Genomic DNA, 288,358 nt, shown 5'->3' on the forward strand with positions numbered 1-288,358 from the left:
TTAGTTATTTGGCATTACACAATTACTAAAGTACAATAAACATATTAGTAGCCTAGTTGTTCTCCATATTCTTTAAGTATTGCAATTTTAAGTTGCTGTTGCATGAAGACAAATTACTAAAAATTAATCATGGATTACTGTAAGTTTCTTCCAAAGAATCTAACATTTGGTAAATTGTGTATCTACCCCAATATATATAACATTACTATACTGTAGCTACAAAGCTATTATTGATGATTTAAGCAAGCCATTACTACTTGTTTTAACTACTGTATTTTAATTTCATTCTAGAACTATTTTGATTTTCTTTTGATTATTCTAATAAGTTGGCAACATTTTGAGCGGAATAAACACCAGTTTATTTTAGGGATGAACTGATTAGACTCAAAATATCTTGAGCCGGAAAGCAAGTTAAGTGAAGTCCAAGGGTGTTGCATAACACACTCCAAGCTGTGATTTACAATTTTCAGTCAAGCAAATGTGTAATATTTTATTTGAACTGAGGTGTTTGAAATTTGCCAACATGTAATACCTTTCTCCTAACATTTGACTCTGCTGACAGGGTATTTATTAGGTCTTATTGGAATATTAGATTAGAACACAGCTAAAAATAGCTATCCAGTGTAGCCTAACTTAAATTTTAAGGGTAAAGTATTGAACACTCATTAAAATTGCATCTCTATAGTCTAATGACTAGAATTACTTCAAAAAATGTGTTGACAAATTTAACTACAAGCTACAAGTGATTAAATTTCAAAGTTGATAAAAAGCTATGCAGATTTTTCAGTAATGTTGTAACTTGGCTTTTTAACTGCAATATTAGGGGGCCTAATAAATTATCTTAATCATCTATCTTGAGCATGTAATTGAACTCAGTAACCTGTAGGTAAACACCAGTTGATCTAAAATTGAAAAAAATGATAGATTTACTGTTAGTGGTACTGGGTCTACTTATCTAAACATTATTCATAAAAAGGGCACCACAAGCAATTACCAGTTCAGACTTTTTGAATGATTACTACACCTTCTGAGAGTGAATAGGAACTAGCAAAAGTTGATATAACTACTATCCAGTATCCAACCATATTCACTTTTTAGCCACCACACCAATTTGAGCTAAAACTTTCATAAGTATTTACTCGAGCTGTAATGACAAATATTCAACTTGTGAAGCAGAGTTTACTATTTAGATTTCACATTGCAGCATTTCTTTAAAAGGACCACTATTATTTTTTTTGTTATGTTGAACCATACTCCGTCTGCCATTTACGATACTTCCCTACAAGCGAAGAGTTTGAAGGCTTAGTTCGAGTTAATGCTGCTTCCACATCCGCCGTTGTCATCGGCTTCAGTTGTAACTTCCCGAGCTCATTATCTAGTAAAATAAAATGCATTAATACTTTATAGTAATAATTGATATAAGCTCATAGTTATTGTCATGCAATTACTGTAAAATTAATAATTGTGAAAATTCTACATTGCTCTTTTTGTAGAGTCGTGATCATTATTACTTGGATTCTGAGTGGGTTATCAAGCTAAATCTCACCAAGTTCAGACTCCTTTTTCAAAAAGGAGAATTTTTTACTGTCTTTATTATCTTACCTTAGTTCACTTAACAACACAATTTCTTTAACAATTGGTGTAAATACCTGCTTCTTGTAATCCAAATTGTTGCTGTTATGACGCAACTAGTTTCGACTTATCACAAAGTCATCTTCAGATGCCAGGGGATGTCAAATCACTTCATCAGAAGGTCGTCAATACACACATACGTTCATACACGAACATGGTCACGGTTACGAACAAAAACACAGACACGAACATTGAAACGAAAAAAGTACGATTTAACGAGTAAAAGCTAAAAATGGTAACACCGGTGAGGATTATGCGTCACGGCCGGATGGATTTAGCGTCTAGACTGTCTTCGTGATAAGTCGAAACTAGTTGCGTCATAACAGCAACAATTTGGATTACAAGAAGCAGGTATTTACACCAATTTTTATATTGAACGTAATCCGGAGGCTAACATCAACAATACAATTTCTTTATTTGTTACAAAACCTTATGCAATCAAATATGATAAAAATTAAAACCGCCACTTTTGAACTTATATGTTAGTCACTACCACCTCTTCTTGGTAGCTGATTGCTATTTTAAAAGGTAATCAAAATTATTAGTAATGCGTCAAAACTGAATCTCAAATCTCAAAACCATAAGAACACAAGAAAAGTTTGGGTTTTGAGATTCAATTGGCAAGATTCAAAATCCAAACCAAAACCGCCAAAAATAATATCGACCTTTATACAAATGTTTGAATTGACCTCAAATCCATGGTATTAATTATGTAAGTGTCTAGAGTTTAATTTATTTCAGTTTTATAATTTCATAACATGTCTTAAGACATTTAATAATACCCCTAAATTTTCTTGTAACCTTAAAGAACAAGTTCAAAAGTTTTGCATTCAGGTATTGAGATTCTTGATTTGATTTATGTTTCGATAATGAGATTGAAAATTTCTAGTTTAAACTATTTCTAATTAAAATCTAAGCTTTGTGATACTGTTTTACAGTATATAGTAAGCAAGATTGTTTATAAAACAGATATGTTTAAGTTATACTAACTAACCACAAACTGTAAATTATACACTCACCACTAGTGCTGGATTCTAGGTGGCCGAATGCCTGTCTCATGGCTTGCATGGCTGCCTCTTTACATACCAGTCGAATGTCAGAACCAGAGTAGCTGGCGGTTTTCTATACAAAAAAAAAATAAAATAACAACACAATGTACCCAAAACTGTAAGATAGGGTAGAGTGGTCAAAGTCAAGACATTGGAAAAACTTAATGCCAATATAGAGTGAAAGAAAATTTGATCGTTAATTTGAAAAAAAAGTAACATCAAAATTTTACTTTTTTAGTAAAAGATTTTACTTCAAATAGTAAAAAAAAACTGGCTTATTATTTTATTTTGTTGGGTCATCTGATATTTTGGTTTAGAATCTTGTGAATTGCCTCTACCTTCAACCCCTGAAGTTGTAATTTTCGCCCACTTTAACAATACAGATAAACCTGAAGCCCTAGTGTAGTAGTCTTAAATTTCACTCCGAGGTTATCAGGGTACAGCTCTCAGCCGTCTTTATGGAGATTTACTTTCAGAGATAAGTTCAGTTTAATTATCTTAATCTTGATGGCCAATCTATCGGCCTATGGGCTTAAACTAGGGATACTATTTGAAGTTAGGGTCCTACCTCAGCAAGCAAATCGTAGTCGAGGTCCGCAGTTAGTTTGGGTCGTTCCAGGACCAAGGGTGGTAAGTTGTGTTTTATCATCTCCCGTCGGGCAGCCAAATTTGGCAGATCCACTAAGATACGCTTCTCCAGCCGTCGCAACATTGCAGGGTCCAGATCCCTAGGGACAGAAACACGTACAGATAACAAGGGCAATGTCTAGTCACAGCTTTGACAAATCATTAGATTCACCTTCTGGTTTATTCTTTCCTGTAAATATGGCCACAAAGAAGTTGGTGAAAGAAAAAATCTTTCTGGAGTGGTATTTTAAAAACAAAATGATGTGTACTTAAAACGGCCCTAGCTGATGCTGAATACGGCTTCAACATAATGTCTTGCGAGTCTTTTAGACACTTGAGTTTTCCATGTTGAATATGCCCACTAGGAAAAGATCTGTAGTATTTGGTGTTTGTGTGTTCACTTCATTACCGAAACACATCAAAATTTGGCAGCCAGGAAAAGGCACCTTTAACCGCCATTAACTGCCTGCTACCATAACTTTTGGCTATTCTGATGATGTCCAGTCTTAATATATCCTGATAATTGATGTTCTACTGTGTTGTCAAACAAAAAAGATGATACATCATTTTTCTGACATTTTAATAGTATAAAGTTATCATGCAGCCTCTCAAGGTATGCATTAGTTTGAAATGTTCAGTTGTTACCAGGGTAAGTTAGATGTAGCCAGCAGAAAGACTCGTTCGTCAGACTGAGCGAGTCCGTCCAGTTGTACTAACAGCTCAGTCTTGAGTCGTCGACTTGCCTCATGTTCGACCGCGTGATCTCTACGACCAGCCAAGGCATCCAGCTCGTCTATGAAGATAGTGGACGGGGCGTGATACCTGGCCACCTCAAACATTACCTGAAACCATTGACTTTTGAAAATTGTTATTAATTAGCACAATTGAATGAGCTTACATAGTGTGCTACTCAATTCAATTTCTTCCGTTACTTGCAGATACTATGATGGTTGATTTGATTGGTTCAAAAATCGACCTAACAGTATTAGACCTAAATCAGTAATTGACATCAGCTAACTCAGAGTCTCAATCTAACTGTATTCATTTTCATTCTAAAACTGGCTACATAACCTTGACATGGGAATGGGATATATAGTTATATTCATACCCAAAGCTGGAACATAACTCTTGGTCTCCAGTTGTGTAGTAAAATGTATTAAACTAGACTGCCTATTCCCATGTAAAAGTTCTAGCTAGTTCTGAATAAAAATGTTTGGTTTGATTTTTATTACATCTGTTAACCATTTAGATTTAAAATGTCAACAAATACTGCATATTCATACAAAAGCATGCAACGTAGTCATAATGTTGTTTAATTAAGAACAAGATATTTTCTGCGTCTTTGATGAATAATAGTGTTTTTGAGTTTGGAGGACCATAAAACAAAGTGCAAGTGTGGTTCAAGGTACATATGACGTTGAAAGAGGCTGTCGAATGCAGTAATTACAAATACAGCTTAATACTGTATTTGCCATACAATGCCCATAGACCTTGTACTATAATTATTCGTGTAACTAGTGTGTGAAGTACGGTAGCACTTTGCTGCACATGAGAAAAATGCACAAGCCGCAGGTGAGTGTGGAAAATTATTTCTCAAGTGCAGCAAAGGCAATTTGCACTCATGTTACACACGTTATATTTTTCCTACAGTTTTTATAAAGCATAGAAATAATTAGTCTTTCAAATGCTAAAAAACACGCTTAAGGTTAAATCCAAGCGTTGAACGAAATGAGAAACAGCTGATTGTAGTCGTAGTATCTTTAAGTGTTGCCAACTTATTTTTAAAGTGTACACGTATTTTGTGCCTATTAAAAGTACGCTGTTTTGTATTGTTTGGTTGGAATACTGGAGTGCGGCAAAAGTAAGTAAATGCAGCAATTAGCAACTTTCTGTACTATAATCAGTGTAAGGAAGCCCACTTTGTCAGGTGACTGTAGGAAAATAACATTTCTATTCTGTGTCAGAGTTTATGACTTGTTAACTCACTCTGACAAGTTTCTCTGAGTCTCCTCGCCATTTGCTCACAATGGAACTGGCCGAGATGTTGAAGAAAGTAGTTCTGCACTCCGATGCTACAGCTTTGGCAAGCAGAGTTTTTCCTAAAATAGATAGAAAATATAAGGATTCAATGGAATTCAAGTTTTTAAAATGAAATAAAAATTCAAACTGTACTGTTCTGTTAAGACCTACTAAACTATTACTGTACCATACTGTAAACAGTTAATCAAATATAACACTTGAATATAATAATAATAATGTTAAAGAGAATCACAAAATGTCATCTTTAGTGAAACCACTACTGAAATTATCCAAGTGTGTAAAATCTATATCTATCTATACTATTATATAAAAATCTAATGGTGTCCTTCTGTATGTGTATTACTAATAGGTGCAAAAACTACTGAACTAACTGGGCTTAAATTTTACAAAAATATAGTTACCATACCAAGGACCATTATAGGACTATTCACATTTCGATACTGACCGTAGGCTTTGCCCCTTTGGCTTTAAAAATTCTTAGGTTAACATTTTAAAAGTTAATATTGATTGGTCTCCATGGCTGTGATGAGAACACTAACAATGTTTGTTTACATTTGCTTTGACATTTAAATATAAACAAGAAGAACTGCTAAACTGCATATTTCACAATTTCAGACAGCTGATACAAAGAAATAATATTTTCCATAAATATGAGGTAGGTTTATTTTGATCTAACATTTTATCATGGATTATTTATTCTAAAACTATGTCAATGAATATAGAAAAAAAAAGATTTTATAACCGTTGCTGTATCAACTCCGGCTTGGATTTTTTAAAGCGTCTTAAGTTAATAATCTTAAGTGAAAATAATGTTATTGATATGTTTTCATGGAAACAGTATGAAAATTACAATGTATAGATGTTTTGTATGAATTTGGAGGCTACTTTAAATAAATTCAAACTGCTTCACATGTGTTAGATTAACTATAATTTGCACATCACATTGTTTTTTATATGTATATTTAGGTAAATTAAGTTATTGTGTTTTGCTAAACCTATGCTTAAATTAAACTAAGGAATACCATCAATAACTAAATTGTCTTTGATTTTTGTTTTCTAAAATCTATAATACAAAATACTCTTATTTTATCTTAACATAGCTTTCAGTTCAAATTTTACTTTATTTGATAAATTTATTGTTTGTGTTTTGCCACACCACTGATTAAATTAAACCAAGGAAAATATCATAAAACTAAGCAGTACACAGTGTTCTTTTGTTTCTAAAATCAATGAAATATCTGTTACTATGTTTTCCTAATGGTAAGTGTGAAAATGTAAAGGCAATGGACGATGGAACTGATTAAAAGAACTGGTTTGTATATTAAGTTGTTTGTTGATATTTTTGTATAGTAGAATCAGAGATGCAATGAAACATATTCCATATTTGCTATTACATTTTTTAGTCCTTGATGCTTTGATAGTCATATTAGTTTTGTCTGCTGTCTTTAATGCTAAATTATTTGTTTGAAATTTTTTATAGTACCTATGGATATAGTTTCTTTAATATTTCAAAAGACTGTATTGATAAGGCACAGCAATATTTATAAAGTTTATAACAGCTGACTTAGTTTTGCTAATGATTTATTGTGAGTGAAAAAACTGAAGATGAAAGGATTTGTGAATTAATATAAATAAGAGTTTAATATAAAGATATTTAAATTTAATAATTAGTATTTTTGCAACTTCAAAATTGAAATTGAAAATGTCAATAATAAATCAAAAGATTTGTAATTAAGGGAGTTGAAGGTAAATCTGGAAAATCATGTTCAAGTTTTACTCGAAGATTTGGTCAGTTTTTCTCATGTCAGCCTCCACAAGATTTAAAATTAATCAAAACCAAAATGGTGGTATCCACTACTTACCAGATTTAAAAATCATAACTTGAACGTTTCTATTAAGGCTATAAAAGTTGAATTTTTGTTTCTAAAAGCGTTGGCGGATCTGTAACTATTATATGCAAGAGATAATGATTAAAATGTTTCTATTTTGTGTCCTCTTCCCGTTGCAAAGCACGGGTACAACAGCTAGTCTATCATAAAGTCATCTTTAGTTCATGTTTGGATTAAAAACAGCTCTGTAAGAGCTGTATCCATCTTGAACTTGTGTTATACTGTATATATGAATAAAATGTGGTTACGGTATGTATCAAATGAAAACAGATTAGATCCTGAATGAGTATAATATGTTCTTAAATATGAATGAGCAAGATGTCGGTGTCCTTAAATATTAATTTGTATACAGCATTGTTTAAAAATGCCTATCATTTAGTAACACCTACATTTTTAACAACATGATAACCTAATCTATTCTATATTCTATATATTTAATACTCAGTTGGAAGAAAATTATTGTGGATTGTATAGATATACCATAAATTATTGAAGCTAAGGTATGTTGTCTGACCTAATCTACCTTCGAAATATTCAACTATGCCCTCACATGAAGTACAATTTACAATTTCAAACGTTTGTACTGCCTTTGCATGAGTAGAGAGAAAAATTCCATTGAAATAAGTGATACAACAGGGGGAACAACCAAAAAAGTGAAAACCGAGAACCGATTGAAAACAAAAACAGACCATTAAAATCAGCAACCGACCCATAACTAAAAGAGATCTACAACAGTAGTTTTTTATGCCATTTTATCCTGTCTTCTTAAAGTTCAACTGTATACACAAAATTTATTTCTTTTAATAATCTTAAGTTACATTTTCAACATTATTTCACATTAGAGATCTATGTCGTCGTCTGCACCTTTACATTCTGTTGGCCGAGCCAAACCAATTACTCACGCCATGCTCCACTGCAAACAGTTCCCTTAGCCTAGCTCATTTCCAATTTATTTGAATTTTTAATGGTTATGGTTAACCCTGGTTTCGGTTTAATGGTTTGTAGTTAAAAGTTGTTTTAGTGTATTTTGTAACTATATGTTGTCATGGTCTGGAACTTATAAAATACTACAAAGTTACCAGTTCCTGGAGGTCCGTAAAGCAAGAGTCCCTTCCACGGAGCCAGGATACCAGTGAACAGCTCCGGATACTTGGTCGGATACACCACAGCCTCCTTAAGTAGCCTTTTGGCTGACTCCAGCCCCATGATGTCCTCCCATCTCACATTCAGGTCCTGGACGAAAATCTCCTGAGGAGCCAAATAAATAATTAAGGGTCACAAGGATTTAGAACAATCAATAGATCACTGCAGTATTGAAACAGATAAGAAAATAATATGTTTAAAGTGATTGTAAACAGTTTTAGTTTTAAAAATTAATAGACTATTACATTTGAAATTAATATCTCAACAAGAATAGTATGGTAGCAAACAACTCATCATTATGTGTGTGTTTAACTGTGTGGCTTACAATCGCTAACCAATTATTTTCTAGTCTTTATAAGAATTTATATTTCAAATTCCAAGCTGTGCAATTAGTTTAAAATGTTTAACTTGCCTTAGATATTATGTCTGCAAACTCCTTCATTTCCCCGGTGTATCCCTCCAGGCCTGAGATGGGTTTAACAATTCTTTCAGAAGACAAGTCAGATTCAATAGGTTGGAGGTGAACATTGGGGTTTGGAGCGGTGATCGGGAGAATTGTTATGTCGAAATCTGAAACAAATGGTTTGTTTTTTCCTCTTGTAGAGTTTCCAGGAGCTTTTGACGAGGTTTTGTTTTGTTTTGGGCAAGAGAGTGAGCTTGCAATCAACTTGCAGTCAAATCCATTCTCGCTTGATTTTCTTTGCAATTTTGATTTGCCATCTCCACCTCCTGGCAATATTTTCTTACAAATCTGAAAAATGAAACATTATTATTAAATATGACTATTTTAAAGTTTTAAAGAACTTCAGTGTCTAGTCACTACAAATATGTTGCTGCTTTTTATTCAGGTAATTGAGTTATTCACAACATGATATCTAAAGAGGAAACCAACATCCTGTTATAGATCAACCTTCATTTGCCCTTTGTGTGTGTGTGTGTCAGTCAATATTGTTTGAAAACAATCTCTATTTATTGTTGTAAAAAAAGCCAATAGAATGAGGACAAACACATTCGACTTAATACTTCTCATTGTTTTATCAGCAAGAAGTGTCAAAGCTACTGGTAACAATGATTGTGGCCCACAAACAATTGATTATCTTGATTGCTGTAAAAGATTTGAACACAGCTTTGACATCTTCAAAAGTGAAGTCATTGGAAAGTGTTTCAGCAAATTTCCTTCTTCTGAACAACCGTTTGATGATAAAACACCACCGGTAAACATTTCCGGATCAGACCGAGAATTGGAAATGCTCAACATCCAGACATGTGTGACTGAATGTATTTTCCAAGAAAGTGGATATCTTAAGGATGGTAAAATTGAAATGAAATCACTTAAAAAAACTCTTTCAAACAGGAATGGGGATTTAGCAACTGTTGTCTCAAAAAGTGTGGACAAGTGTGTAGACTCTTTAGAAAATGCTGCCAAAAGCAATTTGACTTGTAAAAGCGGAGCGGAAGAGTTTTCAATTTGTTTGCTGAGAGAGACGTTCCTAAACTGCCCAAACACTTTGTGGATCAACAACCCAGACTGTGAGGAGCTTAAGCTTCAGGTGACTAAGTGTCCTTCTTTGTTTTATTTCTAAAGTATTCATTAAATTTTTTAAAAGATAAAACCACTGTTCAATTTTTACAAATCATGTTTTATTGATGGGTTTTAAATAAAAATATGGTAGACACCAAATAGTATGGCTGTTGACTCTAGTTATTGATTAAGACCATTCTATCCAATTGTAAAAGCATGAAGATAGTTTTTATATGTTGTGGTTGATATAAAGGTAATGCTAGAAAGTATAACTGTTGGGTAAATTTTGGATTTTATTAGATGTTTTTGACTGACAGTTTTTTAAATGTATGAGTTGCTCTCTAGCATAAAAACTAAGTTATTTAAATTTATTGAAACAATCCAAGAAACCGTCAAGCTTTGTAACTATTCTTTTCAAAAGCTACCATAATTTACTATAAAACTATATAATAGTATATTTATACTGCATTACTAGTCCAAAAAATAGGTGTTTACCTGATACCTGGTAAGTATGGTTGTTCCCGCACAATTTGAAGTTGAGTGTGGGTTTACCATCCAAGTATGGTAAACACATTTTTTGCCATACTAAAACTAACCTAACAATAAAAAATAAAACATCAAATTTGTTACTGTACTCATGCATACTCCAATCAACTGAAGGACTTAACAATCACTACTAATAACCTCTAAAGCCTTGGTTTCTCTGAACCACGCTGCGTTATTGCGTGATCCGTGATTTGCGATACGCAGGAATCACGTGTGCGTGATAAAAAATGAGCGTGTTTTCTATGACACCATCCTCGCAGCGCGCGAGTATATCTTCAGCCATGTTGACCATGGACAACATAGATGTCAGATTTGTTGCCGTAGCTTTGCTGCTGGAGGAAGAAGATAATAAAGAAAATTTACCTGTAAATTTAGTAAAAAAGACTCTTTAGCATGGAGGAAGAAGGGTGTTTTAGAATTCTAATTACCAGGCATTAAATTGAACAATGAAAGTAAGTTTAAGGAATTTGTTAGGCTTTCAAAACAGTTGTTTTGAGTATGAGTATGAGTACTACGGTAATAGCTACTACAGTATTCCCTATATGGGAAATTCGCTAAAAATCTATTTCACCATTTTAAAAGTTGTGCTTGACACTACTAATTGTCCAACATTCTTCTTGATTCCATTGTTCTTGTAGTTCTTTTGGGTGAAACAATATTGTACTAAAAGCTTTTCATAAAACTTGGCAGTAAAAACCTTGGATTTCATAGTTGCAGTTTCATTAACAACACAATTATCAGTCACTAACAGATGAACAGATGGGAATAACTACTGCGTGCCACGTAAAAAGTCTGGGATCCCAGACTTCAGTGCGTCGCGCAAAGGAATCACGCATTACTCAATTGGCGGGAATCACAGAGAATTGCGCATGTGAAGTCAGAGAAAACACCCCCGTAGCAATAGCTGCGACAGACATTACGTCATCGCGCATCCTGCAGTGACGCTGCGTGGTTCAAAGAAACCAAGCCTTAAGAGAGGTTATGATATTGATTTTGTTTATAATCCGTCTTTGCCAAATATAACAACTCCATATCAGCAACATTATGCCACTAAGACATGCACTAGACATGCATGGGTCTAAACTGGTGTCCGGTAAAAACTCATTACCGTAGCCTACAGAAGTATGTAATGAAACCCCATTTGATTAAGCAGGCGGCAAACAGCTCTTTTCCGGACTAAATCCTTGAGTAGTAAGTTCATTAAAACATAGTGTAATGTGGCAAAAAAATTAAAAAAAAAATTATTTACATTAAAAAACCTTTGACACAAAAATGGAGATCCCTTAAAATTAATAAGAAGTGTATACAATAGCCTACCTTAGGATATTTCTGGAACCGCAGAAAGAAGTACGATTCAAACTCCTGGAGGATGGTGTAGAGATCGATGTTATCACATACCACAAACTGATTGCTGAGACTGGCCTCTGACTCAAACTGCTGAGCTGTACTGTGATACCTGCAAATTGAAGAGTACTATTTAATGAAATGAATAGATTATACGGTAATAATAAAGTGAAAATGCCTTTATGAAGCAATGTACAGTATACATCTGCTTTACAGAAAAACTCACGTCAATAGTTCACATGGCAATAGTTATCAAAAGTCAGTTAAAATAATAGCCAGTTTTAATGATCTTAAAACTAAGTATATGTTGAACATAATTAAGGTCAACACTATTAACTTGACGTTGATCCAAGGAAAGGTCATTGAAGCTGTTAGGAGTTTGTCGAACAACACTGGCCCAACATACAATGAATTTTTTCAATTAAAACTTAACGATGAATCATGGAAAATGAAGAAGTCGATCTTGCCAATTATTTCCCAGAGAGAAAAGTCTGTCGAAGGAGAGATTGTGACATTGGTACTATACTGAGGCTCTCCAGAAATTAAAGTGTTTTAGTGGACCATCACCATAAAGCAGGTCCGTACTCTGCACATGTAAACTATGTGTCTGTTCATACTCACAAACAAGCACCATACCTCTGCCTAGATACTTTGAGTAAATAGTTTTTTTGCAGAAAAATGTAAATAGCCTGCTGATTGATTTTGTTATTGCTTGAAATGCTCTTAATTTGTATTCCAATTACCTATAGCTGTTCTACAACCTTGTAAAGAGGGGAGGGGGGTGAACGGTTCCACACCAGGAGCTAGGAGGGTCTGGGGGTCCTCCCCCGGAAAATAGTCTATTGTTAATGGCATTTGGTGAATATTTTAAAAACCATTTTTAACGCTTAGAACTGTGTCCAAAAACCTCCGTTACATTTTTATGACAAAATGTATGATTAATTAAATTGATATTTTACAGGGTCCAATGGGAGAAGCCCCTATATAGCCCCCCTGGAACAGCCACTGCCTATGCAACTAGAAAATATTTATTGAGCCACAATGCCTACTTACTTTTAAGCTCTAGGCTAAGTAATTTTGTCTTACCCTTCATCCTTCAAGTACTGGTGCACAACGTACAGAGTGTGTTTTTTGCGGTCTTGCAGTCTTTTTTCCTCCTGATGGATGGAAAACAAATTTAGGATCTTACTTTACTGTATTGCATCTTTGAGGTGTCTAGTATGATTTTTAGCAATATTAAAAAAACTTTGTAATAACTACCCGGATATAGTTACCAATGATCCTCAATAAGGTACTAAAGTTAGCAAATTTATTTTAGAATTTATTTAAATACCCTGCTCAAGTTGTATAGACCTAATTTTTATCATTTGGTATTGGTAGATGATGCTAACTAAAAATAGCTATATATAAAAGTATACAAATTTTTGCTTGTCGATAGATATTTTGTCATGAGCATGTTAAATGTACCCAAATTGATAGTGAGTAATCACTTTAGTTTTATAAAAATCCCTGGTTCTGGCAATTTCATTATTATTTTATCATTTCTGTGATTTGACTACATTTTATTTTAATGTTGTAAAAATAAAACTCAAGTTACTATATACACTCTGATATAACCAAGATGACTTTACTTCATCAAGTTTGCTAAATAAAAAATGTTTATAATCTTTAAAATTCGCTAAGTAGGCTACTCACAAAATCTCTAACTTGATGAGCTAACTTTATTGTGGAATAATTTAAATCTGTTGTCATTTCTAGATATTATTATTTTCTTTTGTTTGCAGAAAGCCTACCAAACAACACTAGGAAAAGAGGGGGAGGGCTTAGTTAGAGGTTGCCATGACAACATGGATGTAAAATGTGTGTGATTGATCTCCTACTGGGAATAATCTGGCCAGCTGAGCCGACATAAGAAGTATATTAGTCAAATCAAGGCATATAATTTATTTGTTTTTGTTATTTTTTATTTGTATACGCTTTGAGTATATGTCATGTGTTGACTACAAACAATAACACCAAGTTATGACAAAACAGCTTAGTAACTTACACGGAATCAAATATTGTATTGACTTTCTATAGTGCAAGATTTTAATATTAATCAATTTAGCAGAATCTTCATCAAGATCTGGTAATATTGGTTTTATACCAATTTAAAATACAAACTTCACCAATATTTTTGAATTTTTATTTTCATGAGGCTTTTTGCCAGCTAAGCATCATCAGACACTTCACAAAAACTATGAGGCAAAAGGCCTCATGAAAATAAAAATTCAAAAATATTGGTGTTCATTTCCATTGTTTTTGTGTTGGCTTTCTTAGATGTTTTTATTATAAATTTGAATTTAGCACTAGCAGAAGTTTAGTACATGCAGCTTTATAAACGACGAAGGATTTTGCTTCAGGGTTTATCGTTTTAGGCCTTCCTATGTTTTATGTTTAATATAAATATTTTATTGATTGGTCTCCATGGACACAACAAAAACAAATGCCACTGCAAACCTACCGACTAAGTGAATTTCCATTTGTCTGAATTGATTATAAATCAAATCTATTTAAATAATATTAGGTTTTTAATGAGTACCTAGGTAGTTTGCTGCCACAAAGAAACTATAAGTGTGTTTTTTAGTAAAATATTAATAACTTTGTATAAAATAAATAAATTAGCCAAGTTTGATCAAAATATATCCATAAACAAGCAAACTACAACATTTTACAATATTCTCCATAAGAATAACATGGTAATTTTAAATTTACATTTTTTGGATTTTCTCTGTTACTAACCGTACAAAAACACCTTTATACACTAAATTATTATTTTTTTAAGGTCTAGAGAGAAATTGGAAAATTTTGTGTTTGAGGGTCAAAAATGAGAAAACCCAATTTTTATCCCATAAAACCCCCGTAAAATCCTGTTTCCTTGGTCCGATCATGCTGGTTCAAGTTTATCCCGCATTACACCTTTAAACCAAATTTAATCAAAATCGGACAAAAATTACTCGAGTTATCGCTTTTACGGACACACACATTTATATATATATATATATAGATAGATGTATAAACATTTGAACGAATGGTGTTTTTGGCCTCTGGGGACATCAACATGAAAAAGTAAATTGGACCCGGGCCTAGGTCTTACCGTGCCACCTACAGTAAATAGCTACGGTGAATACGGCTAACTGGGACGGGTGGCTTGGTCCTGTAATCCAACTACTAGGAGGTTACGAATTGTGGATATTTATAGTCATGCACTGTGGATGCGAAACTCCCCGGTGTGGATTAACGCCCGCACGAGTGAGTACTACGACTATCCACAGTACTATCCTTAAAATTAGACCAATTCGTATATACCAAGGCAAAAACGTGGTTCAGATTCCATTATAAACTGTAGGTCCCTTAGTTGCCATTAGCTGTATGGGCTATTAATTAACAGCTCTGTCTAAGTGTCTAAGGAATAAGTCGGTCTTAGTCACTAACAAGACTACAAGATCGCGCCATACTCATCCTACACTCATCTCCATTCACACTTGGCTTAAAATACCTAATTTGTATGGTCGCCATTTCGTTGAAAAGTATTTAAAAGTATTAAAGTAAAGTAAATTACTTCCCTATAGGGAAATTCGGTAATAATAACATTTTGGTTTATATAAATTCTTTTTCCTAATGGTAAAAAATAACCACACACTAGGACTATTAAACAAACTGGTTTGTGTAATTGTAAATTGTAAATTGTATCATCGTATTGTCTCTGACTAATGAAAGTAATTTTGTTTAAAGCTAGGCCTACCCTGAAACAGCTAAAGAGATATCGGTCCCACCTGTTTCTAAAGGACAGTATGAAACCAATAAAAACCAAACCATGAAAGTTCGGCTACAAACCAGTTCATTTATTGTAAAATGTAGGATATAGTTTTGTAACAATATAAATCTTCCAAGATTCCACCTTCTTGGGTAGGGTTCCTTCTAACTAGGAATAATTAGAATTATCAGGATTATTTAATTTAATGTGATAAAATTCATCAAGCTCCAAGAAATCATCGATGGTGGAAGGAAAATCATTGGTGTGCTATTCCTGTCATATGCTGACGTCACCCAAATTGAAAAAAAAATCACATGATCGTATTGCCATATAAGTATATATTTGTTTTGATTTGATTGTTATTGTTTTTATATTTTTTTCTAAATGTTGAAATGGTGTTTGCAATCTGGATGACGTCAGCATATGACAGGAGTGACATTACTGTCACCAGTACCATTGAATATATAACACTATAAGAGTGTTATATATTCAATGCCAGTACCCAGTGCGTTGCTCATCATGAACGTTAGTGGGACCATCTTTAAATGCCCTTACCCACTTGTGTACCATTCCGTCACTCATAATGTTCTCGCCATACACTTCACTAATCTTTCGATGAATTTCAATGGCTTTCACACCTTTAGCAGTTAAAAATCTAATTACAGCACGCACTTCACAGTAGGCGGCAGTCTCAATTGGCGGCACCATTTTGAATGCTCAAAACCGGATGTAAACATGGCCGATTTTTGCCGAATTTCCTATGCAGGCTTGCCAATAGATGCACACAGTGCCAATGTTCAAAATGCCAATCGCAGCGCTGGAAACAGAGAAATTTAAAAACGCAACTTACTTAAAAACATGCATTGTCCTTTTTTCTCAGCTTGTGTTTATCGTAGGGAAAATTTACGAATACTATTAGAAATATATTTTCCTGTAGGGGTGCAAAATCCCGTTAAAAAATAAAAGAGGCAAAAAATTAAACACAAAAATGAATTTAAAATTAAAAATACCCCCGCCGCAGCAAACCTGCCGACTAAGCGAATTTCCATTTGTCTGAATTGATTTTCAGTTAAATATATTTTAATAACATTAGGTTTAACGAGTACCTAGGTTTGCTGCTACAAGGAAGCTAATAAAGTGTGTTTTTGAGTAAAATATTGATAAGTACAAAATAAATAAATTTGCCAAGTTTGATCAAAATATATCCATAAACAAGCTAACTACAACATTTGACAATATTCTCCATAAGTATAACATGGGAATTTTATATTTACAATTTTTTGAATTTTATCCGTTACTAATAAACCGAACAAAAATACTTTTATATACTAAATTATTTGTTTTTTTAGGCTCTTTATAATGGTCTAAAGAGAAATAGGGAAATTTTGTGTTTTGAGGGTCAAAAGTGAGAAAAACCAATTTTTACCCCATAAAACCCCCTGTAAAGCCCCGTTCCCATGGTCCGATCATGCTGGTTCGCGAACTCTTTCGATCCCAGGTCTAGGTCTTACCTACGGTCTTAGCTACTTCCTTCCCTATTGGGAAATTCGCTAAAAAAAAACAAAAACATGGACCTAATGGGTTGCATGCTGGTAACAAAATAACAACGAAATATAAACAGAAAATCGATACAAATGGAAGAAACTACAATCAGCATCTTCTTGCATGTATCACAATGTAAAACCATAAAACGATTGTACATAAAAATGGTGTTTGCCGTAAAAATAAATAAATAAATAAATCACATGTTCTATTTACAGCGTGGTGGGGAAATAGAAGAGTCTGTACATTACATATTTTTGGTTGAGTTTTCGACCACTGGATGACCTTCTAGGTTACATAAATACATATTTGTTTGGTGTATTAGTGGAATAAATAAACGATTTATATGTATAGTAATTTAGGGAACCTTACTACATTAACTACAGAAACTGTTGTTGAATTTCGTTCACAGCTCTTGTAAATTTCAAATCGACCCGCCTTCCTGACAGGAAGTGGAACTAGTTCTCTTTTGAATAACCAGTATTATTTCCTTTCACACAATAATAAAAAGATAACCATCACAAAGCCCTGTTATAAATAACTTAGATAAATGTTTTAAGTTTTAAATTACATTTTGGAAATCAATAATTTTATTTTAGTAGTTATTTTGAGTTGTACTATTAACAATATAACATTAATATTTTCAAGATGGCTGACAGTGTAGTGAGAGTTGTGCGTGCGTAGGAACGTTGTGAGTGATAGTGACGTACTTCATTGAAGGATTTAGTTAGTGTCAAAACACCAAAATAGTGATAACTTGAATCTCAACTACTGCAGATCTATAACATAACGTAAGTAAACATACATCAAGTCTATTGTAATCATAATGACCAACGTGAAAGCAAGTTCATTCGGTTAATATTTTTAGGCTATTGGCCTGTTGCTCCTAAACATCAAAACTTTGTAAGTCAATGCTGACCTTGGTAAATAAAACAGAATAGACTTAGGGAATCTTAAGGTTTAGCTGTTAAACTTTTTAAATCACCAGTTGTGGTAGTATAGGCCTATAGTATGAAACCACCATTTAAATCTGATTTGTGATTTCTTGAAATGTTTTAGCCGTAGGCTAGGCCTAGCCTATGAAGTCTGGGTTAGTAATGTTAGGTCCTAACTTAGCCTAAGTCTTTTCACAAACACCAGGCCTGCTTTTTCACGTGTTAAATTAGCCTAGGCCTATTTCTTGTCAGTCATTGAGAGGGACCTTGGTGTAAGTGTAAGTAAATATTCACTTAAATTTGCGTGAGCTCTCAAGTTAGAAGTTAATAAATTCTTGACCTTATTTACACTTAAAGCTAAGATCACATTAGACGCACGTTTCAATAGTAATTTGGGTACAGTTTGGCAGTGAACCTGCGATATACGGTATTAAAATAAACTTAACTTACGGTAACTTACTTAAGCGAATCCCTACTTAACTTAAATTAAAATAACAACAAAACATTTTATCAAAGCTTTTTCCTTTTTAACCATAACCCTCCCAGTGTTACTTGACGAAAATTCGACAAGCAGCACACTTTGTGTAGTGTTACTTGTCGATTTTTCGACACGCAGACATCGTTTACGGCGAAGGCTCTATGACTGACTGAATCGGATTGAACTGGATCGAGTTAGGTATCGTTCTTTCCGTAATATTCTAAGCTTTCTCCAGAGGTCTGTCTCTAAGCGCTATTCATTTTAGTTCCGAAAATATTGTCGCAGACAGCTGACGTGCGTCGTGCGTGTGTATTTGTAAACAGCTAGGTTACCCTCGGACCGATGACTGATGTGTTTTATTACGTTTATCATTGTTTTAGTGTTAAAAATCAAAAGTAGTGATATACGTGGTGCATTATAAGAAGATTTAAGTGGTTTTGAAGTGCTGGTTGATGATCCTGAAGAAGTAGGTAGTGATATTGATGTAAATTATCAGCCAGATTCTTAGCTATGGTTAGGCTATGCATTCTTAGCTAAACGCTATGTACTGAAATCAGTTTTTTGCCCATAACTTATTTATTTGCAAATCTACTTCCTTATATTATTATATATTTGTAATCCTCATAAAATTTAGAACAAAGTGGCTATTTTCAAATATTTATAGGCCTATATACAATTTCATTGAGCGCAAACTTATTTTTCTTTTCAATTTTTCCAAAATATTTTTTTTGTTTACCTAAGTAAATTTTTTGGAACAAATATTCCTTATGTTTTATGTATGATATTGAAGCCCATGATTTTCCAAACAAAATGGTATATAGAACATCTGAATTAACATTGTTTTAAGCTTCTCAGATCTGTTTTAATAAAACCTTGCAAATGCGCCAAAAATAGGTGGACATTAAGGCCTAAACTATGGACACTTGGAGGGTTAACATAAGTAAGTACGGTAAGTGTTTTCGTAGATATTTAAGTTAAGTGAATAAAACTGGAAGAAATAATATTGAATTTTCTATTTCTAATTAGGCAGAGGATGCGTGTCCGGTAACCGAACGTGGATAAGGCGTCCGGCAGTTTCTGTAATTTAACCTAACCTAACTAGGCTAACCAAACTAGCTGATGATGATTAAATCTAATGAAGGTTAAATTCTGTCCATAAAATACAATTATAAGTAAACTTAAGTTAAATGCCTCAAATTATAACAAAAGATTTACAGTTAAGAAGAAATGGTAGGCCTATTCTAAGCAAATTCTTTAACAAAAAGTTAGTGTCACCGATGGGGTTCGATCTAGATAAGGCCTACCTCTTGTACAACAGCTGAGTACTCTATCCATTACACCACGAACACTGATGGCTGTACATCGTATCGTTGTGACTGGTGTTCCGGGCCCCCACAACCCAGTGACGTCACTGCCGGACGCCTAATCCATCCGGTTACCGGACGCGTATACTTTTACGTGTTCACGTATAGGTAGGTTTGTCTTTTCTGGTAGGTAGGGCCTAAGTCATATTTAGTTAAATTGTCATTACCGGTAGGGCCTACCTATATTTGTCTTAAAAAGGAAAATAAAAAGTGTTAGCCTACTTAACAAAATTTCTAAAATTAGGTCGGCTACTTATGAATAAAATTCTCCACCCTGTTTTCACCCCCTCCTACCCAAAAACGGCACGCAAATTTGTGTTTAACTTTTTTACACGGGAGGATTGCCCAACGATTTGGCACCCATTACAAACTTTTTTTATTGGTGTCCATAGGTTTCCTCTATTTAAAAAGCCACTTTTTTAAATCGTCAGAAAATATCACATATTTACCCCTCAATATTTCCTAAACCGTTTATATATTAGATAGGAATTGTTTGGTATCATCTTGTTCAAAATTTAATGTAAATTATTTTAAAATTCTTAATATCCCTATGAATAAAAATGCACCGTTTTCAAGATATTTGTAAAATAGTAAAAACAAGTCCCATTCCCCTCCCTTTTCTTTAAGCCCTCCTTCCCAAATCCGACACTCAAATCATTGTAACTTTTTTACACATAGGCTATTAAGGGATCTCTATTGAACAATTTGGCACTCATTAGAAACTTTTTATATGGGTGTCCATGGGTTTTCTCCATTTAAAAAACTACTTTTTTAGAATTAAAAAAAAAAAATCACATTTACCCCCCAATATCTCCTGAACCGTTCATAGTAGACAGATGTTGTACGGTATTATTTTGTTTGAAATTTAATGTAGATTATTTTTGTAATTCATTATATTTTGCACGGTTTTTGAGGTATTTGCGAAAAAGTAAAAAAAGTCCTATTTTCACCCCCTCCCTCCCAACCCCGACACCCAAATCAGTACCTATAACTTTTTTTTACAAATTGAGGGAATTGTATTCAACAATTTAGCGCTGGTTTGAAACTTTTTTTGGATGTCCCAGTTTAGGTCTAATTGCACCGTACTATTACTGTTAGACTAGACATCTCTTCTACTCTCCTCATGCATAGGCCTACGATCTCTTAAATTTTCTCCTCCTGTTTTCAATATTTCTTCTTTTTGAACTCGAGGCATTTTCTTTTCTTCCAAAAAAACTGAATAAATATTTGTTTATAGGTCTAACCTCGTGAATATTACAAACATCAATATTTGCTCTCCTAAAAGCTACTGAATTTCTTTTTATTGACAGGTCTGTTTTTTATTTTAAAATTTGTTCTGTGTAATTCTTATGGGGAAAAGTAAACCTACAAGCAAAACTACAAATTAAGAAGGGTCTTTTGACAATGTTGAAGTTGGTCCACAGCTAAGGGAAGAGTATTGTTCTAAAAAAACGGCTTCACGCAGTGGCGGTCCCAGGATTTCATTTGGGTGACCTCCCGGGGGTCTGGGAGTATGGAAAATCCCAAAAAACATATTTTTATACGTACCGGTATTTGAGCTCTAAAATATGCTCAAGGTAATAGTATGTTAGGCCTAGCTAATTAAATATAAACTATTTTGGGGTGGGGGGTTCGGGGATGGGGATATATCCCTCCCATCCCTCCCCCCTGAGACCGCCACTGGCTTCACGTATTATTTTATTTTTTTTTTTTTTTAGAAAAAGAGGTTGGCAGCCTCTTTTAACCTTGCATTTGCCCGTCCACATAGACTAAGCGCCCGTGCGTGGATCGTTAACAGCATAGCAAGGAGTGAGCCAGTACAGTACAAAGGTGAACTGTACTGATAAAATGTTATCGGCAGTGACCAGGATCCGAACCCACGACATCGCTGCCTTGGGCCCGAAGTCCGCGACGCTACCGACTGAGCCACCGACTCACTAAAGTATTATATATACAGTATTATACGAGTATTATATATACAGTAGGGTATATAGATTTTATATGTGTGGCCCTACTTAATAATAAAATTTATTTTTAAACAGTCGATAAAAACGGAGTTCACCTCTTTTATAATATTTATTATCAAACTCTTGTTATTTGACTTTGGCTTGGAAAAATGAAGAAAAACTTACCTATTTGTTTAACTGTGCTGATTACTTCGGTTGCTGTAGTTTAGAAATGTCTGCTGTAGTCAATGTTAGTGAACAGGAAACATTAAAAAAAAGAAAAAAAAACTCACACCAAACATCTAGGTAGGCTACAGTTTTAGTGATCATTTTTGCTTTAGTAATGAGAACGATTTATTCCTTTAACAAACTTTAGTAGGCTACCGTAATTAGTGAAATCAATGTGCTTTAGTAATGAGAACGATTTATTCCAACAAACTTTAGTAGGTAATTCTAAAAACTAGATTTAGGCTAATAGTTGCGTTGTTTTAATGACATTGCAATTGAGTACAAATTCATATAATCAGCCTATTGTTAGTCGTACTGTATGAGTCTAAGTTATAACCTAAACAAACTTCCAAGTTGATGAAAATTTAAATTCAAAGAAGTGCTGATTCAACTTTGTCGTAGTGGGTGGTGGCATTTTTGAGTACGTAGAATAATGAAAGAGGTTGTACGCACACTCTTATACGAGGTGTACTACAAGAGGCCCTTAGAGTGGATGGTCCTTCAAGTAGCTAATTGTAACCACGGTGTCTGTCCTAACGATCACTCGGCCCCTCGTACAATGCTCGTACATCTTTTTGTTTAATGCTAGACTTTGCAATGCTTTTAAAATCGGAAAGGAATGTATATTAGGTAATACACATGAAGTCTTGTCTGTGACCTCACTGTAGACGTTTTAATTAGGCCTATGTCAATGCTTGGAATTAAAAAAGGCTTGTTAGTTTTAAAGGTAGGCCTACAAAAAACCTAGGTATTATGTTCAAAGTGCTACATTTCAAATAAGTAAATTTCCAATTAAACACTAAGAACTAAATTGTTGCGTTAATTAAGTAGTGCTCAAGTTGTAAAGAATTAACTTAACTTACACAAATTAATTAAATATCATTTTCACTACTGTAGCTAACTTATTAATGTGCACATTCAGTTAGGTATTCTTTTGCACATACAAATAAAAAAACATTGTTGAATATTATCTTTCAGCTCAGCCAAATCCTATCAGATCCCATTCCTATAATCTAAAACAAGCGCATGTACGTTAAAACCTTTTTTATGTCCGAGGATTTTTGATTTTTTTTCTTTAATATGGGGTATTTGGCCATGAGAAATCGATTGGAGTTGGTCACAAGGCTGGCAAAAATCCAGTTTTTGTCCTACAGCCCTTGATTTTTTTTTTAAAGAGGTTGGCGGCCCCTTTTAACCTTGCATTTGCCCGTCCACATAGACTAACTGCCCGTGCGTGGAATCCAGCAAAGCATGGGGCAAGCCAGTACAGTACAAAGGTGAACTGTACTGATAAAGTCGCGCATCGAAGAATAAAAGGAGAGAAATAATTTAAGATCTTATGGCCGTGCAAAATGATGAACAACAGACTGATCATCTTGAGCAGGAGTATCTATGGTTGATATTAAAATGAAATGTTATACTCAAGTCAATTTCATACGGCACAGTACTGCAAATAATCTAAATGCTATGATCTATAAAAACGGGTGGGCACACATTACACAGTTGTTTAATTGTTTTCAGGCGATTAAATGTTTTTGGTTTGTAATAAAACTATGTTTTGTAAATGATAAAATGTGTCTAATCATGGTATTATTTTAACTATTAAACCCAATTAACCACAACAGAGCAAGGCTCGGTCCGGTACTCCGGTACTAATATATGAAAAAACAGAAAAAATGACTTTTAAATTATTAACCAATATACAACTCTGTGGCTACATTTAAAAGTGAAAAAGAAGATACCATCTTGTTCACTAAGTGAATTTGTATCAAATAAAAAAATGTATTTCACAAAAATTAATTAACTTAACATAATTAAATATTCGGCGGATCAAGGTATGAGTTAAGGTGAAGCTTGAATACCTTTCCAATTTCAATACAGTACTTTACATTTAAATTTTAGCCTTGTATCTCTTAACAATCCAACCAAACAATATTAGTTTGAATTTTCTCACTGAACATTGTAAACAATTATCAATTTCCGAGTTTAAACTTTTATATTTTTTTATGGTTTCTGAATTAGGAGAATATTATCAACATAGTAGCCTAGTACTAAATATTGACCTAAAGCGATCCTATAATCTGATTATGTAATGGGTGTGGTCGACTGCACCTGTAGCCTACATGTACAACTGAGTCAGTGGAATAATAAACATAGGCCTAACAGTTGCCAGCACAGTATTGGTGAATTAAACGTATGGAATTTATAAAATAGGCTTCATTATGGAACACTAATCGCCTAATCATAAGGCTGTAGGCATAATATACCTTTGACACTTGGATATTATCTGTCAAATTGCATCAATAAGTGCAGAACGATTACAATTGGAGATTCTTGACAGATCCATTTATACTCAAGGTCTATATTGTGACATCCATAAGACAGTCTAGGCTGTTAAAATTGACTTAAACAACAAATTTAAATTTGGTGGTTTTGTTTTGAGTTGTAATTTGTAACATTCTTTTGCGCTATACTACTGTAAGAAATGCTATTTTTAGTTTATACAGTACTAAATTGGTTACCTAATTCATGTTATAAAATTAATTATTGTCCAACTATTTGTAATTATTAGATTCACACAGTTAAATCTTAAACGTATCCAAATGCAACCAGATAATTAATGAATATGTTGATTTAAGTGAATTCAGCCATGATAAAATTAAGCTACATTGCTACATTTTCAGATTTGCTTGAAAAAATCTTAGCTAAACTAACAAACAATATCAGAAATGGTATTAAATACCTGTCTATTGTTTCTTTATTTTGTGTTGCCCTATAAACAATAATAATATCAGTTCCAGAATTCATAATCTGTGTGTTATATTAGATAATTTTTATCCATGAATGTTCAGGGGGTAAATATTCAACGATTGTGTGTCTTATGAGTTACTGTACAGGAGGGCGTGGGGGGAGGATAAGGAGTGCACTTATTCCCCCAGTTCAAGTGTAATGAGTTTTCATTCATTCAACCTGCTGTGCCAGCATCACTTTGTCGCCAATTATAATTAATTACTCTCTCTCTCTCTCCCTCTCTCATTATTGTGACTAAATTGAGAGGATGCTCTCTCTATTATCATAAGTGTTCAAGTTTTTTTTCCAATTGGTGGTAATTAGTTTGTATTAAAATAGGCTTAGTTTGCAATTCAAAATTTTAGATTGGTTCAGTACTGTGTACAATCTCTAATTGCAATTTCTACAGTACAATATATCATTTTTTATAAGCCAATTTCCCATATAGGGAATAAGCTATTACCATAGTACTCATGGTAAAACCTGGACCTGGGACCGATTTAATTTTTCATTTTGAGGTCCCTAGGGGCCAAGAACACCATCAGTTCAAATTTATATATATGTGTGTCCGTTAGCGTGATAACTCGAGCAAAAACGATCCGATTTTGATGAAATTTGGTACAAACATGTAAACCTATGTTTATTTGAACGAGTTTGTGATCCAGTATAATCGGACCATGGGAACAGGGGCTTATGGGGGGTTTTATGTGGTAAAAATGGGTTTTTCCCATTTTTGACCCTAAAAAAAAAAGATTTTGCAATTTCTTTCCAAATTGTTTTATAGAGCAAACAATTTTGCAATTTCTTTCCAAATTGTTTTGTAGAGCTTAAAAAAAAGAAATAATTTAGTATATTGAAGCGCTGTTGTATGTCTAACGGTCACGGAGAAAATTCAAAAATAGTGTAATTTAAAATTTCCATGTTATTCTTATAGAGAAAATGAAAATTGTTGTAGTTTACTTGTTTATAGATATATGTTGATAAAATTTGGCAAATTTATTTATTTCATCCTATACTATTGATGTATGGTCAAAAAACACCTTTTACTTTCCCCGTAGCAGCAAACCTAAGCACTTGTTAACTTAAATCTTATGTTATTTAAATATAGGGAATAAATATGTCGAAATATTTTAGTAAAAATGTAATCAGACAAGTTGAAATTCGCTTAGTCTGCAGGTTTGCTGCGGCGGGGGTATTTTGTTAGTATAGTAGTTCCCACAAAACGAGAGAAGTTTGGTGGGAAAACATATCATGAGAGCTAAGCTTTTAAACAATAAACCAAATTTTCTGCTTGTTGTAGCCTATCGATCAAAGGAATTGAATTAATTGGACTTCTGGAAACCAATGAATGCACTCAACCGATATCTGTTGTCTCAAAGCTTTGACATCTTTTGTCTTTTGTGTTAATCATGGGTGAAACATCTTCTCAGTTGAATACTACAGCTCATAATGCACCTCTAACTATAATAAAATAAGAAAAGAAATATAAAATCACAGATTTTTCAAACCCTAAACCTGCACATTTTTAAATTTCTTTAAGTGCGCTCTAATAATATCTTTTTTGTTATTTACAGGAGAAATAAATTTTCTTTTTAATCACACAAGAGAGTTGGTTGAATTAAAGTTTTGAATAGTTTTTCAAATCTATTGGTATGTGTTGGATCAATCACTAAGGTAAAATCTTTTTTTTATTTGGTTAATAATTTCCCCTGATAATTAATGGCTTTTTAAAATTGTTCTAGAGATACAGTCAACAGTAAAATAAGGTTGTGTGAGAAAATAAGGCCTATTTAAATTGTGATATAGGCTAACTTAATAAAGGTTTAAATTTGGAATTTATTTAAGAATCTCAATATTACTACACAGTTCTTGGAAAGTAGGCCTATAATATGATACTGTATAGTACCGGTACATGAGTATGTTGACCCTCAGGTGCTATAAATCGTGGGAATATTGCCTGTAGGAGGAAGAAGCTTGTAGGTTAGAGAGGTTTGTCGTGTCAGGTTGGTTGGTGCTCATGGGAAGTCTACCGTGTACTTCCTCACCTGCTCACGGCCCTGTAACGTACCACTGGAACTCTTGTAGCTCAATGGACGACTGCTAGTAATGTACCGGTAAATAGCCTTCAACATGCCAACAAACATTGTATACAAAGTGTATTCATATAACCTACTTTATGGTGTGGAAATAAAGTAGGTGAATAAGGCTAAGGCAGAACATTGACTTAAGAGGATTTCTCATATAGGAAATAAGCTGACCGTAGGTCTCATGGTGAGATCTGATCTGGAACCGATTTATTTTTTAGTTTTGAGGTCCCCATAAAGCACCATAAATATTCTTAATATTGTAATATATTCACACATTAATATATTTATTTATCATAATATATCATATCTATTTATACATATAGGCTTATGTGTAAGCATATAAGCATATGATATCGTACATGTAAACCTACGTTTATTCAAACGAGTTCATGAACCAATCATGATTAGTGACTGTTTTAGGACCTTGTCAAGGAGGGGGCTCCCGGGGAGCTTGAGGGTTGTGTTGTGGAGCACCCCTCAATAAAGCCGGGGGGTCAGGGGGTCCTCCCCCGGGAAAATTTTGAATTTTTAAAGCCGTTTGGTGACTTTCTAAAGCCATTTTTAACACCTAAAACTGAACCCAATTGTCCATAAACTCCCATTTTCACCTTTTGTTTGTCATGAGCAAAAGTAGACATTTAAAAAATTAAACTATAACAATTGCATTTGCGACACACCTTTCTTCCACTGGAAAAAAATATTGAATGTGGTGATTTTCCCATAAAAACCCATAAACTAATAGAAGAAACTAATAGAAAATCTAAGTGTCTCAAAAATGGCCCAATGGTTTATGATAAACATTTACTGTAGTATTGTGTAGCCCTTTAAACTATGAACAAAATGGTACAACTCCCATTGCTGTTGAAATTACAGTTCAAAAGTTATTGTAAGTTATGATATTTTCCTATACAAAACCCCATAAAATAACGGAAAGTCAGGTTTTCCAACAAAATGTCGGTTTTGATTCAAATTAGTATGTCATGGTCCTTATGATTTTAAACATTATATTGCAACTCTCCATTGCCGTAAAAATGCATCTTTTGTGATTTTCCTTATAAAATTTCCTAGATAAACTCCTACCGCTCTCCATGATAAAGGTTGTTGACAAGCTAATGGGAGAAAGTACGTGTCAGATTGCTGATACAGTTTATTTACATTTCAATTTAATGACGCTGACACGCCAGGGTGCGAAGTTTAAGGAGAAGTTTAATGAATTAAAGTTGGTTCTCTAGACAGGATCATTTATTAAAATCTCGATTAAAAATGACTGCTGGGTCGAGTCCTGAATAATCAAAAAGCTACTGACTTCCCTTGTAATAGAACCGGCAACATTTTGATAACAAGGCGATCATCATATTCACTTAGCCATCGAGCTATACTATACTATTAGGTCTAGGTCTTTTTCCTTTTCCCAACCATCAAAGTGAGAGGTTGGAATGAACAATATTTTAGACCTACATTTTGGTCTTCGTTGGATAATTTACTGGTTAATTTAGCCCCTTCATCATTATTTTCTACTTGGGCGCCAAAATGATTGGTGTCATTTCTGGTGACGTAAGACAGCCAGGGAAAGTGGCTTGGAATCCACCTGTCCCAGTGCCTCCATCGTGATGTACCATACGGGCCTTGAATCGTTGTATCAACACTGTCTGGGCTACTGACCCAATTAGATCAGTGATGTAAACATTACATTTTCGTCTTATAATAAAAATTTAATTTGAATTGTCTGATACTGATAATTATTGTTAAGGTGCTTTTCAAAACATTTTGTGCACTTTGGTGCAGTATGCATAGTGGTTTATGGATTAGTGAAGTTTTTGAGTGATATTTAATTATTGACTAGGTGTTCATGAACACATGACAAATTGTGACTCTGCATTCAGGACTACTGTGAATGCACACTATCATATAAAATTTACTGCCGTATGACGCCTTTAGCAGACTCAGGGAGGTCTAAATTAGAGCCAAACGCCTCCCTCATCCTGTGTTTTTTAAGGACTCTTGGTCAGATGTCCCGTGCTTTTAACCATTGAACAGCCGTCAGCCGCGCAGTGAGTAGTGAATGCCGCCTGTTGTACAGCGCCAGCACGGCGTCATGTGTCCTATGGCTAGTTTGAACTACATTCCTGGTCAAACTGGGAAAAATGTTGAATTGCCGATTCCTCTGAAACATCTATACTTGTAAAGTGGTTTGGCGCGCCTACTTGTCCTGACAGCCTCCTTGTCGAACAGTAAATCCTAACTGGAATGTAGTGAAGTGAAGTTCATAGACGATCTTAAGAGTTTTGAATACGAAATCTTTTGCTTCGTCTGTAGGTGAATGGGTTGGACTTCAATATTCTAATAAAGCCCTAATTTTGGCATTTGCGTCTTCTATCCTAGTTCAAAATTATATTAGATCCAAAACGGTCGCAGCTACAATTTACAAAGTATGTAAAATATAAAAAACAAAACCTCATAATAACCTTGAAAAAATCATTCTATGATTTGTGGGGGGGGGGGGTGGGGAGGTTCGGTTATAATATTTTGTGCTCATTTTACCTTTTCACAACTTTCCAGCATACTAAAGTCCAATTTCTAAACTTATTTATGTTCATTTTGTTAACAATTCACGCAAATTTAAATATTTTAATCAGTTTTTTTCTTGGGCGAGCTGTTACATTTTAGTGTTAGCGACCTTGTCAACTCAATAATTCTCTACCAGTAGAGATGGACATTTGCCAGAGTGACGTTGATCCCATCATTCATATTGGAAATGACAGTTTGAGGTCGAAATAGGTCATGCCCTCCTGACTTGAGAGAGGTTAGGACCAACTAAACATTCCTAACCAAATCTAAGCTACATACATTTTCATTCGGTACAATTGATACTTTAGTGTGAGTGGGGTAAGAATTTTCCCGATAGAAAACTGACAATGAAAATACTGTAGTGGTGTTAGCATGGATGACGTAACGCTAACTGGTAGAGGTAAGAACAGATTTTCAGTACAGTAGTTTGTATTGACAAAGCACTGTTTGTACAACGGATTGTTTGAGCTATGCCATTCTCCATTATTGTTTAATTTTGAATTTATAGGTTGGTTAATTGCTGTTCTGTTGGCTGTTGCTTCAGCTATAATGTTCATAATTGAATTGGACTAAGTTGGAATTGTACACACAAAGATACAGAGGTAGTAATTAGACATACGTGTATATATAATTTCAAACAAAAATTTGTAAATTACACAATAGTGTTTTGCGTTTGAACAAACTGTACCCCATAATGACTGTTGAATAGCCTAATGTAGCCAACCACAATGTTGAATAAAATAATTTACAATCGAAGATTTGTTAGCTGTGATCAATGTTTTATTATAACTGCTATTAAGTTATTTTTAATAATTATTTTGTGGTATTTTGTGTCATTGTCATTCTTTGTATTTTTCAAAGCACAAACCCTGATGGTATTGTTACTATCACAAATGTCGACCTTTTGTTGGATATAGTTATTAAATTGATAAGCCCAATTGCAAATGGCATCTGGGTCCAGACTATTGGATCTCGCTTGGATTCGAACCCGAGACCGAGATTTCACGGCGAGCAAACAATTCAGCTTTCCAGACAATTGTGTGAATTGTATTACATATGCTTTATAGCGGTCGGCATATGAAAACGTTTTTTATGTAAAGTATTGGATCTAACTCATTGGAAGCTAAGTAGTAACGCAGAATAATGTGGTAATGCATGTATTGTAAACACATGTTCCGAGGTGCCCGGTTTGTTGCCGCGGTGTATTTTAAGCCCAAAATCGTCTGGTAATGGCTAACCAATCCCAATGGAATTCCAAGGCCGGACTGACGCTTGACTCGCGTAAAGCAAGACGGTAATTTAGGTCTGCACGATCGCCTAGCGCCTCGTGTAACGGGACGCCTCCGAATTGGCGAAAGCCGAACTGATTTGGAAAACTCGAAACTTGGGTGACAAGGGTGTTGGCGGTTCATTGGCTATTAAACACTTCCTAAGCTCAGTGGATAAGACGTATTTGAAAGGTTGTTGAAATTTCGACATTCGTGTTTTAAGGAACCACGTTTATGAGAGCCTAGGTAATTAAAAAAAATATATATTAGGGATTCTATATTTTACTCGGAAATAAATAACATTCTTTATCCTGAGTAGAAAAAAAATAATCTAAGATTGCTAGCACAAAACAATAAAGCATCCAGGTTGTTGTAGTAAATAATCATACTTTTTGTATGTGTATTGCTGGATTTTGTGAAGTGGGTTTCCCACGTAGTTGATAGTTGATACTATTGCGTGGAGTGCGAGTCTCGAAATAACAGACAATTGCCTCAATATACCACATTGTTCACCTAAACTTTTATTTTAGAGATTATTTAAACCTATTTCAAGAGAAAATATAAAAGAATATCAGAAAACATTTGAAATGTGCACTCCTACTCCGGTGGAACATTTATTATGGCCTCTTAAACAACTTTATGTGTGGTATTAATAGTGGACAGTGGAGCTAATGGAATATATCGGCTGTGTTTTCTTTCATGGCAATACACCATTTATTGTGTTGTTTGTATTCTATATGTTGGCTAAACAAAGTGGTATCATTCAGAATCATTGTGCGTAGTATTAGCTCTTATAGTGTTTTATATTTAAACACTTCTTAAAAATACTATAAACATAATTTGTCAAAAATTTCTAAATATTAACGTCTATTATTAGGCCTATTCTACAAAATCAACAATATACTGATTACGTATTTTAATCTCTTATCACATCTATTTATAGAACGTCTGCGAGTCAAACCCAAGGTCAAGATTTGCCATTTTATTGTCTCCGATTTCGTGCATCGATGTTTCGCGTGGACGATATTGTTAAAATGACATGATTTCGGTGACGTGATTTCACGAAAGGAGTAATTAATCATCTAAGAGAGGTAAAAATCGCAAAAACCCTTCTCTATTCTTAATATTATTCGAGGAAAGATAAACCCATAAATGTTCATGAGGGCTCATCAGATAATGGAACAGTATACATTTTCAGTTAAAGATACAACACATAGGTTCGGTGATTTGAGTTAAAAAGTACTACAGCGGTATACAATCCTTTAGGAATATCGATCCTCCATTTGTAGATACATACAGGGCTAGAGATATACAAGGGCTGGCTCCCCGTAGTGTCTTATCTAAAAAAAAAAAATAAATAAAGCAGATTAGTTACGATATAAACTCGGGTATTTAGATCTAGCTATTTAAGCCTCGGGCCTTGAGTCAGTTACGAAGGTACGACTGACGAGTAGGACGCAGCCGACGAGGTATTTAACCTTCAGGTTTAAAATAAAAGCGGTTTAAGTAAACAGGGATAAATCAACCAGCTGGACGGAAATAGGTGTCAGAATCTGTCTTACTTGGTCTGGCTATAGGAGGATCTGTCTTACATGGAGAGGGGGGGGGGGGTTACGAGGTCTGGCAAATGATTGGTCTGTATTAATTTACGGTTTGTTTGTTTCCTGGCTTTTTGGGGTCCGTCAACTCTGGGGACTGAACGTGGGGAGAGATAGGGAAATATATCCCTCGAAGTTTTTATGTCGTGACTGAAGGTATATCCATATTACTTTTGGGTTTTGTTTGCGGATTATTTATAGGGAAACTGTCTTAATTAGAATTTGTTACGTGTTTAGCGAATTTGTCTCATGTTGATGTTTGAATGTGGTATGTCCATGGGTTAATCTGTTCAGGTTTGTACGTGGTCTGTCCTTAGGTGAATCTCGTTTGACTTTAAGACTTGTACTCCTAGTAAGGAGTAGGGCTGTATTTAGGAATGGTTTGTGTGTAAGGATGTACTATCTCTTAGGTACGTATTTGTAAGTACCGGTACGTGGAGTGCATTCAAGGTGGTATCACGTAAGGTATGTCTAAAAAGAAACGGATCTTTCTAAAGGCTGCACGTGGACTGAATTCAACTAATGGTTTACGTGTCTAGATGCAACTTATCGCGTTTAATTCGTCTGCTTATAGAGGGATGTTAAAATTATTTAATTGGAACACTTAATGTTTACCTTTTTAAGTTAGTCGTGACGGAATGATAAGTAGGCTGTTATTTGTAATTTATGCTAGCTCTTAGCATGTTGACAGAGAAAGAATAGCAAATTGTGCAATACAATTTTGACGCTTTCTTTCCTCGAAGTATTTTTTTACCCAGTGGTGCTGCTTTGTTCGAATAACTTTATAACGCCTACGCGTATTGGCGATGTGTACAAATTATACAGCGTTCGTCCAATAGTTTAATTGAATCGTACCTATTAAGGACGTGTTTCAATATACAATGGACATTATTTGACCAAGCTGCCAATGTCGCTGCTCGCTGCCCACCGCTTCCCGTTGGTCGTGTACCCGGCCATCTCCAGTGAAAGTGATCCTCCAGTAGCCGGCCGAGGTGGCCATGCCTCGGCAGACCCACTGTAGCGTACACAGTAGCCGCAGCCAAGGTCGGCCGCACCGTCACCTTGGCCGGCCCGGGTGTTAAACGGTCGGAATTCGTGTTATTTTTATAGCGGGTTGATTCAGGGGTGGAATCTGGCAAGAGAAGGGTGGCCAGACGGTCTGATTAGGAGGGAATTTCATAATCTGTTTACACGTTTGTGGTAGAAATTAGAAAGCTCTAACCTCGAATTGTAGGGTTTTAATTTTTAACGTACGTTTTAGGTCGTTAACGGTTGAGATTTTTTAATGTTAAATTTAACATTTGTGATTTGCATTCCACACGTCAGAGTGCTGCTTTCGTGTAGCGTGACATATTTGTACAGCTGTCAGACAATAAAGCGGAACTCTAAACCTTACCTTAGTTACACAGTTGGAATCTCGACATTAAGTTAATGATTTATATATTTTGTTTCCTCACCCATATTTACTCAACGTAGCACAATGCCACTCTTCCTCTATTAACTTAAGGGTTTGCTGTAAAATATCGATTAGTATAAACTGGTATAAACTTACATTACAAATATATTATCTTAACTTAAAGGGTAATCTTTGTACTCACACGTTACATTTTACATGGTACAAATACTTCTTTTAGTCTGTACTCGGACGAAACCCTATTTTGATTGAAAGATGTAGTTAACTATCGTTAGGTTACCGTAGACTCGTAGAGGTTCATAGACTTTTAAGAGTTTTGGAAATAATTTAAGCTTAAATACATTAATTAGATTTCTTAACTCGCCTAAAAAATACATTGCAGTTAACGAGCTAGAGCAAATAAAAAATGAGTTTTGTGCGTAGGTTTTATTTATTTATTTATTTTTTTTATTTGTCTCGAATACGTTGGTTTGTGGGAATTTTTGTACCTAAGTCTTTTGTCCATATCTTCACGATTGTTTATCCAGTATTCATTTTCCAAATTTTTAGTTGCGGTTGGCCCGTACGATGACCGGGACGGGCGTGTAAGGGCGCGCGCGCTATCCCATTGATTTTCGGGGCCGTGTGTAAGCTGTGGGTCCCCAGTACAGTGTACAGTTAGTAGTAGCTGCGTACGTCACCCTACAGGTAACCCAGCTGTCAGTATACCTTATGTTTACTTTTATGTATTTTGTAAATACATATATTTCATTTTATGCTCTTGTGTACACCAATAAGATAGTTTACTTTAAGAAATTAGCATTGTCAGTGATTTTAAAATGTCAATATTTTGTTCAAAATAAAAAAAAATAGTAGGTAACTATACATTTGCTCGAAATCGAGAATATATTAGTTCATTCAATCTTCCAGTCTTTTACTTGCTATTGTTACAGAACTAAATTTCAGATTTGAAATAAGCACTGTCGATAGTTTTGTAAATGTTTATCGATCTTATTAACTGAGAATATCACTTATCATGAATATAACATGAATCACTTTGACGATGGAAACACTTAGAGGGTATGTAAATGTAAGGGTAGCTACAGTCATCCTCTTGGGACTAAGGTTCTGGAAATGGTAGTGAGAAATGTCCAGAGACACAGCAGCATTAAAGAATTTTCACCTGAAACGTCGCTACTATGTTAAGTTTAATTTTTTAATGATTCGATTTATCATCGATTTCATTCGTTGGGTCCCATTCTATTCGTAATATCAGCTTGCGATCATGACAATGCAGTATTGCACTAAGGAAGTATTGTAATGCCACAGTATTCACACTTAAACACTCAATACAAAAGAGACTTAACACGGCCACTATGGAGCAATATAAAGCACCTTAAATAGTATAAAATAAAATTAGAAAAAGCCTAATAGTTTTTAACATACGGCAAATACACTCATCTGCAGTTGTTATAGGATTAACCCACGCTATGGCGAAACATGATAGTGTGTGTTCAAGGCGGAGATGAGTGTTAAATGAACCAGACGACATCCTTGTTACTGGCTAAGTTGAGCTGATCCCCAAGCAAGAATTATTAATTTAACACCTGATAATCAACATAAGCAATTTTGATCCATCTCTGACTTTCCTCAAGATCGAAATGTGAAACGTGTAAGTTAGTCTAGCTCTTTTTACCACTCAGATATTCAACGAGATCGATTAAACAATTTTTTAGTGAAAAACTTTATTAACTACCCTTAAAAAAGTTATCAAATATTGATCTCTGTAAAAAATGTAGTCTGTGTCCAGTATTGTACAGCAATCACGTTCAGAATCCTAGTTTGGCGATTGTTCCCCTAAAACTAACACAAGAACTCTAAGAAGAAACCATCAGTGTTATTCGAGACACGTACACAAATAGCTAAACATAAATCCCCCAATCCCCAGTTCCCCTTGCCCTTCTCCCCCTTCCCGACTGGCTGGCGCCCTCCGTGAGTCATCTGGGAGTCGAGACAGGAAGGGAAAGTGGGAAACCGGGAAATTCTTGCAATTGGAAAAACATCCATTATAGTAATCAGATTCAATGGAAGCCTCGGAATAGCTTGGTGTTGTGGTAAAAACTAAGTGAAAACAGAAGACTGATTGGTGCAAATGGAGTACAATCGGGTTCTTAAACGTCCTCTGTAAAGTGTTTTATGTTCGTGAATTTGTGATTCCTTTGTGTTGAATAGAGGTTTTGAGTTGTGGGAATTGATTTCGTGAAGAATATTACTTTTTCGACTACACGAGAAACTCAATAATAGTATTAAAGGACACATTACAATGTATTGTAGACATCCGTGTTTATTGCTGAAAGTAAGATTTTTAAAAGCTTTGATTTGATCCAGCCGTACTATAAGTTTTCCAAGTAAGTAACCTTTCTCTTGTAGTGCTCGATGTCTTCAGGTTTCCTCCAATATTAAATACACAGCATAATGTCGATAAGTTAAAATTTTAGACTGTTTGTTCTCGTGTGAAAAAAACCGTGTTCAAAGAAAAGTTTAATAATTCAATCAGAATAATGTTGAAGTGGAACTATTACAGTTTATTAAGCAATCCACCGGCTGAATTATGTCCTATATAAAAGACAATACTGATATTTTCCATAGGAACTGATGTAGTGCTAGAGAAACTGTATGACCGTACTGTGTATACGAACTCGTTACGAAGGAGGTTAAAACTCTGAGATAATTTCAGCTAATATGATGATCAAAATTTTACCAGAGAAAATCGATTTGAGGGACACAAGTGGTCTAATTCGAGCATTCTTGAAGCAGAGAGGCTAGTTTCCCAGATATTTATTTAACATTTTCCGCGTTACTCGGTTTCTTCGCGGATGTGTGTCAACTGCTAGACAGACTGGTCTGTGGAAGTGGTTCACCTACAGACCTGTGTTGTGGTGTAGCAGCTCCGCAAAAAATATCCCACACTTATCACAGAATATCTCTTATTAGCCATAATTATCGGAGAAGTTGTCCCTTCCTTGACTAAATGCTCAGAAATGGGCTACATTCACTATAAGCGTGTGTGACGACATATGTTTGTACTTGCGCAACGAGTTGTCTTTTGAACACGATTTGAATTTTCTTCTTAACTCAAATAACCATCGGAATTCACCTAAAAACGTCAAATATATGATTTATTAGTTGGTAGAATTATACTGTTGAGAAGAAAATATTAATTTAATTGCACATAAAATAGATGAACTGACACTGTTTTTATTGCCAAAACAGATATTGCACATAAGACCAAACTTCTGTAGAAATTACGACAAAACTGAATATCTTAAGACTGATTACTTAAACAAAAATGCCCGTATTTAAGGGGCGAGAAAACAATTGTAAACCTTGTTTTGAAAAGCCGTAGTATGATAGGGTCCCGAAAAAATATTGGAATAGTTAAAACTTTCTTCACTGGATCACTACATTTGGATTGATCTTGCGTATATTTAGTGAAATAATAAAAGTGGCTGTAGTCAATTTTATGCTGTGACCTCCGCGTAGGCTGCAGCTAGTCCTAAGTTATTGATCACTTGTGCGAGCGCGTAGTGAATGTTTGGACGTGATTCAAGAATTTCGCCACAACATAAACAACTAGATGAGTTGTAGTTGTGAAGTTGAGTGGTAAATAGTTGTTGTCCTATTTAAATGCAAATGCGAATGACTTTTGTTGACAAAGAAACTTAACTGAAATCGCGGCAAATTATTTATAACAGTAGCAATTGTAATTTTTAAATAAGTTTTCTGATTGTTAAGTAAGAATGCCAAATTCAATTTATTTTGGAAGTGAAACGACAGTTCATAAATAAAGATAACACGGTTGATAAAAAAAAATCTTTCACAAAAATAGTCGCCAAAGAAATTAGGATTCATGATTCATGAAATCTTTGTTGGTATTTGTGCAGTTTGTTGTATCTTTGGATAATCTTTCCCCACTCTCTTTTTGAATCATTGCTCAATTTGTATACTATCAGTTAAAATGATTATATAAAATACTATACAAAATAATCGAAACAAAATACTATACTGTACCAACTGTATTGTGTTTGTGTGCACACACAAAGTTTGGGGCGGCGTTCTCTGATGATCTCCGTATAGTTACATTTTAATCCTCTGTTTAATCTCTTACATGGATTTAATGAGTTCGTTTACGTCCAACAAGAAGCAGAAAGGGTCCTATCGTCAGCACGTTATTTCCACGAGGAAATTACGTACTGTTCACGAAGTATTATGTGGACAGACACCTCTAGTCTGTGAAAATGTTTGCTACGATATAAACAATAATTAAAGGGGTTCTTGGTCTTCTAAATAAATAATGTACTCGAGAAACGCAATTTCTCTAGGTGTATCTTCTATTGGCGTGTAACAATTACTAAACATTGTTTTGTTGGTTATCAAAAATAACAGTTGTTTAGTACGTTTGTATGGTATCCAGAATCATTTAGGCTAAACCAAGTATTGGAAAATTTACTTATGCTGCTACCTGTAGCTCACCATCGAATTGCGTCAGACTTTACTGTACTAATAGCATTATATAACGATGAAATCATCTACCATTTGTTAAATTTTAGCCAATCGATTATATTGTACTTATATAATCTCTGACTAATGAACCAACACATATGTATTTTTTGTAAATGTTAATTTTGTGACGATCTGTATCTAAAATCGTCATAATGTTAGTTTGGTTATTTAGAACAACGATATTATTTTCATCAGTCATTTCACAATTGAGATTCATTCTGTTAAAATTAAATTCCCATTTCGTCATTCGTCATCCCCATTAATGCTCGTCAAGGTTTCCTCAAATTACTACAGCGGTTGATAAATTATAACTCTCTTTTTATAACTTTCATTTTATATTTTAAAATAGCTTGACTTCTATTTACATTGAGTTACAAAGGAATCAAAGATGAACGAATCCATGGTACTTTGTGTGCAAGAGCGTTTAGTTTAGAATTACACTTCCCACTTGTAAGCTGTCTCTCCGTACCTGTTGGTCCAGTTATTGTTTATTGCTCTGTTTTGGCGTCGGACCAAAGACAGGCTGTGTTAAAGTTCCCCGGCAGTGCTAGTTTTGTATGTTCTAGGGTCCTTCTTAAGACGTGACAAGTTGGCATATAGATATATGCCTAGAACATAACTTTTTTAATAACATGGTTCTCTTTTACGATTTCATACTACGATCATTTTTATAATACTGTATAATATTTCACAGTTAAAATGATTCCAAACCACTAATAAACCACCAAGTAGTCTATATAACTAGACATTAATGGTGTTGGGTCATTTACTCATAGATACACAACGTGAATCAGTTTGCGTACGCCTTGTTTTACGCCGACTATCGTATTATCTGAACTGCCTCATCAGTAATTAATTAGTGCAGGGTGGGGTCACGCCAGGTATAGTATTGCAGGACTTGACGCACGCGCATAACACATTGTTGTACAATCGATGGGTTGACCCGTTGCTGCACTTGTCATTCACCAAACATTGTACACTGCAAAGTGCAAGCCCTACACACGGTTGTAGCCGGCCGGCCAGTGTTGCCACACTTGACGATATGCAAGCACGTTTATGTGTAGAACAGGTAGAATCCGGTGTAACTATAGTCGGATTATTGTTAATTATAAGTTCATAGAGTAGTGATATGCAATTTAAATCAAATATTTAACTCGTTTGATGATATCAGAGGCGCTTTCCTGGAGGCAATGCGTTATATTCGCTTATCCCGTTTTGACCAAAATTCCGACTTGTAAAGTGATGATTTTTCTAAAAACCACATTGAATAATGGTATTATGAAATCCTCATAACTTTTGTAGCGAATTTCCCCTGATCTTTTAAATTGTCGTTCCATAGTGAAAATTTCAAGTTCTAGGAACTAAAGTCAGATGTCAATTACAACTATTATAGCCTATATAAATATCTTTCTTGACAATTACTCTTTTATTTCTTGATTTAAACGCCAACCGTATTTTTTCAGTTTTTGTGTTTAGAGAAAACGGTTAGTGGGACATGATAAAAATACAAATTTTCGTTCACTATTCAAAACGTAGTCAAGCACAAAGATGAACTAACGATTGCTAAAATGATCGCACATACTTGTGTTATATATTTTTATATTACTAATGTAGACAAAATTGAATATTTCTACAACTTGTACCAGTAACGCTAACACAACAATAAAAACTGTTTGTACCACAAGACGTTTTAACGATTGATTATAATTAAACGAGAGATAATTGTTCACATTACGGCTATTAACATCGTGGTACGAACGACGAAAATTATACAATTGTTCATTATTATTTGTGACGATGACACAGCGATTTGATGGCACAACACAACAGTGATTGTACATCTGGCAACACTCGGTGGGTTGACACCCCCAGCGTGGAACCCTGGGGTACCGCAAAAACTGTTGTACAGATTGCGTATCTTATCGCGCAACACGCGCAATGACGCATTTGATGAATCATAGATCGATGTTTACGTTGTGATAGTGAGTGTGCTTTTAAGGTTGCGATATTGAACTTGAGGCTTTACCTTAAATGGTTCTGATAGGGTTCGATGGATGAAATCATCTTTCAACCTCTACTCTACCATTGAAATAGTATCTCGCGTCAGTATAAATAAGTATAAATTATACTCCACAGTCAATATGGATACTAGATACGATAGCCAAGATACTTGATGGGTTTGGCGTGGTTTGTTCTAACTTCTTTCTATTTCGAAGACGATTCAGCATAAGTACATAATGTTATTTTATGCTACACTACACTTGGTCGTAGATAGCGTTTCTGCTTGATTTTAAGATAAACCAGTAAATCTTATGCAGCATATTTTGGTATTTTTGAAAATAAACTTAGAAGTCATTAGGAATATTGTATTTGAAAGAAATGCACTGGTTTGTTGTTAGTTTCAGTCGAGCGTGCAGGCGAGGAAGTTACCGTATTTTGCAGCTTTTAATGACAAAGGAAAGTGTAGGGAAACTATCATCTCGTGGGAGTCAATTATAATTAGTAACGGATGAACAGCGCTGCCAACCTGGTACTTATACCGTGTGAGAGACCCCCCTCCCCTCCACCTAGCCAAGGTGTACTGAATGCAATTTAGTTCCACGTAGTACTTAGTGTTGTAACTGTTTGTTGATTCATATACACAAATCCTTTCAGAATACGATATAGTATTATTGGCTACCTTACCATATTAGTCATACTCGACTCCGCCTATTATGCTCCTCGCTGTATTGGTTTACAATAGGCCTATTGCAAACTAGGGTAGAATTTAAAAAAAATATATTTCATACCGGTTTAATGGCCCTGGTGTTGAAATAAGCCCAAATCTTGACACAAAAATACAAATCTTACCACTCTTGCTCCTTTTCCTACCTTGTTTTTTCATCACATTATCTTGTTTTAGTAGCCTAGTGGTAGTAGTGTGTTCGCATTCAATTCTTAAGGGTGTTAGTTCAATCCTAAGTGGCGTATGGACCCAGCTGGCATTTTGTCTTCGCTATAATTGACGCTATCTTAACAAAAGGTCCTCGAAAGATAGGAAAAAGGCAATAGTTGGGACTGTAATGCAGGTGTTAAATTATTAATCACGCGAAAATCTACTACTGTACATAAACATCATCACAATTTTCACCCTGGATAAACTCAATATCCCTTTTTTTAGCGATTTTTCCTTTAGGGAAGTAACTATTACCGTAAGTTGCATGGTAAGACCTAGGCCCGGGACCGATTTACTTTTTCATTTTGATGTCCCCAGAGGCCAAAAACACCATTCGTTCAAATTTATAAATTCCCATGTTATTCTTATAGAAAATATTGTAAAATGTTGTAGTTTGCTTGTTTATGGATATATTTTGATCAAACTTGGTAAACTTATTTAATTTATACTAAGTTAATAATATTTTACTAAAAACACACTTTTAACCCTCCTTGTAGCAGCAAGCATAGGTACTTATAAAACTTAATGTTGATTAAATACATTTAATTGAAAATCAATTCAGAAAATGGAAATTCACTTAGCCGGCAGGTTTACTGCGGCGGGGGTATTATTTTTCACCACTATAGGCACAGATTAAAGACACACGACTCCCACTTCGACTGAGTGTTATAAAAGAATGACCTAAATCTAAATCTATAACCGTGGTAGACCATAAAATGTCTTGGAAATTGTGAACCATGTCCCAACTTATCCCACTTTATCACTGATTGTTCTGCAATGACCCCTAACCCGCATGTTATGCATCGATATATAACTACTACTGTTATGTTACAGGTGAGGGGCTGAGTCACGTGGTTTATCCCCCAGTGCACCCTGCTGCAGGTAAGATTTTTTGAAACATTTTTTTGTTAATTACTTTAAACGTGCTTACGGAATGAACTTTGTGTTACTAGGCCATTTAATGCTAGACTTTGATATAAGACCAAACCTGTCTTGTTCGGAGTGACAGTTTAACTCTTTTTCTCTTGGAGGATGCTCAGTTTTTGATCGGATGTCTTATTTGGCATTTTATTCAGACTCTTCAAGTATACTCCATACACTTCTCCAACCCAGCTCCAATCTGCGTTTTGGTTCTGCTCAGTCCTACCATTGAATTGTGGATACTAAGTAGACATCCAGCGGGGCAGTTATGGGCCTCTCAAATTGTGTTACAGTCTAAAAATTATCCTTTCTCCCTAGTTTTTTTTTTGTTACTGTGATCAAATTAATGGTGTTACATACTCGATGTATACAATAACTTCTCCTTTTACGTTGGCTCGGTTGAAAGGGGTACGTGTAGCATAAATTTAGTAATTCTCAACTCAGCTCTCTGTCGAGTACTCAAAGGTTCTACGCATTGTAGGGGGCGAAGTCTTCACCAACAGATATCTCTTAACTCTTCTCTGACGGAATGAGGAAGCGTTTACTTATCACAGTTAACATTATGTCCCCAAATTGTCCAATCTGGCTGCTCATCCTGACACATTTGTCTCGTCGCTCGAGGTCGAAGGGTAGTCCATTTCCGCTTCCGGTTTCACGTCATTATCGTTTGTCAGTTAACCTTGTCACCGCTGCGCTTATGCTTGTGGAAACGTTGAGAAAAAAGTCCCTTGTCTGTGGTGAAAATGAATATTAGAAAAGACTGTTTTTATCTATGGTATTGCTATCCCAAATATTGACTTAGATGACGAATTTGCCCCCCTCAGTCCCCTTTTACTGGTAATTGAAGTAAAACGAAGCACTCATACCCAAGCAAGTTAAACATCAACTGTCCGCCGCGGCGGTTCTTTATTTTGCATCTATTCACGCAACGTCCATGACTCGTCTGATGTTGTTTATAAGTTATTTATGCTGTAAACAACGTACGAGTCACACTACACCTTGTCAACATCAACATTCAACAATCTGTGTTGCTGTAAGGTTCGTGGTCTTTGGATACACACACTGATTGTCATTTAAACAATTCTGTGTTTGGTAACGAAGCTGATACAATAAGCAATTATAACATTAACAGTCAGACAGTACATTGTTAACACAATGAACGAATGTTGAGTTTAGACGGTTAAGAATTTTCTTTTTTAATTATAATTTAGCAGTCAATAGAAAAATTCACTGATCCTTGTAAAAGACATTTATCGTTATCGGAAGATTTTATAGTTTGCTTAATTGCTTGTAGACTAATTTTCATTTTATTGTTTTACGCAGCGTGGCCATGCCGGGTGAAAAGATGATGTGAGTGTTTTTACTAACCTTTTACTTGTTTCACCCCTCCTCTTTGCACGAACGAGTTTGCTTTGTGTAGTTGTATTGTTAATTTTGTGTTGTCGTATTATTTCGTTATTTTTTTGTAGTTTTTTTGTTTTTGTGTGGCAATTAAATATATTATTCTTTATAACCTGTGATAATCCAACATGTCTTTATAGTGCTGTACTTGTATATTTACTGCTGGCTGAACTTAATAACCTAGTTATTTTCCCTTTTAAATCTCTTTATTAACATGTTTATTTGATGTAAGCATTTAATGTGACCACTTAAATGATCATTTAACAAAAGTGTTTGCAACAATCTTTTGACAAAATTAGACTGTCATGCTGTATAAGCACTTAGATTTTAATATTTACTTGGACATTTCGAATGGTGATTTTATACTGCAGTTACTCAGTTACTGTGTAGCCATAATGTATGTAATGTCAAGCCTACGTGCGTTGAAGCATATTGCCCTCGATGACCATCTATGACTAGTAGTCTAATAACGCATTATAAATAGTCATTACAGTAATGGTTTATGACGTATTTGAGGCAGTTTTATATTTCGTTGTCAGTTAATTAATGGTGTCTGTCCGTATTTGCGTTTGAAATTTGTCATCAGACCAGTTGATGAGTTGTGACATAAGGTTATACATACCGTAGAAATATACGGACTTAGACTAGAGCCGAATGCAACTATTCAAAGTGCTTAGGAAATTGTAAGTTTTATATTTCTTATTGTATTAAGTTACAAGATCCTTTCTGTAATAACTGTTCTTGTTTTCCTATTATTTGTACACATTGCATGCAATGTTGTGTGTTTACGTGTTTGCCGTTGTAGCTTGTAGTCGTGTGTAGTATTGTATAATATTAATTACAGTATTTCTGCCTTACTAGTTCTATTATTATCTTGGAGGGTGACTTTCACTCTGCTAGGAATGTGCCACGGTCGCGACGTTGTTGATAACATCTCAGAAGAGTCCTGTGGTCCTAGAATATAGACATATTATAGAAATATTTGAATTCCCGCAGTGAATTCATGTTAGACAATTAATGTTTTTATGCCTTTTTTACACAATTTGTTTACAAATTTAATTACACAGCGCTTATTAGTTGGCATTTTTGTTATTCGGACACGATGCAAGTGTTGTACTTAGTATTTTAGGTTTAAACCCCTTAACTTGTTAAAACTGTACAGTATTTTGTATCTGCGGCGCACAATTTTTTAACCACTGAATATCGCGAGGTAATATTTTGTTATCTAATTTTAACCAAACTCGCCTGTTCGAGGAAGTCTTGGTTTGCCCTGTGGTTCATATCCACTAAATCAACAAAGGTCTAAAATACCGCAGATCCATTGTGTGAGATCGGTCCATGTTCTATTTTCTGCCAGCGCCGCGGCCCGCGACGCCCCGTGTACCGGCCAGCGTCGTCCGTGGTGTGGTAGTGTGGTTGGTAGTGCACACTGCACAGTAGTGATGTACCCACACCACAATGGCGGCATTCCGTCACGGTGACTAGACTCGTTTCCGGTTTCCTGTCTCACAACAGTACCGGGATTTGGCCCTTATTCAACAAATTGGGAATACAGCACCACTGTGTCGTTTGTGTTTGAAGATTGAAACAATTCCAACATTTTGATTGCAGTTGAAACGACTTCAACGTTTGTAATTAGGTCGAAAATATTATTATTTAAATTGATGTTTGCTCAATGCTTGTAGTTTTGACATGCTTTAAAATAAAGGTATTCAAAATTACCATTTTTGCCTCTAACCTAGGGCCTAGGCACATAGGACACTCATAAAAGGGCCTGGAACTTGCTAGGGTTAAGTCAGTAGTGATTTTTTTCTTATCTACATTGATGACCATAAGTGAGCTTTTATTTAATTGTGAATTGTCTTTTTTAATGCAAAATAAAATCCTATTGCAAAATAAGTTCTTAAATTTTCCAAACAAATTATGTAGTTTGAAAACTTAAATTAATGTAGGCTGTTTTGGAGGAAATACATATTTGTCAATCACCCAAAGAAATTTGTATTTGCTTATGATTACCATAATACTGCAGGTAGGTACTTAATAAATTTCACTTTTGATCTGGTCTCAGCATTGATAGGTAAGATGAATATAAGTAAACAGAATACTCTACAATGAAACACAAATCCTAAGCTTTTAATTCCTGCACTGTATAGCAATAATCAGGTTTTACCTTTTGTAATACAAGTAATACATACTTAATAGACTAGCAAACTTTTCACAGTACAGTATATTGTGCAGAAAAAGAGCATGATTGAAGCACATTCTCTGTAACTCTCTACGTTTGATTTTTGTGCACCCTATTGTTTGTTTGGATCCATGCTTTTACCAAACTAATATAAGAAACTGTTGGTTAAATATAATATCAACGTCAACATTTAAATGTTGTTTATCAACTAGGTAACTATCCATACAGTTTAAATAATATGTAAAACAATATTCTTTTTACGTCATTGAACCTTTTTATCTCATAGGAAGTACCAATTAATAGAACAAAATAATTGATGTTTGGGTTGAATAATTGAATTGAATAGAAGCATTATTGGAGAAGTCAGACCTAACAAGGATCCATGTTTAGATTGTAATTGGCCGAGTCTTAAATTGATGCAATCACATTAAAGCAACAGAGACCCTTGTACTGTGACATCTGTAGAGAACTCTAGCTTGTGTTGCAACATTAACTGCCGATTATTTACATACTTTAAATCAAATCAAATCATTCTTCATTCGTTATACATAAAATGACATGTATTGAATAGAGTCAAAAATATACTATAAATACATAATGTAAGTTATACAACAAGGTGCTTAAAATACATTTAAGATTTACTGTCAACAAAATAATCTTTAAAAAGTGAAGAATTTCTGACTGTTGAAATACAACATTATTGCAATCACAATAACATGAGCAGTTAATAAAATAAATAAAAAACATTTTCTGGGCTTAAATAAAAAAGGTATTACTAATCATTGTGAAAATTTAAATTGTTCCCCTAAATTGCTATGAAATTCAAATTCAAATTGTAAGCTACTAATGTTTTTTTATGTCTTCTATGGCATCTTTTTCTATGGAGTCTCCTACTTAAAACTCAAGTACTTAAATGGATTCTTTAAAAACTATTATTAAAAACATCTTACTGTTTGAGTGTCATGATAGTTTTAAACATTGGTGAATCATATGCCTTAGGCTACATAATTATATTTTTAGATCAGCTATAAAACACACTGAAATCTTAAAACTATTAGCGCCATCCTGTTGTCTGAGACTGAGATACTGTACATTATCAAGTGTTTAATAGACTCTCTGCATTGATGAATCATGTCATTATAATGAAATGCTTAGTGATATGATAATTGTGTCATTGTTGCTAGTTATTGCAGGCTAGGCTATTTTTTCCTACAGGCTGATATGTTTACTAAACGTTTTAGGAGAAATATAAAAAATCTATGACTGTCACAATAATTTGTCTGCAATAGGCTAAATGTGAGGCATATTAAGGAGTTGATTAACAACCACTTAAGAGTACAAAATTACATATCAAATAATGAGTGGATTTACCTTGTAGCAGTACTAATTTTACGTTGTAAATCTTTTTTAGGCACTATAAATACAATGAATACACACCAGTTTGTGTATTCATTGATAAATAGTTTAAAATATGGTTGTAATTTTGAGGAAATCAAAGTGTGAACAAACTTTCTATTAATTTAGATACATTAATGTACGAGTTCAATCTAGGGAATTAAGGAGATGTTTTGGATGTTTGCACCCAAACAATCACGGCTTTAACTTCATTTCCCAACAATATTAATTTAAAAATTATTTGTTGACCTACCTTTTAAATCCATCTAAAAACATTTCGATTGAGCTCCAGTAATTTTTACTGGTTTGTGAGATATGAAAATTGCCAAACATAGTTGGCTTCTTATGGTACCTGTGGTGAATATATTAAATGCTGTAGGCATTGTTTCATTTTGAAAATCTTTGAAACAATTTGGCAATATAAAACTTGTTTATACAATTATTTTGTATGACCTTTGTAGTAGCAAACGTTTTAACCCAGTGCTATTTTTATTGAGTATTGAACTTGGGTAAATCTTCTTTCATTTTTACCTGTTTGGATAAAAATTTCACGAATAGACTTTGAAATTCACTGCAGGTTTGCAGCAGCAGGAACATATATCATTTATCTTGCCACACTTTGTATGAGACAATGGAAGAGTGTAAGTCAGTTAGGATGGGTCCAGACTGATGGCGTGTCAGGCTATCATTGAGTGTAGTCATTACATCAATTAACCTGGCTTACTAATGTGGGAAAACGGAACTACCACAACTACACAACTACCTCTCCTCTATTCAGGCCAATTTCTAATTTTTTCTCCTCATCATTAGTCTATAATACATGTTGTTATTTTAAACTGTAGAAAGTTGAGTTTTTGTCTATAAATTCGTGTTTGTGTTGTGTTTACTGTGTTTTTGTATAGCCTAGTTGTGATGTGAGAATTATTAGTTTGAAAAATAATTTCTTAAGCTATACGCTATACACACCTCAAGATTTTCTTTGTAGTATTTATTTTTTAATAAAAGAAAACCTAAAAAATGTTGTAAGGTAAAAGTTTAGCAGTGTCAAAAAGAATTGCTAAGGTTATTCACTTTTAGCGAATTTCCCATATAGGGAATAAGCTATTACCGTAGTACTCATGGTAAGACCTGGACGCGGGACCGATTTTTTTTTTCGTTTTGAGGTCCCTAGAGGCCAAAAACACCATCCGTTCAAATTCATATATATATATATATATGTGTCCGTCAGCACGATAACTCGAGCAAAAATGATCCGATTTTGATGAAATTTGGTACAAACGTGTAAACGTACGTTTATTCGAACGAGTTCGCGATCCAGCATGATCGGACCATGGGAACGGGGGTTTACGGGGGGTTTTATGGGGTAAAAATAGGTTTTTCCCATTTTTAACCCAAAAAACATAAAATTTAGCAATTTCTTTCCAAACCATTTTGTAGAGCTTAAAAAAACAAATAACTTAGTATATTGAAGCGTTATTATGCGCCTAATTGTTACGGAGAAAATTCAAAAAAATTGTAAATTTAAAATTCCCATGTTATTCTTATGGAGAATAAGTAAACTGTTGTAGTTTGCTTGTTTGTGAACATATTTTGATCAAATTTGGAAAATGTTTTTACTTCTTACGAAACTATTCAAATTAAAAAAAAAACAGTTTTACCCTCCCTGATGCAGCAAACCTAAGTACTTGTTAAACTAATTCTATTTAAATCAAGAATAAATGTTATATTTTTAAGTAGACATTTCAGTGTAAATCCAATCAGTCAAATGGAAATTCGCTTAGTCTGTAGGTTTGCTGTGGCGGGGGTATTTTCAGTTTTGATTGTTTTGAAACATATTACCTACCTATATACCTACCTTAATAGAGGTGCATGTTTTTATGTGTAGTTTTTTAATGGCAAAAACTTTTTTGGGTTGTGATGGCAAGAAAAAAATCTTTAATTTTTAAGCTTATAGTACAGTGTAGCTGTTTATATTAAATAACGCCTGATACATAGTAGGCCTTAAGTAAGTTGTATCTCTTCACAAGTTTGATTGTACTCTATTAGATGTTACTTTTTTGTAAAATAATTTCCCTTTGTTCAGACAAATGCAGTTTAACAGTTTGAGGTATTCATTTAACAATCAATCTGAGACCTAAAACTATAATTTGAATTTTACAACTGAAGTCAAAATTTCAATAAAGAAACAATTTGGGACTCAATTTGAAACGTAAACAATCTGTCAGGTTGACATATAGCTGCTGTCAAGGACTTTTGGTCATTGTATTTAAATTTCAATGCCACACTACACTACATCGGGCCCCAAACATGTCAGCTTCTATTCTAGTCGTGGAATGTCGGAATGTCAGATGCTCTACTTGTCTCATTCTTTTTTTCCATTTTTCCAAACAATATACAATGCTTAATACCATAGAAAGCTGATTATTGTATATGGACGTTTTTTAAACATGTTTAAGTATTATAATCTTGACTGTGAAGTTATTTATCCACACAGATATAAACTAATTAAATATACGTTATTGGAAAATTAATTACTTAAACTATATAAATGATTTTTAAAATGATAATAGAACTGACAATAGGGTACAGAAATAAATTAGACACATTTTCTAATAAATATTTTTTTTATCACATTTTTACCAGAATCACAACTTCGATTATTAAACATTTATTTGATTTAGTCTAGCAAATGAATGCTCTTCCTTTAGTAAATCTTTAAAAATAAACGATGATAATGAAGTGACATAATTTTGCATCATCATAACTTGATAAGCAAGTGAACCTTTGCAAATAAATGACTCCTGATCCGTTGATTGTCTTCAAACAAAGAAGGGTCCCTTCCTGATTGGTGTTAGGTTATATGTAGTTTGCGATTCATTTACTTGAAACTACCTATGTAAAATGATTTGTAAGAAACCTTTAGGAAACTTTTATCTTATTATACTCTTATTACATCATGAATTTTGCTGAGTACAATACCGGTAGGGTAGCAAGTTTGTATACAATACTACTTAAAAATTGAATCTGTACTGGGGTTTTACTAGACTATATTTTGAGAGAAGTTTTTCTGTCATTTTGATTTGAGGCTCCGACACACAAACTGTTGAATTCTATTTGATGAGTGCTGATCAGGTTTACCATAATTTAGGCTATGTTTGTTATTTTTAACTTGGCAACTCTTCATCCACATACCCACACATTTATTATATCAAACAAAGCAGGGGTTTGAGTCATTTTGAGAAATAAAAAATTGTTTTAAAAAAGGTAAAGGCAGAAGTAGGATTTAAACTAAACATGTTCCTGAAATCCCTGCTCTGTTAATTGAGATAATAACTTGATAACATAAATTCTGTTTGTTTGTAGCATACTTTGCTGATGAATTCTTGCACTGTAGGTTTTGATTCTATAGTCATTGTTTGTCTTTACAGTATAATTAAATTAATTTAATGAATGTTGAAAATATTCTTTGACCACTTGTGTTAAACTACTTGTGAATTCAAACCTCAACTTGAAAGTTAAACATTTGTTTTTTTCAGGTGGAGGTGTCGTCTGCAAAATGCCTCTCCAGTTATGAGTCAGACCTTACAAGGAACTGCGTTCACACAGGTAATTAGCATGGTTGTAACTTGACACGTGAAAAAGCCACAGAAACCTTCATGTCACAGTCCGTAGTTGTAGAATATTACATATCCTCGTCTATGAGTGTTAACTTTTTGCAGATAGCAATAAGGAAAGTTTACTTAAAACTTTAGGTTTGCTTGTGTTAATTGATTGATCTAAGAAGACAAACAATTGTAATGTACAGATGTATAGAAAGACTTAACAGATAAGTTAAGGTATTAAAATTAATTGATTTTTCAATGTCAACTGCATGCTTGCAGTAGCTTGGCCTAGACTCGGTAAACAATTTAACATTTAAATTTAATTCAAGTGAATGTATTATTTAAGTTTTATGTGGTAGAGGCTTTAAATGTTTTTTATAATTTCAAATATTGTGGAGAAGAGTTAACAACCAGGCTCCAATTGACAAATATTTTAGTTGAAATATCAAGGTATACAACTGTTAGTTTTGTGTAATTGTCAGACATGTGCCTTATACCATAGATAAAACATACTCCCTTAGTAGATTTCTCATCCTTATTCAACAGCTGAAGCCAATTTTACTGTTAGTTCTGTCCGATGCACTGTAGAGGTCGTATTTGTTTACAATTTGTTTCTTGTGGTTTCAGTCATTTAAACCTCTTTCAACCAAATAAAACAATCCGATCATAAACAATAACTCGTCCTAGTTATACAACAAAAACAATAAGCACAAATAATAAAATTAACCCTAAAATAATAGAAACAAAATTTTGTGGACTCTAGCGACCAGTGTCACCAGACATGAACTAATCACAGGTCGTATTACACTGTTGAAATAAAAACAGATGAGTCAACTAAGTTGGCCTGGATATGTTAAGACATTATATCTCTCCATTGGTTACTCAGTTTAACCAACTGTTAATGTTTACTGTTAATGTGTGTACTGTTACTGTTAATGTTTGAGAATACATTAAATGGTGCACTGTTGACAAAATGGGCTTCCTTATTATTAGGTCTGTGGTCCAAATTTTCATTAACTAAATGCTGACTAGTTCATTGCAAGTGCAAAATTACGTTTACGAAACTTTCTGCACTATAGTTGGAGGTAAGGAAGCTTTTCTTGTCATAACAGGAGTCCAAAGGGATTTGTATATTTGTATACAGCGATGCTTTGCAGATACAACACCCTATGTAGAAACATCCATTCTTCATTGTCTAGTTACTGATGTCGTGGTGTTGGTAATGTTACAGGGGTTCCAGCCAGTGGGCTACTACGAGTGCCCGGGCTGGACCCTCCCCTCAGATCTGATGGATACAGACAAACTGTCTCCTCCCTCCCCCTCACCTACACCTACCCCTGCGCCTACACCGGCCCAGCGGGACAACAAGCAGGAGGTCAAGCTCAGTGCAATGCCGTGAGTATACTAGGCAGCTCTAGTGTTACAAATAATGCTACTTTTCTGATAACAAATCTATAACCAAATGGTTTAGAATGATTGCCTTTAAATCTTAAGATCGCTGGTTCTATTCTAAGCAAGATGGATTCAGGATCTAGGTGCCATTTGTCAAAGGGCTATAAATTATTGCTGCTGTAAAAATTATATCAGTTGTACAAAAAGAGTTGGCTCGCCTATTTCTGAGAATCTGTGGCTTGCGCTCTTAATCAAAGTTTCTGAAAGTCTGTAACAAGTTCAGGATTTGCTCAGTTTTAGCACATCATACCCAAAACCACCAATCAAAATTGCTGACATTTTACTTAGTTGAATTATGTCATTTTGAGCTGTCCCATCACCAACGTTCACAACTATAGTCTACTTGTAGGTTTGTGTTCTAATTTTGGTGTATGATCACAGATGGTTCCACGGGAAGATCTCAAGGGACAGAGCAGAGCAGCTGTTGAGCCCCAAGCAGGACGGCCTGTTCCTGGTCAGGGAATCCACCAACTTTCCTGGAGACTACACATTATGTGTCTGCTTCCAGGGCAAGGTGAGTGATACTAATAACCTGTTGGTTATTGCAAGGTAGTTCCTCTTAATTTTGTGTCAAGTGTTAACAGCCTATTAAGCAGCCAGAGATGTTGAATAGGCATGTCCTGTTTGCTGGTGTACTTGCTGGTGAGTTTGTATTGAAGGAAGTATCTCTAAAGACAACAAAAGTCAATACTGTATTATCTTGTCAATACAGAGTCTACTTGTGCTCCTTTTATTCTCCTAATCCTTTACGATGGTTGTCGGTAAATTAAGGTCTCTAATGCAAAAGCTGCTCCCATTGCACCGTTGAGAGCTTGTTCAATTCTGACACCAGCACTGAGTTCTTTACTTCAATCACCACTTAACACTCATAGTCTGTGATCAAGTTTATGGTTTATGTGGGAAGTAGGTCAATATCCTATTGAAATCTGTTGGCAATAGACAACTGTGTTTGGCAAAAAGTATATAGACGTGAAAAATATGCATAGGAGGCTAAGGGAGTTTGCAGTTGAGAGTACACATTTGCATGACTATGCTGGCATTAATTTTTTTGTTTTTAGTTTCCATCGAGGAAGTAATTAAAGTTGAGGAAACTTTGCAGATTGGTATATTTAATACTACCAGAGTTTACTGTTGTTATAAATTTACAGATTAGCATGAGTGTAAATGTATGTAAGTGCTATTAGGTGTATTTTTTTATTTACTTACCATTATTATAACACCTCCAATGCTGATCAAGAAGTTGTTTGATTTGTTACATCAAAAAGTCAGTGTTAAAATGTTGACTGGCCGGCAACAGTTTTAGTTAATGAAAGTATATTTTATCACAATTTTTTTATACAATCTGTTTACTTGATTTCAGGTGGAACACTACAGAGTAAAGTACAAAGACAACCAGTTAACCATAGACGATGAGGAGTTTTTTGAAAACTTGTCACAATTAGTGGAGGTGATTGTTAATAAAACTGAAAACTTTAGGATAATTGTTAGCTCTGTAGTAGTCTTATAAATTTAAAAAACCTAGGTTAACTCAGTTTAAAGACTGCACTGAAAATAAAATATAATGTCACAATGTTAATAGTTTGGCTAGACACAATGAATCCAACTGAATTTTTATCTGTACAATGATGAAATTCCACAGTTGAAAATCCGCAGCAATTTCAGCTAACTGTGTTTCTCGTTCAATCAAATCAAATGTATTGACAAATAATTTGATTTGCCATGATTGGAAAGTGTAGCTTCTGGCTAGTGCCTGTATTGTCATTACTGTACCACTGTTATTTGATTTGAGAACTCAATGAATCAAACTCAATGATAGTACATTCAACCATGTGGGGATATTGGAATTCAGAGTAAGTTTCAATGTACCCTATTGAATTTTATTTTAATAAAATTTATTAAATTATGTTTGTAATAAGACTTGACATTTTGATTCCAGCATTACGAGCAAGACGCAGATGGTCTTTGTACGCAGCTCACAAAAAGTTTACCTAAAAAAGGTAAACAAGAGTTTTGTGTAGACACAAAAAAGTTCATAGAAGCTGGATGGGTGATTCAGGAATATGAACTAGAAGTAAGTAGTATATGTTTAATGAACAGATTATTGTAATGTAAGCAGTTAAAAGTGATCAATAACTTTTCTTACTTTTCATTAAGTTTAGTTTAGGTGTTTTTCTGCCTCTATTATGTAGGATTTTAGTAGGCTAATGAGATTACAGTCTCTATCTTAATAACATTAAAACCTTGAATGAGCTGTGAATTTTGTCAACCATGAAAAACTGGATTGAGCTTTGAATTTCTCAACATTTGAAAATGGTTTAATGAATGACGTAACAAACTTTCTTCTTAATTAATTTTAAATCACTTTGTTTTCATTCATTGCGTATCTGGAATTAGAACTCATCTGGTCGAGCTGGAGCCTGTTGACTAAATGTGACAACATTTAAACAGCTGAGTATAACTACACATTGGATTACTCTCAAAAAGATTTTCTTCGATAATATTGAAAACTATTTTGATAATGTTTCAGTAATATAGGTTCGTTATTATAGGTTCGTTATTGAAGTATCATCTTGTACACAACTTAACCAGTTCTTATGCTCCGCAGCTGAAAGAGTCAATAGGGAAGGGAGAGTTTGGCGATGTGATGCTCGGTATCCTCAGAGGGGAGAAAGTCGCTGTCAAGATGCTCAAAGATTCAAGTGAAGCCGCACAGAAGTTCCTTACAGAAGCCTCGCTGATGACGTAAGTTGTACTTTTCCTTAAATTGAGGAAAATAAATATGGTTAGGTCGTATTAGCGTAGAAATAACACTAATGCAAAGATTGAGCTTGCCCTAAGAGAAATATCCCATTTTTACAATATAGGTGCACTTTGGTGAGTCGGTGGCTCAGTCGGTAGCATCACGGACTTCGGGCCCAAGGCAGCGATGTCATGGGTTCGGATCCTGGTACCTGCCACTAAAATTTATCAGTACAGTTCACCTTTCTACTGTACGAGCTCACTCCTTGCTTTGCTGTTAACGATCCACGCACCGGCGCTTAGTCTATGTCTAAAGACTGGCGCTGGAATTAACATTATTGTGCATGATGAAAAAGCCATAAGGAATCTAAGAAGTGGACTTAACCACGAGGAGCTTGTTAACATCTTGAGGACCAGCATAGCGGAGGAGCTCCATCTAGCTGGCCTGAGCTCAACACCCAGTAAACCTGATATCCCTGAGCTGACGACCAGCACACCCTGTGTCATCCAGGCAGATACACCATCAGCTGAGCCTCGCTACACTTGTCAAGCTGCACCACCCTCTGTGACTGACCCTACCTCACCAACCGCAAAACTGCCACCATCACTGCCCACACTGGCATCCACGTCTCTTCAGAGCTCTACACCTTATCTCGCTGACAACTCCCTGCCTCCTACGATGACATCCCGACAGCGGCAACCAATCATCAACAACGGTGTTAGTCAAGTTACAAGTGCTATGGGCAATAATGTGAATGTGAGTGTCAGTGTGACCGGTGATGATCAACCTAGTTTTTTAGGATAAAAAATAATGTAAAATGTGATTCAACAATGATTCAAAATCCCAACATAAAAACACCTTTTTGTAAAACCTCCTATCTCAGTATTTTTCACCAAAACGTCCAACATCTAGAATCACGGATTGATGTTTTAGAAATTCTATTAGAGCAGATAAAAACTGATGTATTAGTTCTTACAGAGCACAAAATGAAAGATTTTGAAATTGATAGATTAAATATAAAAAATTTTCATGTTTGCTCTTTCTATTCTCGCCATTCAACCTCAGGCGGTGGAGTTTTAATTTTAGCCAAACCTGAATTACAAATTAAAGAAATACGTATACCTGCTGTTAATAACTTAATAATGGATAAAGAATTTGAATGTGCGCTTGTTTAAATTAAAACACAAAAATTAACTTTAGTTCTTGCCGGTGTCTATAGGACTCCGCGACAATGTTTCACAAATACTTTCCTGGACAAGTTAAATACTTTACTTGAAATTCTGAACAAAATGTATGCCCATGTTGTTGTTGCTGGGGATATAAATATCGATGTTTTAGAAAGCAATAGTACGAGTAATAGACTAAAAAATATTGTTGAATCACATTCAATGTACTGTTCTGTGAATTTCCCTACGAGAGTGTGTGACACTAAAGAAAGTTCAATTGATCAGATTATAACAAATATTAATAAAAATGAAATTGTCGTCACAGGACTAATTACTGAGATATCTGACCATGATGGTCAGCTTTTTGAAATACATTTTGGCAACTCAAACAAATCAAAAAACAAATCCATCACCACCACTCGTAGAAAATTCACAGAAGACAAAAACGCACAGTTTATGCATTTAATTTCTCATGAAAATTGGCATGATGTCTATAACGCTCCTGTAAATGATAAGTATGATGTGTTCATCAATGTTTTCATGTATTATTTTAACTTGTGTTTTCCTATGGTAAAATGCAGACAGACTTCCAAAAAAACAGGCTGGATGAACCAACACATTGTACAGAGTAAACAGGAAATCGACAGACTAAGTAATTTAAATCGGCTTACCAGGGACAAAAATGTTAAATTGGCCTTGAAAAACAAAAAAACTGAATTAAAATCCCAAATTCTTGGAGCTAAAACTAACTTTTTCAGTAATAAGATACAAAATGCAGACAATGTATGCAAGACAACATGGAATATTATAAATAAAGAGGTAGGCAGCAGTTCAATCCGCCAACAAAACATTACTTTAAAGCATAGAAACAGAGACGTCAGTGATCCCAGGTTGGTAAGTGCACTCCTAAACCAGTACTATGCCAACATGGTTGAAACAGAAGTTATCCCAAACATACCCAACAAAGCTAAAAGTATCCAAACACCCCTTTTGAGCCACTCAAATAAAAGTTTTCTTCCTCAACCACTATCATTAGAAGAAATCAAATCAATAGTTTTGTCTTTTAAAAATAAATTTTCTTGTGGTTATGATGAGATCCCCATGCCTATTATTAAAACAGCAATTGACTATCTAAAATATCCGTTATGTCATCTTGTAAACTCTTCTTTTATTACAGGTATTTTTCCTGACAAATTAAAGATTTCTAAGATTAAACCAGTCTTTAAAAAGGGAGACCCCGCTATACCTTCAAACTATAGACCTATATCTTTACTACCATCCTTTTCTAAGATATATGAAAAAGCTATGTGTATAAAACTAACAGAATTTCTGGAAACCAACAACTTGATAGATAAAGAACAACATGGATTTCAATCCGGCAAGTCTGTGATTAGTGCTAGTGTTCAGTTCATTGAATCAGTAATAGATTCGGTGGATAAGAGAAATAATGTTACTGGGGTCTTCATGGACCTCAGCAAGGCTTTTGATAGTGTGTCACACTCCAAGCTGGTAAATATCCTGTTTTGTTTGGGTATCAAGGGAAGAGCTTTAGATTGGTTTAAATCATACTTAAATAACAGACAACAATATGTAGAAATAACTAATGTCACAAACAACAATAAGGTAAATTTTACTTCATCATTGGAAATTTTAAAATATGGAGTGCCACAAGGATCAATCCTGGGACCACTGTTGTTCATATGTTATACAAAGGGTTTACCAGATGTATTAGATGATGCAAAAGTCTGTTTATATGCTGATGACATTAGCTTACTTGTATCTGGTAATACCCATCAAAAAGTAGAGTCAATAGCAAATAACCAATTTCCACACGTAAATACTTTCTTAAACAATTTAAACCTTTTAGTAAATATAAACAAGACAAAGTGCATATCTTTCTCAACATATCAAAGTAATAAACCAGCTCAACACAGAATTTTGATGGAAGGAAAATGTCTAGAAGAACTGCAAAATTTTAAATTCCTAGGACTTGTACTTGACAAAAATTTGAATTGGAACCTTCATATTGAACATCTTGGCCGTAAAATTTCATCAGGGATTTTTGCTCTGAGAAAAATGTCTAAATTATGTCCTTTGGAAACATTAAAAATAATTTACTTTGCTTTTATTCACTCCCACATCTCCTTTGGCATAATTTTATATGGTGCAACCTCTCATGAAAATTTGGAACAAATATTATTATATCAAAAAGAAGCACTTCGTATCATGTTAAACATTCAAGATTGGAGAACCTCAGTTAAAGAACAATTTTCAAAACTTGGTATTCTTACTGTTTTTGCCCAATATATCTTTGATTTGATCTTGTTTGTAAAGAATAATTTACCAAAATTTGAGACCTTGGGTTCATGCCACAGCTATGGGACAAGGCACAGACACAAAATCAGTTTTTCAAATCACAACTTAAAATTCTTTGAAAATAAACCGTCATATGCTGGGATTAAATTTTATAACCATCTACCAGATAATATTTTACAAATAACAGACAAAAATAAATTTAAAAAACAGCTAAAAACTTTTATGTTATCCAAGCCCATTTATTCCCTAGATGAATTTTTTTTGGTTGGTGTTGTAAATTGTAAGTTATAAGATTTGTATTTTTGTTTAGCCTTTTTATATAAGTTATGGTTAGTTCTAACAATATAATTTAATTGTATAACGCCATTCTGGTGCAACATGTTGTACTGCTGAATAAAGATTATATGACTATGACTATGACTATGACTATGTGGACGGGCAAATGCAAGGTTAAAAGAGGCCGCCAACCTCTTAAAAAAAAATTAAGCAACATAATAAACTAGACTGCACCAAAAAACTTGACTATTTCACTGCCACTGGCAGCATTTTAAACTAAGAGAAGATTGTTTGGGGAGAGAGATGTAGAATAGTCCTGAAAATATCTCTTAGAAGCTGAAACCTTTATCTCAAATGCTCTCAGTGACAACGTAAATTTATCTAGTTTTCATTAATCAGTAGCCCAAACAACTTGCTTCACTCAATAGTTAACAGCATCAACCTCAAATTATTTTTAAATATTAAAGAATAAAAAAAAAAAAAATAGCTTTACAATCCCATTAATACTAAAGAGGGACACAAAATCATAGTAATAAATCATATTGCCCCAGGTTTGCAGCTGTTTGTAACCACCCATGTTTTTACACAGGTCACTGAGACACGAGAACCTGGTACAACTGCTGGGGCTGGTGTTCAAAGACAAGCACATCTCTCTGGTCACAGAGTATATGAGCAAGGGCAGCCTCGTGGACTACCTCAGATCACGGGGCCGCCACCACGTTACCAAGAGAGACCAGATCTGCTTTGCTGTGTGAGTCCTACTGTAGTTATGAATGAGTTTAGAGTCACTTGTAATTGTATCTTCAGATGGGGTTCAGAGAAATTTAATTTGGACTCAACCAAGAAACTGTCTTCCTGTTGATTTTAATTTATATCCCCATTTGGGATGGAAAAGGAGTACAACCCTGACCCACCAAAATCTTGGTGGAGGCCATTTCAGATAACCTATTTACTATATTTTTCTTAAAACAAGGTTTGGTGGGTGTGGTTTGAAGTGAACAACTTGACTGAAACTGGTGTTAATGAATGCTGTTTAGAGATTCAAATAAATAATAAATGAAGCCACAAGCTTTATAACCTTCAGCTTATTGCAAATTAATTTTTCAAGAATATCTTCAGTGAACTAACAAAATTTTTCTAACAATTCCATCCTAATATTTTCCAAGATTAATTGATAAATATGATATTCTTTGTGAGATACCAATCTGAGTTGTAACCATCCACAGAGATACATGTAGTGGGATGGAGTACCTGGAGTTGAGGAAGGTGGTTCACAGAGACCTTGCGGCTCGTAACGTCCTCATCTCAGAGTCCGGGGTGGCCAAGGTGGCAGACTTTGGACTGGCGAGAGAGGAGAACTACAACCTGGACTGTGGCAAGCTGCCCATCAAGTGGACGGCACCAGAGGCCCTCAAACAGGGGGTGAGTGTAGTTATTGTCTCGAGTGAGAGTAGAGTCTCGATTATCGGACCTAAACTAGGCATGACAAGGTTACACTTAAGCAATAAGGTTATAAAACACAGAAAATAATATAAAATAAAATACCATTATACACATTCAGAGTGGCCGCAGACCGAAAATTATAAAGGTGAATACTGAATTTTTGTCCTGGGAAAAATGGGAGACAACGTTGGGATCCTGAAATTTCACTGCAGAAACCTGATTTTAGTCTGCAGTCATGGATTAATCATGAACATCTGAGGTTACGGTTAAGTCAATGATGATGTCTACACTGCCGAGGGAGATGTTCGTGATTCTGACGTGACTGTGACCGCGGGAGTCCATGATGATGTCCACACGGCCACAGGAGATGTTCATGATTTTGCCACGATCAGGAAAGACGATTATAATAACTACTTGGCCGAAAAATATGAATTTGTCACTACCATGGGAGATGTTTATGATTTTGTCACGATCGAGAAAAACAACGATGACGTTTCCATGACCGTGGGAGGCGATGATGATGTTTACACAGCCGCGGGAGATGTTCATGATTTCGCCATGATCGTGGAAGATGAAAATAAAGTTTCCGACACCGCAAGGGGTATTCAGGATTTTGCTACAATAGTAGAAAACTATAAGTCTGAATGACTGCGGGAGATGTTTTTAATTTTTTTGATGCGATCACGCAAAACAACGAGGACGTTTCCGTTACCACGAGAGGTGATGTTGATGTCCACATGGGCGCGGTAGATTATCAGAATTTAGCCTCGATTGCGGAAGACGATGATGATGTCCACACGACTACAGGAGTCGATGATGATACACGACTGCAGGAGATGTTCATGATTTTGCTGCAACCGCCAAAGACAGTGATGATTCAGTACCTGAGGAAGATATTCAGGATTTTGCATTGATCCCAGAAGACGACGATGATATGTCTCCATGATCGCGGCTGATGATCACAATATTATACTTGATATATAATACTTGAGTTTGGCTTCACTGAAAATATCAGGCTGGCACACTTCCAATTGTTATAAAATTTTCTTTTTGGTTTTGTTGTTAGATTTTCATTTAAATTTGATAAGGTTGATAGGTTTGATAAGGTATTTCATTTGAAAAAAAAATTTTTTTTCTTTACTTGAAAATCACTCCATTGCCGTACTTAAAAAATACTTTAAGGAAGGACATAAAGACAGGGGTCGGTGTAGTAGGGCCTATAACTAAATTGGGAAATTTTGTAAAACAAAAAAAAAATGTTATCGTTATTTAGAATTGAGAATAGATTTTTCAGGCATCGGTATCGAGAATCGATAAATTTTGGTATCGACACATCACTAATTCAAACCCCAAATAGGATAGTTTATTTTGTTTAAAAAAGTATTTTATTTCATTTCATTAGGCCTATTTTATTTTTACTAGCTATTCTTGAAAATTGTCTTTTAAACTTAATAAAAATGTTTTGATTTTGTTTCAGAAATTCTCAAATAAGTCAGATATGTGGAGTTTTGGAATCCTACTGTGGGAGATATATTCCTTCGGTCGTGTGCCTTATCCAAGAATAGTAAGTTTTTTTTTTAAATATTAGTAAGAAAAGTAAACTAATAACTCCTTCTAATGTAAATAAAATAGAAATAAAAAAAAAACTGACTATCAGCGGCTTTGTAGATAACCTTAAATAAATGTCAAAGATTATTATTGAACAAGACAAACAGTATAATAATGTGATAGTTGTTTTTAACTGCTTGAATTGCTTGACCCATATTGCTCTGCTTTGTTTGGAAATGCTGGGTAATCCAGTAGGCTTCTTATTAGTCTTCATATTTAAAAACAAAATACAATTTTGTGAAGATAAGATTAACATTTAGGCATTTATTTACGAATTAAAATTTCAAGCAAATGAATCATCCTTACATTTGAGACTGCCCAAGTGAGGTAGATAATTTTTATTTGTTTTCTGTGACACATTGTAATTATGTTTGCTTTTTCTGTGTATGCTAAGTGTGCCATGTGATTGTTGCAGCCCTTGGCTGACGTTGTGAAACATGTTGAGAAGGGTTACAAGATGGAGGCACCTGAAGGATGTCCACCAGAAGTGTATGAGATCATGAGACAGGTGGGTCGAATATATATAATGAGATTCTTTCAGTTTCTGTTATAAGTTGAAACTTTGTTTGCGAGAAATAAATAAAAACAATGATGACGTTTCCATGACCGTGGGAGTCGATGATTTGTTCTGGAAATTGAAATCCACCTGTGTTTCTCTTCTTAAAGCCCCTGAAAGCTTGTAAAGCTGTAGCTTGTAAAGTTAATTTTACAGTAATTATTCTCTAACAGATAGTTTAAGGAACTGAACTGACACTCTCACTGCTCTGACTATCATATTTCTTGCTTAAACTCACATTGTTCTGGAAATTTAAATCTACCTGTGTTTGCCTCCATAAAGCCTGCCGTTAATTTTACAGTAAACATTCTCAATACAGATAATTTAAGGAACTGAACTGACACTCCCACTGACTATCATATTTCTTGCTTAAACTCACATTGTTTGATCAATTTTTGGCATACCCTCTGTGAAATCGGCTGGTAAAACATGTGATTTTATTGTTGATGTATTATTTTCAGGCTTGGGATCTGCTGCCAGACAAGAGACCGACGTTTAGAGAGGTGAAAGCTAAACTGGCTTTGCTGAAGACTACAACCGTCTAACAGAGACTAACTCAACTGACTTCGTCCATGTAAAAAGTGAACAACACTATTTTATATTGTAATGTAATGTTATACTTGTACAAATTGTAATTGGTTTTAATTTTATCTGTTTGACTGTTTTGTTTTATAGATTTATTGTACATTAAAACTATATTTCTGTATAATATTTAAACACTAACTTCTCCTCACGTAAAATAAAACATATACAACAACAATGGTTGCTATTTAATTTACGCCTGAACAGCACCTAATAGAGGAAGTGGATATTAATATTTGGGTGCATAAATCTTGCAAATTGGTCGGGACAGTTTTATTTGTTCGTCATCAATGCTCAACTTGTGATTTTAAAATACATTTCCACCATAAAAAAGGATTTATTACGCAACGTTACATATTTTCAGTGTACTGGTTATATGTATTTGTGTACATGGGAACTACAAATTGGTGAGACAGAATTGGAACTTGGCAAGCTAGTGAAGTCCCATATACCTCTAAAAATAATTTAATTTAAAATTAAAATATAGTTATTAAAAACAAAGAAAAAAGGTCTTCCCATTACAAAAAAGCTTTAAGTACCAAGTAACATGAAAGTGAAAATATTTCTGTATGTTTCTTTTGTAACACAAAGGGGGGCTTAACCCTCCGAGTGTCCCTAGTTTTGGCCTTATTGTCTGCCTATTTTTTGCGCATTTGCAAGGTTTTATTAAAACGGATCTTAGAAGCTTAAAAACAATGTTAATTATACTGTTCTATATACCATTTTGTTTGGAAAATCATGGGCTTCAATATTATACATAAAACATAAGGAACATTTGTTTCAAAAAAAAATTTTATGTAAAAAAAAAATTTTGGAAAATTTGGAAAAAAAAATAAGTTTGCGCTCAATGAAATTGTATAAATTATAGGCCTATAAATATTTGAAAACAGCCACTTTGTTCTAAATTTTATGAGGATTCCAAAAATATAATAATATAAGGAAGTAGATTTGCAAATAAATAAGTTATGGGCAAAAAACAGATTTCGGTACATAGCGTTTAGCTAAGAATGCATAGCCTAACCATAGCTAGGAATCTGGCTAGGGGTGTGCGATGCATCGAAAATGCATCGAAATTTCGATTCGATTCGATTCGATGCATCGAATCGCGATTCGATTCAGTGGTGGTCAAAAAACGATTCGATTCACGAGGGAGTCAGTATCCATATACGAAAAACGCCTGCAGAAAGTCAATGCAATACCCGCAATACAGGAGCGCGTTGCTGTTGCGTTTCCTTTACGAAGGCGTTCTTATTTAATACATTCTTTGCATTAAATATAGCTTTAATTGTTTTATATTTTTTTTAGAGGTTTTGTTTTTTGTCTTGATGTAAGCAGTGTGTGAAATATTTTACTACTGTGAACCTAGCCAAAACAAGGTAGGTTACTCCAAAATCATTTTAAAAATAAGTCTGAAAAATTGTTACTTAATACTTAACTAGTAAGATCAATGTTATAGACTGATACATTTGGTATTTTTGTTAGGTGTCTGTCGGTCCCCGTCCCCGAATTTTTGTTGGGGCAAAAGAAAAAAAAGAATAATTTATTTCCAAAGAAACACTCTTATATTATTATATCTATTACAGAGGAATTAAAATGTTCAAATGAGAATTAAAAATTAAGTTGGCTCACGACCTTTAATAAAGACACAACAGAGCAATTGCCGCACTGCCACTAGCCAGAGCCAGGTCTAGTCGTCTACTGATAAGAGTAACAAGACAAAAGCCGTGACGCAACACTAACAGTGCAAAGAAAACAAAGTCAAAAGAATAGAAAGACTATTTATCCAGACATACTAGTATAATCATTTATTGTTCATTCAATACCTAATTAAAAATATATTTTAGTATTTTACATAATAAATTATAAACAAAAGAAATATCTGATATAGTGAACAGATCTGTATCTTGGTTAAATAGGGTTAAAAAAATATATTTCTAAGATCCAATACAATATTTACAACTCACAAATTACATTGAATTAATTTCTTTGAAAATAATCTCTAACAGTTTTGTGTTTTTGAATAAAGAAATATATTTCTTTGTCTCTACTTCCTTGTTTCATCACTTGCATTTTGTCAGCAATTGAAGCAACTGGGTAGCAACCGGGTGGTGTAAGAGGGGAGGGGGAGGGTCTATGACCTTGAATTCACACATCGTTGCCCGGGCCTGGCTGGTGAGACTGATTCATTGTTTTTGTTGACATACTACTACCCTTCCTTAAGAGAAAAAGGCCCTGCTGTTCCAAAAACATTGAGGGTAGTTTAAAAACATTGACCTGTGTTGCCAAGGGCACTAGAAGATAGCATTTAACTTTCTTGTCTCTTGATTTAATATTATTTTAATCTTCTATATATTATTTAAGAGTTACTTTTCGGGTACCTAATTAGTTGTGATATTGTTTAGCTTCATTTTATGGATTTTTAATTCTTTTCATTCATTAGCTATCAAAATCAGTTGTTTTAGGATTTTAATCTCTTGCAGTACCGGTAGGTCTATACTACTGTATGACATGATATGCATTTTTTAGTCCTTATTAATTATACCATAAACAATGTTTGTATGTTATTTACTGTTTTTGAGTTTTATAGGAAATTAGTTTACACAATATCTTTTCTTCAATGAGTTCTCCACTTGACATGTTGCTTCTAGCCTGTACTATTTTATTTTTAGGCCCTATAAAAATAATGCCTATGTAAAGCTGTAGGCCTACTGATGCCAATAATAATTCTTTATTTATGATGATGTAACAAATAATGTAAGTGTGAGGTTATTAAACTAAGGAGGTTAGGAGGCAGGGAATGAATGATACATGTTGCATGGTGGAAACATATTATTTTTATTTTCTTCTTGCTTGCAGTCCTGAAGCCGGTCCACAGGCCCTAAACTTGTGATATGTAAATTTATTTCTTAATGGTCTTTTTATATTAAGTTCCATTCAAATTTGTTGTAATTTAGCTACCGGTACCTATTTAGTTATTTAAACAGTTATTAAAATGGGAATGAATGTCTTGATAAAAAAAATATTTTCTTCTTTCTTGCAGTTGAGCCAATTCCAAGTAAAAATTATGAAATAGGCAAGTAAAGCAGCTCACTGGTATTTCCAGCAGTTATTCTAATACATATGATTGAAAATAAATATTTTTTCACCTAAAATTCATATGTAAGTATGAATAGGCCTAATACCACATCAACAAAAATTTGTATTACACAAATGTGATAAATTTTAATTATTGTTAATCCACTCAATTGACAATTATGAATAGAAAAATACCGTATTGCTTCGAATCGAGTTGCATCGAATCGAATCGAAAATCTTTTGAATCGAATCGTTGCTTCGAATCAAAAATTTTTTGCTGCTTCGCACACCCCTAAATCTGGCTGATAATTTACATAAATATCACTACCTACTTCTTCAGGATCATCAACCAGCCCTTCAAAATCACTTAAATCTTGTTATAATGCACCACGTATATCACTACTTTTGATTTTTAACACTAAAACAATGATAAACATAATAAAACACATCAGTCATCAGTGCGAGGTTAACCAAGCTGTTTACAAATACGCACGTCAGCTGTCTGCTACAATTAAGATCGGCTCGAGAGAAAAAAGCGCTTAGAGACAGACCTCGGGAGAAAGCTTAGAATCTGCCAAATAAAACGATACCTAACTCGATCCTGTTCAATCCGATTTTGTCAGTCATAGAGCATTTGCCGTAAACAGTGTTTGTGAGTCGAAATTTCGACACATAACATTCTGAGGGTTAATCTTTTGTTAATAGCTGTAGAATCTTCATTAAAGATCCCAGATGGAATATAGTTATTTTTATTTTGTAAAAAAAAATTCAAACTTCTGGTTTAGACACGAGTGAAATTAAAAAATGAGGCATGACTCAATGAAGTTGATTGGAACCCTGTGTTAGTGTGTCTGTTTCCCGCTGCTCCTAGCATAATGATTGCCATTATTGTATGGTTTTTGGCATTGAACTAAAGACAGCTGGTATCCAGCTGTAAAAGGGGTAGGCAGACACTGTTGTTCTTGTTCTTATCAGCCACTCTTACTGTTCCAGTCACTAACATGGTTTGGACCAGACACATCACAAGTTTATGCTTTGTGTGAGTATTCAATTTGTATACCGCTCACCATTACTGTTCTTAGTGCAAACTTAAAATTTCCAGTCATCTCAATTTTAATACTTTTAATACTTTTTCATTGAAATGGCGACCATACAAAGAAGGTAATTTAAGCAAAGTATGAATGGAGATGAGTGGTGCGATATTGTAGTCTTGTTAGTGGAACGTAAATAAAAGAAACGTCTTATAACACTTAAAACATATATTTACGCTTATACTGTTACTCACAAGATGGTAAATATACAAAACAGATGGTAAGTGGTGATCGATTTCGATTGGACACTCCAATCATCATCAGACCCAATAAGCGAATGACAAGAATCTTAATGGCGTCCCTACTTATATCCTATTGGCTACCGGAAGCACCGGCCAATACATTTTTATAAGTACAATTGTAATCAAAATGTATTTGTTCATTGATCTTTGAGAGTTTAGGATGTTCATCTTCTGTCGACATTCTTCGGGAATCACTCTGGTGCATCTCTTCACGAGGTCGGACAGCTTTTTGGTACCTCTGCGTTGGGTCCTTTTTCAGCTCTTTGAAGTTATTTTCTTTGTTGAAATCTTCCGTCTTCTTTACATATTCATACATACATACATATGTAAAGAAGACGGAATATTTCATCAAAGAAAATAACTTCAAAGAGCTGAAAAAGGATCCAACGCAGAGGTACCAAAAAGAGCTGTCCGACGTCGTGAAGAGATGCACCAGAGTGATTCCCGAAGAATGTCGACAGGAGATGAACATCCTAAATTCGAAAGCGCCCGTAATGAAAGGGATCCCAAAAATACACAAGAAGAATGTACCCATCAGAGCCCTAGTTAACTTTAAATGTGCTCCTACCTACAATGTTTCAAAATTGTTAGCAAGTAAGCTCAGCAATGATTTAGAATTAGAATATGTATACAATGTAAAGCATAGTTATGAATTTGTTGAACGTGTAAAGAACATAGATATAAATTCAAAAAGTAGGCTAGTCTCATTTGATATCGCAAATCTGTACACCAACATACCTGTATCTGAAACTGTAGATCTTGTTAAATGTAGGCTTTTACAGAATAGTTTAGACGATGAATATGTCAATCAGATTCTAAAATTGCTTGTGACTGTTTTGAAACAAAATTATTTTAGATTTAACAATAGATTTTACGAACAAACAGATGGTTTAGCTATGGGAAGTCCACTTTCGGCAATTTTGTCAGAAATATTTTTACAGCATCAGGAAAAAGAAATGTTAAAGAAATTTAAGAAAGAATCATGATGTAAAACTGTATGTTAGATATGTAGACGACATTCTTGTTATCTTCAGACAAGCCCAGGAGCAAGAGCACGAAACGATGATGCAGACACTAAACAGCCACCACCCGAACCTCACCTTTACCAACGAGTTTGAAGAAAACAAAAAGACCAACTTCCTGGACCTCACATTAGAGAGAAAAGACAGCAAGATATCTACAGGAAACCTACGCAAACGGACACTAGAATCAACAGCAAGTCTATCCATCCGACAATCCACAAGACCGCAGCCTTTAGATCTATGCTGTACCGTGCCTACAAGATCCCACTTAGCCAAGCCAATAGGAAGAAAGAGCTGGACACCATTAAGAAGATCGCTCAAGTTAATGGATTTCGAACCAAGACGATAGAGGACATCGCAAGGAAGACGAGGAGTAAAATCGATAGGCAGAATACACTACACAGCAGAACAACATTAGAAGAGATAAAAGAGGAAAACACCAGATATATCACATTTAGCTACACGGGGACTACAACACAAAGGACTGCTAACAGATTCAAGAAATACGGAGTTTCAATAGCCCACAGGACTCAGAACACCATGAGTTAAATACTGCATCCGAAAATAGAAGATTTCAACAAATTCGACGCTTCGGGCATCTATAAAATCAATTGTAACGATTGTGATAACTTCTACATTGGACAGACTGTGAACTTCGTTAACCGCTTCAAAAACCACATATCTGCGTGGAGGAACAACAAACCGGAAAGATCAAATGTCGCACAACACCTGTTACAAAATTGCCACTCACTAGGAAAAATTGAGGATAGTCTAGATATTTTAAAGAATTGTAAGAAAGTATATGTAATGAATGCTTGGGAAGAATTGTATATTTATAAGGAAAAATGTAAAAATAGAAATAAGTTGATCAATGAACAAATACATTTTGATTCCAGTTGTACTTATAAAAATGTATTGGCCGGTGCTTCCGGTAGCCAATAGGATATAAGTAGGGACGCCATTAAGATTCTTGTCATTCGCTTATTGGGTCTGATGATGATTGGAGTGTCCAATCAAAATCGATCACCACTTACCATCTGTTTTGTATATTTACCGTCTTGTGAGTAACAGTATAAGCGTAAATATATGTTTTTTGTTCGCGCGGTAAGGGATAGAAAAATAAATTGACGGAGAAAAGATATATGTGTTTTGTTGAAATCATTGGCTTATAATTTTTGAAATGCTTACACAACATAACCTTGATGTTGCCTGGTCCAAACCATGATGATGATAGTGACTGAAGCGGTTGTTCAATAAATCATTGAATCATTGATGAGAACAAGACCAACAGTGGCATATCCCCTCCACAGCCGGAGTACAACATGAGTAAAACTGATTGGTCCATTCTGCCACACCATAGACAGTAGTAGGCCTACTTCCAGCTGGTATTTCATGATCGATTCAAGTCTTCCTTGATCCTTTTTTCCTGTGTTTGGTTCTGGCTCATTAGTAACAGCATAACTTTTTTGACATTTTAATTTAGTTATTCATCATCAGCTAATAGTTAATTATTGTCAGTATATGAAAAAGAGTGCTGGAATAATTATGGGCTATTTTTTATATTATACCATGCCTGTTGCCAAGGTAAAGACAGTAATAACAAACATGTAAACATTAACACTGTATAGACACTCCATTATTAATAATGTAACAGCTGTTTCAGTTTGCCGAGACAGCGGTGTTGCGACTTTTGTTTCCCGTGACCTTGTATTAGATGAGGCCATGAAGAAAGTGTATATGAGTAAAAAAAAATTTAAATGTGTAGCTTAAACATAATAACATTATACAGTATTTCAAACAACACTTTAGAATAAAAATTTCACTAAGTAAATTGTTTCTATTTTTTTTCTTCAAGAAACTGTTTGTCTGAGTAATAAGATTTAGCAACATATAACTACAGAAATTCTATGAAAATAATTATAAACTAGTGGCCTGTAGGGGCCATAGCCCCTAATTTAGACCACAATAAAAAACCATATATAAAAAGACAAATATTCTAAATATGTTTCTAAAATTATCAATTTTATGTTACTTCTTAAAATTAACAGTGTTTCTTGTTTTATATCTTGGTCTTCCTTCCGTTGGAGTCGTATATTAGTTGCTTCTAATGTGTCAATGAAATAGCCTACAATAATTGTAAAATAATGATTAAATCAATAACACAACATATTACAAATGGAAACATGCACACGGTTGGCCTGAGCCCGGAGAACGACGAATCAGAGCTGAAATCATACAGCCAAACATTGCACATTTTTTCTATTTTAAAATTGAAGATTTGTTTTGTAATCTTACAAATTCTGTTATAGTTTCCATTTTGAGAACCAAATGTAAAGGTTAAAATTATTATTAATTATTATGAAGGCAACTCTCCATTTGGCGGTGGTAAGTCAGAAATATATCTATGAATTTGTCCCTGAATTTTAAGACAGTAAGGCCCATTTCCCGGAATCTCTTTTTGTGTAGTGGAAAGCGACGCAATAGCCATTGCACTGTTGTATTGCCTTATGTTTTTTATGAAGTTTGAATCATGGAAAAACAGTTAGTTCGTCATTTACTTGTGGTTGTGGCATGTCCATTGTGGTAACATGCTTTGCAATGTCCATTTGTGGCCTCCTCTGCGAAGTGAAATGCGCCTCAAGGCATGCAAGTGCTTTATGAGGACCTAGTTTGTGAGAAACAACTCAACTCATTTTCCAGCGTTCTTCTAAAGACGGGTTGTTAGACAGCTTCTGGATTTCTTTCACAGCTAGACCCTACATGACGTTCTCTTTTGCATTTCTTAAGTCTGTTGAATTCCTGGACACTCTTCCACGTCTTGCAGGTCTTCCCCTACCCTGTCTAGTTACGTCACTCATTATAAAAACAGAAAACAAAAAACATTAAACACAATTCATTTTGAAACATTATTTACCAACATTGACTTTCGGAATAAATGTAAACATTGCAAATAAATAAGTAACAGCTGATAGAATGCAGACGTTTTTCAGTCCCCATGCATTTCTTATGGTGGATATTTTACATTATATCTCGTTTTCTGGTAACTTTATGGGCATTCTGCTATTTTTCCCGAGTCCCTGGGGTCAAGACCTTTAATTTAAGACCCCTCCTCCCACTTTTCTGCGACTTAACAGACGTCCACAATTTTCTGGTAAAAATTTTGTCTTACAGAATTATATATATAGATAATGTTATCAACAGTTCTCCATGTTTACAAGTCATTATTGTAACTGGAACACCAAACATCTGAATCATTTAAGGTGTTTGTTTATAACAATGACTAGTGACATTGGGAGGCCAAACACTGGTGAGATAGCAACTTTAATTGTTATCTTGTAAGATAAATATAGCAGGGTTAAGACACTCAGCATCTCAGTTGATAACTGACTTGAGCTTCTGCTGCTTGCACATTCCATTTTGTAAGTGTTTACATGTTATTTATATTCACAACTATATAGGCGTTTGGCAAACTATTACTGTATTCAACTTTTTCAATGTTATTTGACCATAATGCACTAATTTGGTGACCAATTATTGCAGTAGTAGAAGTAGGGTAGGCCTATATTCATTTGTTAAATTGTTAACCTATCATGAACATGCAACAGACCTGTGACAGTACATGGTCAACAGATTCATTACCTAAAATACTAGTAGTACGCTACGCTTATTCTGCGCGTAACGGGATGAGTGAACGTGAGCGCAACAATGGGAAAGTCCACCTGATGTACACTTTTTTCTACTTATTGGTGTCACTGGTAAACACAATGTTATGGGCAAATTAACCAAATCTCAGTTAAACAACAATCCTAACTTCTCGTCCATTAATTAACCAAATTCATTGGTAATGGTAATATACGTGGTGGATTTCCAACAGTTATCGATAGGTGGTAAATCCATCGTTCCTGTATAAAAAGGCCTTTGGAAAATTCACCTCTTTAAAATCATACACAACAGTTTAACCAATTATTGTTTGTTTTAGACATGTTTCTTTATTTGTTATTAGGCCTATGATAAACAAAACAAAGCCAAAATTAATACAAAAAAATTTCAAAATTCTATCTTTTGAGGGTCAAAAATGAGAAAATGGGAAATTCGCAAACAGATTTTTGTTAGCCTGACAGGAAAAACCAAACTAACTAATACTGTTAGAAATACATTTCATCTTATTTCAGACCACTTTGGTTGATTTCTTGGTTTATCAACATTCAATAAGTCCAATAAGGTATGACACCTCAGAACTATTTATTACACAATTTATCGGTTTGGCTTTATAACAATTAGGTCTCAAATCAGCCTATTTCTTAGTTTTACTTGTCCCTTTCTGTAGCATAAACAGACTTACGATTGATGAACTAAGAGACCGATAGTTTACATCTGCGCTTACGTATTCCTTCTGTTAATTCTGACAATCATTGAGCAGAGCTGCCATCTAGCAGGATGTATTAGTTTGCTAAATTCAAGGTCATCAGTCTACCTACCAGCCAGATGGTAGAGAGACAACAACTTTTATTTCATCTTGTAAGATAAGTTTGCAACTCTTTGACATTTAAATTCTGTACCTTAGATAATGAGTTACTTAAGCTCAGTTTAGAACTCACATACATCTTACTGCGCTGCACATTCCTTATGTAAGTGTTTGCTTAATATTTTTTTAAACATTTTATAGCAACCCAGCAGACGCACAGGCAGAGTTTTATCGTTTTATCTATGTCTGCTGAGTCCACAGGCTTAGTTAACACTATTCTAACTACAAAATTATAAGTTAATGGTTATTTCTGTTCGCCTTGTTAGTTTTTTTTGTCGTGCAACTCTTAAGTCAGATTTTAATTAATTGTTTCCTCTCAATATACTTGTGTTACTTATTTTTGTAATTTTTTTTAGTTAATTTTTGAAATTTTAAATATTTGTAGGTTGTAACAATTTGATGTGGAATAAACAATTAATTGTTTCTTTCCTCTTTGTGGCGTTGACTGTTAACAAAGGTTCCGTAATTTTTAGCATCAAAAATATTTTTTAACCCCCCTAACAGGGTAGGGGGTGACTTATTTTTTCAAATAGCAACCCCCATTGAGTGACCCCTGATTTTGAAGGATTTGTCAAAAGAAACACAATGATACAAACCCGAGTTGGATATCTCACCTCTAGCCAAAATGGCAGGTATTCCAAAATTTAATTTACTGTATGTGAAAAAGCACAAATTTCACAAATATGGAAACAAATCTGTATTTTTAAAACCGTAATAATTCAAAATGTTTTATTTTAGGTATGTAATACCTTAGAACTGTTTAAGTAGTAATCTATACTATTATATGAATTTTATTTATGAAAAACTTCACTCAACAATACACTGGACATAATACTAACCCTTTAAGCATCTTGAGTCTGCACTGAATGAAAAACAAATTACGCTTTAATAAATAATAATAGTTGAATTTCTTGTTGTAACAGAAAATGCACTTGTTAATTTGTGTTCTTATTTCACTTTTAGCTTCAGGGTTCTCCAATAACTTATTTCACGTTTTCGGGGGTGTTTCAAAGATGTTGTTGTTTTTAAACGTTCATTGTTAATATGTAATTATAATTGATAAAAGTCATGTAATTAATTTTGGCTAATGGCTCACTTCTCTTTGGATTTTAGGAAACCTTTTGTTTTATTGTTTCAGAGAACATGGGCCTGTTACTTGATGTTCCATTTTTCTGCGAGGTGATTTTGGGTCTTCTACTTTTATTTATAACATTTTACCTATCCGTCGTTAAAAACTACACGTACTGGGAAACCAAAGGAGTTCCTTTTATTGAGCCCTCGTTTCCATTTGGCAACACCAAGGATCTATTAATGGGTAGAAAACAACTGGGAGAAATCTACAATGACTTTTACAACAAATTTAAGGGTGAAAGATACTTTGGGGTTTATGAAATCCGTAGACCAATCTTCGTCGTCAGAGATCCACAGCTAATTAAACACATTTTGACTAAAGACTTTAATCATTTCCAAAACCGATTCACTATATCAAAATCTGTTAACCCCAAGGTAGACTATCTCGCCAAACATCTGTTCAACTTGGAAGGTCAAGAGTGGAAACACATGAGGGTTAAACTGTCCCCGACATTCACATCAGGAAAAATAAAAACTATGTTTCTATTGATAGAACAATGTGTGGAACAACTGATCAACCACGTGAATGAACAAACTGATAAAAATTCTGTGATTGATGTCAAAGATGTTCTTGCTAGGTTCACCTTGGACACTATTGCTACTTGTGCTTTTGGTTTGGAGAGCAACTCCTTGGAAGACAGAGACTCTGAGTTTTACCACTATGGTGTGAAAATCTTCCATTTATCTTTTGCCAGACAAATCAGGCGAATTTTATTTGCAGTGTTTCCAACTATTATGAAACTATCTTCTATTCGTCTGGTTTCAAAAGATCTAACAGAATTTTTCACTAGGGTTGTGAGGGATACTCTTGAATACAGGGAGAAAAATAATGTCACCAGAAACGACTTTCTTAACCTTTTGATTCAAGTAGGTCAAAATAAAAATTCTGAAAAAGAAGAGGTCAATGGAAACAGTGAAAACAAGGCTAAGGTAAACACAGGTAAGATATTCAACTCTAAGTTTCTAAGTTGAAATTTAGCAGATGTTTACATGGGCGTCCATCTGACTTCTCTAGGGGAGGGCCAGGGGTTGGGGTCCGGAATTAACTTCAGTAAAAAGGGTGGTCTTAGGAGTACTGTACTTGAAAATTCTTTTATCAAATTTGGATCTAAAATATTTGCTTTTACAAATTTTTTAAACTAAATTTGCTCAGCGGGTCCGGGAACTCCCAAGAGATCCGCACAGGCAAAAAATTATTATTGGGCCAAGCTTGGATTGAGTTGAGACAAAACGAGTGCAAATTTCAGTGACCGTGGAGAGCATTTATGGAGATGCACGATCGAAAATTGACGAGTTTACCGTTATCGTGGGAGACGATCATGTCCGGAGACCGCGAAAGATGTCCAAGATTTTTTTTACCTCAAAAGATGCTCATGATTTTGCTGCTACTACTAATGATGTTCTCATGACCACGGAAGATGTTTATGGTTACGCCGAGATCGTGGATTATGTTCATGATTTTGCTGTGACCGCAGAATATGTTCTCTATCTTACAGTGACCTCGTCAGAAGTTCTTTATTTTGCCACAAACGCGGAAGATGTTTTTGATCATGCCGTCACCGCGGAAGATGTTCTCAAGATTACAGTGACCACGGAAGGTGCTTTTGATTTTGCCGCCACCTCGGAAGGTGTTTATGATTTCACCGTGTCCACGGATGACGATTATAATTTCAACGTGACCGCAGACTAAAACAGGTTCAAAAAACAGGTATTAAACCAGTACGAGTTCAAAATTCCCGCATAGTTCCTGATTCAATAAATGTCCGCAAACTTCTCGGAATTCTCAATCTGTATGGTCACCCTGGTAGGGTATCAAAGGGGGGGGGCTTCAAACACCCTCTTGCCCTTACGGACGGACGCCCATGCCTGTGCAACTTAAAGCATGTTTGGTTTACATTAATTTTAAATTCCAATCATGAAACCATTAATATTATGTCATATAAATTTTCTCTTCAAACTTATCAAGAAATATTTAGTAAATGATACAATTATCCTAGAACATTGGATAGGAACAAAAGTAGTAAAAACATTCACCAATGGTTTTGTCATAAACATTTTTATCTCAGGAATGTAGTATCATAGATAAAACATACTCCCTTAGACACTTGTGTTGCTTAGTCTATTGCAGTATTTTTTCTAGATAAATTTTGAATTTTTCCCACTGTTAGTAAAATAAGATGACTGTTACAGAAAAATTGTAGTTACATTTTGTTATGTTTCTTATTTATTGCTCTTATCAAAAGACAGACTACAGTTTACACTCAGTACTCTCCAGCTATTATATATTCTTTGTAAAATATTCACAGCAACTTTGATCATGATTATTTTCCCACATCATGTTTTCACATTTCCCTTGCCTTTTAAGCTTTTACAGTGGAAGAAATCGCAGCTCAGTCATTTGTCTTTTTTGCCGCTGGGTTTGAAACTGCATCGTCAACAATGTCATTCTGTCTCTACGAGCTTGCTCAGAACCCTGATATTCAAGACCGACTCTATGAGGAAATCAAAGAGACTTTGTCGAAGCACGATGGCAAACCTACCTATCAGACGCTACAAGAAATGCCATATATGGATAAAGTCATTAATGGTAATTATTTTTAACATTATCGATGTATTCTTTATTAAATAAAAGTTCTTTTAAATTAAATTGTACGTACACAGTAGAGCTAAAATAAAGTAGTTTATTTTTTTACCTGTATATAAGGTTAAAGATTATTACACTTCTACACTTTAGAATTATGCAGATTTCAGCAGCCCAAATACCAATAATTAATTGTAAATTACCATGTACCATGTTATTCCCTTAAAATTTACCTGTTTTCTGATTTTATAGCTTAGGCAATGAACTTTGGAACTTTGCGCCACTCATCGAGGTTCTGGTTTGTCTTTAAATTTAATTTTCACTAACGCTACATCAAGTCTTTTAAAGATGATGAGGGATTATATCATTGTCACCAAGCAATGTGTTGGTAAAGTTGGCAAAGTTGATGCCTCATTTAATGACATAACGTACTTTTTCTCAAAAGATAGCATCCCAAAACTTATTAATTGCATATTTATATTAATAAAATACTTCAGGTTCTCAATCAAGAAAAATATTAAAAACCTGTTAAATTATACTTTTCACAAACATACTTACTTTCTCATACTTTCAGAAACACTGAGGCGATACGCCTCCCTTGCCGTTCTCAACCGGGTTTGCACAGAGAAATACAAGGTGCCAGACTCTGAATTGGTGATAGAGGAAGGTACGAATGTGGTGATACCAACCTTCGCAATCCACCATGACCCTCAGTTCTACCCAGACCCATTCAAGTTTGACCCTGAGAGGTTCAGCCCTGAGAGAGTGAGAGAGAGACATCCCTATGTTCACCTACCCTTCGGCGAGGGCCCTCGGGTCTGCATTGGTTAGTACATTTTGACACTTCAAGAGAAATATACAATTTGATGCGAGGAGAGCGTTCCGTTCATATTTAAAAATTGTACCCAGAATTTGAATTAGGGCACACGAGGGTGCCTACTTTAAAGCAAAGATAAGAGAACGGCGAATGTTGAAAGAGTGAGTAATAGCTTTGTTACTGGTTTGATAACAGAAAGCTAGTTCTTTAGCCAGGATCATCTATCCAATTATCAAAGACAACTGGGTCCAGTTTTGAATTATCTCTATAAATTCTAAAGTCTTTATTTGTTGGTAGGCCATAACTTCCTTATTTCTTCACAAATGTTCATAAATGAGGAGTAATTTTAAAACTCTTTTCACCAACTACATAAAAAAAATCAAATCACTCATTTTCCAATAGTTTTTTTTTCAAACGGTCTATTATATCATTTTGCAAGTAATTTATACTTAAATGTTTATTTACGTTATTCAATCCACTGAAACATGTGAATTAAATTAATTTAAAACAAACGAATATTTACTTCTCAAATCCGAGTGTTTTGTTTTTACTTAATCTATGACGACCAAAATACTTAGTCTGTGTTTTCTATGATAAATAACCCTGGAGATGAAATCACATTGTTCACTTTAAAGAAGTCTAAACAAGAACAACTCAAAGTAAGTACCGCATGGATTCTTTAGCTTTTATATATAACGACATGTAGCCCTCATTTTGAAATGCCTACCAACCATTCTATTTATATTTAAGAATTCCATTTCCAAACATCACATCTTATCTTATTTCTTTATTACAGGTATAAATGGTTATGTTGTGTAGAATATATTACCGACAGGAAACGATTTAAACAAGTTTTATTCGGTTCTTTACCAAGTAAAGTAGAACGCTATGTTGTACCCATAAGAGTTTTTGAGCTCATTATGCCCTTTTGGTTTGTCACCTCATAAACCCATGCTATAAAGAACTCTATTATCAAGTTGATGAGAAACCTCAGCAGGGCCCAAGATTGGTTGCAGCATGTAGCTCTTTTGGGCACCTATTCAATTCAATTCAATTCAAATATCTTTATTAGTTTTTATGTACATTGTACAATAAATAGTGTCAAAATAGTCCAACAGGATAAAAAACAGCAAAACATGAGGAATGGTTATAAAAACAACAAATACATTTTACAAATCTAGTAAGAATTTCAACTATCATAGCAACTGAGGGAGGTGAACAAATCGTCAAAAGAATAAATTATTGCTAAATTTATTAAAAACTCTTTCAATATTTTAAAAATTGGTTTGGATCTGTTTCTTTTTTAATATTTTTTGGAATAAATTTAAAAAATCTATTACCTACACTACAGCAAAGTTGGCTGACTCCTATACAAGGTGAATTTCGTAAGGTAAGGTCCAGTTTTGATCTGACAAACTCTGTTGGAAACCAATCCCAAGGAATAAAATAAAAATATTTCAAATGAGCTTTGAATACAGAATGTACCAGACTGGATGATCACTAGTTTGAATCTAAAAATCGTCAAATACAAACATATCATACATAATTTTAAAGCTCTGTAGTCATCATTGTTTGCAGTGAAGTTTGTCTCTTTAGACCTTGTGACACCTAATGTGCATCAATTAACATGCCTTTTATTAAGGGAAAACATGGATTTGGTTGAAAACTCGTAAACTAAAACATATACACATAAAATAGACATTATTAAGTTGCTTGGAATTTCAATACCTTTACAATGATATGCAATTTGACATATCATGCTATTTGGAATGTTTGTTTTTTGGCTATGTACCTAACTATATATTTTGAATTTGTTTTGATAATACTTAAATTTTGCATATATACAGTAGAACCTCTTTAATCCGAACCCCCGTAATCCGAACATCCACTAATCCGAACCCCTCATTGCTGTACTCTATACACAGTACTGCAGTTCTTTATTGTATACTGTATTTAATGTACAGTAGGTACTGTTTATTCACCATTTTTACTACTGTATTAAATAAACACTGTATTTTAATTTATAAAACATTTTTTTCACTTTTCCCAAAATAATTTAGATCAATTTTAGCCATGTTTTAGCTATTGTTAAGTAAAAAGAACAATATGTTCTGTAATACGAACTATTCACTAGTCCGAACTACCCCTGGTCCCAATTAGTTCGGATTAAAGAGGTTCTACTGTATGGTCAAATAAAAAGCTTAATTTATGAGAAATGTGGAACTAAAACCACAGTAAAGATTTCTGTATTTTTTGAAGTATATAGAGAAAATATAGGGGATACTTATTCTACAAAAATGTTTGTATTAAGTTGGACTGCTCGTTGCATAAAACCGCTACTCAAATTAAAGCCACTCTTTAAAATGTTTCCATCACATCACTGATACTAATTTTTTTCAGGCATGAGATTCGGCCTCTTACAAACAAAGATTGGACTTGCTTACATGCTTATGAATTTTGAGTTTGGACTAACAGCTCAAACCCAGATTCCTGTGCCTCTCAGCAAAACGTCATTTGTCACTCAGCCTGAAAAACCTATACTGTTACAGCTGACTAGAAGAAAATCTGCTGTGCTCTGAAGAAATCTCCATGTAAATGTGTTAAGAGACTTGGATTAGTACAGTATTATTGAAATGATTTACACCAGAAGGTCAGCGTATGTTTATTAACTGGCTAGTAGGAGTTTAGTTTATTCGTCTCTCTACGTTTTAGATAAAACGTATGTTAACCAACCTTTGTAATGATCATGTGCAGTAAGCAGTGTTGCAGAAACAAGTTTATAGACCTTACTATACTATCTATGTTTGTTTTGTTATAGGGGGTCTACTCATTATTTTTGTTGCTTAAGAATTGCTGTTATACAATAGTCTCAGGTATTAGCTTATCATCTGCATGTTTTGTATTGCTTTTATACTATTAAATAAAGTTTATAAATTTACCTTATATATTGTGAGAAACAAAGAAAGATATTTATAGTACAAAAAATCTGCTCATAACATAAAAGACTGAATATATGGATATTGTTTCTCATAACAATAATAGAATCAGAATGTGTTTACATAGAACCAATCGGTTCTAGAACCTTTTGGTTTGAATTGCATGATCCTAATTAGTGGTTAAATAAATCTCATATTCACTGAAAAGTGTTTATTTCCTTTCTACATAGACAGAACTTGTTTACACTTTGTACAAGCTCAGCAAATCTTGCATCACATCAAAACTTTACTTTAAAGTTTCAATCGAAAATAAATAGATAATAAATAAATAAAATAAATAATTAGTCCTAAACTGAAGTTTAAAATGTGTGAATCATTAGTAATATCTATACAATTTTGTAAGTTTTACAAATAAGTTAATGTGAAAACATTCATGAATTTTGCTTGTCAAATAAGTTCTGTGTGGATTGTATCGGTTAACTTCTTGGTATGGAGGCCAAGTTGACAACTGAAAAACTTAAAACTAAAACACTTCAAATACATAATACACTCAAATATACATAAATACATAAATATGTCTAAGCTTCACATTATATGTCTAAGCTCAAACCTTATATTTTACATGGGCTACTCATTAACTTCATGACTAGAAACAACATCATTTACAATAGTCCACTCACTTTTCTACACAACCAAGAAAATGTTGCACTGTACGTGTACAAGAATCTTCATTATTTTCACTACTAGACAAATCTTGTAAAAGCAACACTATCTTTGTAGCAAAGACGTGGATTGAACAGAACAAGTTCTAGAAATGATTTATTTAAGTGATTTACACTTAAGGAAAGAGCAAACCCGAACTTTAAAGTGTCTTTATCACTTCTGATAGATCTGTTGCCAAAAGGTGATTACCACTAGTAGAATGGTTTCATGATAGGACTCGACTTTCTCCTTGTCTTTGAGTCGGTGTGGATTGTAGGAGCTCGAGGGCTACAGAAGGACTTTCTGTTTGGCCGCGGTGTCGCATGTGACAACCTATCCATTGGAGCTCTTGAGGAGCTACTGTGAGAGGTAGAGCTACTGTGAGTTTTATTGTTCCAGCTCTCCGGTTGGTCCCCGTCGCTGGAGACTATCCCAGAGGAACGATTACTCCTGGGCCTTCTCTCACTTGACGTCAACTCTTCCATTGACGTTGTTACATTACTTGACGCACTGCTAGACTTGAAGCTCGCTTCACTAGATATAGAACTAGACCGGGCAAAGCCCTTTGTTGTTTCTCCCGCAACATGACATTTCTCCTTAGAATTACTTTTTTCTAGTTTGTACTTGGATTCTCTTGAATTAGTTTTATCTGTATCTAATTGTGATTTTGTTAGCTTTGTTGAACATTTGGTGTCTATTGTCTTGTTGGATGTATCGGTTTTAGAATCTACATGACTTTCTTCAGTGTTTGTTGAAGGAAGAGTTTGTGTTTCAGTAACTTCTGAGTTTTTGGTTTCCTCATTGACTTCATTGATGGACTTTGGCGCAGGCCTCATTGTAGGCTTCTTCCTTGCTGTTCTTTTAACAGATCTTAGAGCAATGTCTATGTTAGGGATGAAGAGTCTAAGTGCGTTTGCACCAGTGGGGAACTTTTTGTTGGGTGTTTTTTCAATCAGTGGTGGTATTTTCTCTTCCAACTGCCCAGCATTCATGGTTACCTCTAGAGAACACTTGGTGACTATTTCTTGGTGTAGGTTGTAAGCAGATATTAGTTGGGCGACAGTGTATCTTGGTTCATCTTCCTCTGAGTACAAGTCATTGGTTATTCTCTCTAAGCTACCAGCATCTTCATCGGAAATTTCAGAACCGGATGTGCTTGTACCCTCAGTGAGAGATAAAGAATCATGATTTGTATCTGGAGAATGAGGATCATCATCAGAATGAATGAACGATAGTTGCTTTGTCAATAGTGGAGGTGGTCTGTGTTTTTCTTTTTTGCTCATGTAAACAGACTGTTCATCCTTTTTATTTTCCTTAGAACCCTCCAAGACATTATCGTCTTTTAGAGAATCGGAAACATTTTCTTTGTTAACTTCATCATCCACCTTGCTTTTTTTTGGTTCGTTATTAATGCTATTTTTACAAATGAATTTTAGAACTGACTGCAACGGCTGGACTTCTGGTGGAACGGGCACATCCATTTCAAAAGGCTCTTCTGATTGTGTGGATGGCTGAGGACTCTCATCTTTCTTTGATTCTTGTGCACTATCTTCATTATTTTCAACGTTTGCACCGTTGTCTTGGTGACGGATGTTTTCTTTGTCATCGGTCATCGTAGAGATCGTAGTAGCTCTTGTCAGAGTCTTCAGTATTCCACGGAGCGGAGAAGATTCAGGTACTTTGATATCGGTTTTGAGAGCCCCAACTGTTTTGCAGAGATTGAGAACTTCATGAGACTTGGAGAGACTCCTCAGCCCATATAGCTTCTCACGAGACTTATGAAGCCCTGGTGTCATCATTGACTGTTGATCTGAGATGAGGCGCTCTCGAGACTTGGACACTAAAGACATTTGACTCTCGCACATCCGACGAGTACGAGACATCAGCGTGGACTTTCTTAAATTCTCCTGAGGAAGGTCTTTGGAGCGGGAGATGACTTTTTCAAACAGTGCTTCTCTGGACTTTGACAAGTACTTGCGAAGGTTCTTCTGGTTGGTGGAAGGTGGACATGATGAACATCCTACTCTACGAGATGGGTCTGGAGGGTTGACGATTGTCTCTGTCCTTGGAGAGTTCTTGCAGGTGCTGGTCTTGCGGTTTGATGCCAGCCAACGATGTCTTAGGCACTCCCTTGCTGTCATTCTGTGTCTGAAACAAATTCAGAAAATTAGTCAAGTTGACAAAAAGCTTAAAGTTCTTAATGATATATTACATGAAAAGGCTATTTTATTTGGGGGGAAACACTGAGAAACAATACCGATTCTGGATTTTCGAATATCATAAAATATAATACGGTAAAAAATAATAATACTAAATTATTTTAGTGAAATACGATTTGAATAGCACAAGAGCTTGATACAATTTGGTTAAGGATATTAGTTGGCGTTGGCATCCATATTTTATATAAAAGCCAACTTCTAAGTATCTAAACTGTATAGGTCATGCAGAAAGTTTTGATTTACTCATTCATACGTTCCAACGGCAGACCCATTTAAATTTAGATTGATGGAAGACATTCATTTAATTGCTGTGTAAATGTCAGTAGTCTACAACAATAAATTGGAGTTTTATGAAATTGCATGCAATATTTTGTACACCAAATTTAAAACATATTCTTTAACTTATTTTTGACATACTTTGGGTCTCTGACAAGAAGTCGCCGGATGAAGTCCTTAGCATCATCAGAGATGTCCTCAAACAGCTCGTCTGGAAAGTCAAGAGCAGCCTGTGAGATGTTCAGGAATGTCTCTTGGTCAGTCTCTCCACCAAACGGGGAAAACCCAGTGAGGAGGACGTATGTTGTCACTCCCAGAGACCTGGAAATAAAATTTAGCTTGGAGAATATTTAAAAAGAAAAAAAATGTGGTACAAAAAGATGTTTTGATTACTGTAGAAGTATTGAAGCTACTTGTAAAATTATTTTTTTTATCCATTAGTTTTTCAATATATGCATTGATTTAAAAGTATGCAAATGTTTTACATCCAGTAGAATGGTTTCATAATATTGTCTTCCATCAAGGACTTTTTTACAAGTCACAAACTCTTTTTGAGATATGCAATTGGGACTATCTGGAAATTGGGAATCTTGGAATTGGGAGCCTATGGGAACATCTGCGCTAGACTTTCTCCATTCATGAAAAAAACTTGAGGTTCGTGTCCCATGGAAAAATAACAAGAAGGGCTTAAATATGGAAATGTACCTTTTATTTTCATCAGATGTCTTTAAGGATGAATCTCTGATGGACGTTTGTACTATAATGATCAACAAGCATTGAGAAATCTGACAAGTTTAAGCTTTACTAAGCTTATAGATATGCTGAAGTATATATTTTTTTTATTTTATCCAGATCATAGATTTAAAAAAAACCTTAACTACCGTATTAGAAATGTAATAGTATACACATGTTGTTTGTTCCAATGTTTTTGTTAATTAATTCAGGTGCATTTTGAAATACTAGACTCTTACAGAGTGAGCCATTAACTTTGGGTCTAAAAGCAAATTAATTTACTAAGAAAAATTTTGATATCTTTTGCTAATAGGTATATTCTTAAAATGTAATAAATTTGTTTGGAGATAATATGTATTGTAGGCCCTACAATTTTTTTTAAGAGGTTGGCGGCCTCTTTTAACCTTGCATTTGCCCGTCCACATAGACTACAGATCTGTGCGTGGAAGTATCCAGGAAAGCAAGGGGTGAGCCGGTACAGTACAAAGGTGAACTGTACTGATAAAAGTTAAGGAACCACTAACCACAGTTTTTTAATAATAGTTTTAATATAATTAGCTACATATGAAATAAAAATCTTACCACATGTCTGCTGCCAACGTGATAGGCTCGTAATGCAGGATTTCAGGAGCTGAAAAGTAATTATTTATCAGTTACAATTATATAATAATGATAATTATAATTATCAGAAGTTTCATATTGAAGTGACTGTCATGCACCACAAGAAATTTTAGTATGACCTACTTATAATGCAGCACGATAAAAAATAGGTTCTAATAGAATAGCATATTGAAAATAATATTTTACTGTAAAGTTTTGATAAAAATTCACCAATCACCTACAGTAAAACCTCTTTAATCTTAACCCCAGTAATCTGAACGTCCCATTGCTGTACTCTATACACAGTATAGTAGTTCTTTATTGTATACTGTATTTATTAATATACACACCGTAATTTTTTTATATTGTAATGTAGCCTATGAGTACTATTTATTCAATATGTTTACTACTGTGTTCTTAAAAATGATTTTTTACTTTTCCCGTAACATTTACTTAGAATGTTGTAAATAGTCTAAATATGCAGCAATTTTGTCCAAAATAATTCCTAATTTTTTAATAACTTTTTTATTCTTCTAGAAAACATTCCTAGTACATCGGTTAAGTTGATATAATTAAATAAAAGACCGTATACTATACTTTTATTATACACTCTAAATAGTATGACAAAAAAATGTACTTTTCATCACTCTGTGTTCAAAAATAGCCCGTTTCCATACAGCTGAAATCCTTGAAAATCGTCAATTTCCATACGCCAAAAACAAATAGTGATCAGCTGACTTTTCCTGACATAAACATTAATTTCGCTGCACAAACAATACTTTGCCTGACATCAACAAAGTTACGTTTTACTTTTTTTAAAGTTTGATGAAGTAGGTTTTTTTTCATCATGATAAAAAGTATCGTTAAATACTGTCACGAAAGTCCCATTCGGGGCTCGATAGTGTTTCCTATGCTCGATGTCTTCCATGTTTCGACTCGCATGTAAAACATGATCTAGCCCCGAAATGGAACACTTTCGTGTCTAGTAGCATAGTAGTGAAATATACTATTTCCTAACTAACGTTTTTTTAATTACTTTTATAATTTTATTCTCTTACCAACATACTCCGGTGTTCCCAGTATCTCTCTAATTTCTGTGCCTTCCACGATGACTCTGGATATCTCAAAATCACAAACCTTCACATCACAGTCGGGAAAATCTCCCATCATCACCAGGTTTTGGGGCTGAAACAGGATAAATATGTTCATATTTAATGCAAATTTTAAATTTTATTTATATAGTAGTTATGTAGCTACAGTATGTGTTTTAGACATTTTCCAATAAGTATTGAAGATTTACTAAATAATACGATTAATGGCTGAGATGCAAGTGGGGGACAATGTAATTATGTTTTAACGGGTTTGGGCGTAAGATAGGCAAAATGGGAACAGCATTCACAATGCATGGCTTGGAATGAAGGCGTTATAAATGGATTTGCTACGGAATGTCGTCATACGCTGGAAAGTTTACTTACCTATTTTCTTATCTTTGATTTACTTGCCGATTACTGGTTATTTTTGGTGATTGTATTTTAGTATTTTTTTACAAGTAGTAAAAACTCAACCCATTTCCGTAAAAAAAATACTTTTTTTGACAATTGTGTTGACAATTAGATAGGTATCAATATAATAAAAAAAATAATAAAATGGAAACTAAATAATACTATTTGTGGGTGATACCCCATCTAAAATAGGATACTATTCCTTTTACAAGTAGTTATTGATTTTATTGTGTGGTAAATATGTCCAATCATTTTTGTTTACGGGTGGACGACTTGAGGGAAAGATTAATACAATTTGACGATATCTTCGGGCAAAGCCACCAACTTTCGCATGTGTTTCAAAGTTAAAACGACTACTACAAATTCATCATAGCACGATCGGAGTTATTAAATCAAAGTCAAATAAACAAAAGCCCAGTTTTCTTTTTCAACATAAATCCACCCAACATTTTGATATCTTAATCGGGTACCTTCTCCAGTGACCCAGCAACACATACAACTATCAAACTATGCATTCAACACTTGTTTCGTAGTGACGTCAGATTGTATAATGAATGAAACGTCAGCGCGTCAACTATATCTTGATTCAGGCTTGCAAACCTTCAATCAGCTGTGCTCGGGAACGTTGCTTCAAAGCCTCGCCTTTATTATGCTGATCCCTCCCCCCACCGATGATCAACTATACCCTATCATTACCTCTATCGTCGTTATCAGCTGTTCAACAATCACTGACGTCATAGTGTTGTAACTACAAGTGGGACTATCCGTTTGTGTTTTGATTGTTGGTTTGGTGGGTTAGAGATACTGGTGTCACAGTAACCTAAAAAACGTGGATGAAAAACAAGATCCATAGTAGACTGAAGCTATAGAAATATGGTGTTTTACATTATTATATTTATCCCCACAAGTTAACAGTGCGTCCTTAAATTCACCCCTGGTATTATAGCCAATCAAATATTGCATTTGTACCAGTATGATGACAAAGAATGCACTTTGATATTATTCTTCGATTGTATATTGCGCTCAGGTAAATAGTTCTGGATTACGTTTGGACTATATTCCAATTGTGTAAAAGGTTTACATTTATGATTGGCTAGACGTTTTACTATGAGTTAAAATCAATAATTATCCTAATACAACATGTTTCGGATACATATTATAATAGTACCTACCTTTAGAGTCTGACAACATTACGTCAAACTAATTTGAACGATACCCGTGTTACCGAAAGCTTGAGATATATAGTTTGTTCCATCGTTTCAAATAGGTACAGTTAATAGACATGTTTTGTATAATTTTAATTGGAGATGAGACTTTATGTAAACCTGCAAAAACAAATGTAATACTTCTAACCATTGTGACAAGATTTCTAGACTAATTTATGTACCGGCCATAAAAATAACACTGTTAACACGTTAAATAAAACATAATTTACAAGTTAAATAATCTTAACGAGCTAACAGCCATGATTAAATTCTGAATCGTTCAAGGATTTCCATGAAAGCGTCAGCAACCTCTTCACCGTCATTACCCTGCCTATGAGTCCCGGGTCCAGGTTACATAAGTCCCGTGGGCGATCTGCTGATTCACCCTCCCACACTCACCTGTTTTGGCGAACATCTCCCTCCAAAGTAAACTTTTTGTCCCGCGATTTTTGACCCGAAATGTTATATCTGTTTCAGTTTGTATCGGAACGTCTTTTACAGAGCAGAAACCACTACAAGGGTTGGTTGTATTGAGATTATGTTTGTAGCTTTATTATTAAGATTTGTTTTTGTTTAGCCATGGCCATTTATTAAAAGTCCAATGATCAAGGACAGCGAGTCCCTTTTCAAACCAACACAAATATACTGCACAGTATGTTAAGGACTACTGATTAACTTAGAGCTGCTTGACGCAATTGAACGAGAAAGAAAGATGAAAATCAAACTTCTATAAACTATTAACTAACAGGCGGTAAGTATTTTAGACATGTATCAGCCAAAACCTTACAGCATCAAGAAGGTTCCACTTTGAATATTTTGAAACGTGTTTCAAACGAGTGGTGTAATAAAATAGAGCCACAAATAAAGACAGTATTAGATTACAAACTACTTTTAGAATTTCTATAAGTTATTTCTAAAACTTAAAGACGTTACATAAAAACATAAGCTAGACCTATTTCAAATGTATGTATAATATATAGAGTGACTCTAAATTATTTTTACACTTTTGAAACCCTATAAATGAAAAAAAAAAAAAACTATACAACCTATCATCACGGGGTGACAACCAATTGAAAAAGGAGATTCTCAAGTTAATAGTCTGACTTGTTTTTAAACATAGTTGCAAAACTAGTATTTACAGAAAATTTTAAATTTTAACTGAGGTTTTAAATTAATTATACAATATAAAATCTACAAAACTCGTGGCGTAAAGAAGTATGTACAACAATAGCAGGTGATTTAACAAAAAAAATGAACAAGATTATGGGTAAAAACTATAAATGCTCTATGCCCCCCTCTGGCTGCACAGCACACACCCATTCGATGATTAAAGTCGTCCCAAACTATAAAACACAGAAAACTTTTGGATTTTTGAAGGTTCCTCGCAGCTTACAATAATGGCGGACAACAATGACTGTGTGGTCAATTATAAAACTAATTGACCACTAGCAGTATTACTTAAAATGTTTGACAATTCAACGTAGAGTATGAAGTTTTAAGATTCAGAGAGGTAAAAGTGTGAAATAAATTAAAAATCGTAGTTAAAATCTAAAAATGTCTGTAGAGGCTAGTTTTGCAACTATGTTTACTAAGTGGTGTCAAACAAAACTTTAGAGTCTCCTCTTTCAATTGGTTCTCAACCCGTGATAATAGGTTGTATGGTTTTTCATTTATAGAGTTTCAAAAATGTAGCAATAATTTAGAATCACGCTGTAATTGAAATATAGCTAACATTAGTAATTTACTACACAGCAATAATTTCGGAACTATTAATGCAAGTAATGCAAGAACTATTAGTTTAACCATTTACTATCACGCTTGCGGTAAAGTGAACGTAAAACATTCAGTTTAAAAAATCTAAAAAGGAACTAACTCCTTGAGAGCAGTGGTTAAAGGCGATACGAGAATGCATGTTGGGACAAGAACGATAGTAAAAGGCTCCAAGGATGTTCCTTGACCTTTGCAGACAACAACGGTCACAACTGATAAATATTTGAAAAGAACAGCTGCCGTTCTTCAAGGAACATACAACAGGACAAGGAAGAGATAGGATGTAGAGGATGTCATGTAAGGTCCTAGTTAGTCCTTGTAGAAGGAACATCCCGGGGAAGTTCCGCAGTCAGTGAAAGATCATCTCAGGGCACGAACTAGCCCTGGAGATGGAAATCTTTGATATTATTTGTTTGGTAAGCGAGCCAAGTTTTATCTCCATGATCGGAAAAAGTGTGAATGGAGGAAATATTCCGTATAAAGTCTGAGACGAAAAAAGTATGCTGCTGATGAAGAAATACAATATTTGTGAGTTATTTGGTGCAAAGTAAAGAATAAATGCATTTTAGGCTAACATTGAAACAATTGAACTTTGTAATAAAACCAAATATTAGATATTCTACTCAAATATCTAAATATTCGACTAGAAATGTTAGGCGTTTTTAGATATACCTTTAAGCAAAGGCTAAAACAGTACAAATCATGACTATTAAAAAAAATTGAAATACCCAAGCTTGTTAATTTACATTACATTGATTATATTTACATTACATGATAGAATTTAACATGTGTAGAAACAATTTTAGTTACTTTTTTGTCGAAACATCAATGTTAAATTCAAGTTAAGCATTCAAATTATTCGGTTAATTTAGGTTTAGCTTTTATTTCACCTTTTCAATACGACCAAAGCTACCAAAACACCGATGCCTGCTGCATAATGCCAATCACTATCAATAACCAAAACCAATCAATTCTCAAAAGTGCCAAAAAGTAGATATTTGAATCAGCTGTTACATTGTTGCAATTGTGTGCATTGCCAACCTGTTGATATTTGCTTACTTTGTACTAAATTTTAACCAAGTTTAGGCATGCAGCTTGCTTCAAACTTCGTACATGTGAAACGCCGCATCTGTCTCCTATATTCTCAAATTAGACAAGATTGACAAATTCCGACCGCGTTATCCTGTTCGGCATCTATCAGCTCTCACGACTCCGCCAAGTCATAAACAAACTGTGAATTAATTAGTTGCTTAGCCGCTCCTCGCTGCATTCGTAGCGAGTTTTTACCGCGTTTCTCACCGGAGGAACGAGAATCGTCGTGTCGTCTGCTGAACATCTGATTCATGTTCGTGTACACGTCCTTGTTAAGCGATGCTAAAATAAAAACTTGTGTTTGGAACTTGGACGAAAAACAAATCGGAAAAGTACAGAACAAAAGGTTAATTGATTTATGTGATGGAAACACGATGTTGTAGGAATGTGAGGGAATGATTGCGATGTGTTTTAATGTGTCTTGCTGAACTGATTTTAACATGTGTTTTTACTCATTTTCGCTGCTAGAATAAGATATAATGCAGTTAAAATCATATAGGCCTAATATCCGTGTTCAATTTCTCATTATTAAAAAACTTAGGGTGGAATTATGCTAGTGACTGTATTAAACGTATCCAAGTGTTCAGAAAACGTGATAAATACCTTACCATGGTTTGGTTTTGACTGAGATTTGCACTTTTGGAGTCATGCTTACATTATATGGTTTTATTGTTTCAGTCGTGCGATACAAGCATTACAAGTGCGTTGTTGGAGGCACACGTTTACAAGGCCATGATATATATTAGCATAGACAAAGAAATACCAATAATGGTCTATTGTCTGTGATATTAGTAATGATTGTTGGACTTTACTGAGTCAGAAATGTGACTCACGAGAGATCTACTATCAAAACTCTGTGCACCAGCGGAGAATTGCCTGCCTAGCCAAGTTAGTTAAGCCGGTAAGTTGGCTAAATCAATAGCATCAGGTTCAAATAGTTTATGAGTATACTACCTTCTAGGTCTTTTTGTTGTACTACGTTAAAGATTTACTAGTGATCGAGCCCTTAACGTTTGTCCTGTATTTATTTAGTACCGTAATTTTTTAATGGTGTTACTGTAGCCTGAAACCAGAGATATCCATTGTCGTAGATCTATAATTTAATATAAATTCCTTTTAGTTCTACAGCCTCATACCAGAAATTGCCTTGTAGTTATTCTGCAATATCATAGTTATTCCTTGCCATATTCCTGTAGCCCATTATCAGAGGTGTGTGGCTTGCCGAAGTACTGACGGGGCAGACTCAACTGGTCCCGTAAGCCAGGTACCCTACTTCTACTGGTCCCAGTCTCAAGTAAGGTGTCTTAATCCGCACTTCCACTGGTCCCGCCGGCAGCCCCTTTGTAATTTGTCTTACAGGATTACAGCTAGTATTTGTATAGCTATTAATGCCCATTTATCAGTAGGAGGAAGGGGCCTGAGGTGTTGCGCTGTCTCTAAAACACATGTTTGGAGAGTGTTTGATAGATTTAGATAGTAACATTATTAAGTACAGCATTAATGTTTATATACTTGTGAGTGTTTAAATAGTCATTAAGCGAATGAGTTTCAGTAATCTGGCAGGTTATAGAATTCATTGGGTTTTAATTCCTAAGGATACTAGCTAATTAATACACAGTGTTGTGAATAATTTTCTATTATTTCATGCTGAAAATATTTATTATAAAATACAAATGCGTTAAGAAAAGAACTGAAAAAATATACAAAGACATGTGTTTAAAACAATCTAAATAAAACTAGAGTTTTGTCTGTACATTGCTCAGAATCATAAATTTTTATGATAGCGAACAGCTGTTCGGATCAAGATTATTTTTCTCTAGATGTCACTGATATGTTTACATTGAATGTTGTTTACAAATACCGCAATCATTTCCGATCACGTTTCAAAAGCAAATCCAAACCAAGTTGGATTAAAACAGTTTTTCCTTACATAACGGATTGAATTAATCGCAAGTTCAATAATTTGTAGGGTAAATTAAAATAGAGATTCTTTGTGTATAAAAGTTTTCTTGAGTTTTGAAAACCAGGAAAAAGACCTTGAATCAGTGTTTTATATGGCTGGGAAACTTAAATTTTTTACATAAGCGTTACCAATAGCTTGCATAAAAGGTTTCAACTCATTGACGGCATCGCTTTTCCAATGTGTCTTCTCAACGCTATGGGTAAATTATGTCGACCTCCAGTCAACGCTCCAAAAACTATTAATTTTTTTTTCAATCTGTTCGTTTTTTAGTGCTGATTCCAAAAATTATATTCATTTTTTGCGGAAACGTCCCGTTTTCCCGGAAAATGGGAAAAACGGGAAAAATATTTTTTTGCCTAAAACCTATGTTGTGGGTACTCAAATTGTGCGGAATTTCCTCCTGAACAAGAATATGTATTTTTTATTACGATCGGACCACTATTAAGTAAAAATATCACCGGAAAAGCGGCCGCTGGCTACTTACTGACACATAGCGCTAGCATTGTGAATGACTCTAAGCCATTGTAGGATGCGGGCTTTATTTTGTGTTAGGATTGGTTAGGTTAGGTTTGGTTAGGTTAGTTTAGTTTAGTTTAGTTTAGGTTAAGTTTGGTTAGGTTAGGTTAGGTTAAGTTTGGATAGGTTAAGTTAGTTTAGGTTAAGTTAGTTAAGGTTAGGTTAAGTTTGGTTAGGTTAGGTTAAGTTTGGATAGGTTAAGTTAGTTTAGGTTAAGTTAGTTTTGGTTAGGTTAGGTTAGGTTAAGTTTGGTTAGGTTAGAATCAATAACATGAGTTTTGTAAGTAAATGAACCTAAAATTGTGGAATGCGGGCTTTATTTAAGGTTAGGTTTGGTAAGTTTATGTTAATTTAGGTTAGGTTAGGAAAAGCGGCCGCTGGCTACTAACTGATGTGTTAAGTTAGTTTAAGTAAGTTTGGTTAGGTTAGGTAAAGTTTGGTTAGGTTAGGTTAGGTTAAGTTTGGTTTGGTTAGGTTAGGTCAAGTTAGTTTAAGTAAGTTTGGTTAGGTTTGGTTAGGTCAAGTTTGGTTAGGTTAGGTTAGGGTGGGTTTGGTTAGGTAAGGTTAGGTTAGGTTAGTTTATCAATAACATGAGTATTGTATGTAAACGAACCTTAAATTGTGGAATGCGGGCTTTAATTTAGGTTAGGATTGGTTAGGTTAGGTTATCAATAACATGAGTATTGTAAGTAAACCAACCTAACATAACCCAACCAAACTTAACCTAACCTAACCTAACTCAACCTAACCTAACCTTACCAAACCTAACCTTAAATAAAGCCGGCATTTTACAATTTTAGGTTCATCTACTTACAAAACTCATGTTATTGATAAACTAACCTAACCTAACCAAACTTAACCTAACCTAACCAAACTTAACCTAACCAAACTTAACCTAACCTAACCAAACTTAACCTAACTTTAACTAACTTAACCTAAACTAACCCAACCTATCCAAACTTACCTAACCTAACCTAACCAATCCTAACCCAAAATAAAGCCCGCATTCTACAATGGCTTAGAGTCATTCGCAATGCTAGCGCTATGCGGCAGTAAGTATGCAGCGGCCGCTTTTCCGGTGATATTTTACTTAATAGTGGTCCGATCGTAATAAAAATTACATATTCTTGTTCAGGAGGAAATTCCGCACAATTTGAGTACCCACAACATAGGTTTTAGGCAAAAAAATATTTTTCCCGTTTTTCCCATTTTCCGGGAAAGCGGGACGTTTCCGCAAAAAATGAATATCATTTTTGGAATCAGCACTAAAAAACGAACAGATTGAAAAAAAATTAATAATTTTGCGAGCGTTGACTGGAGGTCGACATAATTACCACGCTATGTGCTGCTCGCTGGACCATACAGCCAATAGACCAATTGCCTATCTCTGGGGTTCGTAGGCCTAAACAATTATTCATAAGTTGGTAGCGCATATTATAATACTCAGTGTTCCGTACGGACAGGACAAGAACACCTTTGATAGTGAAATGTCCAACCTGAATGTTTAATAGCGAGGTTGAGGTATAGTATTTTAACTAAATATCGTTTGGTTAGTTAGGTAAGGTTAACCTAACCTAACTAACCAAACGATATATCGAATTAAACAATCGAATAATCAATATAACTCATTTGGTTGTTTGTGCCAACATATATGGAAATGTACCCCTTATAGTTCTATTACGCATTTTGAAACCGTCGGATACTGTATTTGTTTATATATAATAGTTTGGCCAGCATATTTGAAAATATGCAAACCAACTGCTGTTCTTTATATAGGGAAGGTTTCAACTGACCACTATGAGATCCCCGTGCGTAGAACGGGCACACAGCTAGTACATAAATAAAGATGAATATTTACGATTAAATAATTACTAAGTACCTACATTTAAAACCATATTTCACAAAAATTTACATAAACATTGATCAAAAACCAGATCAAATACGATGATATATGAAATTAAATTAGGGAAAAGATATATTTGCAATTGATAACAAAACAAAAAACTCATAAAATATACGAAAAAACGAAAAATACGACAAACTGAATGCTTACAAAAATTTTGCAAACAAACTACACCATATTACAAATGACTAAAAACGTATTTACAGACTCTATTCCCATCGACTAAACCTCTCTGGGTAAGGAAACGTTTGATACACATTTTAAAATACTCCCGCCACAGCAAACCTGCAGACTAAGCGAATTTCCATTTGCCTGAATGGTTTTACTCTAAAATGTCTCCTTAAAAATGTCACATTTATTCCCTATTTAAATAACATTAGTTTAACGAGTAATTAGGTTTACTGAAACAGGGAGGGTAACAATGTGTGTTTTTTTTTTTGTCAAATGTTAGGTAATAGTTTAGTATGAGATTAACGCATTTTCCAAATTTGATCAAAATATGTTCATAAACAAGCAAACTATAACAGTTAACTTATTCTCCATAAGAATAACATGGGAATTTAAAAATAACTGATTTTTAGAATTTTCTCCGTAACAATTAGGCGCATAATAACGCTTTAGTATACTAAATTATTTGTTTTTTTAAGCCCTACAAAATAGTTTGAAAAGAAATAAATTTTGAGTTTTTAGGGTCAAAAATGGGAAAATCCAATTTTTACCCCATAAAACCCCCCATAAACCCCTGTTCCCATAGAGTCCGATCATGCTGGTTCGCGAACTCGTTCGAATAAACATAAGTTCACACGTTTGTACCAAATTTAATCAAAATCGGAACATTTTTGCTCGAGTTATCGCGCTAACGGACGGTGTGGTGTTATATATGAATTTGAACGGATGGTGTTTTTGGCCTCTAGGGACCTCAAAACGAAAAAATAAATCGGTCCCGGGTCCAGGTCTCACCTTGAGTACTACGGTAATACAGTAGCTTATTCCCTATAGGGGAAATTCGCCAAAAGTGACCAGGTCGATCTCCCCTGTTGAAAGAGATTCTAGCTTTTTGACGATAAAGTATTTCATTGCTACAGTCTTCTTTATCCTCCACGTTCCTTCTCTCCCCTTAACATTTGATTTTAAACATAAATATCCCTACTAATTTTGCTTATTACAGTACTACCTCTTGTAATCCATTTTGTTTACTTCTCTCGTAGATGTTTAAAGGTATATTTATCGGCTTCCCCTTATGGTAGGTGAGTGCTTCAAAACCCCAAATTCGCAACATTCTTTGATACCGAGAGCGCTGTAAGTATTTGCTGTTGACGTGTAGAGTGAATTGATGCATTGTTTAGAGCTTCGCGATGGGATGATGACCTGGCGAGGGAATTCCAAAATTCGCACCATTCATTGCCGAGGACAGGACTGCAAGTATTTATTGTTTGTTTACATCACGCTTCATGCCTCATTGCCCCGCTGGATTAGCCGCCCCAAAACTACCTGGACCTCTCGGGACCAGTGGAGTCGTTTTATTGCCCCAACCTTTTTCGACCCTCGGATTACGGGACCAGCTAACCATTACCCGTACTGACAACCCATATTACTGCTTCCTCATATTTCTATACCGTTGGTATTCTATGCCATCAGAGTTCTAAATGTCCAAACATCGCAACCGTAGCCGCTGTCTTTGTAAGTTATATCTTACGAACTGCAATACCCAATTATGCCGTACGCCGTCTCAATCCTCTCAGCAATTCCCATTTCATCCGCAGGCAGAGCTGTAATCGACTGGCCCATTATCGCTATATCAGATCCCTAATAGCCACTGGTGGGTAATTGGGCTCGTTAATAGAGGATTAATTATTTTCATTACGCTAATGGTTTTATTTGCGGTTCCCGCTCGATCAGGTTCAGTTCCAGAGTTTCTGCCGTTGTAATCATCTGGAGCCTCCTGATAACTGTGTTCTGGTTACAATCCGGATTTATTGTATACTTGCCCGGAGATCTAGTTTATCTCATTTGTGGATTGCAGATGTCTGTGTATTTGGTTATACAGTAGAACCTTGATAACAAGACTCTCATGGGGATTATGAAATAAGTCTTGTCATCAAGGTTGTCTTCTTATTGAGGTTTGCAATAACATGTGATTAGGGGTAAAATAAATTCTAGGGATTAAAAAATGACACTTGTTATCAAGGGTGACTTGTTATCGAGATTCCACTGTATATAATTTATGTGTGCTATTAGATTCGGAGTTTGTTTGATAAGTGTGTGTAAATCTACAGCAAGCCACGTAAATGGGCGTTAAAAGGGATTTTACAATTTTAAGCTTTTTGGTCAAAGTAATCGAAAATTCATACTTAACATATTTAGATTTACTATAATTTTAGTTTCTTTTTTGTTAGTTCGTTCCCTTATCAGCTGAAATAAATGTATTACAAACGCTATTCCATAATTACAATGAATTACAAATTAATGTTATAATCCCATACTGTTCAAGTTTACATAGCTGTTTTGAATTATCAAGCTTATTTCATGGGTCAAATTTATAACCGACATTAAGCATCTTGTATGGTTTTATCAAGCTTCATTTTAAAGTTCTAAATAGTACCGTACTTAATCAAACACTCCTTTTAAAATCTTTAATTTAAACTCGATATACAAAATTCTTAAGATTTTTAAGTACATGTCATACAGCATTTAAGCAACATTTTCTTACATGCTCAATAAATAAACTTCAGACATACAACTCACGCACTATTTTATAGTGTATTAAAGATTATTGTTCAATATCTCCATTACAAAGTAAATAGAACTAAAATAGTCTCGTCTCAACTCTTTTTACCGAAAGCTTACCGGTTAACAAATTTTCCCTCAATTCAAATACCCTATCCAACACCGATAAGTATGTTGTCATATTATAAATCAATAAATCTGAAATTATCAAAGGCAGTGCTGAGTCGGACGAGGTTCCTTGGCGGGACGTATAAGGTATAAAACAAGCACAAGTTCTCCTTTACCATCTCGGAGGCCGCCATGTTTCCTCTCCTTGGTAACTATTGGCTGAGACCTTACACCAGCTGAGCAACACCTGATTACCTGAACAGCTGATTGATTTTTTACATCTGATTATCAGTAGTGTATCCAGGTAAATTAAAATCATGTTTGCCGTTGGATGTTGCTTGTGTATGGAACACGAATACTTGAAAAGACCCGGTATGGATGATAAACATAAACAAATGACGTTTTTTGCCCGAAAGTAAACAAAAGCATATATTAATTAATGCTATTAGTTAATAATGCTACTAATAGGGGTTTTGTTAACTTTCGGGCCAAAAAAGTCATTTGTTTATGTTTATGATCCATACCGTCTTTCCTAGCATTCGTGGTATGGAACAAACCTCCAAATGTGGTTTATCTTGTTAATTTAGTCATTTGTGACGTTGAGTTATAATATTTGTTAATTAAAGTTTGATTAGCATATAAATCTTTAAAATTCAACTCTAAATTTAAAATACGAGTCTTCAAATTCATAATTTACGTCATTTTCTTATCAGCTTTTAAAAAGTTATTCTTATATGACATTAATGACATATCCTTGTGATATAAACTAATATAATTTAAACTATTTTTGCAGATGTTTCCATCAATGCAGGCATACATTTTTGATTTGACATAAATTAAGCTGTGTTTACAGTCAGCAATTTTAAAATGGCAAATATTATAACTGTTTTAGTGATGGAAAAGTTTAAACTTTCTAAAAAGAAGTACATTTCTGAAATACCCCCTAACCATCTCTTTGATAGAATGGAATACTAAAAGAAATCAGGAAACTATTGACAGTTGTAAATCTTGAAAATTTAACAATGTTGACTAAAAAACTAAGCCAACGCAAAAGTGACGAAAGTTTCGGCGAAAACAGTGCAAATGGAAAACATACACTGTGTATACAATAAAAATTCAATGTTTACTATTTTCTAATGCGAAAAACATTGCTTGAGCAAATCAAAATTATAAACTTTACTCAAAACTTGATCAAGTCAAATCAGATATATGTCGCGTAGTTGTCAGATCGCTGTCTGATCAGCTGATCTCCCGTCACGCCCCGATACCGATCAGCTGTTTACAACCGATTGTTATGAACAGCTTACCACAAAACATACTTATCCTTAGTGTTCGAACACCGGAAAGGTTACATTAAGCCTTATTGTGCGTTTGACAAATATCAAGACAACGCAAACAAATTCTTTTAGGAAAGAATTTTACTTGAGTTCATTTAGGTGTCCGTTCAAAAAGGTGTCCGTACAGTATACAGAATGTGTAAGAATGATAAGATACGGAATTGGATAAGTTTAAGTATTTCCGCACATTAGGTAACATTTTAGTAAAAAATCTGCTTTTTCAAGAGAAAATATTGGAGAATGTTAATGATTTCAAAATGTCAATAAATTGAAAACATCCATTGTAGATGAGGAGAAAAATTGTCAATACGTATCTACGAGATTGGAATTTTCATTTATTTTACTGTCTCATTTAACCTAAGTGTAAAAATTTCAATTAGCCTTGCACTTTTTGGATTAAACCTAACAAAATGACAGATAATATATAAACACGATTAATAACACTTATTAGACATAATTTACCTTACTAATTCATGGTTACATACCAATAGTAAATAGGCCTACAAATAAAAGACGTGAAATAATTTTAATTTTGTCCAGTCACTTCGATCAACTTATAAACGACGCACAACATTAAAAGACCAAAACCCAGTCGAGTGTGAACATAAAGTTATGATCAAGTCATATACACGGCCTCAGTTCATAGATCATAGCCTCATCGACACTAGCGATCTCTGGCGGTGTTGGCTGAGTTATGACCAGTTGTGTTTATTGCTGTGTATCTCGCCATCAGAGGTCGCTAGTATTGTCTGAATCACTTAGCGGCTGATTGTAAATTGTCTAGCCGCAGGCTTATTGGCTTATAATAACCGTTGCGGTGGGTGTAGTAGAAGAGATAGAGACAGTACAGAAGATGGTGTTCGATTTGTTGTACATATTCAATAAATACTCATATGATGTGACAGAAGATTGTGATTTTGATAGTTAAGATATTTAACTGCATAGGATAAAGTGTAATTTCTCGATAAAACTGGTTGAGGGTTGAATCAGAAATATTTTCTGACGACGAAAACATAATCTGGGTTGGTATTATTCTTTTAGGAATATTTTGAAAGGATGAAAGCTAGCTTCTTTAGTCAAATGTATAATAACATTATAATATCACATTTATTGGAGGGAGTTTTTTGATGCGGGGAACGTTCTCATAGCCTGAGGAAACTCTCCGGTATCCCCCGATTAATAGCTTGAAGTAGGCTCTAAACAACAGCATTATAATAGCAATATCACATAGTTAAAATCAACGGAAATTAGTGGGACCCGCGCCCTAGAACAGAAAGTCTTGCACCTTAACCACACAATACCCCAGCCCTTTCCAAGTATGACTCCACTCCAAGTATGACTATATTGTGCGGTTTCTCGCAGAAACGCAGGCAGTATACTCTCTTTTATTTGTTTCCTAAATAGTAGTATATCGTAAATAAGTATTTAATTTATGGTGATTATCGCTATAGCGTGGTCATTTATATAGCTACTCAATTAATTGAGCAACGATCGCGATTATTTTGTAAAATAAAACATTAACTGTGAAAAACAACATACGTTTGACAAAATTCCTTCACGTTTAACTTGTCTACAAAACATTTAATTTATTCGTCTCACGAATCCTTCTGTTATGTTTTAATGCTATTAAATTGATTTGTGGGGCCACAAATTCCAACCTGCGTGTTCGACTTTGTTTACGTGGGAGATTGAAATGCCGAAATGGCAACCAAACATTTCCAATGACCTTTTGAAAATTCGTAATTTTCACGAGTCGCTGTCACCTGTTCAGAACACTGTCGTATATTCGGAGGAATGTCCGCGTTCTCCGCAATCTGCCACAAGGCGGAATCTTTGATTGCTCTTTAATCTTGACCAAAACAGTTTCCTTGTTCCAATTAAGGCATTTTTCTGTTTTTATACTCCACAAAAAGTGCCGATAGCTTCGAACCGTCCTAATGACTTTGTGTTTATTTGATTAGCAAATATTTAATTTGATATTTCCTGAATCACTAAAGATTGAGTAGGATTTAAATCTGTGAAGTTTTATTGGATTGAAATAGCAATAATAATAGTGTTAAGGGATGAAGCAACGCGTTTAATTAAAGATCGTTTAAACGACGTAAATCATGAAGAGAAATAAATATGAACGACATAATGGAAATAAACATCGATATACATTCATACGATAAATAACAACAAATCTATAACCCAAATAAATAATGTTTATAAATACCTGCAATATACTCTATTCGTTACGGTTACAAGTAAAAGATATCGACCTATTGACAATACATTCAGAAAACAGGATTGTGAAGACAGGTTGTGTTAAAATTAATTAAAGATTGGACATCCATATTAGGCTTCAACAGACCGTGGTCAAATTAAAGAGAAGAGTACACGAACTTGTTTAATAGCCGAGAAAAAAGTCTAAATTGCGAAAGCGAAAATGCGAAACTGGATAGTAAGCTTGTTTGACGGAGTGGATCAGAACAGCTAAGATGGGCGAGAGCGCGGTGGTCAGGGTTGTCACTTGTCACTAGATTATCCAGCTCATCGATCTAAGGATACCTACTGAGTGCTCTGTGTCTAGTTGGCAAACTGAGTGTCATAGTGGTCAGGGTTGTCACTTGTCACTAGATTATCCAGCTCATCGATCTAAGGATACCTACTGAGTGTTCTGTGTCTAGTTGGCAAACTGAGTGTCATGGTGGTCAGGGTTGTCACTTGTCACTAGATTATCCAGCTCATCGATCTAAGGATACCTACTGAGTGTTCTGTGTCTAGTTGGCAAACTGAGTGTCATGGTGGTCAGGGTTGTCACTTGTCACTAGATTATCCAGCTCATCGTTCTAAGGATATCTACTGAGTGTTCTGTATCTAGTTGACAAACTGAGTGTCACAATAGTCAGGGTTGTCGCATGTAACTAGATTATCCAGCTCATCGATCTAAGGATATCTACTGAGTGTTCCGTATCTAGTTAGCAAACTGGGTGTCATGGTGGTCAGTATTGTCACTTGTCACTATCCAGCTCATCGATCTAAGGATATCTACTGAGTGTTCTGTATCTAGTTGGCAAACTGAGTGTCACGGTGGTCAGGGTTGTCATTTGTCAATAGATTATCCAGCTCATCGATCTAAGGATATCTACTGAGTGTTCTGTATCTAGTTGGCAAACTGAGTGTCATGGTGGTCAGGGTTGTCACTTGTCACTAGGTTATCCAACACCTACCACCGTTATCTTTTAATTCATTTGTCAGATTGGTAACAAAGTTCTTTTACTTATCCTATGTATTTGTGTATGTGTATGTGTCAACAACTTGTATTCCTGACGACCTTCATATGAAGTAATCATCCTTGTACACACCTGATGATGACCTCTTAGCAGGTCAAAACTAGTTGTGGAGTGCAACAATTATATTGCCAGAATCATGTATTCAAACCATTATTATTAGTTATTCTTCGCAATCTGGAGGTTACTCATACAATAAAGTTATTTTAGTCGGCTATGGGTAGTTTGTAATTCGAGACGGGAGGTCGGAGAAGGCACAAAATAAGCAACGTGAGGCAAAGGGAGAAGTAAGTAGTGTACTAGTAGCTAGCGTGTACGCTATCTGACAGGGCCTCCTGACCAACGACTGCCACTGATATTCTTGTACAGTCGTATAACTTGGGCTCCCGAGCCATACGGTTCTCTAATTATCCAGTAAACTCTCCCAGGCATAAACCAGTTTGTGCAATCTGCCTTCAGGACTCGCATGCAACGATCCACTTTGCTGGTGCAGTACTAATTGATGTACAACTTAACTTATAGACATCTCTTTAGTCACTGGTGTAGATACTCATTATTCTTCTTTGTACCCTGGAGCTAAAACGCACATGTATGCATAGTGACAAATGAATCAAAATTCTTCTTAATAACTCAATTCCTTTTCTCGCGCATAAGATCAGACCCAATAGAGTTGTATTGACGTCTCCGCAATTGTATTGTCAATTCCCACTGACAAGAAGATTTGTCCATCAGCTGACGTGAGGGAACGTTTCCAATCCAGCTATAATTGTCCACTTGTCTTATGTGATCAAAGAGGAGTTGGTCACACCGACCTGTTGAACCGATGTCTCAAACGCGAGAGGACTGAGCTGAAGCTATCGTGTGAACTGAGTCAAGATTCTTGTCATGAAGCGAGCAGATCAATCAGCAGTTCAAAGAACCGTGGATACAATCCTAGAATGTGTGGCTGATCACAACCACTGGGAGGTCTCCTCTAATAAGGAACTCTTTGGTATTCAGGTGTGAGACGACAATGAAGTGACTAGCATCGAGGATCTCCTACCTCTCAAGCCATATTGGTCATAACGTGACCATAAGGCGGACGTTATTAGGTGTTGTTCGGCCGATAGAATCTTCCTTGCGTCGCCAACCAGAATCATAACTGCATTCCACGAGCGGAACGAAATGAAGAAATTCCTCTGGATGCAGTCTGGATAATAATGACGCAGGATATATTGTGATCTATTGTCCGGTAAAACAATGTGCATAGAATGTGTGTAGTAAATGTTTTTGTGAGTTTTAAATCTGTAATAAATATTACCGATAGACAAATCTTATCTTGGATTCTTAGCAGGCGGGGGAGTTTCTTTGCTTGGTACTGTAGTTCGATTCCTGGCAGTTCATAAACTTTGTGTCTAAGGTATTGTCATCTAATTGGTATACTTTACCAACTGATGGTAGCATAACGGGAGTACAATAGTAACTTCGATAGATTCCTAGCCTTAGTTCAGTGAGTGTTTTGCCATTTTCAAAATGAACACAACCAACTCAATTTAAAAAATGTCATTGGAAGTTTACAATCAATAAACATACTTCTATCCCTTGAATGACTCATGTATCAGCGGTGAAAACGGTTTTAATAATCAGAATTGCGATAAAGATGGTCTCAGTAAAAAAGCGAATTTGTGTTTAACATTGTTAAAGAACCTAGTGTCTAGTACAGTAAAAGCTCTTAGATCCGAAAGAGGATTGAACTGTTAAACTATAAGAGGAATTACTGTTTTATAGTAGTTCTTTATTGTATGTATACTGTATTTGTTGATATACGCACCGTAATTGTTTCTATTGTTATGTACAGTACTGAGTACTGTTTATTCACTATGTTTACTACCGTATTAAATAAAGGCTTTATTTAACTTTATAAAGAATTTTTCACATTTCCCGTAACAGTTTTAGCCACATTTTATCTATTGTTATGTAAAAACAGCAATATGTTATGTAATCCTAATTATTTAATAGTCCGAACTACCCCCAGCCCCAATTAGTTCGGATTAAAGAGGTTCACTTAAACTACTACTATTTCTTCTACTAAACTGAAAGTTTATAAGATATGAACATTCAAAATAGAAAGACCTTTGGCAGTTAAACTTTAAAAATAAATCTATTCCATCGAAAAATCAAGGAATAATAAAAAATCAAAAACTTATTGGTTCAAGGAACAACATATAGTTAAGGCGATAGAAAAGGAATCAAATGAAAGCCAACCTACAACCATCAGCATGTGGTGACATAGAGGCTTAAGTATCTTATCTTCTGCATTATTTACCTCTGCGACACGCGCGGCCTCACACGGATCCATCTATCTAGTGAGTTTCATTGTATGTTTCGTGACCAATAAAATGTTTTTATCGCCACGAGAAGCGGGGACACGAAGTCTGAATCTCGGTACAGAAAAACTACCGTCTTAAAAGGTAATCTCCTCATGCCATTCCTAAACGGAGGTTCTCGTGTGGTGTTCAGTACCTTTCAGGGGCGGTACTTTGTTTTGTGGCGATTGTTGGAATTTAGCAGTGAGGAAAGTAACAAAGATAACATCAGCCACTGATTCATTAGTACTTAGTTGGAATATTAAGTTCCCTAATCAGTGTATTTCCAATAAAAGAACGCACTTGAAAAGTGACTGTAAGTTAAAAAATACAAAACAGTGTTTGTACAATAGAAAACTGTTAAAGATGTAATTTATTCATATTATAATGTCCATAATAGTTATGTTAGAAAAGAACATATGATGTTTCCTTGGCAACAGAGTTTAGTTGTTTGATATATTTTGATGAAGTAAGATGTATACACAAATCTAAGTTTTTCATTCTATCAGTTTTACTATTAAATTAACTTAATTTTTGATCCACAAGACGACTTGTTATTTTAGACGATATTTCCAACATGGTAGCAGAACAGAGTGGTTAAATTAATTGAGAAGAAGTTAATAGAATAGTGAATGATGAGTAATGAAAAACAGATTGAAAAATTAAGAGGGACTGAGAATTTCACAACATGGAAAATAGTCATGAAGGTAATCTTAGAATGTGAAGGAGTTTATGGAATTGTTAGTGGAGAATTCGGAAAACCAACAGCAGGTACACCAAATTATGACGAAAAATTGGTAAATTGGACAAAAAATGATGCAAAAGCCAGAAAATATATTGTTTTATCCCTTGAGACGAATCCTCTACTTAGAGTAAGTAATTGCTCTACAGGAAAAGAGATGTGGGAGAAACTTGTTCACATTTATGATGTCAAGTCAACTGAAAATATTGACATATTGAGAAATAAGTTCCATAACATTTCTTGGGAACATACCCATGGGATGAATGGTCATCTGGAAAAGTTTGACGAAATCCAAAACCAATTAACAATATACGGTAAGCCTATCAATGAAGACGATTTGTGTGCTCGACTCCTTCAAACTCTACCAAAGGAATATGATCACATATATGTGACTTGGCACGACTCACCAAGGGAGGTGAAGACATGGGACATTTTACAGAAGAAATGTCTCAACTTTGAATTACGTCTAAAGGACAGAGACGAGATGGATGTAACAGTAGCCATGGTTTCCAAAATAAAAGTAAGTTCTAAACAGCCAAAATATATGGGAGCCAAAAATGCCAAAAAGGACTTGCAAAAATTAGGAGCGATAAAATGTTTTTCATGTGGCAAAAATGGTCATCTATCTAAAAACTGTCGAACAGGTGTAATTTGTTTTAAGTGTCACACAAAAGGACATAAATCAAATGAATGTACCCGTGAGATACAAAATGCTGCAATGATGACTCGATCAAATCTTGAGGTAGGCCTAATTGATAAGTCATTTTTCAGTGAATGTGACAACTGGCTTGTTGACAGTGGTGCTTCTCACCATGTGACAAACCGCAGGGACTGGTTCGCCACTTACAAACCATTTGATACTCCTAAAAAGATGGACAGTGCTCGCCAAGGTGTTCATATTCAGGCCTTGGGGTCAGGAAAAATAGACGTTATGGTTTTTGATGGTAAACAGTGGACTTACAGGTATTTCGATGATGTTTGGTACTGTCCTGATGTTGCTTGTAACTTATTCTCTGTGAGGAAAGCAGGTGAAAAAGGCATTCACCAGACTGTGAAAAACAATGGTAAGTCATGGGTGTTTTCTCAAAACGGAACAACCATTGCTTTGGCTATATCTAATACAACTAATCAATTGTATAATATGGTTGTTAAGGTCATTCCACCAAAAGAATCATGTTTTATTTTGAAGAAAATAAATAATGATTTGCAGTCTTGGCATGAAATACTGGGGCACCAAGATCATAGATATGTTCACAATTTTTTAAAATCACGAGGTATTGATGTAAGATTTGATAAACCGTTTTGTGAGGGATGCGTGTTGGGGAAATATCAACGATCTCCATTTAAGGAACGGCAAGAAAAATCACATGAACCTGGACAGTTAATTTTTGCCGATGTGTGTGGACCAATGGAAGAACCTGACTTACATGGTCATCGCTATTTTTTAGTTTTTAAAGATGATTTTTCCAGTTTTAGAGTGACTTTCCTTCTAAGGAAGAAAGATGAAGTTAAAGATAAATTGCCAGTGTATTGTGAGATTGTGAAGAATCAAGCTAAAACAACAATCAAAGAGCTGAGAACTGATGGTGGAAAGGAATTCAACAATAGAGATGTTAAAGAATTCGCTGAGAAAAATGGAATTCACCACTCTTTGACTTGTCCTTATACACCTCAACAGAATGGGGTTGCAGAAAGGGAAAATCGAATTTTGTGTGAAATGGCCAGGTCATGGATGACGTCAGCTCCTCATTTACCAAAAAGAATATGGGGAGAGGCTGTGCTTGCTGCAACACATACTCTCAATCGCACTGGACCAACAAAAATCAAGAACAAAACCCCAATTGAGATATTTTTAAAGGGTGAAACAGACTTCAAACATCTAAAGACTTTTGGAAGTGAGTGCTATGCTTGGATACCTCAACAAAAGAGGAAGAAATTTGATGCTAAGTCCAAAAAGGGTTATTTGGTTGGGTATAGTGACTGTGGATACCGAGTATATTTCTCAGATAAGAACAAAGCTGAAGTGTGCCGTGATGTAAAATTCAATCCTGAGTTTTGTCAAAAGAACGATGATAAACACTACTTTAACATTGAAGAGAGTAGCAATGATATTGACAGGCAATCAATTCTAAATGATGAGACCAGAAATCAGCTTGTTGACAGTAATCAGTACAATATATTCCATGAAGAAGAGCAAGATATTGTGTATCCAGGAACCAATGATACTGATGAACAAGACATTTTGTGTCCTAATGATGATAACCCTATTCCAGGTGATATATTACAAGAGGAGACTTATAACCTGAGAAAACGTGATGGAATAAAAATACCTATGAGATATAGAGATGATTCTGTCATGTGTGTCAGTGACAGAGATAAAAATGAGCTTTTAGCTTCTGCAATACTTACAAACGAAGTACCGGAAAATTATGATGAAGCAATTAGATCTGAGCATGCCATCGATTGGAAATCTGCTATGGATGAAGAAATAAATTCATTAATAAAAAATCAAACTTATGATTTGGTTGATCTACCAAAAGGAAGAAAAGTCATCGATAATCGCTGGGTATTTACACTGAAAACAAATTCTGAGAACGAAATCATTCGTTACAAGGCGCGTTTGGTCGCAAAAGGATTTACTCAGCGTCCTGGTATTGATTATGGTGACACTTTCAGCCCTGTAGCTCGGTTTGAGACGATGCGAACTATGTTAGGCTATTCAGTTCAATACAATCTTACTATCAAGCAGTTTGATGTTAAAACAGCATTTTTGAATGGCAATCTTGAAGAGACTGTTTATATGAGACAACCATGTGGATATGAAGACGGAACTAATCGTGTATGCCATTTGAAAAGAAGTATTTATGGATTGAAACAAGCATCAAAGTGTTGGTACAAGTGTTTGATTGAATTCTTGTTGAAATGTAATCTGAAAGAGAGTAATTTTGATCCTTGTTTGTTTTATGGAGATAACTTGTTTGTATTTTTTCATGTAGATGATGGGATGATAATTGGCCAGGAGACAGCAGTTGGAGGTTTAGTAACAAAGCTAAAATCAAGATTTGAAATTGTTGTGCATGAAGCTGGCTATTTTTTAGGTTTACAAATCAAAAGAAACGGGGACTACTTACATATTAATCAGACTGGCTACATCAACAAGATCCTCGAGAAGTATGGCATGACAGATGCTAAACCTTTGCTACTACCCATTGAACCTGGATGGACTTCTGGAGATTCTCCACTGGTAACGGATGCCACAAACTACCGTCAAATGGTTGGAAGTCTATTATACTTAGAATCTGCGACTCGTCCTGATATATCTTTTGCAGTTGGGATTGCATCAAGAGCACAAGATAAACCAACTCAAGCTCACATAGGTTTGGTGAAGAGAATATTGAGGTATCTAAAAGGAACAACAACTCATGGAATTGCTTTTGAGAAAAGCAGAAACAATTCTATTGAAGTTTTTAGTGATGCCGACTTTGCTGGAGATAAGGAAACTAGACGATCAACAAGCGGGATACTTGTAAAGCTTTTTGGTGGACCAGTTATTTGGAAGAGTAAGCTTCAACGGTGTGTTTCCCAATCTTCAATGGAAGCAGAATATGTTGCTGCTAGCGAGACCTGTAAATCCCTTGTATGGTTAGATCGTCTTGTGAAAGAGATTGGCGCAATTGAAGAAAAGTCTATTCCTATACTACATGTGGACAATCAAAGTGCGATTAAACTTATGAACAATCCAATGTTCCACGATCGCTCTAAACATATTGAGACAAGATACCATTATGTTCGACAGTTGGTCTCTGGGAAACAGATCACTGTCAGATACATTCCAACAGAAGAACAAACCGCTGATATTTTAACAAAGGGCTTATCATCATTGAAACATGTTAAAATGAAAACTTTCATTGGGATGGTGACCTCTTAACTAAAACTTATTTTTCTAAAATGTATTATGGACATTACGGGGGTGTGTTAAAGATGTAATTTATTCATATTATAATGTCCATAATAGTTATGTTAGAAAAGAACATATGATGTTTCCTTGGCAACAGAGTTTAGTTGTTTGATATATTTTGATGAAGTAAGATGTATACACAAATCTAAGTTTTTCATTCTATCAGTTTTACTATTAAATTAACTTAATTTTTGATCCACAAGACGACTTGTTATTTTAGACGATATTTCCAACAAAAACTAATTACGAGGTAAAGGAAATGTGGTTTCTCACCAGTACGGTATAGTTTATTTCTATATCACATATTGTTTGGTTTTGTAGTTTTGTGTAAAGGAAATTGTAGTATTCTACCAATTGTATTAAGACGAAATGTTATGAATGTCAGTCTATAACCAATCATTAAAGGTTTGTTGATGGTACGAACACTATTTTTCACCACACTACTACCATTCAAAATAATAATTAATGCACACTGATAGTCAACGCAACTTTAAGGTTATGTGAAGAAGTAATTTCAGGAATCAGCAAAAATAATATTAAACAGTTGCTAGGCAACGGTGAAAATAAAACAATTATATTGCAATGCTATAGATGCTATTTGCGTATTTAATATGCAAGCGTGCAGCTGATTTTGCGGCCCTAGGGATGTAAAAACCTGCTCGGTCCCCAAATGACGATGACAGCTGGCATCGCCAGCAAAACGTAACTTTCAGCCTCTAATTAACGTATGTAAAACAGCTAATAACATCATAGTGTGGTGAAAAGATATTTTTACCGATGGTTAAATGATTTAAACAATTTGATTGTTTTATGTTTCTAACACTTCAAGACAACTAAATATGAGAGTGCGTTATAAATTATCAAGACCCCAACCAAGACCCTTATTAGACCCTGGTTATAACCAAGACACTTATTAATAATCAACTGACAAGAGTACGTTGATACAGTACTAACTTCGTTTATTAACTTTATTTTAGTGAAACATGATGCTTCAAAAAATATAAGGCGACTTTAAATCGATTAAGTTTTCCAATTGTTTACTGCTACGGTAACACTGGCTAATATTTTGCGACGCATTATCTACAAGAAATAATAATCCTCCCACTAGATGTTGATTATCAAAACCAAACTCCATAATATTTATACATTGATTAATAAACTTAGATCATTTCACCTGGGTGTGGACAGTAATTTCAATTATCTCAGATCACGAAAACAAGTCGCGGCCCAATCTTACTCCCGATAACAAATTGTATTTCGTTAATCAGACACAGCTGATCGATCTACAAAACCCACGCTTGACAAATTTGGCCAGATTGATATATTGATGAATTTTCTGTCAATCTGTACATAATGTGAAATACTACTGATATATTGGCACCGCCTTTTATACTTTGTGGTAATGGAGGTGTGGTTCATTAAAATCGCTCTACGGACAAACGAAACAAATCACTTTAAATTGTCTTCACTTTGATATATTTACTGTATGAAGCGATTATTCAAAAGAATTTCTGGTTTTGAAAGTGTTTTATGAGGCGTCCTACACACATGTTTAATTCAAAATTCCCACTTGTAAAACAGTGTCATTCCCACTGTTCTTATTTGGATATGTTTCCTGACTGATGGATACTGATAGTTTGGATTTTTTGCTTTTAAAACTATTAACTTTACCACTCATATTTTATCTCCTTCTAAACTTCTAATGCCTTATTATACCAAGAGAATATAGTGGTAGATCAGCCCTGCCACCATCAACATTCCCGGCAAACAGTTATAGAGGTCTTGACACTTTTAACGCCACCTAGGTATTTCTATTTACTGCAAACCTCTTGGAATGCACGCGTAGGCATTGCAAATGGTCATTTTTGTTGAACGATCCTGGCTTGTAACTAAGTAAGAAGGTAATTTTTCTGTCCATCATTGCGGAGCATTATCTAGTCTGTGTTGATTTTTTTATTACATCCAAAGGCTAAAGTATATAACTTAAACTGATATTTTTTTAACATGGGTAAGCATGTGTTTTTTTTATTTTTTTAGCGAATTTCCCATATAGAGAATAAGCTATTACCGTAGTACTCATGGTAAGACCTGGACCCGGGACCGATTTAATTTTTCATTTTTTCATTATCTGTGATTATAATTTGTTATTCCAGAAACCAAACTTAAACATCTTAAAAGTTGAAAAGTAGTTCAAGAGCAATGTAAGGTACCACTTCAAAACCCCCACCAATCAAGCCGCTGATAGAACAGCAGATGATTCGACGTAACGATTGAAACACTCAAAGAACTCACGGTAATTTGATGATTTCACCTAGTGCTATAACTGAAGTTGACTTGACGACTGAGTACAGTTGAGAATCATTGAGTGACTAGGTGCAAATAAAACGCTGAAATGGCTACATGAGCTATTTGCTCCGTGATGCGGGCGATGTTTATTTTACAGTCATGAATGATTCAACAGATCGCCAGCTGTTCATAACAATCGGTTGTAAACAGCTGATCTGTATCGGGGCGTGACGGGAGATAAGCCAATCAGACAGCGATCTGACAACTACGCGACATATATCTGATTTGAAACGATAACGCTCTCTACTTCCTATGTATGTATTACGAGGGTCACTTGGAAGATTTGTCCTTGGATGTGTAAAATCACATTTGAAATACATCCTGGGAGTGTTTATTAGTATAATGTCGTATCTGTGTAAATTGACTTGTATTCGCTTAGTTATGTAAATTTTATACGAGCAAATTTGAATTTAAACGATTTTATCCTGTGAAACAGTGGGAATATAAATTTACTAACGTAGACATAATACGCTAAGGCTGAGTTAACTTTCACAAATGATTCAGCTCCATATTCGTATTTTACAACGCCAATACTTTTACTCTGGATAATATTTGACAAGATCCTTGTGTTTTGCGCATATGCAGAATCTGAAGAAAAATACATATAAACAAGATGTATGGTTGATGGCTAGGAGAGACACTCTATCATTATTATTTTAACATTGTGACACAGCTAAGCACATTTTTGTTCTAAGGAGGATGTGAAAATGTACATGTTGTTTTAATGCTACCCAAGAGCAGCTTATTCTTTCCCAGGACTCCAGGACTATCCATCAAAAGTAAATAGCCTTTGATTAGCTCGATGCTGTATTTAGTTTTTCTACTCTAGCTTAATTAGCCAATGAAAATATTCAGCTCAGCGTAGAGAAGTACTCCATCTATGGTATTGGGATTAATTTATATTTATGTACATGTTCAATTTCTTGAATTTAGCAATGAAACGGGAAATATCTTAGTATTCACTTTATCTATACAAACCTCTAGTTTATCTCAAAAACGTGTAAACTAATGCTACCATACTGTTTATTCCCCATAACGAATTAAACAATAGAAATTCTTCGCAAACAAAGCAGCTTATCTTGTGTTCAGCTACAACTAAGGGCGCGAGGCAATGGCGAAAACTTGTCGCGAATAAATCGGTTAACAAGAGGATAGAGCGCGTTGACAAACGGTGGTGCGCATGCGCCGTAGATCCAGCGATAGTATTGTGTTGATAATGGAGCCTTGGATAGTCCTTGAGGATTCGGATCAAGGCAATAACCTAGTCAGTCCGACTTCGAGTCGGACTTGGATTAATTAAATGAGCCTTTCTCCTAACTCGCGAAGACTGGATTAGTGTAATTCCGTGCAAATTATTTTTCATTTAGGATAGATTAGAAACTAATGTGGATAGCTGTACACGGGAATTGAGTTTTAATAGTTTGAGCATTAGTATGTTCAAAGATTGGTGTTTGCGTTGGTAGTGTAAAAAACTACTAAACGTAGTAGTGGAATCGTGTCAACGTGAAATGTAGTATTTATCTTATCTTCGTATGTTTAAGTAAAAAGTATAGTTTTACTGCACTGACAAATTGTGCCCATTTAGGAGAGTTCCTTTTTAAAACCAGGCTTACATAAATAAAACAACAGATTTGACAGAAAAATGTCACAGAGTGAAATCTAAACTATAAAAAATATATTAAAATATGGTAAATTAGTTACGAGACTTTTAAAACACAACAACAATTAAGGAGAACTAGATTAAATCCTTTGAACACTGCGTTTTAACATCTGGTGTTGTAAATTTTGCCACGACTGCTGGAGTAGGATCATTAAGGATAGGCTACAAGAATAGAATTTCTCAGGCAGTTGCATGGGAAAGCATATTTCTATTGGATCATAATAGGAATACTGAGCATGAGCCAATTAAAAACCCATAAATCATAGTGAGCTGAATGCCAGTCACGTGGGACGCCGACGGGGGGCAACTAAACAAGGTGTTGATGGAATCAGGTCGACCTTCAGCCGTGAGGTACGAGCTTGTGACCAGCGGCTCTTGAAACGGTGACGAAGTGATGGACGATTGCTGTAGCGGCAACTATAGCACAGACGACTCTTGAAATAAAGATCAAATTATGACGCTAGAAAGAGCAGAGAAGAGGGCAACGGCTCTTGGAACGATGGTGAAGTGATGGACGATTCCTGTAGCGGCAACTATAGCACAGACGACTCTTGAAATAAAGATCAAATTGCGACGCTGGAAACAGCAGAGAAGAGTTAAATAATTGACATGTGCACTCTGATCATCTCAAGTCTTTATTAGGCATATAAGTTTGTTACCTGTTTAGCCCTGTTTCACGTTCGTTGCAATTTCAAGGATCATTCTCCACTCTGTGACTGTTTTTAAATTTGTTAAAGTCATCCGGTAAGGGAACTTGGAACGATGATGAAGTGACTAAAACTCTTGGAAAATAAATAAAATCACTAAAAACTCAAAACGGCGACGGAAGTATCGACGATTCTTCACATAGTGGAGAAATGACGAGCGAAAATAAAAAAATGGAAAGTCATGAAGTGACAAATGGACGAAAGACTAAAGACTCTCGAAAGACTGGCGGACTGGCTAAGTGATGTACGAATCTTGGAACGACGATAAAGTGATTGACAGTTCTTGGAACGGATGACTTTAACAAATTTAAAAACAGTCACAGAGTGGAGAATGATCCTTGAAATTGCAACGAACGTGAAACAGGGCTAAACATGTAACAAACTTATATGCCTAATAATGACTTGAGATGATCAGAGTGCACATGTCAATTATTTAACTGATCACTTAAGCTACTATATAGGGTAAAGGATGAGTAAAAACATTACACATAAATCAGATACGTTCAATTTGAAATATACACAAGACTAGGTCATTCTGATCGGGCGGGAATTCTCTGACACTGATAATTTCACTTAAAAAAGCTGTCAATTAAAAATCAAATGAGGATCCGTCTAAAATATGAAAATGTTGTCGGGCGAAGTTGGCAAACAAAACTGTGAGATTTGTTTAATGTCTTATCTAGGTAATATTAGAGTCAAATTATGCCACTTTGATAACGATCTTTTCTAAGAACGCAATTTTAGCCTGCAAAATCGCTATACAGTGCAAAAACTATAGTAGAAGCATTATTTAAAGACTTCGTGGTCCAATACTATATTTTTTATAACAAATCTGTTAATGTATAATCATAAACTTTAATGATCATCATCTATGGAGGAAGAGCTATCCATGTATATTAAAATTAGTAAGATATGCATTTTGAACGTTCCCTAATAATCTATTCTGATTTGTTTGGCTTAGTCATCTTAATTTATTAAACTTATTAAACTACTTACACCGACTAAATAATTTCCTTTAACCAGAAGAGGAAGCATGAAGAGTCTTCCTCACAATGCTCATAACCTAGTGCAGACTACGAGTGTGATTACGTTTTTACGGGATTACGAGGAGATACTGAATTGCCAAGTGCACTTAGCACTATCGTATATGACTTTGGCGGGGCTTTGTGAATAGCCAAGTGTAACAAAATGTAAGGGTTTACAGGGTATACTGTCTCAATAATTACCAGTACATCACTATGGTTTAGTGGTGTGACATTGAAAAGTAAAGTTAGTGCTAAGCTGTATTGTGGTTGTATAGTTTGACGAGAAAGAGTTGCCTACCATGTTCTTTATAAATTACCTCATACTTAATAAAAGTTTGTAATCCCAACAACGTGATTTAACAATGTGATTTAATTGTTCTACATAATTAATACGCCAACACGAAATTTGTCCTTTGCACTCCTCCGCCATTTTTTTTTACCGATTTTGACCATTCACGTCTCACTGGAAAAAGCGAGTCGCATAGAATTGCAAACTGACCTTACATTTTTGAAAAAAAGTCCCTTGGGCTCTAACCCAGTTGCTTTTGAAGTTCTCATATCATCCTTATGAAGAACATTATACAATATACATATGCTCACATTATGATCAGATGGATAATTTAATTGCTGTTAATATTTATTTTACAATTTAAGAAAACGCATGTATAATAATTTAATGATTTGGTTGAAATTAAATATTTACTCTTTAAATTTGGGTTTGCGTTCATATTAAAATAGAAAAAAGGCAGAAAGCCTGGAAAATTGATAGAATCCAGTTCCAAATAATGACATAGTACTATATTTGTTGAGCAATCATTGAAAGAACCGATTTGTAAACTATGGAAACATAGTTAACAAATCATAGAACACCACCAAGTAGAACATGAAGGAGAAACAAGTAGAAGAAATAGAGATTATGTTTTTTTTTTTTTTTTTTTTTAGAATTAACTATCGTTATTAGCCCAAATAATGAAGAACACCTACAATATGAAGATTCCTACAAACAATGAACGAGGATGTTAGCCGAATTGCTTTTAATATGAAACATGGACTATACTATATCCAAGAACCTTTTAGTAAAACTTTCATTGAAGTATTTAACTATTTTTCACAGTCAAGGGTAACAAAAAACCATCAGGCCTTTTAACTTTGCATTTTATCAGGTGAAAATAATTGACTTTATTACAGTAACTAACCAAAAGAAATCGTGACAGACAGGTTATGCTAGAGATCAGGCAGTTCTTAAGTAATGTTAACAAATGTGATCGCGACAATGGGTGATACCTTGCAGGCTTTCTGTTATGGGGAGTGCTGGGGTTATAAAGAGAAAAATAGAAAAGAATGACTACGGTACCTGAAAACTAATTTCAATTATTTAAAAGTTAATGATAATCACATTTCTAAGCCAATAAGGATTCGATTATAGTCCCATTGCACAGTATTATTCATTTCCCTTTAAAAACAACCAGTACCTCAAACATCACTGACTAGAGTTTAATTTTGAGTTGTAATATTGAAACCCGAGACACAAATGAAAATGTTTAACCTCAGGAACTTGAGTATTGATGAAAACTCCATTTTCAGTATCTTTATAGAGGAAATGAATTAGCTGCAAAATTACATCAACTTGTGTTTAAAGATGTACATTATATTCAAGTGAGACAAGATTGGAGTGTAGTTGACTCAAAAGTCTAAATGTCAAAATGTAAGGCAGTAATTCTGTAATTGCCAACTCACATTTTCTCACCTAGCCACACTAAAGTCTCTACTCAAGTGTCACTTGGATCCCAGCCTATAAACTACACACAAGTGTATGTTTATACCAACAGTAATTAGTAACAACCCTATAAACCTACTAGGTGAACTCGAGATTCTATCGGTCGTTTTCACCTTAGAACTTTTATTTTACTGCTCCAACTGTTAGAACTCGTATAATTGACTCTCAAGTACTTCCGCGAACCGAATTCACCTCCAGTTGGAAACAGACATTTAAACTTAACATTTTATTGGCCGTAAATGTTTACTACGTCTTATCTTTACAGCTTCGCGCTACATGCTCGGCGGCTTGTTTAATTAAGCGCGAAGGCATTCGAGCGAAGGTAAGGTAGTCTACGGGAAAGGGGATCGATAAATTAAAATAATAAGGTGATTTTTGTGCCACGTCTGCCACTGCTTATCGTCTCTTGCTTTTATGGGAGTATTTGAAAGTGTTGTACTGTTGCCTTTTAGGGTGTCGTTTGACTAGAAGCTTACCACGTTGAGCACTTAAAGTCAAACTAAGACCAACAAGTGGGAATCTGTTTTTGTAAATGGTTTACGGTAAGCCTTTAAGATATTGAGAAAGCTGAAAAGGATAACATTAAGTTCTGCCATAGACAAAAGAATAAAATATTCCTTTTGTCTATGGTTCTACCGAACTGATTTATGGTCCTTCGAGTCGGATTTTTCTTGAAGTACTTCATTTAAACATCTAGTTTGTTTGTAACTTTAACAGCTGTTCGTGGCTATTGTCGCTTTGGATCGTACATACAAGCGAAACTATGAGGATATTGGTAAGTAAGTAAAAATATTAAATTGATTGAAATCCAGCTTATCGGGTGGTAGGATATTTTAAAAGTACAGTTCTTACATGAAAATCAAGTGTTGCTACCCTTTTAGTACTGATAAAGTGAAAAGTTAAGCTTCCTACCACCAAATGCCTACCTAGCAATAGTGTAGGATTTTCAGGTTATTGTTCCACCTACCTTGATATCTAGATGGGCTATCTTGCGATGATGTAGGTAAGCCAATCCTTCTACTACGTGTTGAATAAACTTGACCACATCCGACTCAAAAGGTACGAGATTGTCGTCTATGATGGTCTGCATGTCTCCACCAGGGGCGCTGAAAGGTCCAGTCTTTATCAATGTTCGGTAACGTAATACATGTATAAAACTAGTTAGATATTTTCAATAAAATAGGTTTAGAGGGTTTTAAAGTTGTAAACTTATTTATTAAAAATACGTCAATGTAAAACGTCAAAATATTTAGGCCTACCATTTGAAGCATTTAATTGAATACTACATTTTATCATGAAATGACGAGTATAAATTTTGAGAATGCAATATCAAAATATTCTATCACCGCAATTAAAAAAACACTTAACTTGTAACCTCAAATAACAATGATAATGCAAATGAAATGTTTATAAAACATCAAACACATTTAAAGATAAGTAATCAGTAAAGAATAGTTCGAAATACATTCAATTGGAGCCGAGATGGAGAAAGAGTGACAATAAAGTGAGCAAGCCATTTAAATCGGATAAATCTTCAGCGGCGAGTAATGGTCTATTCTGCTGACCGTCGCTAAGCAAACCGATACCATCAGCAGCGGCTATTAATGGCTGTTCACATACGTACTACATGTCGCCTTGAGCTGGATATCCAGGTTTTGTTACTCTAATGTGTACAACTTCAGTTGCCAATTGGACGACTACGACACATTTACTTAATTTGTATTTAGAGATTAGTAAGCTGGAGTGCAGAGTGTAAATTAGTTTGATTACTGTGTGTAGTGGGTCATTGCTCTAGTATTTTCATTATGACAAGGAAAGGGTGAACATACACGTTTAAGATACCTAGCATTTTCATATTATATTGTATAAGTATGAAAGGTTATCATAAATAACTGTTTGGAATTAAAAAATATTTTATTTTGATTATTTTGGCAATAAGAGAAAATATTTTTGCACCTAATATAACCATATATATTGCGCTGGTTAAAGAGGATCATAAATGCCAAATAAGACACCTTTGCTTGGTGTTAGATTAATTGAGTAACAAGTTTAACGACTTGGACACTGCATAATCCAATTTCATTAGAAGAAAATTATTCGAAAACATCAAACTATGGTGTGGGTAAAATCTTTGACTAATGATAGATACATTCCATATCCATTCCAAAGCTTTGACCAGATTTGGAACGACGATGTACGAAGTTGAATTGATCCACAGACAGAGTGAAGTCAATTATTTTTTCCATATCTATAATCATATCTATAAGGACATGAAGTATTAATTGCGCCAAAAAATGTTCCTGTGTTGCACCAAGCCCAAGCCAGGTAGGGGTGAGTTGCCGCCAGAAGGAATTTCCTTGTTTACGTGTTATCCTAACCTAACCTAATCTACTTAATTATACAGTCAAAGAGGACAGCCACTTGGCGCAGTTAAGGAACGTGCCGGGTGGATTCCTGTAGTTAGCGCAATTCAGGAGTATTCGGCTACCTGACTCAGGTCTATTGGCACATTTAATGTCCGCCCGATTTATATTTTTAGCATTAGGGGTTCGGTGGCAAAACGTAAATTACAAAAGTAATTACTATCACGAATCGTAAAAAATATTGGAAAAATAGCTTACAACTCCATGACGATGATGACCTCCGTGCTGGACTGAAACACGTCGTGTAGCCGGACTATCCTGGGCGATGGAGAACACAGAGACAGCAGCGCTATCTCATGGTGGATCTCCTGAGTGCAGTCCTCTCCGTAGCGAGCTCTGCTGGAGAATTTGGCGGCAAAAACCTCCCCTGTCTCGCGGGAACGGCAGCGGCGCACGTTGGCAAACAACCCTCTGGAACAGAATAAAATACGGTTAGAACTAGAGAGCTTGTGAGTCTCGAGAGAAAATGGTTTATAGCATGTAAAAATACTCCTGGTTATGTTATGCAGACAAGAAATGCATTGGGTATGAACACAATAAAAAAAAAAAAAAACAGAACAATCAAATCGGAGGCCGTTTTGAAACGTATAACTTTAATACTTCATTGTGAAACTCCTGGTTAGTTTGCAGAGATTATGCTACGTATATCGAAAATAGCGTAAAGCACACATAAACTAGAATGACTGAACACCGGCAAACATAGATTATTTAATGTCTAGAGTAGGGACTCTCAAATAGAGCAGATAAGACTGGAACTAAAATTGAAACTATAGTTTACCCAGCGGTTATCACGGAGACTTTAATAGAGGGATGTACCGGCGGTGCACATACTTCAAAGGTTAAGTATACCAATAATCAAAGATTGTAGGATTTGTAGGATTGTAGATCGTTAAAAAAATTTTAAACTGAGAAAACGAAGATAAGATTTGACTGAAATTTCAAGACAAAAGAGAAGTATGTCAGCGAGCCCTGCTGAATTTTACAATCGAAGTATAAACAACTATTAAATACTACAACAGTTTACAGTTTAAAAATTTGATAGCCCATTAGTCATATCAGTTTTGGAGTTTACAAACTATTTGGTGTGCCATTTTGTAAGTTGATTACACAAGAACGAGGCCGAATTAAGCAAAAGTGATCCATGCAACAACCATTTAGCTAGATGAAATTACGTGACGTTTCAGTGGGCGATGTTCAGTATGTGACTGGAGCTGTTCTACGACTTTGTCCTCTTGTGCCTGAGAAAATTACAACACAAAGATGTTGAGTTCACAAACGTCATGTCGGCGTGTTTCCCTAGAAGTAGGTTATCCTTGTACTATGATTAGCATAGAGGCAGACTCGAAGACAGATATATCACCGGCGCCACCGGTCAATTAGAAGGACCTCCGTTGGATGGATCGTAGCACAGATCCTTGCTGACATGTGATACATCAACATCTACCACGTCACTGCCAGCGAGGCTAGCAGACCACGTGGTCAAGGAATCTGGTTCATCGAGCTTGTTAACTATCTGGTGTGTGTTTAGGATTCCGTAATTAAACTTTAAAGTAACCTAGTGATATGTGTCATATGTTCTTGTAATTCCTTATTCTTGTGTAATAGCTGATGTTGTGTTTGTATTTGGTAAATAGTTGCATTGAAATGGTGTATGGTATATCCTGTCGAATAAATATTTATCATGTTATATCAATTGCTTACGCTATCAGTGTTGTTTATGATAATAAATTAACACTTTTAATCAGTACAGAAAATGTTGGATTCATTTTATGTTAATAACTGTATACAATGTCAATTGCTGTTGGATCAATACTTCTTAAAGTTTTGAATTCTTTGTACGAGTCAACGTCAAATTGGCGAGAATAATTTTGTTTCTTAGTCTGCTATAATTTAATACATCTAAAACTAAAATTGAAATTGTTTGAATACATTTCAGTAAAGTTTTTAAAGATAATCTTAAGCGAACAAATAAATGTCACTTATTTTACGTTTATCAATGAGGTTCTTTAAAAGTAAATAAAGAGTTTTGAAACTAAATCTATATTATTCAAATAAATTATAATCCAATATGAGAACTATAATTATTACAATGTTACGAATTTTTAAGCCAGAATTAAAAATTCAACTATATTTTTCATGGCATTTAAGTTACAATCGATCTGCCTGTTCTCCTTCAAAACGTTTGGACACATATATCCTAGTTCATATGAATTGCATTTAAAAAATCACATTCCCAAAAAAGGGAAGGTTTAATGTTGGATATAGGCTACATTCCAGAACTCACTTGGACTTAGTTGTGGAATGAGGAAATTAATAAAATTAAAATTAATTAATGTATACTTCATGTTTATTTTGTCACCACATGCACACTTTGTAAAATCTACACAAAGTTGAGATTCAAATCCCCATTTTGTTTGAACACTCCCACAGAGAAACACATATCCCCACTCAACCTTGTGGTGACATTCCCCAGTGATGTTATCTCTTATCAAGGCCGTGTCATGTGTCATAGCAAGTCGTGATTGTAGTATCACTATGGCATGTATCTAGGTCGCCAGCTAGCTTCTGATTGGCCGAGCAGCCCACCAATAAACAGCGTCTCTGGCGTCCTTCCACCCAGCCTTGTGGGTAATGAGGTATAATTCTACCAGTAGCCACTACACTGCTAGTGGATTTACGGTTTAAATTATTCTGGCCTCGTGTCCGATGGATTTTTAAATACTGGCACTGAATCTTTCACATCGGTGAATGCAAATAAGTATGGTTTATTTATTGAAAATTTAAGATGCTTTGTAGAATGATTTGTGAATGTGAATTGCCCTAATATATTTTACTATCAATCAACACAATACAACCATTTAAAAGTACTGTAAATACTAAAATTAATATTTTTCAAATTAGAGATTGCATGTAATAATTATTTTACGTCGCATATAACACTATTCGTTTTGATGAGATAAGTATATATAAGATTGGTGGTATAAAGTGAGATTTTTCTGAACAGAATTTTTTGTTTAATTTTTATTCTATAGTTCATTTTATCATATTTTGTTATTATCTACAAAGAGCCTTGCAACGATGTCTATCTACTTGCACATGTATCAAACCACCAATAAACAATACTTTGTACGCTCACCAAATTGATAAAGTAATAAATTTCAAACCAAACCATTGATTGTAGATTTCACATTTAAATGATACATTTCACATCGCAACGTATAATTTATTTCATCCTGGTAGAGAGACCGGATCCAACCCGAAGCTAATTGAAAACAAGAGGCAAGCCTGCAAGATTACAAGCATAAACTGAATATTACTCATCGGTGCTGATGACGCTTATTTGCACGTAATTCGTTTAATGATGATTCTAAAATAAGTGTTATGATGCTTTAGGACGCTGTTTATTCGTGATGGATGACGGAAAAGAAGCGGTCCAAGCGCACACCCCTGAGTGATGCCTGGCGAGTGTGTAAGTGTGTAGGTCGGGTGTGGGTGGTAGTCATGCCGTATTTAAATGAGCTCACTTCGCTTTATTATCAACCCTGCCGCCGCCGCCCTAATCACTAGCTACGCACGCGCCGCCGTGCCGTACTCCCGCGGAAAACACGACCATTAGACCGTCCTTGGCGGGAACGCCGCCACTTAGAGGCAAAAACCGACTTCCGGGTGAATTACCCGCAGCGCTCGTTTAGAGATGCGCTCTTTTTACCTTGATATAGTTATACTCGTGATAGTTTCTGTGGATCCTCGCGTTTTTTGTGGAGTTAAGTGGATTAAAATAACAAGTGTCTTGGATTCCCCCGAAATTTCTCAATACTGTACTTGTATTCATTTCATTTTTATTTTCCACGGCAATGCCATTTACAAAATACTATCAGTTAAGATTATAATAAGATTATATAAATACAAAACATTAAATTATCATTTTTTTGTATTATCAACAAAAAATAATTATTTGAATCTCGACTTATATTATATAGTAATAAACTATGATTCTCAATGACACTGTGTATGTTCAGGAAGATATAGCTATTTTTAAGTAGCTGACCAATAGTTTTATTTTTATGTAATTGCTTCAAACATAAGTCAAGCCAATTCAATAATCAACACCCCTCCAGGTCTGATGCAATTATACAAAGAATCACCTTAGGCAATTTACGAATTGCCATATTGGCCTGTGGCAACGTCGAGTATCAGATGTGTAATTGTCATTGGCGCTGTACGTGGCCAATTTACGTATCGATGGCAAGCGATATAGACAGCAGACATATCATTACTAGCGATATCTGGTCCCATATGTTGAGCCCAAGGTGGTACAATATCAGCTGAGATTCGATCTCAGGACCTTGGTTACATAGTGATGTCCTTTGTACACAGATCGTGAAACGGAGGGAGAATCGAATGTAAAATGCAGATGTAGGTGAGGTTAAATTGATATGCTTCTAGGCAAATCTCCACCGGACCGGAGGATAAAGTGTTAACTGATCTGCAAAAAAAAAAAACTCATTTCGGGAATAAATTACTTTAACCTTAACTGCATAAAGTTATAAAAAGCTTAAATTATATTTTACATGTATGATAAACAATTTTTGTCATTTTTTCACTCATATTTGGGTTAAAATACGCACACAGTGACGTCCCTATCTTAAATAATTGATTGATTGACTACAATTCTATTCACTTTCGCTATAACACTCTTCATTAACTTTATTGTTACGCGACACTTGAAAAATATACAATGCAATAGATTATGCTGTAATTATTATGCTGCAATAAACATGGCATTCTGTAGCCTATTCTGTAGCACATTGTAACCTATTCTGTTTTGTGCAGAGAACAAATTTAATAGATTATGAATTGCAATTCAATTCAATTCAATTCAATAATCTATTTAAATAGCTTTGTCATCGTAACCTGGAATTTGAATGAATAAAACAAACAAGGCTTGGTAATATTACGTTCAAGTGGTCTATACTGTCATTCATACTCGTAATCCTGAGATTAATGCTTGTCAAAATTCCGTCATAAATCAAAATTACATTCATTTTTTCAAGACATAAATCTAACTAGGCCTATAACTGAAGTTATTGTTGTATTATAAGACAATCTTTTGAAGGTAAGTGTAACCCAATCAAATACCACAATTTCAATGACATCATTGTATCTTATAAAAATAGCTTTTTACTAGCTAAGGACCCAGAGATAATTTAACGGCACGGCCGTTAATCTGCAGACAAGGCACCAACAAAAACCCGATTAATTCATAAATCTTAATATTTGACTTTTAGCATACATTAATTTAACGAAGGCTGAGAGATAAATCAAAAGATACGTATCTCCGCTTTTATGGAAACCGTAAAACTAAATTGATAAAAAGTTAATTGGTCTATTAGAAGGGACGTGGGTCAATTAATTACAAAGCGCGGCAATGCTGCAAGGCCGCCAGATTTATCTGTATGCACACCTGAGTTATGCTGGACGGCGGGAGTACGTTATAGAGCCGTCTGGCAGCGGCGGTGAGATGGTGTATACAGTGCGCTGCTGGAGACTTCAACGGTAGGATGAACCGACCGAGGTGGCGCAGACGCTTCAAAGGTTATATTACTCCAGGTTCACTATGTTGTTTAAAAGTTGTACGTGGTACGATCTGTCGATGGCACGAATAAATCAGAGTTAAAATACAATTTTGATTTATTATTTTATATTTGGTCCTTAGAAGACATTAAAACAGACAGTGGACACAAATTTTTATTTTTTTTTAATTTTTTCGACTAATGAAATATACTGACATGGAGCTTTAGTGTTAAGATGACCAAGTGTTACAACCAATTAAGAGCCTTATAGTTTGATAGTTTAAACTCTGGACTATGATGACGATTGATTGATGGCTAGAAGACCTAATTGACATGTGACAGAACTAATTGATCGATAGAATCCGGTTCTTCACGTGAGGAAATTGAGTCTTACAACCGACTTCTATTAACCATACACTACAGATATGAAGATCTTTATCCATACAAATATAAATCTTATGATAAATAAATACAAAGTAATTACCAACTGTAGGATTCATGGGGATTTCTTATTCGCAGCAATAAGAGATTGATAATGTAAAATTAAGTTATAATATAAATGTTTCAGCCATTCATCTTCGAAAAGACCAGAGACTTGAAGGGCCGAATAATCTGATTGCTTTGAATAAATAGGTAAATTGCTCTTATTTGATAACTGAAGTCATGATTTAATTGAAACTTGAAGAACATAGTTAGGCAAGTAGTTGTAAAAAATAAATTAGCGCTCTATCTTGGTAACGCAATAAGCTAATCAAACTAAATGTAAACTCAATATACTCCCTAAGACCATTATTTTGATTCCAATTATCATGTTATCTTGATCTACATTATAGCACATTACAAAGACAATATCACAAGATAACTTCTTCAGATAAAAGGTGGCTGCTAACCGCAGCCTAGTGGGCTCACTGACCATCGTTATTAGCAAGATTGTGTCAGTCGCTGGTATAATGTGGGGCGGGTGAGCTCATTTAAATACGGCATGACCGCTGCCGCCCACGCTGCCGCCCACCCACACACACACGAGCACGTGCTTCTTGTGTGAATATGATACGTGCTCACATCACATGTGTGCTTATCGGACGGTCTCGTGGCTTATATTAAAGGTTTGAGATGGATATAAATGACAATTGTTAGCGATATTCTATGTTGTGAAGCAGTGAGAATTTTAATTATGCTTTCGCCACACCACTCAGTTTTAAAAGGAAAACACAAGGAATTAGTACGGAAAATAGCCGTTTGCCTCCTCTATCAATTAATGGGATTTTATTACGCACTACTGTACTGTAATGCATTTTACCGGATACCAGCTGATTATAATTTGTAATGAGATAACCTCTTTTATAAGATATGACTAGTGATTGTAAAGTCCTGTGGTCGGTTATAATAGTATAACGGATTTGTGCAGTTTATTTTATTGTTAGGTTATTTTAGAGTAGTTAGGCGAACAATTTCGTACGCCACTTGTCCAAACAGTGTACTGTACTAGTATGGTAATCCCGCACTTGACTTTGTCTCGCGCGGCAACGACAATACTTGACCAGTAAACTAATAATTTCTGAACCTAATATACTATTCCATTTGTAGTTAAACAAAATTATTCTTGCTGGCAACATTTGACCCTGGTTTAGGTTTCCTCTGTATTTATTTTTCAAGATTATTAACTGGCGTCATTAATTTATATTACCACCACGACGAGTGTACTTCAGCGATCAAAACTGAAGACATTTTGGAATACTATATCACTGTTCTTAAAGTAGCTTGATAAGATAAAAATGAAACATTCCGAACACTTAGAACAGTAAAATTCGGTTTCTAAACAAATGTGAAAAATAAAAAATGTTTTCTTTAAAAGCTAAACACTATTAACTTGGGGCCTATAGTCCGGTATAACCTCATAAGTTTTTTTTTTTTTTTTTTTTTTTTTTTTTTTTTTTTATCTTTATGAATGCTCCTACTTCATTAGATTCTTTGGGTAAAAAAAAAGAAAAACATTAAGATATTTGTTGGTTTTGGTACAAGTGCCTGTTTTATTTTACATCTTCAAGGGATCAGCCAATCCTTTTATTGGTACTCATAAGTTTAAATATCACTTAAAGTACTAAGTTTAGGTTGCAGGAAACGAAGTATTGGTATACTACCACAGCCTCCTATTAGAGGAGGCTGTGATACTACTCAAGTACTCATCCTGTTATAAAATGTGAAGTCCATTTAGCGCATACCGCTTCAATATTTCTTTTTTTATTTCAGTCGTTACTTTAGCAAATTGTGCTTTTCCCCTTTGGCTACAATGCCAAGGGACTAGTAATACTTTACAAATATGTTCATATTTTTTGTTAAATCTTGGTATAGTTTCTTATAAAAAAACCAAACAGTAAACAACCGAACGACTGTATCTTGGTTATATAAATGATGTTAAAATTGTAGTCCAACAGTTTTAGTGTAATAGAGTCTAACCGCTTTAGTTTTAACAGGTAGCTTTTGGATTCTAAGGCATATACATTAATCACTCTTTTACTAAATTAATAACGTCAAATCATTGCAACAACGCTTAAAGCTGAATTTCTTCTTTAGTAAAAGATCGATAAGACCATACATCCATACATCTTAACAGGGACTAAAAGAAAACAGCAACATGTTTAATCCTGCACGAAGGACCAAGAATGCCATCGTCCTTGTAAAGTCCTTGCACCAATAACGTCTAACCGTGTCTAACTGAACTGCTGACTGCTGACTTTATGGTGGCTATTGTCCACCACAATTAGATCCACAAGCGATTAACTCCATTAAAACTTCCATAACTCTGTGAGATATGTGGAAACTCGCATTCCTCCTGGAATAGATCCGAGGCCCAAGGATTCTGCAAGGTCGCAAAATGGCTCCAAGTGTCGACGAGCAGGAATCCAGAAATGTTTTTATTCTTTATGAGTGATTCACGACCATTGCCCATTAGTGTGAAGCCGCCATTTGTCGAAACATTCGCGTCAATTGGCGTAACAGTGTAGCAATGCCCTTATATGGAGCTACGACGTCAGAAGTGGCAAGGTTGTCTATTGTCTACTGTGCGATTGCTGGGAAACAAACGGGGATAGGTTAAAAATAGAATCGTTTCGTCGTTAATCCTTCCATTTTCCTCCTTTTGTTAGGTTGTTTCTCTCTATTTTGAGTTTATACTTATTGTGCACGTAAAATAATATATTTTCAATCCTTTTCACATAAGTTAATAATTTAACTGCATACGCTCATATTTATTTATACATGTTCTGTAATATTAACAAAACCATTACTTATATCTCATTCCCTATAAATTTTGCATCATAAAATTATACTTTATACTTTACAATCGAATGGAAATTTAATTGGTGTACTAGTAATTTCTGTTGAATAAAGAATAACTCAGAGTTTGTTATTCAAGGTGTTTTGACGTACGGATTCGCTACACCTAGAGCACAGCACATAATTTAAATATATTTACAACATATTAGTATTCTGAGATCACAAATCAACCTCGTTCCCAAGACGGTGACAAACCTAGCTCCTACTTGGTGTGGTAAATCAAATGTATGCGGCTCTTTGCGGCGCTACGCCTATTACTTCCTTGATGACTTAATAGGCCTACAACAAAACCACAAAGTCAAATAGAAAATGCTCGTTTATTATTATTTTAGAAGTAAAATCCCAGGGACCAGCACATGGCAAACTATGGACAGTTAAAATTTTAATGTTGAAACTGAATACTACTTACTTGATCATTTTTGTGCACATTCAATGTTAAGCTGCGAAGAATCTTAAATACGGTAGCTTCAACTTAATAACCATCCCATTGGAATGTTCACAATTGTTTTTGTATATTTGTTAAACTATATTTTAGTAACTAATGTGTTTGGTCGTCAGTGTAGGTAATTGTAAACTATTCAATGAGCTGAAGGATATAAATATATTACTATAAATATATTAGGATATAAGGATATTACTTCTCTAATTAGTAATATTGCAAATGCCATCTCAATTGTACACACATATTTTGTAAAAAGGTGCAATCCGTTGGGAAATAAATAAATAAATAAATAAATAAATAAATAAATAAAGCTTGGTATTTGGTTGTTGTTACGTTTGGTAGAATGAGTTGTTAATTAAAAAAGAAGCTATTATCTCCTGACTGACATAAAATTTGCCCATTAGTATATTTATAGACCTCCAGCATAAGGTGGGTTGTGTAAGTTGTTCTCACATAGCTGAAGGAAAACGATGATTAGCTAGATTTGAACCCGGATCTCCTAAACAGATGGCTCGTGCCTTTTCCATCAGACCACCCGTTTTCTGACCACCACGTGGTTTTAGGATAAGCCCGTGACTTCAAATTCAGTTAATTGATTTCAGGAATGTGCCGAAACAAGGCACTTCTTGTTTTAGATTTTACGTTTTGAACCCAAATAATCTTATTAACTAACAAAACCCAACCGAAATCCCGTGCACTAAAACACATTCAAAAATTTTCTAAATAGGCTACTCATATTATACAACAGGTACTCAAGCAAACGTTGACATAAGTACACAATGCACCATAAATCGTCGGGTACGCTAGGATCAGTAATTCCTAGTTATGCTGTGTGTTAGTTCCCAGCTGTGTGGGCTGGTATATTTATAGCTTGCCAACTCGGCGCCAACCTAGCGTAGTTAAATAGTTCACAATAGCAAATCTGTTCTGATGCTACATTACTCAAAGACTCTGGTAGGCTGGACACTTGGTCCATTAACACGTTCGTCTCAGTTGCATATGTGAATGGCCACACCACACTCTAGTTTCATTTCATTCATGCCTTATTGTAAAATAGTCCCTCGTATAACATCGATATACCGGTTTTACCTTCAGTATCTATAGTCTATGGGTTTACGTAACGTTAGGCTGTTCGGGTGGGTTTAACACTTGATTTTGTGTCGAACATAGGTTTAGTGTGTTGTCACCTTTGAGGTAGGGTATTTTGCATAGTTGTATGAGTTCATTTTATTTGTTTTAGCGCAAAGTAATTTCTCGTACAAGTAGGGAAACCTTTCGGGACCATGGCTGTTGAAAAATATGCTAGCTTGAAATTATTTGTAGCTATATTGCTACAACAGCGATACCCAACAATTTAAATTGTTGAAATAAACCAATAAGTCATAAGTTTGTTGTCGTACTATTAACCTTACACTTGCCTGACTTATTCAGTTGATACGGACGTTATTTGCAACGGAAGCAGAATAGAACAGTGGGCATCTTTAAATCTTCTGTATTTAGCAGTTACTAGTGTACGATTAACTATATAAGCCTTACAAACTGTACACAGCTTAGTTTCAAAAAGCTATATTTGATTTATTTCCATTAAACTAAGAGGACACAATTACTCGCAACATTCATATTTTTTTCTGCCAACTGGGAAAAGTTGCACTTGGAAACTTTGAACTTTCTCAGGTGCCATTTTAAACACATGATAAAGCCTATATTTTTAACGAGGTCCTTTGTGAACAGATTCAGCCTAGTCGGTGCAGTTTTCTTGCATTAGCCAGACTAACCTAAAGAGTTGCCAATTCTTTATGTGATGGATTGTGTACGTTATTAATTGTGAGTACCACTATTTACATAAGTTTCAATTACTTCAATGGTTCTTTAACGAACCACAATTATGTCCTTTTAAATGAAGTAAAAATAAACATATTTCGTGATGAGAAACTGAACTCCACATACCACGTGACCCTTTTAGCGAATTTCCCATATAGGGAATAAGCTATTACCGTAGGTCTCATGGTAAGACCTGGACCCGGGACCGATTTAGTTTTTCGTTTTGAGGTCCCCAGAGGCCAAAAACACCATCCGTTCAAATTCATATATATATATATATATATATATATATATATTTATATATATATATATTTATATATGTGTCCGTTAGCGCGATAACTCGAGCAAAAATGATCCGATTTTGATGAAATTTGGTATAAACGTGTAAACCTACATTTATTCGAACGAGTTCGCGAACCAGCATGATCGGACTATGGGAACAGGGGTTTATGGGGGGTTTTATGGGGTAAAAATAGGTTTTTCTAATTTTTCACGCTGAAAACATAGAATTTTGCAATTTCTTTCTAAACCATTTTGTAGAGCTCAAAAAAACAAATAATTTAGTATATTGAAGCATAGTTGCATGCCGAACGGTTACGGAAAAATTGCAAAATAATGTAAATTTAAAATTACCATGTTATTCTTATGGAGAATAAATACAGTGTCGTAGCATGCTTGTGTATGGACATATATTAATGAAATTTTGAAATTTTGTTTACTTCATACTGAGCTATTAATATTTCAATAAAAACCCCCTATTTTCTTCCCTGTAGCAGCAAACCTAAGTACTCATTAATATTAATGATGTTTAAATAGGAAATAAATCTGACAATTTTAAGGGAACAATTTAGTGGAATTCCAGCTGTGTATATGGAAATTCGCTTAGTCTGCAGATTTGCTGCGGCGGGGGTATTTGTACATTATTATATGAAGGAAGAACCTACTCAAATTGTCTTTTCTGATGAAGTGCCGTGACAAACGATATCATCTGTATGTGCAACCGTAATGAATGCAACCCATTCCATTTTAGTAAATAAAATGTTTGCAAGGATTTATGTATGCAAGCAGTCATATAAATGGTGTGGTGAGTAATCATTAGCACTCACCAATCATCAATAGCCATTGTTTATTTCGTTCATGATTTTGTGTTTGATGATTTGTTAAATCTTAACATTGTAATTAGTAAAGCTTTCGTTTGAAATTTTTTTCTACATGCATTATTTGACGTATAAAATATGTGTTACCAATCGTTGTCATCAATCTCAAGAAACTCTATTTTCATCTCCTCTTTACTATCCAAGACTCACAATACCTTACATGGTCAAGAGCTAGACAACATATCTCACACTCCATTACACATTGTGAGTACACACTAAACACTGATCCGTGAGTCATCCTCACGAAGGTAAATGGAGTTCCCTCGTTTATTCCCACAATCTACGGTGGTTTTTACCGATATTCAACTATTACCTCTAATGGTTATTGGAATAATAACCGGATGGCGATTAACACCTTTTATAGCAGTCTCCTTGTGCTGGTTGACTGGTGATATTTGTCACTTCTGGATCCACGAGTTTCCCAGGTAATTACGATAAAGGCCGGGTAGTTATTGTGATAAGTGATGGACTGAGGCAATTAAAACGGGTTTTACACAAGAAATGACTGCGTCGAGACACATAGACGAATGTCGGATAAAAACTTGTAAAAGGAATGTTTGTGTAGAATGGTCTGAATTGTGTTGGAACTTGTACGTTTGTTTTAGCGGTAGATTTCGTGTTTGTGTTGGGTGTATGGGTAAAAATATTTTTTATTTACTGCTATAACGACTTTAAGTAACAAACATTTGAAATATAAAAATTATTTCAATATTAAAATGACCGATTTGACGTAACCCTATAGCTGATGAGTTTTATAGTGCTTTGAATAACAAAGCTTCTATTATGTACATACGAACGCACATTAAATTTTTTTTTAGGACGTTACATTAGTGATGCTACATATCTATAACTAACTTTATTAGATGCGCATTAAAATGTTTAGGGAATTCCTATATAAATTAGAAATTAAAAATTCATTTCCAACAGTTAATTATTAGCTTTGTTTTTCTACTATAATATAATACTAGTGTGCATGTTGCTCGAATTCGAGCAATTGCAAAGTATTACAGGAGTTATTTCAAAACGAATAACAGACATATTTACAATGAGTTTAAAAGAGTCAACTCAAAGATTACCGTTGTGTAACCACCATGTTTATCTTCGTTATTGATAAACCTAAAGCATTCCGGCCGGTTTTCTCCTTCTCAAAATGCCTCGCTGTACATGCAACACAGGTCATTGATAAAGGGCCAATTGATTTTGGGGTAGTGTTAGGGTGCATTTGTAACCTAATAGTTGAGATTGTCCAGGGTCAGGTGCTGACTGTGATGAGTTAAGCCTTTACGCACCACTGTTCTGTAGCTGCGGTCGTTATCACGATTACGCATCCTGTCTATGTTTCGTTGTCGTCACGTTGGAGGCATTTAAAAGAAAAAACAACAAATAAACAAATTATAGCTACACAAAACAACGATATATGCACACATTTCAGTTACAATCATGCTAACACGATCTGTCATAGCGACACAAAACAAAGATAAATACACAAATTTAACATACAACCACACTAACACGATCTGTCTTGGGGGTTATGTTTACACAAACTCAAATAGTAAATAAACGCAATGTGTTTCATTGAATTGAAAAAATAAATAACAACAATTAAATTATACAGCTGATCAAAATGTAAACAATTATGTTCTTCATAAGGATAACATGGGAACTTTCAAAGCCACTGGGGCAGAGCCCAAAGGACTTTTTCAAAAATGTGAGGCCAGTTTGCAAATCTACGCGACACGCTTTTTCCAATGAGACATCAATGGATAAAATCGGTTAAGAAATGGCGGAGGAGTTCAACCGACAAAGTTTCATGTAGCGTATTAATTATATAGATTTTGAATTTTGAACGAACGTTGTCGCGTATTTACAGCAAATAAAAAATTAAAACACTTAGGGTTAAGTTTATGAAAAAAATTAAAGAGACCAAACGATTTGAAAAGTATAATAAATCTAGATAAATTCAGAATGCAACTTTTAATTCTTATGGTTTAAAACTCCCTAATTGTTGTAAATTTAAGTGACAAGAGAGTATTGCATTGTTTAAATTAATTTACACAAATTATTGTCAACACTATAATGCTCTGCGGGTCTAGTGGTACAGCACTAGGCTTCGGCTCCGAAGATCCAGGGTCCAAATCCCACCAATCATCAATGAAATACTTTTAGCTACGTTATCATTCCGTGGCTTACTACACCATCCCTGGAGTAACGTGCAAAACGGTTCAATGCTAACCGTCTAGCACCCAAATATATGAAGGTGGGACAAAGTAACGTTCGAAGCTGAAAGAACAGCTGCAAGATTGTGTTTCTTTACTGTGCCGCCTTCATATTGTTTCACCCACTTAGTCATATGCATGATACATTGCCTCCCACTACTCTCCCGTTTCGCTAAATTGCAAATTGGTAAGATACCATTTGTAAGCCGGGACATGAAGTACCCACTTGTCATGTCAGTCTATTACGTAACTAACTGTATATTGCGTTCATTGTGTCATACTCCGCAATAGTACCAACATCTGAAACCTAATATAATCTCAAATCATGGATAACACGCATATGATATACACTGTGTAAAATCTTCCTATGGAATAACTGCAAGGAAAATTCTAAATATAAAATAATATACCGAAAAATTAGCATGATGGGGTTAAAAACCATTGCACGCTAGTTCCAAAATGTAATTTATAAACGTATTTTCACCAATTAGAAGGCTAGTTTAACTTCGAGAACTACTTAAATGACATAAAGATAATTTATTCTAGAATTTGTAAGTGACCAAGTAAAAATAAAACGGGAAAGAATTCTGATGTTCAGTGGTTTGCCTTGTTGTACAAAAACTTTCATATCGTCCCAACATTGCTATATATATATGGCCAACACATTTATAAATTTAAATCATTGCAATTAGCAGGAAAAGATTATTCTGATTAGCCTACATACAACAGTTTCCTTGCATTTTCGTTTTCTCGAGTAACTGTACATACTAGATTAATTAAGAAGCGCAACTAAGAGTTGTTTAAACAAGCCTGTTGTGGAAGATGACTGGCCGACTGTCTGTGTGTGTGTGTGTGTGTGTGTGTGTGTGTGTGTGTGTCAGGATGTTTGTGTGTCCAAGTCATGCTGGATAACGGACAGTGATTAGCTCGAGATGTTCAACAAGACCCAATCACTGGAGAGATCTGACGCTCGCCGCAAAACACACACAAACACTGACGCACAAACACACGCACACAAACACTTACATTAAATCACTTTGTAGATAGTCTATATCAAACCGGTGATTATTATTATTATTACTACTAGATACAATTTAATGTTGGTCTTAGGAAGATGCAAAACACACATACACTCGTAAGAGTTACCCTTTAAAAAAATCCCTAAAGTCGTGAACCCCTCTTTCACATAGTTTTTGTATAGAATTATTTACAATGAATATAAATACACCATTCTTACTCAACTTGTCACTCATCACTGATTATTGATACTCTTTAGATGGGCTTTACAGTAATTGTAGTTAGTTTGAATTGTCTTTGGTTTAACGTTTTGCTAATTTAAACCAGATCAAGGTTCCATACAGACTAGCTGAACATAACCTAATTCACCCTGACGATGCATTATCCAACAATGTCTAGCAGGAAAATCGCATGAGGCATTCCTGGCTGTTCACTTTGGAAGGACAAAACTGTTATTTGCTTCTTAACTCTTCATTACAAGCTATTACCAAGTTCTGTTTTTGAGCTCACTATGTTGACGTAAAATGGCCCAAATATGGTTTTGTTTACTCCAACCATTATGACCCTGTTATTCTCTACGTTATGCGTTTCCACTAAACGTTTCGTAACCTGCTATCCAAGGAGGAAGGTCAGCAATTAAGATTCTGTTTCCATTAATTTTGTAATTTAGGACGACAAGCCCCGCGAGCTTGTTGGTTCGCATTTTATGATAAGACTCGTTTACAGACCTGATTTGTGACGTAATACTTGTCCGAGGTCAGCAGAGGACGCCAAGGAACTAAGTTGTGGGTTTGTATAAAATATAACTATTTTGCTTTGGACAATTGACTTTGTTACTATTCTTGGTGTACATCTCGTAAAAAGTTCTAACGAAATTAATTTAGGATATAAGTTATTGTTTCTTGTATATATAGTGCAGCTAACAATATTTGTCATGACAGTAGTAAATATAAATTAATAAAAACTTGTAACTCGAAGTTATACTAAATTCAGATATTAAATTTATACTACATTCAGATATTATATTAATAAAATAAATTTACCTTAATATTTGTAATATTTGTTTAATATTTGTAAAAACAAACTTTGATACCTACAAATACTTAATGGTGGATCGCTTTCAATGTCCAATGGTCATACTTTCTGCCCTATGTGCCTATATGTAAGCCTCAAACACAACAATAATGTTGTTAAGGTAGAGCCAGGAGCCAGCTGTTAGTTAGATAAATATCTTCTAAAAAGTTTCATATCCGTCCACTACTTTAAAACTGACCTTTTTTAAATATTTAAAAAAAGAACTTAAACAAATCTAAACGTTTGTTATTTATATTATTTTACTCTTCAATTACTGACTACTACAGTCCTGAATAAAAAAAAAAAAATACTTAAATTACGTTTCAAATTTATTAGAAGTTCTTGACAGATCCAGCGTTGAAGTCTCCACAGAATATTCAGTTATGCAAATGTTGTTGACAAGAAAATAAATGTTTCAATCATGTAAATACATTCAAAACAGTGGTTGTGACGTAAAATTAGGAGGCTAATGAAAACTATCGCAGGAAATACACAGGGACCATGTGACAAATCCGTGTCTCCGTATAAGGCGAAGGACCTTGAAACATTAGTTGTGCGAGACGCTGATACACATAAAGAGTTGTATTTATAATAAGCCGCCTACATTGGTATACCACCTACAATTCGCTGGAAAAGGTGTTGCTAAAAACCTGAAAACTGGATCGAACTGCGTAGGACATAATTGAATCTCGGACTGAGTCAGAACCACCTTCGTGGGAATTTGGAACTCTGGTAGACGATGGAAATGATTACACTATGACAGAGTAAGAGTAGATTGGAATATAATTGAGGTTTGGACTTAATGAAGTGTTTCAACTGCGCTGGCCATATAAATACACCACTGGGGATGATTATATGTTTGTGTTTAATCTAAGTTTATAATTGACTTTCACTTGTAACAAGCTTAAAATATTGCTATAGGGTTGGAACTTTCTAGGTGACTTTTTGTAAAAGGATAATGGGCTTAGGAACGGAACGAAATAATAAAAAATTGTGGATTTCAACATTCTACAATAATAAGCTGAGATTTAGTTATCAACCTTAGTTGATAGATGAATTCTTATTGTAATTATAGAGAAAAACACCATACTTAGTTCGTATTTGTACTCCGTATTATTTGTGAATGTGTGACTTAGATTTAATATATAGCTTACAAAATCAATATATATGTATCAATATTTGGTATTTATTTTAACAGTTTACAATAGCAAGAACAGTTTATATAACCCAAAACAGATGTTACCGTATAACAAGTGATATATTTGATACAATACGAGTATTAATACATAAAGAATGTACACATGAAACGTTCACCTCTAGATATGAGTGTAAATTTATTAGGGGAATTTATAGAACACGTCATTTAAGCTGTTTTAACAACAATATTTACATGATAGAAAAAGTATAGGAGGTTAGTTTTAATCAGGTATAAATTAACAGAATGGCACAACCTTTTATAAAATTAGAGTAAGTACCTTTCAATAGAAATGTTCCATATTTTAGGTACAATTTTTTAAAGCCTATTTACAACTTCATATATGGCCAAAGTGTAAATATTCTTAACTGTGGAACTATTTTGAACCAAAAATATACTTCAATACATTGAACATATTTCAATACTTCAATAAGCACTAACAGTACTATTCGTTCGTTCTCGTGATGTTCCAGTTCAGTGAGCTGAAACCCTACTGGACTAAGGCTGTTTTAGGACTAAGTCCTCTTCAGCCAGGCAGTACTATTGAAATCTCTGAACGCAAGACACCACTGCTCAACGCTCATAAACAAAGGTCCCATTACAATGCCAGCTTCAGCTCACGAAAGCCCGAGGCCCAAACCACCAATTTGCTAAACGAATTATGACGTTCACTTTCCGAAGCCACATTCAAATTTAGGTAACTAGACACTGACTGATACAGACCGGATTTAGTCCCACGCACTTCGCAAACAATAGAGAATCTTGGGATCGGTTCTAGACTGTCCGGTGTGGTTAGTGGTTCGAGACAGAATAGTTTATTTACGTTATTAGAGACACATTAGTTAATACAGTTACTTTCGATTCTTTACAGAACTCCCATGTAGGGAATGCGCTATTATCGTGGAAAGAAGGATCTCGGTAGATATAGGCCTACACGAATACTAAACAGTTTGCTAAGTAGAGCCAATTCGAGTTTGGGGTTTGATATGACACACAGTGCACTATGCTCGTGGAGCATCACAGCTTTGGACGTTCATATCACAAATACATGTGCATTGGCCGTTAGGTAAGATTTACAGGAGGGTGGTTGAACAATCGAAACAGCAGTGCTAAAATTAACGGAACACATGCATTTGATATTTAGAAAACCAACTACTAGTAGTCTGATAATACCTAAACAACAACAATTGCAGCATTTCCTTCTCTTATCGATCCAAATAAAAACTCGTTCGTGTGGTACTGTCCAGCCATTTCACAGGCTACGTTAAGAAATAAGCTTATAACGATTCTGTTGAGATATTACACCTTATCTATCACAGTACAAGCCATTACCGGTGCAGACACAGATGGACGTATGTGTGGAACTGTAGAAGGTGGATTTACTGGTATAGCAATGTCTCGCCCCACGTAGGTCTTGGTCGCGACACATACAACACTTTAACGGCTATGTGTTCTCCAACGCCCAACTCCTTCCTGTTCCAATATTTGCACCCAAGGGCAGTGACCGATCGCGTTACACATAGGCCTAGTTCAGGAAGATACAATGTACACTCAGTACGGCTTGTATACATTGATTTCAACTTCAGGACATTGCTTGCGGCGTTTAAGTTTTTCACAACAGAAGAGGGATGTGTCACCATTACCAGTCAGCACCAATTGACCTTCTACGTATTCTAAAAACTTTAAGTTAACTTAATCAACGAACTTGTGTAGGGCCAGCTTGAGCTAATATAGGTTAAACCCTACCTCTACTGTATATGTAGTTACTATGTAGTGTACATGTGTGTTGCTATGTAGTTGTAACTAGGCATCCAAAAAACTGGATATGCCAAGTCGAAAATACTACCAACACTCAATTTTGTATTCAATTAATCTTATAATAGTTTTTGTGATAACCGTAGATTCCAGTTGTATAAATTGAATTGGAACAAAATTAACTGATAACATTCAAAGTGTCAGTAAAATAATTTTATTGGATGTATTATTTACATGGCAAGAGGCTGATCTAGAGATAGAGCGGGGATTTTTACCTCTTGATCCCGAATGTAAATCCTCCAAACATCTAGTCATTAACACAGTCATGTGCTAATGCCGTGACTAAACCTAGCACCAACCTGAAGTAATATTGTAGGGACTTTTAGTATAGAGCTTAGCGACCTAGGATGTAAAGGAAATATATAAACCCTTGGTTACAAAAACACGTTTAATGCCAATCAAGATATTTTCCTCAGCATAAAATACTTATTCGAGCTGTTATCATTGGACTACCTCATTCCTTCAATATTTTATATTTCGTAAGCGTATCCAGAATGCAAAACAAATCTCATCAAACTCATTGGATGTAAAAGAAATCTGATTGAACAACAAAGTGAAAACTCCTTATTTTCAGTTCAAATTTAAAATTTAAATTTATATTCCCCGAGGAAAATCAAGCAACATTAACACTTAAACAATCACTTACTCTGTAAGGTTTCATGAAAGTTTAATGCTCCACTTCCTTGAATTGGCGTTAGAAAGTTGTCCGCCCATCGGATCAACATTTGCAAAATTGCCGACGTTATCAGTGAAGCTTAAACAAAAAACCTGTCCAACAAATAGTAACCTAACACTAATACACCGTAACAGTGTGGGTCGAGATACCTCTTTGGACGAGCTTCGTGGTAAATGGCTGAGAGATAAAGTTTATGTTTGTTTCTGTTATATGTTTGGTGTATAGTTTCTACTAGAATCATTTTGACATGAAAAAATGGAGATAACCTCCTACTCCTCCTTCACTGTCCTTTTACAATATGTAGATAGATGACCTCTAGCTTTATGCGAGCCAAGCCCTCATGTGTATACAGATGAGATTCAAAGTTTCAAGTAAGTAGAGCAAAAATAAAGAAACGTATATACGACGTTACCATGATATTGTTGTATACTACATAGTAAATGTTTCAACCCACCTGTTATAAAAAAAAAAAAAAAAAACAACGACGTTTAGTGAAAATAAATTTAAGCTCTGTCACAAAGTGTCAATGACATGATGAGTATTTAATCGAAATCTAGAATGGGTTCTGCGACCGAAGTACAATCACATTCAACGAAGTGTACATACAACAAAGCGGGGATATATTAGTTCAAATGACAAAAAAAAAAAAACTACTAATATATTTAAGAACTTTACTGATTAATGATCTTATCTATTATCCTAAACACAACCAAAGAAAAACCTAAACATTGTTTATTTCGAGAAATACTAATACTAAGATAGTTGTATATACTGTAATAGCTACTTGTGTATTAAGAGCGCATAGGCATGTTTGTGCTCTTAATACACCAGTTTTTTCCTACCACCATAATTAACTTATAAACACACAAATTGACTTTTTAAATGTATATAAAATTTCATTCAGGTTATGTTTGCTTTTTCAAGGTTATGTTATTTGCTTACCAATTGTTAACTAACGTAACGGAGACGCGGCTGTGGCTGGTGTAGAAACGCCAAGAGTTAAATCAGCTGATTAGCGAGCGGGAATGATTCATTCCCACTCTAGAGCGGCAATGAGCTATTTTACGTAATGTTTAAAGGTGCAAATTTCCATGCAGTGAAAAATACTTTTCACGCTGGGTTCTTCCACTCTCAAAAAATCAGGTTAGCTAGAGCTACTTCCCCAATTTGATCTGCGGACTAAAACCACTTTATATCAATGTTAAACTCATCAATGGCCAGCAATCACTCTCAATATTCAAATAACACGTTTCAGTATACATTACATAAACTAACCGATCACATATTCATTACTCATTGAGCGGGAGGCCGAACGAAGCCTGAAGCACAATTTGGTGTTTACAAATTAGCCTTGTTCTCAGTAACCGAATTAATTCTCTGTTTCGGCGTGAGTAATTTATACCCCAGGTTTAATAACACGGTGGCTATCCAGGAGGCAATTCTCAAACTGGTTTAGAAGATCTCTCACCGATAAATTCAGTTATTTAACACTTCTCCGTGTAAAACTTTGTTGTTATGGCTTTCTTTGAAACCTTGTTTGTAGCGCACCTAGTGCGAATGTGGAAATACGAGTGGGTATAAAATGTGTGATATAAGGTAAGCCCGTACGTAACTTCTATACTGGATAGAATATGTGGTTTTGTACACAGTTAATTTAAAAATGAGCGAACACAACAATTTATGGGTTGTGCCCTTGGCTTGATATGGTATACGGGAACATTAAGGACTGAAGTGTAGAAAAAACTTTTTGTGTTTCATATATTAAAATTTTGAGCCATAAACTTATTCTAATAACATTTTGTAATTTAAAGATTTTTTATAAAAAAAACACATATAAACAAAGAACTACATAACTAGAGGTAGTCGATATTTTTTTCAAACTATTTACGAGGATGGCTCCATATAACTTCAAATAGACCTAATGGAAATGCAATAACATTATTTACATGGCTCAACTACATTGATGAAACAAGACACAGGAATCTACATATTGAACAACATTTCGAATTTTATTCAAACAAAACTGCAAAAGTAGTGAAGTCTATGAAAATATTCAGTTACACTGTGAAAAGTGTGAGTACAGTACAAATTAAAAATACCCAACTAAAAATATCTAACCCATGTTTTGGCATTATAGACGGTTAATTTATTTGAAGTCTTTAATAGCTTCACCATCTAAACACTACTATTTTGAAGTAGCAGTACACATAATACTATTTTATTCTAATTTGTTATCATAGAGCATATTATGCGTGTGATTTCTACGAGAAACTTTCCAAAGACACTTTCAGGTGTTATTAATCTTTTTGTAGGAACTTTTTATTTTTTTATCTACATATCATTGATTGATTATGGAAACTTTAGTTACAATTTGAGGTAAATTGGACTATAAAGGTATCTGCATAACATGCAAATTGGGGTGTAAAGATATAAAGCAACACTAAACTTCCTACAGAAGAATCTATAATTCTAAGACCTTAAGTCTCGTTTAAGGCCTTATATTGCCCGAGGCGTTTCCGTTTCATCAACATGAAGACCTCGCGGCTAGGCCAAGGTCTTCTGATCAATTGGCGTCACTTTGGCAATTTACTCATTAGAGCCCGATTCCATAGAAAGCCAATTTGGGACGAATTATTCCCTCGGTCTGGCACTTTGATATGTAGCGCTTCGGGACATGAATTAGAAACGTGAATCGCGATTTTACAGAGCCTTATTTGGTTGTAGACATGAGTGAAATCGTGGTTTTACAGTGGCGTAAGATCAATAAACAGTAGTCTGTACTAGAGCAGAACACGAGAGATATCAAAGATAATCAAATAATAGATTTTTTTAAATTTTGTGTAGCTACATCGTTTTTTGGCGTTTTTGTAATAAAATGGTCAAAATCCTAGGTTGTTTTGTTAGATAGCCTCATCAAGTGATTATAGCCAATTAAGACTTTGAGAGTATTAATAATATTAATGAATTAACCAAGCATTCATACAAGCAATCATACAAGGTCAAGAGTATTTCAAATTTCAATTAGAACATTTACCAGTTCTAGTAAGACATAACTCACAGAGACCATGCCATATTCACTCAACTCACTAAACAACTGAACAAGGCAGTAACCATATTTGAAGTCGAACTACACTTAAACTTACAATTTTCCATTCTTATCCATCAAGCTGACCATTTGCAGCCCATAAAACAGTGCAGTTCATAAATTATTTCCTAGAAACAATTAGGTCACTCGCGATACTATATCTTCACCCTTGTCAACGACAAGAGGCGTTCACAGTACAAACAATAAGTGACTTCCGCGATCTCTAGCGTCGTAAATTCAAAGCAAGGAAGCACGCTTCAACGGGACGGCTGAAGACTGTTTACCTTGCAAGCACGGATCGTAAAGCATAATCCCGGTAGTAACTACCGTAAAAGGCTCAGGGGAATTCAGCTCTATGAATCATCACGGACGGTTATGACATTTCAGAGGTTGGCTGAACTGACCACTGACGTACAAGGAGGGCGATCAGCTGATTGTATTAGCTTATGGCTTGTCACAAGTCTCAGCTACAAGCCTCGACCTAGAGACTATCTTGTAGAGTCCAGAGGTCACTCGTTATTCAACTTTGCTAGTGAAATTATAAGGAGGTCCTTGTGGTAAGTGACGTGTGTAGTCACATCTCTTCACGATGCTACTTGGCTGTATGTCTGGGTTTTTCTTATTGGTTGAATACTGTAGTTAATTTGAAAATGAATTTCATGCATGTGGTATTTTAGCATTTGTCCAACGGTGACTCTTTAATACTTTTATTAATTTTTAAAACTTTTTTATTGAAATGGTGACCTTACAAAGTAGGTATTTTAAGCCAAGTATGAATGGGGATGAGCGTAGGATGAGTGACGCGATCTTGTAGTCTTGTTAGTGACTAAGGCTGACATTCCTTAGACAAAGCTTAACTAATAGCCCATACAGCTAATGGCAACTAAGGGACCTACAGTTTGTAGTGGAATCCGAACCACGTCTTTGCCTTGGTATTAACGAATTTGTCTATTTATCAGGGTAGTACTGCTGATAATCATAGTACTCACTAGTGCGGACGTTAATCCACGCCAGGGAGTATCTCATCCACAGTGCATGCCTATAAATATCCAAAATTTGCGACCTCCTTGTAGCTGGATTACAGGAAGACGCCACCGTCCCAGTCCTATGTAAAAACTGGCTATAAACCATGTCATTCCAGCTGGCTATAGTTACACGTAAACTCCAATCTTTCAGTACACAACAAGAGAGATGGATCAGGTTATCCAATCGTTTTGTTGAACGTAAGAAGAAGAAGCCTATTTCAAATATATATTTTTACCAAATAAACCAGAGTTAGTTACTTTAAGTTAGTTAATAAGTTTTCAACTCATGAACTCCTTTATCATCCACCGTAAAAAAGATGCAACGTCCAGAAATTCCGGCCTGACTTTAGCAAAAACAATTACACAAATTCCAAACCAAATGAGTTGCTCCGGCTCCATAACAATTAACGTTTTCACCGAGATCCAAAGGCTGAAGAACGAAACTTGCAACTAATTTGGGACCAATTACAAAGAGTAAAAAAGAAAATCGACCGATTGTCCAGCAGAAAAACCTGGCCGATTACATCACGATAAAACAAAGACTACAAGAGAATAAAACCTAAACGGCGCAAGAAAGATGAGGAAAGCAAAGTCGTTTTATTTGTTGCCCAGAAAGGCAGCGGCCGCCTCACTCGTTATTTACGGTGTCCAAAAATAGCGAACGACTTTTTCATCTGATTATAATCGGGTTTAATGCGGATAACCGTTAAGATTATTTTTACAAGCTGAAGCGGCTTTTCACTGGCAGCTGTCGTCAAAAGGTTGAAATTTATCGCTCCACTTGAACACCCACGGTAACTTTTTACAAAGACTTATTTCGTCAATAAAAATACGAACATAGTAGAATGTTAGTGAAAATATGTAACTGTAATTCATTGCTGAATTCGGTCATTATGAGCTGAAAATATATTTCTTTTTGTAGAAAAGAATGTTTTTAAGTTAAGATTTTATAGTTTTTTTTACAACAAATAATTAATATGTAAGACACATAATCAATGTTTGTTATGTTGACTATTGTCAATAGTTATTGTAGTAGGTTGTTGGTCCAATAAAAAGTAAATAGGGGTACATACTTGGTTGAGATCTTTGGTCAGCAATTTCAATGAATAATTCAAATAGTTTACCACCCTAATGTTAATCTCATACAAATTGTATAGGCCATTGTGCTCTTCAACAAATCATTATTTTTCAAAAATCTTGATACATAATAATTGTACATTAAACTCTCGAAATCAAAATGGTTTAAATCTGTTGGAAAATTGTTCTGTGGTTCCAGTCAAAAATCTTACACCTTATTTAATAAGAACATCGAAATAACAAACGGTATGCACTTCAACATCAATAGCAATTTCAAGGCACCTCCTACAGCCAAATACAATTCTGTAACCACTAGAATCAATGAGGAAAACACCCGTTATAATTGAATCGAACTGTAACAGTTACGCCCAAACTAAAAGCTTCTAGTTAGGCTAACCAGTTCGGCGTACGCCCCGTGTGGGCAGCGCCATCTCCCACACGTGATTTCGTTTAATGATTTTTATCAAGAGCCTAAAAAGCACGGCTGACCCGGTCCAAGACGCAGTTCGCCCGGCTCCTACGTCACCTCTCCTACTCAAAACTGTGTTCCCCCGCGCCAAAACTTGATCTCAACTTTCGTCAACCATCTGTCGGTTGTCCTAGGTGATTTGAAACTCTATCTTTGTTTTAATCAAAAGTGATGAATGACTTCAATTTACTGTGAATTAAAATTTCGTTTTGAATCTTTTTTGGGATTTACGTCGACAGAGTTCGTAGAGGTGCAATTGGAATTTGGAATAGGACTGCAAATGGTATTACAGATGAATGGTTGACTCAATTGATGGGATCATCTTCAAATGGTCCAAAGTCGTTTGGTCCACAGTTTATATTGCCGTTCGTTTGGTCCAAAATCGTTTGGTCCAACAGTTAAAAACTCGTTCGTTTGGTCCAAAATCGTTTTATCCAATTTCATTTGGTCCAAAATCGTTTGGTCCACAGTTTATATTGCCGTTCGTTTGGTCCAAAATCGTTTGGTCCAACAGTTATAAACTCGTTCGTTTGGTCCAAAATCGTTTGGTCCAACAGTTAAAAACACGTTCGTTTGGTCCAAAATCGTTTGGTCCAAAAGTACAGGCCAAACTAGAAGTAAAATGTTGCATTGTAGAGTAAACTTATGAAACATACTGTACGTTTATATTGCCGTTCATTTGGTCCAAAATCGTTTGGTCCAACACATTAATACGAGTTCGTTTGGTCCAAAGTATAAACTATTGCGTCCCTCACATTGAAGGCGTTCAAATATCCGCCGTCGTATACAATAATAATATTAATACAATTTTTGCTTTAAACATGTTGACTTTCTATGTTTTTAACGTTAAAGACGCCATGTTTTGTTGTATTCAAACCACTAAAGCGTACATAAACAAACTTAAAGCTCAATAGTGTATCACACGGTTGGAAATCTTATAAATGAACAGTTTTTATCACATTTGGCGACCTTTTAATATACAGAGTGTATAGAAATTCAGTGGACCAACGTGTTTAAAAATTTATAATACACCTTAATTTGTATTGTTGTACCGGTACCTATTTACAATGGAGTGTTTACTATTGATCCTCCATCGTTGTTTATAATTCTTAATCAAAAGGTTAAAATAGAACATGAAAATTACATTAATTAGCCTACTCATACTTTCTGGACGTCCACAATTTCCTGGTAAAAATCTTGTCTTACAGAATTATATATAAGGATCTTATTTTCTTATTTTAAAATTGATGTTCTTCTGTATAATGTCATGTTTAGCAATATAACGTTCCATTACGAACAATTATATAATCTTAATATTACAGTAACTCTTTCAATCATTTCTTATTGCATTATGTTATATCTATTGTACTGGTTGGTGTCTGCCTTTTTGACTACTTTTGCCGATATTTTTTTCTTATTATTCAAGACTGACAGATCATCACGAGATTATTGTTATACATGTGTATTTAATCATTGGACAATTTCCCATTATGTAATACGATACAGAATAATAAAAGTGCAGAAGGCTTTTACAGTCTATGAAAATGAATGTTAAATAGGCTACTTTTATTTATCATAGACATATCATTAAGGTACATCAATTATAGGACTACTCTTTGTGATATGCATAATTGTCTGAGACAAACATTCAGGCACGTTGACCATATTTTTTTTTAAATAATAGTGGTTTTCAGTTACTGGATTAAATTTTTAATAATTTTATGAATAAATGCATGATAAGTTATAGAAAGTTATTAATCCTAAATTTCAGTTTCATTGCGAAGTTCTCATTGCGAATCACAGTTTTTTGTTGCTGCTTAGTTCAAATTAGCTGTTTTCATAAATGCAAAAAAATATAGTGCTGCACCCTGTTGGTAAATCTTATAACTTTTTAATGCTTTTCCATATCATAGAACCAACTTTTTTAGTTGAAACAGCTGACTAAATTCTTTAATTCCCTTTAAATATGAATACTCAAAAGGTTAACATGGGGAATTACAGAGCCACTGGGGCGGAACCCGAAAGGATTTTTGAGATAAGAATTTTATGCCTATATGTTAATCGGGAATGTAAGCTATCATCATGCCAAATTTCAGCCCAATCCGTCCAGTAGTTAATGCGTGATTGAACTTCAAACAAACAAACAAACAAACAAATAAACAAACAAACACACAAACTTTCACATTTATAATATTAGTAAGATAGTAAGATAAGATAAGATATAAATATTTAAAAATATAATATAATTTTTTATAAAGGTACAACAATGACAAACTCTGTTCTTTTCAATAATTTATTCACGGTTCTCATGGGGAGTAAACATAACATATTGGGAAGTTTTACAAATAGGATATATCTTCGATGAGAAATTAACATTATATATTTGTATTATTAACTACATAATTGTTACAAATACCACGACAAACATACAACAAACACAGATTGAATTTTAATATATAGATAAATTAAATAAACCATCTGTTTAACATTAAATGCAACCTCAAAGCAAAGTTAATATTTATCCACAAATCTAGGGAATTAAAACGCGTTGTTTTAAGATTGACTGGGGATAAAAAGTAAACATTACACAAACACATTATATATAAATAAATATATGTATATGTACGTGTATATAAATGCAAACATATCAATTATTTAGAAACGTGACACAAAACAACAAATAGGCCTCGGAAGGCAGGCGGTTGGGCTGACGACGTGACGGCGATTATTTGAACGCCTTCTATGTGAGGGACGCAATAGTTCATACTTTTGGACCAAACGAACTCGTATTAGAGTTTTGGATCAAACGACCCGATCGAATGGTCCACAGTGAAACGTACAGTCTATTTCATAAGTTTACTCCACAATGCACAATTGTAATTCTGGTTTTGCCTGTACTTTTGGACCAAACGATTTTGGACCAAACGAACTGTTTTACAACTTGTGGACCAAACGATTTTGGACCAAACGAACTGTTTTACAACTTGTGGACCAAACGATTTTGGACCAAACGAACTGTTTTACAACTTGTGGACCAAACGATTTTGGACCAAATGAAATACTCCACAACTGGATGATAAAACGATTTTGGACCAAACGAACTGTTTTACAAGTGTTGGACCAAACGATTTTGGACCAAACGAACTGTTTTACAACTTGTGGACCAAACGATTTTGGACCAAATGAAATACTCCCAATTGATGCACTTCTTCGAAAGCTAAAACTACCATCATGACCTAGGATTCTACAATATTTACAACGTATACTTAGTTAAGTTTTGTATACTTAGAAATATTACCGACATAGCCTCACATAGTAATCAAACATAATCTTATTTGTGTTTCATTTTGTTTATAATCACACTATGTAACTTAATTTTAACCTTATTGAAAGTAGTCCCAATTGAAGATGTTGAAGAACTTAATCCCACTATGTAAAATTCATCTACTTATATTACTGTATATGCAATATTTACGTAATAAGTTTCTCCCGGAAAAAAAAAACGTTATAAATCAACATTGTTAACTACATCTAAAAGTTAACTCGACCTTTCAGTAAAGCACACTGTTATTATGAATGTCCAAGCAAATGTTACAGCGAAGAGAGGAGAAACGGCTAAAGATTATACGACTGTCGTTTTTGTTTAGGGATATGACAGAGTATAATTAGATGGTATCAGTTTCTCTGGACGTTCGGACATGTGGAGTTGTATCCTGTACATTTCCCACGCCGAGTTTCCCAGTCATACATCATATCCCGGGGGAGGGACGTCTCCCAGAAAGGTGTCCAGGACTTGACCCTCCCACAGGATCGCGATTGGATAAGGATCTCAGCAAGACCGTTATTATTAATGGGCTGTCTTTTCGTTGATTAATCTATCGAGTTTCCAAATTAAACCGACGTAAATGTAAATCCGGCCAATTTTCCACCTAGAAATTAACACGTGCTGTGAGCAGCGTTATTAATTATTTTGGACATGAAGGGTTTTACTTGCTGTTTCTTTGGCAAAGCAGCCTTAGTTTTGGCTAAATTCGACTGTAATGTCCTGCGTATGCAAGGCATGCATTTACATCTCACCCCAAATCTACTGTATTAAAGAGTAATTATGTTTTGTCGATGCCTTGTAAAATATTAAGAGGCCTTGGGGAGTATCACAGTTTCCTGGATTTCTTTAAGACCTTAGCGAAAATATAATTTCAGATCCTTAAACAGTGCTTGAGTCAAATCTCCAAGTGGCAGTTTATACTATAGAAAAATATTGTTGGTACTGGGAGCTTACGATTTCTTTTACCAAAGTCAAACCCTTTAACCAACACAGCTAACAAAGCATCCCTTGTTACATTTCCAAAATTCAATCATGTTCTCTTATTACACTTAGTAAACTTAAATGTTTAAAATTCCTTCTTAACCAGTAGCGTTTGTCACAACCCAATTTAAATGCTGATTCATTATTCTTCTACAAGGAGCTGTGTTTCTAAGACTGTTTCAAAGTGCTGTGTAACTCTCCTTGATTCCCACTCGAGCTGGAACCCCCGGGAAGACTCGCAAGGATAGATATATTGTGTGTGAACGGTAGATGAAGATAAAGAGATATCGTGTGCGGAACTAGACAAAGACGGAGATATTGTGCTGTAGACAAACGATAACTCCTACCAGGTGCGAGGTGGTGAATGGTGTGGACTCCGCCTAGAGCTCGGCTCAGCATTCAACGCGCTGACAGGCGCCGTCGCCTCGGCCTCACTACTGACTAATTGATCCTCTTGACGGAGAACAACTCCTTCTGTGTATTTGTTTGACAGAGAAATTAATGGAACCATGTAGCTCAGTGTTAAATGTCCGAGAGTGGAAGTGAATTGACACTGTGTCTTGACGGAACTGCTGAGGCCCTGAGTTTGATGATATAAATGAAAAATAGAATAGGAAAAAGTATTTGGTGAATTGGTTACACTAGATATTTTACAATAAAACACAATCAAATTACATCCAACTAGCAATTTGATCTGTCTGAGAAATAGGGTAATACTCGTTAAGAAAAGGTTTATCATGTTTCAAAAAATCAGTTTTCTGAGTGTTTTACAAATTATGTTGAGGCTGAGTCTATGATTATAAAGTTAGTTAATTGAAAATGGTTTCATACCTGCATAAAGTTAATCCTAGTTGCTACAGTTTCGGTTCATGGGTAAAACCATCTCCAGGTTCATCCTAAAAAAATTATGACTTTTTGGGACCTGAAGCTGGTTTATCCATGAATCGAAACTACTTGCCACCAAATCAAGTTATGTTATGCAGGTATTTAACCCATTTAAAAAATCTATATCAGAATAAATCAATAATCCGGAGGCTACACAGCTCTTTTTAAAATGCAACAAGTTAGACTATGTCTTTCCAAATATAACAGATAACTCAGGACTGAACGTTCATATGTTTTTTTTTATCATCTGCCCTTTTCACGTGCAAGGTAATTTTCTTCTAGTATAAACACACAGTGAGTGAATCGAATGTGTAATTTGTGGTCAAAACCAAGAAAACGCAGAACTTTTACAAACAAGTTAACATTAATTCCAAACATTTTCTTGTTACAAACTTGATTTCTACATTGAAAACGATCGATTAACATTAATTAAGTTCCCTGGGAGTGGTTTACCGCAGATTGTGTTGTCTAAGGTAGACGACAAACAGCCGACTCGCCCCCGCTCTACCCGCCAGCCCGCCAACTATATAAGGCAGGGCGCGCGCGGAGCTGCAAATTAAATAATACAGCTGGCGCGACTCACTAACGCGTATCTACTCGTATTTCGACGCGTTTTGCGCCCACTGGACTTGGCTTAATGTCGCTCGTTGTCAGGTTTACCGCGTGGACAAGAGTATTTCCATAAACTACGCTGTTGAGTAAGTCCAACTACCTTGTACACTCGAACACTAACAGTTTACACTCCGTAACAAAGTTGGTGGAAATCTAGGCGAAGGATGTGCCTTGAGTCACTGACAGTCAACTCCCTCACCACTGTGTTATCTGTGATCAGCTCAGGTTGGTCGATGTTGGTATTTGGCTTGATGTGATATTTAGTAACCTAATTTGAGAAAACTTAATAAGATAGGTCTCTTTCTAGTGAGAACAAATCTAAATCAAACAAACAAACGTCCTTTATGGTCTGTGAAGATGAAAAATGAATAATTCTAGGGTTTCTTCCAGAGGGGGAGATAACATAGTTAACTACCCGCTATACCCATGCCTTGCAACGAGGTCAAAATGCAAAAGAGACAACGTGGGTTCTTTGAAAATGTTTTAAAAATGGTTCTCGAATTTTACAAAACAAATACAAACAACAACTAATACAACAACAAAACAATACAAATTATAGTGTAATGTTATGGTTTGATACATTACATGGTTCAACTAAACCGGGTCATGAGAACAATAAGGGATATACTGACCACAACCGACCTTTACTGGCCTCCAGAGTATTGCTGTACAGCTCCTAATGGGATCCGTCGTTTAAGGATGTTGAAAGGTTAAGGAAACTTACGTTCAAGTCTCAACCAAACTTGCCTGTTAGCATTTTATTGTACAGAACTTCCGACGGGAATATAGACTTGCTCTTACCGTCCAAGAGCCTAAACTAATCTAATGTTAAATGATCGACTAATTTTTCATCATAACAAGGTGTGTTGCAGTGCTGTAAGTTGGACAAGTTCTTGGTTTGAGCTTGAACACATGGGATTTAAAAAGCTAATTGAATATCTAATATACGGGTGAAATTCTGCTGTAAAAGATGCAGTAAAACCTAAGATTATAGTTAAGTATGTTTACTCAATTTTTACAGAAGAATATGTTAAAGATTCTTTCCAATGCATATACGCTATGAAAGGAATTCGTTTACGGTTTACATACTCGTAATTTTGAACTCAGTAGTTCCAATTAGTCTAGGAGTGAACCATAAGCTAGGAGCTAAACCAAATAATGTAACAAATACTTTAAAAAGCAAAGTCTTCTCAATGATAGAATTGCATTTTTCAACTGAAGGTCTAGTATCCCTACATTCATTGTGAAGGTTTTAACATGTCACCCTAATATCCTTCATCAAACTTCCTTCACAATCATAACTATTCATGAACGTAATAGCGTGGCGCTACAATAATGAACGGTATTGACGTTTTAGGAAATAGATTATTGATGTAGACGGAATGCTACAAGTTGTATAATGTATTAGCAGAGCCGTCGCCCTGGGCTCGCCGGTCTGTGGGCTGCTACCTACCTCTACCGTTGATTCATGACCACGGGCTCTACACAACCACATGACTTGTGTCTGTGGTAGCGGTCAAGTATCTATCAAACCATAGACGAGTGATGCTATAACCGTATGCTAATCAATACATTTTCCCTTTTGTGATAAATATTTCCAAGAAATGTGTTGTTGACCTACACGCCGAGAGTTTTTGATACTTGAACAGCTCACGCAGTATTTATCCGAATTTATTTATTAAATGTAGTATTTATTAAGTGTTTACAAGGAGCGGCTGGTTTTGTTTCAATCTAACGTCAAATACCCGTTAAAAATCTTATTTTATTTATAGCCCTATGACAAATAAATCGCTTCTGGGGCCAGAATCGGCACCGCTTACGTTCGGACCAGCAACCTTCGGATTTGAAGGTGGGCTCTGACCATTATAACCAAGAGAATTATTTCATCTTGTCAGTGGTGATGGGTCGAACTTAAAGTTTTCCGACTAAAGATCGAGAGTTACAGTACAGCCCTTAGAGTTTTAATTCTAGCAATTTTAATTTGGGCCTATCAGCCCGGGGGAGAGAGCTGGTCTAGTGGTTAGAGCGCGGGACTCCGGTTTCAGGAGTCCCGGGTTCAAATCCTACCTAATCACCAATGGATTTTATATAAGTGATAAAGCCGTAATCCCTAGGTCTAGCCTGAAGTAATGTGACAAACAATTCCGGGCTCGTGGGTAGCGTCCTAGGACAAGAAAAGCCTATTAGCCTATCAGTGATGGTAATACTCTAATGTTACCTCCCACGAATTAAGGACGTTCTTTTGTGTAACCTAACTATGTTGTATACTGGTGATTGCCATAATTTACAACAACTGTCCGTATAAATATCCTTGTATCATCTTCTGTGAATCATCAAAGCATTCGTTGAACGTTGTTACAATATGAATCAAGTTGAACTGTCGAAGGCAGTGACGTAACCTGAGCTACCGATCTCATGAAACCTTACACCACTCTGACTCAGCCTATATGTCAACACAGCTGATATGTTGAGTGTCATTAGTTATTGAGCCATATTACACATATACTCGTACCATACCTCAACGCATATGATCGCATAAATGCACCAACTAAAGGAGTAATATAAATATACACGGAATTTAATTTTCTTCCTTTACAATTCTGAAATGGCCGTAACGATGTTATGCATGCAAACCTTTGCTTTGTTCTAAATTAACTTGTTAAGTCGTGAACTAGTTCGTGTAGTTTGTAAAATGTTACTTTACAAGATTTAAAAACAACTACCTGGGGACCGAGCTTTGCTCGGAGAAAATCATTGGTTAACTTTTGCAATATACTTCATTATCGTAAGGCTTCTCGTAGAGGGAGACTACCAATATTTGTCTAAGAGTTTTATGTCATTTAGTTGGTAGGTGAGCCTATGACTCCAAGTGCGTTCCATGTCTTCTGGTTATGACATTACAACACAAGAAATTGTCATTGGTGGTTTGCAGAATTTGGATCTGGGACTGTCACTTTTAGACCAGCAACACATTTTAAATGTCTACACACACATTATGCCAAACATTTTGTTCTGAACAACTAACAAATCAGGGGAACACGTTCAAGGTATTTACGTCTTGATATATATTTACTCCTGGTCGACCAAGAAGGTGGCATCAAGCTAACTTGAATCGCAGAACTGGACGCGGTCAAAAATCATTCTCGTGAGCCTAAAATCCTAATAAAAATTCTTCCTTGCACTTAGAAACGTTCCAAACCCTACAGTAGAGTAGATGGAGTTGTCCTAGGTAGCAGGGAGACGGTTGACGCTGGCAGTTTGTTAAAGTCCTCGACACTCACGACATCGTTAACTCCACACGAGTCTGTCCTAACACAACACTGCACACTGTACAGCATCGTCACGAGAAAACATCAACCAGCCTGACTAGCAGTTAAATCTAGAGCAGATGCACGTTCAAGCAGTGATTGGCGAGGTTTAGAAGGCAAATTCATTTAGAAGGTTAGGGCTTTTACTTAAGAATTCATCTGTAAAAAAATCAATGAGTGAGGGAGCCCAAACTTTATCTTAAAAAGTTTATTGGTCGAAAGGCGTTTTAAGCTGAATAAATAGAAAACATATTTGTATGTTTGTCTTATTACAGATAAGCCAATGAATCAGATTTGCTGTAAGATGCCATGTGTACACAGAATTTCTATAGACCTATTATAATGTCAATAGGGTACTTATGGCTCTACCCTCTGGCTATAGTGGAACTGCTGTCTGGTACTAAAAATACTTACAAGTCAAAAGAAAAAACGACTAGTAGTATGATAAAACTACCAAAGCTCTTATTCGGTATTGGATGGAAAATATAAAAAGATTGTTACTTTTTCATACTGAAAATGATTAGAATTTTACAATTTATTTATATACATAAAACAATACGACTCTAACCATTACGGTAATGCTTTCGCTCATAAAAAGTGGTATTTCTCGTAGTTTTTCAAGTAAATAATGCTCTCCTGTGTATTCAGTTAAACTCCATGGAACTACCCATAAGGGAGTTTTGAAAATGATTTACTTACTAAAATCATAGCCAATACAATTAGTTACAACGTTTTGATCAAGATTTTATCCTACTTTTGTGTAGTTTCCACACCAGCGGTAACAGAAGATTAAGACATTCCACACTGTAATACTTTGACCAGATGTGGATAATAAACTCTTGAAAGTCCGAGTCCACAACCTTCCATCAATCTCGCGACAAGGCTGACGACACCATCTGTTTATCAACGGTCACAGCAAGCTTGAGATAATGATAGTATCGTGTATTTGGGCCCCGGGGCCCTCCAGGAGGTCACGGGCCCTACCAAAGAGGGGAGGGCCCTCCAGGGCATCAATATTTAGGCCACTTGTTATCTTGTGATTACTGTCTGCCCGAGCTGGTAAATCACACCTTCTAATCATTTGATATTTCAAACAGACAAGTCTGGAATATGTATTTGTGAACCTGATATTTTTTTGGAAGATCTTTTGGAACGTTAGGGAGTGTAGATAAATACCCCCGCTGAATTTATTTTTTTGGCCTGCAGAATAGGCGAATTTCCATTTGCCTGATTGGATTTTCAATTAAATCTATTTAAATAACATTAGGTTAAACAAGTACCTACAAGGGAAGGTAATAATGTGGGTTTTTGGTAAAATATGGCTTAGTTAAAATATATAAATTTGCCAAGTTTGATAAAAATACATATAAAAAAAGCACACTACAACAGTTTACTTCTCCATAAGAATAAAATGGAAATTTAATTTTTTTTTAATTTTCTCCGTAGCCAATAACCCTAAAAACACTTCAATATTGTATACTTAATTCTCTTTTTTAACTCTTTAAAATAGTTTATAGGGAATTTGGGATTTGTTTGTTTTGGGGGTAAAAATTAGAAACGCAAATTTTTACCTATGATTCCCCCCGTGAACACATCAAAATTCATCCCGCCTTACATCTTCAAGCCAAATTTCATCAAAGTCGGACAAAACTACTCAAGTTATCGAGTTCACGGGATCACATATAAAAATTTGACCTAGGTAGGGGCCTACTGTAATAGTATTTTGGCCTAAAGGGATATCAAAATGAAAAAAGTATATTGGTGCCCGCTCCAGGTCTTACCGAGCCTCTTTTGGTAATAGCTACTTCCCAATACTAATACTTTTAAGCAACAGTTTATTTTAATTTTTAAATTATTCCATTATGATGTGGTTTACTATTTTTTTTTTATAGCAACCCAGCAGACACACAGTCAGCACTTGTCTATGTCTGCTTATTTTCTAATAAATCAAATAAGTTAATACAGAAGTGTTATTTTTATTTTAGTTTTAGTTCATATTTTGTAATCGTTACGATTACAAGTATGTACTTTGTAATTATGTATAGCCTATTATTTGGAAAATAAACATATTATTTTATTCGTTCATTCAATAGGGAAATTCGACTAATCGAATTCCATATTTTTATTCTTTTATGGGAAATCCTAGATTGTCGATTCAAACACCAAGAGACACGAAGGGTTATGACATACTAAACAATGAAGTGCACAACATTAAATTTAATAGACGATTCTATTTAAAAGAAATAATATTCCTTATATTAATGTGTTTCTGAATTAATAACTTAATAATTAATAAATTGACATACAATTTAGAAACATCAATAAATCAAAAACGAAAACAATACACGAAATATGTAATTGTCTTTAGAAAGTTATAAATGATATTTGAAGCCTCCAGTAAACATACTTGGCCTACCTTGTTTAACCCTACAATCAGTAAATCAACTATACGCATCGATTACAAACAAAAACCAATCAAATTTAAATACATAAGATGAATGTATTTGAATGTAAATATAGAACGATTCTATGATTTATACTAGAAAAGCTTCTACTAAATGACTCAAAATGTGTAAAGAAATATTATTACGTTTTCGAACTCTACGGGTTGTAATTAGTTTTTTAATGGTTTTTCTATTTTCAAACTGTAAGTTGGGTAGTAAAAAAACCTTTGCGAAAAAAAATATTAAAAATTTGAAAGTACCAGACTAGGCCTATGTCAAAAATATTAAAACATAGTCTAGTAACGATTTAACTTATAATTCTTGATGCCTTGTCTTTTGTTTGAATAATTTCGATGTTTTAATAGGTCTGTCAATCTATTCATAATTGCATTACAGCATTGAGAGGAAATTAACGAGTATAAGAGATTTTTTTTATTAAAAATTAAATGAACATTACTTGAACAAATTTCGTAACGAAAATAAAATAGGAACGTTTCACTTAATTATTTCACCAGAAATACAACAAGTATATGAACACAAGGGGTTGCTCAGAGCATGGCTTATTATCGTTCTACTCGCATCAAATATAAAAAAAGCTTTGAGCCAAAATTCATCTCAGATTGGATTTAAAAAATATTTGAAAGTCACAAGATCGATCATGTAAAAGGTACATCAGTTTATTGTTGTATGGGTGGAAACATTAATTTTATTGAGCATTGAGAAAATAATTGTATATTTTATCAAAACAGTGTTGAAACGATCCCATCCATATTATAGAAGAAGAGTTGATCACATCATATAATCATACAAAATCAAAACTTTCATAAAAATAGCCAAACATCAGACATATTTATTTAATAGTTATAAAGAGCTGGTATTTTCATATGGATGATGAACATATTTATTTTTATCTTCTTAGTATCCTGAAATAATGGGGATTTTAAACAAAGACACTGTTTCCAAAAATTTAGCATTAAGTTACGGGCTATAGATTTTACATTGAAACCACGTGAAAGGTAAACTCAAGACTTCAAGAATTCAAATTTATAAAACTGTTGCTCAATATTAAGTGGACTTTTCTTTCTAATTAAAAAAAACCATGCAATACACAATAAATAATTATATCTTTCAACAAATCGATTACCAACGTCACAACTTAGTTGATAAATAAATCATAATATTCAATGTAATATTATGATCAACGATTATCATTTGACTATTGATATAAGTAGACATTCCATTCCTATATGAAAGTTGTTGCCAGTTTTGAAATCAAAGTAAACATAATTCAATTGGGTCACTGACAGAGTACAGGGTTGTAAATTACGAATAAGCAAATTTTCAACCACGGTGAACTAAAAGGTGACTTAATGTCTATTATAGGATCTTTTATGACTCATTCAACTATCAGTATTTAAGTATTTAAGTTTAAAGGAGAAAACAAGATTTCGATAGCAGCGACCTCTGTGAGTGGCTTATTCAACCACAATATTCAACCATGTACCATTGAAGAGAAAATGGCCACAGCTGGTCCATAGACAGTTTCTACTTCAGCATCACCTAATAATTACGATAAAAATTGTTACCGTCAAACCTGAATGTCTTTGTGTAGTTCTTTTGAGGTTTAATAGCACTGTAAACGATTTTCAGAGAAGAAAATGATCCAAATTAATTGGAAAGACATTATGAAACCAGTTTTTAAAAGCTCAACGACAAAGGATCAAATACAACATATTAAGTCCAAGAAATCAATGTATAACAAAATTACTCACGTGGCGAACGGCTCAGGGTCTAGTTCATAATATTTCTCTATGGGCTCGGTCTTGATCAACTTCAACAGCTGTTTCTCGTCTACAATGACCACCCCGTGCTCCACATTGGTCTGCTTCCATTGAACCACCTGTCTCTTGGGAGTCTTGATGTTTGTCATCTTCTTGAGGAATCTCGGGTGAACTCCTCGTCTAGTCGCCATGGTCACTGGCGGAGGATAAACTATCATTTCACAAAAACCGCAAAAAAATCTTCAAATCAACAATGTCCCATCGTTTAGTCGGTTAGATTGTTAGTCAGGCTATTGTCTACTCTGGGAAAACAACTGCGCATGCGTATTGTCTGGTCCGGCGTTGTCGGCACCAATACAACTACTGAGCTTGCGCGGCGCTCCGCTGATTCTTGTTTTGCCAGTCCCTCCCCTCCTCCTAACCTCCTCTTACTCTTACGCCTGTATCTTTTTATGTAAGTCGGTTTGATTATGAACTTTTGAAAAGTGTTTGCATAGTCTTGGATATTTTTAATCCTCAATACACAGACTATTGTGGATATTTTTAACACCTAATACGCAGACTGTTGTTGGTGTTTTAATGAAGTGTCGTATTTACCAAAGATTTTTTTAAATACATCTACAATTTATCAGATAAAAATCTGAGGTCGGTGCCTTTATCGAAGAGCTGTCTTAAAACATTGGAACGTTTTTTTCAAAGCCGTAGATATTCCCACTGCACAATACATACTCTTTTCAAATCGGTAGATGGCGTTTTGGAGCAGTGTTAGTTTTAAACGGTGGTAAAACGCTTTAATTTTTCAGTAATTATAGCAGATAGAATAATATCTCAATTTGTGATTTAATAAAATTTCTTCTTTAATCGTAGTTTTTTCAAAGTACATCTAGGTGTACCAATTTTGTTTGTGATACTGTTGTTTTGTGTAAGTGTTGTCAATACAGATGACTTGTAAACAAAACAATAAATCTATAGGAAAATAACGTTATATGTCATCCATACTATAAGCAGTGCATTTGTATGATGCTAATCATAATTTTTTGAATTGTAAAAGTATTACCAATGAATACTAACATTAATATGTATTACGGGAGTAAAAACAAGTCAAAACGATTGCAAGCATTACCCTGTATCCACAATTTCACCTTGCAGCAGTGTACATAGTTTTAAAAAGTTCACAAATAAATAGTATGTTTAATGTAATGTAAAGGAAGATAAATTAAGACAGAATAAACAACACGAAACCATTTAAGTACAAAAGTAGAATTTTAATACTTTATAATGTTTTGCATTATAAGTATGATTTGACCTTGATTAACTTTAAATTGAAATAATTTATCCCTAAATTGAATAAACTTAAAGCTTTAAAACAAACCCCATTGACCTTAACCCAACCTAAAAACCCCCATTCATCGACATTTAATAATTGTAATGATTGTTAACAAAGCCCAGCATATTTATATGCACTTCAATTTTTGATAGTGTTCAATTATTTTAACGTTGCAAAAATCACTCGTGAACACTTAGCTTTTAGAATAAAAAACAAAATGTATTGTTTAAGTAATTGTGCGTAAAATACTAATATTCCAAACTACCTCTTTTGTATTCATTCCACTCTGCTCTAGCTACTTATGGTAACAAGCTGAAGGTGAAATATATTCAAAACACTCTTGGTAGATAAACCTTGGAACTAACAAGCTGCATATTATAATGATGTTACATAACAGGGTGTTTGTGGCTTTATTGCACTTAAATGCCACCTAACACTGCGCGGACACCATAATTGTCTTGTATAACAATTTTTACAGCTTGTTGTCATACTAATTTATTGCTTGTATGAGTTACTATTTCAAATACTATGCAAAATCGGAAATTAAATCAGTGCATGTTCTCAACTGCGTTACTTTTAACACTAAACTTTGGATTTAAACTATTTTCACCAGAAGCAATAAACACGGATTAATTGTTCAAAGTTAAAGAAGTCCCACAGTTTGTCAAAGCCCCAAAGAGAAACTTCAAATGAAACCAAATGATAAAATATATCAAACAAAGTGGAAAATTAAGTTTTGATTCCAAAGTTGGTGTGTAATTATTAAATGCAAGAGTCCTGGCGAACCTGTTGTGAAGTAGACCTACGATTTTAGTTGCCAATGATCAATGAAATATTAAAATACAACTGTTTTGTGTATGGTTTTGAATCTAGCTGTAGTTAACAATTTAAAATGAGCAGTTGAATGACAACTCAAAGTCATAAAAAAAGTGGTCAGCAACACTGGTACCTTTGAAAACACCATCTAGAAATAAATTAAAGGTTAAGGGCGAAGCCCTAGAAGAAACTACCAATTTTCTATTAACCATTGATCCCTGCGCTGGATCATAAGCTTTAAAATTACAGCTAAATCATACTTAACTAGGATGGGTTACACATCGATATTACAGAGAAAATATTTATTTTGTTAAGTATAAATTGATAAGATAGAAGATATAAAAGATAACGTTACAGGCATCGATCATATGGGCTCTGAAGATACGATTAATGTACAGGCCAACCAGGCAAAACAATAATGTAAAAAATAATACTGTTTTCCAAAATAGTTAAGATACTGTCCCAACATCATATAATATTGTATTTGGATTATTATTATAAAAATACTTTTGCATGATTACATCGGCATACACTGTTTTGTAGCATTGTTGTAAACAATAAAAAAAATAATAACATTTTAGTTTGGAATAAAGTTTCTAAAAACATACTTTTTACATGTGCACCCGGTATTATTTTATTAAATTTTGAATACATTTATTTTTTCAAATTCAATTTGAATCAATAATGTTAAAATTTTATCATGAAAATTTTTTTGTTAACACCTTTTATCGTGTCCAATAACTTATTATTATTATTTTAGAAAGTTTCTTCTATTACAGTGGCAGGAAAAGCACCACTCGGGATTTAAAATTATAGAGGTGAAAAGATTTTTAATAGTTTTGACTTTAAATCGACAATGTAGGGTTATGGACTTGTAAAATTATAAGGTGCCTATGTAAAAATATCTTTGTGTGTAAAGGATAACATATGTTTCCTTAATTGGTAATTATTTGACTTGAGTGCATTAGTAAGAGTTCAATCTAATTATACCTATTACTATTAAAACTCACTTCTCAAATGTTTCCATAATGAACAATGTCACTATAAATCGTAACCACAGTATCAATCATTTACGAAGCAAAACCTTTACTCTGAATTCAGCCCAATTGAAAAATTGGGTCACATAGTTGAACGTTGCAGCAAAAACATGACAATGCAAGTAACAAAAGGATGTGAGCGACTTCATAAATAAGTAATGAGTAATGATTCGGGCTGAAATCACCGAGTGCCTTATATAGGGCCACTGATTCTGGGTGTAATGGTTTCATCTGTAGAGCTGCCGCCGCTGGTAGTAGAGAGGCCATTATGTTGGTCAGCAGTACGGGGGCTTTATCTGTACTTTGTGAGCGGCTGGATGATTTTGATTTTACTGTAAATAATAATGCTAAAACAAATAACAATGAAAATCAAGAATGCTTAAAAATTTTACAGGTTAATATCCAGTCTATTAGGAACAAAATGTTAGAATTAGAACACTTTTGTGCCATAGAGCAAGTGCAGGTAATATGTGTGTCTGAACATTGGTTAGAGGAGCGGGAAGTTGAATTCTTTGTTCCTAAAGATTTTATTGCTGCAGATATCATGTGTAGGAAAAGTATAAAAAATGGTGGGGTAGGAATATTTTTAAGAGAAGGGTTAACATTCACCAAAATAGATGTTAGCTTATTTTGCATTGAGCTTCATTGTGAATTTAGCTGTATTAAAATAATTAATTATGATCTTATAGTTTTAAGTGTTTACAGATCCCCTAGTGGTGATATTAGTTTGTTTCTGGAAAATTTTGAGCTTGCTGTGAAAAAGCTGTTAAAGTCATTTAAATTTGTAGCCATTGCAGGTGATTTTAACATAGAAATGATAAAAATGAAAAAAAAGACATCTATTGAATTTGCCAATCTGTTGCGAAGTCTAAATTTAGTTTGTACAAATAAAAAACCTACAAGAGGAAAATCATGTATAGATAATATAATTGTAAACTTTTAGGGATAGTATGGGATGTTATGTTTTGACAAATGTCGAATCTAACAAAAACTACTCAGGAGTGGCATAAGGGGATATCAATGTAAAGTGTGGGAAGAGTGGACTGGACAGTGAGGAAAACGGTAACAATAACAAATACTCCCAACGCTGCAATTTGTAGACTAAGCGATTTCAAATTGCTCTATCATATTTTGATCAGGATAGGTTACTAGTGAAAGTAGAGTTACACTTGGACTGTTACATTTAGTTATACTTTTGGTTTACTAAGTATTATCACGCTTCGTCACACGTTCAGTGTAAATAAAATGAGTTCAAACAGTACTAACACAAAAAGTGTTTTTATATTATATTTTAAGGAATTAAAAAAACCTTGAAGCTATAAAAGATACTTACATACAGTGGCAATCTATACTGTTATATAAAAATCTAATGGTGTCTGTCTGTATGTGTGTTACCAATAGGTACAAAAACTACTGAACCAACTGGGCTTAAATTTTACAAAAATATAGATACCATACCAAGGACCCTTATAGGATTATTCACATTTCGATACTGACCGTAGGCTTTGCCCCTTTGGCTTTAAAAGTACTAAGGTGAACATTTTAAAAGTAAATATTGATTGGTCTCCATGGCTGCGATTAGAACACTAACAATGTTTGTTTACATTTGCTTTGACATTTAAATGAAAACAAGAAGAATTGCTAAACTGCATATTTCACAATTTCAGACAGCTGATAACAAAGAAATTAAATATAATATTTTCCATAACTATGAGGTAGGTTTATTTTAATCTAACCTTTTATCATGGATTATTTATTCTAAAGCTATGTCAATGATTATAGAAAAAAAGATTCTTTAACCATTGCTGTATCAACTCCGGCTCTGCTTTGGATTTTTTAAAGCGTCTAAGTTATGAAAATAATGTTATTGATATGTTTTCATGGAAACAGTATGAAAATTACAATGTATAGATGTTTTGTATGAATTTGGAGGCTACTGTAAATAAATTCTAACTGCTTAACATGTGTTAGATTAACTTAACATAACTTGCACATAACATTGTTTTTTATATGTATATTTAGGTAAACTAAGTTATTGTGTTTTGCTAAACCTATGCTTTAATTAAACTAGAGAATATCATCAATAACTAAATTGTATGTCGTTGATTTTTGTTTTCTAAAATATGTTTTATATGTGTAACTATATTTAATTATCAATGGTAATACAAAATACTCTTATTTTATCTTAACATAGCTTTCAGTTCACATTTACTTTATATGATACATTTATTATTAGTGTTTTGCCACACCACTGATTAAATTAAACCAAGGAAAATATCATACAACTAAGCACTACACAGTGTTCTTTTGTTTCTAAAATCAATGAAATATCTGTTACTATGTTTACTTAAGGGTAAGTGTGAAAATGTAATGGCAATGGACGATGGAACTGATTAAAAAAACTGGTTTGTATATTAAGTTGTTTGTTGATATTTTTGTAGAGTAGAATCAGAGATGCAATGGAACATATACTGTATTTTTGCTATTACATTTTTTAGTCCTTGATGCTTTTATAATCATATTAGTTTTGTCCGCTGTCCTTAATGCGAAATTATTTGTTTAACATTGTTCCTATAGTACCTATTGTACCTGTTGTTCTATAGTACCTATAGAGTTTCATTAATATTTCAAAAGACTGTATTGATAAGGCACAGCAATAATATTTCTAAAGTTTATAACAGCTGACTTAGTTTTGCTAATGATTTATTGTGAGTGAAGAAACTGAAGATGGATGGATTTGTGATTTAATATAAAGAAGAGTGAAATTAAAAAAAAAAAAATGTTCATTTAAATGTAATAATTAGTACTTTTGCAACTTCAAAATTGAAATTTAAAATGTCAATAATAAATTAAAAGAAATGTAATTAAGGGAGATGAAGGTAAATCATATATGTCAAAGTTTTATTCGAAGATTTGGTCAGTTTTCTCATATCAGCCAACACAAGATTTAAAATTAATCAAAACCAATATGGTGGTATCCTAAATCATAAATTAAACGTTTCAATTCAGGCTATAAAAGTTGAATTTTGTTTCTAAAAGCGTTGGCAGATGTGTAACTATTATATGCAACAGGTGTAAAGATTAACATGTTTCTATTTGGTGTACTCTTCCCGTTGCAAAGCACGGGTACAACAGCTAGTATACAATAAATGTGCATTTTAGTTCTCAGGGACAAGTTAGAGACACAATACTGATCTCATAAAATAATAACTCTGTAACTCAAAGCTTGTAAATTATACTTAACTATGAAAATTAGTTTCTTAAGGTAATCCAAATACAAAAACTAAATGTACTTAGGGTAAGTAATAAATTGAAATTTTTAATTTAACAATCCTAATAGGAACATAGATTTTTCAACTTTTTTGCTCTTACTCTGAGTAATGTTATGAAAAAGTAAATGATTCAAGACAGATAGAACTAACAATACGAATCTAGAGTGAGGATGGATATAGAGGGTGAATTATTCTAAAAAATAGAATTCTTATTAAATGTAACCTTTGAGTCTTGATAGAACTTGACCATCCAAAAGTTTATTTAAGTGAAGAGTTTTTATTTATATTGACAAGGTTAAATGGTAGAGAGGACTTTCAAGTCCTACCTCAAGTTTCGCCTCTTGTATAAAGAGATTTTTAATTTAATTTCATTTCAAAATTCAATGATATAAAGTAGGGCAAAAGACAAAATTTTAGTAAAAAAACTGAATTTTAACTGTGATATGTCAAACAGCCTGCAAGTCTCTCACAGTGGCCGCTCCAATATTTAGAGAACACAGAGAATACAGGAGAATACTCGACACATTACAATTCCTCCCATAATTCATGTTCAATGGCGGACACGTACAATAGTTGTAGGCGACTCAAGACAAATGTACTCAGGACTAAGTGCATCCCAATGTCCTGAGATAGTTCCTCTCGTGTGATATACTGAGACTAGGTGTCGTTTCCGCCTTCGGAACTCCTTGTTTCCTGGATATCCTGACGGCATTTTAAGTCCACGATGTGTTTTAAACTTATGTATATAGGAACTTCCTTTTTAGCAAATACTGCACTCCTTTTATTGAGTATTTTGGTGTTGTAAAACTATTGGTTTAGCTTGTGTTGAAATAGAAATTGTGTATAGGAGAATTTATTTTGTGGTGACTTAGATAATGTTTAGGGCCCTTTTTGCTACGGGCCTAATTTTTAGGTTTGGATTCCACTATAAACTGTAGGTCCCTTAGTTGCCATTGGCTGTATAGGCTATTTATTAACAGCTGTGTCTAAGAAACATGCCGGCTTTAGTGACTAACAAGACTACAAGATCGCGCTACTCATCCTACACTCATATCCATTCATACTTGGCTTAAAATACCTAAATTATTATGATCGCATTTTCATAAGAAAGTATTAAAGTATTAATCAAAGCTAGAGGTAAGTATAATTTTATTTGCATGGATGGAAAATAGTTAGAGAACATATAACTCTTTTATCTTCCACTGTTCGTTATGTGAACTTATTATGTTTAAGAATTCCCTATCAACTAATTTAAAACACCACAAACAGTAACTTTTTTATATGTTGTATTCCTATCATTTCTTAAGTTCCTACAGTGTAAATCTAATTGATCCAAGGTGATAAAAATGTCTCTACTATAAGTATAGGAACCATCACCTATCTTCAATTGACTGTTTCAAATAATTAGAATTAATAAGACAAAAATATTCTTATTTCATAGCGAGTTTTCATAGTAGTTGGATTATACAAACATTTCATGTTTTACACTAAACTCTCTAATAAAAAGAATACAATTTTAAAAAGAAACTATAATTTCTTTGGATCTATACAACAATGTAAGCCAAAATTATATTACCAAAAACATAATCAGTTCAGTTGGAGGGCAATTCCAATGTGATCACCTATTTCAATACCAATGTTTAACGTTCAAGGAAAATGCTCATACTCAAACGTACCATTTTGAATTTCCACGACAGTTTAGCCCCAGGGATGGCATGTTTAATGCATTAGAGATCAACTGTTCGCTCCGCTCCATTATAATACAATGCAACACCGGCACTGAGAGTATGATAAGCGAGCTGATGGCAAGGAACTCACAATAAGTTGAGGTCAACCTCGGAGAGTACTCTAGGAAAGCCTTAACCATTTGCAGCGAGGAAGATACTTAAACAGATAAATCTTTGTTAACATTTGCCAAGACTTTGACCATGTTGTCTCGTTTTGGTCTTACTGTCGTCTCAGAATGTATTGGTCTCTCATTTCTGGCGTGTAAAGTTGTGTATGTGAATATCTAAAGTCTTTCACAAAATAAGGAAACCTCACATAAGTGTCATATAAGTAAAAATTATTAGGAATAGCTAGCTAACAATAGTTTAGGAAAGTTATGATTCTTCAGATAGATCAAGAAGTGGTTGGCATCGGCAGATCTTTGGAAGCATTGATTCAGTGCTCTTTGCAACATGGTGCTACTAAGGAAGAGACAGTATGATCTTTGACTATTGATACGATACAACCTTCCGTCCACATGTTAAAGTTGTCACCAGTTTTTAATCAAAATCGTCATTGTAGATGTGTCCCACCTACAGATTGTGCTGATCTATTTTATGTCAAATACACGAATTGAAAAAGAAAAACTTATGGAACGACTTAGTGTGATACAACGATCACATAAGACGAATGTGATCGTAGGTGTGATAGCAATAGTTATGACCCATCCACTACGTTAGCAATCTTAATACCGGGACCGATTTATTTTTTTCATTTTGATGTACCCAGAAGCCAAACACTCTATTCGTTCAAATATATATATGTATACATTAGCCTCCCTGTAGCAGCAAACCTTGGTACTCGTTTAACCTAATGTTATTTAAATACATTTAATTGCATATCAATACAGGCAAATGGAAATTCCCTTAATCTGCAGGTTTGCTGTTGCGGGGGTATTTTATATCAGCATAGGAAAATTAATAAATTTGGGGGACTCTTGAGAATAGTCAATAGTTAGTTAGTTAGTTGATAATAGTCAATTGAACACCCACTCTTGTTAAAATGCCTAAACCATACTTCATAAATTGTTTTGAAATCCATTGTTTTTCGTTGGTTGCAACAGTAAATTTATGATGAATACTTTGTAGTAGACAAGAAAAATGTTTATAGTGTTTCCCGCAATGGAATAGGGTTACAATAAGAAATATAACTAAATGGAATTAAATATTCAACACTATTGAAAGCAACAATAAAAAAAATTGATATTAATATATTTTCTTAAGTGGTATACTGGCATTTTTACCTAATGAACTAGTAATAATTAAACACAACAAAACCGAAGTTGTCTTCAAACCTAAACATTTAATCAAGTTCTAGCTCAATGCCAATTCTTCCTTTCACTGCGACATTCGTAACAAGCCTCATTCACCGTAACCTATAAAAATACTAGATTACATTAAAAAAGATGAATTATATCATTTCTCTAGAAGGCTTACATGACCTTTTTTCTCTGACCTTGCAGTCACTCTTGATTAAGAAAAAGCGTGAACACGTACAATCCATTCCCGTTATTTTCCCGGGACGGTGCTTTGAAGACAGGTGTAACATTTATCACTCGGACAAGTATATGAGTGACGGCTGCAGAATCACGTTGTTATGGGATACCTCAAGGTTGCATACTTTGCCCTATCCGGGGGTTGGGAACAGTTATATAACATGCGTGGAAATCTTGGAACTAAATGCACTAGTCGGATGTGTGACATTTTCCAGTGATTTGATTGAAGATAGCAGTAGTTTTTATGGTAGTCTGGCATTGACAGCATGGTTAGCGCTTGCATCATGTATGTGAGATCAGTCAGATAATATACTTTATTTGGAATTCATAAAAGAATTTTCAGCTTTTTTTAACATTTATGGTTACAGCAATTAGTGTAATTTCCAAAGTTTAATCTAAAATTAGGCGAAACATAACTTTACGTAGTTATACTCCTTTACTTAAAAAGATTCTAAGACAAAGGATTTACAAGGCTGGGAAATATTTATCAACGCACAGTTATCTAGACTTAAACATTTGAGTTGGATTGACTTATGTTTATAGCTCATATTGCTAAGCTCAAGGATGGAATTAAAGAATATAGTGATCATATTTTATGGATTGCCTCACAAAGCGTTACAAAAGTCGTTAAAATATTTCATTTATAACGCAAGAAAATTAAAATTGGTCTTCTTAAAAGTATATTATATCCTTAATTTATTTTTCCACATAGTGTTTATACAATGTTTTCTGTTTTAAAAAAGGAGAAAGTCACAATTGCAGCCGGCTACTTCAATATTCACCTCGTGCGGTTGTTTCTTTCCCAGTTTTATTGGCCTCCAAATTGCTAACTCGTAATAGGCAATTTACTCGGTATTCACGGCGAGTAGGCAAGAATGTTACTCATCTTGGGGATATTCGAGCCGTCATATTTGGAAATGTACGTGTCGTTATTGACCTACTGTGTGTTCGCGCGTGCGTGCGCGTATGTGTGGCTGTGGTGGGGGAGTGGTGGGGGGGGGGGGGGAGTGTGCGCATGCGTACTCACCGCGCATGATCTATCGATGAGATCGGTCCTCACTCATTCCTCCCTCTCCCTCTCTTCTCAACACTTGCAATGTTCGCGGACCCCGTACAAGGTGGTGGTGACCGTGGGATTCTACCTCAGTCCCCAATCTACTGGCCTTGCCGTATGATATATCATCGTTTACATACCAGAAGGCTGCGTTCCTTCAGCCTGAAATTGCTAAACGCCTCGGGTGTAAAGCGTTTAAAACCTAGGTAGTTAGGTTTGAAAGGTTAGATGTGCTGGAATTAGCGTGTTCTAGTATCGTGATAGAAATGTTGTCAGATTTTGCAACTTTTAAAATGAAAGTGATGGTTAGAGAATTAAAACTGTATGACATTTTAATGGATTGAGATATGAAGACCCCAAATGGAATTGAAATGCATACTCTTCTTAAATAGCTCGAGGCCTTGAACATACATAATATGATCATATGTTGAGTGCACTAGGTTGATTGGACCTTTCCTATTTTTTCCTTTTTATACGGATCTAAATGTTTGTTATTCCCAGCTACCCCCGCATTTACGGTTTAGTTTCAAAACTTGTGACAGACTTCAAAACCAATACAGTTACGTTGTGAATTTACGTCTAGGTATCACCAGTAAAAATATATAGCTCGTTCGTTGTTCTATATATACCTGCTCATCCCTTACTTTTCTTGATATGGTTGGATACGATCCATACATGACGCACAGTTTTGAAGGTTTTGAGAAAAATGCAAGATTAATAAAGGCTGACAACCTCTTAAAAATGAATAAAATTACAACAAACATGCTTTGGGCATAAATGTACCATTACCAACGACGATAAAACAGTCCATTTATTTCAAACTCATACCTGTTCGACTTAGCTAATGTAGCATAGATATATCTTTTTATTTCTTCAAACAGGTATACAGTTTACAAATAGTATATTGTGTAATGATATCTAATTTGTTTCTTTTGACATACGATAAAAGTACAGAAAATTGTCAAATTTTCTAATTGCGGTTTTGTTTTTGACGATTCTTATATTCTGCATCTCTAATTGGTTGATTTCCTTTTAACAAGTAAACGAATACTTTACTATATTGTAGCTTGTTACATTAACAATGTAAATGTATGAATATTATCAATCCATAGACCAAGGAATAAAATAAAATATTATCTTAAATATCTATGAAAAAGTAATGGATAAAAAAATTACTCAAAAATAAAACTAAAGTAGCCACTCGCAAAAATAGAGCCCGATACTGAAACAAACCCTGTGCGTCATGAAATGCGCAAGAAGCGTTCTATATCAGGATCCAATTGTACTCTAGTTACCGCGATGGAGTGGAAGGTTATCTTGTTAATTTATATGCCTCGCATTCGCCAGTCACTCTAAATCCACAATGACTTGTGTTGTTACTGGCCGATATGTAACGAGAAATTATCATAAGAGCAAGGCAAGCTGTTCAGGAAGAAAATCATTTTGAATCTTAGAACTAATCATTCATTGTTCAGTTATGGCAAGACTGTATAAAAAGCATATATTGTGTAACAAAGGTATTGTGGTTCAGTTTGTAGCTTTGAAGGGTAACGTATTTTGCTGGAACATAAATTAATTAAGGAGGGAAAGTTACATAAAGTTTCTAATTTTTTGGGGGTTGCAGTTTTACTTTGGTTTTATTTTTTTTATGCAAATTTTTCAGTAGCAAAATACTCTTAGATTTACAAGAAAGAATAAAACATGGTATAAATATCAAAATGGACTGAGTAAGTAAATGTGTAAGAAGGAAACAAGCTGGTCTAGTTGTGGAGCGAATACCTGATTTACATTTAGGATTCATGCTTCAGTTCCTTAGTCATTTTATATTTCTGTTAAAGCTCAGCAAAGAATTTTTAGCTATCATCAACCCATCCTCCGTCATTTACGTCTTGGTGTCCTGCGAAGTATCATTTAGTTAGTCCAAGATTAATCTCATTCTGGTAATTTATTCAATCCATCTCAACAAAGTTGCCGGCTGTTTTACAATTTAAATATCAATCCTGCTTAGGATTAATATACAAGGAATTCATTAATATAACATGATTTTTGGTTGACCCATAAAGTATATTGCGAGGATACACTTCAGATCTCTGATTTTCACGAGCAAGGGTAGTCAATAGTTCGTTCCTTGTTCTATGCTCATTGCTGGTAACACGATTGTTGACAATACCATCATTACTTATGACCATTGATGTGCCCGCGTATTTCACAGTGTTTCATATGATTGTGGCATGTACCCGTATTTCACAGCATAACTGGTACCATATTGTTTAAAACCCCATGCTCCACAGCATTACACATGAGTAGTGACACACCCCTTGTATTTCATAGTTACCCATAACTTGTGACATGCCTTTAAATGTTATTGTTAACATATACCCATGTTTCAGAGCACCGCAGATACTATTGTTAACATATCCCCATGTTCCACTTCTACAGCACTACAGATACTATTGTTAACATGTCCCCATGTTTCACAGTACAGCAGATATTATTCTTAACATATCCCCATCTTCCACAGCACTGCTGATACTATTGTTGACATATCCCTGTGTTTCACAGTGCCAATGATATGACTGGTGATATATCCCCGTGTTTCACAGCACCACAGATAATGTTTTTAACATATCCCCATCTTCCACAGCACTGCTGATACTATTGTTGACATATCCCTGTGTTTCACAGTGCCAATGATATGACTGGTGATATATCCCCGTGTTTCACAGCACCACAGATAATGTTTTTGACATATCCCCTTTTTCACAGCTCCGCTGATACTGTTGTTGACATATCTCTGTGTTTCACAGCACCGATGAAATGACAGGTGACATATCCCCATGTTTCACAGCACCACAGATATTATTGTTGACATATCCTCATGTTTCACAACACCGCAGATACTATTGTGTACATATCCCCATGTTCCATAGCACCACTGATACTATCTTTGACATAACCCTGTGTTTCACAGCACCGCAGATACTATTGTTGACATAACCCCGTGTTTCACAGCGCCGTTGTTATGACTGGTACTGGTGACATATCCCTCGTCGCGTCGGCGGTGTCTTTGTAAGCCGTGTTCAGGAATTGCCAAGGACTCGTTGACTTGTCCTCGCTGGAAGGAGTTTGTGTGTCTTACAATGGAAGCGTGACTTCTAGTATCTGCCAGACCGGCTGTGTTAGAAAGTAATTACCTCTTAACAATCGCTTATCCCTATCTACCACCTCGAAATGCATGGGATATAACGATGCAGTGGTATACTTAATTTGAAGTTCTTTGATTAGCAGATTACAGTTTACTTGTAAAAATTAATTTAAATTTGTAGGATGTCTCTACGAAAACCATCAAATTATGTTAGCATAGTAGTGTTTAAATAAAGGATATATTCTAAAGAATATATTCTAAAGGATTTATTTAAAGAGAAATACAAGTTATATCAAAAGAGAATCAATTCCTTGGGACACACATAACTGATTGATAACAATGAGAAAATCTAAACAGCAAATTATAATGAGAGTAAAATTATTATAAGACAGAGAATTTTTAACGGTGAGAAAGAATTAAAATGTTGTGCCACAATCAAATAAATTATTATGTGCGAAATTCACTGAAAGGATTTTTTTTTATTTATGAAGACAGTAGTTATTTTGGATTTACAGCTGAGAAAGGAAAAGTCAAACATGTTCTAAGAATTAATGATGGCTGGATCTTCAGAAAACACGTAAACTAGATGATAGGCCTACATTGCCTATTAAAGGAGGGGGATTAAGGCATATTTACCGTATAAATTAATGTATTTTTTAATAGTTTGTTTAGTTTATGAAATAATATTTTTTAAATGCCTTTACAAACCTTACAGTTAAGGAGAGAACCCATGCGCGAATTGCGCATTTTGATAAGGTTCAAAATAATGAAATAACCTTTTACTTTTCAAACATCATGTTTGATAAATTTTTCTGAAATGTGCTTAAAAAAAATACTGCAGAAATATACGTAATAACTAAAATATTATTATATTACATGAATAGTTAAGTGATAAAGTTTGAAAAAATGCCTACATTCCAATCCTAAATTATCACTATGGACAAAGAAGTTTTATGGATGATCAAGAAGTTTTTTTTTTTGAACATGACAATACACGTGTGCGTGTAATAGTAATCCTATCAGATTATTTTACACATATTACAATATTAAGTAAGCGCTTGAATAGCTCAAAGAGTTTTTGAGTTATTGCCACATAATAAATTGGACAACAAACAACCAATTGTAATAAAACCAATAATTTACCAAATCAGACAGCTATAGGGATTTAACATGGCAACAATGATTAATAATCCCAAGTTATGATTCAAACTTGGCAAATCTTCCAGATTAGATCGGATTATTACACTCGTTCTGATAGAATATAATTAGGCAAACATTCTCAACAATAACAGGTAGTCAAGTCGTTAAGAGGATAAATGTTCTGTTAGCATACTTTTAATGCGCGCGCGCGCACACACACACCTTTGTTAATATATATAACCTTTGTTCCTTACATTAGGTTTGACTTGAGTTTCTTCTACTTGGTGGGTTTAAATCACGCATTACATTACCTGTGTACTGACTCAGTGAGTCCTTTTAGAAAACCTCTTGTGGTGAACAAACACCTCTTCTGGTTTCATATTCATAGTAGATTTCAGCCTTCGGATTGCCAAATAGAAATTTAAACAGTGTATATATATATTCTATCAGGCAATTAAAACAATTAATAACTTAGGTTTTCTTATTTTTGACTATAAAAACATAAAATTTTGCATTTGATTTCCAAACGATGCTGTAGACCTTAAAACCCAACTAATTTAGTCTATCTAAGCGTTATTATAAGCTTATTGGTTATGGAGAAAATTGAAAAAAATGACTGTAAATTTCAAATTCCCATGTTATTCTTATGGAGAATAAATAAACTATTCTAGTTTGCTTGTTGAACATGCTATTGACATATTTTGGTACAAATGAATTTATTTTATCCTATACTATTAACATTTTATCAAAAACACCTTTTTCATCCCTGTAGCAGAAAACCTAAGTAATTTTAATAACACTTTTTTAATTTAACTCGTTAAACTAATGTTATTTAGATATACGGAATGAATATCGCAAATGGACATTAGGGCAATCTGCAGGTTTGCTGTGGCGGGGTATTTTTAATTGTAATAGATGGAATACTTATCAAACATAATTTTTTTGGCAAAGATTCAAGCCATAGGACTTGTTTTTAACCGACTTCCCCACTACCAACAAAAGGAGGAGGTTCTCAATTTGTTTGTGGCGATGTTTTTTTTTTCTATGTATGTTCACCAATTTCTCTGTGATTCTTTTACCGATCAGAGTGGTTCCACCACCAAAATAACCAGGTGAGTTTCTATTTGGTACCTTATATATTATGTTTAAGTATAATATTTGTTTCGGTGAAAAATTCTGAAAACCTTAAATATTCAATATTTATTTTGTTTACATTTGTGCAGATTGTTTACATTTGTGCAGAAAAGGCAATAAATAATAATAACATTCCTACAGCTGTTAGTTGAAACCATTTAAATGAAGCTACAGACAATTCTTCATGAAACAGATGCTTCATATTGATCAATAAACTATTTCTTGCCATGGAGCCTGAATTACATTAAGAAAAATGCATTTTGTTTTGGTTACTATAAAAAATGTATTTTAACGTATTGAATATTCTGACTTACAAAAACATATATGTTTCAGTGAATAGCTGTATGATATTGACAAGTAATTAAGGTGTATTGTGAAAACCAAAGCATTCGTAAAACAGGTCTAAATATAAATCAAATGCAATTATCACTTACATGACCTAAGAAGTGTGACAGTGCATAATCGTCAATTGTCTCAAAAGTGTTAAATATTTTAATTACTAAACATGCATTTGCAGATGTGGAATGTTTATTGATATTCTCTACCCAGTTACTATATCATATCAATACACCTGCTTCGGAAAGTCATAGAGGAAGATGATTTGCAATTTCGACTAGGCTATATCTTGATCAAACAAAACCACCTACATGGCTTGCACCACTTTTAGCTGAACCAATCTTTCATATACATATTTCATTTGCAGATGTGGAATGTTTAATTATATTCTCTACCCAGTTACTATAACATATCAATACTATTATGCCTGCTTCGGAAAGTCCTAGAGGAAGATGATTTGCAATTTCGACTAGGCTATATCTTGAGCAAACAAAACCCCCTACATGACTTACACCACTTTTAGCTGAACCAATATTTCATATAATATTTTCCAAAGGTACTATACGAAAGGTAGTATGGTGTTAACGACCAATTTTCCACTTTTGAGAGATTTTTTAGTTCTGGTAGCTGAGGAATAACTTTCATATTGTTCCAAAAGGCTTGAGACGTTACTGTATTTCTTTTTATAATGTAGAAGTACACCGATTGCAGGAAACGATGATGTCTGACATTTCAATGTATCTAGAAAAAAACAATTAGTTTTTCATTAGGCCTAATGTAATGGACAACTCTTTCTTTCTTAAGGAATATCTAAAGATGTTTATTTCTATACCCATTGATTATGTAACCTGAACAGGTGACTCAAGCAGTTTTAAAATAATGATTGTTCCGCGGAACTTTTGATTGTTTCAAACAGTTTTGCTTATCAAAAATTCTCAAGTAATTAATATATAGAAAATTATACAGTCACTAAAAATCATGAAATAATTTATTTTTGTAAAAATATACAACCGACTTCAAACGCTCTAAAAAGAATGAAATAATTTCAATAAAGTAAACTTTTGTATTAGGCAAGCTTACGTATTTCAAGTCGGCGCGGCTCAAACTGCAAATATGATTGAAATTAAATATTGTGTGTGTATTTTGAAAATCAATAAATTGTAGCTGGATAACATAAATATATAAAAAATATACTGAACTGTTTTGTTTATATATTAAACGAAATATTTTCTTGTATTTTATGTTTACTTCAGAATAAATGCATTATGAAAATAACACACACAAATGTTCTATATGAATAGGAAAATAATTTAGTTTGATATTATAATAGGGAAAAGGAGCTAGTTTAGTATTAAAACGTTACTTTTCCAAGTTAGAAACATTTAAATGCGTTATATTCTTTTTAAAGATACTCGTTAATACCACTATAATGCCGATCTCTGATTACGTTAATAAATAACACTTAACGCATAACTATGAAAAAGACATGCAGATTAACACCTTTAGCTATAGATAGTCACCTGCAATATGGACACCCTCTTTCAATTTTGTATCAAAAATCATCATAGAGCCGCGCCGACTTAAAATACGTGAGCTTGCCTAATACAAAAGTTTACTTTGTTGAAATTATTTCATTCTTTTTAGAGCGTTTGAAGTCGGTTGTATATTTTTACAAAAATAAATTATAATCTTCGATAATTTCTCAAGCAAACAAATCTCAGTGCTCTATGAATTGGGACATTTGTTATTAACATTTCAACTTATTTATCAACCTCAACCAGAATGATGACATTTTGTTGCCAGGAGCGATAAAATAATTTCAAATTGTTCCAATAATGTTTAGTGGTCAAATACTTGGTTTGCTGCTCTACATCAGTCCTAATAAAGATATAAGCAGGTGACAAAAATTTAACAATAGAAACAACAGATTCATTATATCAATAAATGTACAAGGTATCTTTTATTAAAATAGTACTACGATTCTTCCGATAATGAAAGCTAAGCTTTATGAATATCTTCAGGGGAGTTTTAACAATCGTTGTATCATTCCGGTTAAGTCTTTGTCTGAGCCCAAGCAAACAAAAGTAAATTGGCTATTTCTATGCTAAAGCGCATCTCCAAAAACCTTTGCCCTTAACCTTGTAGATAAACTGCCTTGTAAATTGTCCCAACGATGTAGGCGCGCATTTCGGAGGGATTCCATAAGGATGTTTCCTACCCGTAAAACAAACAAACAACTTGAATGGAAATACACATTTTTGCGATTACTTTAGCGTTAGTTATTCCAAGGACAAACTTTACCACACTGTGTTAGTATGAGGAACTAGTTGGTGCGATTGAACTATGGCTGGTTAATTAATCAAGCAACTTAATTAAGTTGCTTCTAGGTGTTGAGATTGCTACGGCAAAAAACTCAATCAATTCTGGTTTTATTTAGGTTATTAAAAAAGTCATTTTTTTCAATTAATTTGCCAACCATGTTTAACATTTTTCCATCAATGTAAGACACAATAATTTAAACAAAGATATATTATATGCCAACTCAAGTGTTATCATAAGTGCTACAAAACTTATTCAAAACTAGAAATTATTTCAAAGGCTGTACTTTATAAAGCACAAAGTGCAGGGAAAAAGGAAAGTATTTTGTCACGGAGGTTGGTTGATCGAAACAACAATACAAAAAAATCCAAAACTACAAACGAGTCAACTTTATCAATCAGCTACCACTCCGTGATAAATAAGCCGTAGAATACATTTAAGTGTTAAAAGGATTAATCTATTTACATGATTGACAAACTAAATATACAAAAAAACTGAATTTATGACCTTTTAGGAAGACTCACGTTTACCGAGCCAACTTTTATCAGACAGCTTCCAGTTTTTGCGCAGTCTACAAGCGCACAGTAGGCGGTCCGTATCGGCAGCCACATCAAATAGTAAATTTACGAACTTGATCAAAACAGGGGTTCTTCAGCCAAGAGCGTAAAAGTGCTACTTTATGTTGGGGACAGTAAATTTGGCCATCAAAAGCATTAGCCTTCGTCCCGTTGTGGGAAAGCCAACGGTAAACCGGACAATTGTTTTAGCTAAGAATAATGAAGAAGCGGGTAAAAGTATTTCTGAATCAACTCAAATTAACCGGTACATACTTGCATATATTTTTTCACTTACTACTTTTACTGTCATCTAGTCCCGCAATATCAATGTTTACTACAGTATAAGGTGGTATAAGTAGTGGAGTGAACAGAGAGCATACATATTATGCAAGGTTATTCAGGGTAAGGCTTGACGAGGTATAATGACAATCTTATGTATTAAAACACTTTTTTAAACTTATGACAGCTAGCCTGACCATAGTAATGGACCGAATTACACGCGGTTGGTACCAAATGAAAGATATTTTCATGTAGATGTGCAGAGTCCCTTTTTAAATTCAAATCGGCTCAAAATAAGCACGAAAAATTAATTTGAAATCAACAAAAATAACAATGGCCTTATGGGTTGCATGCTGGTGACAAAATAACAACAAATAATACAAACAGAAAATCAAAACAAATGGAACAATTCCAACTCATATTTTATTTACAGCGTGGGGTGAAAATAGAGAAGTTTGCACGGTATATACTTTAGGTCGAGTATTTGACCACGGGGAGAGCTCTAGTTCATACTATTATATCAACTAAAATAGACTATTAGTTATACAATTAAAATATAAGTTTACAATTTCGTTGGTTGGCTGTATGCGTTATTATGGGTATTTCTGGCTACCAAACATAATTCGTTACTCTAGTTCTGATCTCTTGATTAATGGAATCCTAGAGTATCGGGGAAGATAAAATATCAACGCAAAATAAAAATTTCTCTCAAAAGGAACCGGAGTTAAGGATATGAGCTGTTTTTGCTTCATGCCTATAAATTTTAGTCACCTCTTATGACTCTGTAACACACAACTTTCAAATGTCAAAATTATCAGACAAACCCAGAAAAGGAGAATAATTTCAACATCGAGTAGACATTTGGTCCTTGGTTGTCTAAGAGCAGTTCTGAAGTGTGCTACTGGACTTGGCGAGAGCAAAAGGTCAAAGAAGAAGGCCAGATTAACAATAAGAACAAGTAATGATCAAGGTCACCTCATTAGCAAAGTTCTTCTGAGAGGTCCTGTATCATTACTTTACCTATACGGGACCAACAACAAAGATTATATTGGTCGGGATCATTATATTGTAAAAGGAGTGGGCTTAAGTGAGCAGGTGGTTTTTGAGAGGTCTAGTGCTGGTATGCTTTGTCATTTTGTAGAAAGTGATTTTATATTTTAACTAGCTGTGATGTACCCGTTCTACGCAGGGGATCTTATAGTATTTATTCTATGCTTATAGCATTCAGTTGAAACCTTCTTATATACAGTATAAAGAACAGCAGTTGGTTTGCATATTTTCAGATATGCTGGCCAAACTATTACACATAGCTTCATTTTATGTTGTTTGTTGTTGTTCTGGATCGGTATGACAATCAATAAAAGGTTAAATTACCTGTGTCCGCCGGTAGATCCTAATGTATCCTATTACAGGAGATGCCATCATCAGTCCTAATAGTATAAGGTCTTGAGCTTCCCTATTAGGTGCGTCTTGGAGTTTTTGAAACACATACACGAACTGTACACTTATACACATGACAAATAAAACGTAAATACACGGTAGGCTTACTTTTATTAATACTATGGACATGTAGACAGGCGTCGGTCGTGTGCCGAGTCTCGACTGAAAACGCTCATTTAAAAAAATGTAAGTTTCCCAGCCATATACAACACTGATTCAAGGTCTTTTCCCCGGTTATCAAACCTCAAGAACAATTTTATACACAAAGAATCTCTATTTTCATTTACGATTACCCTACAAATTATTGCACTTGTGATGAATTAAATCCGTTATGTAAGGAAAAACGTGTTTAATCTTACTTGGTTTGGATTTGCTTTCAAAACGTGATCGGAATTGGTTACGGTATTTGTAAACAACATTCAATGTAAACATATCAGTGACAGCTAGAAGAAATAATCTTGATTCGAACAGCTGTTCGTTATTTCATAGATGAATATGTGATAAACATTGGGAGAAAACTTTACAAAACATCGCACGAAATTGGGTTTTTAACGTCCGTCATTTTATTTACAAAGTGGTGACGCCATATTTTAATGGCTAAAGACACTCTCGCCAATCCAGTGAATACATTAAAATGATTTGGAACTTGATAGGTACTCTCGTTTTACAGGAGAAGGCCGCGTAAAATGGCTCTTGGGCCGTGACAGACAGGAAGACAGACATGAAGACAGACAGACAGACAGAAATATAAATGAGACTTGTTTCGGTTTCTTTAATGTATAAAACGTAAAAATAACCTAAAAGTTATGATTCTTAGCAATGTACAGACAAAACTCCAATTTTATTTATATGGATTTAAATAATTAATAAGGTTTAGTTTTGTAAAAAACGTTTGGCAAAAATACAGTTATAGGTTGTTATAACACTATTGGTGGAATTTCAAACTACAAAACTCGAAGCAGAATTAAATGCCGATTGAAGTACAAAATCATTATTTAGTAAATTTTGATGTTGTTGAAATTGTATATGAATGAATGAATGTTTATTTATTTCCACATAATATATACAGAAAACAATGACACACTTTTTAATACAAAATACTTACAAAATAAAACTAAGACGAAGAATAAAAAAGAACATTTCTGTATTAACTAAATTAAATTGATTGTATGAAATACAGCAGACATAGGCAAGTGCTGCCTGTGCGTCTGCTGGGTTGCTATTTAATATTTATAGTAACCAAGTTATATGGAATTATGCCTATAAAAGGATGAATAATGGAATTTAGACTGTTGCTTAAAAGTTATTAGTTTAGAAAGGAGATTTATGAATTGTAAAATTGAATAGATCTACAATGAATACAGTTTTGAACAGGTGGGGACTAGACTATAGATTAATGCTGGATCAGGATAGAGGGGGGAAGGTTCGGGTCAAACGCGCCGGTAATCAGCTGTGATAATAACCGAGGGAGATCAGCTGTGGTGATATGCATGAGAATAGTCACGTAAAAGTTTTTTGAATGACTTTTTTACTGGACAAAGGAAGAGCATTATACCTATATCTTATTGCAAGTCCTAATTATTACAAGAGGTCAATCGGTACGATAAAATATTCAATACGTAAGATGTCAACTTTATTGAATCTCAACTCTTTTACTTATAGAGGTACTGTAGTTCAAGTTAGGCATAGTAACATGTCACCTGTTTTTAGCGAATTTCCCATATAGGGAATAAGCTATTACCGTAGTACTCATGGTAAGACCTGGACGCGGGACCGATTTTTACAAGTTTACACAGCGCAGCAAAATTACATGTTAAGTTCTTGGGTTTAGACATTTTAGGTTAGAACTATTGTATCTTTATGGATTTTAACTAACAATATTCCTCAATCCACCAAATAACGTTATGGACGTTGTGCATCGAACGTTGAAGTGACGTTGGAAATTACGTTGTTATTATCCTTTTAAAACAATGTCTCTCTAAATTGGAACAGAAAAGACATAAAAAACAATAATATAATAGTACAGCTCTGAAGTTTCCGTATATTACGGCCGTTTCGGCATGTTAGTCATCAACTCAGCTCAGAGGATAAATCATGTCTATTGATAAAAAACAACACCTTTTAGTACGTGATTACCTTGCATAATATATTGCTCAAAGACTCAAAGCTAGTTTTGGAAAGGTTTGACTGGTTGATGCTGATATTACACGGAATGATATTGATGTTAGAAATGAGCTCAGCCACTGTTGCTGAGTGGGTGGCTTAACACTTAGGACAAATTGCTTTTATGCAAATCCGAGGTGATTATAGTCCTTGAGGCCAGGAGTGACTGACAGATCGAGGGATTTGAATACGATTTCCGGTCAGTTTTTCTTTCAATTTCACTCGGTTATCAGTGAAAAGTTGAATGCCGTTGCACAAACTAAAACAGATCAAAGTTTCTGTACGAAATTATAAAGGTTATAAGAGGGTTTGCCGTTAGGTAATTCGTGTGGTAAACTATTTTATAGCCAAAACCATCTCTATCTCAGTACGCCAAGGCGTGGATAACTCATGACAGGTTTTTTTTAGTTCAAAGCGTGGCGTTGTTGACACAAATTAGAATTACACTGTTTTCAACTAAATTATAAGAACTAGCAAAAAGTAGAATTGTAGATCCTTGAAACAATTAATTATACTTATAAGTTTATGTTTGTAAACAGAATCTTGGTTTGAGAAGACTTCAGGTCATCTTTATTTTTTTTTACTTGGCAGTAAAAAAATTAAAAAAGAAAAACATACTGATCAGATTTAAAGAAACAAGCGTATCTTTGATGACTACGTACTATTCCACATCAGGTTCGCATTAATTTGGGAATTAAATATTGAAAACTTATCGAAGAGTCGGATAAACTTATTCATTTCCGAAATCCAGCCATGAAAAATATTAATTAACACACAGTTGTCATTCGCGCCCCAAACCAACCGAGACCTCCAATATTATCGCAACAGAACCAACCTAATCTTCAAGAGAGCAAACGGAATCCTTAGGAAGTTCACATGACATCATTTATCCCACTGATTTCACAATTTAACCTCATCATTTATCCACAGGAAGGAGTCACCCCGGCCCAGGGTCCTGTGTTCTGTGTCGTGGCCCAGGATGAGTCATGGTCCTGTGAAGCCATAGCAACAGTCCTACACCGGACATCTTCCCACGCCGGCCTTGGTGACAGGTCGTCTCCAAAACTGAGGTCCTTGTATCCTTCAAGGCTGCTCTTTAATGTTCCTTCCACTACCGCGTAGTAGGAAGTTCAATTTCCGTGGTATATGCTTTTAAGGAATAGAAAAGTACCCTCCGAAACTCAAATGCACAGCGATGTTGTCTTCGGTCTTTAGGTTCTCAAAACGAAATGTTTAGTATTTACCTACTAAAGGTTGTTGTTTATGGACGTTAGATAGCGTGTTTGTTTGTTATTGCTCATTAACCTCATTGTGCCTGTCTATAGAAAATTAACTACCCATATCAGTTGTACTGTTTGTGTAGAGTTGTAAATAATGGTCTATAAAACTGTCTTCAAATGATTGTTGTGGGTGCGATTGAAGCCCTAATTACACTGGGTGGGATGGGTCACTCTGAGGATAGAGAAGATAAACATCAACAAAGCTTCGAGTTAGACTTTTATATTGTGTTAACTGAACTATCATCATAATAAAATAATAAAATCTTGTAAGTGTTAAATCTAACAGATTTGATTTTGGAACCTCTGAAATCGTTACTGCCACCATGTTTTGATTTTAACGATTATTTAGGAAAATATAGCTAATAGCTCTATCAAGCACGTCATGACAATAGATTACCTTCAAGTAGTATTGAAATAAAAAAAAATTGTCCACCAAAATATGAAAGTGGGAAGTGAAGATCCAGCATAACCAACTGCAGTGATGACTCTTAACGATACAATTATGGTTATAAACCGATGAATCAACAAAACAACATATTAATGGGTCAAGAGCGAACTCTAGTAAGGTAAAGCTATCTGCTTCTAGTCCGAGCGTGAATGCGAGAGCGAGAATCCGCCAATTAACATTTCTAACTAATTAGAAATGCCTCAATATTTTACCCTTATAAAACCCATGTGGTTTGTTTTAATTGAGGAGAGATGAAGGCAATTATAGGTAGACATAATTAATGAACTAGGGTTTAAAACGAGCTGATTGTACTGTAAAACCAATAATAAGCTGGATAGACCTGTTTTGGTATTTAATCGCCATTATTTATACGATATTTTATTATCTAATTGCTTATAGTACGGCAGGATTCTTATCAGCTTTATACGGTTTTCTTGTCTGACATTTATTGCGAATAAAACAAGTCTTGAGCGTCAATTTGTGATAGGACTATGTAACGAGTGTCTGTTAAAAGGTCTAGATACCATAGGCAAGGCTCCAAATGGTTATTAAGGAATATCTAAAAATAAACGAGGAAAAATCCTCGGAAGGAGTTGTATACTAAAATAAAGATTTTGTGGTTGATAACCTTACTTTCTTTGGCTATGGACTCGAGAAAAGGTTTTGAGATCAGACAGTTATCGGACCCCCAATGTCACCCAGTTTTAAATTTTCCATCTACGAAGAGTTTTTTTTATATATATTCTCTCTATTAACTAATGTTTTCCACCACAAGTATAACACAAACTCTTGTGTAAAATTCGAACTAAATACGGGGACTTGGTAGAATAATGGACCTGTTAGTGCAAGAGCTAGACAGGAACGAATTATTAGTGTTTAAAATCACGGTTTTAAGAAATACAACTGATTTCCAGTGAGCCCCTAAAATAGCGCTTAGAATTGAATAAATATGATTAACATTTACATTACTATTTGCGTTGTTTTTCTGATTTGAAATTTCGTACTTTGATCAATTTTATCCCACTTGCACATCGAATAAACGAGCTAGCTAAAAGCGTTTACTAATTTTAAGCTGAAAGGACCACTTATCCAACGATTGATTGTCCTGATTTCCCTTACTTCAGTCTGGTTTTAAAGGAAGTGTCATGGGGCCTTCATATTAAAGATGTCATGTTTCAGATTCCTCATGGCCACTCCGTCTCAATTTGGAATTTTGATGAACGCTTTACTCGTCTGAAGGGCAGCTTGTTCAACATTTTAGGAGATATTGTTTGAATTATATACCATATTATCATACACAGAACATATTATGTATCATACATTATATACTATGTATATTATATATTATGCATTCATACATTTATATAGTCATGTGATAATAATCACTAATGAACTCCTTTCTTGCGATATCGTATGATATGACAAGATATCTAAAATCGACATGATAACAGGCCTACTTTACAATTATGAGTTTACTGTGGTTTGACACAAGTGTAATTCTTAGTAAATATGTGCTATATTGTTTTATTTTTCGCAACTAAACATCCAAGATTGAGCAAGAACTGGTTGTTTCTCGATAGTTAATCAAGAAAGATAGACAATAATTAATTGCAATTCCCTAAACCTAAACAAAGGTTATCGTTTTATATTACATGGGGTATACCATTTTAGAATACACATTTTTGTCTGAACTCAAGATGCTGTAAGAGTTAAGCCTACGCTAGTTCCTCAAGGATGTCTTAAAAAAAGGAAACAACAAGGGAGATGATTTAAAGACACATTTGATATGCTTAGGAAATCCAAATACTCAATCGTTGACCTATAAATGACCACCTAAGCCTGCGATTTCAAAGGAATTAAATCAACAATAATAATATGTTTACCTTACGTTTATGCCATTGCAATTATTTTACATCAGTTTACATTCGTCTACAGTTTTTGTATGTGAACGGCCCAACCCTGATATTGCTTCTATTAATCTTAGATCGTTAATCATAGTTAATTATCATAGTCTCATTGTCATCTTAGCCGCATATCATAGTTAATTTATGTAAGATGTAGGCCTAATCAAACCCAAGGTAAATCAAGTGAAATTAACAAATGCCAAAGTCAATAAATATTGTTTAATGCAGTAAATAAAACTATAAATTGTATTTAGTGCCACAGAAAACAGTAGTATGTTTTCTGTGATAGTGCAGAAGTTATTTACTTTGTTATTTTAAATTAATTACAAATCCAGTTATCAAATAAAATCATACCACATGTAGTTTGAAATAGAGATAACATTTTTTACCATAAGAAAACCTGTTATCAAACTTAAGGTATACATTGGATTTTTTACACAACAATAAGTAGAATGCATAGGCTTTTAATGTTTAATTAATACAAAAACCTACCTAGAAACTTATCGTAGAACAATCTAGCTAATGGGGTCTCGGCAATTACATAAAAAGTTCGGCAATGCATAAAGTACAACCAGTCACACTGTAAATTTGATTGTAGACATACAGACCGTAGACATCATTGCTAAGAAACCAAGCTTACTATCCAAATATAAAGGAATTGACAACTGGGACCTACCATAACAGCTATTAAACACCACCCTTGTTATATACATATAACACCAGGCCTTCTGGGCATCTGGGGTAAAACATGACAACCTCTTGCAGCTGCCATGAATGTGGCTGCATCTCCAGTCCACACATTTGTACTGGACACAATTACCACAGTTTGAATATCAGCCGTCAACGGTTTACATCATAAAGACCGCCTCCAGGTCCAGGTTTAGCTCGAAGGCCGACTTAGTCCGAAGGACGGGACGATGGACTCTGTCCGAAACCAGTTCGCGTCTATTTCCATCCTCAGAGATGTTATTTTTGTCCCATTGTGATTTGTGTTCCGTCGACAAACGGCATAATGGAGTCATAAATCACAAGTCTTGTCACTAGTTGTTACGAGGGAAAAACTGGTCCCACATTTTCCTTTGTGACGTTTTTGTGTTTTGATGATGAATCGAAGAAAAAGAATCGACTCGTGGCGGATTTGGCGAGCCAAAGAAGGGAAGTGTAAACTAACTGAAAGGTTTCCGTTGGTTTTGGTAGATATATCATTTTTAGGGTTTAGATACCTGGAAACCATAATTGTCCTAGGTAAATTATATGTGATTCGCAACCGATAAAAATCTGTTATGAATCCCTACCTATGGCGTATACTTTTAAACATATTAAGTGAATGTGCAGTGGTTGATTACCCTCTTGTTCATTTTTGCAAGGCGTTACATCCATCAGTTGAATTTCAATGAATTCAAGAAACATTTTGGTGTAACTGCACCAAATCTTTTATAAAAAATCTCATAACATTTGGAGTTATTGAACATCTACTCGTATCAATGGTTGTGAACATTTTTATATCTGAAACAGCTATACGTTCGTCAACTATCAAACTTTCGTTAAGAAGCAATTTAAAAACTGTAAGGATAGAGTCAATTTGTAAATTCCCACGTACCAGTATTTTAAGGCAAATAAGATTGAATTATAACTGTTGAATGGATTAAACGATAGCTTTGTTCAGGACTATTAAAAACCCAAAATTCAATGACAGTTGGATCCAGTTTTGAACCATCAACACTTTTGTTAGGATGGAGACAATTAACAGGTGAGCACTTGATTTACTATCGGGACGAAAATTCCTGGAAACAAAACATAATGAAATAAGATAAACCATACAAGGCAATGTGGACAGCCAACAGAATGTCAAGGAGTTGGACCAAGCAGGCGTGTAATGTCAGGGACCAACTAATTGTGTTGAGATCGTTACAGTAAGTCTTTGTCGTGAGTGACAAAATGGGAGCTATGCATTTGTACACTAAATTAGCAATGCTTTGAATTTGATTGAATTTACTAATGTCTTTAAAAGACTATCTCGAACGATGAATGGTTTTCAATTATTATTTGTCGTGGCTATTATCCTAGTTGATAGTGATAATTTGATACAATAAAATGAAGATGGACAAGTTATAAGAAAAGTAGTACAATTGACTATTGGATAATAGTCAAAGGTAGTACTCTTATATTCGCTTTGCCCCTAACACTTCTTATTTAGGAATTTACAAAATTTTAAGTAGTTTTGGTAACTATCAAAATTTATTACTTGTATAGCCAGACTGTCTTATTACACGTCTTTTTGCCCTACGCTATTTTCTTCGTAGATGGTTCATTAACTCTTCTGGAAATTAACACCGAACGAAGACGAACAATAGGGACTCTGTTCAATTTTCTTACTTATGATACCCCCACAAGCTACAGTACCACCATAACAACAGTCTGTGTACACAGGCCACGGCCGCGTCTTCAAGGACGACCACGGCCGCGACCACTGGAGATGAAGATGCCCAGGACTCCTGGACTGTCGGCATTTCAACCAATCGCTTGTTTTTCCCTTGTCGCGCCTTCTCTACTGCCCATTGTCCGCTTCCACGAACCCGCGATCGTAAGGTATTCGCCAAGTTTGGTGCAACACTCACAGCGTCTTTTTTCAGATGTCTGAGTAGTGTAACAGCCTCCAGTAAAATTTATCTGTTTCCCGACAAACGGTGGAAGATTGACGTCTTTGAAGCGACTCAGATTTATCAGCGTAAAGCTTTTGTTTTAGTATGCGTGTAATTGTGTTATTTTATAAATAGAAACTCTCACGCATTATTATTACACATTTCCAACTATTTTTAGTCTCATGTTGGAGGAAGTTTGGGTCATCAGGCAGTTAGTTGTTGGTGTACAGTTGTTTCCGAACGTTTGGCTCTGATGAAATGGCATAATCTGTCCTTCCAGTTTTGTGTATAAGTAACAGGGGAATCGTTAGTAGCACTTCGGTAACCATACCCCGGACGTTAAGACTCAGCCGTACTATTTTAATTAACATACCTTTGAAAATGAAACCGTCAACCAAAATGATAAACTTCTAGGTAAAAATATATCAAATTCTTGGCAACAAGAATCCAAAAAGGTACACAATTACTTATGCCTTTCGTGTCTGGCACCAAGAGTCAGAGACTAAAAGTAACAAGAGTTTCTAAATTATTTATTGTATTACAAAAACTGTAAAGCTCTCTTCTAAGAACGTCGAAATATTTTGTAAAAATATTCCATGAAAACAGTGTTTTGATAAACAAGCTAATTTTCAACAGACCAATCCAGGAATAAACTTAGGAAACAAAACGATTAAAATCCAGTTTTCTAATCTCTTAATTAGTTTACTGCAACGATTTCATTGCTTAGACTCTTCAACGTTTTACACCTTATGACGAATTCTTTAAGTACCTATTCGAGTGTAAAATTAAGCTTTCCAAAAATGAAAGTCCAGAGATGTAATTTTTGTCACCAGCTTCTGTACAATGAGTTACTGTTAATTGAAACGTTTTTAATCCAAGTCTTGATTATAGTTTGTACATAAACAGCATTGGTGTTGTACAGCAAACATTCAACATTATCTCTTTCAGACTAGCAGTTTTAGATAATTGCCATTTTTATATTCTTAAGCGTTGGAAAAGATGTTTTATTATTGGAAAAATATGGTATGCTATGTTTGAACCAATAAGAAATTTATGAAATAAATTTAATAAAAAGAGATCACATAAAATATTTAGGCCTAACAGTTTGAAACTTATAAATAGTCTATTACAATTCAAAAATAAATGCAAATATAGAAACATAAAAACTAAATAGACCTGGAACCTTGCAATCCATGCTTTAAGTTTTAGCTTTTAAACGTGTGTTATCTAGTCCGAAAACGACAATTCAATGCACAAAGCATCCTACAGGCAAAGTAACGAAGCATCTAAAAATCGGATCAAGTGTGCTGTGCAGTATGCTGTCGCATAAGCAATACTCCTTCACCCTTTACCAGTTCTCTCCTCTGCCTTGAACGAAGATAAAGCGAGCCAACAGCCAACATAATGAGGATTTACATGTATGGGAAGCCCATTCAACATTCATATTACTCCATCGCTGAGTTGATAAATTATACTGTTGCAAATTGGAATATGCTTTTTCAGGAAGTCCATGTGACATTAAATGCCCTCCATCTCGGAGGTGGTATATCACACTGTAGCAAAGAGGAATCTACGTTTTCAGGAAGCCCATACAACATCCATGTTCCTCCAACGCTGGGTTGGTATCACACAAATTGCGAAGGAGGATTTACGGCTTAGCTCGTTTTGTGGTTGATGAAACTGGATGATACGGTGACTCCAGTTTGGGCAGTCAAGGTCAAGGTGGAAGTCCGAAGATTTGCATGGGAATGGTGGCGCCACTTTTGTTTTTCATGATTATTGCCGACTTATGTTTCATAAAATGATTTTAAGATATAAAAATTGAGGAAGTTTATTGTAATTTATTTTTTTACCATTCAGGGGCAATTTTTTTTGTAAGTTTACGAACCGTCTGCAACTCCAATATTGTCACTGTTTAACGTCAACCTGTTAACTCGATTGTTGATAGCACAATGACTCAATTACATCTGGGTCTAGAATTGACCTCACGCGGGATTGAGTCAGTAACACTCAGACACTCAGCCATGTAAAACATGGTAAATTTTAGTTTGGGCTTTAGGATTGCTCTTAGGCTCTTAGGATTGCTAAACATATTATGTTCTAATAGGGAGTTAGAAAGTTTAAGTAACCGGGTTCCTTACTAAAATCCTTTACTCTAATCTCTTCGGAGACGTCGAAGATCTAATTTTGTAAGACCTCGACAGCAAAAAACACTAAACGTTCTCACTTGAGCTGAAAACTTAGAAAAATAAAAATCCTAATTTACAACGGCTTTATATACCAAAATATAAATGAGCGTACGATGTTGATTAGCAAACATTCGTTTACTAAACTAGTGAAAAAGCGCTCTAGATATTTATTAAAACAAGATTATTGTTAGTTTAATATATAAAGTAAATATCGTCTTAATCAGCTTAATCAAGCTTAATCATGCAGTTGCATTGCGTAACATCAATCTACAGGGTGTTTCCGTAAAACAAAAATCTTGGAGGCTGATCTCATAAAAACAACGCTACATTTTCCATTTTAAGTGTCGGGTGTCACCTGGTTTATAATTAAAAGGTCAAATATAACATATCGAACCATCCATTGGCTCGACACAACTCTCAGATCGCTATGTGAGATATACTATCAGCTGTCCGCGCTGCGATCTCGCTAAATGATTTATACGTCCAAGTCGTTTCAACGGTTTTATTGAAACGTAAGTGGACATGACGGCTGAATAGCTAATAATATACCTGCCTTAGATCTCCTTCGATTTAGAATACAGGAAATAGCTTGGAGTTTACGTGCTGTTTTGTGCTTTTTACAAGTTTTTCCGAAAAGCTATGAGTAATTTTACTGTACGATGTTGGTTTCGAATAAATATGCTCCTTTCAATTTATTATTTAATTATTGAAACCTATAAAATATTTTTGAATCTCGAAATTTATGTATCTTATAAGTATAAAAGAGGATGTTTGTATATATATTTGGCAGTGATAAACTCAGACACCGCTGAACCGATTGCCACAAAATTTGGTACATACGTGTAGAATTTCATGGAATAGGTTTATACACCATCAATTTCGTGATCCGTCCAATCGGCTCCGCCCCAGTGGCTCTGGAGTTTTCCATGTTAACCTTATGAGAAATGGAATTAATGAATCTTAACAGCTGTTTCAATTAAACAAGTTGGTTCTGTTCTATGATGTTCAATTAGCATTAAAGTTACTAGGATTACCAACAGGGTGCAGCACTATTATTTCTTTTACATTTATGACAACAGCTAATTTGCAACCAAAAGGTGAGTGAGCATAGCGAACGAACTTCAACCTGGAGGCGAGTTAGCGTAGTGAACGAGCTAACCTGAATGCAAGTGAGCGCAGCGAACGAGCTCCAACCCAAAGGTGAGTGAGCGTAGCGAACGAGCTCCAACCTAAAGGTGAGTGAGTGTAGCGAACTAACTTCAACCAGGACGTGATTTAGCCGAATAGAAAGACCAAAAATATTGTCTACCCACTAGCATTAATATAAGAGCAATAATAAAGAATCGGTTATCCTTTGTACTATATGTGTTTCATTAGTTGTCGTACGTATTTTAATTTAGTTATAAGCACTTCATATACAATAAGACAATTAAACGTTACGGTACTTAAATTATAAATAGTCAAAGGCAAGACAACGTCTGCCGGGTTCAGCTAGTTTTTTATAAATGAGTAAAATTAGGGAACAACTTTAATGAAAAGTTTAAGTGACAATCTAACCAGGCCAATGGAAAATCGGTAGTCTGCATGTTTGCTGCGGTGGCGATATTTTTAGCTATTGATTGAGATATACAGGGTGTCCCGTAACTCTCTGGACATATGTATATAGCGTTATTCCTTAGGTCAAGACAAACACATTTCACCATAGGAACATGGGTCTGTGGGGTCTAGTTTACCGACTGTCAGTATTTATGTGTTTTTTACAAAAAAACTAATAACTCCTAAACGGTTTGAGATACAGCTTTGATATTTTACAAAAATGTTTATCTTATTAAGACCTTTCATCGTTAGAAATTATACTAAAAAATTCATTAACCGTTTCAAAATGGCGGCCATTTAAATTATTTGATGCCAAATTTCACGAAAACCGTTAACTTTACAAAAAAAGTGCAAGAGACAAAAAAGTTTGTAAATTTTATGTAGTTTTCAATGATACCTTATATGTTAAGATTGGATAAATAATAACAGAGAAATGTCTTCTTTTCCAAATGCCTGACCACTTTTCTCCATTTAAACAATGCTAATACTCCTTTTAGTCCATGGGCCAACTAGCCAAATTGAAGGATATGGTATAATTTGGGGGTACTAATTTTCCTTTTCACCATAGTTAGACGGGTCTATTAGGATGTAAAAAAATCATGATTGCCATCTCAAAGTGGTAGCTAATAGAAATGGCGGCCAATCCAAGATGGCGGATGTCGAGTTTTAGAAAACCAACTATATCTCTGGAACTATCCACCCTATTTCATTGTTTCTTTTTTTAAACTAAAGCTCTATATATGTGCTACAAATGTCGTCATATACACTAGTTCGATAAAATTAACCGTTAGTTAGTAATAAAGGGAATATTAATTGTTTTTCTAATTTTTATGTCAAAACCAATTTTATTAATAGATTATTTAAGAGTTATATGTACATTCAAGCTATAAAACAGACTACATATGTAGTGTAATAAATTCTCTTCAACTTGATATATTACATGTAGGTATCTGAAAGCATAACACCGAAAAATCACTTTAATGTCGTAACGTCTAAACAAAAATTAAAAGTCATCTTCGTCACTTTCAGAAGATTCGTTCAAATTAAAATCTGTGTTTTCTTCCTCTTGTTGGGTATAGTGTTTTCACAATTTGACAGTGTACACGCATTAGTGCACTTTAGATTGTTAACCATACAAGAAAATAATGGAACTTGGCACGACTTTTATTATACATCGATGCTTTAAACATGAGCAACTTAGGAGTTCTACGACTGCTTCAGAGGCTGGTGCTCCAGTCATCCACTTGATTTTTAGCTCACCATCTTCGTCTAGCATCCATCCATGATCCTCAGGTGGTGGGATTTCAGGAAAACTATTTAAACATTGCTTTCAAATAGCTGTTTGATAATTAGCTCGTTTAGAATGTTGATTTAAGCAATCTTGACATGAAGGAAGTTGAGCTGAGTCCACTTGACCTTGCCAACTTTGAAACATGTAAGTTCGTCTACGTTTAATATTTTGGTGTTTCTTGAATACAACTTACAGGTGAACTTGTTGATTAAATTTTGAATTTTGATCATACTTCGTCAGGGCAAACTCATTTCCAAGCTGTGAAAACAGCAACCATCCAAGCTGACATTCAAGCTGTTTTACAGGGTGAATAAAAAGTCAAGACCCCCCCCCTCTAATATTTTTCTAAGTAGATACAGAGACATCCTTTTGGAGGTCTTGCAATCTTAGCAGGAAGTTTCATTTTATGATTTTGAAATTTTGAGTGGAAAAGGGGGGGGTTTTGGGGGCAACTCAAAATTTTTAAATGTAAACACCCTTTAAGTGACACCTCATTTTGAAGTGTTTAAAAAACTTAAAGAATGATGGAAATCAGAGTTTGCTATCTCTCCTCTGTCCAAAATGGTAGCCAGTATTATAATTACGAACCAATATTACCATTGATTTTCCATAACATTTAACGGGCTACCATTTTGGATAGAGATGAAATAGCAAACTCTGGTCTTCACCATTCTTTAAGCTTTTGTAAAAACTGTTAAATGAGGTGTCACTTGAAGGGGGTTTACATTCAAAAAATTTTGGTTGTCCCCAAAATCCCCCCTTTTTAGGGTACATTTATCAATTTCAAAATCATAAAATGAAACTTTCTGCTAAGATTAAACGACCACCAAATATCTCTGTATATTTACAAAGAAAATATTAGAGAGGGGGTCTTGACTTTTATTCACCCGTTATATTGCTTTGTAACAGTTTCAATGCTTTGAGCTTTCCTTGTCCTGAAAACGCACTCACAGTGTCACAGCCAATCCACGCATGTAACCCAGGGAAAGCTGATTTGACACTACAGCCAACTACAGATGCTAGTCTTGTTAGGTTTACCAATCTGATTCGGCCACTAGAACCGCGTCTTATATACAGGTTACTCTTTATGTCGATGTCGGATGATATGTAGAGAGCTATGACTAACACGTCTGTATCATCAAATACACAAATGACATTTGGAAATTCCATAGCAGGGTCCTTTATACGTAGCATCATACATGTATCCGCTTCATCTTGAGAACAGGCAAGTTTGTGTACTTCTTGAAAACCACTGCCAGTTATTTTAATACACTTGTTAGAGGAAGTTACGTGTAATGTATTGATACCAATTTTCATCCTTTTACTTTCTTCTTGCCAGCTTTCAGCAAGAAACTTGGTTTATTTATGTTTTACTGTCACCACTTTGTAAAGACTTCTCTATTTTATGATTCTGTGACCACCTTTAATATTCTTGAAGTGATTCCTGCATCTGAATCTCTACTACGACGTTCAGCAGATTTTATTGACTTGTTTTTATAAGTGTCAAATACAACATCAATTCGAGTCCTATGATAGGCTGCTTTAAAAACTTGATTGAGGATTGTATCAGTCAATTGATAAAATGTTGTATTTTCTCCATGTATTTTTTTAATTAATGCCATCCCATCAATTATCGTAGCTGATGAAGATATATTTACATCTGCATGTAAGCTCTCCAGGTGTTATCCCAGCACAGACTTCATAGTTTTTAGCGAATTTCCTATATAGGGAATAAGCTATTACCATAATACTCATGGTAAGACCTGGACCCGGGAACGATTTAATTTTTGTTTTTAAGATCCCAAGAGGCCAAAAACAAAATCCATTCAAATTCATATACAGGGTGAATAAAAAGTCAAGACCCCCCCCCCCCTCTAATATTTTTCCAAGTAAATATACAGAGATATCCTTTTGGTGGTCGAGCAATCTTAGCAGGAAGTTTCATTTTATCATTTTAAAATTTTTGAGTGTCCCCCACAAGGGGGGATTTGGGGGGCAACTCAAATATTTTAAATGTAAACCCCCTTCAAGTGACACCTCATTTTGAAGTGTTTACAAAAACTTAAAGAATGGTGAAAACCAGAGCTCGCTATCTCTTCTCTATCCAAAATGGCAGCCAATATTAAAAATTTTACCGTTGATTTTCCACAACATTTGACGGGCTACCATTTTGGATAGAGAAGAGGTAGCGACATCTAGTTTTCACCATTCTTTAAGTTTTTGTAAACACTTCAAAATGAGGTGTCACTTGAAGGGGGTTTACATTTAAAATATTTGAGTTGCCCCCCAAATCCCCCCTTTTGGGGGGACACTCAAAAATTTTAAAATGATAAAATGAAACTTCCTGTTAAGATTGCTCGACCACCAAAAGGATATCTCTGTATATTTACTTGGAAAAATATTAGAGGGGGGGGGGTCTTGACTTTTTATTCACCCTGTATATGTATGTTCGTTAGCGCGATAACTCGAACAAAAATGATCTGAATTTGATGAAATTCAATACATTGAATACAAACGTGTAAACCTACGTTTATTCGAACAAATTCGCAAACCAGCATATTGGACCATGGGAACGGGGTTTATGGGTTAAAAGTATGGGTTTCCCATTTTTGACCCTAAAAACAAAATATTTTGCAATTTCTTTTCAACCCGTTTTGTAGATATTAAAAAAAGAAATATTTTAGTATATTGAAGCGTTTTTGTATGCCTAACGGTCACAGAGAAAATTCGAAAATAGTGTAATTTAAATTTCCATGTTATTCTTATGGAGAAAATGAAAACTGTCTTGTAGTTTACTTGTTTATGGATATATATAGATTAAATTTGGCAAATTTATTTATTTCATCCTATACTATTGACGTATGGCCAAAAAACACTTTTTACCTTCCCCGTAGCAGCAAACCTAAGCACTCGTTAAATCTAATGTTTATTTAAATTGGGAATAAATATGTCTTATTTATGGAAATGTTGTTTCTTCCGGGCAGCAAAAACTGGAGGGTATATTATAGAAATGTATACTTAAAACAAGAAAAAAATATTGAAATTGTTAAAAAGCTATTTTGAAAACATAACAGTATTTACCTGAAACATAATATTTTTCTGCGCTCAGTTACCGTATTTTTTTGAACGGTGGATTTTAAAATTTAATTTATATTACTTATCTTTTTGGTAGAATCTATCCTTGCAATATATCAAGTTGAAGAGAATTTATTACACTACATATGTAGTCTGTTTTATAGCTTGAATGTACATATAACTCTTAAATAATCTATTAATAAAATTGGTTTTGACATAAAAATTAGAAAAACAATTAATATTCCCTTTATTACTAACTAACGGTTAATTTTATCGAACTAGTGTATATGACGACATTTGTAGCACATATATAGAGCTTTAGTTTAAAAAAAGAAACAATGAAATAGGGTGGATAGTTCCAGAGATATAGTTGGTTTTCTAAAACTCGACATCCGCCATCTTGGATTGGCCGCCATTTCTATTAGCTACCACTTTGAGATGGCAATCATGATTTTTTTACATCCTAATAGACCCGTCTAACTATGGTGAAAAGGAAAATTAGTACCCCCAAATTATACCGACATGTTGGTTGGCCCATGGACTATTTGACGTTGTTTAGCATTGTTTAAATGGAAAAAGGTGGTCATACATTACGAAAACAACTAGTTTCTCTGGTATTATTCATCCAATCTTAACATATAAGGTATCATTGAAAACTACATAAAATTTACAAACTTTTTTGTCTCTTGCACCTTTTTTGTAAAGTTAACGGTTTTCGTGAAATTTGGCATCAAGTAATTTAAATGGCCTCCATTTTGGACGGTTAATGATTTATTAGTATAATTTCTAACGATAAAAGGTCTTAATAAGATAAACATTTTTGTAAAATTATTTTTACATTTTATTTTATTTTATTTTAATTTTTTATTCTGTGCTCGCTGACTAGACCCCACAGACCCATGTTCCTATGGTGAAATGTGTTTGTCTTGACCTAAGGAATAACGCTATATACATATGTCCAGAGAGTTACGGGACACCCTGTATTCAAGAATTCTTCGAATCTAATTACGGAATAAATAATTAAGTCAATATTAAAATGGGGATATGAAAATAATCTTACCTCCTTTCTTTTTAAAATGCAAAAAAAGGCTATTCGTGTTATATTTTCTCTTTTCAGAAGACGATCATGTAAGGAATCATTTAGGTCAGCTGCAATTTTGACTCTTCCCTCACTATACATCCTTGAGACCCTTTCATTTGTAAAAAAAACATCAGTCATTACTTACCACCAACATTAACTCCAGTACAAATAACTTACGCACATCATACAACTTAAACATTCCCGTCCATTCAACTTCATTTTTCCAACATCATCTTCTGTAAAATGGAATTAAACTTTTTAACCAACTTCCTCAACATCTAAAGCTGGAGACTGATTTGCTCAGGTTTAGGAGAAAACTTAAACAAATTTTGGTTGAAAATGCTTGCTACAGAGTCTGCGATTTTTCCACTGTCATGTAGTCAGTGATTTCTGTCCTGTTAGATTTACTAGAAGGTCAAATTGTTTAGTTAGTAGAGTTTTATTTTTTTTATTTTATCTTTTGTACATTTCATTATCAACTTGACTATTCAAATGCAATGTAATTTTGTAATTCTGGAATAAAGAACTTTTATTCCATACAAAGAACTTTTCTGACTTATGAAAATATATAAACTTATTGCTAAATTAATTTTGCTAATCTATCTATAAACTTATTATAGTAAGAGGTTTCTCTGTTACATCCATTTTCCAGCTGTCCTACTAAACTGATTTTTACGATTGAGGTGTCATATTAAAGCTTATGTGATCTAACGCATCTGTAGCCTAAATGGTAATGAAAAAACTAATTTCCTTAATGACATCACCCCTCACGTTTAATTTATTTATAGAATCCATTTAAAACGAATCAATTATGTCGACCAACTTTAACTTGAACTTTTTTTATTATACCGGTAATGGTTTGAATCAAGGCCACACTAAAAAAACGTTTTTAGTGTGGCCTTGTTTGAATGCGATTTGTAATTTAACATCTGTTTCTTCAGTTGAACGTTTAACCGCAGCTAGACTGTAAAAAATAGACAGTTTATGAAAATATATTAGTAATAGGCTACCTTTTTTATTACGTGTGTCCTGAAGGTAGGTAAATTACTCTTTATAGTACAGTTTCTATAATCAACAAAATTTTTGTAAATGAGTAGGTACACATAATAACTGTTCTAAACGAATATATTCTTGAAATGGTAAGATAAATTGGATCTAAACTGGATCCATTTTGCTTTGGAACAAAGTTTTGGACCCTATTATAACTGCGCAATTAATTTGCGCAAGGGGCCTCTCGTCGTTTTAATGGAGTTGTTAATTAACGGTAACTGAGATATAAAATATACTATTATTGGGACATTAGTGATGATGTAGGTTTAGTTTGAAAATCTCTAAATATACAGATTAAGGTTTATTTTTAAGGTTTTAAAGTGAGTGGCCATACACATGAATTATGATACAGTTTTGGCCCTTTTATGTCAATGAACAGCTAATTATTGCAACTAAAACAGCGATGTATAAGCTAATAAGTACACTACCAAACAGGCTACTTTTGATAACCCTAATAAGCTAAGTCAAGTTCACATCTGCTAATAGACAAACTAAATTTTAAATACTGAACAATAGTTATATTTTTGATGATAAACGATCAAGACATCTCATGACAAACTGAAAGATAAGATTACGCTACGGAAAAAAAAGCTCATCCTCAAGTCCATTACATTTTGACCGAATGGCCAACCAAGGGGGGGAGGGGGCAACTGCCTCTTTTGACTTACCCCCCCCCCCCCCCGAGAATATAAGAACAAAAATTAGTGATATGTTATACAGGTTTAAATTGCAAAAAATTATCAAATTTTCTTTCTAGATTGTCTAAAAATGACGTTTTAGTTCAAATATTCCTAAAATTCCCGGGGGTTGGGTCCCCGGAAGGTTACCCTTATAATCCGACCTGCCCCCCCCCCCCCGTTTCATGTCCTGGATCCACAACTGTTTCAATCGCTTTTAGATAAAAGAGGGGTAACTTTAGGTTTAGGTACACAACGTTTACAAACTGTCAACATTATTATTCCTTGGATGCTAGAATAAGTTGCTTACGATTTTGTATAAAACATATTTTACGAATAAAAACTAAAAGAAACAGAATAATAAGTTGTTAGAGTAGTTTGCAGCGTATGTCAGACCATTCATCAGTTGTATGGTCACTAATAACACTAACTGTAAATAACACTAACATTTGTCTTAAAACACTTCACATAATATAAATTACCTTGGGCGTATTTTGTCAATGTTGCGCTGAAAGTCTCCCTGCTGTTTGAAAAAAGTACATTTGTTGTCATTGCTGTCTGCAGTCTCAACACCAGCTGTCTAAGTCAAACGCTCACAATATTTTGAGGTTAGGTATATTATATTGTTAAATTTGTTATCTTGCTTGTGTTTATCATTGGTTGGTTGAAGTGCTGAGTTTTTAAATACTTATTGCGTTTATTTCAACTCAAAATTTGCCAAATATCCGATGTGTAATGTGATACTGTTTACATTACTTTATTAACATTAATGTCTTACGACGAGGAGAAATTAGATGCCAGTGAAATGACACAATATCCAGATGTTAACGTTGAAAGGCACAGATTTCCGTTTTGCATAGTATGGACTCCAATTCCTTTACTAACGTAAGTGAACTGCAATTCTTGTAAAACGTAACGTAAGTAAACTCCAATGAATTTTTAGCCAAGAAGCCTTCAAACAAAAATCAGATCCTTTATATTACCGGTAACTTGTTAGCCTATAATCTTTGTGTTTGTGAAACAGATCTTACAGCTTATGAAGTCGACATTTTTACAAATTGACCACTAGCCTATAAGACAATATCTTAAATAGTTATTTGTATAACTAGTTATTTGTATAACTAGTTGGCGAAGAGACACTTTGCTGCACACGAGAGAAATGTTTACGCACAAGCCGTAGGCGAGTGTGGAAAGTTTCTCGAGTGCAGCAAAGGCAGTTTGCACTCGTGTTAAGTTACACATCATATTTTTCGGTACTTTGGTATTATCTGAAGGCCACTCTTATACAGCGCGCTGCCGCGGTTATGTTAGGTTGGGTTATCATAAATATGTTTGTAGGACATTCCTCGTTTCATTATGAATCAAACGATACCAGATGAGTCATACTTTCACTCGCCAAATCCCCTCCAAGTATGCCAAGGTGAGGTCGTTGACTGGACCACACGCATCACCTGTCACCGCCTGTATCTGGTGTGGCAACTAGTGACACATTCAACTTAATCCTCGCCGAAATTGCTGCCTTCTGGGAGGCAGAACTTAAAGGCCACTAATAGTAATCGTGTCAAATATGGACATTAAATCAATTAAAGTAGGCTACATTCTTTTCATTTATGATAAAAGTTAAGTGTTGCCAACTTATTTTAAGGGTAGCCTACACGTATTACGTGTATAATAAAAGCACGTTGTTTTGTGTAGTTTGGTTGGAATACTGGTGTGCGCCAAAGTAGGCTAAGGCTTTCTGTACTATAATCTGTGCAAGGAAGCCCAATTTGTCAGGTTTTTATGTAAACATATTTTGATACATAGCCTACATTAAAATCACTTATTTACATTCTCAAATAACCTGATCCCTTGATGTTGGACTGTTGGTCAGACTTTTGCTCATTCTCTTGCCATAAAATACCATGTGGCTACCAAGCCTCCTATCATATCCATTTGATCAATCTAGGGGTACCTAATTTGACAAGTATATACATTTTTATTTGTGTCCTTTTTCATGAATTTAGATCAAGTTAAATTTGGTAGATGGCACCTTGTTTATCATTATCAAGACTGAACAAAACTTACCTATCTAAACGCTGCAGCGCACTGTAAAAGAGTGATGGGCGGCCCTCTTCTTGAAAAGACCTATAAGTTTAACAGAAAATCAATAGGCCTAGTTAAACCTATGAATAAAAATATATTTAATTAGTTATAAGTTACCTTACATTCAATAAAAAATTCATCCCTAAACATATCGTAGGCGGAACTGGACCCATATTATTATAAATCGCCACTGGCAATAGTGTTGAAATAAACCACACAGACAGAATTTGACTGGGCCATTCACATGCTATAGTCCTCGCCACCTAACTTCTTTGTTTGAAGTTCATTGTTGGTGATGGTGAGTTAATGTTGTTCAAAGGTTTATTGCGGAAATTTTCCATCAAAAATGTAAAAAACAATACACAACTACCAAACTGGTATAACTGGTTGTGTACTGTATTGTTTTTTACATTCATGATGGAAAATGTCCGCAATAAACCTTTGAACAACACCCTAACTTGAGGCCGCCCAATCCCGCAAGCTGTATATCTAGTGCGGCCTTGGGCTGCCTCAAGTTAGGGTAGCGAGGACTATAGGCTACTCCAAAGCTCTAGTAAATAAGTCATTGTAGATCTTTGATAATTTTTAATCTTGTTCAACTTGATAACCATTGCGTGCATTTGGCCTAATTAGGTTTGAGGGCACTATGATTTCTTAGGACTATTATTATTCTGCTATGGGCCTACAGTATTGAAAAAACCCTTGAAAATTAAAACAAACATGCTTAATTATTTTTTTTACTAGATGGATGTTTCCGTTCATTGGTCACATGGGTATTTGTACGTCGCACGGGGTTATCAGAGACTTTGCCGGACCATACCATGTCAGTGAAGACAACATGGCATTTGGCAATCCCATCAAGTACTGGCAGCTAGACCCTGATAAAGTAGCAGGCGGGGCGGCCGCATGGGACAGGGCTATAGCTGAGGCAGCAGAGGTGTATAAGGGGCGCATGGTGAGTCATTAAACAAACATTTAATACCCATATAATTGATGATTTGAAAGAATCTTGTACAGTTTATCAAACATTCACTTCCATATACATTACAGGGGCTGCCTGTTGCCTGTTAATTAATGTTACACTTGAGCTTCTGTTGAGGTTAGCAAGCTAGTTCTAATCTGAGGGCCTAGACTTATGAAGTCAAACGGAGCGAAGCCTGCGGGTACAGCTAGTAAACTAATAAGTGAGCCAAGTATTCGACAATAGGTGAGACGGGTTAGGCGCCTAAGGTGGATTCCATTATGAACCTAGCTGTTCCTGACCATTGGGCTTTAAATAAATGATCCTGGCCAAAGAAACAGCTAAGTAAGTAACAAAGCTACACTTATCCTTCACTCATATTTGGGTTAAAATACACACCTATAGGTGGTGTCCCCATCTCTACAATGATACAATTAGTGAGTAAAAAAGGTGTTGTGTGAAATTTACTAAGATTATAAAATGATCTTTGATTTTACATTCATACAAACACTCTCGCCAAAAACATTTTGAATAGTGGTACAAATATCTGATAAGTTATAGTATATTTTGATCAAATATAGCCTATTTACTTCACTTGTGATTTCAGCACAACTTATGCTGTGACAACTGCCACTCCATGGTAGCAATGGCTCTCAACAAAGTGAAGTACAACGGCAGCTCTAACTGGAACATGGTCAGTCTAGCCCTCATGTCATTGCTGCGAAGTCAATATGTCAGGTGGGTGTCATCAGTTATGACGTAGTACAGTTTTAATTGTTATGGTGTTTACATTTTTCTCATCTCTTTGATTTTCAATGATTAGTATAACGCAATAGCCTCGTTTAGTTTAGAACCCAGTCATTGACAAATAGGTAACTCTGGTGTTAACTCATGAAATGTTCACCTGTCTGTGGTAGGGCTCGGTAGATAGGCTTGAGTAGAAGATAAAGGAATAAGTAGATTTGTTGTGAGTTACACCTTCAATGAGACCGAGGTAGGCCCTACTTGGGCTGCATTTCACATATTCCTACTATTTGCGTCAACTGAAAACTTGTTTTAAAACCAATTAGGTTGTTGGGTTCTTAAGATGAGAAACAATTTTTAAAAATGGGCATAGTTAAAATACTGAATAAACCATGGAGTTCAAAGGCTTAGGCCTAGTACACATGGGGGCGACTTGGTCACTTGGTCTCATGTCTGGGATAACCTGGAATCACCTCTAGTCACTAGGGTACTGTTTCACTATATTCATATGCAGTGTCACCAGGGCTGTACACACAGGTATGACCCAACTGGGAGACTGTGTGCGATCAGAAGTAATCGCCTCATTATACTCTGTTCAGGCCACGGTTTGCTAGACGCGTAATAGATACACTGCTTATGCGTAACCAAGCCTCAGCACACTTGTCTTATGAAGATTTATGTATGCAGTTTCCTTTCGACTGCGTATCAAAGACGCACGTACTGTTTGCTGCAGCTTGAGCTGACTGCTCTCGGAGCAGTCAGTCTGAGCTGCGTAGCGACAATGGAGCAAACATAAACTTCCTTGCAGGGAATAAGTAAACTTTTCTTTTTGTGATTTAGGAAAAGCTTATCAAAAAGTTTTCGGAATACGAGATTTGGTGGAAGTATAAATGTACATAATATTTTTTTATAAAACTGTCTCCTTGTTAATTGGAAGTATTCTTTGAACTCAACTTTGCTGTCTAGCTTATACCTACAAACTAATAATGTATACTCACCCTCACTTTCTCTTTTATACAAACTAATCAAAATATGGCTTACTAGTCTTCGTAGTTTAATTCCCTAAAATGTGAAAAACACCATCATCTAAATCTTAATTCCTCATAAAGCAGCCCTTAGAATCTCTTATGTGAACTGTCTTTTTAACTCTGCACAACAATACTAAAACAACGTGTTTCTTACTTAGGCACATATCTTCTTACGCAGCCTTGGAAACCAGTAAAATAAATTCTGCTGTGTTTCACCAAAAGTAATAAAAGCTCGCCAACTGCAATAACATCTTGACGAATGACATCTACATTTTGGTTGCTAACCCTAGTGGCTGTCATCACGGATTGTAGCGACTGCTGTCACAAGCTGCAGGAACAGGCAACCAAAGTCATGACTGCATGTAGAAACACATCCTTAAGTACCCTTAGTGAATAGAACCCAAGAAATTGTTTTTGTTATTCTAGAATTTCTCTTGGTTTTAAGAAATGTTTTAAAACAAAAATATTTCTTTTCAGTGTCGGTGCTTGGATCAAGACTTGGCTGCCTTTTCTCCTTTGGGCATCAAGTTTAGCCGCATACATAGCAATATTGAAAGGAATAATGTAAATCATCTTACCATCCTTATACACATGAGTACCTTTAAAATACATTTTTATAACTATACTTGTTAGGGTGTACTTTAAGTCCTTAAGTATTGAAAATTAAACGTTAAGTTTCAATTCGATCAATTAAACATATTTTTACTATCATTTAAGATTTGTTTAAGCTAACTTCATTAATAGTCCAGTCAAATGGTAGTTGAACGTTACAAAAAATAACTGTTACGAGATTTTTCCTAAACTTTATGTTTTTTGGGGCGCTGAATCCGAATCTGAAGAGATCCAACAAAAATTCCTTGTGCGTTTTGAGCTAGACGCAAAAAATAATAAAAATTTTGGCACTTTTTTCAGTTTCTTGCTTATAACTCGGAAACTATACATTCTACTAAATTTTACCAAATGTGAAAATGAAAGATCATGAAATTTCCTACAAAATACATATGTATCATTCTTTATCAAACGCACAATTAGCCCGCTAGAGTGCGCTCCAAAAAGAGAAAAATATCACATTTTTGTAAAAAACACGTTTATTGCCAGATTTTCACATTTATTATTGAAAGTACGCGTTTATTGAAGGTGGACTATGTAAGTAAATTAAGTTTAAATATTTTACATGTAAGCCCCAATTAGTGTACAATTAAAAAATATCTAATTTATTTCAGAACAAATAGAAGCAAAGACAATAATTGGGACCCGCTCCAAAAAGACAAAAATTTTACATTCTTGTAAACAACCTTTTTGCCATATTTTCACATGTATTATTAAAAGTACAGCGTTTCCACTCATCTTCCCTTCTGTAACTTATTTCACTATCTATTTAACTTAATTCTAGCTTAAAAAAAACTCTCAAATAATTACTTTCACCAAAAACACCTAAAATTTATCATGAACGAAAGGACAAATATTCTGTTAAACATAACTTGCCATAGTTAGACATTTATTTTTACAACTATACAGTAACCTATGGTTGGTTAACCTGTAAGTTGAATAATAAAGCATTATCGTACACAGTTTTAACATAAACAGTTAATTATAACATATTCTCTTTTTATTTTTTACAAACATTGACGTGATATAAATCGTCAATTTCACTTGTGGAGACGCCTTCACAGTCCGTCGTCCCGATAAACTATGGTGTGGCACCTTCATAGACAAAACAATAGCGCAATTCCTCATGAGAAGTACTAAAATTGAGGGTAGATTTAGAATGTATAATATTTCTGATAGCATATCCTTTAGATGATTACAAATGCGCACATCCATAATTCACATTACCAAAGAGATGGAAAGGTTTTGTGGTGTTCACTTCGAAATCTCTGAGCAGCATGTAGACAGTGTAGACAGCAGAGAATACCGAGTTCAGAGGGACGACACAGAATCCATCAAAATCTTGAAATGGGAATTCTCATGTTGAATGATATTTATAATACTTAAATGTTCATTAATATGTGTCTCACATCACGTAACATTCCTTTTACATTATGAAACAATTATCCCAAAATGTGTATACCATATATACTAGCTGTTACCCACGAGCCTCACCCCGTTTTACATCATAAGTATTAATAAAACTATTGATTGGTTACTTTAAGCTAAAATAAACAAAAGAGAATACAGTAATACAGGGAGCGGCAAAATGATCTGACGGTTTTCTTTGCTGCCCTGTCAAGCGAGTGAGTGGCGTAGGGTGGTGGGAATAGGGGTGTTACAAAGCCAACGTGTGAACATTTTTAGTAGCCATGGAGCCGTGGGATAGCTGAGAAACATGTATTTGTAGTAGAAGTGTTTTTAAAAGTGGAAATTCCTGTGTAGCTGTTCAGTACACGTTTCAATGTGGGTCAAAGAAGAAAAGTCCTAACTCGAAACACCATTTTGCTGTGGGTGGGTAACTTTAGAGCTACTAGTTCAGCATTGAAACTAAAATCTGACTATGTGGTGTGAAACTAAAGAGAGTGAGGACGACTGTATGTTGTGGTTGAAAGTGTGATTCGTCGCTCATAATGAAAATGTTGTTACATGTAAGAAAATCAATCACTACTTGTTCTGAAAAAGAGATGCGCTTTGCATCTCTGGGTTTCAGCTGTTGTACAATTGCCATTTTGTACGAATGGAAATGCAGGTCGTGTTGTAATACTCTTCTACCGAGCGGCCAGACAAGTACAGAGCTGCAGCTTATTAACGTTTAGGCCACTGAGGACTAACTTCCACAGGTTCTCTTACTCTCTCAGCGTTCTCTGGGGTCCGGGCTGACCTTGGACTTAGACTGCCTGTTGGTTTTTTTCAATGCTGAATTAGTAGCTCTGAAGTTACCTACTCACTGCAAAATGGTTTTTTGAGTTGGGACTTTTCCCCTTGAACCCACATTGAAACGTGTACTAAAAAGCTACACAGGAATTTCCACTTTTAAAAACACTTCTACTACAAATACATGTTGCTCAGCTATCCCACGGCTCCATGGCTACTAAAAATGTTCACTCGTTGGCTTTGTAACGCCCCTATTCCCACCACCCTACGCCACTCATTCGCTCGACAGGGCGGCAAAGAAAACCGTCAGATCATTTTGCCGCTCCCAAACAAATAATCACATCTAATTTTAATAAGGTAAACAATTGAAGAATAACAAACAAATAAGTAATTTAGGGATCGAAGACAAGGAAGCTCTCGTCATATTATTAAAGTAACTTCCTAATATCCCTTCCCTTGCCCGTCAGGGCTTGGGGATGCTTAAAGTGTGACAATCAGTGTTTAAAACAAAACTCACGCGGCAAGGACGCCTAAAGCGTCCTCCGACAGTTTTTTTTATATTGAAACCGCTCATTTATACAGTGAGCTATTTTCTTATTTGTTATTTTTTCTCGATTCAACTCAATAATTTTGTATTCCAAACTGTTAACATAATTTCTGTCTTTGTACTGTTTTGTTTTAAATATTAAATTCAGCATATAACCAGTGAAAAACTAAATCCGTGTCTTAAATTTCAATTGTCCACCGATAACTTTAAACTCATTAAAATAATTTCATTAATAAACTACCCAGCTATCAGCACACCAACCACAAGGAAAAGCAATATATTACTGAACCGTATTGTACAGAAGAACACCAACCGCATTTGAGGGACTCCAAGCAGCGGTCTTCCACTGCAGTGGAAAAAGTCACTAAAACTAATATTGTCTTTGCTCTTATATGTTCTGAAATAAATTAGATATTTTTTAATTGTACACTAATTGGGGCTTACATGTAAAGTATTTAAACTTAATTTACTTACATAGTCCACCTTCAATAAACGCGTACTTTCAATAATAAAAGTAAAAATCTGGCAATAAACGTATTTTTACAATAATGTGATATTTTTCTCTTTTTGGAGCGCACTCTAGCGGGCTAATTGTGCGTTTGATAAAGAATGATGCATATGTATTTTGTAGGAAATTTCATGATCTTTCATTTTCACATTTGGTAAAATTTAGTAGAATGTATAGTTTCCGAGTTATAAGCAAGAAACTGAAAAAAGTGCCAAAATTTTTATATTTTTTGCGTCTAGCTCAAAACGCACAAGGAATTTTTGTTGGATCTCTTCAGATTCGGATTCAGCGCCCCAAAAAACATAAAGTTAAGGAAAAAACTCGTAACAGTTATTTTTTGTAACGTAAGGTAGATTTCCACGACGAATTGACTGGACTATAAGTATTTTGTGATGCTCATTTTAATGTAATGTTCTTTATGTATATTTGTGTGCTATACTGTGTATATTTTATTCGTTGAAAGTTAAATATTTTTTTATGAAGTAATTTTTTTTTGTACCGAACCCTTGCAGCATTCTTTAACATTAAGTATGAGACTAATGTGAATTCAGTATTATTAAGTTACCTTTTCCTTAGTATTTGTAGCATTATAAATCAAATAGGCAGGTCCTGCTCACAACTTGGGATCAGGACTTGCATCTCTTACATCTCAAAATCTCTCTAACATCACTTTGCAACTCAGGACTTGGGCCCTGTTAGGAAAAATTGATGAGCGGAAATTCTTTTTTCCCCATCAAAGCATTTCTAGTGTTAGAGATTGTAAACAGTTTTTTTTTTTACAAGATCTGATGTGTGATGGATTTCTAAAATTCTGCCCACAGAGTCACCCCATTTATTTAGAACATATCTTATTTCAATTTAATCTCGAAGGGATTTAATCAATGGGGACATGGGAAGAGCTTCCACAAATTTGCTACCTACTACTAGTTATACAGTACCGGTACACAAATCAGAATATTTTTCTCAAGGTAGGTAGCCTCCAGATTACCAAGATATGCAAATCTATAAAAATGGTTGGAATGCCTGTAAAACTAGTTGTCACCACAACCATATAAGGGGCCACGGAAGATTTCTCAAGTGCCGTTTGACGTCACTAACTGCTGCGTCTGAAGAAACAGACAATTTTATAATTGTTCTATTATTAAATTAAACTGTCATAACCTAACCAAACCAACCAAACTTGCTAATATGAAAAACATGGTTGACAAAAAGTTAGTGCTACCAGCGGGATTCGAACTCTGTACGTTTGGATTATCAGACCGCTACGCTATCCACTACACCAGTGAGGCCGATGGCTCCTAATCGTATCGTTGCGGTATTTGTGTTCCCTCATAGTGACGTAAGCAGTTAATGACGTCAGACGGCACCTGAGAAATCTTCCGTGTGCCGTTTTGGTATTTAAACCACTTATTTATAATCAAAATATCAACAGCAATTGGTCTAACCCTAGGCAACAGTGAACTAGTTCAAGTAGCTAATTATCCACTGCCTCCCAGATTTATGAGTCACAGCAATTTAGTTTATTTAGTATTGGATTTGACTATTAATACAACAACTAGACATTCCATCCCCATGTTAAAGTTGTCCAGGTTTTTAATGAAATTTGTCTTAGTTGATGTGAGCCACCTACAGATTGCGCTGATCTAAATTACTGATTTCTGCCGATTACATGATGATTTTTACCAAGTCAAACTGATGGAATGACTTATTATGAGCTATAGCAACTGTTGTGACCCAGCAACTATGTCAGTAACGAAAAATAAGGTACAAAATAGAGTTTTAGACACTAGTGCAATATGTGACTGGCTCACACAACTACATTCTTTTTTAGTAAAAACTTGGCGACAGCTGATCCATATAGATGGGATGTTTGACTATTAATACAACAACGTATTAGTCAGTCACCACTTCCTGCCGATTCAATTCAATCCAGTCTGTTTAAACTGAAGTACTAATAAACATTATCAGGTTACAGAGATGTCACTTCTGCTGAGTTTAGTCCAGCTGTGTCCGGTTAAAAGGTGACAGAATTAGAGGGTGTCTACTGTGTAGTAGCCAACCCACCTGATGAATTGATTTACACCCCCATCAATAATCTATATGAAAATCCTACAGTTTTGTCCGTGCATTGTGTAGGGATATTATTTTGTTGGTCAAATTTGCGAACTGGATGTCATCTTTCGGCCTTCTTGTTTGGGCCCTTGCTTCTTGCTTGAATATTGTTGTTATGGCTTCCTTCTTTCAGGGCTTTCTGTTAGCTTAAGAACAACGTCGGAATTTATATGAAATCTTGAGTCTTTAAGATTCAAAGGAAATTGCAATTTACACTAATTCTTTGAAAGTACTTGTTTTTTTTAGCAAATTTCCCATTTAGGAATTTTCTATTACCCTAGGTCTCAGGGCAAGACCTAGACTCAAGACCGATTAACATTTTTGTTTTGATGTCCCTAGATGCCAAAAACACCATCCGGTTAAATTCATGTTCGTACGACAAGATTTTAATCCCGTTTAGTTTTAAGTCAGCGCCTTTGACTTATAGGATTATTTAGACCATAAAAATGTATTCTTTAAGATGAATCACAATGTTACAAGTTTTTTATGCTGGTTAACAAAACAATAGAAATGTTACCACTTACCCATCGCCACAGAAAGAAATAGAGACTGATACAGGTATATTTGTGTAAAGTATTTATTTACCTGATTTAATTTGGAATCCTATGGAGATGAACTGGATGAGTTGTTACTCTGATTGAACTCTGATAGTTTTCTCAGAAGTTGGATGGGAGTTGAAAGATGATTCTTGTTGCTTGTCTAGAAGAAAAAAACACGTTTAAGTGATGATTGTTTTATCAATTAGTATTAGAGATATCCGCAGTACTATCCTGATAATTAGACGAATTTGTATATACCAAGGCAAAAAAGTGGTTCGGATTCCACTATAAACTGTAGGTCCCTTAGTTGCCATTAGCTGTATGGGCTTATTAATTAACAGCTGTATCTGAGGAATATGTCGGCCTTAGTCACTAACAAGACTACAAGATCGCGCCACTCATTCTACACTCATCTCCATTCATACTTGGCTTAAAATACCTACTTTGAATGGTCACCATTTCATCGAAAAGTATAAAGTAAGTAAGTAAGTATTGTAGGGACTAGTCATTAAGTCATTAGGGATATTTTCCTATTGATATCATTGTTATTGCAAAGCTCAATTTTACTTGTCTTTAGGAACACAATAATTGAGTAATTATTTAAGAAAGAACATTGCTTTTGGTTTCAACCATTTCCTATTGATGGCTGTATTTGAAATAAAACTACTTTGAGATGCAGAAAGCCATTTCATAGATTTTTACTGCTTGAATCTGTAAAGTTTTTAATTTTTAACATCTTTATTTCTGCCTAGAAATGTAACATTCCTTAAACACCAAAGCTACCAAAATAAACATGGAAAGCTACCTGTTGTAGGGTTGTGTCCAAAGTTTCCTTTTCATTCCTCTGACTCAATTCAGAGTAAGAAGGCCATTATTAATCTGCAGCCATGTAGAAATAAATATTTCGTTGCAGCGGAGTGTGAACTGTGTGAGTCGCCTCGTCTGACACCTAGAATATTTCTGGTCCACACACGAGGAGTGAACAAACTACTATTCTGAGGTGTAATGGGTCTTGAAGTATGTTGACCAGGCTCGTAAGCGGGTAACTCCTTCACCCAACTACGTGTAGTTTGTCACGGTGACAGATGTCACAGGGAGAGATACAGGGAGGTTGCAAGGTGGTCTGAACACTACGGGTCAAGACAAGTGAGTCGTAAAATAACATGTGAAGAAAATCAGAGAATATTCATAGAGTAACTAGGTCTGAAGTTTTCAGGGATATGAGATGATTGCATTGTAATTGTTTAGGCTTTGTCAGAAGAAGTAACCACATAGGACAGGGCCGACACGTCACAAGTCTCCAATGAGTCCTATAAAAGACTCTAAGAGGAAACCGGCAAAATGTTCTTTGGACCACCCTGGTGTAGTTTGTGTGTGTGTCGAGTGCTTCGAAGATTTTTGAAAAGTTGCTAAAAGGTAGCTAACATGGCTTGCAATTGGTATGTCTCCTCCCAAACAATCTGGAACAAAAGATAGAAAGAAACATGAGAGTATTGTTTTCAATAAGATATCACTATGCAGGCCTACTTATTTTATTTAAAAAATGTACCTAATAGAATGAGAGGTATGTAAGAGTACGGTATGTAACACCTTGTGTAGCCTATTAAGGAGTCACAAATATTTTAAAGTATTTTCCTTATAAATAAGGAATCTTGTTACATTATTTCTGCCACTTGCATAAGCTAAATACTTGCTGAGGTAAAGTTGTTGAGAAAAGGATACAGTTTCAATGTAAACACACGTTAAATTGATAAATATGTTTTAATAGGTTGATTTGTAATATTTGACGTAGCAGAACTCAAACATGCGTAAAAAAATACAAAAAAAAACATGACTAAAAACATGACTAAAAAACATTATTACGACGCGACAGTAGTAAAAATGTTTTGGGTAACCTGTGTTTTACGCCATTCAAACTTGAATAGCGGACATTTATCGGGATCAAATATTACGTTTTATGGTATTGTTTGAAAGCTTAGATCATGGAGCAGTTTTTAAAAAGTGTTTGCTGCTCGTTAAAACCTTTTTTGAAAAAAGTTTTATGTTTACGTATTTTTTAAAATATTTTGAAAAACACAAATTTTTATTTCTATTCAATTTAATAAGTAGCTATGCAGATTTTGGCAAGTTCAAATACATGTATTTTTATTTAAAATTTTGTGGAGAACGCAATGGTACAGTTAATTGTTGCTGAAAGTTTTAAATTAACCCGAAAAATGCAACATTTTTGCATTTATGTCAATTTTTTTCAAAAAACTTAAAACATGTCATCTCTGGGGGTGTGTATGGGATATATTTTTTTAAACCACGTTTACGAGTTCCATTTATGCTCCTCTTATACCCAATAAAAAGTTTAACGCTTATTCGCGACCACCCTGTATATATTATATCTAAATATATAAAAGGCAAAGCCCTCACTGACACACTCACTCACTCACTCATCACTAATTCTCCCACTTCCCATTTACCTAGGAGGCTGAGATTTGGTACACCGATTCTTTAGGCATTAAATAGGAAAACTAAGTTGTTTTTATTCTGATCAGACTCTCGGGCTCGGCCCCAGTGGCTCTGGAGTTTCCCATTTTAACCTTATGATTTTTCATGTTTAAAAGGAAAATTAATGAATCTTATCAGCTGTTTCAATTAAGCAAGTTGGTTCTGTTCTATGATGTTCAATAGCTTTAAAGTTACAAGGATTGCCAACAGGGTGCAGCACTATTATTATTTTTTTAATTTATGAAAACAGCTAATTTGCAACCAAAAGGTGAGTGAGCGTAGCGAACGAACTTCAACCTGGAGGCGAGTTAGCGTAGCGAACGAGCTAACCTGAAGGCAAGTGAGCGCAGCGAACAAGCTCCAACCTAAAGGTAAGTGAGCGTAGCGAACGCACTTCAACCAGGACGTGATTGAGCCATGCGAACGAGTTCATCTTGAAAATTAAGAATTAAACGGGGCAAAGCCCGCTGGTACAGCTAGTATATATATATATATATACGTCCGTGAACGCGATAACTTTAGTAATTTTTGTCCGATTTTGATGAAATTTGGTTTAAAGGTGTAAAGCGGGATAAACTTGAATGAGTTCGCGAACCAGCACGATCGGACCATGGGAACGGGGCTTTACGGGGGGTTTTATGGGGTAAAAATTGGTTTTTCTCACTTTTGACCCTCAAAATACAAAATTTCCCGATTTCTCTTTAGACCTTTTTAAAGAGCTTAAAAAAAACAAATAATTTAGTATATAAAAGTATTTTTGTTTGATTATTAGTAACGGAGAAAATTAAAAAAATTGTAAATTTAAAATTCCCATGTTATTCTTATGGAGAATATTGTAAAATATTGTAGTTTGCTTGTTTATGGATATATTTTGATCAAACTTGGCAAATTTATTTATTTAGTACTAAGCTATCAATATTTTACTCAAAAACACACTTTATTAGTTTCCTTGTAGCAGCAAACCTAGGTACTCGTTAAACCTAATGTTATTAAAATATATTTAACTGAAAATCAATTCAGACAAATGGAAATTCGCTTAGTCGGCAGGTTTGCTGCGGCGGGGGTATTTAATTTTGTTATTGCTCGTGAAAAAAGTATCTAAGCATAAACAAAACATGAGGACCATCCTAATCCATATCAAAATAACATTCACACTTCAACCAGCTAGTAAATGATTCTTAAAATTGTTATTTTATGTTGGGCACATTAGCTTCTAAACAATGAAGTAATAATAGGTACCTTCTAACAGTTTTTAAAATAATTAAAAACTTACCTTGGTCTTATTGTTGTTTACTTTCATCGGAAACACTGAGCTACTTAAAAACTAGTTAGAAAGTATTAAAACCTTGTAACATTGTGTTAATTTAATTCAACATCATTTTAATTTTGGAAATATAACAAACCAGTAGAAGTTTCAAATTAGTTTTTTATAAGCAAAACATTTCTCAACGGATCTGAGTTTAATCATTGACTATTGGTTACTGAAGGTTAAATCTATTCAAAATAAAATCTGCCAATACTAAAAGTATAGGTTTAAGTATTTTCATTTTATTTCATGTAAACAAACAAAAAATAAAACATGTTTTTTCAAAATAAATCAAAACTATTAAGCTATTGATAAAGATAACTAATAATATTTAGTGTACAAATAGTTTCAAACTCATTATTTTTTTCAATAATAATAATAGACATCTTCAGGACTTACTTATATACAGTATAGTAGTTTTCAAAATTTATTGGAGTGTTTATGAAATACAGTACTATTTTAACTACATTCCTTCATGTAATTTTGGAATGTTTATGTTTGCAAGTTTAGTGAGTTTTAGAGCTTGGAACTGTGAAGTCATGAAAGAACCAATAGTGTTCAATACTAAACCTAAAATGGACCTAAAATAGAAGGTAATTGTTTTCCCTTATGAATCAATTTGACGTTTTAAATTTCAATCTAAATAATTTAGGATTTCTTATCTCAATCAGAAAAAAAAACATCTGAAATCATTGAAATCAAATTTATGGCTAATCAAACTACTATCATAGAAATGAGAAGAGTTTAACAAAGCTATACTAGAAATTCGATTAAGGTACTTTTAATCATGTCCAAAATAATCTACACGTTCTCATAATTAATTCATGCAAAGCTAAAGATTATGATGAAACTTATCTACATGTTTCTAATTTACAGTTTTACTCCTCAGTTTCTTATTATATTACTCACGATACAGAGAGCTTGTGGCTTGTTTGAAGTTAGTTTTAAATATGAATTTTGTTGCTAGGTAACCTATGATTCTTTGTTCAAAATTTACTGGTATCTATTTCTCCTATGTTTTGTTGTAACCAAGGTGAAGTAAAATGTTAAACAAATTATTTTCTTGGTCCCATTGGCACCCCCAGCAGAGGGGGCGTCAAGGGGATTGTGACACCCCTCCAAAATATTATACCAGGGGGATTTTAATAATTAAATGTTATTTTTGACTCGAGTTGCGACGACGAATGCTGCCAAACGTGAACCATGATCTCATCCAGTTCTTGCTCTCCCATGTTCGCTGAACATGGTGGGCAGATAAATTTTAATTTCCGGTACTCGCCTTTGCTCGTCTCCTTTGACTCATCTTAAAAACGGACAAAAATGGAGCACTGGTGAGCATGAATCATGGTGAGGCTAACTATCCCCCCTGAGCGTACACGAGCAGACCGGGAACACTATCGTGCTCTCCTATATTTTTGGTGATAGTGTACTGGTAGCATAACCTAAAACTTGGGATCGTTTGAGTTAGACTATTTTTATGTACTTATGAAAAGTAGGAAAGATTGGCAGATGACTGAAAGGTAGTTAAATATTTATTTAGGCTATCTGAAATAAATGTTAGGAATTTGTAATAACAGTATTTGTAATTCAATGATTACCTAGGCCCTACCATAGGAAATGTTAAAACTTTAAATATTTAAATATTATTCATATTTTCTTAATAATTAGAATACCTAACATCAGGAATAGCACAAACCAATTGGATGTGTTGCTAGCCACGAAACAACAACATAGCATTGTTGTCTCAGCTCCTGGACTAAAAGACTGATTTTGTGTTACAGTGGGTATGGTATTGGGATTGGAGTTTGTTTCTTAGCACCACTTCGGTTGTAATTTTCGGTGTGGTGTTCTCTCTTTACATTTCTTTGTTTCACTACTAATTGTTCATTATTTGCTCTATTTCTTCTTCATTAACTAAAGATTTTAGTTTGACTGTGCATTTGTGAATCAGTCCTATACATCCGTAATGATGACAACCAACCTGTGACTTATCTTTTAACAGTGACTTATCTTAAACTTTTGATACTACTAAATCTTTTAACTGTTTTTTTTTTACAATTGCATTGTAGGATTTAATAATCTGAATTTTTTTACAGTTTAAACCTCTTTGACTAATAGTCATGGTAAAAACTATAATATAGGTACAGAAAAACTACTTTTAATTCAGATTGTTACAAAAATTTCCATCTTTTTAACATAAAACTATACACATGAAAATTTTAAAATGAACAAAATTCAATATCATACGGTTATGAACCACATCATAAACAAATTGTTTGAGAATCCAGTATGGTGGAAAAAGAATGGAAAGAAAATATTTCCCACCCAAAACGTATAATTATTTTATTGTAATTAGATTTAGATAAAAGGTTGTTTATAAAATTCAGATAAAGTTTACGTAACTCAAACGTTGGAAAAAGTATTAGGCATTCGGATCAGTGGGTTTTATTCTTGTAAATGAACAATGGATTCCAAATAGGTACTTAAACACATTACACAAGTGATGAATGACTATTGGCAAGCCAAACCTCAATAACTTGGTTTGCCACTTGTAACATGATACCAGCGTCAATGCTTCATTAAAACGAATATTTGGTATCTAGTAATGAACCAATTATCAGTTGTTCTCATGTGTTAATTGCTGTTGCTCTGTTTCCCCTGTTATTTGACTGTTATATTATGGATGGCTCGGTAGTTTGTCATAACTGGACAGATTGCCTCTGTAACTTGCTAATGGGCACGATAGTGTGATAATTTGTGGTTAATCATGTTCATATAGTAGAAGTACAATTATAACTGTTCATTTATTAGAATATGTATGATAATGTGAATTGTAGATTGACAGTGTGTTGATGCTGTCAAGGAAATTAATTAAATGTCTTTCTATTGTCATTTTAAGACTCGATTATTCATTTTATTTATTCATACAAATGGCAAACACCAACTTACAACAGACATGCTCATGCTTAACATAGAAAATATTAAATTTGTAAGAATAAATATTAGTTTAGCTCAGTGCTTCATCAATACTATTTTTGAGTTATTGTAACCTGCTTAGCCTACCTAGAGGTGTGACTTTTCCTTTCAGCATATTTTCTATAAAGGGGATACACTATTACCTTAGGCCTCATTATAAGACCTAAGCTATAGATATTCAGGACTGGTTTAATTTTTGTTTTGATATATTCAGTGGCCAAAAACACCATCAATACATTTATATATATTTATTTATATATGTGTCTGTTAGCACGGTAATTTGAGTAAACATCATCCGATTTTGATGGAATTTGGCAAAAAAGTGCACCTACGATTCTTTAAACAAGTTTGCAAACCAGCATGATCGAAGTATGGCAACGGGGTTTTATGAGAGTTGGAGTGGGGGTTTTACGGGCAAAAATTGGGGTTTTCCATTTTTGATTCTCAAAACATCCAATTTGCAATTTATTTCTTTACTATTTCGTAAAAAAAATAGTACATTATTGAAGCGTTGTATCAGCCTATTATTCAAGGGAAAATTTAAAAAAAGATGAACATTTAAAATTTACATGTTATTATCATGGAGAATAAACAAACTCCTTTTGCTTGTTTAGGAATATTTTGATTAATTCTGGCCAAATATTTTATCTCGTTCCAGACTATTTACATTTTAATAATAAAAAAACACACACTGTACTACTTTCCCTTTATCAGTCAACCTAAGTGCTCAATAGAATTTAATAAAAATGTTACAGTATTTAAATAGGGAATAAATGTTACAATTTAAGGGACTGTTTGATTAAATTTCTAACCAGGTAAATGGAAATTTAATGGTCTGGAGGTTTGCTGCGGCGGGAAAAGAGAAAAAATGTCTAGAATGAAAACGTCATAAAATACAGAGTGTTCCATTAAAAATAACAAAGTTTTCGGCTTAGTTGGAAAATGGTGAACATCGTTAAAAAATTTGAAACCATACTAAAAAACATCTGAAAAGATAAAAAGGGGAGTGCCCCATAGTAGTCAGGGCAGCGCTTGGGCCAAAATTTGACCTTGAGATGATCTAGGTGTACTCTCAGCTGACCACGTGCAGTAGGTGTTTTGTGGATAAAAAGTGTTGGCCTGACCGGGTTTCGAACCCCGGTCTTTTTGTTGGTAGTTGTATGCGTTAGCTGGTTGAGCTACAGCAATGTTACGGGTATGGAGTTTTATATCGGTAAATGACATCTTACCTTGTATCTTATATATATACAGGGTGTGTTGGAGGTTTGATTTTAATATGGTTCACGGGTTCGAATCTAACCTAATATCATTTCCGGTTATTTATTCCTAACCTAATGGTATTGTATTATAGTGGGAGGTTCATGGGTTCAACTCTTACCAATCACAAAACATGCTATTAGAGGTTCAATGCCGGATGTAATCTAACCACAGCTGTTTATTTCAGCTGATTACTTGGTTTAGAGGTTCATGGGTTCAATCCTAGTAGGTCTGGAAAAATACTTTATATAGTGTATAATGTTTAAGCGGAACTTTACTGTTGAGTATAAAAGAATGTTAAATGTGTAGTAGTATTGGAGGTTATTTTATATAGTGTATAATAAATGTAAAACAAATAGATGTTAAAAACAGCTGAAAGAAGGCTTAAGTTTACCATTGAGTATAAAAAATGGCCTTTGTAAAGGCCACCAAATATTATATGTTAAACTTATATTTAATCTATGCTAAATGAGTTACTTTAGTTTGTTTTTTGTATAGTGTTGTATTGTAGTGGGTGTCCTAGAGGTTCACGGGTTTGATTCTTACTAATCACCGATCATTTCCGGTTATTTAATCCTAACCTAATGGTATTGTATTATAGTGGGAGGTTCACGGGTTCGAATCTAACCAACCACTAATGCTATTATAGTGGGAGAATCCTAATGCACAGCTGTTTATTTCAGCTGATCATGTGACTTAGTTTAGAGGTTTACGGGTTCAATCCTAACCTATCATTTAGAGGTCTATGGGTTCAAACCTAACACACAGCTGTTTATTTTAGCTGATCACGTGATTTGTTTTAGAGGTCTATGGGTTCAATTCTAACCAACCACAACTGTTTATTTCAGCTGATCATCTAGTTTAGAGGTTCATGGGTTCGAATCTAACCTATGATAGAGGTTTATGGGTTCAATCCTATCCTAGTAGGTCTGGGAAAAAAACACATTATATAGTGTATAATGCTTAAACCTTACTGTTGATCATAATGGTAAATGTTGGAGGTTATTTTATAGTGTATAATAAATATGAATCAGCTGAAAGAGGGCTTAAGTGGAATTTTACCGTTGATCATAAAAGAATGTTAAATGTGTAGTAGTATTGGAGGTTATTTTATATAGTGTATAATAAATATAAAAACAGCTGAAAGAAGACTTAAGTTTACCACTGAGTATAAAAATGGTCTTTGTAATGGCTATTAAATATCATATGTCAAACTTACATCTAATCTATGCTAAACGAGTTACTTAGGTTGTTTTTTGTATAGTGTTGTATTGTAGTGGGTGTTTTAGAGGTTTAATCCTTACCAATCACCAATCATTTCCGGTAGGGGTGTTTTTTTTTTTTTGTTGGTATAGTTAACTGTTTGTATATGAGTTCTAAAGGTTTGATCTCTTGTATGTGTAACATAACCTCACTTTTTACCTATTACTACTGGAGTGCTAGTGTTGATGGTATTAGTTTATAAATTCTCTACTAGGTTGCAGCACTAGTGCTACCAACTACTGTTAGCCACTTATGTGACTTTGTATATGTAACATAACCTCACTTTTTACTTAATAATTTATTACTAACAGTATGTTACTCTAAGTTGAGGTATTAGTTTACAAATTATCTACCAGATTACAGCACCAATGATGCCAACTACTGATTATATTGTATATGTAATATAATCTCACTTTTTACTTAATAATTTAGCATTAAGTGTTGACAATATGTTATTTTGAGTTGATGGTATTAGTTTACAAATTATCTACTAGGTAGCAGTACTAGTGCTACCAACTACTGATTATATTGTATATGTAACATAACCTCACTTTTACCCAAACTACTTTGTTAATTCACCACTAGAGCGCCAGTGTTGATGGTATTAGTTTGTCATAGTTTACAAACTCTCTACCAGGTTGCAGCACCTGTGTCTAGCTAACTATTGTTAGCTGGTTATTTGACTGAATCATTGATGTTTAAATATGCTCTAGACAAGTTAAATCAACATAATAATATATTTTTTAAACCAGATAGGAAATCACACTCTGATAAGACCTTAGTTGTCTCTGTATAGTGTTTTGTTGTAGTGAAAACCTCAGCTAGTATCAAGTGACAGTCTACAATTAACAGGTAAGTTTTTAATAGTTATTCTATTGTTATTTAAGGTTATTCTATACCAACCATGATAAAAACTTTTAAAAAGGTGTATATTGCCACAGTATATCTTGAGGTATATGTAAAAATTGTTTCAACATAAATATTATGATAAAATTAAATACTTAAAAGCAGTAATATTTTGTTGTAAGTTTAAAAATTATAGTGACAACTTTAAGTGTTAAAATTATTTAAACTCTGAGGATGCATATGTAATTGAAAACACAGTTATTAAGATATAAGCGTTTATTCTATAAACACATTATGGTGTTAGTGCTTGTATATACGTACATTAGGGGAATTCCCATGCATACCAGTACATTTTATACTATAAATTCTTGAGTTTGTGAAAAACTGTAGATCTTCATCAGTGAGGAGGGACGTGAATCTCGATGGTAGAAAGGTGATTCTTTCCTCCCCAGAAGATGTGGTCACTTCCAAGACAATAACTGTAGTCCCGAACCGTGTGCTGACTCTTTGCCCCTTTGATCCTGGCCGGCTCCTTAAGGTCTTTAACAGGAATCTTCAATGGGGATGAAAGCACCTCACATGACTCTAGTCTGGCAGAAAGATCCATCTAAAATCATACAGTTAAATTAGTAGGGTGAGTATAGACCTGAAAATTTGACAAGGCAAAAAAAAAGGTTAGAATTTCACCATAAACTATAGGTCTTTTAGTTGTGTCTGAGGAATAAGCTCACATAATAAGTCCATAAGATTGTGTTACTCATCTCTAATGGCTTAATAAAGTGTTATCACCATAGCATATTATCATATGTAAGGGTAGGGATGGTTGAATATATTCAAAAGTAATAGTTTTATGGAGTAACAGACAATGTATGAAAAAGAATATTTCTTTGTTTCAACACTCACATCAAAGTATTAAATATTTCAACACTAATATAATATTGGTAAACTGTTTTGGTAAGGACATGTTTAATGCAAAACATCTAATAAAGTTTAATTTGTATATATGAATTAATCTTTATTTTATTTATAAATTATTAACAAATATTTGTTTGAACAAATTTTGAATTTTTTAATAATAAGATGTAAAAATAATGATCTGAAAGCTAGATCGAGAGGTAATATATATCCCAGGCTTTCTTGAAATAATAAACTGAATTTAGCAACAAAAGCTTATATTAGAATCAGGTTTAAACTAATATACTCAATTTATAGATATTAACAGGCTAGTATGAAAACTAATATTTTTCTGCAACCAATATGGAAGTAACTAATATAAACATCTCTAGTGAAGGGGACTAAAATAATAGTAGTAATATTTACCTTGTAGTGATGATGAATGTAGAGAATGTCTATTCAGTGTACAGCAGAAGCAATATCTCAGCAGATTGTACTGTTGAACAGCAAATGTACCTTGTATATATACGGTTGGGAAAGGAAATGCTTGAGGTTAATGCCACATCCTTTTCCCCACTCCAGCTCCTATGCTACACTATCAGTTATAGCCTCACAAGATGTCTGATGCTAGAGAGTGTTTTGTCTGTCGGCGCTATGTATATTGTTGTATATTAATACAGATTTGGGATGATGGAATCTATGTTTGCTGCAGGTATGTATCTTTAAACTTAGTGTTGTTTTATGTAAGGTTTAATTATATATATTGTTTTAATGTTCTGCTTATGTGATTGATAGATGTGATATGCTTGGACCAGCAGAATTTGTGGCAGCACATTTTGGCCCGTATCAAGAGTTTGACGTTGGATGCGAGCATGAGGCTGTGGAAGGTGGATAAATTGGTAAGTTATTAATTTTTAAAATTTTACTTAGGTGACCCACGTTTCCACACCACCCATGAGGTAGGGGTCTCAGCGCGTTGATGTATATTTTACGTGGGCATCATCCCCTGTAGGCCTACCCCACGGTCTAAACTAATCTTTTTTTTTTACTTTTTATTTTTTATGATTTTTTTGGTGGCTCCAAGTTCTGCTATTCCTACAGGCTTGTTGTATATCAAACCGTTCCAAGGAGAAGCACAGGTTCTTCTAAATCTGGGCTTCTCAATTTACTAGGCTTGGGGGTCTGTATCTATCATAGGAAACCAGCGTTTTATGGTTTTTAGGCCAACCCATGCATCTACTCTAGGACTTACTATAGCTTAGCCCGGCCTTTTTGAGCAGGTGACAGTACACTAAACCGTTCCAAGGAGTAGCACAGGTTCTTCTAAATCTGAGCTACTCAATTTACTAGGTTTTGTGCCTATCATAGGAAACCAGTGTTCTATGGCTTATTAGGCCAACCTATACATCCGCTCTAGGACTTACAACGGCTTAGCTCGGCCTTTTTTGAGTAGGTGACAGTATACAGACAATAAACTTTAAGCCTAGAGTAACTCTTTTGCGTAGTACTCAGCAGAACGTAGAGCACAGTTACTGTTATATATATTTTTATGATAAAAGCAAACTATATTACCACTACTATTGTTATCTATATACATATCATCTTCAATTTCAATTACACTATCATGCAATTCTCTGAGGAATTGAGCTTTCTCAAGACCTTTTGTATGTAAGGCTGTAAAGGGTTTACATAAATCTTTAATAAAGTCCAAATCATAAGGTATGTCCCCATCATACCAATTTAGGTGATGGAAACGTTTAGTTAACCATCTTGCTGTACGTTTCATTTTACTATTAAGAAAATTGAAGCTATAAGGGTTTTGAAAAATTAAATGTGTTCTATATGATTTAGCGACAATAGCAAACTCTTTTACAATAAAACAATTATCGTTATCTTTAAACCCTTGAAACTCTACTACAGCTTCCATAGTGAGGTTTCACCATACAAACGGTCAAAATATGGGTCGGGGAGTTTATGTGATAAATCTTCTGCGTCTGATAAAAGTTTCTCGATACAAACTCTGATATCCTCCTCTAGATAGAATAGTTCCAAAAGTGAACGATTTATCATAGGTATATTTTTTATCAGTAGATGCCACTCATTTAGGTTTAGAGTCAAAGAGTGTTCTCCATCAGAGATACATGCATACTGATGTCCAAAGATACTTGTTACTTTAATCGAGGCCTTAGTATCAAGTTTAATAATGTATTGACTTTTACTTAATAAAGCGATAGTTATTTCATTAAACCTGTCACAGAGTTGACAGAAAGAGTCATAGGACCAAAATACAAAACCTTTTCTCCCTTTAAATAAAACCCCGAGACTATTATCTCTGTTTTTAAAGATCCCGGTGATCAGACATTTGGTTAGGTCAAAGTCTAGAAAGTAGACTGACTTTAAAAATATTCCGGTTATTACATTTATAGGTTCTTTTTCTCTAGGGATGAGTATATGCTCTGTAACTACGTCCTCACCTTGTGAACTCATCTTGCCTACTGACTCTAAATCACCCCGTTTTATCCTGAAATTGCACCCTACCTTCTTCTTCTTCTTCTCCATCCTCAGAAGAGGAGGAAGTATCTTCGTATTCTTTACGCCATTTAGCTATAATACGGGAGGCCCCTAAAGGTACTTGAAAAACACATGTTTCCGTATGATATTTATAACAGTCTATGAAATGTGATTTTATCAATAGATTGTCTTTTGTATAGAACTCGAGTTTAACCCATCCGTATGCGCTCCCCATCTTGTTAGTATGGAGATCAGTTAGAGACTGACAAGTGAACCTATTATGCGGAGACTTTTCTCACATCACCGGTTATAGGTGTATATGTTATATGGCAGTCGTGTATGATAAGACAATATCCCCATGTAGAAGCGGGAACATTTTCTCTAAATTCAATTTCCAATCTAACGTCCACAGGTCCTGTTTTAACTGTATCGTCTTGTTTTGAACAATCAATAACGTATAGTGGACATTTCTCCTTAAATTCTTTAAAGTCCAAAATAGGTGAGCTAGTTGTATTGTTGTAATAGGCTCTTTGAAAGTTTGTGTACATATCATACAATAGACATTCATTACCCCGAAGGTTATCGTATGGATAGAAATTTGAATTCAAATACAGTTTAATTTCGTTTAGGTTACAGGAATCAAACTGTGACATGTTTTTAGTTACGTCACCTTTTCGCCCTGTCTGTAGTCCAAAGATGACAAATCTAGGTTTTTCTGTCTGATTAGTTGTGCGAATCTGCCAAGAAAGATTAGTAGTAGCTGGTAAATTGGGAAATTCGTGAATCTCCCATGAACGGAACGGAACATGAATTACCGGGTCCTTTCAATATACCTATATAGTTTTAATTTTTCTGTGTCATTAACTGTAATGTGAGGCATACGCCAGTATATTTTAGTAAGATCCACCTTAACTGTACCGGGTGAAGCTAAACATACAGCGTTAATGTCTGTAGCCGACCGCAACAGCACTAATTCCTGTTTAATGTTTATTAAAACTTTTCTATAGTCTTCGGCAATGCCCAGTAGTAGACGTAAAGGAATAGAATATACAAACTCGGTAACTTTTTCAGTATTACTAGGCCCTAGCCAGCAGCTATTTTTAAGGGGATTTATTTCCTCCTGACGTATTGAAAGGATATTCTTTAAAGTTGTAGTGAGGCCCACATTACGTGTTCTGTCAATTTCTTTTCCACATATCTCATATCTGATTTCCTCAAAGAGGAAAGCCATTGCGTTATTTATTAACTGGACATCTTGCTCTGTACCATCTGCTGTTTTCTTTGCCGATACTTTCCCATGTATTATGATATAACTCTCAAACGGTAGAGTAATTACATCTTGTTGTAAAATTGGAATCCGTATTTCATCGTTATTGTTTAGAGTAGTTGAAGTGTATGGTTGATATGTATGGTATTCAATACCGGTAATGGTGTCATCATACAGGGCTTCATTTTCGATTGCTAGTAGAGCCATTTTGAAATACTTTAAAGCCAAGAGAGCGCAGCAAGTTTATATTCTTACTAGTTAACCCTCCAGGTGTTCTGGTAGTAATGCGTTTTGAAACTACAGGTCCCTGATTATATATGATAAGACCCATTGGTACGTCTTAGATGTAAACGTACTGATATTCTCTCTCCGCGAAAGTTTATCAAGTTTCCGTCTTGATCTTTTAACGAAACTGTTAAGCTGTTTATCCTTTGAGCGATGACGGGCAAGTAAATTACATTCCTTGGGATCTCAATGATTTTATACCCTGGTGGCTCAGCTGGATAGAACTCGTGTATTACATGAGATTCGATGCCATCAATAAACGAGCCACGTGTTATGTTACATTCCACTCTGATTGAATTAACTTTGATAATGTCGACAGGTAGTTCGGAAACGTGTGTTTTATTCGCCTCGTATACTTTATTATTAAAACCCAACGTCTTACCTATTGTGCCGGGTTTACTGAAATCTATACTTTCCTGACAAGTCAGCTCGGTTTTAAGTGTATTATTATTAGCTTTTAATGTAAACTCGTACTCTTTAGATAGCTGGGACTTTATATATTTTTCTATATCTTCAATCTCATATGAACCCTCGGGTATAGTGACAAGACCATTATTACCATAGTGAAACTTGTTATTTATATTATTTTCAATATTTGGTATAGAATTATATGTAGATAGTTCGATTAACCCTAGCTCCCACTCCCTATTACTAACATCAATAGGTGTTGATAACTCGTGTGTAAAAATGCTACTTGTACCCGTGAGGCTAAACATTTTTAGTTAGAAACTTTAAACACAAGTGTCCACATATGACTGAGTCAAAACTCTGTTCTCTCACATAATTATAGTAAACCTCACAGCCCCCAAAATATCTCATTAGCTCAGGTGGGGGTCTGAGATTGCCAAAACTGTCAAAGTAATAAATTATATTGTTTATCTTTTTATAACATACCCAGTGGGTACCGACCCCTGATATACTGTCCAAATTCACTATAGCCGATTCATACACTTTAGGCTTTTTTTGGTAAACTATCCCTCATATATACGCCTCTAAAGTTTGGTACCTTAAGTAATTTTGCATACTTTATCAAGTCGTAGTTTGTTAGAGGTTTTATCGGTATTGACAAGCTTTTTTTTTCTTCGTAGTTCTGCGTTTTACTTTCCTTTTGCCGGCACCTTCTCTTTTATACGGTCTAAGATACAGACCCTTACCCTTCTTTTTAGGGGTACATCTTTTCTTTTTCCGCCCCCCTCCAAAAGCTGTTTTAGTCTTCATTATATTTGTCACAGCCCACGCTGCAGCTTTCTCACCTATACTAGAGTCTGATGCTTTTACACGCTGCCAAGCACTATCAATCAGCTGTCGGTCTGCGTTTAGCCGGTTCGCGTTATCTTTGTATTTTGAATAGGCAATATCGTGTACCTTACACGCCTCGTCTAATTTGTTTATTCCTTTATCTCCCCTCGCTAACCTTTCCTTTAATTTTGTGCCAGGTCCACAATAATTATACCTTTTACTACTAAAAGGATTAATACCCGCTGGTAAATGTAATTCAATAGGTAGCTTATCAATGACTTTATTTATAGCTGATGCGATAAACCCACTTCCTCTTTTGGGAGTCTGTTTCTTTCTGATTGTCTTTTTCATTACTGCAGGTATTTAAGCACCTCGTACAGTCTGGTGAGTAACGTCTCACGTATACAGGTAATTTCCAAAATATCAAACGCACTTTTTACTGAGCCCGTAATAGTGCCGGTAAACTCGTTGTATTCCAACACTGAACTGTCAGTTAAAAAGTATATTCTACCATTTATATACCGGAAAGCCCCATTAACACTATTAGGAACCCCAGCTAAGTAGGAGCCTATAAGACCTAAATGAGAAGCTCTATATGAACACTCATCCAGTGAGTAAATAGACCAATCGTCTACCAATAAATATGTTTTGCCTGTGTTACCGGCTAATACAGCATTTACTTTAATTACAGGTCTTGCAGTTATACTACTAACACTATGTTTAACATTTAACATCATTGATGGATATTGAAATAGATAAACATCATTCCCGCTAAATAAAGCAATTTGACCACTTGGTCTTTGGTAAATGGCCGATACCTCTTTAAAGTCATAGGGTAGAAACCCTAACCAGTCTGTAATCTTTATACTAGTATTGTATTGTTCAGGTGTTCTTTCAGAGGGGTCAAGACTCAGTACCCATACACGATCTAGTAGGAATGCAAATATTTTCTTATTCACAATTAAATATGTAGATATGTTTCTTTTTAACTCACAAATATTAACATTTTCAAAGTTATTAGGTTTTTCTGTAGTAGATGTTGTTGGTTTACTGGTTGTTGTTGTGGATGTTGTTGTTGGTTTATTAGTTGTTATTGTAGTTGTAGATGTTGTTGGTTTACTAGTCGTTGTGGATGTAGTTGTAGGATTACTAGTTGTTGTGAATATAGTTGTGGAAGTAGTTAGTTTACTAGCTGTTGTTTGAATAGGACGTCTACCGTATAAAAACTGAATAGCTAATATATCATCTTTACCCAATTCAAAATCGTTTAGATCTACAATTCCTTGAGGATGTCTCATAAAAGGGTACATAATTGATTCATTATCAAAAGAGTGATCTATCCCTAACGCATGTCCAATCTCGTGTACTAATGTCAGAAAGAACGAAATGTTTCCATAACGTGGTAAGTCCATAGTATAATCCCAATTCTCCTCAGAGTCAAAATGAATATCGGTTGAATTATATCCAGCTTGAGGTGTATAAGCATGAGCTAATACTAGACCAGGTCCATCAAAATCATAATAACAAACATCTTTTCTAGAATATAACATATGTTTTCTTTGTACCGAAAATGAAATAAATATTGTAGGGTTATGAAATGACCTTCTAAAGGTAATGTTTGCATGCTTTTCCCATACACGGAATGCTTTTTCAATAATAATACTATGTAGATGAGATATATTATATCCATACCATGTAATTACTGTTGTATTCCATTTACGGTTAGGTACAACTGAAAATGGTAGTGGATTATCTTTATTCCCACATCGAGGTTGGTCTAATAATTCCAATGTAGCATTATCTAAAGTACCGGTTACTTCCAAGTTAAATGTTTCTTGAAACTGTTTTACAGCATCAGTTATATCAGCGGTTACAGCAGAATCAGCTATATAGCCATACTTCTCAAGATATTTTAATGTTTTATTACAAAACACAGTGTGTACGAGCAATAGAAACACAAGAACCGACATGGTCAAAGATTTAAGCTTTAATAAATAGTTAATTACAAAAGTACACTTTTTATCCACCATAAACAGATTATAGTTAGTTGTGTAGGTAGTACCAACTGTTGTATAGCTAATATATCATCTTTATTCAATTCAAACTCGTTTAAATCTATCTACTTCGTCTCCATCAGAGGATGTTGGTTCTATTTCTTCATTAGGGACTTTAAATAGTTCCCCCCAATTTAAATAATCATTTTCCCCAGCAATAGGTAGATTAGCAGACCTTCCCGTGTGTCTTTTATGGATATAGTTAAATAAAATCACACCAAATTTTTTCAATTCTTTATCATGATGATCTTTGTTTTGTGTTATTAAACCGTGATGGTGTGATATTTTTTCATTGATGGTATTAATATCAGATTGAAGTTTAGCCAAATGTGTAGATACCGGTATAAATATTTCGTTTGTACTTTTCTCCAAGTATCCTTTTGTTACAACATCATCTTTATCCTTAGGCTCAGCTAAATGTGTTATTTGTTTTCCCTGTGCATCATAATGAGAGTCCTTAAGTGTTAGGCAAAGTCGTTTTACAGTCTGGTAGTTTACTCCGTCGCTGTTTTCAACAGGATTACCAACATTTATTAATCTTTTACTTCTAAGATTATAGCTGTGTTTATCACTGGGTATAATTCTTTTATCAACATATTCTTTTGAAGCCGCATCATTACTGTTTTTAGGTTTACCAATATTAGCCAGGATTTTGCTCTGTAGATCATAGTTTCCCTCGGTTGTAAAAATAAATCCATCACCCTTTGGTCCTTTAACAGGACCTTTACCCGATTTACTACTACGTCCAAACTTATCAATGGTCATTATATTAATGATTTAAACCTAGAGTTTCCACCACCTCTTATATACCCGGCTTCCCGTAGCTCTTCTATAATACTAATGATCTCATTAGAATGTACTCTGTTTCCAGTCTCTGTAGACATGATTATATGTCCAAGTCTGTTTACAAGCTCATTTACATCATCCCAATAGATAATGTCTCGGGATTGTATATTTTTCCATAATAAGCCTCTCCCTTGTGCAGACATTAATGGTCGGATAATTTTAAGATATTTATGACCTTTGCTTGATTTAACCTGACCTGTAGGTTGATAATTCTCCCTATGTGCATTTGTAGCATACAATATACTTTTGTAGGTTTTTAAATCGTTTTGCGTGTAAGTACCTTTATCGGGCAAATGCTTAAATAATAGTTCATAGAGACCTTCAGACGCTCCATAGTTAACACCACCGATATGTATATTGCCTATATGGTCAAAGTCCAAGTTCTCACTGCCAACCATTAACTTACTACCGTCTTCGTAACGTGGACCATATGTGTAGTCTATCACCTTTTTATTTCCACCCATATCTTTGATAAACCATGTCATATATTGTTGTGTTAGTGGATTGTCAAAGTATTCCTCAATAAACTGAGTAGTAGAGGCTAAATTAGTTGGTGTGGAGACAAGTTCGGTAAATTCTGATTCTTTAGGCCTTATAGGGGTGGTTGGTGGTTCAACTACCCTCATAGGGGTGGATGAAGCTGGTGGTTCAGATACTATCTCATTTTCCGAATCTGTTGTTTCATAGTCCATAGGCTCTTCCTTAACTTCACTTTTGATTACTGGTGGGGTAGCTTTTCTCAACTCCTGTATAATGGGTCTGTATTGTTTTTCTAGCTGTAAATCTGTATCCTCCGTACCCTCTTTAAACATTTTGTACTTGCGTTTAATAGCCTTTCTAAGCTCAATAAGTCGAGCAGTTAGTTGTTGTTTATCCTTGGAACTCATATTTGCAAATGAAGTATATCAGCATGCATATATAGTTTTATGGGGTTTCAACTTGCCTAAAAAACACTGCACGCCTTTTATTCTTTTTTAAATACCATATAATATCTAACAGAGTTACTTCTGTACTCAAGTCTAGGCCTTGGTAATATTGTCTTACTTTAGCATCAAATCTTGGTATTTGGTATTTACCGGTAAAACTTTTAAATACAAATGTTCGTTTCCAACCATCTCTCCACTGAGGTATTTCAGCTACTGTATATTTGTCACTTTCAATCGTCTTTTCCATATATTTTTTAAGTAACTCAATTGGTCTTTGTTCGCGTACATGGTCTAGTAGAAACGAGTTTAATAGCCAAAATTCACTAGGGTTAGATCCGGTAAATGCTCTCCACTGATCAAATAGCACATGGTTTGTAACACTATATACACCATTATTAAAAGAGATGCCAAACTTCTCACAATATTTAGGTACTGTCGGTAGTGCAACTTTAAGAAACTCGGTAGTATAAGATCCCTGACAGAGGTTGTTTACACCGCCGAAGGGTTTGTTTCTGTAACCTTTAGGCAGCCCATCAGGAACTTTAGCATAGTTTACATTGTAACTTATGTCAATGTGACATTTTAGATCCAAAATACGTTTATATAATTTAAAAGGTGATGTTATAGGGATAGTTCTTTCGGTTAATAGTACACACCGGGTGGCATAGGGTATCTTACAACCATACTCTAACATTTTATTACATATCTGTGTAAAGTTTACACTGCCATGAAGGTTGCGCAATGGTAATGCTTTACCAAATACATCCGGAAACGGTCGAAATCTCGATATTAAATTTTGTGGGTCCCTAACTGTGCAATTAACCATATCTTCGTGATATATTACAAATTCTAAAGGAACAGCTCTCTCTTGGCATCTAAACAAAAAATTTAACCATGTATCTCTATTGTATGTTCGTTCACTTGACGATATCATTAATAACACCACAGGAGGTGTCATAGCAGAGCTTTTAGGTTTCTTATGTCTCCAACATCTCTTGTTAAACATATAGCCATGTGGGGGTTTTCTACTGCAGTAGTTACCACAGAATCTCTTCTTATCCTTATAGTAGTATGCACAAAGGTTTGATTTTACATTATGTAGCTTTGTATCATAACCTCTAAGGTCATTATAATGGTATATCCGAACCATTACAACTCTGTTACAAAACTGTCAAGTCCCACTCTATATCTGCCTTTATTAAGGTCTGATGTTTAATCAATAACCAGGAAGCCAAAGTTATCTTTCCATGAAACTGCACAAATCTCTTTTAACTTATCAAAAGACATATCAGTTGTCACATGATCATTATATACATGTCTCAGGTTCCTTTCATCCTGTTTAAATAGTATGAGAAAATTACAGTTGTCTCTGATTAACTGTTTTGGAATACTACTGTATGTCTGTCCCAAGTAGAATATATCTAAATTTTTATGTCTCCCCATAGCAAAGTAACTTCTAATCATATTATGTTTCTCACAACTTATATCATCAAATATAATTATAGAGTTTTTCTTTGTATCTTTAGGATTTATAACTAATGTATTATCATCAAATTCGTGATACCCTATTTCTTCAGGCAACACTTGTTTAAGTAACTTGTATTTATCTTGATATAAAGACTTTGAGAAAACGTAAATATTTTCAAATCTTAAACCGTTTGAATCAAAAATCATATTAAACAGTATGTTGGTTTTACCACAGGAACTAGGTCCACAGATAATAGACCGGATAGAACATGGTAATAATTGACCATTTTTATAATTCTTATCTGACCCCATGCCACTAAAGATATCAAAGTTTGTGACGGGAAACTGTACATCCTGTTGCACTAACCTCATCGTTACTGATTGCACAGATTTAAGCGGATGTGTGTTTTTATACTTTAGATAACAACTACTAGGTCTTTGGTGGTTTTTTACTTAACTACATCCTTGATATTTATCCAGCTATTGTGTGTTTCATCAAAACCTTTCCACTTGACAAATAATTTAGAACCCTTACGTTGTAAAACCTTCTCAACCAAAAACACATTACTCATTTTAGCCTTACTAATTTCCTCGGCATAAAAGCCACCTTTAAGGATTTCCCCTGTTGAGTCTTGTAATATATATGTAACAGGCCTTGTAGGTTTAATTGCATATACTTTGAAGATTTCATTAGTCCAGTTAGGTAGATATCCCTTTTTAAATGTCCTTCTAGCTTTACTGATTCTAACATTATCTCCTAATTGAAATTTAATTTTACCTTTAGGGTTTTTTAGTTTGTTTAGCCTTTTTAGTATCATCCTAACATGTTTTTGTTTAACATCTTTAGGCTTCATACCAATAGTCCTATGTTTACTATTGTTATACGACTTTACAATATTTGGCAAAATACTTAACCACTCGTAACTTCCACGAGCAGTGAATAACTTATACATTTTATTCTTAAGAGATTTATTATATCTCTCACATATTGACGCCTTCATTTCTGAGAATGTATGGTAATGATTTATGTTATACTCTTTCATCAGCCTATTAATATGAATATTAAAAAATTCTTTTCCTTGATCAGTTTGAAAATTTTTCATTTTATATTTAGCTAGAATAGGTTCAAGTGCTTTAGCAACTACAGGACCTGACTTGTCCTTTAAAGGTATAGCAAAACCTAACTTGGAAAAACAGTTGATGATTGTCATAATATAGCGGTACCCCTTGTTTAACTTTGCATATGGCTGCATTTCTACTATATCAGCCTGGTACAAGTCATTTATTCCCTTAAGAGTTACATTACGTCTGGTATAGTTTTTCCTAGCGGGTTTGTGTAGTTCTTCTGCTATGCCTTCCATAGTGGAAATGATGTATTCTTACACCTCTTTTAGCTTTATATTAGATAGAGTTTGAGACTATCCCCTCATTAAGTGAGGCCTGGTTAAGCATTTATAGCCCTAACAGTGTTAGATTTCAAGAGGTTAAATTAGCAGGTTAGATTACTAACTTAAGAAAAAAATCAGCTTCCAATATATATTGTTTTATTGATTCATTAAAGTTACTATAAGTTAAGTAATTCAATAAAATAATACTTTAGAGAGGAAACCACACTCAAATATAAGCCTAACAGACCTCGGTTATAAGATATACTTCAATACTCATCAAATGTAATGGTGAAAAATATATACAGTACTCATATTTTAATACATTAGTATAATATGTTTTAGTAACAAATAACATGATCAGTGTTTTTAATATAATTTGTTATAGTAAAACATTAAATAAATCCCCTATGTCAATTAGCTAGTTTAATACAAATAGTATTCCACAGTCAAAAAGATAACTCTTTGGTAAATATCTTTGATTAAATAAAGTTATCTTTACTATAGAATCGTTTTTATCTGACTTTTTATTTTATTCAATAAAATAGCTCAAAATATATTTCATCGACACTTGGTGGTGAATTAATAAACTTGTTCAACTTGAAGTTATAAAGTTATAAAAAAGTGAGGTTATATCAATTTGGCAATACAACTGACAGAAAAGCAAATGGCGACCTACACAATACATAAAGTGAGGCTATGTTATAGCTTCAATACAGTCTTAATAATGAGGGTCATAGCTAATTAATTTAGTATAAACATTAGTCTCCCTGGTACAATTCAAACTTATAACCCTAGGTTCAAACAGTTTACCGTACTAAACCATAGTTAGCTAATTATGTTTATTGTCTGTTTCAGATGGTTACCCCTCTCCTCCTCTACTAACGTTAAGTATTAAGTTATAGAATTATGTACATAATATAAATAGAAATAATATAAGTTTGTATATATATATAAATTCATATTTAGCTTTCACAGTTGTTTTCATTATTCTTTCAACTAAATATCCAACAAGTTTTAAAATTACATAATCTAATAGGGGGAGGCAATAGAAAAATTGGCGAGAAAGCATATAAGACAGAAGTGAGGTTATGTTACAAGAGCACCTAACCTGTAGTTGGCTAGACACTAGTGCTGTAACCTAGTAGAGAATTTATAAACTAATACCTCAACTTAGAGTAACATACTGTTAGTAATAAATTATTAAGTAAAAAGTGAGGTTATGTTACATATACAAAGTCACATAAGTGGCTAACAGTAGTTGGTAGCACTAGTATTGCAACCTAGTAGAGAATTTATAAACTAATACCATCAACTCAGAGTAATCTGTTATGATGAATCTTATATTAAGTTAATCATTATTATAATAATACCATCAACACTAGCACTCCAGTAGTAATAGGTAAAAAGTGAGGTTATATTACATATACAAGAGATCAAACCTTCAGAACTCATATACAAACAGTTAACTATACAAAAAAAAACACCCCAACCAGGAATGATTGGTGATTGGTAAGGATTAAACCTCTAAAACACCCACTACAATACAACACTATACAAAAAACAACCTAAGTAACTCGTTTAGCATAGATTAGATGTAAGTTTGACATATGATATTTAATAGCCATTACAAAGACCATTTTTATACTCAGTGGTAAACTTAAGCCTTCTTTCAGCTGTTTTTATATTTATTATACACTATAAAATAACCTCCAACATTTACCATTATGATCAACAGTAAGGTTTAAGCATTATACACTATATAATGTGTTTTTTTTCCAGACCTACTAGGATAGGATTGAACCCATAAACCTCTATCATAGGTTAGATTCAAACCCATGAACCTCTAAACTAGATGATCAGCTGAAATAAACAGTTGTGGTTGGTTAGAATTGAACCCATAGACCTCTAAAACAAATCACGTGATCAGCTAAAATAAACAGCTGTGTGTTAGGTTTGAACCCATAGACCTCTAAATGATAGGTTAGGATTGAACCCGTAAACCTCTAAACTAAGTCACATGATCAGCTGAAATAAACAGCTGTGCGTTAGGATTCTCCCACTATAATAGCATTAGTGGTTGGTTAGATTCGAACCCGTGAACCTCCCACTATAATACAATACCATTAGGTTAGGATTAAATAACCGGAAATGATCGGTGATTAGTAAGAATCAAACCCGTGAACCTCTAGGACACCCACTACAATACAACCTAACCCAAAGTAACTCATTTAGCATAGATTAAATATAAGTTTAACATATAATATTTGGTGGCCTTTACAAAGGCCATTTTTTATACTCAATGGTAAACTTAAGCCTTCTTTCAGCTGTTTTTACATTTATTATACACTATATAAAATAACCTCCAATACTACTACACATTTAACATTCTTTTATACTCAACAGTAAAGTTCCGCTTAAACATTATACACTATATAAAGTATTTTTCCAGACCTACTAGGATTGAACCCATGAACCTCTAAACCAAGTGACGTAATCAGCTGTGGTTAGATTACATCCGGTATTGAACCTCTAATAGCATGTTTTGTGATTGGTAAGAGTTGAACCCATGAACCTCCCACTATAATACAATACCATTAGGTTAGGATTAAATAACCGGAAATGATATTAGGTTAGATTCGAACCCGTGAACCATATTAAAATCAAACCTCCAACACACCCTGTATATATATAAGATACAAGGTAAGATGTCATTTACCGATATAAAACTCCATACCCGTAACATTGCTGTAGCTCAACCAGCTAACGCATACAACTACCAACAAAAAGACCGGGGTTCGAAACCCGGTCAGGCCAACACTTTTTATCCACAAAACACCTACTGCACGTGGTCAGCTGAGAGTACACCTAGATCATCTCAAGGTCAAATTTTGGCCCAAGCGCTGCCCTGACTACTCCCCATAAGAAGTTAACTATATTTCTCATGATAAAAAAGCTACTAAAACAAACTAAAGAGTATTTTTATCCACAAAGTGCCCTCACTACACAACTGTTCACTATTATTTTAACAACACTGTTAACTTTTGATAGCATAAAACCTTTTTAGGGCTGTCCATCATAATTTGTAAAAAAATGATGAAGTTTTCTTGGCCACGAAACAAATTTACTGATGCAAAGCACTTTTAAACTACAACACTCGTTAAAACTTTTTCCCCACAGGTGTTTTGAGCAAACTCGTTTTAAGACTGATGGATTATACAACAGGGTAGTTTAGTTTTAACTTTCTGGCTATAGCAAGGTTCGTTTAGGAACTTGTAATTTATATACCTAATGTTTTCCTAATTTTCCCTAAAATTTCGAAAAATATATTTCCTAAAATTCCCAACTTAGCCTATTTTAATTTTTGTAATAAGTTTGAAAATGGTGAACAATGTTTCGTATACTACTTGATTACTGTTTTTGATATTTGCTAAGAACGTCATGTATCTTTTCAAAATAATTAAGCTCCTTATTATTTTTAATGGTCTCAGATAACCCATAAGATCTTTCAAGGATAATGTTCTACAAATAAGATTTTAAAATGTGTTTAAAATCTTTAACTGTCTGCTCTTACTGTACAAAACTTGTAGATTTTTAAAACGATTGAATACCTGATATTTTGTTAATACTGCATTATGGACCAAAGAATCACAAACTTCTTGATATAATGTGGTCCAACACTGTAAGTTTTTGTGACTGTGCCGGGGACCAAACTCCTCTATTTTACTTTGAAGTCCACTAAGCCCAAACAGTGTTATTGGAGACTTGCTTGTTTTTGTTCCCATACAATGCCGACTCTATTTCTGTGGTTGCTGACAGCTATTCTTGTAGGAGATTACTCCAGTCTCCAAACTTACGTTTTGCCACAAAGGAACTCATTTTGGAACTTGAGAAGTGAAACTTACAAAGCTTTTCATGTGTTTTGTGCGACTAACAATAAAACTACTTTTTTTGGAAACAATGTCTCTGAAGATTTAATGCTTGAATGATTGATAGTTAAAAAAATCTAATTATTGAGAGAAGGACGACGGACATGAGTAAAGTATATACAGGTATTATAAGTTATAGTATATAGCTATGTATAAATAATATAACAAGCCATCGTACAGTATTTCAATCATAGATTTTGTTCCAAGGTTGATAAAATTTATCTGTAAAATACTTGTTTTTACAAATTGATTTTGTCAGGAATACATTTTGTAAGGCTTTTAGATATCTAAATATTTTGACTACAGTCTGTTTTGGATCAAACCAAAATATTGTGAGCATTTTTGTATTCTATTCCTTTAGGTCATTGTAATGGAGGGATTTTCGCTAGCTTAGTGATAAACTAAGGTTTTGGGAATTTGGTGCCAGAGTGGCGTGATCGATCCATAGCTTTCCTTGAAAAATGGCATGCGTTTGTACTGCCTTTCGTTTATAGCGTTGGAGTTTAGACAAAATACTGATAAATATAAATATATACATCAAATGTATTTTTCGATACAATTTGTGTACATATATTTATAGTTGATAACCAGTAATCTAAACTGGACCAAATATTAGTATATTTAGTCCATTAACGCTTTTTAGTAGGTAGGGCAAAAAAGATGAAAAGGCTATGTAACAAAATAATTGTGAAGATAAAAACAATTGTTCTGGTGATTTTAACAGTTATGTTTTAGGCAGTTTAATTGTACACTGTCACACAGTAACAAGCTAATACAGCTATCTAAAGTAGGCACTAACTAAGAATAATTATGAGTCTCGTTATCAGTTGGTAAATACATCATTCTATTATCTCATATCTTTTAAAACTGTTGTTTTCTTTAGTTTGTTTACATAAGTATTACTGTGCTTATTATTTTTAAGTAAAATAATCATAAGACTTCGGAAAAAGGTGAATTTAAGACCGACTAAATGTAAAATTAAGTGTTCGTAAAATGTTTGTGATATTTAAAAAAGAAAAAAAAATTAAATAGAATAACAAACAAGATTTGAATTGAAAATGAGTTACAGATATGCCCCCGTTAATCGTAAGTTATTTTTTCATATTTATTTGCTTGTAAATAGTGAAATAGCAGTTATTTATAACAATTTCGACACTGAGAATAGGTTTAAATAAGCATATACATCATCTAAGTCCATGTTTTAACAACGACTAACATAGCATCTAAAATATTCTGATTATAGATTTTGCACAAGAACGATTTAACTTTTTAACTTGAACCAAACAAGTTTTTTCTGATAATATACATTGTTATTTAAACATGGTAGGATTTGAATTACAGTGCAGCCAAATTTTTAAATTTGTCATTAGCAAAATAGATACACCATCTTATAACCATAAAAATTAAATAGGACCAGACCAGGGGCGATGATTAAGTTCTTCATTAGGCAAAGTTTTAATTTCAAATTTGCAAAATAACCAATTATAATGTAAGGAGATTTTAGCTTGCATTAAAAGTATGTTATTTAATCATACCTACCATTACTCATTTCAACATTTATTTGGGATGGTAAATATTAAGTAGTTTATGTTATCAATTTTTACCTTAAGCAATTGTCTATATAGTGTGGTATGCATATAGCTGTTTCCAACCGATCACTATAGGGAGCTATTTAAAAGTAAAAGGTTTAATTCAACAAGTGATCCTGGGCCACAAGCACCTCACCTCATGTGATTATTTAAAAGGGTAATTTTTTTTGTAGTTTCGCTTGGTGATTATAGTTCTCTAAAAGATTACTGTAATGTAACCTTTGTTGATCACACTCAATCTCTACACATATATTCATTCTTATAAACTAAAAAAAAAAAAAAAAAAAAAAAACTCTAATCCAACTTAGTCTATAAGTGAGTTTAAATAAAATTTCAATACAAAGAAAACTACCCATTTATTGTCCTTTCTCATTCTTGAATAATCTTCTACTATCCCCAATTTGTCCTATTTACTCATTTTTGTAAATACAAACTCTTTTCCCGATTACCTTTTAAAATTAGTTATTTTTGATTACTCAACCACTAGAAATCACCCGGCCGCCTCTCAAAATCTTCATAGTAAGCAGAGAGGAGTGGGGAGCAGAACATCCCATAGTATGGAAACGCCTTGGTCACCCAATCAAAAAGGCAAGTTAACATAATGTGTACAATCCAATCGATAATCATTGTTAGATTCTAGGACACGAATATTATTATTTAAACATATCATTTTGTGTTTATGAAAGACATATTCTTACATTTGAAAAGTATTCGCCTGCTATTAAACGTATAGAAATGAACAAAAAAGATGTCAACTAGAGATGAGTGTATTAATTACTTCCTATATTAGGTTGGTCCTACTTATCACTTCTATTTTTACCTAACACAGGAGTCAAAAGTTCATCAAAAGTCAAATATCTGTTACAGTCAATGTCAGTCCACTTATATTCTTGTGTTTTAGCCTCTCCCTGAACAGTGCTTGCTAATTTGCACCCAACCCTTTACTTTTTAAGTATTTGAGATAATTGAAATTGTTTGTAGCAACCTTCTTAGATATAATGGGCTACAATAATTATGGTTAGATTAAAACCTTTACGCGTAGGTTTAGTGGGGGTGGTGGGTAGCTGAAGATTTGCAAATAGGAAGTATGGTCGACTTACATATAATTTTCCAGTTCTTGATCAAACTAAGAAATTGACATAAAGAATATAAAAATCGGAAGACTAATAACAAAATTACGCCAAAAAATGGTTCACCCAAAACAGACAGAGATTAAAGATATGTTACACCAATAATAGGGAGTTGGGGATTTTCCAGACAATTGCGTTTATCAGTAATTCTGTCCCTTTTAGGGTGAATCATTTTATTACGCCATTTTGTTATTAGTGGTCTGATTATAATTTTGTATATCAATTACGTAGTTTAATCAATACCTGCAAAAATATGTAAATAAGTTTTGTTATCAACTTCTTGATTTGATTGCTGTATGTTGGTTTTTATATTTGGAAGCAAACAATAAGCGGATGATGGTCCAAGGTTTCATTTACCGTTGACACCGACACGCCTCCTTGCAATAGTCCAACAGAGTGTGTTTCTACAGTGAGGGAGATACAGCACAGACATATGAACCAGGACAATCTACCAGACATAGCCTACAAGTAAGCGGACATAGTAAACGAACACTAACACAACATACAGGTCTTACTTTGTCAGACACTTCCATGTGCTGACATTACGGCTTTACTAAGACAGCTATTCTGAGAGCAGGCTAAAAGTAAATAAATGGAATTAGATCGTTCTATAGAAACCACATGCTTTAGACTGCTAAAGATCAAGGTTTCCCAACCAGTGGCACCGAGAATGAGGCTATTTTGTTAGTTCAAAATAGTAAACCTGAGTATTAGACTTAAAATAATACTACTTGAAATAATATACTTGAAAAAGGAGTGACATTATAATTCTTGCACCTTGTTTTCTTCACTCTAGTACTAGTTCACTCTACCCACTCGTATATCGATCGAGAAATGCTGTATATCCTTATAACAAAAAATAAGTAGCGATCAGGATATCAGCTTGGAACTAATCGCAGAACGTTCTAAAGTTGGTTCATTAATCAAGATTAATTAACTTTCCAATTGAAGCTCTGTATTATAATAATTATTATAGTATTTTCCTTGTAGTATAATGCGTTTTATATTTTAAAACTAACGATACGGGGTCCTTGTTGACATAAGTTAGTTAAATAGCATAACAAAACATAGAATCTTTTAAAATCAAAATGACAGTTAGAAAATAGGTTGGTGGCAAATAAATACTGTACTGTAATAAACATTCAATCTACATTTACCTCCAGAGAATTAAGTGGCATGCAAAATAGTTTTGTCTTGTAGAAAGGTAGGCCTACATAAAAAAAATAAACACTGCCATCGTTTAGTTTAACTAAAACATAATTATGTCAATGCCCTTTGAAGACTTCTAGTTTTGTATTTTTGAAGATTTTATTAGTTTTGGTAAAAGAAATTTAGGATATAGTACTTAAAACAGTACATATTCTATCAAAATCATTTAAGAAATTTTGGGAATGTCAGTAATGTCACTGTCTTTTGTTTTGCATTTATAGTAGGCCCTAACTGTAATTTTACAGAAGTAAATACAAGGTGAATAATTTCCATCTCGTAAGTAAACAAATTTACAAATTGAAATAGCAAAACCACTTCGTCCATAATTGAAACATTCCATTTGCAGTTGAAATTTGTGTTTAAAGTTTATAATAACAAACACACAATCTAGAAGTAAAGCATAAATATTGAATGTAATATTCCGTTTAATAACATGAGTGTTATTTGCATGCCTACGTGATTGTTTGAGTTAAGGTAATTAACAATGCTTTAGCTTTGTTCGTGTGTTTACAGTTTTCTTGTCGGAGGTGACGGGAATGTTTATGAAGGTAGAGGCTGGTATACAAAACCCCAGAAATTTCTCACAGACCCTAAATGTAGCGATAAGACTATCGATATAGCATTCATTGGAAAATATGGCTGTAAGTACTTTTAAAGCTTATATTTACCATGTTTCCAGGTTTTGGGCAAATCAAATCCAAGTCATCGTTGGATTTATATTTCATTGTACAGTTAAATTTACAAATTCCAACAGTACAAAATTTAGCCGCAGAATTGTTTGAATGAAGTTGAGGAATTATAACGTTGTTTTATCTATATTTTTAAGGGGAAGCTTAACTTGGCTTATCAGATAAAACCTTTGACTATTAGTATCCAATAGTCAATGATAAAACTTATTAAAATAAAATAATTAATACTCTCTATAGACCTACTATTATTTATGCACGTTATTTAATTTTTTCCAGTATGATTGTATGATTCTCTTTATAAAATGCTGTCCATTTAGGTATCTTATAGCCTATTTTGATCGTGACTTGATGGACTTGATAGTTAATCAAGTCATTAATTTCATCTTTTTTTACGGTTATAAAAATGTATAAAGCTAACTATTTTTGACAATTGAGAGAGAAAATGTTATCTATAAACTCCATCCAAGAACACGAAAGTATAAAATAATCTTATAAAGATAGAAATGTAATAGGTAATTACAAAATATAAAACCAACACCTACAATAGTTATACCATGTTAAAAAGAGTGCATTAGAATTAATAATTAAAACAACTACGTATATAAGTTAAACTATCATGTTGCCATTGTGTAATGTTTGTTCAGTTTACAAAGCAGTGTCAAAGCGGCTCAGAAGCAAACATTAGTTTAATCTCTTTGTGACTCAAGACCTTTGTTCTTGACACATTACAATAGACTTTGCCAACAATGCCATGTTGATGTGCTTAAGTAGGAGCTTAGGTTTACTCATTAGAAATTCTCTACTTGAAATTGTGGTCTAATTATAGGTTGAGAGTGAATAACTAAACAGTTCTCTTGTTGTTACAGAGTATTTAAACTGTGTTGATAAGCCATTGTTGAAATGTAAAGTTGGTACCTGTTGCTGCAATTAATTTTGTATTTCGTGTTTTAAAGTGTATTTAGCTGTTATGATGTTGCTGTATGAATAACAATATTACCACTAAGGGTAATAAGTATTGAATTTAAACTTAAAAAGCGCGTTAGTTTAAAGCTTCACTATTGAAACTCGTCAAACTTAGTTGGTTTGATAAAAAAATAAATTGAAACTTTCCCATCGTAGCAAACCTGCAGAATAATCAAATTGTCATGTGCCTGATTAAAATTTTGCACTAAAACTTAATATTGCCTTAAATGTGTCAAATTCATTCCAAATTCATAATTCGAAGTTTTGCAAGTGCTTTAGGTTTAACGCAAGAGGGAAAGTATGAAATGTCACTTGACAGAAAAATTATATACAAGGTAATGTTTTATAAGGTTCCTTAGATAAATGTATTGTTTTCGGATAACAAATTAATTATGAGTTAACCTTATTTCCTATTTTTCATTGACACTTTGATACGGAAATTAAAACATCGGATAAAATTACTCATTCCTTAGGTTAAAACAATTAGAATCTGTTTGTAAAACTATTTATACATTTATCTAAAAAGACTGAGGTAACATGCAATTATTTTTAACAGACTATGTACCAGCAATGTATTTACAATACAACCCAATGCTTATTTTCAGATCCAGATGTAGAGTACCCCTGGGCTCTTCATGATAAAGCTACTGAATTGTTACTGGAAGGGCAAGACAGACACATTGTGGTTTTAAACCTACTGTTATTGTATCCAAAAGAAGCCGATGATTGAACAAAATATAGATGTAAATTAATGGTCTAGTATTTCATCACTACAACCTAAGCCAGCAAAACAGAAACTGGTAGAAACTGGTTCCGGCGGTTATGGAATAGAAGCTTTGGGACTGTGTGATGAACTATTATGTTTTGTCTTACTTTAAAAATCATTTGACTTACCCTACTTCTACGAATAACCACTATACAAATTACCTTCAAATATTTCTTCTTAGCTTGGCTTCCAAAATTGTAACATGCACAATTGTACATTGTCAATAATCAGGTCAACATGCATAAATACTGTTTGTCTCGTAGTTTACATGATGTGCGCCGTAACCAACTGGCAGATGGAACCCTCTTAAAACCTCTTATAGAGGGCTTTTATTTTTAACGTGGATGATATGATATTGAAATTAAAAATAATACTCAAACATAAATATTTGGGGTCTAATCATAGTTTTAATATTGTACCTTTAAATTGTTGCTTTATTTCCTCTCGCAGGTAATTTCGGTTCTTCAAGTATTGTATATGTGTACAGGGTTGATTTTTGTTAAGTTTGAAACATGATGGCAATGAAGGTAATGTATTAATTAAATTCCAGCTTTCACTTTGCAAATTCACCTACTAAATTACGATTCTTGCCCAAATTATAGCAACAAAGTAATGAAATGTCAATGTTTAGTTTCAGTTATAATTAATGGCGTTGTCTCAGAAAGGCCGCAACAAAACTTTGACAAAAAAGAGATGAGGAAATAATTGGATTTCTCAAGTAGCCTCATAAAGCAACTTAGTTTAACTCTTTTGAGATAATTATGGTCATTATAAAGAATTTCAAACTTACCGTTATATTTTATGGTAGCCTAAGTTTAAAATCTAGGGTAAAACTGAAGAACTTGTAGTACAAAAAAATTATATTTTTAGAGATTAGAATATGAAATTTAAAAATAAGTTGTGTTAAATGTGCCATTATTTGAGAAATTAAACAATATGTACGGATGATTATAAATCGATTAACATACTTGTCATTCACAAAAAAATCGGTAAAAATAAATAGTGGACACAATTTATAGGTGGATAAATAATAACAGCGGGATGAAAATAGAGCTTAAAATTAATCAAATCAAACTTTTTAAATCTAAACATTTTTGAAATTTCTTTTCAATTTACGGACGAATTATATTTTAACACTTAAATGAATAGTAATCCTTGGGTTAAGTTATCCTGATTTTTTGAGTTCTCCGCTGCCTTTCCAGATTTTATCCTGCCGTGCCCTGCTTAGTACCAGCCCCTGCCCCTCAGCCTGTGTCTAGCCTCTTTTAGAGTGGCCATTGACTGTAAACATTTAATTGTATTACAATCGATATATATAACCTAACTGTGTCCTCTGACACAGCCTCCTCTGACCTTTGAAGACATGCACAACTTGTATTGTTGTGTGGAAAAATTGTTTAGAGGATTATTAGGTCATGACTGCCGTCTGAGAACCGCTAATATTGGAAAGTATTGGAATATTCTCTGGAAAATATTGGTTGGTTAAAATTCCTTTTAGCCATTTAAACGATAAAATATCCAAACAATTTTAATCCGAACTATTTAAACATTTAAATATCCTATTCAATTTAGACACAATAGTATATTACGTTACTAGTCCTGAAAGTAAGTGTTTACCGGACGAGTGTGGTCGTTCCCGTGCGAGACGAAGTCGAGTACGGGATTACCATACGAGTCCGGTAAACACATTTTGGACGAGTTACGTACGATATTTTACGCCATACTACTTAATCCGTACGAATCCTTATATATTTCCACCAACTAAAGGACTAAAAATCACTAGTCATAACCTCTAAGAGAGGTTATGTTTTTGCTTATAACCAATTATTGCTACCTACGCAAATACAGTATAATCAGCTGATTGGTGTCCGGTAAAACTCATTGCAGAACAGTATCACGCAATGAAACCCCATTTGAATAAGCTGGCGGCAAACAGCTGTTTTCTGGACTGAATCCTTGCGTGGGAAGTTCGTCTAAATAATGTAGTGTGGCGTAAACTATATTTCAATCGTCAGTTAGTGATGATCAGTTATATGATTTCTTTAGGTATCCGCTTTACTTGCCAGACCTTATGCTGTCGTGTCCTGCTCAGTACAGCTCAGTGCCAGCTCCCTGTGTCTTAGAATAACCATCGACTGTACATGCGTCAAGGCTACAGGTCAAGGCACAATGCTTACTCAGCACTTTGTAGACATAAGCAATCGTAGTGTTATTCTGTGAACCAACTAAATAGGGTAATTTGTTCATAACTGCCATCTTATTTGACGACTTTATTAACTAGGAATCACTAATTTAACATGTTGGAAATATTCGTTTATTAATATTACTTTGTAGCCATTTAAATAATAAAATATCAACGAAACTCGTAAAATATAACTGGTTTCCTTAAAGTATAAAGTAGTTCAAAGTGAATTTGAAATTTGCAAATGGAAATATAATTGTCAAGAAGTTTAAAAGAACGTCTTGTAATTTAACAGTTTAATCTAGTTTTTTAGATCCTAAACAATCGTAAATTGAATTGATTAACAACACTATGAAATGAAATGAAATGAAATGAAATGATATTTATTCGTCTATAGACATTATATAAATGCATGAGACACAGTCAAATATAAATACATGCTTGGTCATTAGACTTATAGGGTCCCTGGGTAGAGAATTGCCTGCCAATCACATGTGACAAAGCTGGGATAAATTCATCATTATGTAGCCAAAGACGTACCAAACCTCAGGTGTCAAGCTGTTGTTTTTAAGGTAGGTTTAGGTCGAGGTGGTGTAATTTCTTCCCTTAAAACCACCTAAATCTCGTTACGGTCTGTAGTTAATCTAATAAGCCTTGTGCATATTAAGTACCTTTTGAGTCATTTAGGAAATAAACAGCGTTTTTTTTCGTTCAAAAATATTCTTAAAATGTTTTTAGATGTTGGCTCAGTTGAGGTGTTGTAGTAAAATGGCTCAACCGAATGCATTCCTGTATGAATGAATTAAATGTATCAACATTTCTATCTTTACTTTATCAACGTCGTATTCTGGCAAAGGGTTTAAAGACAAATGTTTTGTACTCTAACTCTCAAAATAAATGTTTCAAAACACGCAAAAATACATTGTCGCATCCAATTTCGTACAACACGACATACATCGCCAGACACAATATATTAGACCCTAGAGTGTAACTCGTCTTGGCTATACAGCTTTTGTGATCTTATGTTTTATGTTGCAGCATAACAGCTTGACCTAAAGCACACACAAATAGCCAACATTAGATTCAAAACTTTTAATAAAAACAAATATTTGTCAAAATTTTAATAATTGACAAAGAGAAACTATTCCTCCAAGGGAAAATAAATTTAAGACTAGTAGGCTTATTCATTTTTTATTCATAGACGCCAGCAACCGTATCCTACTAGACATAGCGATGAAACATATCACACTTAATGGTTGCAAATTAGTTGTTGTCGAAATAAATACAACACTGATGGTAATACATTTACAACTTATATAAGTTATGATAACATACAGTATTACACCAAATAAAATCACCGAGACATTGATTAACATTATTCTATTTTACAACCTGTTTTTATTTTTAATACCGTATCAGTCTTGTTCCGTTTTATACACTTTTGAACACAATATGTGTTTTCGTCTAGCAATCGGAAGGACCCATTTTTATTTCCTTCTACAAATGAAAACACATCATCAGTATTTAACATTTTTTAATTTAATGTCATTATTTATTTATGGTACAAATGTTAATAACTTTTTAAAACAAATATGTCATGAGTGAAACTTTTTAACAGTGCAAGAAAGTACTGTATTTAAAAATTGAAAAGTAAAGGTAATATATAGTTTTTACAATTAATTTATCAAGAAGATATAATTTAGAGTTTTAAACCCGTTTTAAAATGGGTAAAAAGCTAATCTAACTTTGAATTACCTGATGAAAGACTAACTTTCCCATCATAATAATTTCCCACCCTCAATGTTTATAGTTTCAGTTATAATTAAATGGGGTTTCTCAGAGAGGTATTAACAAGGCTTCGACAACGTAAGAAATAAGTAAATTCTGGATTCTGGAGTAGTTTCATAATACTTTAAGCTACAATTTGATATTACATAATTATGGCACCGTAATTATGAATGACAGTTTCAATAGTCAATTATATTCTAACTCTTAGCATAACAATTAGTACAATTTATGGAGATAAGGATTCTGTACAGTTGTGCATCACAAAAACATATGCTTAATATTTGCAAATATAAAAAAATAGATTACATACCTTGACTATTTCATAAGCACAACATTAAATTGCTGCATCACTTTATAATTAAAAATATTAAGATAAGAATATTAAAAGACTCTGTACTATAAAAAAAATCTGAGTAAAAACAACATAATGTTAAATGTTGTACAGTGTAAGAGAATCTGATAGTTTATTCATTCCCTTTTATTAATCATAAATACTTTTGACTTTTAATATCGTTACGAACAGATCACTTAACTACAACTAAATATTTCTATGCTGAAACTAAACCAATTGAACTGTGTGCTGAAATAAAATTGTTGAGAAAAACTAACAAAACATTTTGTATTCCACGAAAAAGTCCTTGCCTTAAAGTGCATATTAAAAAATATGTTAAAAGCAAAGGTACCCCAACTTATATGTAATGGCCTTGACACCAGCTGTTGGGTGGAAGCAGGTGCTGCATCTTCCCTTAGTAACTAGATTGAGGTTGGAACGGAATGAAGTACGATACCTAACGGATTACTACAACTGTCAAGTGTTTTACATTTACTGAAATAAGGTTTTATATAATTTATCACTAACCTAGAGGGTAACAGTATCATAACATGGATAAAATCCATTGGTGATTGGTGGGACTTGAGCCCGGGACCTCAGGATCCTAGCCCCCGAGCTCTCTATATAAAATTAAGTGTAAATTTTGAACGCGGATGATCCTACTTATTACAGTGAGCTGTGTTTCTAGCAACGAGCACATAATATAAATATTTATAATATAAAAATATAATATTTTATTATGTGCTCGTTGGTTTCTAGTTATGCCCTTGTCGTATTTTTAAAATTAAAGTTTAATTTTACCCTAGCACCTTTGCTTTGGAAAGCATTTTTAAAGAATGCCTTTATGCGATATAGCTATAACGAACAAACAGTTTAAATTACTAAACAAACAATAAAGGTTTGACGTTATTAAGCGCAATTTGAATTCCTGCGTTAAAGGGAATGAATATTCTAAAGCTAATAATGTCCAAATTGACAGACAGCAACTAACAGCATTTTATCACATTTCACCTGATTCAATATTATGTAGAAAACATGTTATGGAAGCAGTTAGTAGTATCATTGACTGCTGGATACTTTTGTATTTCAATTTCTAATGTGTGCTGCAAATATTTTAAATAATTAAAATATTTTTAACTAAGCAGTATTAAAACCCAGCATAAGTCTATTTCTGGTTTTCGATTTTATCTGTTGAAATATTTTATCCGATTTCGTCCCACTTTTCTTGTGTGATTGACTAACAAACATTAACATTAACATTATAAACCCAAATGTTTGACATCTATTATCTATTATATTATTATAGTGTAACAGTCAAATTTGTGTCCATCTTTTAAGGCAAATCGATTACGTTTATTTACGACATAGGCAAGAAAATAATGTATCTAATAGCATTAATGGATTTACACAATCACCTTAAAGAATATTAAGTATGGCGGAAATAGTGAAAAAATGCAATTACAATTGCCATACATGGTATTAGATTGCAAATTCATTTCCATAAAATACATAGCAAGCTAGGATTGAGTTCAGAGAGGTGAAAGCCAGTTCAGCGGAGCAAGCACTATTTAAGATTTTTATGAGGAAAGAAACTACAAAAAAAACTTCAATAGATGTAATAGCACATACTTACTAATTAGTATTAAGGTATAAAAGTAAACAGGTGGGAAATTTGACATTTAAATTCAACTGTACAACCCAAAAATTATTCGACTTTATTTTAACCCGTGCGATTGGTAGCACCTAAGCTTTCTTTGCAGGGAATAATTTCTTACTATTTAAACCAATAGTCTAGAGTGTGAAAATTAATGTAATAATAGTCCATCAAGTTACCGAACTCTTGATAAAGCACCTTATGCCACCTTATGTACGAAGGGAAAGGTGTACTGCCAATATGAACAACGTCGGGAAACAAGCTGGTCTAGTGGTAGAGCGCTGGGCTTCGATGCGCGAGGTCCCGGGTTCAAATACCGCCACTCACCAATGGATTTTATCAATGTGATAATGCCGCAACCCTCTAGGACTAGCTTGCTAGTAATGTGTAAAACAGTTGCGGGCTAGAACTAGCGTCCTAGGATGTGAAGGTGAGACATAAAAAAATGCCAACAACGCACTTGTCCACTGTCACGCTTGACGTTGGTGGTCACTGATAGCGAATACTAGTTGTAATTTTTGTTTTCCTGATACATTATACTCCATTGTGTTTAAGGATACAGTAATTTGGTCTTACGGTATATTTCATAATACCGTTAAATTTAATCTGACACAGTCATATCAAAATATGATATATCTCCATACTTCCATTCAAAAAGGTACAAATTTTTTTTAATTTTAATATCTCTTTCAGTTTACCCATGTAATATTTAACACGTTGAGAGAAAAATTCATCAGCTACTATGGGGGTTTAAATTACAGTTATTTTGCATATATATAAGAGCTGGAGATCGTTTTGAAATTGTGTTACGTTTCAAGTAAGTCAAGAAAACTACTGGGTCACCCAACTGTTTGATCATAGTCTGTAACTCAAACCTTTTGCAATCCAGAATGTTTTAGTAAGACATTCCAAAACACAGTATTTTACTATATTTCCTGTGGTCAAAAAACCTTTTCAGGGCAACCTACTTTTGAAATTAAAGTTCAATACAAAAACAAATATATGGATTAGTAATAATCACAGCTATGAACCACCTACATTTTAGTATAACTCCTATTTATAAAATAAAATTCAAATCCACATACACATAACTGAAATTCTTTGACTAAAGTTGTGTAACGTAATAGTCAAAGTTTTGCTTATTCCATTTCAAGCACTACAGTATTTATGCCATTCCAGGAGTATATTCGGGTTGATGTGAAAAGTTTCGTGAGTTCAAAGTCAAGCATTATGTTCTGGTTTGAAGTTTTGCGCATTCAGTTTTCTACTTACAAACACTAATTTGTTTATATATCCTCCATTGTACTGCAAATCTTTAGGACACGTCATTTTCTGTTATAATTATTTATAAACATTTTATCATTTTGATTACATTGTGGCAATTATATTTTGCATTAAATCCAAGAAGACTTTAAAAATGGTAAATAAAATAAATGGGTAATTATACAGGGTGACAAAAAAGTCTGGAAATGGCTTGATATCTTTTTAACTAAATTCGTTAGAAAATTCAAACTTTTCACATCAACTTATATGTATGAAAACTACTTTTTACAAGCATTACCATTTTTTTTACCTTCATCAGAGGACGGCCCATGAGGAGTAGGTATACTATCTTTAATGTAAGCATAAGTTGATATGCCCGTCATTTTAAAGGTCTGGTCAAGTGGAGTTCATTGCTGGAAACCGCGTCAAAAAAGGATCATCCGTTACAAAATGGCGGCAGTCCAAAGTTCTTGCGGAATATACCTGCAGAGGTAAATACTCATATTCAACATTAGCCGGGAAATCTGAAACCCATTTAAATTTGTTTTGAAGATTGAATAATATTAGTCTATGAGCTAGTTGACTTTAAAATACAGTTTCAGCTCTCAAGCTAATGTTTAATACGAGTATTTACCATTAGTAAGGCCTGTGCAGGTATATTCAACAAGAACTTTGGACAGCCGCCATTTTGTAACGGATGAACCTTTTTTGACGCGGTTTCCAGCAATGAACTCCACTTGATCAGACCTTTAAAATGGTGTGCATATCAACCTATGCTTACATTAAAGATTATGTACCTACTCCTCGTGGGTCGTCCCCTGGTGAAGGTAAAAAAATGAAAATTCTTGGAAAAAGTAGTTTTTATGCATGTAAGTTGATGTGAAAGGTTTGAATTTTCTAACGGATTTAGTTAAAAAGATATTAAACCGTTTCCAGACTTTTTTGTTACCCTGTATATTATTTACAGTACATTATTTACAGTTTTTATATATTATTTGCAATTATACCTTGCAAATCTTTACAGTAAAATACAGTAATATTTTTTTCGTAGCGAAAATCAATGAGTCGGTTTGCTTATACATAAATTTATGTTTCTTCTAATAATAAATAATTGTATCCGGCTGCAACGGGAAATTAATTTAGGCTGCTGGTTTGTTACAACTGGGAAGTTTACCATTTTTAGTTAAACATATGTAAATTAGGAATAAAACATATTTCCGCTTCGTTTCTCTCAAATTGACGCAATTTTCAGGGTGATAAAACATGAAATAAACAAACACTAGTGAAACATAAATATTTCTTGCTTCAGCTAACACCTCTGAAAACCTAAACGGTTTTACCGCTTGGTTTTATTAGATGCTTGTTTTGTTTTGGTTACAATTGTAAATAAACGTCTTTGTTTCATTATTTTAAAACAACGAAATAAATTTACTGCAAATATTTAATACGATGATTAAGCTTAAAATGTTTAGTAAGGTTTATCTTTTTAAACATACTACTAAGAGTAACTAGGGAGTGAATGTTAGTTTCAGTGCCATTTAAAATTTCCCATTTTCCAAACATTATTCTAAAAAAAAGATTAAACCTACTACCTACTTAAAGCTAGTCCTGGGTTATGAGAAGAATAAATAAATATAACCAAAGTATAAGTTAGTTTACAAATAGTTCATATCAAAATATATATGGTTAAGTATGAATTTTACAGCTTTCTGTCATATATTTTAATATTAAAATAATAGTTTTAACATTTAAAACTATAAATCAAAACTAACTAAATATTTAAAACTATTTAAATACTTTAAGTGTGGGTATGATAGATTATCTGTTAATAATTACTATTGTCGTAAAATCTTAACAACTGATCATATCTGTTAATAGATACTTAATGTTGGCACATAATTATATCCTATTACATATAGTTACTATGTTAATAGATCCTATGATCCTATTATTATTATAGTACTGTATGATCCATTTGCATATGCCTATTATTCTCATATCGTATAATGAACACAAATTCAATTAAATGTTTTAGGTTCTTACACATTTTAAGAAGGAGGGGCTTTTTTTTTAGTAAGGAAGAAAAATAACTAAACAAAGTTGGTAATATATTTCTAGGGTATAAATTTGAAGATAGCTCAAGTAATTTGAATGCAAAAACTTTGTGAACAGTTCTAGGAAAGAAGCTGTAAAGTGCGGAAGCTATCCACCGTTGCAACAACACGTTATTTCTCAACTTTCACGAATTTTAACTGCAATTGAAAAGTTTTCCACTAATAATTATTAACACTTTGAAGGAAGTAGAATTTGGGAAAAATTAATTTACAACCCTAATACACAACTTAACAAAATAAACATTAAAAAACCAAGCAGGGTTTTATTATAAAGTCAAGTTATTCTTAATTTCAAACCGTAATTTTAGGGATTCTAGAATCCATTTTTACTATGTAGTTATTATATAGAAGAGCCATCCTGAAAATATCGATAACAGAATGAGAACTTTTACCAAGAATCAATAGGAGTATTTTCTTTTCTTAATCATTTTGACTTAATTTTAAATACCGAAGCAAATAAAATAATAATACTAAAGTAAGCCAAATATATTGCTTTCCGATTACATTCTTTGGTACGCTATTACCGTATTTTTGGTAATGGGTAATCTTTAATGTCGTCCTTAGTATCATTAATAATTACTTCCGATTTCCTTAAATTTGTTCATGTCAAAAATATTTACATTATTAGTTATTGGAATCACATCTTGAAACTTAATTTCAAAACTTTCTTAGCATAAAACTAATAATTTGCTTTTAACGCATTCTTATTACTATTTTAGCATGAGAAAACACTATATTGTGACTTACTCCTGTAATTTTCACTCTCATTCAGAGGTGAAATGGGGCAAAGCTATGAATGACCTATATGTTTTGGAGAACTGATTATCCCAACTATATTAACTATATAACTATATTAACTATAACTGGGATTTATTCGTTTGACATCACGTACTTATTGCAAACTTAATGTGCGGGATTACAGCTTGCACTGGCGAGTTTAGCTGCAACACAGTCATGCATTATGGCGTAATAAACATGTAAATAGGGTTATTTACTGGTTTGTAGCTTATACATTTGGTGGTTATGCTACTTTGCTTGGAGTTATCATATTAAAGCTTTATTTGGAGGCCAATGCTTGTGGCAGAAATTAATATCATTGATTATACACAGAATAGTCAATGTTAATATGTAATAAAATAGCGTATTGCAATTTAGTTCAATGTTTCAAAGGTACAATATATACTTAACAATTAGTTACAAAAGGTAACAAATAGTTATAATTGCATAATAGGTAATAGCATTAGTATTTAATTAGTCATCTATATATGAATATGCAATCTGCCAAGGATGTATATGCACTATTGAAGTTATTATATTTCCGTACACAACTGGTAAAGTAGCTATTTTATATTATTCTTTTATTTGTAAATACTAATTATTGAATTAGATAAGTAAATATGTTCATGTTTAATGTAACTATTAATAAATAGGACCGGATTTAAAATTAAAGTATGACAGCTAACGAGGAGATTTCATTTATATTTTTTATTGATTTTTGTGTTTTTATAATCATTTGGACACAATATTTATGAAAAAAATTTTAAATACTCTTATATTGATGTTAGTTAGATGTTAGTGACCCAAGTAACTAACTCTTGGTGGAGCCGTTGTATTTGGCAGTGGGAGTGTTGCCTCAGTATTTGAGCCGTTTTAATCAACAAAGAACGCTTAAATATTCAAACATGCAAATCAAAAACATTTGGCTTAGAAATGTTTGAAGTTTTTATTAAACTAAATATTAGCGAACCTCGATGTTCTCAAAAAGAAAATTAATATTAGTTTATAAAATTATGCCCTTATAAATTCGACATAATTGAAATATAAATACTTTATTAGCCATCGTTTAAAGATAGCATATTCGTTATCGGACTAAAATTTGCACGTGTACTGTTGAAATTACCTGCTGTCAAGTGATCCTTGTGACCTTGAAAGGCGACCGGTTTCGATCCTCACGGGATCATCTTCAGGCGATAAAAATTATTTGCAACATGACAAAGTATAAAAACACGTTCTTTGTTAGTTCCAGCTAAAACGTTTACACAAGCAATCAAAACGTAAAAAAAATTGAGCTTAGGATATTTCTTAGTATAATAGAAATAAGTTTGGATATGTTAATGATTTTATTTTCACAAAACTAGTTCAATATATCCATTAAATATAAACGTGAACGAGTATAAAAACTAAAAAAGTAAGTATAACAAAGTTCTTAAACTGAAATATATTTGAGGAAAAGAAATTTAAAACAAAATTAACCAGGGTATTTTATAGCAGTATAATCCAAACTAGTAAACTAGTTAGAACTTCTTAGAGAACTGTCAGGGGAAAATACTTCTAGGTCATTTAGGTGCTCAATAATAAAGTGTTACGAAAATCTTATTTTAGACAAATTTGTAACCAAGAAATCTTTTTATTACTCATATCTAGATGTTTGGACATAAATATGTTTACACACTCTATGCATTTACTTGTGTGACCTCGTATCTAATTACAGTTTCTGAAGGTAAAATTAATTACAAACTTGGCCACCTTATAATTACATGGCTTTGTTCGACAAAGTAGTTTCAGCTTGAAGCTACACACATGCCAGCCTAGGTCGGGAAACTAAGCGGCTATCACAACTCAATAGAGAACCTACCACATCTGAGGATACAAATACAGTGTTGTAGGACTGTGCAACATTTATCCATGGCAAATCCATGCAAGTAGATATAATAGGACAAAGATACCCCACTTTCGGCGTTTTAGAGGCACTTTTAGGGCACTTTTTATAGGGGAAAAATGAGAAAAATGAGTGGCTCATTTTTTTGGCCACTTTTTTAAAGACCCAGCTCTCGACCTATACACCCCTATATAAATTTTCTACTTTTTTAATACTGAAAAACACGTCTGGAATATGGCTAATTTTTTTGGCCACTTTTTTAAAGACCCGGCTCTCGGCACGCGAACTCGGGCGCGCTCCCAGCTTATGACGCGCTCCCTTGGACATCCTTAGTGGAAATCCATGAGTTCTGGCTACTTGGGAACCCAAGCCATTTGACATACAACGAATCACCCTTTCTCCTAATTACCTTCTCTACCAAATACATGTCCTTATACTTGGTCTTTAACAACTCCTCTGTATAGAAGCCTCCCCTGATTATATTGCCATTTTCATCTTTCAAGATATAAGTCACAGGCTTTGTATTCTTAACTTCTGCTATTGTAAATAGTTCCCCTGTCCAATTTGGAGTATAACCTTTACTAAAAACATGTTTATACTTGGAAATCCTTACGCTATCACCTACCTTATATCTTGGCTTTTTAACTTGCACTACTTTAGAAGTCAACCTCTCATGCACATATTTACTATTCTTAACATTCACTTGGTTAGGCTTCATTCCTATAGATCTATGCACCTTATTATTATATTTTCGAATTAACTTTGGAAGTAAATCCAACCATTTATAACTCCCCTGAGCACTAAATTCCCTATATAACCAATTCTTTAAAGTTCTCTGAAACCTCTCCACAATTGCAGCCTTAGTTGTAGAAAATGTGTGATAGTGATTAATATTTAATTTTTTCATTAGTTTGTTAAAATATTGATTAAAAAATTCTTTTCCATTGTCAGATTGAATGTTTTTAACCCCCTTTGGTAGAATGGTTTTAATGGCTTCTGTAACCACTAACCCTGTCTTATTCTTTAGTGGAGCAGCATAAGCTTTTTTAGAAAATGTATCTATTAAAGTTAAAATATATTTATTGCCAGAATTTTCTCTAGCATAGTTTTGCATATCAATTAAATCTATTTGTACGGTTTCATTTATACCTAATATTTTAAAAGACCTTCTTATGAAATTCTTTCTTGCAGGTTTATGAAGTTCGTATGCAATTTCATTCATTTTTTATAACATCATCCTTTCCTGTAACTCTAAATACATCACCATTAGCCCCAATCAATAGATTATCTTCCATTCTTTTAAATACATAGTTTTCTGGTATATATGGTCTATTATCTATATACTTAAATCCACTCAAAGATTTGGGGTCAGCAACTAATAAATCAGGATTGTATTCCATCAAATTAAAATTTTTTTCTCCATACACAAATTTCGATCCATCATAACGCATAGCTTGTGACATTAGACAAATATCATCCAAATGTTTCCCCTCTGGTAGATTTCTTATAAATTGATTTTTGGCATCCCAACAATATAGTTTTTTATTATAAGTTATAGTCTGTTCTTTTGTAACACAGTCAGTGTCATCAATGGCAGGTTTAACACGTACTAACCTTTTATTATTAAAATTCCAATAGCCTGCTTCCATTTTTGGAACTTGTGAAACATTCACAGCATCTTTACTATCTGTACCTTCCATCAAATTACTAATTTTCTGTTTCTTTGCATTCCAAACACCATTCTCTGATTCTAAAAATTCATAATTATTATCGTCTTGTATAAATTTACCATCTTCTTTTCGTATTAAAGTCTGTTGTAAAGTGGGCACATCATCTAAACTTTCACCCTTTTCTACATTAGTAATTTTCCGTTTCTTAGCATTCCAAACACCATTCTCTGATTCTAAAAATTCATAATTATTATTGTCTTGTACAAATGTACCATCTTTTTTTCGTATTAAAGTCTGTTGTAAAGTGGGCACATCATCTAAACTTTCACCCTTTCCCACATTAGTAATTTTCTGTTTTTTAGCATTCCAATTTTTATTCTTAGATTCTAAAAACTCATATTTAGTTTTACCTTGTAAAAAGACATCACCTTTTCTAGTTAATGTCTGTCCCAAAGTTGATACATCATCTACAAACTCCCCATCTTTAACATTACCAATTTTACGGTTTAAACCATTCCAACTATCGTCTTGTAAATTTAAAGTAGGTTCACTACTAGCCCTGGGTTCTGCAGGCTTATTATATGGATTATATAAACGATAAAATTTATCTATAAACATATTTTTATTTAATAAATAATTCCACTTTCTCTTAATTCCTCAATAATGGAATCTATTTCATTATCCACTCCTGAGTTACCGGCTTGGCGACTTAGCCAAAGAAGTCTTAACCTATCTACAAGCTCATTAGGATCATCCCAATAAATATAGTCTATTTTATTACCAGTCACTTGTCTCAAACCTTCACCAACAGATTTAAAAAGAGGTTTAATTATATTAAGATATTTAGTATGTCTATTACTTGAAATTGGTGCACCATCTTTGTAACTCTTTAAATGTCCATTTGTAGCTTCCAAAATTTCTTTATAATTTTGCAAATCAACCGGAGTATAATCCTCAGGTTCTTTTAAAGTTAACAACTGCCACAAGCCTTTTGTCCCCTTGTAGGTTTTATTTGCAATTGTAACATCATCATTGGCAATATCAACTTCCTTATTTCCAATAAAAAATTTATTTGCTTCTCGTCTAATACCATATGTAGTGTCTGTCATACTACTTTTACTGAGGTAATTTCCTAAATAGTCTGATGCTAAAAGACCAAAATCTAATTTCTGTGGAGTAGATTGTTGTAATGGTTGCAATCTTGGTATTATTGGTATTCTAGATGGAGTCATTGGGAGAATCTCCATTCGAGGCCTCTCTGTTTTGGCGATTTTTTTTAATTCTTGTAATGGCTCTACTAAAGGTTGGAATGTTTGAAACCTCTCTTCAGCCTCTAGAAACTTGCCACGTTTTAAAGCTCTATATTTCTCTCTTATTTGATTTGCAGAGTCAACCAATTCTTGTTGAATGTTTTTCATCTTTTATTTACATTTTATTTATCTCATTTGACAAAGGATTGTACTCAAACACTTTATCATGTATTATCAAACAATATGCAGATGTATTTGCTGGCACATTTTCTGCAGTTTCAATCTCTAATTTAATATCAACAATTCCTTCCTTCACTGTTTCGTTCTGTCTAGAACAGTCTATTACAATTAGTGGATATTTCTTCATAAACTCAGCCCTACTAATCATAGGATCTGGGATAGTATTATAGTAAGTCTCTCTAAATCTCATAAACATCTCATAAGCTTTAGAGACATCTCCATTTTCAAAGTCGAGGTTTAAATCACTATAAGGATAATATTCAGAGTTTAGAAATACTTTGAGATTTTTTAATTTACAGTGATCAAATTCATCAGTTCTTTTTCGTGCACTATTATCCCTAGCTGTTTGGAAACCAAATATAATATACCTAGGCTTCTCCAAACTGGAAGATGTCTTTACTGACCATGTATGTCTTGTAGTATTGGGATATGATGGAAGTTCATGCAACTCTAAACTTCTAAATGCAATTTGCAAATTTTTATTTTGCAATAACATCTTTTGTAATTGTAACTTTTCCCCATCTGATGGTATCACGTGTGGCATCACCCATTGAATTGAGTTAAGTGTAATTTTAGGAATCGTATCAGCAGTGCCACTGGCTGGAGCACTAGCGGTTGTTAATATACAATTCAAATCATTTTTGGATCTTTTCAACACCAATTCTTGTTTGACATTTACTAATACCTTATTAAAGTCCTCGAATACACCCATTAACAGCTCTAATGGCAAACATGTACTAAACTTGCCACCTTTATGGAACTCTTTTAAATTTGTGTCAGAATCAAATGCTACATTTGACAATTTAGTAGTTTTATTGTAAGAGCTCAATATTTTCATAAGACTAGAAATTCCTGGGTTTCTTACAATGTCTATTTCTTTACCTGCAACTTCATATCTAATTTCATCAAATAAGAACGCAAATGCATTATTTATAAAATGACCTTTATCATGATTTTCAATTTCTCCCTTAATATACAGATAACTCCTACATGGTAGAGTTAGCAAATCTTGATTATTAATACATATTCGAATTTCATCAGAATTATTTATTGCCAAAGTGTTGTGGGGAACATAGGAGTGATTTGTAATTTTAACCACACTATCGTCGAATTGGGATTTCCCTGTAACGTCTAGAAAATCTTCCATTTTTATTAATAGAAAAATTTAACTTTAGTCCTATTGACTTTAGGAACCTAGCATTTTGTGCACTTATAGATAAATTCTTATAAATTCTCATATCTTTTTTATATGACAAGTAATTGTAGTTTCTTCTCCGTTAAAGTCAATTGCCTTGTCGTGCTGATCGGCAAATGTAATACTGACAACATCTAAACTTCTCTTATTTACAGGAAAATATATAATATTTCTTGGAACTTCGATAATTTTGTAGCCAGGAGGAGCTTCTGGATAAAAGCTATGTATGGTGTGTGATTTGTTTCCGTTTAAATAGGACCCGTTTGCAATATTACATTTTACTCTAATCACATTTACATTATTAATGTTTATTTTATTTGTAGATTCAAACTGAACACCAGGAGTAGAAACACCTTTAAATCCCAATAAAACAGACCCTAAACATGGTTTTGTAAAATCAAACACATGGCTAGAAAGTAATGTCGCTTTCATAGTTTTATTATTAGCTGTAAGGAAAAAGTTTGGAATTTGCTTTTGAATTTCCTTTGCAAGCTCAACCACCTCATATGTTCCTTCAGAAATTTCTATTGTAACTGGAGCATTGTGGTCATAATAGAAAACATCATCACCTTCTCCAATGGTTAATTTGTTGCCTTTAAGTTGATTTAATTTTGGAATAAGCCCTTTAAATAAAAGTTTGGATTTAGTATTAATTAATGCTTCTCCATTTTTATCTATTATAACTTTAAGTTTACCATTTAATAATTGGTTTAAATCATCAACTAAGATCTCTCCCTTTGGTAATGTTATTTTCTCTACTTTGTAATATGTTAAAGTATTTAGTGGTTTTTTAACATTAAATATAGAATTATAACTTTGAAAATCTACTAATCCAATTACATAATCATCATTTAATTCAATGGGAGGAAAGAACACTGACTTAAGCTCTGGCTCTGTACCCGAAAATGCTATAGTAAATGAATCCATTTTTATAAACAAAAATTTTTTATGAATGATAAACATAAAATTCCACAAATGGAACTATTTAAATCTTGTATTTGATCAGTAGTATAGAAGATTTTATGTCCCTCAAAATATTTAATTACTTCTTTTGGAGGTTGGATTCCAAATGGGTCAAAATAAATTACAATATCTTTATTTTTACGATATGCTGTCCAATGTGTGCCAGATGAACTGTCTAAATTAACTATTCCGCACTCTTTTACTCTTGGTGTTAGATTTTTTAGCTCGTTTTTTAGGTACACCCCCCGGAAGTGAGGCACGTCTTTTGCGGCCTCTAACAGCTGGTAGTTGTCCATCTTTTTTATTAAATTTTAATCCCATTCCCATCTTTGCTTTTGCCTTCATCAAATTTGTCACCGCATAAGCTGCAGCTCTTTCAGCAAGATTTGCATCCTTGGCCGTTACTCTAGTCCAAGCTAAGTCTGCTAATCTCATGTCTGCTTTGTTCCGAGCAGCAGTATCGGGATTATTCATGTAGAATATGTCATGCTCTTTACAATAAGAGTCTAGTTTATTTTTTGGAGGTACATTTTTAGCTAAATTCTCACGTATATTCGTTCCAGGTCCACAGTACCGATATGATGGTATGTGAAGTGGAAATGGAAGGTTATTTATAAGAGTATTCAATAACCCTCGACCCCTGTAAGGCTTTAGGAATAAACCTTTGCCCTTTTTACATGTTTTCTTATTATTTTTTACCATTTTTATTATATAAAAAATGTCTTTTATTCAACAAAAACACAAATTTAAAATAGTACATATTAAGGAAAATATACCAAAGAAGTTGGGTCTATTTCCTACCAATATTCGATGTGTTATTTGTGGTCCAAGTGGAAGTGGGAAGACGGTTGTAATTTACAATTTAATTGTGAAAAAGGAAGGATTAAAATTTACAAACTTATATTTAATATCTAAATCTTTAGAACAAGAAAAATATAAAAAAATAATTGAAATATTTAGTTTGTGTGATGAAGTGAAATTACACACGTTTACTGACTGTGAAATCACACCAAATGATGTAAAATCACAGTCAGTTGTTGTATTTGATGACATAAATAGTCAAAATATTACACAATTTTTTTCAATGGGTCGACATAAAAATATTAACTGTTTTTACTTGTGTCAATCTTACAGCAAAGTACATAAACATTTACGTGATAATGTAAATTTCCTAATATTATTTAAACAAGATGATTTAAATTTAAAACATGTATATAACAATCATGTTGGTAATGACTTTTCATTTAACCAATTTAGAAATCTCTGTCATCAATGTTGGGATAAAACTAAATATGGCTTTTTTGTAATAGACAAAGAAAGGTCAAAGAATAATGGCAAATATAGATTTATGTTTGATCAATTTTATAATGACCAAGTGCAAGAGTATTGATGCCATCTTCCAGAATAAACCTCTTGTCATCGTCAAACGATAGTACTTTCTTATTCATAGTTAAGGTTTGAAGATGATGATTTGTAGATTTAATTCTTGTCACATTCTCATAATAATCTTGCCCAGTTGCAAGACAGTTTAAATAATGTTGATGTCTGAGGAGATGTTTAACTGTAGCACCATCAGCTCCTTTAGCTTTTTTGACCTCTAAAGCTTGCTTGTCTTCTTCATATAACCATTTTAGAGGAATATAAGAATATAACTTTGGTCTTAAACCACAATATTCATACATAATATGACCATCTAATTCGTCTTTAAACTTGCCAGTGACTTTTTTATTTTTATCAGAGTATAAGAAATGGTCTTTACTATATCCAGAGGTATCAAAAAAGTGCAAGTCACATTCTATTTCCTTGTAAAAGTCCTCTGTAACTATAGAATACATTAAAGAATCTGTATCTGTCATAAGAAATCTTTTGTTCTTAAATTTTGACATATAATTATAGTGGAAATCATACATTATTACTTTACTGATATCTAAAATGGTCATTCCTAAATATATCGGCTTATTAAACTTTACAACTAATTTATTTAAATGTATAGCATGTAAATTGTTATCGAACTTTTTGCTACAGTCGAACCTTGGATTAGTGACATATTTAGTTAATAGTGACTCATCCTTGAGATATATATCATGAAACTTGCGTTGGTTCATAATTGTTCGACCAAAGAGACTATTATTTAACAATTTGTAAAAGTCTTTTTCAAAATCATTTTTAGCACATTTGCGTTTTTCAATATTAAAATTAATATAGGGCGCAAGCCATTTAGACTGTCTAAATTTTAAAATTCTATGGTATTTTGTAACAATCAAACCCAATTCTTCATATTTTTGTAATGCTTTATAATGTAAAATATATTTAGTTTTGTCATTTAAATTAGGTATTAATTTGCCATTCATTTTCTCAGGTGCTAATGGATAGTCATTATGTAAATCATGTAAGCTTTTATCATATTTTAAATCAACTTCTAAAATGTATCCAAACTCATCATTTTGATTGTTTTTGTATATTTTGTAGTCTATCTCATTCGTCCAACGAAATCCATCCACGGGTAGTGTCTCACACATAGCTGTGGAGTATAGCGAGTTACAATCTAAATATACTAAATACATACTTTCTTGATAGGGATCATAATGTTCGCCCATGTATCTATTATTGGCTTTAGCATAACGTGTGGAAATCATACTGACTCCTCCTCTGATTGCACTTTCTATGAACAAATGCATGTCAATATCTTGAAATAATTGTAATTTTATACCGGTCATTCTAAGACAGGCCTCCCATGTTAATCCAGGGAGTGAATACATATGTACGGGGTCAAGTTTGTAATCCTTTAAACACAGGTCTCTAAATGTCTCAAAGACATCAGCCAGTAGCAATACATCTGTTTTAAGATATAAATCATGATATTCTTGTAAATTATTTATATTAAAATGGGACCATACATTTTTAGCATGTTCATATTCGATAGGAGAGATATGTTCTTTAGTTAAAGTACTGTAAAAATTTTCAATTGGAGGTAGAGACTCTGCAAACTTATCTGGTCCTGTCATGTATTCATAGGGAAATACGCCTTTACGTTGTAGTAGTGGATTGTCTATGAATCTAAATGTATTTAAATTGGAAGCTAATTTGTATAATGGAAGGGACAGAAAATTATAGGAATCCAAAAATACTAAATCATCAACTGAGAATGAAAGGTACTTTTCCATATCCTTGGCTATGCAATTTAATTTACGATTATATTTTCCCAAGTGTTGCATTATTAAATGTCCATCATAATTTTTCAAGTTATGGAAGAATACTGGTATTTTCTTTGTTACTTTATAGTTTAAATTACAATCATTATGGGCAGCTCCACGGTATTGGCCATTTAAATGACAATGTTCTCGTACCCTATCAAAATATAGAGGCTTTTCACAAATATGACAATGTGTTGAGTTTTGGAAAGATGCCTCTTGCTCAGGAGTCATTACAAGAGGAATATATATCGCCATTTGACTTTTAATGAAGTCATAAGTCTCAAATAATCTTTCAAAAAACACATCCATAACATTTTCGCCACTATATAACTCTTCAGAAATAATCTTAGAATCTTTTACTACGACAAATGCAAATCCAGATGGAGTATGGTTGTTAGAGTTTATAAAACATTCAAAATCTGCATAAATTACAAATGGGGCTTTAAGTTGATATTTATAATTTTTAAATTGTAATGTATTTTGTTTAGACATTTCCACTCTTTGTGCATCAAAGTTCTTACAATATGTTATATGACGTTCTAATTTATCTTTGGTGTAAAAATGTTGTAAACAAAACTTGCAAAAATGCTTCTTGTGGTCTTGTTTTGTAGACCGTAGCATTAACCTATCAAAATCACGAATTAAACAGTAATGTGATTTACGACCTTGTTGTAATAATAATAGATCTATATGAGTGTTACTATTCAGTTTGGTTCTTCTTAATGGATATATAAATTTTCGGTCTTCAACTCCAAATACATTAACACTTATATTATTTTGTCTTTCAAATTTATCTATATCAGATATTTTAACAGGATACTTTATGTTTGTCATATTTAACTGATTTTCATAGGGTGCATAGCTAGAGACTCTATTAGCATGTTTAGCATTCCTTGGATGTAAAGCTGCTAAAATTGACCAAAGGAAGCATTTATTATCTGCATTTTTTATATTTAAAACAGCATGTTTTGATTGAATACTTTTTGGTGTGGGGATATATGACTTTGGAGTTAGAGGCTTATACTTGTAAACGTGCAACTGCCAATATTTAGTATGGTCATAAATCCATCCGCTGCCTTCGGCTTGATATTTGTGCGTGGAAGCGTCAATCTTTAAAAGAGCATTTTCAATTTGAGGCTTTAAATCTCTCTTCTCAATGGTTAGGATAGTAAGGCTTCTGAAATCTGCAATACATTCTTTCTCATTAACTAATTTTCCATTTTGATCTATTGTATATTTTATAAATTTGATTCTCCTTACTAAAGTCCATTTTATCGGTAGAGGACAAGACTGAAGAGTACTTTTAAGTTCAGTTTTAATCGATTCACCAACAAATTTAATCATTGTATATGGACATTTGTTACAAGAATTTACGTGTCTTTTAAAATGGCCAACAACATTTCTTTTACAGAAATTACAAGTCTTGTGACTTTGTAATATATGAGATTTTAGAGCCACATTATTATCACAGATTAAATCACACAGTTTACATACCTTCATTTGATGTTTTAAATTGTAGTGGCGAATAAGGTTGCTTTTTTTGGAGAGCGATGCGAAACAATGTTGACATGTAGTCTTCATTTTTATATATGTAACTAAAAAACTAGGTTGGCATCTTCTATATAGTAGAAATTACATTTTGACAATTCAATTAATGAGAAATAATAATTTTAATCAGAATTTTATATTTTAATATTCAAAACAATTTCATACAATAGGATTTGGCAATTGAAATTTTCTAAATCAAAACAAAATCCTAAATCTTAAATAAAAACTCTTTTTAGCAGAATGCTGAGTCTACATATATACAGAGTGAGTGTTACCTATGTTAAAAGGGACTTGACAAAATTATATAGTGAGTATAATTCGGCTAAGTTTTTAAATAATAACTTGTGCACACTTTTGACTCAAAGTCCCCTGGTGCGTGAATTTGGCTAAGTTTTTAAATGATAACTTGTGCACACTTTTGACTCAAAGTCCCCTGGTGCATGAATTTGGCTAAGTTTTTAAATGATAACTTGTGCACACTTTTGACTCAAAGTCCCCTGGTGCGTGAATTCGGCTAAGTTTTTAAATAATAACTTGTGCACACTTTTGACTCAAAGTCCCCTGGTGCGTGAATTTGGCTAAGTTTTTAAATGATAACTTGTGCACACTTTTGACTCAAAGTCCCCCCGTGAGTGAATTTGGCTAAGTTTTTAAATAATAACTTGTGCACACTTTTGACTCAAAGTCCCCTGGTGCATGAATTTGGCTAAGTTTTTAAATAATAACTTGTGCACACTTTTGACTCAAAGTCCCCCGGTGCATGGAATTTGGCTAAGTTTTTAAATAATAACTTGTGCACACTTTTGACTCAAAGTCCCCTGGTGCGTGAATTTGGCTAAGTTTTTAAATAATAACTTGTGCACACTTTTGACTCAAAGTCCCCCGGTGCATGGAATTTGGCTAAGTTTTTAAATAATAACTTGTGCACACTTTTGACTCACTTAAAAATAGTAATAACAAAATAAGTTACTTTTTGGATAGAGAAGCAGCACACAGTTGACATGTAACTAAAAAACAAAGTTAGCATCTTCTATATGGTGGAAATTACATTTTAGACAATTTCAATTAATGGGAAATAATAATTTAAATCAGAATTTTAAATGTTAATATTCAAAACAATTTCATACAATAAAATTTGGCAATCGTAATTTTTTAAATCAAAACTAAATCCAAAATCTTAAATAAAAATACTTTTTAGCAATTCAGATTGCTGAGTCTACATATATACAGAGTGAGTGTTAGTTATAGAGAAGACTATGTTACCTATGTTAAAAGGAACTCGACAAAATTATATAGTGAGTATAATTCGGCTAAGTTTTTAAATAATAACTTGTACACACTTTTGACTCAAAGTCCCCCAGTGCGTGAAGTTTGGTTAAGTTTTTAAATAATAACTTGTGCAAACTTTTGACTCAAAGTCCCCCTCATGAGTGAATTTGGCTAAGTTTTTTAAAATAGACTTATATACATTTTAAGTTCCTTAGTGACTGTTCAAAATACTCTAAGTGTTTAAAAATAGATTTATATACATTTTAAGTTCCTTGGTGACTGTTCAAAATACTCTAAGTGTTTAAAAATAGACTTATATACATTTTTTACATGTTCCTTAGTGACTCAATTCGGCTAAGTTTTTAAAAATGGACTCGGGAAATTAGCTACACTCCTAAGTTAAAAGAAATACAGAGTATGACTACAAGCACCAATTACGTCACCAATTGATCCCATGACCCGACACGCGACAACATATTACAATAGTCTAGCTTAGATGTCAAAGACTTACCAAAACAAGAAGATCCAGGTGGAAGAGTTAGTGATGATTCCGTAGAATGCCCCCCTTATATACCACAAAATTGTCTAAATTAATTTAGAACTTAACAATGGAAATTGAACAAACTGAAATTGAACAATTGAATAATTGAGGTCAATCAATCAAACATATTTGGTAATTGTCTAAACCTGCCCCAGACAGTCTGGCGCCAGACAGGCAGAGAATGTTGACAATTGATTTTGATTGGGGTCATTAGGTTACACTCACAGTCATTCATTTGAGTCAGGCATAGTTTATGCATAGCCATAAGCGTGCCCGAGTTCGCGCGCAAACCTCACATGATTTTGAGAATATACTTGTGAATGAATGTGGATTTAAAATTTTAATGGAGTTTGAACATTTGTATGGGTTTGTATTGGTCGAGATCCGGGTCTTTAAAAAAGTGGCCAAAAAAATGAGCCATATTCCAGACGTGTTTTTCAGTATTAAAAAAGTAGAAAATTTATATAGGGGTGTATAGGTCGAGAGCTGGGTCTTTAAAAAAGTGGCCAAAAAAATGAGCCACTCATTTTTCTCATTTTTCCCCTATAAAAAGTGCCCTAAAAGTGCCTCTAAAACGCCGAAAGTGGGGTATCTTTGTCCTATTATATCTACTCATGCACATATTTTGGCGAATTTTCCCATAGGGAAGCATCTATTACCGTAGGTGGCACGGTAAGGCCTAGGCCCGGGACCGAATTACTTTTTCATTATGATGTCACCAAAGGCCAAAATCACCATCCGTTTAAAATGTGTTATATGTGTCTGCGAATGCAATAAAATTGTGTAATCCTTGTCCGGTTATGATGAAATTTGGTTTGAAGGGGTAAGGGGGGATACACTTGAATGAGCTCGTGAACTAGCATAATCGGACCATGGGAACGGGGTTTTACAGCGGGTTTTATGGGGTAAAAACTTATTTTTCTAATTTTGGACCCTCAAAACACAAAATTTCCCAATTTCTCTTTAGACCATTTTAAAGAACTGACAAAAAGAATAATTTTAAAATGGTTACGGGGAAAATTAAAAAAGTTGTAAATTTAAAATTCTCATGTTATTGTGATGGAGAATATTTTAAAATGTTGTAGTTTGCTGTTTATAGACATATTTTGATCAAACTTGGCAAAAATATTGATTTTACACTAAGTTATTAATATTTTACTAAAACCCCCTTTTTATTAGCCACCCTGTTGTAGCAAACCTGGGTAATTGTTAAACCTTAGGTTTTATAAAGAGATCTGAAAGCAAAAAATACGTCAACTAACACTTATAATATTATATTTAAACTTATACTGTTTACTGACGGTAAATACGTATAAAAGATGGTAAGTAGTAAACGATTTCGATTGGACAATCCAGTGATCAGACCTAATAGGCGAATGTATTCATGTACTAATGTTTAAGTTATCTGCTGTGGCTTCCCAGTAAAAATTTTTCCCCCTTTTTGTAAATTAGATTATAGATTATGTTAGATTATATATTGTAGAATATGGATGGGCTGATTAACTCGTTCCCCACGCACAGGCTTTGCGGGGAGGATCCTTTTTTGTTAGAATTACTGTTTGTATATTTTGATTAATGGAATAAATTATGTTTGATTTGATTTTTGATTTGATTTGACTAACACTTTTAGTGGCATTATAAGTTAATTAATGGCATTAGAAGTTAAAACATGAAAAAGAGTTAAAATTCTAACAACTTTTTTTGAAACAATGTGTAAGAATTCTATCAAAGGAGGATAGCGGATGCTAACCCACAATGAATGTTGTTTGTTCATCAATCTCAATGTATCCCGGATCATATGCTTCCTGAACTTGTCAGAACACGTTTACTACACTTGACGTCTAATGTATTGTTCCATTAGGATAACGTAGTAGGTTGGTTGGATAATGTAACTCTATGTGATATTTCCACTGTATCTTTGTTATGAAAACTATTACAAGATCATTAAGATTATTTTAACTTATGTTTAATACACAAAATAGTTATTTGTGCAACTAGTGAGAAAAGTGAGCAATTGACTCACTCGAGAGAAATCCTTACTCACGAGCCGTAGGCGAGTGAGCAATGGCAATTGTACTTTGAACTCGAGTTGCACATTATACTTTTCCTACAGTTACCATAAAACAAATAAATTGGTGAATAAACATAACCTATTTTTACACAGAAGTGAACTTTTAATATAACATTTAATGTGAAGTGACAAATACAACAGTACAACAGCTGACCAGCTGATTTACAGCCAGTGCTGCCAACGTATTTCGCGCGCATACGTCGTTGCCTGCATGTTACGCGCTCACTATTTCGTGCCTTCACGTTGCAAATCTGGAGTGAGACAAAGTAATTAGAGTAAGACAATGTTAACATTGTCTCACTGATGAGCGAATTGGCCACTTTCTCCAATCAGTGAGAGAACATGTACATTGTTAGGTAACTGTAGGAAAACATATGTTTTTACACAAAACCTCAAAAGTATCAGAATTAAAACTTTTTTAACGTAAAGTTTCCACAAGCGCAGTGCCTTTGTAAAAGATTTAGTCTGGAAATATTTGAATTTCGGATAGTTCCCGTGGCAGCCGCTAGGTAGACTTTTGCGAGCGCACGGCCAAGCCAGCTGACTAAAAGCACAAAAAGTGAGAGAGAGTGAGATTAAGAATTAGCTTATTATACAAACAATCCAGTCCTATATAGCGACTATTATATCGGAGGGGGGCTAACAATCAAACAGAATTTGAACTCTAACATGTTAGAGTTAATTTACAAAAGACGTTGTTTCCCCCCGATTGTTATTACATTGATTTCAAACATTATATTAATACCTAATCATTTACCTAATCAACTACTTTAACCAGAAAAATGGTAGGTCTACTTTCAAACGTCCATCTTAGGACACTTAAAATGTAATATTTCTAGACTTTTTATAGGTGCCAATAATTGTGCCAAGATGTGACAATAGCTATGGTTGATGGTGCCAATAACTATGGAATTATATTTTTTACATTTTCATTTTTTATAAACTTAAGTAATGATATATATATTTCCTTAATACATCCCTGTATTCTAATTACATTCTACTACATGTTTAAAAAAAAAAACGTAGGTATTAAAAAAGGTATTGCAAAGGAGCTGTGGTAGATTTCACCGAAGCTTACCGTTAAGGTGCCAATAACTGAAGCATTTACCCTATGTTAATCTAAATATAAAATATGTTGAATGTTAATATACAGGTAGGCTAAAAAGTAACTTGCACCCCCCCTTAACTTTTCAACCATTTGAGATATTCGAAATCGGTTTGCGGCAACCTTCTTAGATGTGAGGGGCTACAATAACTGTGGTAAATTTTGAAAACTTTGCCCTTAGGGGTTGCCGCGGTAGGGGGTAGCTCAAAATTTTCAAATAGCAAGTATAGTCGAGTTTGGCATCATTTTACAGGTCTTGACGAAACAAAACAATTGACATAAACAAAACGAAAATCTGCCGACTAATAAGAAAATGGCGCCCTAAAACGTTTCAAATCCAAATAACCATGAGGGTGGCTGAAAATTAACTTGCACCCCCCTTTATCTTTTAACTATTTGAGATATTTGAAATTGGTTTGCGGCCACCTGTTTAGATATGAATGGCTACAATAATGATGGTTAATTTCAAAAATGTTGCCCTTAGAGGTAGTGGGGGATGGGGGTAGCTTAAAATTTTCGAACAGGAAGTATGGTCGAATTTGGTATCAAAGTAAAATTAATTTTTACTGCCATTTTGTTTTTAGTGGTCCGATTTCAATTTTCTTTATGTTAATTGTTTAGTTATGTCAAGACCTAAAAAATGATACCAAACTCAACCATACTTCCTGTTTGAAAATTTTAAGCTACCCCCAACCCCCACTACCCCTAAGGGTGAAAACTTTTAAAATTTACCATTATTATTGTAGCCCTTCATATTAAAACAGGTTGCCGCAAACCGATTTCAAATATCTCAAATAGTTAAAAAGATAAAGGGGGGTGCAAGTTAATTTTCAGCAACCCTCATGGTTATTTGGATTTGATACGTTTTAGGGCGCCATTTGGTTATTAGTGAGTAGATTTTCGTTTTCTTTATGTCAATTGTTTTGTTTCGTCAAGGCCTGTAAAATGATACCAAACTTGCCATTTGAAAATTACCCCCTACCCCTACTACCCTTAAGGGCAAATTTTTAAAAAATTATCATAATTATAGTAGCCCCTCATATCTAAGAAGGTTGCCGCAAACCGATTTCAAATATCTCAAATGGTTGAAAAGTTAAGGGGGGCTGCAAGTTACTTTTCAGCCACCCCGTATACGTATCCAAAACATGTTTTTTACGTAATGTTGCTTTCAATAGAAGATAAATAAATAATTGATGGAAGCATGTTTTTGTTTAAATGGTTTAAAGTATTAATGTATTGAAACAAATTATATAACCAACAAATGTAAAAGAAATTTGGAGTGTTTTATTATTTATCAATTTATAAGTTCAATAGTAAAATGTTTGTTATGAAAAAAAATTGACTGCAATCCAGATTCAGAGACAGATTGAATAATTTACAATTGAAATGAACACAGCATGCTATTGGCATATAAATATAAAGTTAGTTTGAAAGGATAATTATTTTCGGAATCAGTTTTATAAACATGGTTTATTTTGTATTGATGATCCTATAGAATAATGGATAGATGTTCCTGCAAAGATTATATATATAAAGCAAAGGTTGTTGAGTTGGACAATTGACTTTGCAGAACTGGCTACTGTGATTTAATTCTTAAGCCAATTTTTTGATAACTGTAAAATTTGTTACTTCGGACCCTAAACTATGATATAAAAACTAAACTAGTATGTAAAACTCTTATAATTTGAAAAAAAAACATTTTTGTAACCATGTTTGAAATGAGAAATTTCAGCTTAAAATGTCTATTTGTTTTAAATTCTAACCTTAAGCGAATGATTGTATAAAAACATCAGCTCCATCGTACATTGGAATCAGTTTTACCGATAATCATATAAACCACAACTTTGGAAGCTTTGGAAAGCTTTACATAATTTTAATTTTAAGATTATATGACAACAATTTAGTTGATACACAAACAATGTATGGCACTTTATTCAGTTTCATAAACCTCAATGATCTACACATTAATTAAAGTTTATTTATTTCAAAGAACTTTTGAAATGTAGGGGAGCAAAGTAATTCCTAATCAAACCGAAATAATCTATATGCAATTTATCCGTTTTTTTTGACACGCAACATCTTGAAACTGCTCCTGCATTTTTTAGTGTAATATAATAAATAAAAGCGTACACATTGACTTATAAAGTAAATTATATGGCAGAAACTTGCGAAAGTTGAACCGTTCAAAGATGGAGGATGAAGTATAAGTTTCGTTTCTCCATTAAGTGAGGAAGTACTACTGAAACTGATATAATAACTGACCTTTGAAGATATTTATACTAGTAATGTAGACGATTACTGCCGTTAAGTTATGGTTATTTCAACGAGAAAACAAAAGCTGCTTAGAATAGAATAGAACACAACTTCAATAGCACGATGCCGATGTACTCATTAAGTAAATTAAAACGAACGTGTTTCCATCATTAATAATGAAATTGGTGCTTTTACTGATCAAGTTACTTTTGAGTTGATGTTTCCAAACTGTATACAGTCCTAATGAATACGTCCTTCCCCTGTATACCTTGAGTATATAAGGGTCGTTGCACTTTTATATCAAATTTTGTTGACCAGTTTTACATTTTCAGGGCAAAGTATATGGATTTTTTCCCCAACAGATACATTTGGCTAAAGAATGTTCCAGATACAAGTAAAGATTTACTGTAGAAAATAATTTACAAAGAAAAAAACAGCTACTATGCAAAAACCTAAAAATGCTAAACAGCTATAATAGCATCCTGACAAGCTTAGCTTAATTAATTCTACTTAACTTATACAAAAAAAAATCGTCATATTTCAGCAATTTGTTATCTTTTTTTTGAACTTGGTATCTTTTGATAGGAAATTTTAAATGTAAAACATTTTGTTATAACATTATTTAGAAACCAAGGTACGAAAATTAAAACGGCCAACATGTAGGCAAAATAGGACTAAGCTAGTCGAGGTGTATCCCATTGAACTTTTTTACATAAAAAAGTGATATTTAGGCCTAAGCTATTTTATATTTTTTGTCTTGGGTTCATTTGATAGAAAATCCAAAATACTTAATACAAGTGTTCTAGACATTTTTTCATAAAACTGGAATTTTTGTAATTTTAGTTTTAAAAATTAAAGCGTTCTCCCTTTTGAAATTTCAAACATGGACCAACTTAACTATATTTCTAACGTAAAGGATCGGTTGAAAATGTTCAAATATAAAAATCATTATGTATAAAAAATGCATGCAATGTCGGACATACCTGCACATGAAGTTTATTCTTCTTTTTGTATCAAGAATTTTATCACAAAGTCCTGAAACGGGTTTTTGGACACCTTGTATGAATTTGAACGGATGGTTTTTAGCCTCTAGGGGCATCAAAACGAAATACCCCCACCGCAACAAACCTGCAGACTAAGCGAATTTCTCATCGTTTCTTTAGGGTTACCGTGTTGTAAAAAAGTAGTTATTATATTTCATTTGTTCGACACTGTTAAGGAATTTTCGAGCTATTAAAATAAATATTCACAAGTAAATATATTACACAACATAGAGCTTTAAATGTGTATTGCATTCCAGATTGACAATAGATTGTATTTGAGGATAAATAACTCACATTTTACTGATACAGTTGTAATTTATTTTCAACATTGTTTTGATTTGATGTGTTGAAATTATTTGTGGCAAAGCTATAACCATTTCTTTAGGAAGGAAGTGTAAATTTAAAATTGCCTTCAAATTTTACCGTCTTCGTGAACCACCTCAAGTACCACGGGTCAGCTGCATTCAAGTGAATGTCACCTTCAAAGGATTTAGGGCACGCGATTTCGAAAGGAAGTTCCCTGAAAACTACAGACTTTTCGTAATAATAATAATGGCTGCTAGGGAAGAGATAAATCTTTCTACAGTAGCATAGACCGTCAGATTTTTTGAATACTAATTTAAATATCACAACATCCAACAGTCTTTTACGGTTGATGTTGATACCGTTCTTATTGCAGGATCTCAATTGGAGTTTGTCAATAATGAAATCAGGATGATTTTCATGTGATATGAGCCCAAATGTTACATCCTTCTTTTCGTCTGAATTTTCAGACTGTATAAAACCTTCATTGCAGGTAAGCCAGAAAGATTTATCCTCAAAGTCTTTTCGAATTTCTACATTTGTTGTGTGTTGATATTGAACGTCACCAGAAAATTCCATGTCATTTGTTGTCTCCATTGGTCCCACCATCACTGTAGTAAACATGCATTGTTAAGTCTTTACGGCAAACAATTCTTGTAAGTTAAAAACAATAAAAATAATTAATTTCAAAGCTATCGGTAATTAATAACAAAAGTTAATTGGATTAATACTAGATTTAATTGAACTAACTACATAAAAATAATTAATATTTAAGACATTTTAGATGACTTACAAGTATTTTGTAGGAAAGAGTGAATATTTAAAAATTACAAGAAATAGTCTTCAATTTAACTCCATGCTCACATGAATAAATAAATTAAACTTCTGGTGGTCTAATTATTAAGATTTTTATATTAAGTCATTAATCAGGAGAACTAACACAACTTTTGGTTATGAAATTAAGGCATTAAGGTTCAATAGACTCAAATTCCCAAAGGTTAAAACCATCTGCCCAGCTAAGGAAGAAGTATAAAGCAAATTAAAATAACAAATTATATACATATCATAGTAAATGAATATGAATATCGTAGTAGCAATAGCAAAGCATGCGTTGAATAAGACAGACAAAAAAATATAATTCAAAGAATGTCTCTCAACAGATTGCAAAATATGGGTTACAAATTTCTAAAGACCAGCTCATGGCATCAGGACACAAAAAATGATGAAAGATTTGAACAGACCGAATCATTTTGTGGATTGCAAACCTGGGGAATGTAGATATAGCATTTCATATTGTTTCCGTTCAAAGAATTCTACTGTTTAACAAAAAGAAACTACTAATTATTGGATAAAAAATAGCTCTATAGGATATGAAGTTTGCAGATCCTGTTTAAACTGCCAATTATAAATATTTAAGGAAACAATATTAGAGTTATTTTAAACTTTTACTTGAGATCCCATTATTATTAAAATATCAATACCAAAGATAGTACAGTAGCTATTTAAGGTCCGGGAACGTAGTTTACAATTTTCATAGTTCATTGATTTTTTTTTATGAAAAAAGACATATGAATAGTTAATTGACGATGTTACCAAATTTAGTAAGAGTTATGGAGTTAGTTGAAGCTATAACATAAACATAATTTTTAAGAACTTACCAATGCCCCCTGCCTTGATTGGTCGGTCAAAAGATTTCACGAACTGAAAACATATTATTTATCAACTACCAAATAGACGATTAAATCTTTTACAAAATCATAGGGTTAAATATTGAAATAGGTTAAGTAGCTGGGAAACTAAATGGTTTTATTGCTCACCTTAAGCATGCAGTCACCGGTTCGATCCTGAGAATAGTCAGTAGTTTTTTTTTGCTTGAAACTTGGTCCAGCTGTTCTTAAATACTAGGCTTTTAATAGATTATTTTGACTAATGAAAAAATATGGTAGTATAATAGTAATGTTAGTAAAACGTTAAAAAGATAATATCAATCAACTCTCTACATACTCTCGTTGCATTCATATCAAGCTTAAAATTCTCACTCAAGTGTGCATCCTCAAAAAAAAAAGTTTGGCATTTTATTGCCACCTCTATTTTCGCCTTACTATCCTTAAGCAAAAGCAGAACAAACGCACGGCATACGTTTACAACTGCATGTCAATCGAAACGACTATTTAATCCGTACGTAAATTATATTCTAAAGATATGTTTGTTTGTTGTTAATGCTAACTTGATTTCATCTTAAAGTGAAATAGTTAGCCTATATGAAATACTTTATAACGGTATAATATTTTAATTTAAATTAAAATGGTGATTATTCGTTGTATACTCAAGTTTACAAATTAAATACAGATGACTTACAGATAAATCAAATCAAATCAAATCAAATCAAATCAAATCAGTTTATTTCCACAATATATACAAATTTACAATTTTTCAAAAAAATAAAATAAAAATATATATAGCCCTGAAGCATTATACAGTAATTGTTAACGTAAATAAATTCTAGTAAAATTAATTTATAAGTTATAAAAGTAAAAACTTAAATACTAGTTGAGTGTTTGCTCCGGCTTGAATAATAACTAATTTAATATATAATGGAAATGAGTCTACATAGACCTCAGTGGTCTGTGCGTAGACTCGAGTTGCTAAAAATTATATATGTATTTTTTGAGCTAATTTGCAATTGAAGAAAAAGTTTAAAATTAAATAAAAATGTACTAAGTGCTATGGGAACCTGTAAAAATAAAAATAAGTTTAAAGATTATATAAAAAATTGGCGTAAATATTAATTAAAATTTTTAATAACAGAATTGTTTAAAGGGGAAGCCAATAAATAAAACGGAAAAGAATTTTGTTGGTTGCAAGAGTTTGCAGAGGGGGTCCGTTTAGTGCTGTCAGACAGTGGCAGGTCGCCTGTTATCAGTAGTGATAAGAGCCTCGGCCTCTTCATCGCTGATATCCAATAACCATCTATTAACTCGATTTTTGAATACACCTAATGTAGGAGAATGAAATAACTGAGTTGCTTTATACATAGTGGAATAATTCCGGAACAAAATATGTGCTATGTAGAAACAATTTGTTTTTGAAAAGGATTTGTGCTGCTGAATAGTAGAAATTCCAATTCTATTTGCATATCTTGTATTATGTGTGTGGGTTATGGAAGTAAAAATTGAATTGAAATTTTTAAATATAAAAATTAGAAGATCTTTGATAAACAATTTTGCAATGGGGAATATTCCAGTTTCATGAAATAGTAAATCTGAGGGGTATCTTTTACACTTTTTGAAACCAGCTTTTAGGATAGACTTTTGAACCAGAATCAGACCTGTGAGATGTGAACTGTACGCCCCTCCCCAAGCTAATATTCCATAAGACAAAACCGACTGTACATATGCAAAATATGTTGATTTAATTTCTTTAAAACTGAGAACATCACTTAACTGTCTAAATGCAAATATAAGTTTTCTAGTTTTATTTTGCAAGAAATTAATATGCTCTATCCATTTCATATGTGAGTCAAAAATTATTCCTAAATATTTATATGAGTTAACTCTCTCTAAGGTATCGCACGAACAACTGTTATTGAATTGGTTGAGACAACTGTGCAAGATCAAATTGGTTAGGTTATAGTCAGCTGTTGACGCGAGAGAAATAGGCATGAATTTTGTTTTGGAAACATTAAGAGATAGTACATTTTGGTCGAGCCATTTTTTTACTAATTTGAGATCTGATTGAGCTTTACTCTTCACACCTTCCCATGTCTTATCCTTAACATAAATCAATGTGTCATCTGCAAAAAGAAACATTTTTCCGAAAATTGGTAATTTAGAAATATTATTTATATATATTAGGAATAAAATAGGCCCAAGGGTACTCCCCTGATTTGTGATAAAGATCACAAATTGCAGCGAAATCTTGTTGTGAGCCACATTCAATGCGAATCATGTGTCATGGATTTGTTTTTTTTTAAATACGAGTAACAATAGACTATTGGCCTTTTAAAACTTTGTTTGGTTAACATTCAATATGTTTCTGTTCTCTCTTCATGTTATACTGTAATTGTAGCGAAACACTGTTTCGGAGGCTTTCTCACTCCCCATTTCCTATTTCTCAAGATTACTACCCATTAGGTAGCCTATTAAAAGATATTAACCTTTTAAATAGTGGCATTTGTCTTTAATGTCGTTTAGCTTATAACTAATTAGCAACTGAAATGACATTATCCTTCAAAGAATTCGAACCACAATCCAAACAAGTTATGAGTTAAGTCTATCAAAATGTCGGCACTTGACTTCGTCACTTACTTCATTTGACCACTTAAACTTACTGACAACTGCATCTAAGAGTGGTTTAGTATGAACCATAGACTAACCATACTGTACTCCGACTGGATATAGATGAACCTAACCGTCTTGTATCGGTCCTTTTACCTCACTAGTGCCGTTGGAGAGTTTGATACACGGCTCGCGTATAGTTTTTAACTCTATTTAAATGGACACTCAAAGTGTGTGCACAAAATGTAAATAGATCGCTTATTTTAATATATCGCACAATAAACAAACTTTAAATTGTCATAACGTTTTTTCAACTTATCTTTTGTGGCCAGTGATGACCATTTGAGAATGAACATTAAAAAAACAAACAATGTATTAAAAAATTCTCCTGTTTAGGGGATAACTTATATTTAAAATCCTATTTGGTCTGTTTTCCCCATCGGTCCTCTTTGCTTTTATCTTCAATGCTGCTGTACTCGTACCGTAATAAAATTAAGAACATTCAGCAATACTTCACTCACCTGTTCCACATCTTTAGGACAGTCTACTCTAGGGTAGTCCAACGACTCCACTTTCGCATACAGAGGTTTCTTGTTTACGTAGTACGTCCTCTCCACACATCTTGGATTCTTTCCCGACCAGAGGTAAATAATTTTAACATAAAAGTTTCGCTCTTTTTTCTTAGAACCTTGTGGCACGATGTATTTTGTAAGCTTAGTTTCCTCGCAGGCATCGGCTTGTGGTGCTAGAGTTAGTGTATCTAACAATATACCATGAGGGCTGTACACAAGAGCTCTGGGACTATCTGCTTCATACTCTGTACATTTGACCACAAACTCCGCCTCCTCAGCAGATTTAATGACGTGATTGGATGGTTTAGCAATACCTCTGTCACGAGAAGGTATCACCACTAACACCTCTCTTACTGAATCTTCTGATCCCAACACTAAAACAACGACGGTTTAGATGTAAATAATTGCTACAAAAAACAATTAGAACCTTAAAACTGTTGATAAAAGTTACTTAAGTAATGTATCCGAGAATTGTACATCGGAATATGAAAATAAGCCAATGCTTTTCACTTTCACATTTTGAGAGAATTTTGAAATGCAAATGTGCAATTTTGAATACGGTACGATTATTTACTATGCAACTACAACAAACAACAGAATATCATAAATGGACAGGTTAATAGTAAATTTACAGGTTGGTAAAAAAAAAAAAAAAACCAGCGGTCTCTGCAGAGTCATATTATACATACCAAAAAATACGGAAATGTCAAATAACTTTTTTTGGATTTCGGCTTATGTCAATTGGCGGACCTGAGACTGCCTACCAAGTAATATTATACACCAAACATTATCATCATTATTATTATCTGCGGCCATTGGGTAATAATTACTGATAGGTAGGAAAACATATCAGCAGTATTGATTATTAGTTACAAAATGAGCACTAAAATTGAAGTATTGTCCCTTATTTATGAACCGATTTTCTTACATTTGGCCTCGTAGGCATTTTAATGAAATTGTCTATATAAAATAATGTTACAATAATTTTGTTCGCATTTGTAGTTTTTATAATATCTAAGCTAAGAAATTTGTAATGTCCACCATTAGACATTAAACATTATTCAAACATAATATTCATTTTTAAATAGATCTTTGCGATATTAATCTATGCACCACATTTCAATCCACAAAAAATTCCGCTAGCCAATAGAAAAATAATTTTGTGAAAAAATGGCGGTTGTACGGGTATCTTTTGAGTTATTACAATTTGTTAACATTGATCTTTTAGTTTGTCTTTGGACCCAGAAATGATAATTTAAAAGGCTGTTAGAGAGTTCAGGGACAATCTGTAATTACAAAAATATACCGTGTTCACCCATGTGACGCTAAAAACACACATCACAAATTTGAATGGTTAATTTAAATTTAAAGCTTATAGGGTTTAATCTGTAACTACGATAACATATAACCTATTGGTTGGCTAACTGATAAAATTGGGACAAAAATGCTCAACACAATAACCAGTTTTGACAGGAACTACATTTTATGAATTACAATTTTGATAAATTCACTACATCAACAAACATACCATTCCCTTCTAGGTCGTTTCCTGCTAATACATATCGATATCGAGGGACCTGAAATAAAACATAGCAAAAAACTTACAATATAGAATCTATAAAGAAGTAAAATATGAATCGCTAACCTGTTGTTAAAGCTTGCATAGTCTATAATTTGTTATTGTCAATACAACAGTCTATCATTTGTTATTGTCAATACCATAGTCTACAATTTGTTATTGTCAATACCGTAGTCTAATTTGTTAGTATTTATTGTTGTTATCATGGTTTGCTGAGCAGTCCATAATTTTTTACCATTATTACTACGTATAGTCTATTTTATTGGTAGGCTTTTTATTGTAGTTCTTAGGTCTCAGCCAGTTATTTATTGCTAGCTTATTACTTATTGTTATTGTAATGTTTGTTATCACTGATAGTAAATTATTCACTTTCGCTTCACTTGTTTTGAATTAGCATGTAATTTCTTACTCAAAATTTCGAACTCTGCTATTTGTTAATCTATTTTAGTAAAAAACTTTATTGGTAATGGAGAAAGCGTTGAAAGAAATAAATAAACAAGGCAACATGAAAATAACATCAAAATCATAGAAAATAATACTCACCAAACACACGAAAACAAAAACATAACCGAAACTTAAAACTAACATTTCAGTTAGATCATTACTGTTCGTACTGCGTTGGTGAGCTGAATTTTGCTGTCAAGTTTGTACGATCGTCACTTGATTGATCGGATAAATGTTGTGAAGCCAATTAAACATTTGTGAGCAATACTGTTATGTCAGCGCACTACCACTATAATGTTTTACCATTTCCACACTTGAAGTAAGCTTTGCAACTGGTGGCGTACTCCATAATAAGGTCAGTTTGTTAAAAATTGTGTTGTACCATTTCGTCCAAATTCCTCGAATTCGGTGGGGAGTCAATCCCTAACCCCCAACAACTAGTGTTATCTTGTCGAAAACCCTACGCTTTTGTTCGCCTGACAGGTCTAAAAAAATTATTTAATACCTGATTGAAACTCTTGTAGTAGCCTGCATTTCTAATTAATTAGTATTTATCTCGAGAAAGATTAATTGATAGTTGTATACTTGATTAAGTCTGACAATGTAAATTTACAGCCGTTGGCCGATACAATTAAATAAAAAAAATCTTCCACACACTGTGTAGGTATGGTTATACACACTTAAACAACCATTCCGTGTGACCAATCAACAATCAACGTGTGATTTATTCTCCTCCAGAAAATTTAACTTATTCACAAAGAAATTTCACAAGCAATTTTCACATTACTAAAAATGTTCGATCTTACAACACAATCCAAGTGTGGCAATGCAAAACACGGCATTGCGGCCTTGTTATGTTGTCTGCATATTTACATTTAGACAATTATACAGGGTGTCTCAGACCACCCGGCCGGCTTGTATAGCTCCAATATGAAAGCAAATGGAAACCTAATTGCAACTGGAACCCCCTATTTTGACCCCAAGGAACTCAGCTAAATTATTTTCAACCCCAAAAAAGCACCCCAAAGGGCAGATTTTGGGGGGTGGGGGTGGTTTTTGGGAAATTTTCAAATGTAAAGGGGGGTCGTGTTATACATCTTTTTAAAGGTCCTTTAGTCCTGAGTATTTTAGTGGAAAAAGATTTAAATTATCTTCATCCCTATTTACAGGGTGTTCAAAAACGTACAAAAAATAGACCTTTGAACTATCTTTCACTGTAAAGAGGTGGAATTTCGTGGGGGGTTCAAATTTTGACAACACTTTAATTAATAAATGAACTTTCAAAAAACTCTGATTTTAACCCTTTTGCTATCTTTTTACTTATGTTACGCATTTTCAAACTTTTTGAAGTTTCAAAAGCTGTTATCTCAAAAATTTCAAATGGCAACATGGGTTTCATTACAAACCACATTGTAGCCCTTGAAATTTGCTATAATTTTTGTATTTAATGTTTTTTGGTATCTTCATTGGTGTAAGAGATATAGCGAAATTAGTGTATTTTAATGTTTTATTAAATGGTATTCAAAGTGTCTGCTGTTGCAAATGTACACCTCTAGGTCTCAATCAAAACTAATTATGTTAAAAAATTAAAATACTACCCAGATTGTTAAACTTGGAGGATTAATAAAGGAAAAAGCACAACTGCAAATATTCTTAGTTATTTTACAATTTACAAAATTCTAATAGTGCTTTGAATGAATACTGTCTATAAATGCTACTGGTAAATAAAAAAAATCATCATGAAATCAATGAGCGTGTGCGTGAAACTGGTCACGTTTGATCAGATAAAACAAATTATAAGGAACTTACTGGATCTGTACGAGAGGTGAATGCACCTGCGGTAGTAAAATAGCAATACAGTACCATAATAGTGGAGAAGAAGTACTACGTGCATAAACAGAGTTGGGGTTTGCATGGAACAAAATGGAAGGCAATTTAAGCATTTGTAGAAGTCCATCGGTATGTAGGCTATTAATGCTGATTCAAACAAATTATTCATTCAAAGCACTATTAGAGCCATGGAATTGTAAAATACCTAAGAATATTTGCAGTTGTGTTCTTACCTTTATCAATCTTCCAAGATCAACAATCTGAGTACTATTTTATTTTTTAAAACAATATTTGTTTTAATTGAGACCTAGAGGTGTACATTTGCAACAGCAAACACTTTGAATACCATTTAATAAAACATTAAAATACACTAAATTCGTTATATCTCTTTAACCAATGAAGATACCAAAAAACATTAAATACAAAAATTATAGCAAATTTTAAGGGCTACAATGTGGTTTGTAATGAAACCCATGTTGCCATTTGAAATCTTTGAGATAACAGCTCTTGAAACTTCAAAAAGTTTGAAAATGCGTAACATAAGTAAAAAGATAGCAAAAGGGTTGAAACCAGAGTTTTTTGAAAGCTCATTTAGCAATTAAAGTGTTATCAAAATTTGAACTCCCCACGAAATTCCACCTCTTTACAGTGAAAAGTAGTTCAAAGGTCTATTTTTTGTACGTTTTTGAACACCCTGTAAATAGGGATGAAGATAATTTAAATCTTTTTCCACTAAAATACTCAGGACTAAAGGACCTTTAAAAAGAGGTATAACACGACCCCCCTTTACATTTGAAAATTTCCCCAAAACAACCCCCACCCCCCAAAATCTGCCCTTTGGGGTGTTTTTTTGGGGTTGAAAATAATTTAGCTGAATTCCTTGGGGTCAAAATAGGGGGTTCCAGTTGCAATTAGGTTTCTATTTGCTTTCATATTGGAGCTATACAAGCCGGCCGGGTGGTCTGAGACACCCTGTATGTATAATATTTACATACTTTATAAAATTGGATTAATTATTATGTAGAATGTAGCCGCAATTTATTTGTAATCTTATTTACAAAGGGCGATATCATTGTTTTCAGTGTCTTGTTTTCACAGTTTGGTTGCTTTAAAAAAAGTTATTTAAAGCCTTAGGTATTATAATAAGTCCTTTAAACTGTACAAAGAACCTTAAATACCAAAGAAATTGTTGAAAATTAAGTAAAAATGACTTGCTGCAACGATGGAAAGCATCTCCACTTAATACAGCAGCTTTCCTAGAATCTTTCCCGACGAATTTGCATACAAATTACCTAACCTATTTTAAAATGTACAACTTTGTTCTGAAGTTTTCTTCCTTACTAAATGTTCTATTTGCCTTACCTTAACACATTTTAAAATTTTTATGCAGATCATACTGTACTAGGACTATATACTCGTACTAATGTAATTCATAATATGTGTTACTTCTTAATCCTATGTGTAACCTTTATGTACCATTTTTGTTTGGCTGGTAGATTTAAGTCTAATGTTTGACTATAAGGATTTAAAATAAAGTAGTTTTTAATTTTATTTTATTTTTCTTCTTAGCATACGAATCTAACCGCATACATCTAACTGCATTAACAGTTAATTATTTATATCCTTTGAGTACATAGGCTGAAAATATAAGTGTACATAATTCAGGAGGAAGCATCTTTTACTAATTATTACATTACAGAATAAAAATAACTTCTATAGTAATTTGTACTAAGTGTTCATTTTACAGATTTATGTCGTATCCAATGATCTTTGATGACGTCATGTTTGTGCTAGTTCAATGTGAAATTTGTTAATAAAGGTAATTAACCTGTAACATGTATATTGACATGTGACTGGGTAGGATGTATGTTTCACTATCACACAAGCAAGGCTAGATGAAGTCGGCGAAGGTTTTCTGCAACTGAGACTTTGATCTGTTGATTGAGTGGTTCACTCTAAGCATTTAAATTTAGAATGTTCAGATTGTGAGGAGTATTTAGTTTAGTATTATCTTAAACAACAATAAGTAATTTAATGGAATCGGGTATATACTGTTGAAATACGCTTTTGCTAAAGAAAGGTAAAGCTAGTTAGCTGAAAATCATATTTGACGATTAGTCGATTTCATAATGTATCATTAAATATATTTATGACTCTAAAATATCTGCATCTCAAATAGAAAAATACAATTAAATTAAAATGTAAAATAAACTAACCACTTTTAAAACATGCTTTTCTACAATGTTAAACCAAATAAATCGTTGTGACATAATGTCAGTTGCTGTCGGTAAATGTGGATGTTGGAAGGTTCAGAAGGTATTTTAATATAAATTCTATCAAAGCACATGACAAAAAAAAACACTTTATGTTTTACAGTGACAACACATTGTTTGGTATTGAAAGGTATTCAGTAATTAAACTCTTTCGCGTCAATACATTCTTAATTTAAATTGTATTTATAGAAAAGTAAAATCAAACTGAAAGGTAAAGAGTTATTACAATGGTTTGACTAGGAATATACATTTCCATGAATTTTAAGCAAAATCACCCATTCAAGGTATATTCTTTATTTTTACATTCTATACTACTGCTTGAGAACAAAAATCACTTATCAGTAAAAATCTTAGATTTACAAATTGTAAAAAAATAACGTTACAAATAATGGTTATCAAAGCAATGTTTGTTCTTGTATTGAACAAATCAAGTTCCGGTAAAGAGAGATGTCATCTAGTGTTAGATGTATAACCAAGTATATTTAATATTCAGGTAGGTATTGTACTTATTCTGTTCTGACCTCGACATAGTTACAAAGGAAAGATTCAACACCTGCTTCTACCACATAGCTGGTTACGTTTTTGCAAATATTATTTTTGAAAATATTCTTCTTAGTTTAAATGTTCAATTAAAATTGATAATGATTTTTTTTGTTATTCTAAGCTATGTGAATTTTAAAGCGCATACTCTTTTCCATTTTTTTTTAACCAGCTTAAAAGTAAACAAAATCTTGTTCATTTATACACTGTTTTAATTGAATTATTAATTTGGTTTAAGCCCGTTTCCTTCACTAGAAATGCTATTTAATGAATACTATTAAAATGTTTAAAGTAACGTGAAACTAGCCTTAAATAGTATGCACTCTAATGCATTAGGTATTCCATCCAAGATTTCTGTATCTTATATTATAAGTAATCATAGATGCGATAACAGCTTTTAGTGACAGAATTAATCTCTTATACTTTAGGAACAAAGTGTAACTAAAAGCTTTATAAAACTACTTCAGAATCCAGTTATATACTTATCTCTCACTATGTCAAAGCTTTGTTATTTACCTTTCTGAGAATCCCATTTAATTATAACTAAACTTTAAACTTTGCCAGTGGAAATTAGTATGCTGTAAAAATTAAGTTTTTATAATCAGGTAATTTAAAGTTGGATGACATTTTATCCGACGTAAAACTGTTTATCATCGGACAAAGTTTCAGCCAACTTTGTAATACATAATTATGCAGAGTCAACTTTTACATCGTAATCATTTCCAACTGGCAATGTTAATGGTTTTAAAAGAAATAATGTTGAATCAATGTATCAGTATCAGTGATTTAATAAAATGTTATACTATCACCACAAATAACTCTTATTGCTGTAAATTAATTTAACTGATTTTAACAATGATTAAATGACTATAAATGGGTTTGCTAAAACGTTCAGGATGATATGTGGTAGCTTGCATCCATAAATAAAGTTAATCAATATTAATCGTAATTTAATTATTTAAATTTCCATTCTATATCCGTGGATTATCTCTTTACCACCTATTTACATTCAGTTTATCTATACAAAATCATAATAAAAAATAAAAAAAATAAAAAAAATGCAGTCTCACAAATGCTGTATGACTAAAACATTTTGTATTCTGGAGTCTAATACACGTGTGTGACGGAATGTGTCGGGTCGGACCGAATTGAATACGACATGAATGCATTAAGCATGTCTCGTCTCTTTTGAATGTTTGAAACATTTCTCCTAATATAATGTGGTTAGTAGGGTTTCTAATTAGAATACAGAGCATTGTTTCCATAACTCTTGCCAGAAGATGACGTTGACGACGTAAGGCGTAAAATGTAACACATTTGACTGGTCCATACTGGAATGCAAGCGTAGCAAATTTTTTACGACACATCAATCATCAAACCATCAACCACATTTTAAGAATATCAGAGATAGACAGCTGTGTCACAATAGAGTTTTAGTTAATTTCCTCCCTAAGAAATTTCATAAGGCCTTATGACCAAGCCTTATTACCTTATAACCTAAGCCCGAATTTTGCTCCCTTTATAGGGAAACAGGTAACAATATTAATTGAGGAGTGGAGGGAAGATTCTTATACCCACACAGGTGACCAGTAATTTTTGTTATTATAATAGACTACTCATTAAGAGAATCCTCTCGACTCCGTTGGACGCAGACCTACTTGTCTGTCACATTACTTCAAGTCAAACCAACATGTGTCCTAAGCCCTAGGGCTCCTACCATATCTGACATTCAGCTCTTTTACGACTTTAGACCGCATTTCGGTCAAGGTCAAGCTTCTTGGCCCGGAGAATACCCTGAACGAAATATGACACACAGGTCCAGTTGTTCTTACCATCCGTCATTATCTGAAAGACCGTGTTCACCAACAGCAGTCCTACATTGTAATAAGCCTCCAGGGATAATCGAGTTTTCATTCTCCTGGTTGGATTTTCCCTAAAATATTCCCTTTGGAAAAAAAATCATCAAAATATTCACACAAATTTTATTTCTTTTTTCTATTTGAATAACGTTAATTTTAATGATTGTAAAAAGAAAAAGAAAGTAATGTAAACACATCATTTATTTTTAAAAAAAGTTGTCAATACTAAATATAAGCATTTTAATGAGTAATTATGATTGTAGTTTTAAGTTTTTCATTGAGATGTTCACAAAAAATATAAAATGTTATTACCTATAGCCTATCGAAAATTCACTGAAAGTAACTTAATGGAATTACTGTCACATGAGGTAGTAAATATAAAACAATAGCCGTTTCATTGAGAGATAGACCTCTGGATGTGTACAAATCAATATATCTGTGACAGAGCTTATATTTCAATATTAAATAATAAATTAATCACCCTGACTGACAAGGCTTCTGGTTTAAATTGTTATTTTGATCCACATTAGACGATTGTCCATTAATATGATGTTTGCCTCCGAAGGATCTACTTTTTAAAACATATTTTATAAAGTAATTTGATACTTTATAGTTAGATGTATACGTTATAAATTGTATATTAAT

General features: G+C 34.0%; 7 protein-coding genes across 8 annotated transcripts; 4 read left to right on the plus strand and 3 right to left on the minus strand.

The window, feature by feature from the left end:
- Window positions 1–1,238: 1,238 nt before the first annotated feature.
- LOC129002808 (katanin p60 ATPase-containing subunit A-like 2) lies at window positions 1,239–13,600 on the minus strand. Its single transcript, XM_054430883.1, has 10 exons — window positions 13,488–13,600; window positions 12,879–12,949; window positions 11,766–11,904; window positions 8,793–9,131; window positions 8,317–8,485; window positions 5,295–5,407; window positions 3,954–4,150; window positions 3,250–3,409; window positions 2,655–2,754; window positions 1,239–1,375 (listed from the first exon to the last, which is right to left on the minus strand). The coding sequence occupies exons 1-10, from the start codon at window positions 13,542–13,544 to the stop codon at window positions 1,239–1,241; spliced, it is 1,482 nt and encodes a 493-aa protein (XP_054286858.1). The 5' UTR covers window positions 13,545–13,600.
- A 4,186-nt stretch (window positions 13,601–17,786) lies between these two features.
- On the plus strand, window positions 17,787–63,104 carry LOC129004166 (tyrosine-protein kinase CSK-like). 2 transcript variants are annotated; one of them, XM_054432616.1, is made up of 14 exons: window positions 17,787–17,921; window positions 42,118–42,165; window positions 43,528–43,554; window positions 50,722–50,791; window positions 52,019–52,182; window positions 52,621–52,753; window positions 53,600–53,686; window positions 54,176–54,310; window positions 54,845–54,981; window positions 59,327–59,488; window positions 59,964–60,159; window positions 61,658–61,744; window positions 62,204–62,296; window positions 62,806–63,104. In XM_054432616.1, exons 3-14 carry the CDS (start codon window positions 43,535–43,537, stop codon window positions 62,887–62,889), a joined length of 1,368 nt encoding a protein of 455 aa, XP_054288591.1. In that variant the 5' UTR covers window positions 17,787–17,921; window positions 42,118–42,165; window positions 43,528–43,534; the 3' UTR covers window positions 62,890–63,104. The 2 variants fall into 2 exon arrangements, with proteins under 2 accessions (XP_054288591.1, XP_054288593.1); XM_054432618.1 differs by lacking the exon at window positions 43,528–43,554.
- Window positions 63,105–71,713: 8,609 nt separating this feature from the next.
- Window positions 71,714–80,344, plus strand: LOC129002204 (cytochrome P450 6a8-like). Its single transcript, XM_054429844.1, has 5 exons — window positions 71,714–71,775; window positions 74,020–74,952; window positions 76,378–76,599; window positions 77,168–77,419; window positions 79,811–80,344. The coding sequence occupies exons 2-5, from the start codon at window positions 74,025–74,027 to the stop codon at window positions 79,987–79,989; spliced, it is 1,581 nt and encodes a 526-aa protein (XP_054285819.1). The 5' UTR covers window positions 71,714–71,775; window positions 74,020–74,024; the 3' UTR covers window positions 79,990–80,344.
- Window positions 80,345–80,542: 198 nt separating this feature from the next.
- On the minus strand, window positions 80,543–158,913 carry LOC129002203 (uncharacterized). The gene is made up of 7 exons (XM_054429843.1): window positions 158,559–158,913; window positions 119,452–119,664; window positions 117,798–117,936; window positions 85,934–86,060; window positions 84,858–84,906; window positions 83,685–83,864; window positions 80,543–83,196 (listed from the first exon to the last, which is right to left on the minus strand). Exons 1-7 carry the CDS (start codon window positions 158,783–158,785, stop codon window positions 81,261–81,263), a joined length of 2,871 nt encoding a protein of 956 aa, XP_054285818.1. The 5' UTR covers window positions 158,786–158,913; the 3' UTR covers window positions 80,543–81,260.
- A 40,824-nt stretch (window positions 158,914–199,737) lies between these two features.
- On the plus strand, window positions 199,738–204,622 carry LOC129003990 (transmembrane protein 222-like). The gene is made up of 4 exons (XM_054432358.1): window positions 199,738–199,966; window positions 201,911–202,121; window positions 202,735–202,865; window positions 204,377–204,622. Exons 1-4 carry the CDS (start codon window positions 199,851–199,853, stop codon window positions 204,465–204,467), a joined length of 549 nt encoding a protein of 182 aa, XP_054288333.1. The 5' UTR covers window positions 199,738–199,850; the 3' UTR covers window positions 204,468–204,622.
- A 35,779-nt stretch (window positions 204,623–240,401) lies between these two features.
- On the plus strand, window positions 240,402–243,689 carry LOC129002002 (peptidoglycan-recognition protein SC1a/b-like). Its single transcript, XM_054429481.1, has 3 exons — window positions 240,402–240,544; window positions 241,799–241,926; window positions 243,543–243,689. The coding sequence occupies exons 1-3, from the start codon at window positions 240,510–240,512 to the stop codon at window positions 243,665–243,667; spliced, it is 288 nt and encodes a 95-aa protein (XP_054285456.1). The 5' UTR covers window positions 240,402–240,509; the 3' UTR covers window positions 243,668–243,689.
- Window positions 243,690–274,331: 30,642 nt separating this feature from the next.
- On the minus strand, window positions 274,332–281,373 carry LOC129002905 (uncharacterized). The gene is made up of 5 exons (XM_054431023.1): window positions 281,311–281,373; window positions 280,717–280,765; window positions 279,138–279,562; window positions 275,998–276,040; window positions 274,332–274,950 (listed from the first exon to the last, which is right to left on the minus strand). The coding sequence occupies exons 1-5, from the start codon at window positions 281,353–281,355 to the stop codon at window positions 274,418–274,420; spliced, it is 1,095 nt and encodes a 364-aa protein (XP_054286998.1). The 5' UTR covers window positions 281,356–281,373; the 3' UTR covers window positions 274,332–274,417.
- Window positions 281,374–288,358: the final 6,985 nt, after the last annotated feature.

Source organism: Macrosteles quadrilineatus, unplaced genomic scaffold (genome assembly GCF_028750875.1).
Source record: "Macrosteles quadrilineatus isolate MER2022 unplaced genomic scaffold, UCM_ALF_1.0 Scaffold_9__3_contigs__length_116548681, whole genome shotgun sequence".
NCBI classification, from domain to species: Eukaryota; Metazoa; Arthropoda; class Insecta; order Hemiptera; family Cicadellidae; genus Macrosteles; species Macrosteles quadrilineatus.

What these genes read in the sequence shown, in the direction of transcription:
- LOC129002808 (XM_054430883.1), bottom strand. Translation starts at nt 13,544, where the DNA reads ATGACAACAGATTTAAATTATTCCACAATAAAGTTAGCTCATCAAGTT. An exon ending in TTGCAGACATAATATCTAAG is followed by an intron (nt 8,486 to 8,792) that starts GCAAGTTAAACA and finishes TTGGCTCCTCAG; the next exon opens with GAGATTTTCGTCCAGGACCT. An exon ending in ACTACGATTTGCTTGCTGAG is followed by an intron (nt 2,755 to 3,249) that starts GTAGGACCCTAA and finishes TTTTTTGTATAG; the next exon opens with AAAACCGCCAGCTACTCTGG.
- LOC129004166 (XM_054432616.1), top strand. Translation starts at nt 43,535, where the DNA reads ATGCCGGGTGAAAAGATGAT. An exon ending in ATGCCGGGTGAAAAGATGAT is followed by an intron (nt 43,555 to 50,721) that starts GTGAGTGTTTTT and finishes TGTTTTTTTCAG; the next exon opens with GTGGAGGTGTCGTCTGCAAA. An exon ending in GTCAAGCTCAGTGCAATGCC is followed by an intron (nt 52,183 to 52,620) that starts GTGAGTATACTA and finishes GTATGATCACAG; the next exon opens with ATGGTTCCACGGGAAGATCT.
- LOC129002204 (XM_054429844.1), top strand. Translation starts at nt 74,025, where the DNA reads ATGGGCCTGTTACTTGATGTTCCATTTTTCTGCGAGGTGATTTTGGGT. An exon ending in CAAGGCTAAGGTAAACACAG is followed by an intron (nt 74,953 to 76,377) that starts GTAAGATATTCA and finishes TTGCCTTTTAAG; the next exon opens with CTTTTACAGTGGAAGAAATC. An exon ending in GGGCCCTCGGGTCTGCATTG is followed by an intron (nt 77,420 to 79,810) that starts GTTAGTACATTT and finishes AATTTTTTTCAG; the next exon opens with GCATGAGATTCGGCCTCTTA.
- LOC129002203 (XM_054429843.1), bottom strand. Translation starts at nt 158,785, where the DNA reads ATGATAGTTTATCCTCCGCCAGTGACCATGGCGACTAGACGAGGAGTT. An exon ending in GGGAACACCGGAGTATGTTG is followed by an intron (nt 84,907 to 85,933) that starts GTAAGAGAATAA and finishes ATTACTTTTCAG; the next exon opens with CTCCTGAAATCCTGCATTAC. An exon ending in CTTCTTGTCAGAGACCCAAA is followed by an intron (nt 83,197 to 83,684) that starts GTATGTCAAAAA and finishes AATTTGTTTCAG; the next exon opens with ACACAGAATGACAGCAAGGG.
- LOC129003990 (XM_054432358.1), top strand. Translation starts at nt 199,851, where the DNA reads ATGTCTTACGACGAGGAGAAATTAGATGCCAGTGAAATGACACAATAT. An exon ending in ACTCCAATTCCTTTACTAAC is followed by an intron (nt 199,967 to 201,910) that starts GTAAGTGAACTG and finishes TTTTTTTACTAG; the next exon opens with ATGGATGTTTCCGTTCATTG. An exon ending in CTGCGAAGTCAATATGTCAG is followed by an intron (nt 202,866 to 204,376) that starts GTGGGTGTCATC and finishes ATTTCTTTTCAG; the next exon opens with TGTCGGTGCTTGGATCAAGA.
- LOC129002002 (XM_054429481.1), top strand. Translation starts at nt 240,510, where the DNA reads ATGAACCAGGACAATCTACCAGACATAGCCTACAA. An exon ending in CTACCAGACATAGCCTACAA is followed by an intron (nt 240,545 to 241,798) that starts GTAAGCGGACAT and finishes GTGTGTTTACAG; the next exon opens with TTTTCTTGTCGGAGGTGACG. An exon ending in ATTCATTGGAAAATATGGCT is followed by an intron (nt 241,927 to 243,542) that starts GTAAGTACTTTT and finishes GCTTATTTTCAG; the next exon opens with ATCCAGATGTAGAGTACCCC.
- LOC129002905 (XM_054431023.1), bottom strand. Translation starts at nt 281,355, where the DNA reads ATGTTAGTTTTAAGTTTCGGTTATGTTTTTGTTTTCGTGTGTTTG. An exon ending in TTTTTGTTTTCGTGTGTTTG is followed by an intron (nt 280,766 to 281,310) that starts GTGAGTATTATT and finishes GTTTTATTTCAG; the next exon opens with GTCCCTCGATATCGATATGT. An exon ending in GTCCTAAAGATGTGGAACAG is followed by an intron (nt 276,041 to 279,137) that starts GTGAGTGAAGTA and finishes ATATGTTTTCAG; the next exon opens with TTCGTGAAATCTTTTGACCG.